Source organism: Patagioenas fasciata, chromosome 5, assembly GCF_037038585.1.
Source record: "Patagioenas fasciata isolate bPatFas1 chromosome 5, bPatFas1.hap1, whole genome shotgun sequence".
Taxonomy (NCBI): Eukaryota; Metazoa; Chordata; class Aves; order Columbiformes; family Columbidae; genus Patagioenas; species Patagioenas fasciata.
In genome coordinates this window covers 58196872-58473335 of record NC_092524.1, presented here as the reverse complement: position 1 = coordinate 58473335, position 276464 = coordinate 58196872, and the positions used below count along the sequence as shown (strand labels likewise).

Here is a 276464-nt window from a genome sequence, read left to right as displayed (position 1 = left end):
AGAAGGCACTTGAATGAGGTATGAAAGATTTAAACTTTAACAGATTCTGTACTGTGGGGCCTTGTGGGCATGTATCAACTGTAGCATTGTTTAAAAAATAATAATTTTTAATTTGACTGTAAACTTTTGAAAGCAGCTGGTTACACTTGGGTTGAGGGAGACATTTCAAGGGTGAGACTCCTCATGGACTTGGGTCGCCCTCGGACCATCGCGTTGGTACGTGAGACTTTGTGGGGCTGTTTGTGCTGCCCGGAGCTGGTGCCGCTGCCTCCCCAGCCGCAGCGGGTCCGTGACGCAGCGTGTGTGTCCCGGCCGTGACCTTGTGCTGCCGGGGTGGAAATCCGTGTCATTTGAAGTGCCAAGGAAAGACTGAAATGTGAGACAAGTTGAGTCCTATTGCAGGTGTTTCAAACTTGTGCTGGAAATAGCAACGCTTAACTTTTTCCTTTTTCTTTATGGTTTACGTGAGTTGGCATCACTAATCTAACGCCAATGATTTAAGTGTGTTAAAGTAAATGGTTACCAGTGGCTGTGTCTATATCTCTATAACCCGCAGATGTAGTATCTCAGTGCCAACAAGCCTTTAACAATCAGTAGAAAGCTTTTTTTTTTTTAAGTGGTGGAGCGATTCTTAGAAAAATTACTTCTTAAATCCAGTAGTAAATAAACTAATTCTTGCTTATTGTAGACTTTAATGATGACCTTGCTGTTCTTGCAGTTCACTCTTTGTCATCTTTAAGCTATACATAAAATACAAGACTTAAATTGACTTTTAAAGGGCTTTTGCAAACTCGTAATGCAGATTTCTTCTTTAAAATATTAAATGCAGATCTGTCCTGCAGGACTTACTTGATTTATTCAGGAAAGGGGAAACATGCTATAGGAGAAGCAGTGATACATTCTATTCTAACTAAGCATCATATGGAATAATTTTATAAGACAGTAATGAAAATCTGTTTTGAAAGTTTAGAAAGGAGAGTGATAGCAAAATTATTCAGTATTTGTTTACTGAGCAAGCACCTTACTCAAGTACTCTCTTGGTTTCTTACAAATGTGCTCTGAAATGATACAGTTTCTCAGAGTCTTGGCAAATTCCTAAATCTGTTGTAATTACAATTCATGTCCCAGAGGTATTTAAAAGTTCAGACAAGGCACTCTTCAAAAGCATATGTGAAATGTGTAAGGATGTTATTAGGCAATGTTCATTACATTTTCCTCAATTTGTTCGTGTTTTGTTCATCTTGCTGTAATAAAAATGTAGATAAAACTCTGTATCAAACTAATTTGATTTTACTCTTATTTTTAGGAGGCTTAATTTACACATACTCTGTTTTGACCTCTCTTTTTAGCCTTTTACATGTTGATTTAGTCATCTGATGGAGCTGGTCCTTGTTCTGATGTCCAGTGCCTTTCAGGCGTGATACAAGGTGCCCTCTAATCCACTGTACCCAGTCCTGCCAGGTAGACTTTGGATTGCTCCCAAAGCAAGCTAATAAGGGTCAGTTTTCCAAAGATTAACTGGTCTCAGGCGAGACTGGATGTTCAATTTCCCAGTATCCAGCAGCCAGCTCAGAAATAGGGAAAGGTCGATGTGACCCATTTACAATGATGTTTCAGTAGGTTTGGCGTGAAGACCGGTACTGAGGTGGAAACATGATACTCCACAATTGCTGCTATCTGAAGAGCACAGGTTCTGATCAGCTTTATATGGCTCTTCCACAGTCACCAAGAGGGAAGCTGAAGCCTACTAGGATATTCATAAACGTTGTCAGAGGAAGCAGGAATTATCAGCAACATGGAAACATGCACCAGAACATGCCTTCTAAAGAAAACTTTCTTTTTTTCCAAGGCCAACAACTTTGTTACTGAAAGGAATAATCTATACAACAAGCTGCAGGCCCTACAGCAACATAAATCCAATATCAGCACAGCAAATGTGGTGTCTTATTCTGTTAGCTGGCCTTCAGCGAGCTAATTTATCAGAATAAATAGTTCTGTAATTACCAGAGTAGCTGAAAGTCAAGGTAATACAAAGAAACCAGAAAATAGTCAGGTTCTAAAATCCAGAAGCCAAACACCCAGACTGGTATATATGTAGTAAAGTACTTAATATGTACAATGTGTCATGTCATTAAACAAAAATTTGTTCATATTTATGTACCTATGGTTACAGTACTTACCCAGTCAATTCCTGTACCTCTTGGTAGTTTGTATCAGTTGGAACTCCCTGTGGGTTCTGGCTCTAGGGCAGGTTGTCACCCACATACTGTGTACATGTTATTTCCAGTAAAGGCTTGTGAGCAGGATGGGTTGCAAAGCAGTTACCTTCCTGCAATAAGCTTCCTGAAGATACAGCTTGCCTCTCGTGTAGCATTTGTTCAGGCCACATGAGAACCTACTTTTACATGGTGCTGAATACCCTGAAGGCTTACAGTTCTCAGCCTCTCCACTGGCTTCACAGTTGTTCCCACTCATTTTTACAATTCATCTGTAATTCTGTTTCTTCAAACCAGTTGTATTTCAGTTACACCCACAGGAGGGGACATTTTTAGTCATCTGAATATGTGTGGGCCTATTAGGACAGCTGAGCTACTTCATTTTCAAATGTTGGGCTGACCATGGATGGTATCGATGCTGCCTAACGATAAATGGTTGTTTAGTCTGATTTGCAGGCATTTTTTACTGCCTCTGTTCAGAGGATGTAAAGCCTGAGAACAGGGTTGGCTGAGAACAATACAGCATGAAGGAGTTTGATTCCAGAGAACACCCAGGCAGAGCCAGGATAAATCACTACCCAGCTGGGACAGCACTTGATCAAATGTGTCCCTTGCAGAAAGAGGTAAGGGTAGTAGACTCTCAATAACCATATTAAGAGGAATTCCAGATCACGAGGACTTAATTAAATCTTCTGTTATAAGGACTTTCTGACTAAAAGGAGTTTAATGCTTTGATGCTCATACCCCAAGATGTAACCGTGGGTGGTAGGTTGCTGAGGCCATAAGCACTTTGGGAGAGAATCCAGTTCAGCGTTGGGTCTTTCATTTCACTCCCCTTTAAGGTGACATACTCCGCACCTGCCTGGTCTTTTAACCTTGCTTGTGATTCAACTGCAAGAGTTGGATAAACTCCTGAGAGAAAAATTATGATGATGGTTTGATAGCATGGCTGTGAACATGTTTTAAAAGCCAATTGAAGGCTTAGATTTCAGGAGGACAGTTCTGGAGCTTTTTACCAATATTTCTCTGGAGGGGAAGAGGTCTCCTTTATTCTTTTCTAGTAGCACCTGTCGTTTAAACACAAGAACCTTTTTTATATGTCCAGCATAGCTGAGAAGTCCTGTCTGCTGCAAAATTATTATCAGTGTAGTCAAGGCCTTGCTATCAACTGGTAAAAGTGGCTGTGGACCAGATGGGCATCAACCCTGAAGAACTCCTTTAAAAATATAGTCTTCCTCTTTACCTCCAGAAAATGTTCTTGCAACAAAATCTGACAGGGGCTGGACCTAGTCTGCTCCAGATGTCATCATCTGGGGATTAAAAATGGAGACAGAAAACATTTATGCTGCTCTTGAGGCAGGATGAGCAAATTAAAGTATTTCTGGCTTTAGGGACTTTCCTTCTGAAGCAATAGTGTGAGCGTGGGTTTTTTTAACTGACATGTTGATGAAATTTTGTACCTCTATGAAAAATAAATAGTTATTAGGAGCATCAGAAGTTATATCAAAATGCACCTTTAAAACAAACAAGCAACTTTTGGCTGCTTCGAACACTGAAGTGACAAGAGGATATGCATTTTAAAAGTAGTAAATCTTAGTTAAACTTGACACCTTTGCAATTCTCATCTAACTTGCCTAACCCCGCAGTGCATGGATTTTATGGCAGCCCTTCCTTTGAGAAACAAAGAGGCTTTGCATCTATTCCTCCCCTCCCTCCGGGGTGAGAAAAGACTGCGTCCCAAGCTGTGCCCAGCTCCGGAGAGCCGTGATCCCTCAGCCTCCCGGAGGGGAGGATGATGGGGGGAGCTCAGGGCTGCACAGCGAGAAAAATCACTCGGTTTATGGGAACCCCTGCCTGGTTTCGCTTTCCATGAGGTTGTTAGAGTGATTATGTAAACAGACTACGTCTGCCAGTCATTAAATAATGACACGAAAAAGTAAGGAGGTTCATATTTCAGCTGCTACCAAAGGGATATAATTATAGAGTACTTTGGGAAAATTACAGCTGGGAAGGAAAAGTTGCAGCCTGAAGCACAAATATGTTCAGTTATTCACGGAATGCAATACAGGCATTATGTGTAAATAGCACTGGGTAGTGTTAAATCTTACACAAGCTGCCCCCAGCTCTTTCCTTGGTTGTGAAGATCATTTCCTGTGCCAGTAAAAAACAAAATGAATCCTCTACCAAAAATTCTGATGAGACTATCAGCTTTTTAGAACATAAATATTTCCCAATGTTTCAAGGGCCTGAGCAGTGGCTACAGTCTAAATATATCAATGAGATAAAAGGGAGGTTGTATCTAAGTCTGAGACTCCCTGGTGAGTTTGTAATCCTATAAGAATAAAACAAAGCCGTCAGCCATCCAGTTTTGTGCTGAAATGTCCATGCTTCTTACACCGCCCATCAAAGGAGATCAGCAATTGTGGATACTGTGTTACAACAGAACAAACCAAACAAAATACACCCTTGAACAGAGTGGCACAAATTATTTTTTGTTTGTATAATGATCTGTAACTCTCAGTACAGCTTCATACGTTACAAACACCACCATGTTCACAGGAAAGGCACGAATGCAGTTCAACCCCAGTCCTTTGAAAAGCACTTTTGCACCCTCCTTTCTCACGCTTTCTCTAGCACAGTGGATGAGACCTTTGTACTTGCGCTGGTCTAATTCATCTGTTTGCATCCTTGATTTAATGACATCCATGGGAGTAGCTAATCCCCAGGCCAGGACTCCAGCAAAGCCACCAGAAAGTAGGACAACAAGGAAACCTGCAGGAGTGAAGGGAGGCGCAGTTAACTCGAGCCTTGCACTGATATGACTGCAGGTGTCTCAGATTTGTTAACTAACTTGGTTAACTTCCATGTCTTTCAGCAGCTATTTTGTCCAGCTCTTGCAGTTGTGAGGTTTTCAGTGAGCTCACACAAACTGCGTGCTCTCTCAGTTTCACAGCATACTCATTTTTGCACATACCATACTGGTTCGTGCAGAGGCAGCATCTAATTTGACACCACACGAACTAGATGTGATGCAGCCTGAGAGCACCCACACCTTCTCCAGCTGGGTTTACTTATTTTTATAATTCTCAGGAATTATAAAAATGTTCTTGCTGAATGTCACCTATTTGGTCTTTTCTCAAAGTGGATAATCGTTTTTTGGAGCCAAATCACAACCAGGAAACTTAAGTGTCGTTACATTCTGCACTTGGGATTTATTCTCAAGCTCTGGACTGACCCTGATCCATGCTCCATGATGGCCCATGTTTCATTTCTAGTTACATATCCTTTTTCTGCATGAAGAGGATTTCATCTCCACACACCAGGCACCAGAGTGTGCCATGAACAGCCCTCCCACGGGAAGAGAAGCAGCTGCTGAGGGACCAGGTGGTGCTGGCACAGCCCACACTCCCAGGCTGCTGGCATCCACACCAGGAGGGCACAAACAGCCCCGTGACACCAGGAAGCAAACACACAGCACCCCACATGAGAAGCAGATCTGGGTGAGGTTTCACAGGTGCTGGGTGATGTTTGCTAAGAGCCTGGTTTCCCTCAGTGTGGTACTAAATAAGCCATTTTTGCAGATAAGGCCAGATGCTTTCCAATACCTACCTGGTTTATCTTTCCCCGCTGGTTTGAGCCAGTCGCACAGAGCAGAATAGGTGAGGAAATATATTGCAGAAGAGGAGCAATCCCTGCAGAGTAATGCAGAGCAGCCCTTGTAGAGACCACCAAAACCTTCCTCCTTGGCAATCACCTTCAGGCAGTGCAAAGATCCTCGGTACTTGGGCTTGGAAACAGGCTGGGGTGATGCAGTGGAAGGATGTGGGTTCCTCTGAGTCTGCATTCGAACTTTAGCCACTTCACTGGGAGTCATCAACAAAACCTGTAACATCAGAGGATGGTATTTTAACCTTTCACGTTTAAACGGTGTTTTGATCCTTCTCCTGCAAATTCCTTGTCTCCCACACTTTCAGGCAATAATATTACCTGAAGACAGCAAGTTCCAGCCTCGTCCCCTCTGTCTGTGCTAAATCCCACCCAGCAGCCACAGAACACCTGTGTGAGATGCACTGTGAGGAGTGGAAGGCAAGGCAGAAATCACCAGGGTATATTAAACACATGTAACAACTTTTTAAACCAGGTGGGCATGGATAGGGGATGTTCTCAGCTACAGGGTAGCATACCTCAAGGCTCTTATATTTATCTGTATTTGGAACCAAGACCGTAAACACTTTAAAAACATTAACCTATGTTAAATGGAGTCGTTGCCTGCTAGGAAACAGCTAGAAACCTGACCATCTGGACTGCTCTGTAAGAGGATTGTCTGTGACTGGGTGCAGGTTTCTGCCCAGCATGCCATCGGAGTGCTGGGGTGAACTCCTGCAGATGCTGACACAAATCCATCTGCTGATTGGAAAGTGCTCCTGGATTCAGCCTCACTTCCCTGTCCTGGGATCATGCACATTTGCCATGCAGCATCACTTCTCAGCGATGCCCTGCCGAGTTACGAGTCCTGGTGAGGCAACGCTGTGTGCTGCCCACTGCTACAGCAACACCGTGCCGGGCTTGTGCAGCCGCTGTCAGAGCACCAGCCTGAGCTCTGACACACTGAGTTACGTCTTTCTTATATAAATATACCGTCAGAGCCACTTGGAAAGTTTGCTGCTCAGGTTGTTTTTCTTCCTTTTTCTGTGTTTGCTGCCAAGCTCTATGTCATTCTTAATAATGAGTTCTTAAGTGTTTTGGAACTCTAAACCGAAGTCGGCATGAGCTGCCTGGCAGAGCTTGGCCACGCTGCAGAGCTGACAAGGGAGGGGGCAGCATGGGCAGAGTGTGAAGCCCCTGAAAACAAACCCACCAGGTTTGTGCAGGCTCCCCTGTGGCCTCCCAGACAGAAAACATTCAGTGCTTTCCCAGGCTCCTAGGTCTGTGAACAAGATCTCTTGTTGTGCTTTCCCTTTTGGCTGTTGACCTACCCGGGCAGCACCGGCAGCACCTCCAGCAAGAGAAACATCCAGCTTGGATGGTTTTGCATCCGCAGCTCCGTATCGCAGCTTGCAGATGGTACAAAGGAAGTTTTTGTACGTGCCAAATGAAACAGAAGAAATCACCGATACTGCAAGGACTGATGCAGACACGCCTTTGTAAAATCCCCAAATCTAGTTGAAAACAGAGATAAAATAACTTTTTGTAAAGCAAATGGCATGCAAAGCATCTACCCAAAAACACTGTCCCTACATTGTTGAGCCAAAACTTATTCCCATCTTACAGTTCATTGGCAAAGCTCAATTTCATCCTGACCTTTCTCCCAACAAACGGTTGTATGTAAGTGCTGCTCATCCTCCCCTGCCAACAGCTCTGCTTCTCTGCAGCAAGTCATCCATAACTGATGTCAGCAACTCTGATGCGAGGCACTTACTTTTTCTGTCTTGTATGTTTCCTGAATGCAGTGCCAAATCCCATTGTAATGCCTCTCAGTCTGAATTCTCACCTATGAATATAGGGACAACTTTAAAAGGTAGATATTAGATTCAAACAAAACAAAACAAACAAACAAATAAAAAGCCATAGGAGCAAAACAGATAATTAGCCATAAAATAGCATGACGAAATTACTTACTTTTTTTTTTATGAGAAACAACATAACCAAATAGAGTGAAATATGTTGATTTTAACAAAGATGAAAGAATTGCTATGGGACTAGTTTTCTAGAAAGGGGGAGGGGAAAGCAAAAGAGCCTGTTCATTTTCAGTCCGTAGTCAAGAAATAAAGCTCCATCCCGTACCTTCACTGTGTCCAGCGGATAACCCACTGCTGTGCTCAGACCACCTGAAACAGAGAGTGTGTTGGAGATGGTTAACAGGGCACATTGCAACAGAGCATTCTGCCCCACTGTGGGAAGTCATTGGGGGAACAGCAGAAAAATGCAGCTTCAGAGCCCTGCCATGCTTGGCATCAGACCTTTTTCAAGCTCCAGTGATGAAGTTTGAGCCAAGAATGACAAAGCAGAATGCTGTGATTTCTCTCTGTGACCAAGACACTCTCAGAGAGGAACCCAAGTGTCACAGAAAACTAATCAGGAGGAATAACACCCCAGTACAAGCCAGGACTGGGGAAACATTGAGAGCACCACTGCAGGAAGGCTGAAAAGATGACTTGTATGATATCAGACTGTTCTCTCTCTCAGCTGAAGCAGTAAAATACCTTTGGACTATGATCAAGCACCCTCACATGAGGTGCAGAGCATCCTCATTCACACAAGAGGGCCTCTGGAGCAATTTTGGGTCTCCATGTTTGTCTTGGAAATATTAAGGAATAAAAGCAGCAGTCACAAGGACATCTGTAAAAGAGAGGTGGTCCTCAGGCATTACAGGCTCTCCGCAATCTTGAATCTTGTAGTCTTGAGGACTAGAGAGGTACTTCTGCTGTATCCTCCATGCCAGGACACATGCTGGCTGCACTTTACAAAGCACATCTAGAGCTTTGGGTGAGGAATTCATTGGGTGTTAGGGCCCACAGCACTATGCTGGACTAAGCCTCTAAGGTGCATCTCTTTCGTGCACCAGACTGCTGCAAGAGCAGAGCAAGGAGCAAAACTGAAGGTTGCTTTGAGCTCTGGCAGGCTGGTGTGACACTGGGGTGCAGCACTCACACTCTGCTGCTCAGGGCTCAGCAGGATTACGGGGCAGCAAGGGATTAGCGATGGCCACGCACAAAGCCAGCGTGCTCAGCAGCACGGCCCGCACGCCAGCTGACCGCGACTCCCTGCCTGCGGCAGTGACAGCATGTCCAGCCTGATGGAGGGGGCTGTCAATCCTCTGTCGACACCCAAGCTCACTTTGAAACCTTAAAATAGGTGATGGAGTTGGAAATGCAATCAAAGTTAATGTCTTAATGGCAGATATGGAGAATGAGAGTTCAGACATGGGCTTCTCTTGGCCAAGTAACGGATAGATCACCCACTGTCCCTGCCTGTCCGCTGCATTCTGAGCTCTAATCTAAATGCACCTGATGGCAGATACAACAGATGATAAGAGCTGACTAGCTCACTTCCTCCCAGTACATCAGCTGATTAAGACATCTGAGAGGAAATCAGGCTGGAGGATGATGGAGCTGTATCCATGTGAGTTATTTAGATGGAGACAAAGTTCATAAAAGTGATTGATGAGCCCTTCAGGGAGCCAGGCAAAAGATACTTAAAAATGTATTAGTCACTGTGAGCATTTCACTAGGCATGTTCACGTGTGATTACACGGCTGCTTGGGAGCTCTGGAAAGCTCTACTGCCTTCGGAAAAAAGCAGCAGCTGCTGGTGTGAGTCACCAGGAGACAATCTCAAGGTGCTTTACTCAGAAGAAAAAAAACAGAAGCCTCTTGCTTGAAGAAAAATTAGGTTTCTGCTGTAAAAACCTCTATCAAATCTGTCACCAGATAAATAGCAATGAAGATTAAAAAGGGGCCAAGAATTCCAAAACCAAAATGAGATCAGGTTGGAAGAGAGACAGCTAGAGTGATCACACCGGGTAATACAACTCAAAGGAGCAATGCTTCTGGTCCAAACAGAGAGCAACAACGGACAAGGTCACCCGGGGCCACCTGCACTGTCCCAGATTCCCGGCCATCAGCCAGAGGCAGACAGCAGACACGGGCCCCGCCAGCCAGCAAAGAGCAGCACATAAGTCAATGTCAGTGTGACTGTGCTGACCGCGGAGGTCAGGTCCCCTGGCCCAAGAACCTGTCCCAGCCAAGAGGATTTGGCATCACATGGGTTTCAGACTTCTGAACCTTAGAGGCAGCAAATGCAAGCTGAGCAGGCAGTGGTGACTCAGGGGCACCATGTGCCTTGCACAGCTAAGTCCTGGCTTGTTCCACCAGCTCAGGAAGGTAGAAGTCGTGTTTTGTGCACATCAGGTACCAAGGCTGATCTGGGTCAATGTTTGACAGGAAGTGTCCTCCCTTCCAAAGTGCCCTGTTCACACATTAAGGTGCAGAAACAGCAGCAACGTAGACAAAATAACGCAGTTTTGCCTCCCATTGCTTCTCGGTCCTAAAGTCTCTTGCTCACCTTAGGTCCTCTAAGAAACAAACATTTCCACTTTATTCCCACTCCAAACCTCTGAACAACCACAGCCTGCCATGCAATGTACTCCTTAAGAGTCAAAACACTCCAAGCAGTTAAGTTGTCAGAGCTGAGGAGCTCAGCCAAGTCCATCAAAGGCTGACGAAGAAGGGCTCTGCACAATGTCACACAGTATAAATAGCCTGGGACAAAGACAGCATGACCCACACATGCCCTGTTTGCACAGCAGAATTGAACAAGGCCAGCAATGTATAGCATAGCATAACATATGGGAGAAGGATCTTGTGGGGCTCCTGCTGAGTAACAGCACACCCCCTGAGACAGAAGTAAATGGCAAAACCAGGTGAATGACGTTCGTTGGGTTGTAGCAAGCCATTTTTCATGCCTACTTTATCGGAGACATTCTCAGGTATTGTGCGTGGGTTGCCGCATCCTCTACACACATACAGAGTACAAGGACAAAACTGGAATACTCAGTCTCTTCACTCAGTCTCTTCAAACAGGTAATTCAAAAAAGGAGAGATCCTGGCAATGTGGCCACTGCAATGTTCACAGCAGAGAGCAGGCAACAGCCATATGGAGCCCACGAGGCTGCAACAGCTCTGAGCTGTTGGTAAACACCTGGCTGAGAGACCCAGGGAGAAGCAGGAATCATGGCCTGTGCACTGGATGGGGAGACAACAACTTCCAAAGACCTTTGCTTTGTGAAGAGCTGGGAACATAAGAAGTGCCCCATACCCTAAACAATCTGAACTCCATCCAGTAACGCAGCCCTGGCAGTGGCCAGCAGAAGTTGCTTTAGCTGTAAGGACAAGCAGACAGCATGTTCTCTCCATCGAAAGACTATTTTATCTGTCCTTGGATGGCATGTGTCTGGTGTGTAACCTTGCAGTAAGATGAGGAGAAGCCCATGCAGGCCCTGCTGTTCTGTCACTGCTGGGTGAACCTCAGCTTCCCATTCCCCAATCTCCACACCTGGCACAAGAGTCAAATCATCGCCTGCCATGGCCTGGGCTGCTGTAGTAGCAGGGCTAGAAAATATACATGGGGTCACAGAAAAATTCAAGTTGGAAGAGACCTCGGAAGGTGTCTAGTCCAATCTCCTGCTCAGCTTTATTGATCAAGGACATCCTTATAGAAGAGCTGCTTTCCACAATATTCAGCGCCATTTAGTGGTTACTGAAAGTCTCCACAGTCACTGAGCAAGTTTCTGTCAAGTTGTTTCCATCTGGGGTCACAGCAAATCACTGTTTCCCTGCCTGAAGATGCTAAGTTTGTCCCATGGCCACAGAAGCAATAGCTCAGTGGAGATGGACAATATTTGTGCAGGTGCCTTGAGCCAGGCTGGATCATTCCATGGCATCCAAAAGGGGTAGCAACTCCTCTGGTTTTCTGTGGTGCTTAAGCCATGTTTTGTGCAAAACACTCTGAAAACAGATCAAGGTCACAAGAACATAAATGATTAAACAGAAACTCTGTTATTATTTATGCTGCCTCTTGAGTTGTCTGATGCACTTCAACTGAGTTTGCAGCCTCCTTGGGAAAGCAAGAACTGCTTCAGCTCTAACAAACACAAGCCGTGAAATAAGCTCAGGACCAAAACTACCCCAGTTGTCACAGGTAATTGTAAGGGTCCCACCCTTGGAATCCACTCCATGTTGGGGTGAGGACCCTGGCCCTGAAGCCCTGCCCAAGTACCTTGCACATGCCTATGTGCAAGCTCCCAGCAGGGAACAGCATGCCAGAAAACACCCCTGTTTGCCAGTGAAAAGATTCATTATCCCTCTTATGAAAGCTCCAAGCTGGACACAGATGATGGGATGGAAAATCTTGCTCTCTGACCCCCTGGGGCAAGTGAAGTCCAATAAAACAAGCAAAGACATTTTTGGTCCCAGCTGGAGCTCCCCAGCCTGTTTCCAGGGCACCCATGGGAGATGCTCGTTGCATGGCAGGGTGGTGCATGATGCTGACACCCAGACAGCAAGACACCACACAAATCATGACTTTGTATGGGAGCAGGAGCTGAAGGCTGAGGTGAACAACCACTTTGAAACTGTGTTTTCAGCTCTCCACATTCCCTTGCAAAAGAAGTTTATCCTTAACTGGCTCAACCACAACTGTGCCAGCAAAAGCAAAGAAGTTCAAGGAGCAAACACAACTGTTGCTGCCCTGGTGAGATGAGGTCAGTCATTAACAGGAGGTCTCAGAGGAGGTTTGGTGAATCCTTCTCAGATGGATGTCCTGTTGCCAGCCTCAGCACAAAACTACCATCTCCACTGGGTACTTTAAAGTCAGAAAGGAAAGCGGAGAAGGGAAAGCTGCCATGGAGTAGGTGGTTATATTCCCCTCTCCCATGAAGGATCCTTCCCAAATAGGATCCCCCAGCACCCTGGGAAGTCCAACACCTTGAGCAACTGGTACCTCCAGGGCTGCAGGCTGCTGAGATGCCAGAACCTCACCCCACTTGCACATTTTGCATGATGAGCAATGAGGGTGCAAAACTCATCATGGTTCTTCCCAGGGAATTCACATTTGTACCAGGACCACAGGCTGCTCCTGGTGAGGGAAACTGCCAAATGTCAGAAGATCTCAAAGTGAGATCTGACATGCAGGCTTGGGCTGGGCTTCTCAACCTTCTGGCAGGTTTACCTGTCCTTTCTGGCAGTGGCAACTCCAAGGCTTTTGTCTTGGTATTCGATACTCTGTTAAATCTGGGAAGATTTCAGAAAAAAATGAGACCAGTGACTAAATTTTGTTGTTTAAAACAAAGCTGTGTTTGAGCGGTAAATGCCCTAAAAATGTCTAGAAATAAATCACACTTTTCTCATTTTACTTTTTTTATATATAACTAACCTACTTTCTCCCAGATCAAAGCCTGCTATGCAGCTCGCCTGCACTGAAATTACCATCACAGCTGCAGCTTAAACTAAGCCAAAGGTCATTCATTCAGACTGTCCTCACTACAAAAAGCCATGCCTCTACCCCTCCCGTCTCACAAATCACATTCTCAGCCCCCCAGAGTCGTGACCTCGATACCCTGCCAGGACCCTCTGGCATCAGACACACAAAGTTTTGCTGTCTGGGCATTACTCGCCGGTTTGTATCTGCAGCAACGCGTTCCACTTAGTGTCTTCCCATTAGAGTTTGTCCTGTCCCGCGGCAATTAGGCTGGAGAAGATCGCGCAGCAATGACCTCAGCCAACAAAATTGCAGCTCTGCGTCTCCAGTAGCTCTGTGAACCTGCTCTGATGACATTTTCCACTTCATAAGGAAGAATCCACTTTTAACAAGCAGTCCCCGTTGAAAAACTCCCAGCTCTGCCATTGAGACCTGCCCATTAGCTGAACCAGAAAGAAACACAGCAACCTGTATCAACAAGCACTCCTTCATGTATTTACCTCCAATGGCCCCGGCAATGAAATCCATCCAGATTGATTCTGCTGCCTTAATTACCCTGATTAAGCGTTAGGGAGGTAGAAGAAAAGAGGATATCGGTTCGGTCCTTCCAGAGCACTGCAGGTCCTTTGGAGACAGTGTGATCTGGAATATGAAGCACCTTCGTACTGTCTTCTCTTGCCTCTGGGGACTGTGAGCCTTGTGAATACTGGATGAATTTGTACACTCGAGGCAGAGACAGGAAGCCTGGAGCTGTTCCAGGAACACAGTGAATAAGTAATCCTGCGAAGCCCAGCAACGCTGTGCCAGAGCTGCTGTCCTCAATGCCTTTCTGCTTGGAAAATCACGAGGGGTGGTGCCCTGCAGGGTAATGCCAGCAGTGATGGGGCCATTTCCCGCTGCACTTACTAACCCCAGAAGACAGCCTTACACCCTTGTTTGCCAGAGGACACCTTTGCCCTGCACCACGGAGACGTGGTGCAGGTGTCTGTGTATGAGATCACAGAATCACGGAATCACAGAATATTAGGGATTGGAAGGGACCTCAAAAGATCATCTAGTCCCATCGCTCTGCCAGAGCAGGAACACCTAGATGAGGTTACACAGGAAGGTGTCCAGGCAGGTCTTGAATGTCTCCAGAGTAGGAGACTCCACAAGCCCCCTGAGCAGCCTGTTCCAGTGCTCTGTTACCCTCACTGAGAAGAAGTTTCTTCTCAAATTTAAGTGGAACCTCTTGTGTTCCAGTTTGAACCCATTATCCATTAGGGAAGTTTGTAGTCTACCTGGAGCCCGGATCAAGGATATCGCTAGAGAGCTCCCCAAACTGGTACACCTGACAGACTACTACCTGCTGCTGGTCTTCCAGACAGATGGGAAGAAGCTGCTTCCCGTAGTCTGAGGAGAATGAAGAATGATTTCAAGGTCTTGGGAAGGATGGTGAAAGACTCAGGGGCTCAAGTGATCTTCTCTTCACTCCTTCCATCTTCAAGTGACGATGTGGGGTGGAATGGGAAAATTCAATCTCTAAATGGTTGGCTCCAAGACTGGTGCTACAGGCAGGGCTTTGGATTTTTTGATAATGGCTGGTTTTATAAGACTTCAGTCCGGACGGTGTTACGTGGGAAAGGTTTATCTCGCAGGGGCAAAAGGATGCTGGGGCAGGAATTAGCTGGGCTCATTTGGAGAGCTTTAAACTAGGCTCGAAGGGGGATGGCGTTGTAGCTGGGCTTGTCCCAGTGGGGCAGCATTCTAAAACTGATGAGGACCCGGTGGCCTCCTATGCCCCTAGGGAGAAATTGGTGTGCTCTGCTCGCTCCCTGAAATGCCTGTACACCAATGCGCGCAGCATGGGGAATAAGCAGGAGGAGTTAGAATCCTATGTTAAGTCGGGAGATTATGATCTGGTGGCAATTACAGAAACGTGGTGGGACAGTTCACATGACTGGAATGTGGTCATGGATGGCTATGCCCTTTTCAGGAAAGACAGGCCAGCCAGGCGTGGTGGTGGAGTTGCTCTCTATGTGAGAGAGCAACTGCAATGTACTAAATTCTGCCCAGGAGCGGATGAGGAGCGAGTTGAGAGTGTATGGGTCAGGATCAAGGGACAGGCTGGCAGGGGTGATACTGTTGTAGGTGTCTATTACAGGCCACCAGATCAGGCTGAGGAAGTTGATGAGGCCTTCTATGCGCAGCTGAGAGTGGCCTCACAGTCACAGGCCCTGGTTGTTGTGGGTGATTTTAACTTCCCTGATGTTTGCTGCCTGGGTTGCAGTGACCACGAGATGGTGGAGTTCAGCATCTTGTGTGGCAGGAACAGAATAGCAAGTAGAATTGCAACCCTGGACTTTAGCAGGGCTAACTTTGGCCTTTTCAAACAATGCTAGGGGAAATCTCATGGGCAAGACTGCTTGAAGGAAAAGGGGCCCAAGATAGCTGGATTGCATTCAGAGGTTGCTTCTTCCATGCTCAGGATCAGAGCATCCCCACACGTAGGAAGTCAAGGAAGGGAGCCAGGAGGCCTGTGTGGCTGAATAGGGATCTGTTGGGTATGCTCAAGCAGAAGAGGAGAGTTTACAGGTCATGGAAGCAGGGACTGGCCACTTGGGAGGGATATAAGGCTGCTGTTAGAGGATGTAGGAAGGCAGATAGGATAGCAAAGGTCTCCTTAGAATTACAGCTGGCGAGAGGGGTCAAGGACAGCGAAAAGAACTTTTTCAAATACATAGCAGATAAAACTAATACCAGAGGCAATGTAGGCCCACTGATGAATGGGGTGGGTGCCCTGGTGGCAGAAGATACAGAGAAGGCAGAATTACTGAATGCCGCCTTTGTCTCTGTCTACTCTGCTGGAGGCTGTCCTGGGGAGCCCTGTACCCCTGAGACCCCGGATGAAGCCAGGTCCATGGAGGAGTTTGCTTTAGTTGATGAGGACGGGGTTAGGGAGCAATTAAATAGTCTGGATATCCATAAATCTATGGGTCCAGATGGGATGCACCCGCAGGTGCTGAGGGAGCTGGCTGAAGTCATTGCTAGACTGCTCTCCATCGTCTTTGTCAAGTCTTGGGAAACAGGAGAGGTGCCCGAGGATTGGAGGAAAGCAAATGTCACTCCAGTCTTCAAAAAGGGCAAGAAGGAGGACCCGGGTAATTATAGACCGGTCAGCCTCACCTCTATCCCTGGGAAAGTAATGGAACAGCTTATCCTTGGTGCCATCTCAAGGCACATCAGGGATAAGAGGGTCATTAGGGGCAGTCAGCATGGCTTTACCAAGGGTAAGTCATGCTTGACCAACCTCATAGCCTTTTATGAGAACGTAACAAGGTGGATGGATGATGGCAGAGCAGTGGATGTGGTCTACCTTGACTTCAGTAAAGCCTTTGACGCAGTCTCCCACAGCACCCTCACAGCTAAATTGAGGAGGTGTGGTCTAGACAACAGAGTAGTGAGGTGGGTTGCAAACTGGCTTAAGGAGAGAAGCCAGAGAGTGGTGGTCAATGGTGCAGAGTCCAGTTGGAGGCCAGTATCTAGTGGAGTGCCTCAGGGGTCAGTACTGGGGCCAATATTATTCAATATATTCATTAACGATTTGGACGAGGGAATTGACTGTACTATCAGCAAGTTTGCTGATAACACTAAGCTGAGAGGAGTGGCTGACAGGCCAGAAGGCTGTGCTGCCATCCAGCGGGACCTGGACAGGCTGAAGAGTTGGGCGGGGAATAACCTGATGAAATTTAACAAGGGAAAGTGTAGAGTCCTGCATCTGGGCAGGAACAACCCCAGGTTCCAGTATAGGCTGGGAAATTACATATTAGAGAGCAGTGTAGGGGAAAGGGACCTGGGGGTCCTGGTGGACAACAGGATGACCATGAGCCAGCACTGTACCCTCCTGGCCAGGAAGGCCAATGGCATCCTGGGGTGTATTAGAAGCGGGGTGGTTAGTAGATCAAGAGAGGTCCTCCTTCCCCTCTACTCCGCCCTGGTGAGACCTCATCTGGAATATTGTGTCCAGTTCTGGGCCCCTCAGTTCAAGAAGGACAGGGAACTGTTGGAGAGGGTCCAGCGCAAGGCAACAAAGATGATTAAGGGAGTGGAGCATCTCCCTTATGAGGAAAGGCTGAGGGAGTTGGGGCTCTTTAGCTCGGAGGAGACTGAAGGGCAACCTCATTAATGTTTATAAATATATAAAGGGTAAGTGCCACAAGGATGGAGCCAGGCTCTTCTCGGTGACAACCGATGATAGGACAAGGCGTAATGGGATCAAACTGGAACACAAGAGGTTCCACTTAAAAACTTCTTCTCAGTGAGGGTGACAGACACTGGAACAGGCTGCCCAGAGGGGTTGTGGAGTCTCCTACTCTGGAGACATTCAAAACCTGGCTGGACACATTCCTGTGTAACCTCATCTAGGTGTCCCTACTCCAGCAGGGGGATTGGACTAGATGATCTTTTGAGGTCCCTTCCAATCCCAAACATACTGTGATACCCCTTGTCCTACCATTGGTTGTCACCGAGAAGAGCCTGGCTCCATCCTCGTGACACTCACCCTTTATATATTTATAAACGTTAATGAGGTCACCCTTCAGTCTCCTCCAAGCTAAAGATCCCCAGCTCCCTCAGCCTTTCCTCATAAGGGAGATGCTCCACTTCCTTCATCATCTTTGTTGCCCTGCACTGGACTCTCTCCAGCAGTTCCCTGTGCTTCTTGAACTGAGATGCCTCTTTCTCTCATCCCACTGCACACTTCCTGCTTCTAATGGAGCAGACCCCCTTCCCAGCAAGGAAAATTCTTTGTGCCCTTGCCAAGGAATTTTCCTTGGCTTTCCTAGTCCACTCAGTTGACCCTAAACCTTTGCCCAGACCTTCACAAATTATTACTTACTGTGTATACATGTGGTGAAGCCCAGAAATAAATTCAACCACGTACAAAGCATTTGCTTCTCTTTCAGGCTGCAGGGTAGTTTCCCCAGTACCCAGAGGAGCTCTGGCTCTCCACTTTTGACTCAGCCTCCCAACCCCCTTTCCAATGTCAGCTCTTTGCTGAGTTCATTGGCAGAGCAGGAATCACTATTGCTGCTGCCCATACTCCAGTGTTTCACCCTGCAGGGGAGATGGATTTTGCCAGGAGATTGGTCCAGCACTTAATTTTTTTCTTCCTAATCTACACCCAGCACAGGGTGGTGAGCTCAGCAGAGAAAAGAGAAAAGCACAGAGAGACACTTGCTGATGAAGGAGAATCAAGAGCGCTAGAAAATGCCATACTGCCTAGTTTTTCACAACAGACCCACACCAGAGGGCTGCCACGTCTACAGCGGAGAGGTTAAGTTTTGCCAGGAGTGAACCTGGAAACCAAAGTCCCAATGCAGTGAAGGGCTTGCCAAGTCGTGACCTGAACTGTACTCCTCTTGAAGAGGTTTCTTCAGGTCAGAGCCAAGGCACATCATCTGCAAAGTGAAAAGAAAATTTCACAGCTGCTGCCCCCATGGGTCAGCTTCACAGAAGAGGTGAGGACTTTAGTTCCCAGTACTAAGTCTCTCACATATTTCACAAGAACCTCTTTCTCACTGAAGCGCACAGTTTGAATGGGCTGATCTATCAGTGATGTATAGCACAGCTCACTGTCAGAGCTCAAAGTTTCTAGGAACTGAAAATTAAAGGATTTTTAGAAACTTGTTTCCCATAATTTCTTACATGTTCCTTCCTCCCTGAGCACTTTCTGCACCGGAAAGAACAGTTTATTGCAGTGTAGCATCATGCAAGGACAGCAAAAATTTAAAACCAGAAGTAAAATATTATCTAGAGAGATAGCAATGTAGCTTCTCAAACACACCGGGTTATTCAGTAGCTCTTCCTTGTCACACCTGGTGACTGTGCAGAAGTTATTAACAGTTCATCAACAGCTTGTATGTGCCAAGTGCAGGGAAAGGTGCTGTTTCCACTTCTCCCACCTGGCTGCTGTCCTTGCAGAACCTCTCCAGTAACAGGACCAGGTGTGGAACCTGCTGTGTCAGTGACATGGGGGACAAGGACACAGTCCCCTCCAGGAGGGCCAGCCCAGAAGCCTAAATCCTCCTGGTTCCTACAGGGACCGGGAACCTTCCAAGCCACCCCAGCCCGCCCTGCAGCAGTCACTGGTGCTTTCAGGACTGCTGCTTGGACACTGCTGTTTAATGTTGCTTTTCTGGGAGATGCTTCCAGGAAAAACGAAGAAATTCATTATACTCCCAACATGAAAGTGTCGCCATGCGTTCCTTTCCACCACATGGCCAGGGGTGTTGTGTGGGATTTTTCTATATATTGCAGCGGTTGGTGCAATATCAGCAAGAAAATAGATACTGGCTGGCATGTCACACTGGATGACTGATATGTCAGGGATAATCAATATTTCTCATGAAATTATGCAAGACCAAGCAAAATTTCTCTCCTCCCTCTGAGCTGGACACTTCAAAGGGAATCTTCCTCATGAAACCTTCTGAGATTGTAAAACAAACAAGCAAACAAAAAAAGCCACAAACAAAACAAATAAAAAACCAAAACTAACAAACAAAAAACTACACACACACACAAAAAAAAAACAAAACAACAACAAAAAACCCCCACAAACCCACACAACCCCCTTCCTTATGCAATCAAAGATTAACACTTTGAAACTTTTTAAAGCTTCATTCACACCAATGCTTTTATCAAAATATTAGTTTGCTTTATATAGCACAAAGCTGATTCTAAATTCAAACATTTTGATAACCTTCTGATCATGTTTTCAGTCCTTTTGATGGGGTATACTGGGAGAAGTCACATTTTCCATGTGTCTGGAATCTCTCTGCAAACAGAAGCCATTCAGAAGGCAGCCATCTGAAAGGAGAACCTTTTGGTGCTTGAGACATTTCACTTCGACCCATGAAGGTGTCATTAGGGCCAGCCAGCTCTGGAGAAATCCGTGCACACAGCTACTCTGGGGACATTTGCCTCAACAGGTGCTTAGCAAGGTAACATGAGACCCAAGCAAACACTGTCACCGCTACTGTTGTCCCCAGTCCTTCATTTCTGGTGTCTGGTCAGGACTCAGAGGCAAATGACATCCACTACCGTGCTCGTCAGCTGTGTGTGACCCGCTCAGCCTGGCCACCACACGATGGTGGCGAGGCCTGAGCTTCTGGAAGAGGAGCGATCCCCAAGGCAGCGATTCAGCCTCCCTTGCCAGGAGTCCTCCTGGAGATGTAGGGCCCTTAAGGTCTCACTGTCCTTCACGCCTTGCTGAAGGAGCTTCCTCCTTCATCTCCTCTTCCCCAGGTTTCAGAGATACGCCAGCTCTCAGATACCAGCCTCATTAGAAACACCAGAACCTAGCCCCCTGATGACACAGGTGAAGAGAAACAGTCCAAAAAAATCCAGCCCCAAAAAATCTTGAATTATCAGGAAGATCTTCAAGGTCTGCTTTCAGCAGATCAAAGTCAACCCTCTCACCCTTTGACACAATGTCCAAGGACTGATGGAGATTGTGACTAGTCCAGCTTGTAAAGAATCGCCATGGTCCATGTCTATGAAGGCATGAGTGGAAATGCCTTGTCTCCACCTAGATGGTCTTCTCAAAGCATGTTCTAGGAAGTCTGATACACAAATCGCATGCTCTGAGCCTCCACAAGGGATAGCAATCCCCTATGAATAATGTACAAGTCCTTTTCTCCAGTAGTGAACTGTTTAAGAAGAATTTGTTCAAAATCGTTGGATTTCACAGGGGATTTTGAGAAAGCAGAGCATGGAAGGTGCTGTCAGATGAAAAGACAGACTGATGATATTAAGCAATCTGGAAATTATGAAATTAATTATATTAAGCAATCTGGAAATTATGAAATAAAGTGATAGAAAAGTGAGGGATGTCTTAATTTTGCACAGTGCATGATGCATGAGACATTGCATTTGCTTCATGGAAGAAGGTAACTGTTTGCCCACCCAGGCAGAGAGAACTGCTCCATGGCTACAGTGGCAGAGGGGTCAGAGGACTGGCACAAGTGTATGGAGTAAAGGCAAAGGTGGAGAGAGAGACTTTAGGTAGGTGATGAATTTTAAATAACATCTTTTAGGTGAGACAAAAATCAGGGACATCCCTTTACCCCTCTCCTTCCACAGATCACTCCCAGGATGTTACCAATTCCACCCACCCTGCAAAGTGAAAGAGAAGCTTGTCCTCTTTCACCTCTGCCACCACCTGCTAGCTCATCAAGCCAGATTTGCTGAGAAAATCATAGAATCATAGAATGTCCCGAGCTGGAAGGGACCCAAAAGGATCATCAAGTCCAACTCCTGTCCCACATAGGACAACCCCAAAATTCGCACCATGTGTCTGAGGGTGTTGTTCAGTCTCTCCTTGAACACTGTCAGGCTTGGGGCTGTGACACCTCCCTGTTCCAGTGCTCCAACACCCTCTGGGTGAAGAACCTTTTCCTAATGTCCAACCTAAACTTCTCCTGACATGTCTTCATGCCTACCCCTTTTCTCCCCTTGTGAGGAAGCTGTAACCGCAATGAAGTCTCCCCTCAGTCTCCTCTTCTCCAGCCTGAACAAACCAAGTGACTTTAGCCACTCCTCATATGTTCCAAATATTCCTGCCATAACAGACTGCATTTTCTATTCACCTCACGCTACGTGATATCATACTCACATGCATATCTACTAATTCCCATCCAACTTATTTGAGAAAAATCCTTGACTGAAGAGACTGTTCAAACAGCACTGCCCTGCTACGTCACCTGGGTGTTTGCACATTGCAGAACTGGAAAGAGTGACACCAGCAACACTGAGCTGGCAGAGTTGGGTGCTTGGCTTGTGTGGTGGTGGGTGGAAAGGGGGGTGGAACCTCCTGGCTCCAGCTGTGTTATGGATTTTCAAATCAAAGTGTCTCATTGTCCTTCATCTCAGGTACTAAATAAAAAAAATCCAAGGACTCAAATATTCACAGTAGGAATTTCACAACAAACAAAACAGGTAAGGAAACCACTCTGAGCATCCGCAATTGTATCGCTTTTAGGCAGGCATAAGTAATCAGTGATTTCACCTCTGGAAAGCTGATAAAACATTGTAATGTCTCTACATGCATTTCCAAGGGAAGGGAAAGTAATACATTTCCAAGAGGACTGAAGGTGATTGCAGCAATTCAAGAAGTAAGAGATTTTCTGGCTTTGGGCAAGTCATTCAATCTCCCTATACCTAATCGTCTCATCAGCACAAACAGTGTGCTCTGTGTCCACTGCCATGAAGTGCACTTCTCAGAGAGCCATAAGTCTCTGTTCAGGAGTAAATCCTGGGAAAAGGTGGAAGCAACAACATCAGCACCTACCCAATATAAACACCCACATGGAAAAAAAAACAAAACAAACCACAAATATATGTGTATATATATATATACAAAATGGCAATACTCTCATGGTTCTTTTAAAATGTTGTAACATTTTTCCCCCCAAACCTTGGTCTTTACAATAAGAGGAATATGGCTGTGCACCACCTCAGTCAGCTCCTGTACAGAATTTCATGCCAGCTGATGTTGCTGGCACTTTAGGAGAACTCCTGGCTGTGATGGGGGAAGGGGATAACAGAATTATTATTAACATTCTGGTTGCACTTTGAGCCTCTTTCCAACCTCTTGCACATTTTCTGCACTTTAATGGACAGCAGCCATAGTCAGTGACCTGGCAGCACGCTTGGAGAACCAGGGGCAGAAGGAGGCATTCACCTTCCCCACCTCCTCTTCCCCACCGAGCAATAATGTGCTCTTTATTTGTCATGATGATATTAATGTACAACCCTCAACCTTTTCAGCAGGAGTAGTTCAAGCATTAAGCAACGAAACAGCTGTTGCGGTAGGAACAGTGACAAGCCCCAAATCTTTGACGATGCTGTTGCACTATCAGTGCTTTTTCTCCAATATTCTCAAATGGTGTCATCCTCAGATCTCTGCTGAACACCAGTAAAAAATATGTAAGACGCTACATCATTTTGATTAGCTGACAGTCTTTCTTCCCTTTGATGTGATTTAACAACCTCAGAGCTACATGGCAATTTAGAAGAAAACTCAGGTCTAGAACTATAAAGCATTATTATTTAGGACTTTGATATCAGCTGCTAAGATCACGTGGGAAAGATTGTTATAAAGATACTTAACTGACAATCCTGGCACAAATGAGTTCAGAACTTTTTCAAAATACCAGCATAATTATGAGCTTATGTTAAAAGGGGATTTACACAAAAGAATTTAAGATTTTTTTTATCTTGCAGGAGTGGAAAACAAGTGAAATTACACTGAATTAATAAATGCATTCAAGCAAAAACAAAGCATCTCCCTTAAAAATTCTGCTACAATGCAAGTTTCATTCCAGTGAGGATCCTCATATTATTGGGGTCAAAGAGCTACTGATACCCATTCTAACTTGGTCAATACTAATTCAGGGATCTCTGCCATAAATCCTTGTAAGCAGTGTACACAGTTCTAGTAGAAATATAGACCTGTTTCATCAGCAAATATTCAACTCTGTGCCTCCAATATTAATCTGACCTTTTCCATGGCCTTGAGCTGGAGAAAAAAATTGGCGTTTAAGCCAGAAGTTTCCACAGCTTTTTCACTAGCACCCCCAGCATTACCAAAGAATACCCAGACACCAGTACTGACAGCAGAGACCATCTCTCAATATTGTATGAAGTTCACAGCCCAGCTTATCACTCTCTGCTTTCCCTAGCCTTAGTTCAGGAGCCATATGAGCACTTGTCTTGCAGAGTACTTGGGAAGTTTCTGCAAAGGCACATTAGTCATACTGTCAAGCCCGTTCTTCAGTTTCTAACAAATGGGTGCCTTTTCTATATGACTAATGCAATGACAAACATATTTCACCTGACTGCTGGAAGCCCACATATGACCCAGCATGAAGCTGCCTTGAAGACAGGCCAAGATATTAAAAATATCTCTGTACATAAACCTAAGCGGCATTGCCTCACAACATAGTCCCGCTTTTTTTTGGCTCTCTCTTCTCATTCATTACTGACTGGTGCATTATACTGTGTGTCTACACTGTTGAATAACTTAGCATTCAGATTCAGCTGGAGACCTAGTCGCCCAATCCCTGAATTTGCATAGAGATACAAACTTTGCCAGAGGATTTCAAATGAATGGTGTTGAAAGTATATTTGTATAGCTGTTGGCAGTGAAAAATCCTTTGCCTCACAGAAATGTTCCTGTAAGAACAGGGTAGCTTAAAAATGAAGAGAGGAAGCAGGCAGAGGAGGTTCTCCTCCTAGCTCTTCCTCCTGTTCTCTGAAAAATCAGTTTTACCATCAACTTATCTATGAAAGAGGCATAACTGCATATTTTTACTTCACACAAACAGCCTGAGGTCTAGGTTGTATGGTCTGCAAATCCAGACTGGGAAAATGCTATAAAGATGCCAGATACTGAGTTTTTATCTTCCTTTCCTGAATGATTTCCCAACAGTTTTTTGCTCACTGTCACCAGTCACAAGTAAATTTGTTGAGTGACTGAGTAATGTGCAGAGGGAGATGGGTGAAGCTGCCGGGCTGGCAGACAGTTACTAATTCAGGTCACTGGACTCAGTGCCCACCCACCTCCCTCAGTGTGCTCTTCATGGTCTCTGGTATCTTAAAACTGTGTTGCAGAACAGCTCAGCATTTGGATTCTGCTGGAGACCTGCTCTTCATATGGCCGACTGCATGCACATGCAAAGTCTTCTGGTGTTCTCCAAGGGGGGGGAATCAACAAAGAAACTCCCTCCACCTGCAGCAAACATAAAAAGACATAGTAATATTTCAGGTATTTTGGACTCAGCTCCATCCCCAAATATACATTAAAAAGTAATTATTATGTCTTAGCCATCATAGTACTAGCACAGGTCAGAGAATAAAGATGGAACCTATGACAGGAGAAGTCCCAGTACGGGAGTGTGTTTGTGTAGGTCTGCCCTCTCCAGTCTACTTGCTGACGGCTTAAAAGTATGACACAAGAGGAAAAGACTCAGTAGGTTAGTTACCAGAACTTTGCAATTAAAGGTAATGCCAAGGAAAAGACCATGGAGTAATGCCTGTAAGCAGCTTTATCCAATTTTTCAGTCTGTTTATTTCTTATCTGCTTCCAGGGAAGACTGCAGCCTCTGGAAAATGCAAGGTTTTCCTTGCAAGCAGTTTGCTAGTGTAGATGCAACATTCACGTAGCTGCACACACATGTTGTAAACGCCATCTGGGTTCAAATCACGAACAGGGCACAGAGAACTGCTGTCCTAGAGAGTCTTTGGAGAGTGATTCAGGGAGCCCAAGTAGATGCTAGGAAGGAAAAGCTCAAAATCCAATCCCAATTCAAAATAAAAAGAGAAGCTCATGCATTTTTCTGGCTGATGTGATGAGTACTGAAGTTGTGATGATGCAACAGTGCATTGCCTTAGAAGGTAAGGAAAGGACTGAGGGCAGAAGGCTATATTCTCCTATCAGGTAGTCCCAGATCTGGCCAAGCCCCAGTGAAGCTCTGAGGAGCAAAGGGGAGATCACCCATCCACCACTTTCCACCTTTGAGTGGAACATATCCAGTGGGACATGGTCAATTATTGATGCCAAATTAATAAGCAAGCAGGAAGATTTTGAAACAATAATGTGCATCTTATTGCATGCCATTGCCACCAGAATTTCACTCTGCTTTTGCCATATCTCTTCATGCTTCATTTACCAGCAGTGTTAATTCTGACCTGCTCCTTCTTTACTCTCCTTCTTATTCTGATCCCTTTCCCACTCTCCCAGATCCCTTTCCTGGGTTTCCATCCAGGCTCACCTTCTCCCAGATCTTCCCTGGGTGCCACCAAGGACACTAGGCAACCAACACAGTCTCTCCTTGCCACAAAAATGAAGGGGAACCTTCTCTCATATCTTAACCCTCCAGCATCACCTGCAAAGCCTCTTCCATCTGAACTGCCACCATTCAGACATAAAAGAAAATGGGACAAAGGGAAGAGGGTCTCTGAGGGATGACATTAAATCACAGCCTTTACTTTTTCTCTCAGTCATGTGCCAGTGCTGCCGTTGTATGTGCTGGTAGGTCCTATGTTTCCTAAGCCATTGTCAACTCTTTCTTTTCTGCTTTCTCTGTTTGATGAGCCCACATTCCACCATCCAGCATGGAAGCTAAATGCTCCCAAAGAAGAAGAAACCAGGGAAAGCACAGGCCCTCATTCCAGCTCTCTCGGGGATGCATCCTGGTGGGTTGTAAATTATGTTGGGATACGCCTCAGCAGAATAAAAGGAAAGAAGGCCACAGCTGAGCCAAATCTATGGAGCCTGAAGGGTTCAAGAACTTCCAACTGACACCTGAGTCACGCCCTGAGCCGGAGGCACCACACATCGGCAAAGCGGATGCAAGATCAGACATAGCTTGCAAACTATCTGGAAAAACAGCCTGAGTGCAGAGGAGAACCATTAAATCTGAGTTTCCTTGGGTGTCAGATTAGCTCTCCTCTCCAAGACTGTATCTGTACTGCACACATAAGGCCCTGGATTAATAGGTAAAATGTCTGGTCTAAGTAATACTACCCAATTGTAAGAGCTCTGCAACTTCCTTCCCTTTATCACAAAGCCCCTACGGAAGACACGCACAAATATAAGCACCTCTATTGACTCACGGTCCCCCCCTCATCAAGCTTAATAAACTCCTCTACATTCATACAACATTGCCCCACAAGTGTAACTTGGACAGAAAACAAAACCCCAGTCAAGAAAAGATGAATGAAAGGGAAACTCCCCTATGCTCATTCCTTAGTGAACCAACCCTTGACATCTCAAACATTACACCAACGAGCCCTTGATGTTCCCTGTGCTAAATCATAAAGTACCCTGCTGCCCCCCTTGAAGTGCATGCCTGCTGCAATAGGGTTCAGTAATGGCAAATAAAACCTTCAGCAGAATTAAATAAAGCTTGGTGGGAAGAGCTCAAGCACACAGGAACAAGGCAGGCCTTTGCAGGTTGCAGCAACCTGGGAGGGGCTGCAAAACATCGACAGCAAGATCAGAATTCAAGTGATCTAGACAAACTGGAAAAACAACCCGGAATGAGCAATTTAGCATGGACAGCTAGGAATGACTATGTAGAAACTGCACAAGTACGAGACAGGGAACACTGTGGCATGCAGCTGTCTGCTGAAAAGGGTCTGGGGCACATCATGTGTCACAGGCCACCCATAAGTCAACAATGCTGTGTTATATCATCTGATTGTTATATGTTGCATGTTATATGTTATATGTTGCATGTTATATGTTGCATGTTACGTTACAAAAGGACTCTTGCCTATATCTGATTGCATATTCAGAAATACAAACAGGTGTTGTCTACGAATACCCAAGGTAATCTCCCACTACTCACTTAGCTAAGCTTTAGGGGCCAGTTCAAGGAACTCCAGATCAGCTGAAAAAACAGGGGTAAGAAGAATCAGAGATCAAAAGATAATAATAAAATTCAGAGGTGAAAAGATCAAGATTTGAAGCTGTCTTCCGATAACTTGAAAGGTGCCTGCAAAGAGCAGGGCAAACATTAAAATTACAGGACACTTCTGGTAGAGAATTTCTCTGAGACAGATTGTGTGGGAGATGAGAGGATTTGAATAACAGATTAAAAACACTTTGGCCAGGAATATTTTAGGCCAAGCCAATCGTTCCAAGGCTTGTGCAGAAGGTCAAAGTCGGTTTTTAATATACTATTTCACTGCAAGACTTCATTGACTTTGTATTAAGCTGCTATACTTGGAAAAGCACTGCCATGCCATGGAAAACAATGCAGGGGGAAAAAAAAATTTTAAAAAAGATAAAAATCCAGCTGCTTTTCCATTCTGCTTCTGGAACTTACTCTCTAAAAGATTACTTTGCAGGCCTTGAAGAGATCATGTTACTGTAAACAAAGCTACTTATTGTTCTAGGCCTCCCGGTAGTCCTTTTTCTCAGACATTGCCTTCAGAAATAGCAAGCAGCTTAAAACATCTCGAAACTCTCAACAGCTTGAGTTTCCCATTTAAAGGCTCTGGCACCAGGGCACCTTGATGCAAGGTAATGTTAGTAGGAAAGTAGAGTTAATATAAAATGAGAAAAGCCTGTGGGGAGGGAAGAAGTCTCTTCTGCAGGGTCCAGTGCAGCAGCAATGTATAAGACTGAGATCCAGGGCTCTGCCAAGCCCCATGGGCAGCAGGCTAATGATTTGTGGCCTTGACTATCAGAGGCAGGGTCTCATCCCTGCACTTGCAGCTGAGCCACGGGATGGCAATCAGCACAGAGCCCGCATCTGTTGGCGCAGCCCTTTCTTGTCCGGAACAAGACTGCTGGGGGAATCTGGTTATAGAATCAAAGAATGGTTTGGGTTGGAAAGGACTTTTAAAGATCAGCTAGTCCAACCCCCCTGCCCATGAGCAGGGGTATATTTCATTAGACCAGGTTGCTCAAAGCCCTGTCCAACCTGACCTTGCACACTTCCAGAGATGGGGCATCCACAGCCACTCTGGGACGCCTGTTCCAGCATCTCACCACCCTCATTGTAAATAACTTCTTCCTTATATAGAATGTAAATCTATCCTCTTCTAGTTTAAATGGTTACCCCTTGTTCTGTCACTACAGGCCCTGGTAAAAGGTTTCTCTCAGTCTTCATAAACCCTCTTTATACATTCAAAGGCCACAACAAGGCCTTCCCAGAGCTTTCCCTTCTCCAGGCTGAGCAACCCCAAGTCAGCCTCTCTTCATAGGAGAGGTGTTACAGGCCCTGCACCCCTATTAAAAGCGGGCACCCAGAAATCAAGATACCCCTCCACAGCCTCCCTGAACCACCTGAAACCACGCTTGGGCAATCGATGCTCTGGAGAGGAGGGATGCTCGGCGCCACGTAATCACCAAGTGCCGGGTCCTGCACTTTGGCCACAACAACCCCCTGCAGCGCTACAGGCTGGGCACAGAGTGGCTGGAGAGCAGCCAGGCAGAAAGGGACCTGGGGGTACTGATTGACAGCAAGCTCAACATGAGCCAACAGTGTGCCCAGGTAGCCAAGAAGGCCAATGGTACCCTGGCCTGTATCAAAAATAGTGTGGTCAGCAGGACAAGGGAAGTGATCCTTCCCCTGTACTCTGCATTGGTGAGGCCACACCTGGAGTATTGTGTTCAGTTCTGGGCCCCTCAGTCCAGGAAAGATATTGAGGTGCTGGAGCGGGTCCAGGGAAGAGCAACAAGACTGGTGAAGGGACTTGAGCACATGACCTATGGGGAGAGGCTGAGGGAGCTGGGGTTGTTCAGTCTGGAGAAGAGGAGGCTTAGAGGTGACCTCATCGCTCTCTATATCTACCTGAAGGGAAGTTATAGCCAGGTGGGAACTGGTCTCTTCTCCCAGGCAGTTAGCAATAGGACAAGGGGACATGGGCTTAAACTCTGCCGGGGGAAGTTTAGGCTGGATATTAGGAAGAAGTTCTTTATGGAGAGAGTGATCAGGCATTGGAATGGCCTGCCCAGGGAGGTGGTGGACTCACAGTCCCTGGAGGTTTTTAAACTGAGATTGGACATGGCTCTTAGTGCCATGATCTAGTAAATGGGCTGAAGTTGGATCAAGGGTCGGACTTGATGATCTCTGAGGTCTTTTCCAACCTAGCTAATTCTGTGATTCTGTGATCTCCGCAGACTCCAAATTTTCTTTCTCTCATTACTTAGGGTATTGCAATGGTTAAATTTTTCAGATGCAGCTGGGAAGGGAACGGTTGGAGAGGGGGAGGGAGAGGGGACTCCGCCCCCCCATCCCCTGTAGTTCCATCCTCGTCCCGCCCTTTGCTCAGAGCCGCCCCGGCGAGGCCGCCAGTGGCTGCGGGTGCCCGGGGGGAGTTGTCCCGCAGCCCGCCCCTTCGGAGGCGCGGTCCGGCCCCAGTCCGGCAGAAAGGGCGGCCGGCGAGGCGGGCGCGGCAGTGCGCGGAGCGGCATCGCGCAAGGGCTGGGCCCGCCGGGAGCGGAGGGTGCCAGCATGGCTCTGGATTTCCTCGCGGGATGCGTCGGCGGTGAGGAGAAGGGGAGCTGCGGAAAAAAAAAATAAAATAAAAAGGGGGGTGGTGAGGAAAAATAGAGGGAAAAGGGGGGATAAAAGGGTGGGAAGTGGGGTAAAATGAAAACGCAAAAGGGGAGGAAATGAGAAAAAGAAAAGGGGGAAGAAAAAAAGAAAAGGGAGGGGAAAAGTGAGGAGGAAATAGAAAAAAAAAGCGAAAAAAAAAAGGGGAGGGGAAAAGGGGAGGAAAAAACGGGGTGGAAGGGAAAGCTGGGCGCGGCGCTTTTATTTTGGGAGAAAAGAACTGCTCTGGGCTTGGGGGGCGATGGGAAGGACCGCGGGGCCAAGCCCGGAGCGGGTGACGGGAGGACTCGGGGATTTCCCGGGGGTGCGGGTTGGCCCTGCCCGTGGCGGTGCCGCAGCGGCGGGTTTGCCCGAAAGGGCTGGAAACAGCGGCCGGTGGGAAGGCGGCTCTCCCGGAATCAGCAAGCGGGCGGCAGCAGGCTCAGGAACCCCTCTGACCTGAATATATGAGTAGTGCAGATATTTAACGTGAAGAGGAGGAGAGAATACGTATGCTTGCCTTGCTCTTCCCTCTGTATCTGCTTACAGCCTTCCTTCTTCTATTTTTAGCGGTTGTTAATTGGGTTCAGGAGATTTATTCTCAGGCCTTTTCAGTTGTTTGTGTTTGCTGTTTTCCTTGCCAAGCTGGCAGAGATAATTTTTCTTTTCAGCTTTTCTCTGACTTCATCCTAGTGATCCTTGCCTTTCCAGGGATCCTGCATGGTCAGTTGTGCCACTGGTCTTTCCATGCTGAACACAGTGCACAAGGCTATTTTTGGGACTTGGGCTATCTTGCTGCTGTGGTGACCTTGACCAACCTGGACTCCTTCATCCTAGAGTGGCCATCGTATTTCTGCCACATCTTCTTAGAGAGAGGGAGGGACATTATCTTTCTGCCAATGTGCGAAAATCATAAATGGATTGAACTTCCAGATTTGGTTCACACAAGTAGAGAGCTAAAGATCCCTTGCTTCAGCCAGTAGTTGTGTTTTTTCAGTGTAAAATGCATATAATTCAGATTAGGTGATATAACTAATAGGTCTAGCATGTAACTCCCAACAAGTCCTTCAATGCTAGAATAAAGCAAGAGTTGCATGGTCCTTCCACAGGTGCTACCATCACATCTGGAAAGGCTATGGGCAGAGTGTGGGGATTTTAGTTTGCTTTTAGAGAAGCTTCCAGGTTTTCTATGCCTCCTCAGTGGCATGTACATTAAATCTTTTTCTTCAGATGAAATCTGTGATTTCTGCTGGCTGGACTTGCCTCAGGGTGGGGCCAGGAATCACTGCTGAACTTCCCTTATGATGTGGCATGCTCTGTAGTTGACCCCTGCCTGGGGCTCACAAGCTTGAGGAGCATAAAGGCAGCTAGTACTGGCCTGAAGGACTGAACTGTAGATCTCTTATCTTCTGGCTTGGTAGGAATGCTCTGTCCCTGGCCTGCCAGTGATGTTGTACACTTACACCTCAGGCTGGTGGTCCTGTTGGAGCTACAATAACACCAGACCCTGGAAGAAAAACTGAGTCATAACCATGGCATTTGTTTGGTTTCAGGCGCAGCTGGAGTGCTGGTAGGACACCCCTTTGACACTGTTAAGGTGGGTCGATTATGAAATAACTTTGTCTCTAAACCTCAAAGCTTTACCAAGGAGTAGGGGAGGAAAAAAAATCCCCAAATGCTTTAGGAGCATAAATCTGTGCTGGAAAGTTTGGAGCAAGCCTCCTCAAGCATGGTTTATAGATTTACAGTCTCCAGCTCTTCGGAAGTGAAAAATTATTTGTATGTATGATTCAACCCAGTAACATGACAAATGTTGGCGTAAACCGCAAGTTCTTCAGTGCAGTAACAATGTTGTATTTGAAAATACGATCTTCCATTTAATTAGTTTTGGCCGTAGCTTGCTTCTCTGTAGTGTTCATCGCTAACTGCTAAAACTGCCTCTCCCTGCATTTGGAACTCAAAACTACTTTGCTACTGGGTTGAAAATTTGCTTTTTGTTTCTCCCTCGAGCTCTGCTACTTACTCCTCAAGCATTAATTTGTCACAGTAGCCAAAGAGTGTAAGTGGATAAAAATCCACAGCACAAAGCCTGTCTGGGGCCTTTTTCTTCCCTTTAAGTATTATTATATATTTCTATAACTTTTAGTTCAAATTGATTTTCTGATAGTAGCTTAGCTACATGTATTATGCATACTAAGGGTAGCTAAGACCTGTTCAAAGATGAAATTTGAAATCTCCTGGGGGGCACTTCAGCCAGGACTCCCACAGGTCCAAGCCCACTTTTCAGACTGGAGTAGCATCTTTAGTTGCTTTTTGACAGCCTTATCCAAAGTTTTGCACAGGAAGAAGGAGGGATGAGGGATGCCAACATATTCCCTGCTAAACTGATACACCAGATCACTTGACTGCAACAGACAGCATGCCATCCACTACAGCTATATTTGGAATACCTTTACCGAGTTTAAATATGCAAAGGCCTAATAGTGTTATGGAAATAATCACCATATCTTGTATTCTAGCACATGGTTAATTCAATACAGATTTTCCTAGCTACTAGATATTAGTCCTTGCCAGTCAAGTGCAAGCTGCTCAAATAGTAAAAACTATACGTATGTTTCTCAGAGTATGGTAAATTTGACTGTTAAAGTAATTGGGTTGAATTCTAGTATATATTTTCAGGAATGGTATTAATCAGGCTTGCACTTTTTTTTATGGTGATACAGGGCCAGCTGTCTTTTTCTCTCAACCCCATCCTGCCAAGTTTTACATGCTTAAATTAAGGTGATGGGTCATTTCACTGAAGCCAGCAAAATTGCTAAAATTCTATCCTCAGATTAAAGTTAAACACATGGGGTTTGGTTATTTTTCGTTTGTTTTAAAGTAAAACAGCTTCTATTGCATGAAACTAAACATTTAAGTGTCTGTAAAACTGGGGCTCCCAGGCTGGTTCTAGCAGATGTATTAATACAAAATAGATGTGTTTGCTTTAGAAAAAGCATCTTGCCTTAAAATGGAAGAAACTAGTTTCTTTGCAGATGACTTGAAGTGTTTGATGAAATCCATTGTGGCACACTATGATTTCATACTCATTAGAATGTATTATAAACATGTTTTGTTTTTTAGAGAAAATACCAATGCTTGTGTTACAGCTAGCATAGTCACCACCATATGTGGGAAAACTAACACTATAACCAGTCTTAAAAAAAAATGCATAACTTGTGTGTGTATATGTGTTAAGCATGAATCCTTTCTTACAGTTCTGCAGTGTTTAAAGGGCTATCTGGTAGTCACCTTAGACTGTACGTTTCTAACATAACTGAACAATGGGAAAGCTGCTTAGATAAGCCAGAATTTTACTTCTGTCTTGTCTTTTAAGCTCTTTTTTTTTCGGCCAGTGCCCATGTTTCACAAAGCGGGGAGGGGGATGGTGGGACACGCAGGGAGAGGTTGAGCCGGTGCAGTCACCCTGTGAAACCCACAACTGAGCTGACCTCAGAACTGGCGAACTCCTTATCCCTGGTTTGTTGATGTAATGTATAAAGTTGCTTTTTTGCTTTTAACTGCCTTTACTTTCTGAGCTAGGGGCTGTCTTCATTAACAGCAAAAGTGTTACTTTGTTGTAGATGACAGATAAGCCTCATCACGGGAGAGTTACCTAGTAAGTATAGCCCAGGTGAACACTTCTGTTTCTCTCAGTCTTAATTTATTCCCAAATGTATTAGTTCAAATAAAGATCTAAAAGACTTACGAAGCTTTTTCCCTTTTTAGTTTTTAAACTGATGTGTCCCCCTTCTACAGCTATGGCATGGAGGGAGTGGGGTTTAAATATCACTTTTGTTTTTTAATGTAGTCTTATTCTGAACCTTCTCTCTGGTACGTATTTCTGGCTGTATGCACTTCCACACACAGTGACTCTGAAACTCGATCTCAGGCACACTGTTGTTGAGATCTTATCCACTACATATACTTGGAGAGCATTTTCATTGCCCAAACACTTTCAAATCACTTATTTTGCACATTATTAAATGCTTGGACTGTTTTGGGGGTGTGGTGGTTTGTATTTTTTTTGCTTAGTCTTGAGTACCATTATACAAGTCCTTAGTGATATCAAATTACAGTGTGTTACTATTGGACTTAAAAACCTTAGTAACGGTGGTTTCAAGTAAGAAGGAAGCAAGAATTGGGCAATGAATAGAACAGAGGGTTAAACTTTGCGCATGATTCGTCCATCCTATAGTTATACACACTAAAGAGCTTGTTGAATATGGCATTAATACTCATGAAATAAGGTTTCATATGCATTTATTGCCTTACCTGGCAGTTTGCTAATATGGGTACCCCTATGCAGTCATCACTGTGCTTAAATGAAAGAGCTGGTTTTCATTCTTAGACCTGGAGCATCAGTACACTCTAAATATTTCATCTTACAACAAAGCATTATTGGTCAACATTTCATGAATTATTTCGACAAAAATAGTGGGAGCTGTATGCCACTAGGAAATTCAGCCTATATACAGAATGACTAATTCCAAACTACTAAAGACAAGCATATAGAAAAGTTAAAGAAGGTTCCTGAGCTGCAGTTCTCCTGAAGGCCAAACATGTGGAAGTCCCCTCACTTCACAGACAGGGTTTGAAACAATATCAGTAAGTTATAAATGGAGTTAAAGCTTCATTTTGTGCAATTCTGACAGCTTGTCAAGAGTTATGACTTTGCTTGTGGGTCTGCTGCTTGGGCACTTTTAACAATCTGCCTGACCCCCAAACAGCATTTTGAGTAACAGAGGATTTATTTTCTTTGAATCCTACTGTAAGCCTACTTTTAAGTCTAAGAAGTTTTAAAACCCTCTTCCATCTGGGAAAAACTGAGGTGGTCTCAGCTTCGCCTTCAGGCCAGCATACACTGATGTGTATACCAAAAAGACTGAACACTAAAGTTTTGCTTTACAAAACATAAAATTACATGTTGTAGAAATATAAAAACAATACTGAACATGTAAATAAATAATTTTTGCCTCAAAGAAAGCTAACCTGAATATAGAATTTTGACAAACCATGTCCCTAAATCTTTTTCTAGACCCACATCACCTTACAGGTCTTTCATTGTTGTGGTGGTGTTTATTATTACTTTAGGCAAACAGGGATAAAAAGATTTACAGTCAGGAATCTCTTGCACACACACCTGATAATCTTTTGTTCAGAATAAGAGTCTTGAAGTTTTTGCCCTGGAGTTGTAGCAGCAGCATTAAGTGCTTGATAAGCATCTTTTCTCAGGAACATTAGAGCCCTCCATGCTGGAGATCAGAGACAGATTTCTGACTTTTCCAATCCAGTGAAACCTATTTATCGAGTCCATTGCAGTGTGGGGTTTTGCACAAACTAGGTAGCTTCTGAGGCTTTTTTGTTTTGTTTGAAATATGTTGAGAACAAAGCAGCAGGAAAAAACGGATTGGACTTTCCCATTAAATGTTAAAAAACATCTGGGAAACTGGTCTGTCTCCTGATCTCACCAGTTACAACAGCTTCTATCTGTCCAGCAGAACATACTGTTTCAATTTTGGAAAAGTTAACTGATTACTAACATTAAAGTTTGAAACAGCCACACCCTCATAAATTGTTTGCATTTATCAAGTAAAAAAAAACCCAAACAGACTAAAATGTAAAAGGACAAGTAGCGTTTTATTCTGTCCTTATGCAAAGAAAGATGTCTTAGTCTCTTCCCAGCTACCCTCTGAAAAGAAATCAGATGTCAGTGAAGCAGCCCAAGTCTGGTAACCAGGAACACTATGGGTGGTGGTGTTGAACTTTTCCATCCTTTTACAATTATCCTTATTTCATGCTTGATTTGTAAATAATTTTTTTAAGAAATTCTATTTGGTTTGCATAGATATTCCTTAGTGTGAACAGAAATATTCCTGGCAGCTAAAGAAAGCACTTATTGTAGCCAGTACTGGAAAACTTCAATCTGAAATTCTAGATAATAGTGTACCCTGTTGTACTTCCACGTAACGTTTTTCTAATATTCACAAGTTGTCAATAATCCTCCTTCCTTAATGTTTTCACCCCAAAAGTTAATTTGAAACACTTAGAATGTTTTCAAGTAATTTTGCCACATATGGCATTGCAGCGTCCAGCCTGTGCTCTTGCATATATAATACATTACTATAGCAAATCTCTGTATATGCACAAGATAGAAGTTTAGAAATTAGGCTGCTCTTGACATACAAATCAGTATCTCATGCAACTTTTTATAGGTTCGTCTCCAAGTTCAAAATGTAGAGAAACCTCTCTACCGTGGGACCTTCCATTGCTTTCAGTCCATCATAAAGCAAGAATCTGTAAGTACAAAATTAATGCTCTGCATATTTTGTATCTTCATATATTTTGTATCAGAAGGGTGGGAGGTTGCTTTAAAAAAAAAAAAAAGTACAAATATTGAAGGTCAAGAGAGAAGCATATTCTGAACCTCACCTGACCACAGGGGCGATCTCGTAGTCAGAAGTTTGCCAGAAACTTTGTGAAGAAGATCATTAAATTGGAAGTTGATATTTTAAAGTTAACTTTTCAAATAAGATAATGAGTTATTTGAATAGCTAATTTTCTGATAATCTAAGCAATCTGAGCAATGAGTGAAGAAATTGGTGAAGCTTTTTTTCTGCTGAAGCTTTAAGACCATAACTAAAAGGTTTAGGCTTTTAGCTACTTAAAAAATAAAGTGTAAAATTTACCATGAAACTTCTCTCTGGATGGACTAAGATTATTTTCTGGATATGTTCAACTATATATTTATACTACTAGAAATGTTTTGATGTTTGTGTCCTAGGCAGCAATGAAATTATTATTACAAAGCAAAATGGTACTGATCCTCTGGCCACTGTTAGAAAGAGCCAGAAAGGCCACGTTCTGCAGAGTTTCAGGAAGTTATAAACACACATGTTAAAAAGAGTTTTTCCTTCTTCCATTAGGCTTTTGGACTCTATAAAGGTATTGGGTCACCAATGATGGGACTTACCTTCATTAATGCCCTTGTGTTTGGTGTACAAGGAAACACACTTCGTGCTCTCGGCAAAGACACTCCCCTGAACCAGTTCCTTGCAGGGTGCGCGGCTGGGGCCATCCAGTGCATCATCTGCTGTCCCATGGAGCTGGCAAAGACAAGAATGCAGCTTCAAGGAACAGGTGAATACAAACAAAAAATGAAGAACTACAAAAATTCCCTGGATTGTTTGATCAAAATCTATCAAAAGGAAGGGCTGAGGGGTATCAACCGGGGCATGGTCTCTACGTTCATAAGAGAGACTCCAAGCTTTGGCTTTTACTTCCTGACCTATGACTGCATGACCAGGTATTTAGGCTGTGAAGCTGAAGACAGTTACGTTATTCCCAAACTGCTGTTTTCTGGAGGGGTGTCGGGAATTGTGTCCTGGCTCTCAACCTATCCCATGGATGTGATCAAATCCCGGCTCCAGGCCGATGGAGTCGGAGGTGTTACACAATACAATGGCATTTTGGACTGTGTCCAGAAGAGTTACCATGAAGAAGGCTGGAGGGTGTTCACAAGAGGTCTTACTTCCACACTTCTCCGGGCTTTTCCTGTCAACGCAGCTACCTTTGCTACTGTCACCATCTTCCTAATGTATATGAGGCCAGATGACAACCTTCGTGGATGTGAACCGGGTCCAGTAATCCAGCAGCCTTCCAGTTTGTGAACCTTCGCTGTTTGTTCTCCTGATCCAAAGCCTGGCTGGCTGGGTTGTTTGTTTTTCTTTAAATGCAAACACTCGACCCACACAAGAGGTGTAAATATGTGTTATCTGTATAAAGAATTCCTAAATATGTCAAATTAGGATTTCATCTCATTACTTGTATAAACAACATATTGCCTTACTAAGGACTTCATACCTAGTAGTGTCCAAGTAAGATGGGGACCTGCCTTTAGCAAGTACTGTACAGCTACTGTTGCAGCTCCAGAAAAGGATCTGGAGAATGTCATAGTATCAGAAATCACATTTTCTTCCACTCGTGTTCTGAATGACTAAGTTGATGCAGAAATACTTTCAGAAAAGAAATTATCTTTTTGCATGTAACAGGAGTAAGTATAGTCCTTTAAGGTGAAGTAGGGGGAGGACATTAATTGTTGGAGGCATTTGCAGGTAACCCTGAACTGTTTAAGGCACAGACTAGCATTCAGCTAGTCATGTGTTTTACTTTTCCTCTGCTTTCATATGTCAGTGGTTTAAGTAGCAATTTTTTTATTTTTTTTTTAGCAGACCAGTATGAACAATGACTTGTTCCTAAGCTACCTCCCTTTCAGCTTGGAATAAATATCTTAAGCACAGACTTGTTCCTTTAGATCTCAATGTTTGTAAGTGAACAGCTGTTACTTGCCTTCTCCTCTGTTTCTTGTTTGGTGGGTACATGGGTTGTATTGACTGGATTCAGCCAAAATAGACTTTGTTCTCTGAAGTTAATGCAACTTTGACTTCTGTACATTACTGGCTTCTATGGGGCATACTGAGGGAAGTGGCACAAAGTCCTACCTGTGGTATTGCACAAAATGTTTGTGGGTGCAAAGTTAGCTTAGCAGCTTCAAGTATTATAGAAATATGTACATGTTTAGAACTGGAGGTTTCATTCCTTTCCAGACAGTAGAGGTGTAAGTGTCTGAAATAGTTGGTGTTCAATACACTTGCATTATGAATTTATACAAAACTGATCTTTTATGTATTTAGTTACAGTGCTACTGGACAGATGACTGAAAAGGGTTTTGGAGAATTTTCTTGTTACATTAGTCCGTTGTGATTTTTTTTTTTCAGCAGTCTGTTCAAGAGAGATTGCATTAGTCAAAGAGTTCTAAACAGTTATTGAAGATTTGGAACACGAGCTACACATATTTGGCACACATAGGCAGGAAGAAGGAGTGCATGTGTGTGAGGATGTTCTAAAACATATCAAACTAGTTAAGTACAAGTTGTTACACTTGGTTGGGACAAGTGCAATATGTGTTTAATTTATATGAATTTTCTAAAAACCCCCTTATTTCATAGCCTTTTGCACTGCAACAAAATATGCTGGAGAAACCTTTAAAACTGGTATGTCTTTTTATACCTTGGAGGTATGTTGGATGTTTTGCTGCCTACTTGCACTGAGATTCAAATTGAATGTTAAATCTGTCTACTAAGCTGCAAATGCACAACTCACAGCAAAGACCATTTACACCTTTGTACAGTAGTCTGTAATTATTGTATATAAAATTGAGGGAATAAATTTTTAAAAAATTTGTACTTTGGTTCTTTAAAGTTTCTTATATTTTACTTGGATGCTGTTAAATCAACTGCACAAGAGGGTGGGGTTTCTGGCTCTTGCCTGGAGAAACTTGTTCCCCACCTGCCTTTCACACACACCAGGAAGGACAGCGCCTTGCTCTGGCTCAGAGCGCATCAATTCGTTGAAGCAAAGAAGGGAAGTTGCCTGAGCTTGGTTCTTGAAACTGATCTTTTCACTAAGTGCCTCAGTTGGAGGTATTATAGCTACTAAGAGAACAATCCTGCTTTTAGAACCAAAGAGCTGACACAGTGTTTGGACCCTTCCTATTCTGCATGTTTGGTTTAAGCAGTGCTGAGCAGCACCAAAGCTGCAGAACTGCAGAAGACAAGTGCAGGGTCCCTGCAGAGTCACATCAGGATCAAGTACCAGGTCTGCCAACAGCACTGTTCATACCACGGTCAGAAGAATGCTTGACTCTAAGATGCAAGAGTTTAACAAAAAAGCTTTGTAGGTTGTAATTTTTTGGCTTTAGACAGCACAACTAACCCATAGACAGCATGCCATGCAGGAAATCCAGGATGACCAGAGCAAGAGAACTCCTCTCCTATGAGGACTGGCTGAGAGAGGTGGGGTTGTTGAGCCTGGAGAAGAGAAGGCTCTGGGGGAGACCTTGAGGCAGCCTAAAAGAAAGATGGGGACAGACTTTTTAGCAGGGCATGTTGTGAAAGGACAAGGGGTAATAATTTTAAACTAGAAGAGGAGAGATTCAGGCTGGACACGAGGAAGAAATTGAGGGTGGTAAAATACATGAACAAGTTGCCCAGAGAGGTGGCAGATGCCCCATGCCTGGAAACATTCAAGGCCAGGCTGGATGGGGCTCTGAGCAACCTGATCTGGTTGGAGATGTCCCTGCTCATTGCAGGGGGGTTGGACTAGAGGAGCTTTGAAGGTCCCTTCCATCCAAACTATTCTATGAGTGTTATAGCCTATGAAAAAGACCTCTCCTTCCTGTTGAGAGATTGGTTCAGATTCTGGCTCCACTAACTGATCCAAAAGAAAACCTGTCAAGCAAGAGTTTGCTAGATCAGAAAAGGGAAAAGCCACCACTTCAACTAACCGTGACCAGGGGCAGTTCCAGTGTTCTCTCAGCAGGAGCAACAACATTGAACTATGACACAGAAACAAATATTTGGAATAAACAAACAGTGTCTCCCTAAACAGCAGCTACATGATTAAAACAGAAAGGTCTACACAGTGTTTTACTTGCAGTATTTACTGAAACATTCTGTCCAGAAATTCATCCATCTGGAACTTAAATAATCAGTAGCAGACACTGGAGGTTACTCAACAAGCCCAAGAGGAGGGTCAAAGCCAGCTTTCAACTTCATCTGATACCAGTTGCTTGAAATCTGTGCAACTCCCAACTATTAAATCAAGCTAGACAACAGTCTCAGCCTTTTAAAACATGATTCAGTTCCTTCCTGCTAAATTGATTTAAATATAAAAAAATCTAACAAAGTCAACAGAACTGTATTCTGCCTCCCCGGGTCCTCCTTCCCACAAGCATCATGATCCCGAGTAGGAGATGCTCTATTAACACCTCAACAACTGAAGGGAGTAAGAAGGTAAAACTCACTATCCTGTCCTCTGTTCTTTCTTATGACCCACCTGCTGGTGGATGGGTCAAACCAGTGTTACAAGTTGCATCCCCAAATATGCTCAGTTAGGACAAGAGGGAAAAACTACCCAGGTGCAAACCTTCCAAGTTTGAAAGAAGTTACTATAGTAAAGCTACTGGGGTGAAATTCAGTTCATTTATTGCATCCACAACTGTAACATAACAGTATTTTTTTTTTTGGTCCTCTTTCTTGCTTTTCTCTGCATATGTTATAATGGCTGTTTTACAGTTCACATGCAAAGGTAGCAAGACATTCAAGGGGTGAAAACCTGTACATTGCAGGTGCGGGACACGCAACACACTGGGAAAGTTACTAAGATGCAAGTATAAAAAGCTGACCTTGCAGCGAAGAGATGTGTTTGTTTTTCAAAATTAAATATATTTACTATTATTATGCTGGAAAACAGGTGTTAACAGCTGCTGTTGGCCAGACTCTTGATCTGGGGATAGTTAAAGAACAACCTAAAGCCTAGAAGTGCGCCAAACACCATTAGAGTATCAGAAGGTGCAATTAAGCCCTTCTTCTGCCAGAAAAACCACCAGAGAAAATAGCATCTTACCTGAGGCAATGTGCCACATCAAACACCACAGCCATGGAGACAGATGAAGGATCTAAGGGATCACACAACTCTGGGAGGCACAGCAAGAGTGCAGGGAACCAAAGAACTCACTGGGCCAAAACTCATGGGGACAAGCTTTTTGAAATCATGTGGAAGCAAACTGCTCCTGTCGATGTTCAGGAATTTATGTATGTTCATGGGCAGTGGGGGAGGAAAGCAGAGGAAAACCAGCCATTTTCACCCGCCCAGTGTAAGTGTTTTGCAATTCTTGTACTAGCGTTGTCCTCGCTAATCACAAAAATGGTAATTGCTAACAGAAAAAAAATTAATGACATAATATGCACACAATACATATGATATACAGTAAAAGTTTGTCTACCTAGTTTATTATCAATTTTAACTGATTTGACCTAGAATGTGTTTTTAAACTGTTAGGGTTTCATCAGGAAACAAATTGAAACCAAGAAAAGCAAGGTCTGTAGTGAAAAATAATACCCTATACATTGATATAAATGAAAGAAAGGCAAGTTCTCATGTTCAGAAAACATTCTTCGGGTCTATAAAATTTTACATCTAACAGTTATATCACCTCTTGGTCTCATTCACTATTATTATACTTTATTATGACTGCTTTTACTTACTGAAGGGAACTATTTTTTTACTAACAGTAAAATAGAATTTTACCATTTTAACCATATCCATGTGTCAATCGATAAAATCCTAAAATCATAATGAAGCTTCACCTCACAGTCTGCACTGTTGGCTAAATATATAAAAATACGAAGAATTGTTGCTAGAGTAATTTGATTTGGCTAAAGCTGATATGAAAGAAAATCAGTGTTATTTTTCTAGGACCTGATTTAGTCATCTTACACAGAGATTCATCCTAGATCAGGTATACTCAAGTGCTGCAGTCAACCAGGCTACATATTGTCTTCTCTGTGCACCAATGTGTTTTCACTTAGGGAAGAATGTGCAGCAGGTGTTGTAATTTTCAAACAGGCTAGTAATAAAGTTCAAACTTTTTAATTGCAATTAAAGGAAGTAAAAATAATAATAAAGTCTCTTACCCTGAATTTTCTCCAGGCAGACACCTCCTTCCCTGCCAGCTCATAACAGAGACTGGACACTTTCATACCATTCTCTGGAAAAAAATGAGATTAAATCCCCTATCCCTGACCTATGCAGCAAAAGGAAAGAATAAAAACAAACAAACAAAACACACAAAAAGAAAACCTCAATGCCTGCCATAGTATTATTTCTCTCAATCCATCTCCAAACCATAAACATTTTTATACCCTTCCAGCCTATGGGAGTCATTGGATTCGTATAAATCCATTGGAGGCTCAGTCAAAGCACCAGTTAAGACAGAAGACTGAAGGATTCTGTTGTCCAAAGGGCAAATCTTCTGTTCTGCTGAGAGAAAAGTAAGCCAAAACACAAGCTGCATGATGCCCCACGAGGCAGTAAAAAATTTTGCAAACCAAAATTGCAATTGGCAACGTTAGTGAGGTCCTCAGCAAGCATCTTGCAGCTCTGAAGCACACCTGACTTTATGAGCCCCTAAATCCAAACACAGGGTTTTCTACAGATCTGTCTTGCAACTGATTGCTGAGATGAGCTTTAGCTGCAGTACATTAAGACATACCAGTCACCAAGCATTCTTGTGCATGGATTTTCCACTGTTTAACAAGGAGTCCATCTTATGACTCAGTCTTTATCTGCTCCTATGATTAATCTCAAAAATGTACCTGTTATTCACAAACAACATCCCTCTGAAATACACTTTTACTGCAGGCCTCCTCCAGAAACAGAACCATTTTACTTGACATCTTTGATTCCCTAAAGAGCAGCAATGCAGGACCCTGACACAATATCTGTCCTTGCAGCTTCTGCAATGGCCTTGCAAACATTATGAGCCGCAACACACTAAGTCAAGCAGCAAGGCCTGAAATGCCTTTGACTTCTGAGGAAGCCACAGCTCGATTTGAGCATTGGTGTTTTCACAGAATCACAGAGTGGTTGGGGTTGGAAGGAACCTCTGGAGATCATCTTGTCCAACCCACCTGCTAAAGCAGGTTCACCTAGAGCAGATCACACAGGAATGTGTCCAGGTGGGTTTTGAATGTCCCCAGAGGAGACTCCACAACCTCTCTGGGCAGCCTGGTCCAGTGCTCTGGCACCCTCAAAGTAAAGAAGTTTCTCCTCATATTCAGATGGAACCTCCTGTGCTTCAGTCTGTGCCCTTTGCCCCTCATCCTATCACGGGAGACCCCTGAAAAGAGTCTGGTCCCATTCTCTTGACATCCACCCTTCAGATATTTATAAACATTTACGCGATCACCTCTCAGCCTTCTCTTCTCCAGGCTGAACTGACCCAGCCTCTCTTCATAAAAAAGTTGTTCCAAGCCCCTAATCATCTTTGTAGCCCACCACTGGAATCCCTCCTGTAATTCCTTACCAATCAGCTAACCAAAATAGCCACTTACAGTTAAAAGCACATTCATTAACACTACATGTCATAGGATTTCTATATTTGTCTTCAAAGATATTGGATATATGGATCCCCTAAAAATATATGACCTGTGTCACACTGAACAGTTTTCATTACAGTCTTTATTTGCATTGCCTTGCTGGTGCTTTTTACGAATGCACAAGTACACTTGGGACTCTCAAAAATCAGCAGTTGTACATCTTATTCATCTGCACTGGTATGTGGGAAACTTGCTCCTTGACACTGGCAGGTTTCAAGTCTGTCAGGGTCTCCTGAACACCACAGGACACCCTACAGGGAGCTGACCTCACAGGGGCACCCTGACACTTTGCAATTTTGTCTGCTGGTCACGCTGCACAAACTGGTAATTCACTGCCACCTCCTGGCAAACTACTATTAAAGAGTATCTGCACAGACTGAAACAAGGCACTGACGTAGACACTACCTAATATCAGCTCAACTAGAAAGGAATCACACTTAACCCTACAAAAATACTTAATGCAAAAGTGGTGGCAAACAGAAGGATCCAAGAGTCATGCAAGGACCCCACAAGACACTCTGTCACTTTCCCTTCCTCCCAAAACTGACCAACATTTCTATAGAACTTCAGGCCTGCTCCTGAAGAGATAGAATCATTGAATCATTTCAGTTGGAAGAGACCATCAGGTTCATCGAGTACAACCACAACCTAAACCTAACTCTAGCACTAAACCATGTCCCTAAGAACTTTGTCTAAATGCCTTTTAAACACCTCCAGGGATCTTTCAATTTGCACAAGAACCTGGTGAGAACAGCAGCTCAAAAGAGGGATATTACATCCACACCTTAACATGCAAGAGAAGGACAACCTGCATCTGATCTTTGAGCTTTTATTTTAGAAAAAAAGAAAAAAACAAACCAGAAGGTTTAAGAAAACCCTGAAATTAGAGTTGTGTAAAACATTTCCTGTAAGAATTATAATACTCATTTGCCTACAGCAAAATAGGGATTTTCACCAGGACCTGTAAAATTCAGATGAACAATTATACTGAACCAGATGTGTTTCCTCTAGAAGGAAATTCAATATTCTCCAGACTATTTTCAGAGAAACAAAGGGACTGAAAAAGTTTCTAGGTAAAACTGCCTCAATAATATAGGATGAGTGTGAGGACTTATAAACTAACCTAAACTGGTTTGATTTAGGTAAAAAGAATGCAACTGAGTAAAGGACCACTGATTAAAATTACATTACAAAATGAAGCCGGTAGCCACCCAGGCGGCATTTAAGCATTGCTGTAAAGCCACCTTCACACTGTTAGCCTTCGGCAACTTGGTACTAAATCAAGCTATATGATTAAAATGAATACAAAGTCTCATGATAATACAAGCACACGCACTCCTCTAATTTATTTGCACCGTTATGTATTACTGTGTAGATGTTTCTGCGTGTTGTGTTCTACAGCAGGGTCTCACACCCCCCTCCCTCACATCTCTCTCCCATTCTTTTGCCCTGGGACAGTCAAATCACACTGATACAAGCAACCTTTTCACTCTTTCCAAGTAATGCGCTACTTTTTAATTATTTCATTTACACAGCTATGAATAAGTGTGCTGATCCCAAGTCCAACTTTTATTTTTATTCCTGCCTGCAGAATTTACACCCAACATCCAATCTAGAAATCCACAAGTTCTGAAGCTTCTGAAGTCAAAGCTCAGTGCAGACACAAACACTTTTTACTTCCCTCCTGAAGCCATTGTAACACAGACTTAAGAAAGGTGCCGTACAGATTAAAAACTTACTATTCCAAATTGATATCACTATAGAACAACTAGATCAACCAACAGCACTAGCAGCTACCACTCAGCTTCCTAAACTGATTTGTCTAGCAACCCTGACAAAAACACCAGTTTTTCTCCATTTATTTAAAGGCATTGAGGAGCCACATTTTGAAGACTGCTACTCAGCATATGCTGTCCTCAAGTTTGTCCGTCTTAGCCGAGTAGAAAGACGCATCGGTCCCAGTTTTTTCCAAGGTTTGCACTGACAAAGTATCATGTATGTACTTTAGAGCAGGGCATGACCAAGTGGAAACTGGCCACTGCCATTTCTCTTCATCTATCACTTTGAAGGGATTAGCTTTCTTCAGATATTTTAAAGCCTCAATAATTTTGCCATTTCTGTTAACTATTGCTTTTTACTTCCTGTGGAATTCACAGAGAGAAAGGATTTCCATCAGTCTATAAAACTACATTACTGCTGACAAGCTACATTGTTAGACTGTTTAGTATTTGACTTTGTTGAATGACAATTTGTAGCCACTAGGGGGGAAAAAAAAGTGCAAAATTCACTACCTCAATTCAACAGTGAACCTCTTTAAGACAAAAATAACTAAAATCAAGTACAAGTTCAGCCGAGGTCCTGGCAGAGAGGAAAAAAGGAATTCTCAGCTTTGTTTTGCTAATAATTTATTCACTTAGTTTAAAATCTGTACCTGGGCATCTCCTATACCCTCCCTCAAGAAAAACTATCTCCAGAAATAATAGGTATTTAAGTTCGGTTTGTCTTGTATTTAAACCAGGACATACTTCTACTTGAAGACCACAAACAGACACAACTGGAAAAGTCTGTAGTCAGTTCCACCTTTTAAAAAATGGTCTGAATCTGAAAGATAAGACAGCTACAGAATTCTCTCCTTCCGTTTCAACAGCAGGAGAACCAGATAAGGTAATATGAAATATTAGATCAAATGAGCAGTAGAAGAGGCATAAGTAAGCATTTACATCTTTTGCCAACTTTAGAACCACTGGCTAAATTTCCCCCACCCCTCAGACTCTCCTCCCCTTACCTGAATTTTCTCTCAAACTGGTTGTATGAGAAGTTGTCGATAGGAGGCTGGCAACAGTGGTTTCAAAGTCAACTCTGTTGTTGTTCTTGAAGTCTGCAATTTCTTCACTGAAAATCCGTAAGGAGAACTCTGAAATCAACTCAGCATGAAGTTTTAAGAACGAGATGTGCCAATTACACTTCAAAAGCTTAAATAACTTAGAGAAGCTGGTCAATGCAAGTATTTATTCATACCCAATGTGGAATTAACCAGCCACAAAGCAAGATCATTCATGCTATTAAGTATTGCTATTTACACTCAGGAGTGTATGGAGTGCTACTGATTTGAAGCCTAGGTGAAAATTTCTTAGCTTTCTGTAATTAGACGCAATATAATTAGGGGCAATACAAGTTTCAACTCCCAGTTAATCCTCAAATCAGTGTTTAACATAAATAATTTAGTCTCAAGTGTATGTTGAAAGATGAAGTAGTGACATCATCAACGAATATCTTTACCTTGCAATTCAATAAAAATGGGTACGACTTTACGATACAGGAAAGTAAACTTCTGCACAAGCCTAACACCACCTTATATACGTACCGTTTAAGAAAAAAATGTAAGGTCAATTAGAACTAGACTGATTTTATTTCCTTTCAAAAAGAATAGGCACTAACTTAACTGTATACAGGATTTAATTACAACTATACAAGTTTCAGTATATTGTCCTGTTCAAGAACTGTTTATATAAAAAAAAATACTGCCAAAATTCTAATGCATACTTTACAGTTAAATGTCCCATCTTTCTCTCTACCCCTAATAACCTCAGACTAGAGCTGTGGTGTTCAGATTAACTTATATATTGGTAAAAATTCTGTTGGTTTTAAGTGTAGTTTCGTTATTACCCATGGTTTTTTCCACTACCACCAAACCAGACTCAGAAGTAATTTTTACAGTATTAGTTATGAAAAGTGATGAACCTTAAGAGAACAGAATTCAGAAAAAAAGATTAACAACAGTTTTCACTGTAATAAAATGTCACATCCCTCTAAGAAATACTACTTATGCATTTCTGTGCATATTCTTATGTTTATTAGTCTGTCACATTTTACTAGAGTATCTGCCAATTCCTTACTTTGAACACTTGAACAAGTGAGTAGTAACCACTTTTAGTTAGACCATCAAAACTCCATCAAGTTCTCTGAGAACTCATTCCTGTTTTGAAGTAAAAGACGTCCAATGCGTTTCCAAGAATTGTCACCATTGTAACACAGTCAAACGAGTTAGCCAAAAGAAAAAGACAACTTTTTTTTTCTGGCATGACCACTCAAACCCTAACGTTCCCCCACTTTCTCTTGTTATTGCATTTAAATCTCCAAGATTCTTCACCTTGACTAAACAAAGGTGCCCACTGAGCTATTTACTGTGCTGTTTTACCCAGCTGCTGTCCAGGCACACTGAAAACTCCCCACTACTCTGTCAAGTCTCCAAATCCAGTCAATGGAAGTCTAGGTTGCTCAAAATCAGACTTACAGTCACCAATTCTGTTTAGGTATATACCACTGGATGTGGCATTATGTAATTTCATCGCAAATCACTGTAACTGAATGCAAAGTAAAGGAAACTTGAGTTTATTTAGCTTCCAATTTCTGGGAGGTCAAGAGGAACTAGGTTTGCTCTGGACAACAAAAGAAAATAGACTGTGCTTACAGATACTTTTCTGCCATATTCTTTCTTTAGGACCACTGTTTTATTGTTGCCCTTTCTATTACATGGGATGTACATATTACCAGGTGTCAATAAAAGGTCAGTGCCTGTACAATACATTCTACAACTGAGCACCACTTTCCATAACTGAATAGGCAAAGAAATTACACTGAACACCAGCATCTGGCAGTATTTCTCCAAAAAAAGTGACTAAAATGGGTTTAAATTGATTAACACTATTAAATCACATCTAATATTTGATACTACATGATTTCATTACAGCTATACGATACAATTATACAAAATGTGTTAACATCAAAGAATACAACCAAAATTAAGATAGCAAACAAAACCTATATAACTTTTTTCTTTACAGGAAAATACTTTTGAAGTATGCATGTAACTGCCCATTCTTTTAAAGAAAATCTACCGCAAGCAAAGTTGTCAACCTCCAGAATATCACACATAGCATTACTACGCATATCCCCAAAAAGTGTACAATATGCACACTTGGAAAATACAAAATTAAAAAAATTGTAAGCAACAGGTGAGCTTCATATTTATAAGAATGTGAAAAGAAGTCCAATTTTAGCACTGTTGTATAAAGAATTGTCTTTTTTGATGCAAGTTCATGAACTGACCCCTCCGATTAGGGTCACGCTTTACAAAACATTGTGTTCTTGAAAGGGGATAACAGAGCAAGGTTGAGCATCTTAGCAACGTCACCTTAAAGTTTTTTTTGCGGTATTTTTTTTGCTTTTTATTTACTACTTATCAAAACACGTCCTTTAGGTTTGTAGGGTTCTTTTTTTAAAATTCTTTCCTAGAAACAATATACAAAGGGGAGGCGTATTTATTTCCAATTCATTCTCCTGTAAGATGCTTTGAGTTCAAAAACTTTCTCCTCCAACTTTCACTGGTTGTTTTTGGCCTTAGCATGTGTTAAGATGTGAGATTTCAGGTTAGTTGATTGCGCAAACTTCTTATTGCAGCCATCAAATGGGCAAACATAGGGCCTGTCGCCAGTATGAATTCGCACATGTGTGCGTAAATTGAAGTCCAGTGAAAAACGCTTTCCACATCCTTCAAATGTACACTGTTGAAAGGAAAAGACAGACTACATTAGCTACCACAATAGTCCTCATCCCAATCACTGATTAGACAATACTATTCTTTAAATCATTAGATTATACAAACATGAAGATTATTACAGGTGAAGCAGTGGGCACCACTTCTAAATTGCATTAAAAATAAAATTAATACTCCAGGTTCTTTTACCACAGTATTGTGTCTGTTTTCAAGGAGGTAAGTAACTTTCAGCTTGCAAGCAAATGCTTTCACTAAAAACACCTTCTATGCATCTGAAACAGTAGTTTGCTATGCTGTACTAGAAAACAGAAACAATGTTTCATGTCAGAATTTCTCACTTTCAGTGACAATTTGCAAAGATTTGCTTATCTTACCAGCTTTCCTTTTAAAATGGGCTTGTAATACAATGGACAGCATATTTAACAGTAAATACTTATATCTACCACACAGCAGACCCAGCATACACGTCTAAGTGAATGCCTGAGGACTGCAAATCCAAGATTCTGAACTAATTTATTTAAAAAAGGAAAAAAAAAAAAAAAAATCAACACAAAATGCTTATCTTAAACATGTATTGGAGAAGACAGATACGCTCAAGACCATGAATACCTGTAAAAATTTATAAGCAGTATCATAGGAAGTAGGGAGGAGACTTCTGGTGGCAGCAGCTCACATGACTTGATATGAATGGAAACAGATTCAGTGACTACCATCATTTTGCTTAAAACTGATAAACACCCACTCCTGAAAATTAGTATCATGAGTCAAATGAACAAGCAGGTCTGAGCCTCAGTTGTCCACAATTCCTAAGTTGAAAAAATGAGGAGAAAGAAACATTCTCCTCATTCAGTAGTAACTGCAGACTTCATTTGTAAAGTGGGTAACTTTGTATTTTGGGAGGTATCTCCCATGTATATAAAATTTGCTAATTTCTGAAAAAAGGCCATGGAAATAGTTAAGCGATAGCCTAATTAGCTTAAGGCACTTCTAATTCTTAAGGTTATCATTCAGTGCCTCATCTGATTTTTAGAAAAAACATGGTATCCCTGAGGTCATATGTGAGCTAAGTTACATATACAGTATACACATTTATCAAATAAGTTGTGGTACTTATGTCTGGAGGTTAACAATACCTGAAAGGGTTTCTCTCCGGTATGAACTAGCTGATGTCGCTTTAGTTTTGAGCTCTCCACAAAGGCCTTGCCACATTCTGCACATACGTGTACTCGCGGGCCATGAGTGTGCAGGTGCTTCCTCATGGCAGAGTTGTCCCTGAACATCTTTGTGCAGCCCTTAAATAGAACAGTGAAACTCAATTAGTAGATAAGATAGTTCTGATAAAGAAGGTTTTATCTGCTACAGTACAAGCATTTAGAATGTTTTTATATCCCAAATACTTTCTTAAAAGTTGGCCCTGAAAAGTAGATCCCTTAAATCCATTTTTAAAAGAGCAGTACCAAGAAAACTAATCACTTGATAGGTGACCAAAAAAAACCACTAAAAATCCCAAAACCCTCTCCTCACTTAGTATCATGAACCATGTGCAGCCAAATAAATAATAGGACAGTTTCATGGAGAAGATGCAGCTCTGATAGAAGCAAATGAATAAACCAAACAAAAGCACTTACAGTCTTAGGGTAACAAACAAAGACAATTCATGGATATCTATGGTATATTCTTCTATGTGCTATAGTCTCAGTACTACAGTACTATGATATAGTCTCTAATATACCACAGATTAGTATGAATCTGTATGTGCACCATGCCATCTCCCAACATTCTGTCCACTTCCTTCTCATTCCTGAGAAGAAATGGAGCAAGAAGAGGGTTTCCAGCAGGTAACAGCTTACAGAAACTACCTTGTCCCAACTGGCAGCAGCAATTCATCGCTAACACCTGAGATACCAAGAGTTTGTCACTGCTTCTACAGTTTAAACCTACAAAGTGATACTGGGCAACTGAATAAGGTAGGAAAATATCTGGGTTAGTGCCAATTCAAGCTAAAAGCAAGAGTTACATAAACTCAGGTACAGCACCAGAAGTCTTAATCTGGGGTCCATGCTGCATCAACACAGGAATATTAATTTGATTCCAGAGTACATTTAAACCAGCAGTGAGCTGGGGCTCTCTTTACTTAATCTTTCTATATGCTTTTTTCACCTTTTAGTGACAATCAACAGACATCTATCCTGTTTTATTAATGTCTTCTTCAGAGTTAAAAATCCCTCATAAAAGCCTATTAACAACTGAAAATTCTATCCGTACTCCAAGTGATGCTGTTTAAACTTACACTAGTCTATCAAAATCACTGTGTTACGAAGCACAGAATTTGACAAGAGAACCTAAAGGAACATTCCACTTATAATCTTAAATTCCCTGGGCTTCCTCTTTGGAAATTACTTCTTTCAAAACCAACAAACACATTTAATCATGCCTTATTTCTTAAAAACAGGGGAAATGCCACTTTCGGGAAGAGTTGTCTCTCTTCAGACATTACAATTTCTTTGGCTAATTTAAGAAGTGTTGTGCCACCATTCACTGCACGTAACAGAACTGGGTGGGGCAAAGCAGCATCAAAATAAACATATAATCAACTCTGCATTCATTTCAAAGCCGTTATTTGGCTCCAAGAAGAGAATATTTTTATTTTTTAAACCAAGGTAATAAATGCACGAAGCCTAGAAACACTCGAAGCGAGAAAATGGAAGTACAGAATATTCTTTCCTTCCCCCCATTGAGATGAAGTTGAGGCTATGAAAAAGTAAAGCAAAGAAATGAAGATAGCATTCCTTGGTATTGTAAGGAGAAACTGTTCCAGGATCTCCACATACTAGGTTTACTACAATAAAAACATGACACTTGTAGAATATGAAGAATTGGAAATCAATATAAGCACAAAGAAGAATCCAGCAAACTCCTTAAACTATGGCTGTCACTGTGAAGCCTTCTAATTCATGGTCTCTCATGTGTGCTATTAGCTATCTGCTAATAGTATTTGCTTAGGCTCACACTTATCTAGACCAGAAGTCAGCAAGATTGTGTTTGTCTTTTTTCATGACAGACTCATCTCAGCTAACAGGAGCTCTACAAAAGCTGGATTATGCAGTAAAGCTAGATGCTGCCAATCTAGGTGACTGGCAATGTATTCAAGATAGAGGCTTCTCCACTACCAGTGGGTGAGAATTGTACCTCCAAGAAGCCTCTCTCTTTTCAAGGTGATGCACCTTCCAGCTCTGTGGAATGTAATTCGAAGTCTTCCAATAATGCCGACTTTGGCATCTGCACATAAATTGCTGATTCCTGATCTAGACCCCAAAAACTGTCAGTTTCCAAGCAGAGGATATATAGATCTTAGAAACGTACTTTGAACAGCTTTCAGAACATTCTTTCAAGTATGTATTCTTGGGTGGCAGGAAATCACAACAGTAATACCAGCATGTTAGGGACTGTGCATCATGGTTACCAGAAGATTAGGGATGCACTAACCTTAAGACAAGGAATGGGAATAATATATTATTCAGTGAAAAGTTTGAAAGGAAGCTTCTAAAGAATGATAACTAAAATACAGTTAACTGAGTGCAGCCCATTCACACTAAGATATTTTAGTTATTCATTCTCAAGAAAAAACATCAATACAAAATTCTGGTCTACAAATTACTATCTACTCAGAAGCTAACACTGCACTTACTTTGTGAGGACAAGCTATCGTTCGTGGAGCATCATCTTCTTTAATTTTTCTTGGTTTCATTCTTAAGGAAAAAAAATAGTAGAAAAATGTTAGTAGACGGCTCTTCTCCCATAACTACCTACTTAATGCGTACATTTATTTGATAGTATTACATGCATCAGTAGTATTCAGTTTAATATTTTCAAAACATTCATAATAATATTAAAAGTGTAATTTGTCGTTTGGGAAGTTTAGCTTTTCCAGAAGGACCTCTAAAATACAAAATAACACATTTAATACTACCTTCTTATTCCTTTGAATACATGGAAATAGAGGGTTTTTTCCTGACTTATACTAATCATGATTAGGAGGTTTTATTTGAAAACTCAATTTTTGCTGTGCCAGTACCCATGTGGCCTATTTATCTTCACTTCCTCCATCCCTGCACCAAGACATGAAGGACAGAGTAGCCTCAATCATTCTTCAGTACTTTTACCACAGAAGACTTCAGAAGAAAACTCTACAGAAACAAGGAAGGCAGGCAAGTTGTGGAATCTACACAGACAATGCAGACATCCATTTTAACCACAGAAACTGCAATTATTCTTACTGTACACATGGAATCCACTCTTGGCAACTGACACGCAATCATCTCTTTAGTCTAGGTTGCTGATATGGATCTTCACCACTACTTTATGGGCATCATTAGTCCTCATTGACTATGTAAGGTGGTAAGCAAACTATTGCTTGCATGTGTTATGTGTTTCAAACATAGTAAGACTTCCTGTAGAAAATTATGTTAGAGCAGTCCTGCCATAACCCTCCAATTTGACCACATAAGCATTTGCTTCTTTGCAGGCAGGGTCCAGTCATCTTTGGTACAGCCACACTCCTATGCATATGTCTGAAATCTGCTGCTTCACCTGCCTCCTTCACACAGCCAGAGGAGAGAGGACAGCAACAGAAGGCCTTGAATGAGGCTGAATTAAGGCAAGAGCAGCAAAAAACCTCCCTGAGAAGGTCTGGAGACTGGATCCAGGGAAATCTTCCTTACAGCTGCCAGTGGAGTCATATGTGATAGAGAAATCTCCTGCGGCTCTGTGCGGTATCATTTGTCCCTCAAATAATCTGACTCCTCTCAGTATTGCAGATGCAGCACAGTTCAAGTGATCACGTAGCGACTAAAGCACTTGACAGCCACTTCACCGACACAACATTAAACCCCAAGGATTTAGAGGCTGTATTTGTTCTTTTCTCTAAGTGGAAGCTTGGTCAACTCCTGCTGGCTCAGCATCTCCAGACTACACTGAATATGAACAGTGCTAAGTGAAGAACACTACAGTCTCCTGCAGGGTTAAAAATACAGATGTGACAAAAATACAGAATCTGGAGAGTATCATATCCAACAATCCTCTCACTCCTAGAAGACAGGTGTGAGGCATTGGTGTTGACCTAAACATTTCCTAAACGTAAGGGTAGAAACATCCTGAACACAGCAACCTATATCTGTTTCTGTAAACCAGCCTCTTCATCTTCCTGATAACTTTTGCCAAGATTACACATCGATTTAGATGACCTTATTGATTAATTTAATTTATGTAATCCAGTTGGAATACAGAATGATTGTGCTTTGTTTAGTTTACACAGCCTCTTTGAGTAAAGTTCTCAAATCCAAACAAGTGACTGGGACTGACTGTCTGACTGAACTCTTCCAGTAAGGTTCTAAATTGATAGTACTACAGGTACTAAGGCTGTAGGAAAACACCAAAGCTTTCTTACAGTACCCCTGCAAAAAGTTTTCAACTGCCTTTTGCATGGGATTCTCCTTATCATGTCTCTACAATTTTTACAAAAGGAAAAGGCACAGAAATGAGCGTCAGTTAAGGTGAATGGACCCACAGAAAAATCCTTTGACAAGACAGGACATGAACGAACACGGTGTCATGGTTTAATACCATTAGAGAACAAACACCCTTAAGGGACAAAGTTGGTGCCAAAAACACCTCCTTTACTTGTAACTCTGTCAGCTTGTTAAATGGCAGCTGAGTCATTTCCCCCAGTCCCAAAAAAAATTCCTAGGCCCAAGATCTCTGTCCGTGACATCATCAGAATGAGCAAAATCACTGTTGTTCTGAAGTCTTAACTGACCACATATAAAGGGAGAGACTAGACAGAAAACGAATCACTAACAAGAGAAGTAGTAAATAGCTTTAGCAGGCAGTGCCTGCATTTTTTACACTTGGTATAAGATCCCGCTGATCATCATGTTAAATCCTATTAATAACTGTTGTGTCTTGCCTCTGGTATTAAGACTATCTTTAGGAAAGAAATGTTGCAACAGCATCATACTCTAACAGGTTGTTGGAGTAGAATAAGACAGAAAATACAGTGGTTGGGAAGCTTTTAGACCAGTGCAGTCAGGAAGCTTGAGGAACCAATGCAGCTGAACCAGATGGTCAGACACTGGACAGATTGGAACTTCAACATACACCTTACATCCTTCAGTTCAGTTCAGTGTCTGAACAGGCATGTAACATAAGTGTCCATTCTGGAATAAACTGTAATTTTCAAACTTTGTTTCTAAAGTGATGAGTATCAGCTCAGCAGTATAGTTGAAAGTAAAAACAGTCACTCCCTACTGACCACAAAATGACAACATAGTTAACAAGGGGCAGATTTTAAATCTATTCATTCCTCCTGGAAGAATGGGAAGTCAGTAACTTAAGCTTAAAGTGTAGAACAAGACTGTGTATGAGCACAGGGTTCCACAGACTATTCCACAAAACAGAAGCAGATCCTTCAACAGGAAGAGGCAGCAAACAGTGTCCAGGTTATATCTCAGAGCCACAGGCAGCAAGAAGCTGTTGGCCCCACCATATACTTGGATTAAAGGCACAAGGGCACATACACCATGGGCAGAGCTACAACAGATCATTTTGCCACAAATATCATCTTGCTCACAAGGCTATGGAATCCATATGGACAATCACTCAAAAAAAGAATTTGTAGTCTTAAATATTCAAATGTATTAGAAAAAAAAAAAAAAAAAATTTGGTCTTACTCAAAAATTAAATTTCTGCAAAGGAGACCAGACTAGAACCTGGGCTGTTGACCTTAATTAACTACACTGTTGCAGGTCACTCTTGCTGGTGGTTAGACTTTTGGCTCCCACCCAGTACAGCATCTCTACCAGCTCCATCCAACTTTTCTTAGCCTGAAACATTAATCAAAAACAGAATTCTAACACATACCACTATTTAAAACAATTACAGACACACACATCAATGCCTGGGTAGAACTTTTGACATAGCTGCCTTTGTAGAAAGTCAACTGACATTGCAAGACAAGAATTTCCATTTTTGCAGTGAGTTTATATAGGCCATGCCTAGTAGTAGCAACAGCCTCTGGATCAAGACACTGGGACACTGTGATTAAAAGCCAAGCCTGTTAACTTGTATTGGGGAGGCGGGGGGGAGTGAATGGGGGACAGCAGAAGGAGCAGGAAGGTATGCAACCCAATAGCTTCACAGAATTAGCTTCATAAAAGCACATTTCTCTTAACCATGCATGAAGAAGACTGAGCGAAATCAGAGGTATTAAAAAACTCGGTTGTTCAAAATACAGCAAGCAACTCTGTCACCATGCAATATCAGAAAGTAACAGTTAACTCCCTCCTTTCATCTACCCAGCTGAACAGAAAGAAATGTACTTGACAGGACAAATTCCCACCCCAAACCCCTGTCAATCTCCACAACCTATTATCTTGGATATAGATCAAATTTTAGAAGTTAGCCACAGAAGTAGTGTTAAGGCTAGGAATAAAGGAAATCTGCAAGTAAAAAAAAAAAAAAAAAAAATTAACAATATAGAACTTCCCCCTTGTTTCATCATCTCCCTTTATTGCATCTGTTAAACTTCTGTGTTCTCAAATTCTTCATTCTCCCTCTATACATAAATCTAACCTAAACAGCATTACTCTCTGTCTCAAACAACTCTACTGACACATCCTAGAAGTCCCTGATGATCAGCAGTGACATCCACCTGTAATGATGACCACATCCCTAAGAATAGTTAGGAGAGAAGGAAATTGTTCTCTGTCAGTAATGTCACTGCCACTTCTGATCTGTTCCCTCTGCCATTCCCCTTGTACTGCCCTGCTGAAACACAAATAACATGAATGTCATGGCCCTACTGCAAGAATCATTTGTGCTGAAGACTCCTGAAACTGGCTAGACTGGCTTCTGGATAAATAGACAAAAGGGGAGTGGCACAAAGTGCCCTAGGAATCTATCTACAACCAAAGACAGATTACCATACTTTGGTCACGGTTAGGTAGGAAAATGTCATTAAAAGTTCTCTTTCACTCCAACATTCTGGCAAAATAATTACCAGTTCTGTTCCAGTTATGAAGAATATCATGTGTAAACAGAGAGTGACCTTTGCAGTGTGGTACAGAGTAAGAGATTTCCCCTTCCCCTGCACACCACTCTGGGTAAAGCAACTGTCAGTTCGTCACCCTTTAAGCTTCTCTGTAACAAGAACAAAAGCAGTATGAAAGTGTATACCTTATAAAGAGGCCCAAGTCATAAATGTAGGTGACCAGAATGCTTTGTCACTTTTAAGAAGGGTGTTTTGATTTCAAACTCAAATGCAGTACCCCCTCCTTTGTTTTGGAAAGTTGGTAGAAAGGAAGGGCAGTCCTCACAATGGCTCTCCTTCAGAAGAGGTACTACGAAAAGCAGAACGTAAAGCCATGGAGAATAAAGTCTGTACCACTAGGACCCATTACTGTGCCAATTTCCCAGCTATAGTGTATTCCCTTCTGATTTCTTAGTTCTGCTGATGTCTATATTCTGCTGTCTTTAGCCAGATCAGTCATGGATCTGTCTGGAAGGTAAGAGGGAGGGAGGGGAGGTAGCAGGAATATCCTTTTTAGTGGCTTTGTTTGAGGGAATTCACCATGAACACCAACTAGAAATATGGCTGCCACTTTCCCAGGTTTTTATAGTCAAGCAGTTATGATTTCTTTACAGCTAGCTACAGAATTACTTGCAATCAACTTAGACTTGGATGAAACATCTTATTTCACTTGAAGGAATTTCCAGTATCCCAGTCAAAGGTATCAAACTAGAACATGTTAATTTATTAGGTTTTATTTCTTTCTTAGCAGGTCATTTACAACTAATGTTTCACATTCTGGTATGACTGTGTAAGAGAAATTCAAAATGTTTGTAATTACATTTTTAAAGCATGCTAGAGAAAATGCACAAGTCCTACAATAGAACCAAATCATTTGTAAAAGGTAATAAATTACCCAACCAGGTATACAGTAATTTGTCTATGCAATACTGAACATGTCTTCATGTTCTGACACACCTTGTTTATTCAGTGTTTTCAATACTTTCAAAATGTACAAAAGCCTTTCCAGGAACAACTATAGCAGTTCCAGTTAAAGGTTCCAGATTCCCACTACATGACTCAACGACAAATGCACTAAAAAAACGTGGTACAAGACAATCGTATCTCAACGGACAGTACAACTGCCTGCTCTGCTAGTGCCACCTAGCTGCTGAGCAGCATTGGTCTCCACTGCAGATGCTGAACTACTGCTATCTTATACTTTATTTTTTTTTAAAGGCTGCAAGAGCTCCAGGACTTCAAGCATCAAGTCCACCCCTGCCTTACCTCTCACTAAACAGACCACGATCAGAACTCCAGAACCCTGTCTGAAATCTGTTACCATTGGAATTCTAACTTTGCCCATTTAAACTTCACCTCAGAACTTAGTTCCTAAGAATTGTTGCAAACGCCTCAGCCAATTTATCCTTAATCAAAATAAGCTGCATGGTTATAAACAATGAATTTAGCCTGGTTTTGAGCAGCTGAAGTCTACAAACGTACAAAATGTTTCAAAAAGATGGAAGCAATTTCAAACCAGTGTGATTTCACATTGGGTCCATCTTTTTAAACACCCTGTATAGTGAGATTCTTCCAGCTACCTTAACTCAAACAGGAAAGCAACCCAAAATAACTTGCTCTCAACTGCACAACATACTTAGTATATAATTTTACTAGCAAGTGTATACTTCTTTGTATGTGGACTGCACACAATTCTTATTTTTAAGACATCAAAATAAAAATGTGTTATTCAAAACCTTACTCTGAGCATGTGAAGCTACCTACTAAGTTTAAAAGTAATGGTTTCAACTTCACATGTTGCTGTAAGTTTTCAGAATACAGCTACTGAGAATTTCAAAATTATGACCAGTAACGCTTGAAACTTTTGGAGAACTTAACACTAAATAAACACATTATTTTAGAATGAATGGTAATCTTAGGACCCCCAAACCCAATTCCAGCACATGCGTATTTTCCTTTTAGTTTGACATGCAAGGTTTCTAATGATACCGCACACAGCCACCTCCATCAAGAATATCAGAAAATCAATATAAAAATAGGTTTGTAGATATCAACGCCTGAATTCTTGTTGTTATAGCTAAAAGGAGTCGCTTTAACATACTTCACTGCAAGAGCACCAAGACCTTAACAAGCAATATGCAAATTCTAATACATTCATATTCTTCAGCCTCAGCTATACACAATCATTTCAGATTTAACATAAAACTAACAGTTTTTTTAAGGCAAGATTAGAAGTTTGACAGTCATCAATTCGGACCAAGAAATCCAAAAACCTTTCTTAAAACAGAAGATGCTTGACATTTTTATGTATCTGCAACTAAATTATCAGAACAATTCTTCATAGGTTTGGGGCAACTTGAATGTATTGCCAAAGGTGATGTCCCCATGCTGCTTACTCTACCACCATGTATTTGTCTTATGACTGAAGTGGTTTACATCTCATCTGCTGTACAGAAATATATTAACAGAAAAGAGACTGCACATATAGAACTAAATCTTTCAATCATCTACATATTCTAGCTCTAGAACTTCTTAGAACATTCTACCATGAATTTTAAAAAGTGGCAAATCTAAATTATTGCCAGCTGCCACTATTTTCTCAACAGAAAACTAACTAAAACCCAAAGATGCAGTACATCTTACAAGAAATGTGCAGGTAGATCTCATAGAAGCAATCTGGTCATTTCAAGAAGCCCAAATTCTGGCAAACATTGAGTATTGAAACCAATCTTAAGAAAAATATTCAGTATTTGCATGGTGAATATCCTATGAGAAACTATTTAAACTTCCTAATTACTGAACATCTGTCTTTTGTTAAGTGTTTAATAGAACCAAAGGTTTCAGCAAGTTTTAAAATAACTGAGAATACCATTCTAAGTACATAATGAGCAGAAACGTGCAACATCTTCCAATCAGAATATTATGTACACTCATAGTATCACTGAAATATTTGCTTTCACAAAAAAAATTGTATTAACCTTCCAGGAGATCTCAGAGGAAAACAAGCATTTCGATCACCAATAGTTAAACAAGTAACAACAGCATCAGTAGCTAGAACCACCCACTACTTCATCTAAAATCCTGTTTTCAGTTGTTCGTGACAGGTTTTTATACATTTCCAGATCAGATATCCTGAAGCAAGGAGAAAGCCCTGCAAAACTATCTTACTAAGAACCATCAAAATCCATAGTTCAATGACTTTGCTGAAATAATTATGGAACAAGGCTGTGCTGGCAGTCCACTGACAAAAACACACTGAAGAACAGAAGAATAAGCTTGTAACAAGCAGCAAGATCCAAGAGATGAAACAAGGAGATGCACACACTGGACACCAAGACCCACCTAACCAAGAAGCCAGACCAGAACTTGTCTCAACAGCCCCTGCCATCTAGCAACTAGCTGAAAAACTCGTTGTTTCAAAAAAAGAAAAAAAGGCCTACTTAGCCTCCTAATGGCTAACCCAGGAACTAAGAGTAACAACTTCTTAACATCCACGTACTCTTAAGTGTCAGAACTGTGCACCAGAGCTCTGAAGAACAGCTAGCTGGTAAGAAAATTAGAGTATAGCTTCATACGTACATTTTGCTTTCAACATGGGAAAAACTGATTCCAGCAGCTGCAGGAAGCTAACAGTTGTGCTCAAATATTTGGAGACACCAGTATTAATTCTGCCCATACACTGCACAGGAGTATGCCTTTGGTAACTACACGCACATGCACACAAAGAAGGGGACCAAGGAAATGCTGTGAAGGTGACCTTGATGTCACAGCTTCCAGGTCCCCAAGCAGAGGTCTCTGGTGGCCACTGACTGCCCCAAGCACTTGGTACCAGAGTCAGAGGCTCTGTGGAGGGACGGGGGAAGAGACATACGACACCCGGCACTCCCCTGCAGAGGCCCTCTATGTGAAAGGAAAAGTCACCTTGCAACTCAGCTCAATGTATTGACACGTAAATGAGTTACAATTCTGATTCACTAGAAGAAAATCCAAGCAGTATCAGTTACCGATTGTGAAACTGAAATTATCAGTGGCACCTGAAAGTGCAAGACACGTGACTACACTGAAAAGAAGTTGAAGACCTTGAGCTTAAGCAGAAAGAAGCAGGTGGAACAGTAAGCAGCTTTACAAACTAAATACCGTGCCTAGCTTTCTTGTACTAAACAACCTGAATGCGGCATTTCACTTGACACAGCCTTTGGTGCTGAAAAAATTAAGACTACTCACATGAAAGATACATTCTGTCATGTTAAACATGCAGCCTATCAATGTGTTTTGGTCCTGCCCTACCCAACAAGTAAAGACCAGAAGACACTGAAGAAGTCACTGTTGAATATAAAATCCAGTTATTTTAACACAGTACTCTTCTGAATTACGTCTCTTGTTTCAAGTGTTTAAATGGAACAATAAGCCATACTAAATCTACTGTTTATTTTGCCTAACAGTTTCATAATGAAACCAGTGAAAAGACAAACATTTCAGTTTAAAGATCCTTTCTTCCTACTTACCTAGCAAATTCAGCCAGTTGTTTGGGGTCTGAGAGGTCAATGCCAGGTATTCCACCAGGAGGAAGTTTCTTCCCCGTCATGTACTCTGAGTAATCTGGAGGAGAATTCTCTCCGATGATCTGTTCTTCCACCACTGTTTCATGGTCAATATCTTTTTTATCATCTGAAATACACAAAATACTGAATTCAATACATACTAAAGATCAAAACAGCATATAAGTTATTACATTGCATCGCAATACAAATTCACTGTTGCTGCACGCTTAAAAGAATAAGCTGCACTTCCAAATTTCCACACTAATTGTGAAGAGCATCCATACAGTTACAGCATGAGGAACACAGAAAGAACACAGTGAGTGAGGAAAAAAGAAGTCACATTTATTTAAACACAAACAAATAAGGAAATAAGTAGAACAATCCCATGAATGCTGGCTGCACCTGAAAGACAGTGCACTTTTCCTGAAATGATGCCTAAAGATTTGATTCCCTTAACTTGTCTGACACTACGCTCCACCGTACCCACTTTGGATCGCAACAGCAGTCAGTAATCAAGTAAGCCTATCAGAGCAGTGACAGATATCCTAAGAGATTAGGACTACTGATCTTAACTTCAGAGTCTTCAAACTTCCTTCATCTCCAAAAGAAGTGTCATGGAGAGACAAGAAATTTAAAAATAATTGCTAATAGGCTTCAGCAACTGCCCATAAATATAAAGTTTTTAAATACTTGCAGACAGGTCTAATGAAAGCAAAAAAAACCAAACAGTGTCTCCCTCCTGAGGGGGGGTTCTTCCTTCCTCTGCAGAGACCAGCCTAAGGTCCTCCCCACTCTATTATGTAAACAGCAGACAGGGATCATTCAGAGCTTTGATCTGCAACTCAGTTAAGATACTGCTGCTTTATCTGCTCTAGAGCTCCTCCTATGGATTTGTCCTCAAGGACTACAGGTGAAAGACCGGTGGTTGTTGTCTACTCACATTCGGACCTTAGAATAGGCTAAGACACAATGTTTTCTCTCTCCTCTTGCTATTTTATAACAGAAGCCAGAGAGGCACAAAGAAGACAAAGAATGGAAACATCCACCTATGTTCCTCACTGCAGTGCTCACAGCAAAAGAAAGAAAGACTCAGCAACCAATCCTGTTTTCCACCCTCAAATAATCCTAGGACAACAGATGTCTATATACAGTTGTAACTACTCAGCTAAATGTTAACAAACTTGCCACTACATTACTTCTCTTACTCTATGCATGGGGAGCACATTCTGCAAATCACTTTATACACAAGAGGCTCTACAAAAATAACAGGAAGTTTTATTTTACATGTAGTGTTTAAGGAGTGGAAATACAAGGTGGTAGGACAGAAATAGTTTGGGGTTTTTTCGTTGTTTTTGTTTTTTAATTGAGAGAAAGGCAGTAGGTGAGGTTTTTTTCTCCTAAACAGAAATACAGGAAATAGCATTATTCATTACTCAGTAACTTAGGTTAGAAAAGAGAGGACAAGATACAGGCAAATAAAAGAAATATACTAAGGACAAATTTCTATCCAATTTGTAATGCCTGCTTTAGTGTTTGCCACTGAGCTATTTCTAGAAATGTTACTGCTAGTTTGGTGTTTAATCTGATCTACCAGATCAAATAGCAGTTCATGTATATGTTCCATGGTGAAAGAGGAAAATAGCCTCCAACACTGCAAAGACAGGAGTGGTAATAAGAAAATACTATCTGCAGCATCAGACTGGAAATAAACTACAAAACTGACTACTTGCACAATTTTTTTTATTCTAATCTAGTTTTCCACTCACCACCCTGGTTTTCAGTATTTGCCAGTGCTTTAAAGAAAGCACATGAATTTACCTAAAGCAAGGATTATATGCCAAGTTTTACAGCATCTGCAGGAGTTACAAATTCAAGTCAATAAACCTCCAATTTGTCAATGATTTGTTCTTTCAAATAAAAGCTTGAGAACAGGTACTTATGATTGCCTACACAGGCAGAAAAGACATTCTGAAGCTCAGAAGAACAAAGAACTTCTGGAAAGCTAAAAGCAATACCTTGTCCATGCTGCAAACTAGAGTGACTTCAGCTGCCTTCAATTTAGCCATTTCAACAGTCATTCAGAACTTCCAGTTTGACTGTTTGAGGACATTCATAAAAGAAACAAGTTTCATTTCCTGCCTCGGATCAGATGCATGAGTCAGCAGGGAAATTTTGTATACATTCCGTAAGATCTTTCCTTCCCTAGTGTAAATGCTGGCTACTCCACCATATTTCTTGCTGTTTGAGGGCCAAACTGAAAGCCTTCAGTGCCTTTACTTCCCAAAAGCCTGCCAACAGAAATCAATTCCATGGCTATTCAAGTAAAACATGAAAAACCATGAACATATTGCTTTTATATAGCAGAAAAATAAGAAACGGTATCCCTCAAAATATTGACAGTTATGTGAAAATAAAAAACAATCAAATTTTCCTATACCAAAACACCTGTATCTCTACAGCAGCATTTACCTGCAGTTTTAAAAACTCTTTCAAACCAAAACAGACTATAACAACAACATGCAAAACATTTACCTTAAAGTGTTATGTCAGGCTAACATCCCTCAAAACAGAAGAGTTGGTTCACACCAGAAGTCAAACATTTTTTCAAAAGTAGCAGCAGACTTGCTCTTTAGTACCCAGACCATCTTACGACATTATCAACTCATCGAAAAAAAAACAAGCAAACAATAATGAAAAAATTAAAAAAGAAAAAAACCACCACACACACTTTACCACTGTCCTCTATGCACAAACTCATCACAAGTTTGTGACCCTCAATAAACCTGGACTAGGCAGCTCGAAGTATGGAGGCTGAAGTCCAAGTGAACTTTCACTCAGGCTGCCAAGGTTAACTGATATCCTCATCGCAAACAGGACAAGTTGACTGCTTGTTGTTTTCTGCCTTCAAGCAAGTCCTGGTGCAACTACTGCCAATTTATTTCCCCCTTTTCCTCTCATAAGGCATTAGAAAAATCAAACACACTGCATCCAAAGCAAAGCAGGACAGAGACACGATCCTGAAATTCTGGTGACACCTCTGGAGAAGCATAGTACAAATAAGGCACGATAACTCTGTGCAGTTTATGCCCACACCAAATTAATCTGGATGCCACCCATGCAAGCTAAATACAGATGGAGCCATGGAACCAGCCAGGAAAATGAAATTAACTGCTGTATACTATCTGATATACCTTAGTTTGACCCTTAAAGGCTCTTGAGAATACAGCAGACTCAAAGCATTTTGTTTAAGTGTGTATTTAGCATTATTGTTACAGATCTAATGCAGCTTTTTGTAAGAAACTTCCAATATTAGTCCTGTCTTCTTAAAGATATTGAAGATCTGAACACATGTCAACTAGTAAATAATTTTCTCTTCACAAAAGCATGCACTGCCAGTCACTGCAACAATTATCTTATAAAGCTGTAAAATACAGATTTGTTAGACACACCAGATATATCTATATATATAGATGTATCTCCCCTTCCCCCCCATCCTTCTATGCCAAATTACATGAAGATAGATACTTAGACTAAATTGGGTTGTTCTATGTATCTGTTTAGGACATACCCAAACAAATCATGTTCAGTGCCCTTCCATTTGCACTTCTCTCATGCCCTATATAAAGGCAATACACATCTTGAAGTGGGTTAACTTGTGTACTTCAAAGTAAGTCAGTCAAACTTTTTTTTTTTTTAAACTAAGAACAGTGAAAGTTCAACATTTTGACCAGTCATATCTTTTGACTGCCACTTAAAACATACTTCTACTGGTGAAATGAACAAAAGTTTTAAGAGTTTCAAGGCCAAGTAACAACTGAACTAGAAGGAAGACATTACTGGGATAAAACTAGTAACTGCAGATTCCATGTAACAGATCAACAACAAAACATGGTAGAATCTGTTTTCCAAGACTTTATTATCTTTTGCTCTTATTACTACAGTTTCTCCACCTCTTTCAGCCCTTTTGTTGCACAGAAAATCCATCCATCTCAGAACTCTATTATTTCACGCATTTCTAGAACAGTTGCTAGCTCCAGCTGACATCTCTTGAACTCCACAGCTTTATAAGATGACCCTTTAACTCCCAACCCAAGAAGATCTGTGAGTATTTCCACCCCAGTTATTCTTGATTTTAGCCACTTCTAGATCCCTAATTCTCTGAGCCATCCTCCTCCTCTATTACAGAGCAAGGAGAACACATTTTTATTAAATCAGTTGTACTCCTTATTTTCCACAGGGGAAAAAAGGGAACTCAGAAGGTACACTTGGTAGCAAAGCAATAAGACCTATAGCTTCCTCCACAAGGTACAAAGCTGAAAGACATTTTGCTTATCAACTAAAATGTTGAACAACATTTACCCTTAAATTTTCTTTTTTATGATCCCACGGTTAAAGACATTTGGTTTTAGGAACAGCTGAAATGCAATTACATCATGAAGTACATATTCAGCAACTGTGCAGCACCAAGGCACTGTGGTAACAGCTTGGTTATTGCTACTACATTGCAGTCTCCTCTCCTCAGACAAATTAGTGCATTGGTCATGTTTGGAAACAAAGAACCTTAATTAGTTTGTTAAATAACACAGTTATTTAGCAGCCACTTCTGAGTGTTAAATTCCATTTTGCACAGTATGTCATTTTTTAACCTAATTGGCTGCTGGGTTACTTTTCCACTGATGTGCCTTGCTCACACAGGTTCTTCTTTCCCCATGTCACCCATCTCTTATTTCACATCACTGAGACATGAACTGACAAAAACCACTGCATATATCAATAGTCACCATCTGACTTCAACATTTGTGAGACACTGTGCAGAAGCACTATGACCTTCTGAATCAGTGTACAAGTGATATGGACCTCTTAGGGAAGGCTCCAATAGTAAGTCAGAGGATTCTAGTTTGAAGTTGGGCTGAGAGGTCACTTAACTGAGATATTTTCAGTGATTCGCCACATTCCTGTATTTGACTTTCAAAACTACGAAGATATTTAAAACAGCTGCAAGAAAATATCTACCTTATCCCCTAAGGTTCGCTGGCAAAAATGTCAGTGCAGACTCGGTACTTAAGGACACCAAAAGCCTACACTGTTGTCTTAATCAGAGTCAGAAAAAGATTATCATCTTAATATTTTAAAGGAACCAGACAATAACTAACTTTCTGCCTCCATTATGTAAAACTTTGATGTAAGAAGCTGATTAACTGTAATTGCAAAGAATTTTGGCCATCTTTGATATAGGACTATAACCAGATTAAATGACTTGTCTATCAGTTACACTATGCAAGAATACTCGTCAGACAGCAGATGCTTAATTCCTCTCACCTCTGCAATCTGATAAACGAAAACACTTCCACTTTTAAGACATTGAAAGTTTTTTTAAGAGGTTTTAAAAAACCCTCTAGAGACCTAGCATGAATCTTGAGTTTCCAAACATGGATCCACATACAGGCTTCCTGGATTATCAAGAATCATTTCCAAATCATACATGCAATGTCTACAACTCTGTCTTTTCCATCTAGGAATAGGAGACTTGAGCAGTTTAACATGTGTGGGCAATGTTTAGTTTGGTTGTTCTATTTCAGCCCCACGCTTGCAGACTATCTACGCTATTTTAAACCAACACCTATTTCAGGTTTGAAAGCTTGACAGATTGAAGAATCATTACCTAGAAGCAGATGCAGTTACACTAATATATTTTTCCCTGTTGAAATTAAGCCCCAGCTACTTCAAATTCCAGCATTTGGCGGAGCCAGCATTTCAGCTCCACCTTCCCAAATGCTCCTGCATCTAAGAATCAGTTTCGCAAGCACAGTCTCACAAAGTAATTTCTAATGAACCTTTCCCCCCATCACCATTGTGTACCCAACCTGGAGACAGTCAATGAACAGGATGATTCAAATTGAATCTAGCAAAGTCTCAAATAAATTCCACTTAATTAAAAACAATTTTCCTAGTACTAATTGAGGTATCTCACAGAGTACTATTAACTATATATAATTTTCTAAACCCATTACAGGATACCCCAGATAAAATAATCAGGATAGATATTAGACAGTATAGAGAAAATACAATAAAGAAACATGACACACCATATATACCTCTTCAACCCTTTCAGAAAATAGAATGCCTTTCTTTGTTCAGTTCTTATTTTCACACATGAAAAAAGACAAATAATTCCATTCTGAAGATCTGGAAAAGTAATCTGAACTAGAACAAAGCATTCCTGGTTCAAACTAAACACTTTAATTAAAGTAATCATGGGTCACAAGTTTGATATCACCATAGATACCAAGGTGATAAGAGAAGTTATGGTAAGTCTAAACCGTTGCCAACAACAGTACTGCAAGTTCTAAGTAGCCACATAACAAGACAAGGATTGAGTAGTCCCTTTTAACCATATTGCTATATATTTCACGGATTATTTCTACATCTTTCAAGAGGTGCTACCAGACATGTTATGCTAATTTATGGACAGAGACTTATGATTGACTAAATTTGGTACCACCTGTGTACAAACTAATACAGCAGCACTAGAAAACAGTAACCAGTAATTAATTCACATTGCCTTCCCACACTGTGGTGAGCACAGTGCCCTTGTTCCCAGTTCAAATACCCATGAATAGCAATATAGGGCTCATTATTTTATCCTGATGCACGGCCTTATTTACTATTCATCTTTCAATAAACTTTTTGCTAAGCATTTAAACTAAAGAGTCAATTACATCATTGTGCAAGCAGTCCTTAATTATGTCAAGAAACAGAGGCAAAACTACTGTCTTTGTTCAAAATACAGTATGCCAAATTCTGTAGGGAAATTTTAGTACAACTACCCTTTTGCAAGCCTGTAGTTAGTTCTGTTGGTTGTTTCTTGTTTGTTTGTTGTTTGGTTTTTTTTTTCCCCCCATCAGTTTCGCTTCTTTGGGATTTTTTCTGGCAACTGTTACCGCTCTAAAATTTCAGAAAACAGACAATGAAGCCTCAGTGTTTAACAACTTCAGACCATAAAAACCTATCCAATAGGCTCAGTAAAACTTTACATTACTCTTAACTGAGCGGGTTTTCACCAAACGCTGTTTGAAGTGGGGAGGGTGGATGTATGCGCACAAGTACAGAGGGAGAGAAGGTAATATTTAATACTTCTATTTCACCTATATATTTTGTGATTTTGCTTTTGAGGGGCTTTTTTGGCATGAGAAGTCTAATTCTACATCATGGATATAATTGAGTTGAATGCAGCAATGCAATTCAATCTCCAGTAAATTACAAATGGATGTAACTCCCACTGAGCTTGCATGGTCATAAAGAACAAAACCACTGAAATCAATAGGGCTACCCTTATGTAAAAGTTGTGTATGTGGAGAGAGAATCAACTGAATTGATTATACACATGCTTCACTTCAGCCAAGCAATAATCAGCATGCAGAAACTCTAAGGAAGCATCCTATCAAGCACTCTCAATTTCAGAGTGCAAATGCATGCTGCAAATTGTCAATTGATCTCAGGAAGGTCCGGTATCCTGCGAGGTCATGAGTCATACATCTACTTGCACTCAGCTATCTTAGGTAGCTTCCACAAACCAGAAGACTATATTAGTTTCTATTATTTTTTATCTTTCTTAGATGGTCAATTCTAAGGGAAGGAAAAAAAAAAAGAGGATTTAATACGGGTTTCATACAACAATACACAGAAGCATACAGAACCCCATTTTCCTAAATAGTATTTGGGAAACTCCTGAATTAAAGTCCTTTGTTCATCAATAGGCAAGGAATTTCAATTAGACTCACTGGGCTGTCAACTGATTATACAGCAGCAGAAGCATCATAAACTCTACCAGACTTGACAAGTAATCACCTACACTTAAAAAGGGAGTAAAATCAGAATCACCATTCTTTCCATCTTTTCAGACAACAGAATTCAGCCATTCAATACATTTTCCCCTTCACAGAATCACAGAATGTTCGGGATTGGAAGGGACCTCAATAGATCATCTAGCCCAATCCCCCTGCTGGAGCAGGAACACCCAGATGAGGTTACACAGGAATGTGTCCAGGCGGGTTTTGAATGTCTCCAGAGTAGGAGACTCCACAACCCCCCTGGGCAGCCTGTTCCAGTGCTCTGTTACCCTCACTGAGAAGTTTCTTCTCAAACTTAAGTGGAACCTCTTGTGTTCCAGCTTGATCCCATTACCCCTTGTCCTATCATTGTTTGCCACCGAGAAGAGCCTGGCTCCATCCTCATGACACTCACCCTTTACATATTTGTGAACATTAATAAGGTCACTCCTCAGTCTCCTCTTCTCCAAGCTAGAGAGACCCAGCTCCCTCAGCCTTTCCTCACATGGGAGATGCTCCACTCCCTTCAGCATCTTCGTGGCTCTGTGCTGGACTCTCTCCAGCAGTTCCCTGTCCTCCTTGAACTGAGGGGCCCAGAACTGGACACAATATTCCAGATGTGGTCTCACCAGGGCAGAGTAGAGGGGAAGGAGAACCTCTGTCGACCTACTCTCCACCCCCCTTCTAATACACCCCAGGATGCCATTGGCCACAAGGGCACAGTGCTGGCTCATAGTCATCCTGCTGCCCACCAGGATCCCCAGGTCCCTTTCCCCTACGGTGTTCTCTAATACATCATTCCCCAACTTATACTTGAACCTGGGGTTGTTCCTATCCAGATGCAAGACTCTACACTTTCCCTTGTTGTATTTAATTAAATTTTTCCCCACCTAACTCTCCAGCCTGTCCAGGTCTCGCTGGATGGCAGCACAGCCTTTCTAACTCCCCTTTCTAACAACTACTTGTCATTCACAAACATCACAGAGATGAAACACTTTAGACTACATGAGAAGCCTAAAGAGTATGTTTATCCTACTGGACTCTTAAAAAATTCAAAAGAGCACAAAAACTATGACACGCAAGACAGATTACCAACTTATCAGTCAAAGACCACACACCAATTTAAATATTACACAAACTGATACTATTTGACTGGTGTTTTCACACTTTCATAACTTCAGCACAGAACTTTGACTACAGAGCCTACTTTCCAGAAATATACTTTTTGTAAAAATGAAAAAATAAACCAAAAAAGTGTGCCACAAGTAACACTTTTCTGCTGACCAAAAAGACTCTTCATCACGTATTTTAATGGAAAGGACCAGAAAATTGCGGCAGATAAATACAGTGGGAAGGGTAGGTGCACATCAGGTTTATTCCAAGCCCTACAGATACTAACCTTCACAGGATTTTATTCCCTTTAAGAGCCACTCCCAGAGAAAACCCCAACTCCTCAAAAAAAAAAAAAAAAAATTCACACAATACAGACTCTGCAGGCCTATTTAAAAAGCCTATTTAAAGCTTCAGACCTCTCCGAGGAAAAGCTGAACGGTCTCCGAGCTTCAACCCGAAATTGCTCCTTTCCTCCCCGCCGTTCCCCGGGACGCAACTCTGCCTCTGGACCGATAAGCCAGCTCTCCGGGCTGTCAGAGCCGGGCTCCTGACAAGGGGGCTTCTGAGGGGCCGGTTGTTTGTGGCCGCCCCGCTCCGAAGCCGGCGAGAGGTGCGGCCACAATCCGGCCCCCGCGGGGGCGAAGAGGCGCTTCCCCCCGACCGGCACCGCTGGCTTGGGGCAGGGAGGCCCCACCCACACCCCGCCTGGCTACCACAGCGGGTCGGTGCCGGGCGGCCCCCGGGCTCATACCCAGCGGGCGAGCAATAAAACGGTATTTCGGGGAGATGGCCGTCCCGGGGCCGGGGAGAGCCAGCGGGGCGGGCGGCGCTGGGGCGGGCGGTTCACCCCCCGCACATAACGGTCACGGCCCGGAGCACACGCCTCATCCGGGGACGCCGCCCGCGTTCAGCATTAAAATGCGGCCCAATGGGGCGGCGGGTGCGCGGCGGCGGCAGCGCGGGAGGGTGGGCAGCGGCAGACGGGGAGCCGGCAAGGCAGCGGCAGCCAAGCAGGGGAGGCGGGCCGGCCGGCCGGCCGGGAGCCGGGGGAGAAGGAGGACAGAGGGCGCCGGGAGGCGGTGGCCGGGGGAGGGAAGGACGAGGGGCAGGCAGGGAGCGAGAGAGCGACGGGGCGCCGCGGGGAGCGGCGGCGGCAGCGGCGGGGCGGGGACGGGGGGAGAAGCGAGGAGGCTGGGTTCGCCCCGCACCCTGTGCCCGCCCGCACACCCCGCCTCCCCCTGCTGCAGAAACTACGCCATTGCGGCCTAGTCCTGGAGCCAGCGGCGCGCTGCCTCCCTCTCACACTCCCCTCAGCCGCCGCCATCTTGGCGGCCGCCGCCATCTTTCCTTCCCCCCGCCGGAGCCGGGCAGGAGCAGCGGCGGCAGCAGCGCAGACCCCGCCATCTTTTCGGGGAGCCGCCATACTTGCCCTGGCGATGAACATGGCGGCGCCCATCACACACATCAAAACATGGCCTCCCTTCAAAACAAAACTGTCCGAGGCGAACCGGGCAGCCGCCGGCGTGGCCTGGGGCCCGGGGAGGGAGGGGTCCGGCGCGTACTTACCCGAGGCCCACATGGTGACCGAGAACTCCCCCTCCAGGGTCTTGATCTGCACCTGCTTCTGCTCCCATTTCCTGCCGCCGCCGCCCTCGGCCCCGCCGCCGCCTCCCCCGCTCAGGTAACTCTTCTTGCTGCTCTTCTTGCCGCTGCCGCCCTTCTTAACGCGGCCTCCTCCGCCGGCCGAGGAGGAGCCGCCACCTCCGCTCTTGCTACCGGCGGCGGCTACGGTGACCAGGGTCTGCTCGATGTACTCGTCCTCGCCGGCGGGGGCCGGCACCGGGATGAGGATCTGGTCCTCAAAGCCGTCGTCGGCCCGTAGTCCGTCCGAGTCGTCTCCCCCTACCACCTCCTCGCGGGTCTGCACCAGGATCACCTCCTGGTGGTGGTGGTGCAGATGGAGCTGTCCCCCGCCGCCGCCGGCCGCGCCGCCGCCCGCCCCGCTGGGGTCCCCGTCCGAGACCAGCGGCTGCAGCGCGATCATGGGCTGGTGGTGGTGGTAGTGATGGGGCGGGTGGTGCGGGCCGCACTCCTCGCAGCACTCGTCCTCTTCCTCCTCTTCCTCGTCCTCCTCGCCGCCTACCACGGTGGTCTCGATGGTCTCCACCGGGATGGTCTCCACCTCGATCTCGTGCAGCTCCACGATCTCGGCCGGCATCTCCGAGCCGTCCGTGGCGATGTACAGGGTGTCTCCCGAGGCCATGGCGGGGCGAGGGGGGAACAGAGCTCCACGGGAGGCGAGGGGGCTCCGGTCCGCTCCCCTCGGCGGATGGTAGGGCTCGGGCTCCTTTCGCTTCCCCTCCTTCTTCTCCTCCTCCTCCTCCCCCTTCCACACAAACACCAGCTCCTCGCAGCCAGCGAGAGGGAGGCAGCCAGCCGCCAAATCCCGGCTACGCTCCCTCGCGAGACTGCCGCTGCTACCGCCGAGACGGACCCCAGCCCCGGGAGGCCGCTGCCGCCGGGACCCGCCCCCCCGCCGCCAACCGGCCAATCGCACCGCCCGCCGCACCCAAGGCTCACCCAGGCGAGCGAAGTAGCCTACGGGGGCACGCCGTGCCGCAGCGGCCCGCCTCCATTTACGGCCGCCGGCCTATCGAAGAGCGCTGCGAATGCAGAGCGAGCCTCCCGGCGCCGAGCGGCCAATCGGCCGGCGGCCGTGTCACCCCTCTTCGGTCCAGCCCGCCTCTCCTTTCCTTTTCGCCCTGCCCCGCGCAGAAGCACCGCCCCGGCCTGGCGCTCCCTCCTGTGCTCCGCCGGGGTCAGGCGCTCTTCTCGCCGCACGCACTGCTGCCGGCGGGGTCGGGTGTGCTCCCCGAGGCACCGGCAGGGGGCGTGCCAGGAGCCCGCCCGTTAACGGCCGGAGCGCGCGGCCCTGTGGGCGACCGATGTGCGCGCGCGGCCCGGCTGCCAGCCCGAGCGGGGCGCGCGCCGCCTCCCGCTGTCCCCCGCGCGCCCCGGGTTCCCGCCCCGGGTTCCCGCTTAGCGCTCGGCCCGGGAGCTGCCGGGCCGGGGCCCGGCCCTGCCCGGCCCTGCCCTGCCCTGCCCTGCCCTGCCCGCGGGCTGTCGGCGCGGTCCCGCCGCGGGACCGGCGGGTGGCGTGCCCCAGCGGAGCGCCGGGCTCAGTCCGCGCAGTCACTGGAGACGTGTCCGAGAGGCGGGCGGCGGGATCGGCGTGTTTGAATTTGACAGCCGAGCTGCTATTGGCGCTTAGGAATTTTTATTTCCTCTCCCTTCTTTTTATTTTGTGGTCAACAGTGTGTATAGCCCAGCGGTTCCCTGCGGCCCGGGGCTCAGCCGAGCTGTTGGCTCCCGCTCCGCCCCGGTGACAGCGAGAACACGGATCTGAAGCCGCAGCCGGTAACGGGACTGGTAGCCAAGTTCATGAACTCAGTTACCCAGGCGCAGAGTTTAAAATAAACGACACATTGTAATTCAATCACGGCTCAAAATTCCAGTACGTGGAGTGATCCCCTGATTTGAAATATAATTATCGAGTGTAGATACTTGCCTTAATTATTAACACATCTCTCTATCTCTGAACTCCATTGCTCGCCAAAAACCCTCGAACAACAACGAAACATTCTATGCTTTGCAAATGGAGCAGCTTTCTGCTCCGGTCACACTGCACTGGCTTCCTCTTCTGCCAACCGCCACAGGACGTTCTCACCCCGCCAAGGAACTTCCCCGAGTGAAGGGGCTGCGGAGGGAAAAATACCGCTCCTCAATAGTGCCTTCAGTCCAAGGTGAATGTCCTGTTAACTCTGCAAGTGTTTAAGTTTGGGAAACAAAAAAAAAAAAAAGTTTGGTTTATATGAAATAAATCAGACACTACCGAATGCGAGGATTTTAAAACAGTTTAAAGCCTTGTAGGCCTTCTGTACTCATGACAAGATGATCTTTTCCTCATTCCTTCTTTTTTTTTCTCTTAACACCACCTTTCCTTCCCCTTATATGTTAAGCTACTATTAACTACCAGTGCAGATTTGTTTTAAGCATTTCTGAGGCTGTTGCAATTATACATTCCATTTTTATCTTCATTTCTCACGACACCACTGCTTTGCTTGCTCATATCCCAAATTGCCATGATATAAAAGCTGATAAAAGATTCCTGCTAGGAAATACTTTCTTCTTCTGCCTCAGCATCAAGTGTTCTCAAAGTTAGTCTAGTCCAAGTCTCAAGACAGCAATACTGAACTCTGGGCTAATGACGAGATTAAGAAATCATTTCCTATTAAGTATCAGAAATAGCAACAAATTTACCTAACTTGTAATCGGGGAATTCCTTCTCTCCAATCACACTCAGCACACCCATTTTAACAAATTACAAGATGTAGTTTATCATTGCAAAATTCTCATAAACAGAAAGGCTATATTTAGATCCTGTAGAGAGATTTCCAGGCTGTTACATGTAAATTCTGCCCCTCTGTCTATAGTTGGAAAGGTAAATGTAACAGTGTGGGAAAAATAATGCCTGTAATTTTTAAAAATATGAATATTTCAAAATTAGGATGAAGTCTCCCTTGTCCCATAATAAAAGTTAAATATTAAAAAAATGGTGAGCCATTATGGAGTTGAGGGGATGGGGTGGATGGTTTTTTTGTTGTTGTTTTGGTTTGGGGTTTTTTGTTTTGTTTTTGGTTGGTTGGATTTTTTTTTTTTTTAGAGAAAATCCACAATTCCATCATACTTTTTATTCTAAGCTTGCATTGACTAAGTGTTAATGTCACCTATATGTTAAACATGCACTTCATCCTGCTCCTGGATTCCTACCAGACCCGCCATTGACTTCAGAGCAAGTGGGACTGGGCACTGAGCTGGTTATTTTGGGTCAAGGTCTTCTCTGGTGTTATGTAAACAAGCTTTGTCAAACATAGGAATAAATACATGAGTCTCTCTTATTTATCAATATAAAATTTTTGGTCAAGGTCAATATACTAGTTTAACAATTTTGTATAACCCCATTTCATTTTTGTGTTCTTACTGTGAACAAGTATATAATTTTGGACAGAAGGGGCGCTTTTAAGTTTATAAGCATCAGAACCACTTTATTTTGAATATTGCAAGTGTTTTATCCATTTTACACTTCATCCTGAACAAGATTATTTGCTTAACTAGCATATGATTATTTTTCAGTAACTGTGAGGATTAGACATACATAATTTTTCCAGCTGCTTGATGAGAGAAAAATACAGCAACAAGCAAAACCAAAGATGTGAAAGCTGCCCAGTAAAATAAAGGTGTTTAAAAGAAAACATTGTCCTCTGTCCAAATAGCAGAAGTTACTCTTGTGATAATATCTTGCATTCCTGCCCTAGTTACCCCATTTTGCTCCCCATCCTCAGAACTCCAGCTTGTTTCCTACCCACCTTTAAAAAGTGAGGGGAAAACCAAACAATTTAATAAATGTAAAACCTTCCATTGGAAATAAAAGTTGTTCTTCAGCTTCCATGACAAAGTTTTTTTATATATACATAGCAAACACCAGTACTTCTATAGCTGCGGGCATCCTCTTTTATGTACAAAAAGCTAAAAATAAAGATGAACAGCAAAACATTTAGCATTCATTGTGATGAACAACTCTGGTTTGTAAAGTTAGGGGGTCTTCTACAGGGTAAACGAACTGTTCACCAGTATTATAGCTTCATGCAATATTTTCGCTATTTTTTAGATATCTGCAAATCAGCATCTTACGTGGCTCAGAACAATTAACTAAATTGAAAATTTATACTAAATCAATGCTCGACAGACCTGCAGCCTTATTTTTGAAAGCTAAACCACACCACAGAAAGATTTGTTAGAAAGCAAAGACAATGCTATTTTACAGCTAGAACGTGTGTGTGTATAAAGGCAAAACATTTTCACAGCTAAAGTTGCAGATGAAATACGAGATTACGAATACCGAAAATCTCATATAGTACTAGATGACAGCTGCAAAGCCAGGGCAAAACAGCGTGGGGATTTTTTTGTAGCTGTATTTTGCAATTCCCAGGATGCTCAGTGTCCTGATTAGACCTAAAGCAGTTGTTAAATGTGGGTGCTTGCAGTGGAATCAGCAGTGCTGCTCACAGTACAGGAAGATACAGGGTGCTTGAGGCATTGCTGCGCTCTGGCTTGGGAGAACTCTTACAATCCATCTCTCTGATATGCTCCGTAGAGCATCAGCAGATGATGGTCAGTACTCAACATCATTAGCCACTCAGTCAATATTATGCTTTTTCCTCTTGCATGTTTTTTGTTTTCTTGTGGTAAGCACAACACCCAGAAACCATAGTTGCCATTACTGAAGTAGTCCAACCTCTGTATAATATCCTGTTGCATTATTTTTATTAATATAAAGAGCTGTTTCTCATTTCATACTACAGAACTAATTGTCTGGCCCTTATCTCAGCTGCATCAAGCCAAAACTAGGTAAGTGTTATTTTAAACCATAATTACTTGGTAAATACATAGTCTGTTAAATTTTAAGAAAAGGAAGGTCGCACAGAATAAGTTACTCTTTCACAAAGTGAGAAAGAATGAAAAAAAAAGACCAATGCTTGTTTTCTAAATCTTGGATTGGTTGGTTGGTTGGTTGGTTCGGTTTTTTTAGTCCTATTCCTGGCCCTTTCCGCTTACATTAAAGTGGGAAAGAGGAAGAAATTTGAAGTGCAAAACTTGAGAAAGAAGTGAGCTTTTCACAGCCATAATCTACAACCACCTCTCTTGCCTCTAGTGGGGTCAACACACCCTTTTCCCAATTTGTTTCACCCAGCCTTTCAAACTTACTGATTTGAAAACTTGTCTTATCCTATTTTTTTATTATTCTCATTCTCACACAAAGTATTTGTTTGATGTTTGAGAAGAAAGATTAGCCCTCCCATTGTAAATCAACACCGATTGCTAAACTGATAATACTTACCTATCTAGTTAAATATGTGACATGAATAGCTTTCAAGCTGTTTCAAGCTGATATTTTTGCTCTTGTGTAAAGAAGACCAGATATAGAGTTGCTTACTGGAGGAAAAGAAAATCAGTAGTTGATAATACAGGGATTTGTTGTTAACACCTATTAAAGACTTATCTCAGACGTATTAATAAGTTCTGCCAATTCAAGATATCAAGTTTTTCTTGTTATCTTAATCAAGAATGGCTTATTAGTCAATTAAAACAGAAGAGGTCTTTAAAAAAAAGTGCACACACACACACAAAACCCCTCAGGAAGAAATCTAAACCAGAATTTACAATGCCATTAAAGTAATTGACCAAGAAAAATGTTAATTAGCTGTGCCATCCTTTTCCCAGAGTCCTTGTCCCAGCTTTTTACAGCTCTGCAGGAAATGCGGTTTTAACTTTACCTTCATAGTGCTTCATAATTTAGTCTCATCATCTCCAGCTGATCTAATATAGCTACTGCCATGCCTGGCCTTTATGGCCCACTAGCTTCTGCTACAAATATCGTCGTCTTCTCTCCTCAGATTGCTGAATAAACATGAGGGGAATCCCTGATCCCAATTTGTGTATGAACTCCTACAAAACATGTTTAAAAGTTCATTCTGAGCATAAGGTTCTGCTTGCTGACCCTGACTAGGAACAAGCGATGAACTCTGTGTGCACCTCTTTTCTCTGTTTCTTTTTTCTGCTACTTTTAATAATTATTGTTTACTTTGCTGTACTGCTCCTACTTCAGATTCCCCTCTTAAAAACAAACCAAGCAGCTAACAAAGCTACACCAATTAAGTTGCTTAGATTTATAGTGCTCTCCTCCATTTGTCACCCTCTTGTGTCTTTGAGACCAAGCACAGTGAGGAAGGATTTTTCCCTCATCTGTTATCATGCAGAGAGAGCGGGACAGGATTTGCACTGGCACCATTCCAAACTAATTTTTAAGTTATGGTCACTAATCAACCTAGTCCCATTTAACAGGTTTTGTTTTAAGGACAAGGTTTGTTTTTCTTGCTGTATGAAAGGATGTATGAATCAGTGGGGCTAATCCTTGCTCCAGAAATGTTTAACCCTTTAATTGTGGATAGAAAATACAAATAATTATTACTGACTTGTAAAGCTGACTATCAAAAATGAAGGTTTTCTCCTGCATTCTGAGAGTATGAAACTACCCTTCCAGAAATCATCAGGCACTACAAAGCAGTCATATTAAACCTATCAACACAGGACATGTGCAGACATTTGAATAGGCCATACCTTGCAAATTGCAGACAACAGAAGTAGCAAAAACTTCTGGGAAATAATACACATTTGTTGAGCCAGCATGATATGATTTCACACCAGCCAGCACAGGCAATCTATGTGAAGGTGTATCCTAACTGCTCATCCTGCACCCTGGGACCGGGAAACAAATCTGCAACTCCTGTTCTTGCCTATTGTCTTACAAATTGCAGGACTCCTTAGCCCTCCTTCTGCATATGCGTCTGCTTGAGTTACAGACGCCAGACCTCATGCTGCAAAGTGCTGAGCTCTCAGCTTCCATTAAAGTCACCAGGTACTGATAGCTCCCAGTAGCACTAAGAAAGAAGTGCCTCTAGAGTTAATATTACATTTTAAAAGAAAAATAAACCCAGATTGAAATTAATAATGGTAATTAGTTAAAAATAAATAAGATACACAAATTACTGCAGTCTCAGTGAAAGCCCAAGGGCAGCTATTTTTTTTCTTAAATCAACCTAGCTGGGTTTCTACAAGTCAATAGATACCGTGACTCAATTTTCTCTGACAGTTTGCTAAAATACAAGTATAAATACTCATCTCCTTAGGCATAAGCAAAGTTGATCAATACGTTTTCTAGTGTGCTTATATTGGAATGATTCACAACTCAAACTCGTCGGAGGAAAGATTGTAGTTTTACTTTGTATTTTATAGTCAAATCCTAGTTAATTATGGAGGGACTGTATATGTTGCTACGATATAAATAAGTAGTAAAAATATTTCTTTAAATCAAAACCAGAAACTGCATGACATAATATTTGGAATTTAACACAGTCAGTTATCAGTTGTTCTCCAGCTGTTCTCTGTGGAGGGAATTCTTCCTATACACAGGCATATCCACACATACACACAGCTATCCATTTTCAAGTGGCACTTTTTTTTTTCCCTTCTACTCAAAGCCTAGTCTCTGACTTCAAGGAGCTGAACAAAGCAGCCCTCTTAACCCCATGTCACTCCTATTGTCAGAATTGAGCACTGAAATAAATCAGGTTTTAAGTGTATCACGTTGAAACCTGAGTATTGGGAAATACGTTTGAAAGAGCAGATCTGCTGGGGTCATCTGTGGTCTAGAAGGCACAGCCATAGCAGTGGTGCACAGTAGTGTGCAGGGTTTTAGAGAAGAGATCTATCAGCACCTAGAGGGGGAGGAGAGAAATCTCAGTTTAATCTGATGCCTTTCATCACAGGACACATATTCTCTCATAATTGCAATACAATGTCAACAGGGAACACCTTAAGTTCTCATATTTGGGTAAGCAATTACAAATGTTGCTACTTTTTGTAAATAACATTTTTGCTGTGGAAGAGAAGTCTAGTTAATACACTCCATTCAGTTTCTTGAACTGGAATGCTAGTAAAACTGTTCCTGAAATGCCAAGATTGCAGAGAGGGAGTGAGTTCAGAGAAGGGCAAGGAAACCAGTGAAGGGTCTGGAGCACAAGTCTGATGAGGAGTGATTGAGGGCACTGGGGCTGTTCAGCCTGGAGAAAAGGAGGCTGAGGGGAGACCTTATTGCTGTCTACAACTACCTGAAAGGAGATTGTAGCATGCAGGGTGTTGGTCTCTTCTCCCAAGTAGCAAGTGATAGGACAAGGGGAAATGGCCTCAAGTTGCACCAGGGGAGGTTCAGATTGGATATTAGGAAAATATTCTTCATGGAAGGGGTCATCAGGCATTGGAACCGACTGCCCAGGGAAGTGGTGGAGTCACCATCCCTGGAGGTGTTTAAAAGACATGTAGATGAAGGGCATGGGTTAGAGGTGGACTGTGTACTGTTAGGTTAACAGTTGGACTTGATTCTATGAGCTGTCAATGGAATAAGTGCTTACAGTGTGTAACAGTAAATATGTCCATGATAGACAGCAATTGAAAATCCTCTGAACAATATAAAACACTGTGTGGAATAAATTACTTTCCAGAAGTATTGTGATTATTTGAAAAAGCTAAGAAGCAGCAGAAAGAAAACGTAACATGAGAAAAAATATTTATGTAGAAGAGGATATTATTTTCATTTGAATTCTCCAGAAGCAGTCTTTCTAAATACATTCTGTACTTCATCATAGCACTGTCATTAATTACAGCAGGCATGCATTTGTTAAGCTTCTAGCTAATGATCAGATCAAAACATTTTAAAATTCCTTAAGCACATATTTCTAGATGAGGCAAGAATATCTGAGTGCTACCAAATCAAGTCTCTCTCTCTTCCGTGACGTTAGCCCTCCTTAAGTTGTAGTCTTCCTGTTGATTTCCATTACATTCGTAGGATAATTGGATATGCTGGAATAAAAGAAATACGTCGCTATGTGAGGCAAGAGAGGTGCGGAGTGACCCTAAAGCCGCTGGCAGGGCAGACCCGGGGAGCGGGTGTTCCCAGTCTGCCTCAGGGTTTTGCTCCAAGCTCTCCGCCCGTGCAGCACCTAAAGCCGGTCCCGGAGCGCCGTCACGGTCAGGGTCAGCGCGAAAGCTGCTCCTCGGCGACCTGCGCGGGGCGGAGCGGGGACTGCGTATCCGCGGCAGCGGGGGCGCTGCGGTGGCTGCGCGGCGCCGGCAGGGGGCGGCCTGCGCTCGGCGGGGCCGGGCAGTGGCTGCTTCCCCCGCTGCCCGTGTGCTGCCGCTCGCCGCGGGCCCGTGGAAGGCGGGCACTCCATTATCCTGGCTGCGTTTGGCCGTGGCGCCTTTCGGCCACGCAGCCGCCTCCCCAGCGTCCGCGCAGGGGAGGAGCGCGGGTGCCGTGGGTCCCCAAACCCCGTAGGTTGCCGGTCCCGGCTTGCGCTGGTTCTTCCCTTGGGCTTCCCGGTGCTGTCGGCCCAAGAGGGGGTTGTTCGCCCTCCTGTGAGCTGCACCACAACCGGCGCACGCCGGCAGGGCTGGCTGTGGAAGGCGAGGGCTGATGTGCATCTTAGCACAGAGCTGGGACACTGGGAAAGCTGACAGCAACTGAGGAGTGATAAACTTGGGCAGAAGTGAGCTGATCTCACAGGGACCTATTTATTTCTTTCAACCTCGCTTTTCGCTTTGGGAGCTCCCAAGCAAAGGCACCATGAACCTGCCGAGATGCAGCAAGGTTTGCTGAGTGCAGAGAAAAGACAGCCGTGGTGTGGGCTGACATGAAAACACCATGATGTGTAAAAGGTGGGTTACATGTAATACGACCACATGTATCTAACAACTTAATCCCGGCAAAAGTAAAATGTCTTTCTCCCTCTAAGATTCTGTTGCACCAGCTCCTCAGCACCTTTGCTTGGTCAATTCAACTCACAGCTCTGGTATAGGGTTAATCCAGGGGAAAGAGAAAGCCGTAAGAAACTGGGGGAGGGTCAACACAGAGAAGAGGGGGAAACAGAAAGTAGGGCTTATGGGGGAATAATTTCCCCAGAGCTAACTCCATTGGGGGGTGTGTTGATGACATGGCTCATCTACAAACTATGTTTCCTATGAAAATTCGGCTTTGTTCAATAAAGTGCACCACATTATGAACCTTGTCACTAGTTACATAAAGTCAGAGCATGACATCCATTTCAAAATGACTGCAAATGTTTTCAAAACAAGCAAATCTGCAGCTATGTTTTCTTCAGGTAATCAAAATAACTATGAAGGAAGGTCCAGTTTATACAGGCAGAGAAGAAACTAGGTAACTCGGGAACTGAAAATACAAGTCTGTCACAGGACATGGAGCTCTTTAAGGAAAAAACACCTCATTTAGAGATAAAATTCCAAACAACTTTATTTTACTTCCAGAATAGAAACTTTAGCACAGATTGGTCTCTGGGAACCAGAATAAGAGTTCAAGTCTGTACAACAAGGCAGAATTAAAATACCTCAAACACCAAGCCTGCTCTTCAGGCTGGCAATAGCCACTGGGAAATGTGTACAGGTGTTCCAGCTGCACTTATTGTGTCAGCTGTTCTTTTAATAAGTGGAGGAAGTAGCTGGGTTGTGTAGCAGAAACACTTTCATGCTGGGAAGACAGCTGGTAGAAAGGCACCTTTGGGTGGGGAAGTGTGAGTCTGCCTGGCTGTGTGGAAGAGAGGACCAGTACGTCTTGTTTCAAAGCTGCACATCGCAGGTCACATCCTGAATGGAGCAAAGGATTTTTGTCTTTCTCACCCTAAATATTGCCAACTGGGATGCTGGGCATGAGTGTGATGTGTACTTAAAACTATGTAAATAAGATATTTGATGGCACCCTCTATGAAGTCAGTAATTGTGCTCCTCTCCTTGGGTATGTTAGGAATTTCTCTCAGCTACCCTTCTCGATAGTTAGACATCCCAAACAAATATAGGAAATTGCTGAAGAAAGGAAGGCTACAGCTGGGAGAACATGACCATATGAAGCATGTTTGAATTTCCATAAACCGTAGTGAGTATGTGGTCATTATGAAATTCATTAAAAGGGCTGTCATTGCCGAGTAACATTAAAATCCTCTCTTCTTTTCCTTTGTGAATGATTGGAAGCCTGTTTGCACTTTACTAGGGTGCTATAAAACTAGGGGTGCCAAATGGCCAGAGCTGGATTATACTTCTGCCAATTCTAGAAGACAGTCTAAAGCTGGCATTTCTTGTTTGTCTGGCATCCACAATTACCCTTGAATTAGTATAATTTGTTTGGTTTATTATAGAAATATAGAGTGTGAAATTCTATCCTCAAAGAGAGATGCCAGCTCACTGGAGACACAAAAGCTTTTTGTTTTTCTCATGTGGTAGGGTTGAGTCTACAGTAATAAGCTACATGAAGACAATGCCATTGCCCACAAAGGAGATACTTAATTTTCCACGCATAACTTCTCATATGCAATAGCACTAGCCTATTGGATGAACTTCTGGGGATGAAGTAATATCTATTTTATTTGCAACTGCATGTACTATCCCACTGATTTGCTTTCTTAGTCACCTTGCTCACTTCTGAGCAAGATGCTGTCATCACATTCAGGTTGTCTTTGGCCTCTCTGCCGACGCTGCCAACAAGCCAAAACGTTAGAGCCAGTTGAAGGTTTAGGCTGAGATACTGATGCATCTGGTCTCTGAACAATTCATTCCTTATAGAAACATGTAATAACCTTAACTTGGATTAATAATTCATGGGTCCAGATGGGATGCACTCGCGGGTGCTGAGGGAGCTGGCTGAGGTCATTGCTAGACCACTCTCCATCATCTTTGCCAAGTCTTGGGAAATGGGAGAGGTGCCTGAGGACTGGAGGAAGGCAAACGTCACTCCAGTCTTCAAAAAGGGCAAGAAGGAGGACCCAGGTAACTATAGACCAGTCAGCCTCACCTCCATCACTGGAAAGGTGATGGAACAACATATTCTTGGTGCCATCTCAAGGTATATCAAAGATAAGAGGGTCATTAGGGGCAGTCAACATGAGTTCACCAAAGGGAAGTCATGCTTGACCAACCTCATTGCCTTTTATGAGGATATAAGGAGGTGGATAGATGATGGCAGAGCGCTGGATGTGGTCTACCTTGACTTCAGTAAAGCATTTGACACAGTGTCCCAGAGCATCCTCGCTGCTGAACTGAAGAAGTGCGGTCTGGATGACTGGGTAGTGAGGTGGACTGCAAACTGGCTGAAGGAAAGAAGCCAGAGAGTCGTGGTCAATGGGATGGAGTCTAGTTGGAGGCCTGTGTCTAGTGGAGTGCTTCAGGGATCAGTACTGGGGCCAGTATTATTCAATATATTCATAAATGACTTGGATGAGGGAATAGAGGGTACCATCAGCAAGTTTGCTGATGACACCAAGCTGACACACCAGAAGGCTGTGCTGCCATCCAGTGAGACCTGAACAGGCTGGAGAGTTGGGCAGAGAAAAATTTAATGAAATATAACAAGGAAAAGTGTAGAGTCTTACATCTGGGTAGGAACAACCCCAGCTACCAGTATAAATTGGGGAATGACTTATTAGAGAGCAGTGTAGGAGAAAGGGACCTGGGGGTCCTGGTGGACAGCAGGATGAGCATGAGCCAGCACTGTGCCCTTGTGGCCAGGAAGGCCAATGGCATCCTGGGGTGTATTAGAAGCGGGGTGGTTAGTAGGTCAAGAGAGGTTCTCCTGCCCCTCTACTCTGCCCTGGTGAGACCCCATCTGGAATATTGTGTCCAGTTCTGGGCCCCTCAGTTCAAGAAGGACAGGGAACTGCTGGAGAGAGTCCAGTGCAGGGCAACAAAGATGATTAAGGAAGTGGAGCATCTCCCTTATGAGAAAAGGCTGAGGGAGCTGGGGCTCTTTAGCTTGGAGAAGAGGAGACTGAGGGGTGACCTTATTAATATCTACAAATATGTAAAGGGTGAGTGTCACGAGGATGGAGCCAGGTTCTTCTCTGTGACAGGCAACGGTAGGACAAGGGGTAATGGGTTCGAAGTGGAATACAAAAGGTTCCACTTAAATTTGAGAAGAAACTTCTTCTCAGTGAGGGTGACAGAACACTGGAACAGGGTGCCCAGCAGGGTTGTGGAGTCTCCTACTCTGGAGACATTCAAAACCAGCCTGGACACATTCCTGTGTAACACCATCTAGGTGTTCCTGCTCCAGCAGGGGGATTGGATCTATTGAGGTCCCTTCCAATCCCTAACATTCTGTGATTCTGTAATAGTCCAGTAACTGGGTTGGGCTCTGTAACTTTGTGGGAGAACACCAACCTTGTGTAGGAGCAATGGTGAAGAAACCATTGTACTTACAGATAGCTGACCTGGAAAAGCAAAGTGGTTAACTCTTGCTCTGAGCAAAGCTGCACCATACATGCAAAGGCTACACCATGTTCCTTCCTTCAACTTGCTTCGGTCCTTTAAGCATTCAAAGGTTTAAAATTTGACCACATTGGGGGAAAAAAATAAAAATCAAAATGCCTCCTAAAACATTCTATCAGTCAGGTGGTAGAATTTTGGGTTTGTGGGTTGTTATGTTTTGTTTGTTTGTTTGTTTGGGGGGGATTGTTTGTTTTTAATTTTTTTTAAACCTGTATTGTTTCATGCCATTGTGCTACTGAGTAGTTTGAAACAGTCAAACAAGACTAAAGTAAGAGGCAATAGTGTTATCAATGTTAGCAGGCAAAAATTATTGCTGAAAAATATTTACATTTCACAATTGCAAGGATGCTTTTTTGTCCCATTTAACTTCCAACTCTGATAGCCATTTTTAAGGATAAGAGAGTATGCAAGAGGCTAGAGAAATTCATATTGAAACAGGATGAAACAAAATTGTCTTCTGACTATGGAGCTGATCCAAATGGGGTGTTGTCAGTGGAAAGAGAAATGACAGGGATAGTCAGCCCTGAAGATGGGCAGCAGGTCAGGTATGGGCTTGCAAAAGAGCATAGTGGGAATAAGAGCAGCACTTTAATTTTGGGTTGTGTGTGTGGAGAAACATCACCGTGTAACACATATAACCCTTCTCCCTGTGAATCAGAGCGGCTAGAGAGGTTAGCAAGGTTACCTTAGTTTTAAGGTTAGCAGGTCCTCTGCCTGGCTTCATTAACAAGGGAGCAGTGTGAATTCCTATTACTTCAGTGTAGGTGGTACTGGACCTAGGAACTGGGCCGCAGAGTCTCGGGAGTGAAGCGTGAGCCAGCCAAAGGCTGGATGCTACTGGGACACACAGGATTTGTCAGAGTGCCAAGGAAATATGTGTCAGGTGTTTGTCTTCTTTGCACCATCCCAGGTCTCCTACCCCTGGGAGGAGCTCACATGACTGGGCTTTGCCCTGAGTCACATTCTGCTTAGGGCTGTGGCACTGATTTTTGCCGTTTGGACTACCATTGCTTTACAAAATCCTTGCCTGAGGACCCGCTAGCAAGTGGTGGTGATCCCCCTGCGCTCTGAGGCCGTCCCAGGAGGGTATGGCTGTGGTGGCTGTGCTTAGCCCCGGTCGTGTCAGCACGATGCTGCCCCGCAAACCCCCGCCCACTCCGCACACCTTCGAGGCTCCTACAGCAATGTGAATCCTGGTCGCCCATCTCCTGCTCCCAGAGCCAGCCCTCAGGCATCCTCCCTTCCCCGGCCGCTCCTTGCACGCCCGCTGTGCAGCTCCCCCAGGCCCCGCACACTCGAGCGCAGCGGCGCAACTTCTCCCGGGGGCCGCCACCGTCGGGGAGCAGCGCCGGTGCCCGCCGGTGGCGAGGCGGGAGGCGGACGGAGGCAGGAGGCGGGCGGAGCCGCCCCTCCGCCGGGCGCGGAGCTATAAGGGCAGCGCGAAGCGACGCGGATCGCGGTTGAAGCCATGGGTAACCGTGTCACCCGTGAGGACTTCGAGTGGGTCTACACGGAGCAGCCCCACACGCAGCGCAGGAAGGAGATCCTGGGTAGGCGGCGGGGCTCGGCAGCCGTCGGGGCCGGCAGCTGGGCTGCGTTGCACGCCTGAACGGGGAGGGGGCGGGTGGAGCGGCGGTTCCGTGCCGGGTCCGCCGCTGCCCGGGCTGGGAACCGCTCGGGACACTGGCCGGGCTGCGGGCAGCGGGGGCTGCAGCCCGGCGGGCTTAGAAGGATGTTTTCCCCCGGGGTTGTTGCTCTTCCAAACTCTCCCGGCGCCGTCTCGCCTTGTGGGGACGGCGGAGAGGGACGGCGGGGGTGAGCGGCGACCTACCCCACCGAGCTGGGTTCCCGGGCGGCAGAGCTGGCGGTGCGGGGTGACACGGCCGGGCGATCAGCCGCACCTGCGGCGGGTCCGCGTCCAATGTCCGCACGTCCCGCACCTCGCGACGGGCCGGCGGCGGCTGGCGGGGTGGCCACGGTGGGCGGCAGCGCTGGCGGGTCTGAGCGGGGGTGTGGCTGGGACCCCTCCTGCAGGCCAGTTTTCCCAGTGTCTTGGTAGTGCAATAAAATCAATGAGGATGTATGTGGGTGAGTGTTTGCTAGAGAAAGACAGAAAGTCGCTGCTGCTTGTCAGGGCCAAGGTATAGTCTGGTGCTTTCATGATATACAGGCAGCATTTAACTGTGTATATGAGTGTGTTGGGTTGGGAGGTTTTTGCTTTTGGTTTGAGGGTTTGAGCTTTTCTGAAGATAGTTGCTAATAAGAACTAATAAGTTAGAATTGTTGCAGAATATTGTTGTATATCTCCTGAAAAATCTTTTCATCCTCTTATTAACAAAGAAGATTTTGATTTGTTCGTGTTTCGTGTTTTCATTGTTTATTTATTTATTCACTTCTATATTTATTTTTCTAATGAGTATAATGAGTAGGATAAAGTTTTTAAAGAACTTTCATAAAGGAAGGCACTGGAGCTTGTGGCTGAGCTACTGCACAGGGTCTATGATAATTAAGTGTAGTTTCTTAACTCCTCCACAGTCTCATATATTAACCCAGGATTAATCTAAATTACAAAACCATTTCTGGTATAGTTGTGGTGGTGAAATATCCTGGTCCAGATTTGCATTATATCCAGGAAGGTAATAATTATTTTACTATGCCATCATGATAGAAAGTCAAATAATGTCATTATCTAAAATAATCTTTCTTGGTGTCATGCTACTCATCCTTTCAGTCAAAGGGACTGTGTTTTGGTGAGCTATGGGTAGAAGTGTGTATGGTTGGTCTCTCCTTTTGCTAATCTTTTGCTTTCCTGATGTTGCTATAGAGTGGGGACTGCAAACTGATGAAGTGGTATTGTAAAGAGGTACTGGAGTGGTTGAACTGCCTTACCCTTGCTACAGCGAACTCTCTTTGTAGGACCTTTTGACTACATACTTGCAGAGGTTTTGCTCCCACTTTCTTTGGGATCCAAATGAGAAACTGGAATCAAAATCCCTCTCCTTCCCTGCTGCTCCCCCTGTCTCAACTGTGAGAGCAGAAGGAAGGGGATGGAGAAATACGACATGGAAAGAGAGACATGGGAGACGTGGGCAGAGCAATCTGTGTCTGTGTGACAGGGCAGAATGGGTCATGCAACTGGTGTAATGAATATCAAAATGTAACCAAAAGTTATTGAAACTATCATGATATCCCATATGATACTGGTATAATGATTATCACTGTCTTATTCAAAGACTGAGGGACAACAAAACCTTGTTATCTAGAGTATGTACTTATAAAAGTGTCTAGTGTCTATTGAGCTGGAGTGCGCTAAAGTAATTTTGTATACATATGAAAAAATCTATAGATATCCACATATTTTTACATTTTTGTATATAGCAATGCCTTGGGGACAGAAGCATTCTATGCTGGTAATAGAAGTATTTTCCTCCCAATAGGTTAATGATTTAGTTGCTAAGCACTGAAACTGGATTGTTTTCTGTTTAGGGTGCAGCTTTTTGAAATGTTGGTCTCTCTCAGGCATGGCTACTTGGCTTTTAATGCCAACTGAAATTATCCATTAGGAAAATAATATGATCGAAGTGACAAGCATATAAGGCCATTTCTTTCTATGTAAGTGGTGTTTCCTTGAGCTGTTGTCCCAGTATGTTTCTATAGAGCAACTGAGAGATAATAATGATCTGCCACGAAGTTGTATGTCCTGGCTTGAGAGTTAGTAGCCCAGGTATCTGTAGGACTTTCGTAGTCAGTGACAATATATCTGAATGAGAGCTCTGTGAGTCCAATTTCCCTACTGTGGGCAGGGACATCTTTCAGTAGCTCAGGTTGCTCAAAGCCTCATCCAGCCTGACCTTGAACACTTCCAGGGCTGGGACATCCACAGTTTCTCTGAGCAGCCTCTTCCAGTTGAGCAGCAGAGCTGTGAGCTGTGTATATCAGCTGGGCTGCCTGAAAGCTACCTTATGGCAAGACACTATTGCACTAGATGGAACTACTAAGGATGTGATTCCTAACAGATATAATTATACCAGCAAATAGAACAACATTTTGCTCAAGGGAGAGGTGATACTTTTTCTGTTATCTCTTTGTGGTATCTTCCTCTTAGGCTCTATGCATTCAAATGTAGCTTGTGCTTGGGACTGTGTAGGTGCCAACTGCATCTAAGTTACAGTGGAGATCCCTCGCCAGGCTGGGACTTCGACCCCAATCACGTTATTCGTGTTCCTGAACACGTCATTCATGCTTTTCAGTTTATGAAATTAAATTGTTTCGTTGCTGTTCTCTCACCGTCTGGTTTATGAAAAGCCTGTTACTGTCTTGTCTCAGGAATGAGATTTGTGTAATGCTACAGGGAGCTGTGTTAGGAAAAGATGTGGCTAAAAACTAACCTGATAAAAGAAAGGTGGGGTTTTTTTGTTTGGTTGGTTTTGTGTTTGTTTTTGTTTGTGGTTAGTGTTTTTGTTTGATTGTTTTTTTTTTTTTTTTTTTTTTTTTGTCTAGATCTTCTTAGCCTTGATGTATAGTTACATGAATGCTATTAGACGGAGAACAAGCAACTAGGAGAGGAGATATCTACTTCTAGTAGAACTAGAATTTCTATAATACTTCTTTTTAGTGGCAATAGGGGTCTCTTGTATTAAAAACCCTTGTAGAATTATGGTCTTGCACAGTGGGAAGTGTTGGTGTTCTTTTTGATCTTGAGAGAAGATTAAAAAATCATTCAGATGCTGGTAACACCATAAGCGCACAATGAATGGTCATTTCACCTACAGTTTTCCAAATGCAAGTAATGAGTAATATGTTGTGGCATGGAAGGAATGAAATCTTATTTGTGCTGTGGGTTGGATCTAACTTTATAAAATTACTGTAGCTTGGTCAGAAAATGTCTTGCCTCACAGGATCCTTAGGGAAGCCCTTATCTGCTGCTGAGGATGAAGGCTGAATCAGTGTTTCTCAGGGTAGGTTAGGAGCATCTGAACATGATCTAACATCCAAGAATAATTAGTAAGTACATAATTGGTTCTTTAGCAAGTTATTTTTGAGTAAAGATGGTGTAAGTGTTTTACATGTGATTTATCCTGTAGAAAGGCTCAGATGTTAGCTTATGGGGGGTAGTAAAACAAACAAACAAAAAAGTCAAAATCTATTTTATTTTAGCATTTAGTCAATTTGAGCATAATAGCTTTCAGCTCTGCTCACTTATTTAGAGACTAGTCTGCTAGGAATACAGCTGACTCTTCTGTTGCCTATTTAAACCTCATATTTATGAAAATTCTCGAACTGTGCCTACTGAAATGTGCAAGATGCATATCTCCTTAGCTTAAATCAAAACCCTGAATTACATATCCTTCTGGCAAAGAAACTATGAGTCTGTTTCCCCTTTATGCTGCAGTACGTGGGCACAGGTCTGCCACTGATGTACATGTTCTCTGATGAGTGCATTCAGAATAGCTCCTATCTCAGTGCTCATGCCAGTTCCCTATGAGAACCACCTATAAATTAAATCACATGAGCAGAAAGTCACTATTCTAGGTACTTCTTGTCTTCTGCTGAAAATTTACTTATTTTATTAAATTTATTATCAAGGCTTCAGCTTACTCCATGTTGCGGGTTTTCACTTCCAAGAGGGTTGGAAGCCCTTTTCCTAGCATTCCGACATCACTTTACTCCCAACCAGCTAATATATAAGCATAAATCGTGGTCGTGGCTGCTGTCATAGTGATGTGCTGACACCATCCATCTCCGTCAACGCCAGCAACCTGGCACCACTGCGGTGCTTTGCCTCTGGTGAGCACTCTGGGTGGCCCAACTCTTTTGGTCTGGCCAGCACAAGGTAGTTTAGGAGCTTGTGAGTGGCAAATACAAGATTAAGACCCTTGTCCTTGCACAGTGGATATATAAACTTCAGTGTCATTAGTTGGGCCAGAAAGGCTTTTTATTACTTTGTGTACTAGAGGGGGTGGGAGACTCTGCAAAACCAGAAGCTTTGCCATGTGTGCTTTCCTTTCTGTGTGTCCCACCTGTGTCCTGGTTTGCATACACTTTGAATTGAATACAACTCAAATGTGCCGTGCTGTTCATGGGCACATTCATGAGCTGAGCTGCTAAAAAGCAAAACACTATCCTGTCAGCAAACTGACTTTTTTGTGTGTGTGTGTGTATTTTATTGGTACAAATACCAGCCCTGGCATAGGGCATGGGTTAGTAAAGCTAACATCCCGTGCCTGGTGTCTCTTATTTGTTCTGGCAGGGACTCATAGTTGATAGAACATAGTCCAGGACAGCAGCATTGCAGAGATCTTTTTTTTCTTCCTCTTCTCTTTAACAGGTCTTCTAAAAGTCTCATACTGAATAGTATGGCTATACCTGTATGCTGCACTTGTAGTCAAAGTAAAGGAAGATTAAATTAAATTTCTTCTCTTGTTACTACTAGCTTCTCACGGATGTGGGTAGGGCTGCTGCTCCTTTAAACCTCCACCACCTCTGTGTTTGTGGACAGCTCCCACAAAGCTCACTGTAGATTACATTTTACGGCCATTCTCCTGTATTAGACCTGACCCAGTGCATGTTGGGAAGTGATGGATGCTGTCTGTACAGAAACTGATCGTTTTTATAATGGAAAAGTGCTCAGGAAGACCAGGGAGGTGTCACAGCCCCAAGCCTGACAGTGCTCAAGAAGAGACTGGACAATGTCCTCAGACGCATGGTGTGAACTGTGGGGTTGTCACATCCAGGGACAGGAGTTGGACTCAATGATCCTTGTGGGTCCCTACTCATTCTATTGGACATTCTATGATTCTATGAAAATGGAAGTGCTTCAGGAAAGAGCAGCATGGTGACGATCTCTGCTCAGATGCCTTGATGTGTGTAACTCTAGCAGCCTCAAGAGTGGAGCAGGTGTCTGCTTACTTCTTAAAGTGCAATGTGTAGGAAATGAAGGTGGTCTTTATTGCGTAGCTGCCTCAAGTCTCACAGTCCTTTATGCCTCCTGGTTCAGCACTGCACAGTAGCCCTGTCTCTGATTCTCTGTTGCCTTTGGGACGTGCAGATAGCTGACAGGTGGTTTGCACACCCCTGGTTTGCACAACACAGCTGATCACCCACAGACACTTGTCACAGTAGCTTTACAGAGTTGTCCAGGTTTTCCAAGTCTAAGTGCTTTTTCTTGCCTTACTTGGACTCCTTCAGCTAAATACAAGGTATGAACATGAGGGAAAAACGAGACACAACATTGTGTCAGCACGTTACATACAAACTGCAGTCATCAAGATCACTTAATCTGAGATTTAATGCGTCTCACTGAAGAGTGCTTGGCCTCAAGTTTTAAAAGAGTCAGCTTTCAACATTTTGACCATGGAGTGCTCCTGAACCAAAACTGCTCTGGCAAGCAGTGAACCCACTTGTCAGCCTGGGGTTTCTCTACGCCATGGAAATGGGAAAGGCTTATCAGTATTAATGATAAACAGACACAGTATTGTGTTTTAACTAGTATGCAAAAATTTACTGTTGGAGAGGAGTTAATCATGTGTTGAATTTAATATTAAACCCTAGTGAGTTACTTAATAGCTGTCACCTGCAATAAACGCACCCTACCTGCATTGCCACTTGCAGATACTGTTGCTGCCAGTTGATAGTGACTACTCTAGATCTCTTAAAGATAATCTGCAATCCTCTGCTGCAACAATAAGAAATAGGTCCAAAGTGACAACATAAATAGGTTCTCCAACTACAATGTAAAGCATTGCTTAGTCACTTTCCCTTTCCATTAAAACTTTTTCTGGTCAAAGTGTCCTGAATTTGACCAGGCTGATGAACAGATTTGATTGTTTTACATCTCTTCATCTCTTCTGCTGACCGCTGTAATTTATCCCTACCAACTGCATGACTGAAAATTTGAGGTTAGCTTGATTTATTAAAGGGTTTTCTGGGTTTTGGACAAATGCTCCTAATCAGGACATTAAGCTATGTAAAATCGTATGCCTGTAACAGATATTCTGACCAAGTTATCCTTTAGAGTGGATATCCCAGCACTTTGTGTAGAATTTTCATACCTACTTAGGTACCAGAGAACTATTTCTAGCATGTTTCCATTTCTAACATGAAAACTAATTTAAAAAACCTGCAAAAACAAGGACAAAAAAGCAAAATCAAAACTGCTGGGCTTTCAAGAGATTTTTATTAAAAAAGTCTGACTGACTTTAGAAAGATCTGAACTTTTACTAGAGCTTTCCCACTGCTTAGAAAATCTCTCCCTTGCCTGAATACTCCAAATTGTGATTTTTGCCTACTTGTCCTCATAAGGAGAAGAATTGAGAATATATCTTTTCTCACTGTCTTCCATGACATTTGTCTAATCTTTACTGTCTCTAACCTATGCCAAGATGGACTGGAATTGGTCAACAGGTCAAAAGTTTGAATGGTTGCATAGCACGACCAAATCAATCTGCTCCCTTTAGTACTTCATCTCTCTGAACTGCTGCAAACTTCTCAGGGTTCACTATAAAACAAACTTCTCAGGGTTCACTATAAAAAAACCTTCTCCGTGTCCTGCACTCAGTATCTGCCACTGCTTGCAAGGTCGTATGAAGTTATGTGTATTGTTTTCAGCATTTGTTTGTAGCATATACAGCTGCACAGATGCAAACCATTGTAATCTGATTCCATTGCACTGGTGTCATACAGTGACAGTCAGATTATATTTACTTTTCAGTTCATAAAATGAGCCTATCAATGGGCCTATCAAAGTTACAGGGACACACTGTGTAACCTCAGGATTCAAAATGAGTGACTTGTCCTCCAGTCTTATCTGAGTAAGCTGTAATTATTGAGAAATGCAGAGTATGAGTTGAAGGAGGCAGGCCAGTGGGAGGGTAAAAACCATAAAATAGTGGAAAAATTAATGTGCAAGTTAATTCTGGAAGTCAAGTGTGGGTTGGTAAAGAAGAGACCTGATGCAGTGAACAGTGCCTGGAAGATTAGCTGTATTTCTGTGTATTTTCTTTTTCTTAAAAGGACAAATGAATGGCCAGTAGAACCAAAGATCAGTAAGCTGGTACTATCCTGACACAAGTCAGAGCTGGCAAGTCTGGCCCATGTCTCTCTGATGCTGTATTGCAGTATTTGTGAGGCTGCATGAGGCTGTTGCGTGATTATTTATGTGACTTACGTGCCTGTTCCTATTACATGACTTGGGAACAGGCTAGTGAATGGGAATAAGGAAAAAATTTCTGTGTCTTACAAATTCCTCGTAGTATTATTGACTTTCTTGTTCTGTTACCATGTGCAAAGAGTTGTACGTGTTGTAACTATTGGTGAACACTCAAATACTTAGGATTTTATTATTATTATTATTATATATTTCTTTTTAGTGCTACATTTGTCATCCAACCACAGAGCAAAACCTGGTGAGCCTGTCACTCAGCTCTCTTCTCCTGCTAGCACGCCCTGAAACAACAGTAAAACAGTATGAAAAGAGCTACAAAGAAGGCAGCTGTGTCCCTTTTGTGGAAAGTAGCATCTGCATTGGGCAAAATAGAAAAGGAAATTGAAAAATTGACAGGAAGTCCTTCAGAGTTTTAATCTGATAGGTTTTGGCGTACTAATACTTATTGCTGTGAAGGAATACTGCGAGGGGGGAAGGCACACGATGTCACATATTGGTCATCAGGGTAATTTATTTTTTACTATGTTTATATATCTATATATATCAAAATCAATTACAATTAGACGTGATGTTGGAAGTGGGAATGGAGCCCATACATTAATAAAACCTTCACTGTAGTGGCAGCCCTACTTTGGAACTGCCATTTTATAAAAGTAGGGCCTCAATCAGAGTGTGGTAAGAATAGAGAGTCCCAGTGGTGCTTATGTTTACCTAACTGTGACCTAATGAGATTTTTCCTCTGCATTTTTCCCTTTAGCAAAGTATCCAGAGATCAAGACCCTGATGGGACCAGATCCACATTTAAAGTGGATTGTATCTGGAATGGTTTTAATACAGTTTCTAGCATGCTACCTGGTGAAAGACTTGTCTTGGAAATGGATTTTCTTCTGGGCTTATGCTTTTGGGGGTTGCGTCAACCATTCCCTGACCCTGGCCATCCATGATATTTCACACAACGTCGCCTTTGGGAACAAGCAGGCCAAGTGGAATCGATGGTTTGCAGTCTTTGCCAACTTGCCCATTGGCATCCCTTATTCTGCCTCCTTCAAGAAATACCACATTGACCATCATCGGTACCTTGGTGGGGACGGCCTGGATGTGGACATTCCCACAACCTTTGAAGGCTGGTTCTTCAGTACGCCGCTTCGGAAACTGCTTTGGCTTTTCCTCCAGCCTCTGTTCTACAGCCTGAGACCACTGTATGTGAACCCCAAAGTAATTACACAGATGGAAATTTTTAATGCTCTTGTCCAGTTTTCTATAGACATTACAATTTACTACCTTTGGGGGCTCAAACCTATTATTTACTTAATAGCAGGTACACTTCTTTGCATGGGTTTACATCCCATTTCTGGGCATTTCATAGCAGAACACTACATGTTCTTAAAAGGGTACGAGACATACTCATATTACGGACCTCTGAACTGGCTCACCTTTAATGTAGGCTACCACATGGAACACCATGACTTCCCCAGCATCCCTGGATGCAGATTGCCAATGGTAAGTATGGCATGAGCATGACTGAATTGGATTTTTATACAAGCTACTAAACTATCTCAAAGAAATCACTCAAAATCACAGCAATGGAATATTTCTTAAAAGAAAAAAAAAAAAAAAGCTTTTTGGATTGGTTTTTAATTCTTTCATTTTAAGCAGGAGATTGTGAGAATTGGCTGCCAAACTGCTGTAATATTTAGTTTATTTGATGGAAACAAGAATATCTGAGCTTCAGAGAGCTTTAAGGAATACTTTTTGCATGACAAAAACCTCCAAAACTACTCCATTTCCTTCCCTCAGCCACCATGTTTCATCTCTCTGAAATTTTAATGGCCCATCTAAAGTGAGGCGGGTGGCAATTACTACTTGAAATTTGTCTAATGATCAATCTGCTACCTATAGTGCTTGATTAACATCAAACAAAAGTCTTTTTGGTTTTGAGATGACATAAGTATGGGGCATGTTCCAGCTTGACACAAATAGCACTAGAAATAAAGCCCTGTTCTGCAGGGCTTGTTTTAGTTCTGGTACCCCACCCACAGAAACTGAGGATGCCTGATCTGTCACTGGGAAAGTGCTGTGGCTTTCCTCTTTTGAAAGTCAAGTCCCTTTTTATTTATGTTTTATCAGTTGTGGGAATCAAATTTTCAAAGCCCAGGTGTCTAGGAATGGTTTTCAGTCTCCTTCTAGGTATGTTTTAATACAAGGGTTCCTCAGCAGGTGCCCACAGCAGCAGTGGTACGTGACTTCAAAGTGTTACTCCTACATACAAATCCTCTGGCACAGTAGGAAGGAAACACCTTCTGTCTCTGGTTGGATGCAAAGCTGGGGGTTACTGTTGCAACATCCTCATGAGATGGAGGAGTCTGAGGTGCAGGAGCTGTGACCTCCCTCCCCACTACTGCATAACACATACCACTTTAATGACAGTATATCCAGGCAAATCTAGCTTTATGGGTTAATGTTCTTCATCGCAGAAACACTGTCTGAGAGGAGATTCAAAACAAGAAGAGATTTTCTTGTGGCGTAGAAGAAGTGTAGGGAGCCTCTATATAGCCTGCAGTTCTGTTTTAACACACCTCCTTTACTGCTGGAGGTCTGTCCTGAAGAAGCTGTCAGTACCTGGTAGAGCTCAGAGCAGTTGGTAAAGCAGCCCATGCTCACGTGAAGATCTCCTGTCAGACAATGCATTGCTGATGCTCCTGATAGCTCAGCTGGAAAGAGCATGAGCTTAGTTTTAGTTTCAAATGTTAAAATTTGTTAGATACTTGGGTTACTGGAAATGTTAATAGAAGAAAAGGTTAGGTCTGTGTCTTACACAAGGCAGGTGAGTGACAAATTGAATTTGCTGGGATTGTTGCTCTGGACCTGATGGAGACCTGAAAAGCTCTTCTCCACCCACACCACAGATAATTCAGCCTGATTCCTTGAGGCAGTGCAGCAGCTGGAATTGTCTGCCCTTCTGCGTAAAGAGTTTAGAGGTATTAGTTGAATTTCAGGGGCTCGTGTTCATGTGTTCCTAGCGCTAGGGTAACTGAGACTTGCACTGCTGGTAGAGGAGATATCAGACTTGTCAATCATCATTGCTGGACAGAACTATATGGAAAACCTGGAGTCTTTGATGAGCGATCAATCACAAATGAAAGTCTATTAGGGAGTGAAAATCTTTTGGTAAACCAGTTATTATAGAAAATTGTTTGTCCATTAAAGCAAATTGGTTATTCTTTTCTGTAAATTGAGAAGAAAAATTCTCTGCCTCTTTGGTGGAAGGAAGTAAGGGGACAGATCCTCTCTGGACCCCAGAGCAAATTCTTCACTCAGCAAAGGTCTAGGTTTTTCACATCTAGTCTCTTAGGAAGTTGAACTTCTAATAGTTGAACTGTGTAATGTGGATGAGTTCTCAGTATAGGTACTTTCAATTATTGGCAAGTAGAAAGTGGAATAAAGATTTTTATTTTGTTCCTGCATGACTGAAAACAGGGGAGAAACAGAATCAGAGAATAACTGGATTTTCATCTTGGAAAGTAACTGACTCTTCCACTTGCTTATGGGAAAAGTACATTCAGCTTTCTCCTTTGTTACAGGTTTCTCATTCAGAATGTTCTGAGTAATATGTTTGCCACTTGAAAGACCTTTACCCTATGAGTGTGACAGAGTTGAAAGAGGAGAAGTTAGGCTGTGCTGTAAGCTTATAGATATTAAAGATGAGTGACAAAAGTGTGCAGTAAGAACTTGTCCCACTAGTATAATGTGAGATTACACAAGAAACCACAAAATTTAACATTATAATGAAGAACCTGCTCTAAGAAAAACCCTATAGACTTAGGACTAGATGTCTTTGCATGAAGCCTTATAACTGTAAAATATTGCATTGTTTACTGAATGAGTCAAAAGACCCATTCTTCGTTGTCTGAAGGACTGAATATTCTTGTGGACAGAAGGAACAGGAGAAGGAGGAACTCAGTACTCGTCCTACAAACTGTAATAAAAACTGCAGTGTTACCAGAGGCCAACTAGTTATTCATTAAGCTTGTGGGAAAAGGAAAAGACATGGTATGAAACCAGATTTATTAGATAGACAAGACTGGGAAACATGGTAGATGTACTGGGATTTCATTAACCCTCTGATGGCCGGGAAGGCTAGCTTGAGTGCTGCCCCCCGTCAAGGACTATGGAGGGAACTTCTCTGATATGCCTTCTAGGATTCTAAACAGCTTTTGTCAGCTTCTTGTCATAAGGACCTCTAGCTTCTGTATAGCCCCAGGATAAAGGGTCTGTAACAACCATGGTGAAAAATTAGGCTGCATTTCACTTTTGCAGCTATCAAATATGATGGGGGTCTTGTTGCTGTGCTCTGCAAGCACAAAACCAGAAGCAAAGTTTCAGTCTATGGGATGTGATTTCTTTCTTACCACCATGATCTACATGGAGAAAAGCCTCAATATACCAGCTGCCAAGTGCCTGATAAGCTTTTTGCAGACTTTGTGATCTCCACTTTGTGATAACTTCCATTCACAAACTAGCAATGAGTTAAAACTTACAGTTGAGATCTGTAACAAGGAAGGGAGGGAGGAACTGAAGCAAATGGACCATCTCCAATGCAATATGGAGAACTCAATGGGGGAGGTCAGGAGCAGGATTTAGGAATAATTTGTCACAGTGCCATCTTCGAGATGATCTGTGATCTGGCTGCAAAACTTGCTACCTGGAGATTGCCACTCCCAGATTTTGTACTGCACCCAAAAATCAATGTGGAGGATGATTCCTACAGCCTGAAACATACTTAATAGATGTAATTTAATATTGTATTTAAAAGGGAATCTGCATTAAAAAGCATTTAGTTTCTGCCATCCCACCCACAGATTTTCTGGTAGGTAAGAAGAAGATAATTTTATTTTACAAATGGAGATGCTGAAAGAAATTACACTAGATGAGCTGTTTTTGTTGGTAAACTTGTGTGTAGATCCATTGTAAAAGAGAAACCACTTTTAAAATTCTTTCCTGCCATGTGATAGCAAAATCGGAACATGCACCTAACAAACTTCATTGTCTTTTCCGTAAGAAAAGCCTTCAGAAGTCCTCCCTCTAGCTGCATTCATTAAATTTTCCCTTTTCCCCATTGCTTTGACACAAATATTTTATTGCAGCTTACCTTCTCCTCTCCATTGTTTCTGTACATCTCATACAGTTGTCCTGTCCAGAGCACAGGAACCTTGCCAGTGGGGCAAGTGCTGCCTGCCTTGCTGTACAAGGTGCAAAGCCAAGCAGAGCAAAGAACAACATTGTGTAGATGTGGGTCACTGTCCAGCAGCTAATCTAGGTTAACACACTCCAGTGCAAGTCCCTGGTCATCTCTGATGGTTTCCATACTGACCTTCTCATTCAGAATGAGTTGCCACCATACTCTGCAGGAAAGTGCTAAATGGATATGCTTGGTGAACAAGCAACTACTCGACCGCTTGATGCTGGCAAGCAGCTTGCCAGCCCTGACTGGGCTGCCTGCTTCCAGAGTATGGGTATTTTGATTAATCATCTTAATCATCAAATAATACTTGTATTCTAGGTGCCCATTTAAAATCTGTAACATAATGGCAGAATATCTTATGGCTTATATTTAAGTAAGCTTCTAGACTTGCATACTGTGTCCACCTAAACTCTTAATCACTATGCCCAAACTATACTGCTGCTCATGTTTGCTCAAAGTGCGGAAACTATTGGGTTGAACATAGACTGTTTATTGGCCTTTTCTCTCACCCATTTTTTCCTACTCTGTCACTAGGGTCATTTTCAGTCAGCCTTTGGTGCCAGAAGGCACAGCTACTACCTGAGGCATTGCTCCTAGGAGCTGAATTTGTCACTGCGAATCTCCATTCCTCCACTTCCATGTGCAAGGGGCAATACAGAGACTTTCTGAAGCCCTTATAGCAGTCAGAGTCCAACATGATCAAGAGCTCTGCAGAAGAATGTACATAGCTGAGAAAAACCTATCTGGTTCAGACCATCGTTTCTATGGGCAAGAAAAATATATGGAGGTTCTCGAGAAGAGTATAGATGGCTAGGATAGATGATGGCTGAATTACTGTTGCAAGTCAAAATTCAGGCAGAAATTCTAAAATGGAGGTAGGAGGGAAGGTCTGTAAGGAGCAGTGTGCTAGGGAATGACCATGTTGGAGCTGGAGTGAAGCTTTTGGGGCTGGGAATGAAAGACCCCCTTTGTGTTTGCCTAAGGCCTCATTAGTGGCTTTCATTTGAGGGCACCAAGGGAGCTTACTGTCTAGTCCTCCCTCTCATTCTTTGACTATTTTGATTACCCAGCTGGGAAAAGAGAGGATACAGAACCCAGATTAAATTATTTCTGGCTGTGGTTACAGAAGGAGCACAGGGAACTAAATCTGCTATCTCCAGAGATCTTAATGGGTACCTGGAAATCACCCTTCTTCCAGTCACTAGCAAATACCTCTAAGGGGAAATGCTGATATTGTCTGAATTCCATTGAAAATGAACCACTCTTGAAGTACAGACCAACACTTTAAAGCAGGATAGAGGTATATTAGGAAGTCAGAAGTATTCAGTGAAAGGCAGAATACAATCAGACCTGAACTGAATGTTCCACCTCCAATGCAGTGCTACCATGCCACAAGCACAAAGAGTGAAGAGGGGCTAAGGTACAGAGGTAAAAGGTCTTAACTTGTATGTTACCCAAGCTGCCTCACAGGGAAGTGTCTGCCTGGAAGCTGAATTAATAAAGTAACTAGCAGTGAGTGGTACTGCCTTATAATCTAACTTTTGCTGGGATTCTTACCTTTTCACAAACAGTCAAAATGCTGTGTTAAGATTACACCATTACACCTTGGGTGCTGATGAGACCCTCCTCCTGCATGACAATTCTGTGTAATCCTTTTGCGCTTCTCTGGAAGTCCTTACTGTGCTCAGCATAGCTGGCTTTAAAATTCTGCAGGGCTTTCAAAGGGAGAAGTCATCCTGTCCTGTAAGACATGCTACTCTAGAATAGAGCTTTGTTTGCCTAGGAGGTGGAGCTGTAATAAAACTGTGCCCAAGCAGTTTATGTGCAAGTGTATAATAGTTAACAGACTCTGCTGTTTCTTGGGTGTGTTCAAAAAGCAGAGCACCTAGGTGGAGCAGGGACTGCTGATAATGTGGTATTCCTCATAGTCCTCTGAACCTGCCAGGCATGAAACCTCTGTCCTCTGGTTCTGGCCTTGGTCCTGCTACAAGCACCACCCCCAGTGATGCATAACACTTCCCTGATGGCAAGTCTTAAGACTTGGGCATTTGTAACAGGGATGAAATTTTATTAGATGCATGATCTAATAAGGAATCTTACAGCATTTTTGACACCAGACTGAGGAGAACAGCCTGCCCCTGCCATGTCCTCTGGTTGATGGAGGAACACCTCTCTCAGATTTGTATCATGGTAGAAGAATGGAGGAAAGAAAACTAAGTGTAGCCAAGGTTGTGTCTGGCTTTTTCTCAGCTGATATTCCTCTCCTACCTGGAACCCTCGGCAGACAAGTATTACAAGTGGTGAACAGGGATTTAAATACAGTGTGTTGAATCTTGGTAATTTATAAACTGGATTAGTCATCTGGTTGTGGAGATCCCACTACCTCACAAATGAGAGAAAATAGTTCTAGCTGAAGGCAGCGATCCATCATCTTTCAAATTCTGACACTGTGAGGCAAAACTTACATCAGAAATCTGCTAAGAAGTATCTAAAATGTATTTAAGTATGTCTCGTTTGGCTGAACTTCAGAAGCTCACAAGCAACAACAAGTAACTTCAGGTTATGGCTGTGCTATCAGATCTCAACAGGAAGGCTGAAGCACACCTGACACCGTGCAGCTCATTCTCTCTCTTCTTCTTCCAGGTGAAGAAGATTGCAGCAGAATATTATGATAACCTCCCACATCACCGGTCCTGGATTCGAGTTTTGTGGGACTTTGTTTTTGATGACGCTATTGGTCCTTTTTCGAGGGTTAAGAGACTATGCAAGCTGGCAGAAAAAAAGCTAACGGACTAGCTGTGGCTGCTGCTTTGGTATTTTGTTTGTTCATCTGAATGAATTGAGTTTTCTGCCAAAGTAGAAGGATGTTTGTATGTGCTGAAGTAGCACTGGTGTGTGCTCTTTTGAGCGAGAGCATCAGTGTGAAAATGAAGCAATTGCATGCACTATTTTAGAATATTGGTACTTTTTAATAAAGGATATTTGTGTATGTAGCCCTGAGAAACTAGATTAGAGTGAGTTATGATTATGTGAACTTTTAGTCTAGGCCTAGAATTAACTTCCTGGGCCATGTGTGCCTAAGTCTGAATTTTGGCCTACTCTGCAATGGAGAATGCTTGGTGCATGTATGTGTGATCATGTGTATGTGTAATTTAGGTCTGGTTTCTGTTCATGCCAGATTTAGATGTGGATTCTCTGCATGTCCAGGACTGTGGAAGCAGGAAGGACTGGCGTGCAGTAGTAAATGATACTTTCTGGTGAACAGAATAGTGCCTTTAGCTTAATGTCTTGTCTAATCTAATATCTTCTGATAATTGCTGGTAGCAGAGATTTTGTATATGAAATGGAATATGTGTATATTTTTGTACATTTGTGTCATTATTTTAGTAGCTGCTGTTTGACTTTTATCCCAGGGCTTTGTTTAAACCTTTTCTGAATGCATTTCTATTCTTGGGATCTAATACTTGGTGTAGCTTACTGGCAGAGCTGAACTGTGGTGTGGAGAAACCTTTCCTTTAGTCTTTTGCTCACTGCCTGATCAGCAGCGTGGATGTGTCCCTGGAGGGGCTGGGTGGTCCCTTCTCACTCACCTTATCAGCAGTATTCATAACTTCATGTTTTTTATCCTTTTCCCCACTGCTAGTCCTTCTGGGAATGAAAAGATGCTAATTTTAATAATTTTTTTGCCAAGGTTGTTAATGTTCCTGATGACCTTTCTTGGCCTTTTCTATATTATACCCCTTTCCGTACATAGGTGTTATGAGTATGTGTCAGTGAAGATGTAGCATTAGGGTGATAGTTGTTCCTAAGCACTTTCAGAATAATTGTAACTTTTTTCCTCTATCATTCAAGGGGTACCAACTTGGCAGTTGAGAAGCGGGTGATATTCCAGTTATATGGAAGTTGCCACTGGTGATGTTAAGTGGATCTACCTGGAACATGAAACTGGGTTTGTTTCTCCCACTACGTGTCTTACTCTGTACTATTGACATTAACTTTCATCTGTCTTTCTGCCTACTGGGATAGTTAAATCTTCTTGCCTGTCCTCTCCAACTATCAACTTCTGGCTAGTCTCAATAATTCCGTATCATCAAAAACCTTAATCACCATACCTTTCTCCAAGCAGACCACTATCTTGGGAATCAGGAGTTCAGATACCATCCACCCTGGAAAGCTGACGAGTTCTTACTAAGTGGTTAGAAGAGAGAAAGAGAGCAGATTTGTAAAGGTTCTCTTGTACCTTAACCCTCTGACAGTTGGGCGTTGGGCTTTTTTTTTCTTTCCCCTGGGAATTCATGCCTGTAACAAAGAAAAGGATTATTCTGCATTCTTGTTCATCCCTCAAAGTATGCTATTAGATCTGGAAAGCCTTATTTCCTCAATAAACAGTTTCATTCTTTCCTCCTACAGGAGTTTATCCAGTGAGTCATTCTGTCTGTTTGTCAGCCTGGCACACCAAGGCAGCTGAGCTAGCCTGAAGCAGTTTGGGTTCCTCCTCCTCCATTTCCCTTTCCTTATTTTCCTCATCTGTCTGATTCTGACAGTTGGGTAAATACCCAGGTTTGCTCAGCAGTGCAAGATCATTTGTGATCCAGGGGATAAATACCAGTTCATTCACAGATATTGTTTTGGTCTTGTTCTTTTTCTGAAAAAGAAGAGGAAGAACGGAACTTCTTCTGACGCTTCAGACTTCACTGGTTCTTCAGGTGTCTTTTCTCCCACTGGAAGTAGCTTTGGCATGGGAACCTCCACTGACTTCTTTGTGTTGGTCCTCATGTCAGAAGCTTCACTCTTTCATTAATTTACTTCAATGTTGCTGGCACTCCATGATCACGTATTCAGCTATTCTGTGTCCTTAGTGAACTTTGCAAGTTAATATAAAAACCATAATAAAGATTATGCTATCTTCCTCAATCTGAGTATTGTCCTTCTGCTTTATGGAGAACGACCTTTCTGTAGTTCCCTTAGTGAGCTGTTCCCTGATGCAGTCACCTATATGGTCTATAGATTACTAGCCTAGCCTCACACAGAGACTATGGTGCAAACTGGGGGTGTCAAACAGCCTGTTGTGGCCCCCGGTGAAAATAAGTTTGACACCCCTGGTGTAAACGGAGGGTAACCAAAATTGGCAACTGCTTCTCCTCCTGCCTCCCATTAGCATTTCTGTCACAATCCCACCTTGCTTTTCCTGGGCAGCCCCACAGAACTCCTGCTCTGCACTCTCAGATTCTCAGTGAGAATCTGAAGCACCTGGCAGCCTGGTGCCCGCAGGTGTGCAGTGGCAGCTGAGTTTCAATGTGTGTGGGTGCTGCTGGAGAAGTCTGTAGTCCTGCCCTCCCCATGGGCACTTGTCCTTGCCACCACCAGTAATGCTGGCAGGAGTATTTTTTTTTGTAACCACAGGGCAAATGGGTCTGGGTTAAAAATACATTAGGGCTTTTATTCTATTTACTTAAAAATTAATCCAGATCTCCTTTATTGTGTGGCCACACTAATGCTCTGGCAAGAGGTGACAGGAGGGACAAATAGCTGTTATGACTGGCCAGAGTGCATGTGTCCTGGTTTTGTTAAAAACAAGTTTCTCTTTTAGTGAATTTGCCTGTCAGCTAAAGCCTTCATATTAGCTGCATTTTCCTGGAAAACCAGATATATGTTTTGGCAAAAATAGCAATGGAATGCAAAGTTATTGATAAGGATGGATGCACCTCTCACGAGAGGGGCAACGAGAAACAGGTGACCAAGAAACTGACCAACGGAGTATAACATCCCATTCACGTGAATACTTCATATAAAAGTGGGAGATCAGGAGGATCTTGTCCCTTTTTCCTTATGGCCGACATTAGGAGAGGACCTTGCTAGTCGTCTGTGAACTGAGGCCTAGAGACAGGCTGAATCCAGCTCTGGTTGGCTGCAGAATCCAATCCAGGACTTCGGATGCCAGCTCTGCAGTTGCTGGGACTTTCAAGATGGGTTTTGTATATTTTGTATTATTTTCTCTATTCTTATTAGTAGCATTAGTAAAACATATTTAATTTTTCCAACTCTCTTCTCTCTGTCCTTCTTTCCCTTCCGATCGCCTGTCCTTAGTGGGAAGGGGGGAGAGGGAGGGACTGAAGGGGGAAAGGGGGTTAACAATACATCTGCCACAGTTTTATTGTCACCCTGCAATCAAAACCTCGACAGGATGTTAATGCTGCTTTTGATTTTTGCTATGTAAAATGTGGCCTATGCTGTTGCAGCAGCTCAACAGGCCCAGCATGGACACCCTTCTCTACAGCGGCAACAGGCAAACTGAATTAGTGTCTGGGAGTGAGAAATCCCCCAGCAGTCCCACTACTAAATAAGCCGTCCCATGCATCCCTGTCGCTGGAGCCATAAGCTGGGAACCAGCAAAGTGCCCGTGATGCCCGCACTTTTCCCTGCCCCTGTCAGCCAAGCTTCCCCTTCCACCCCGTGCACCTTGCTCCCACTGTTGCTATGTGGCCCTGTGCAAACTTCAGCTTGTTACGTCTTAATTATATGGGTCCTGCAAAGGTAGAAGAAGAAAGAAAAACTCATTTACAGCAGGTGTTTGATGTTAACAGAGGGGCACGCTGTATCCAGGCTGTACACTCGGCCCAAGTAACAACGCGGTTATTACTGACCTTAGGCATAATGCCACATTCCAAGGGAAAATGTGAACCATGCCAGGCTCCAGCTTCCTGAAGGTTAATTAAAATTATGGGAGAGGTTCACAGAACAGTTGTGATCATCTGATAGGCAGCAGTTTTGAAAAGTACCTGCCATTGTCAGGTATGCCATTAAATGAGTTTATAATTAAGAAACACGTGAACTACTCTATGAGACTTATGCAACAGAGCATTATAATCTTTGCTGTTACTGATGCTTGTCTGTGTTCTTCATACTGGAAAGACTCCTTCTCATGGTCCTGAGGCTGTCGTATTGTGGTGCACATCAATGCCTGCTTTAGTTCCCATGTGGAAATCTTACCCCTCTGTTTAACCTGTGTCTCACCTTCTGCTGGCATTAAACAGCTAACAGACATCAGGTTCAGGCTGAAGCTCACTGTTGCATTAAACTCAAATTTCTCCTGTTTATGCCATATTTAATCTACAGTATAAAAGACTCTTTTCTAAAAGGCAGACTGGGTTGCTTTGAAGAGTGTTGAAGGACAAGCCCAATGCTCTTCAAGCCAGAGCAGATAATGTCTTACAACGAACTGCAAAGTCCACCCCACCTCCTCTCCTGGCTCTCCTGTTCCTGGCAGTCTCTGCTGCCCACAGACTCCTCTGGGCTGTTGCACCAGGCTCTGCTCCCAAAACCATTGCCGGCACCTGGCTTTTACAACAAAAACTTCAGGAAGGCTTGAAGCACAGCAAGGGGCTTGGAAAACGTGACAGATTTCTATAGCTGAACTCTAATCTCTTGCCTTTTTCACAAAGTTTTTGTAAGATAATATCAGAAATACTGCCATGTAAAGCTTGCGCTAAACTAAGTCAAGCAGAAATTCCCAAGATTGCATTGGTGGAAAGCATGGCTCTGAAGAAATAAAAAGTATATGACCTGAAAGATATGACTGAGTGTGCACTATTAATTGTTCAGTGTCCTGTACTCTTATCTTTGACTTCACTTTCCGTCAAATAAAGCTCAAGACCCGCACAACATTAACAAATTAAACACGAGATATTAACAAATGACTCCCCTTAAGCTTCTAGTTCGGCTGTGCTGTGCCACTGATTTCAGCTTGCATTCTCCTAATGCCTTTGGTAGCCTTGTTCTGCCTCAGTATCTCCCTTTATTTAGTGGAAACCCTAATGAGTACAGGTGATGGGACCTGGGGTTTTTCCAGTGATGACAGGAGACACAGTGGGACAGTGAGTGGTGGTGTGAGAAGAGCTGTAAGCCACCATCCTTCACTGATTCTGGCAAAAAGTTGCTGAGGCTGCCCAGCATGATTGCAGGAGGAGGTGCTGAGCTGCGACACGGAGGGCCTGGCAGGTGTGAGCCATGGCTGCGTGTAAGAGGAGGCACTGCTGTTGCACCAGCTGTAACCTTCCCTCCTCGTGCTCTGCGGCGCTGGCCCGGCAGAGCTGCCACCCCACGGTGAGTCTCAGTCACCTTCCTCTCATCATCAGCCCAAGTGACGTACAAGTGCAGAAGCTCAAGGGACAAATGAAACAAAGAAAGGCAGGGCCATGTGGACAATAAACAGTTTATTACCAATATGAACACAGATACTGTGATGCACTGACGTACCATTTTTTTTTTTTTTATATTGTGATAACTCTGAGACAAAGAACTTGTTGGCTGACACAACTAACATGTCTCTGTTTCTTCTGGTGATGCCACAATACATTTCTGTTGGCAAAGGATCTTCATTTACATTGCAGACTACTAGTAAAATTACTTTGAAGTCATCTATCAAAAGCAAATGGTTCACGTGTGTTCTTATCTACTACTAAAAAGAAAGGTAATACATTTAAATAAGCAAATACAAAATACAAAAAAGGCTGACATATCCAATGTGCAGTGTCAGATGAAATCTAAAAAATCCAGAAATTTAAAATTTAATATTCTTTAGATTAAGACTTTTAAAATGAAGCGAATCCAAGGCAGCAGCAAGCTTCAAAGTGTGCTGAGTCTGCTAATAAAAAGGGTATAAGAACAAAGACAGTGCCGGTGTCCTCTCTCACCATCTTGCATGACCTTGGTACACTTAGAAATGATCCGATCTTCCTAGCATTCTTAGTACCGTCCAAATGCTTTGCAATCATTATGTTGTACTGATTCTACTCAACTCCTGCCGTATGGCTAGAAAACCAAACCAAAAAGTTAATGCATAATGTTATACCCAGTGTGATGGAAAATGCTAAGTATAGAGGTTGCAGAAAGTACACGCTGGTAAAAGGATGAGTGGAGGGTAAAAGGACGAGTAAGGGTAAGCAGTCAGCTGTTTGCTTGTAAACTGCAGTACTGGTTTAAGAAGTTGCATCTGTGTTTTATGCGAATGTCTTATTTTGCACTGGAACAAGCTAGGGAGGCTCTGAGGGCCAAGCTGCTGGGACAGTAGCGTATGGACGAGGGTCTTCTCAACTGCAAACTGCCCCGAGGTTTTATGAGCACATGTGTGTAGGGCGAGGGGACTGGGAATGGATTTTAGCTGTTTTACAGTCTCCTTTTTTTCCCCTGCTGTGAGAATGTAAGATGGGGAGTACAGGGTGTGGACATGCATCTTCATATGCCCTAATGTGGGTCTCAAATAGACATTTTGCTGTGTATTTCAATAATGGCCCTGAAAAATATATTGCAGAGGAATTTATAAAAAAGTACTCATACATTTGGTACAGGTGTTGCACTTTTCAATGAATTATACATGGCTATTTGGAAAGCTGTAATTGAGTGAAGGTTTGAAATAGTTCTTCAAGCATAGGAAGCCTACAGAAGATGCTAGGGAAGAATTTTCAGTTTGGTACCTTTGTCCACTTCTCATCCCGGACCTGAGTGGCCGGATAGTTACAAGTGATTTCACACTCCCTGATTGTGATAAATTGACATGCCATGGGCTACCAACAGGCCTGTTCTCACCCTCCCACCTGTGAGAAACACCGGCCAGTGAATTTCTCACTGATTGGGGGTGAAAATGCTCATCAACAGCATAAAAATAAAGGATGTAAGCACAATGTCGATCAGAGCTCAGATAAGGTAGATGCTTGTTCTTCAAATGTGTATGTAAACCAGAGCTGCTCAGAGAAGTCTGAAAACACCAGGGAACTCTCTGCAGTTCCTGCCATCTTATCTATGGGAAATTAGTCATAAAGATGAGAAAAATAATAATTTTTCTCTTTCTTACCATCAATTATCTCCTCTTTCACTTTGTGTAACTCTCTTACAACTTCCTCCAATATTTCCTGATGAGACAAAACACAAGTCAGCTGCTCAGAATTTCCTTCTAACTGGTGGAAGAAAATGCAAGTTTATCACGGTTGTGCTCGTCCCCCGCCTCCGCTGCTGATCAGAGCCTAGCGCTACTAACAGCTACGTCTGCGCTCCCAGGCCAAGGACACAGAAGATGCTGGAATATTTATCTGCACGTTTCTGTACAGACATCTTGATCAAATAGCAGTGAGATTGTGCTCTCTTGCTGCTCACCAGCTAGCCCTTCTCTAAGCGCCTAGTTATAGAGGAAATCAGAAGACTGAACAGCTGTTTTGCTTGTACAGCGCATGCATGGGGGAAAATGGGTAGCTTGTCAAATAACTTAAGTGCAAAAGACCTTTTCACTCACCTGTTTCATTCGATCAAAATCTAAGGCATCCATAGCCACATCATTGCTGCTGCTCACTGGCTTCATCCTTGAGAAATGGAAGAAGAGGACAAAAAAGCCAGTCAGTTCCTTGCAATGCACGCTAAACTACACCCACCTGATGGCGTGGATGAAATCCACCCCAGCGCAGGAGCACCCCTGTTTGAGCACTGGGCTGCAGAACCCTCTTGGGCTGCTCAGGAGCATTTGGCAGCTGGAGAGCAGCACTGCTCCTGTTTGCACAGCCTGACCCTCGAAGATGCTGCTTTCTCCTACTGCAGACATATTGGAGGGAGCGCAACGACTGCACTGAAACTTAATTAACTCTTTTTTTTTGGCGTTGGGAATTTCAATGATTACACACTAGAAAATAAAGCCTGTTTAATGACATATTTTGTTACAGCATTTTCAATTTGCAAGTTGGATGTCTGGTTTTATTTCACAGTGTGTTTTCTGTACAGCAACCCTCTATTGACCACCCAGACTTTAATCGGGTGCTAAAGTATTAGTAGAATACAGGTTAAAAAATATTATGAGCAAAATAATAACCCAGTAATTATTTCTTTGAAAGGCCTGACTGAGTCAAGTGGAGCTTGTTGACAGCACTGTCTAGCACAGGCAACTTTTGTTGACCCAGAAATAAAACCAATCTGCCCTTAATGGCTGGTACACCCAAGTGTTACTGGTCTTCCAGGATGGTCTTAGTGGGCTAAACTCTGATGATGGCTGGTAAAATAAATTAAGGAAGCAGAAGGTGCTTGACTTTCTCTTTAATAAGTAACTTAAAAACATTTCAAAAACTAATGATGCTATATAATTCATAGAAAAGGTTTCAAATAACTTTGCCGTCATCTTTGGATCCAAGCTGGGGGCTGGTAGGGATTCTGCCACCCTGAGGGTAAGCTTGGTCTTGTGATCCTTTCTCAGGAAAATCTTAACCTATCTCCTACTATCTTACAGCTAGGCTGGGAGTTAAGACAAATACAAATTTAATCTAACTGAACAGGAACAGAAACAGGTCACTGCTGAGAGCTTTTGAAACCTGTCCTGCTTCCCCCACAGAAGTCATTTGAGCAAGCAAACACTACTCCAGGTGTTCAACTAGGAAAGGATCTTTTCCCACTCAGCTCCTCCTCCTCCCAGACAGAATGGCACTATAGAAGATAGCTGGTGAAATCTTGATGGCTGCTTTAAGTAGCCCATGTGTCACTCCCTTTTGCAAAGAGAAGGAATGGTCTTTCTGTATCTACTGGAAACTCTCACATATTTCTTAGAACCAATGTGTCCCATCAGTTTTAGGAGAGCCGGAGAGACTATATTTTGTGCTGGTAACACTGGTGCATCCCTCTTAATGTTTTGACAGGGCAAGTTCCAGCATCTTTAACACAGCAGCAAGTATGTGCAGATAGTTGCCATTGGCAGCTTTCTCTCTGCAGACTCAGCACTGTCATATACATAATCATGTAAAATAAGGGACATATCTTTGCAGTAAATCCTAAACGTATGTAAGCCTGTGTTCTACCTCCTTATTCAGCTTATCCATCCATCTCAGTGTCCAGTACTGCAGTAACACGGGGTGGTCCTGGACCAGCACTGGAAGAAAGTCTCTCTTTAGCTGTGCAACATCAAACTTAGTCTCTGTGGGTAAGAACATGGGTGGTGATATTGTAGCTTGGCAGGACTGACAGGACTTCTGGAGTCCTGCTTGAGGCTTTGTGGTTTTTTGACACCTGCCAGCTTTTTTAACCCCATATTTCTGAATGCCCTGTCTGTGGCTGGGCCTTTTCACAGCTTGATGTTATAAACTTATTGCACCAAGCTTTGCTCTCCTTTCTCATGCACACACTGCAAGTTGCATGGGTGGAAGAATAACTTCCCTTCTCCCAGTTGCAGGCTCTTCAGGGAATTTCTGCCTTTGCTTTTGAATTTCTGCAGAGGTTGGACAATGAAAGCTTCTCCTGTTGGCAGGTTCACCCTGAACCTCCTCTAAAAAGATGCTCCAAAACCTGCCCTCCACGTGGCACAGTGTGCTGCCAAGCCCGTGCATCTGATTCACGAGCACAGATGCTTTAAGTGCTTGCTTAAGCACGATTAGTGTCTGCGATGCCTGTGCCCACCTGAGCAGGAGGCTGTTTCCACAGAATAAGCCTTTGACAGGACACACTCTACCTTCAGACTTCATGCAGAGACAGACAAAGCAGATTGTGAGAGAATAAGACGTGACAAAAGACAAACATCAGTGCTGAATGATGGGATCAGCCAAAGGACAAGCCAAGACAGTTAAGAAGCCGGGCTGTTAGCCAGTACCTAGAAGACACGTGGGATTGTGTGGGGCTCTTAGCTTCACAGCTCTTCACCACTGATGGGTTTCTACAGCAATGGAATGAAACAAGACATGAGTTGTGCACATGCCATGGGGACAGCATGACCACCCCAACTGCTAGCCAGCCACAGGGACACCCCATGCAGCTCACCTAGAAAGTAATGAAGATACAGGCTTTTCAACAGAATTGCTCCTTTCCCATGGCTTCTTCCCAGAGTCTGGAAAACAAAAAGGAAAAGTTACTATTATTTTTTCTCTAATGATTAAAAAATCCTGAAGTTGATTGTCTTATACAGCTGCTTTCATTCACTAAGGATGAGTGACTTAGAAAGATCCAGGAAAGCAGGATTGCTGCATTAGTGCAGTTGCTTACATTATAGAGAAAGCATTAGCAAAAATCTGTTCAGTGATCCTTTTAATTAGTTAATACTAAAAAGACAAGGAACTGGAACAGTAGGAGGAAAAGCATAAATCACTTCTGTTAAGAAATACAAGCTAACTGCTGCAATGCTTATTTTATTCAGTACAATACTTATTTATATTTAAAGTTAAAAAGTCTTAGTTTTTTTGCCTACATAGTTGGCAGAAAATGTGGGTGGATCTAAAAATAAAGGTGGTGAGACCCCCACTATACAAATCTCCACAGAGAATTTATTTAATGTTGTCTATATTTCTAACTCACAGAACATTCCTAATAGCTGTACTGTATAACCCATGTCACTGAAAATGTTTACCATTGTCTGAATCTCCTCCTGTGCAAATGGTCTAAAATAAAGTGAACTGTTTCAGAGACTTGAACAACACACAACCTTATACACAAGGTTTTGCTCCTCTGTGAGGTCCTAAAAAGCTCTTTAAAAGAATTACGGGCAATCCCAGGAAATCTCTAGATCTCGTTCCTCATTTATGTGCACCTTTCTCCTGGTTTCTTCCCCTTCCCTTGCAAAGCACGCAAATCATGGCTTTGTTCCAAAAGGAAGCTGGAATGATTAAATACTCATTGACTTGGGAGAGATTTCTTTCAGCATGCATGAAAGCCAAGGCTGATGCAAGGATGAATCTGACTGTCTTGCAGTTTATCTACTCAGATACAGTTATTTCAGCTCATCATAGGAAAAAACATATTTTGGGGGCTAGTAACTCTCAGGATCAGGCTTACTGCAACAAGCTACTAAGTTAAAGAAGGGTAACAGTTTGAGACCCAAACCCCAACTGTAAAAACCATGACAACTGCAGTACTAAAAGTGAAATAATTTAGGTGTTGGTTTTTTTTAGAAGATTTGGGTGCACAACATTGAAGACACAAATCCTCAGCTACATGATTGGTCCTGCTGGCTGTATGGTCATTTTCTTGGCTGTGAAGTATATAAAACATTTTCTTGTCGAATGCAGTTTTTAAAGCAATAAGTATTTGGGAATTTTTCTGTTAGTTACTGCTGCTGCACTTAGAAGTAGGACAATGAATCCAGAGTCTGGAGATAGCAGAGAAAACTAGATTAAGAAGACAACTACAACACTAGTAGTTCGATTAAATACCTGACGAATTTTGCTGCTGCTGGGTGGGACCTCGTGTACTGGGTGAAGGAGAGGTACTAGCATCATCCTACAAAGAGAAAAACAGGACATTACGAAATTCTGGAGATGATGTGCAGAGTCCTCTTCTACTCTAGAGACCGACTGCAGCATAGATGGTACAAAAGCAAGTTTCCTCCAAGCATGTCCAACAGGCATTGCTGCCAGGTATGGCCTCAAGTAAATTTAAAAATTAACCTTTCTCTCCCTTTAGCATGGGAAAATACATCCTTTTTAATTTATTTATTTATTTGTTTGTTTGTTTGCTAATATGAACACCTTATCATGATTCCACTGAATCACTCTCATCCCTGTATAACAAACCAGGCTGAATTAGCACTCTACAGTGCTGGCTGCTGTTGTCTAAATACAAACCATGCATTTCTCAAATTTAGAAACTCTCTGTGATATGGAAACTGACCCATCTGAAGAAACAGTAGGTCGGATCCCAGCCTGTTAGCCCAGGACAGCTGCTGGTATCAGTGAGAGCAGTCCAGGTACTAACAGATGTAACTGAATCAACCAGTAGTCCTCCTAAGTAGAAGATTAAACACTACATTAAAGGTTAGGACTCTTTTTTTCTGGGATTTATGTCTGACAGATCATAAAACATTTGCCCATATATATCTGACATGTCAGTATTATTTAGCAGCCCTCAAAACACATTCAGACAAAGCATTAACAGTGCATTGGAGAATGGAATTGCACCCAGTTTGACAGAAGATACCTCCACCACAAAGTGTACTCAAGATACACATTAAATAGATGTTCTTTAAAACACCTTTCTGAACAGTTTGGTGCTATCAAAAATTTTGATTTGGGAAACAAAATAATGCAGAGCTTCAAGGAGAGAAAAGAAAGGGCAGAAAGACAGCAGAGGCTGAACAGTCAGAAGCTAAATTGCGCCTTTCACCTCTGAGTATATGGTTCAAAGACAGCTTTGGGGCAAGATTAAGAGTGATGGTTGCACAGGGGGTTCAATAGGCAAACTCCACGCTTGAAGCATTCCTTGAGGCAAAAAATAGCTACTTTTCTCCTTAAACAATGCAAAGCGTTTATTGCTACTCTTGTTACAGACCTTTCAGACTGGGGCGAGACCTACATTTTCTGAATGGATTTCCCAATGAGCAGCTGTTACTTTGTCTTTGGAGGAAATATCTTTGTACAGGTGACATGAAGCACACATGATGCTTTATGAACTTGCAGCCATGGCAGAGAGACTTCATGAGGGCACAAGCCAGCAACAGGAATGCTGCATGAGCAGCAGCCCAGAAAAGCACCACAGGGGAAGGGACACAGCAAAAATCCTGGCCTCTCTTGAAAGCAGAAAGATCCCCCATGCCTCATCAGTTCAGTAGGTTAAAAAGTATTTTGATCTACATGTTGAACTCAAAATTGCTGCATCCAATTCAGTAAAAAGGCTGAGTCAAATCTTAAACTCTTGTTTAATTGCTTTTGTGGACAACATACAGACAGAGCAGTTAAAACTGAAATTAATCAAAGTTCCCCGAAGTTGCCCAAATTCTATCTCATTTTAGTGTAAGCATTATGAACACATATTTTAACTTTTGAATGGTCTAATGTTTAATATGCTGCATCCCCTTCAGCCCCCAGAAATACATTTTATGTGCACTCTGGGGTCCAAAGTGGGCCGATTCTTGCTCTGGATGGAGGATGGCAATGCAAAGTCACACCACATGGTTGATGATTCAGTTCAGCTTAGCTGAAGCCACAAATTTAAAATGGAAAACATGAACTTGATCTCAAGTTGACTTGCCAGAAGGTTCAATGCATCTTCTTAAGGGACAAGAATCTACTGTACCCTACAACACTCGGATCAGACCATGAGAAAGCACCTATTAACCTGGTTTGTACAATACCTCACCAATGAATAAGGCAGCAATTACTTTTTATAGCGTGCTGTTCCCAGGAAAGGTGGAAGCGTTAACATTTAGCTTTTGACTGCGCAAATCCATTCCTGGATCAGCAATGCTTGTCATTGCCTGCCACACTTAGTGAATGGGCACAGGACTTTGGCTTACGAGGCAGCACATCAACATATTTGCAAAAGCACAACAGTGAGGAGTCTTTCACTTACATTTTGGCTTTCCTCTTCCTTTTTGTCAGCTGGCTTGTCTGATTGCGATGCTGCTTTCCTCCTTTGCAAAGGAACATGAGACAGGACACACAGTCAGCCCTCTAGAAACACATCCTCCATGTGGGAAGGCTGATTCAGGCTCCAGTGGGAGTTATTATTTACTGAGTTCATCCCAGGGAATGTGACAAAGGCTGAATGTGTTCAATTGCGTTGGACTGGGGTAGAGGTGAGGAATCCAGACTTCTGTGATATGACTCAGGGAGAAGGGCAGTATGATGAGGCGGTTTTTAACTGAGGAACGCAGAGTGCAGAGCATAAAAAAATGTACTGAAGTAGAGGAAGGATGCTGGGTATGAAACTGGGTGAGAAAGGGATGGCTTCTCTCTAGGGCTCAGGAAGTGGTGGTTCCTGTGTCCTACACAGGAGGAACAACCCAAACCCCTGTGGGAGTTTCTGAGGACCAACCTGCCCCCCAAGGTGGCTCAGGTGGGTATTGCAGTGGTGACACTTCTCAGCCAGCTCCAATAGCTTTTTGCCACCTGTCCTAGATGCCCCAACCATTTTCCCACCCAGAGAAAAGGCTATGTCAGCGCTCTCCTGTGATGGAAAGACAGTCAGAAAGGCCCTTCAACCCAGGTCCATCCTCACCAGGAAAGATCGGGCACCATTTCTGCTCAGCCAAGACCCCTGCTGCCTCCAGGGTAGGAAAGGTCTGGCTGGAGCCCTGTACTCCCAGGACTGGCAGTGTTGGTGGTGCCTACAGAAGTTGAGTGAGGACCTGAGACCCTCACTCTGTCCTGCTGCCCAAGGAGAGGCAAAACTCTGTGAGAAACAAGTGGAAAAGAACTGCAGTCCATCCACTGGAGGAATTGGACATGACAGTAAACAAAGATGTTGGTTGTTTATCTTTGAAGAACACATGGTAAAACTTCTCGGGTGTTAGACACACTGCCTGAAGAAAAGAAAACCAAATTCTTGATTTTCAACCCCTATTTAGTGTCTAAACAGTACTCAAGTGTGCCAGGTACTGATTGTCTAGACATTCAATTTCCTATTTTAGACAATTAGGGGAAGTGCAGGTCTAGTCTCCACATGGATTTTGGTTGTGATGATCCTTATCCTTATACTCCTGTGAATGCTACCTTTAGCAGTTGTTTTTTAAAACACCAATATGGCAGTTTTTTCATTTAGTCTTGTTTCTGAAGTGGACAAAAGTCATCTCACAGAAAAAAAAAAAATCTCAAGTGGCACTTAGAAAGGCTTCTGAGTCTCCAAAACACTGTCACATATCACTGGAAAAAGAAAAGACTCACTGGATTCACAAATTGGAGGATTTGATGTAAAATTAACAAAAAAACAGAGTAGTGAAACACATGTATGTGTTTGTAGGACACAGTGCTCTGAGGGACTTATTTGCAGCTATTCATCTGCATTAATAATTTTATTAGGGCAATAATAATTTTTATAGTGTTTCTCTAATATATATTTGATCCTTCTGAAGAAAAAAAGTTATAATGATTACAAACCTGAATGAGGGGAACATTTGCTAGGATGAGAGACTGGTGTTAGATTTACATCCTGCAACAAACTTAACTGGGCTAGAAATGATAGTGGTTTCTGAGGCAGTTCATTATTCTGAAGCAAAGGGTTGCTCTCACGGGGGTCACTAAGTCTAGAGAGCTGTATTTTAGATCACCTGAGCTCTCAGAAACATTTTCCTCCATTACTTACCCAGCATTATATGCATTCCCGGTTTCTGAGCATGTGGTTTTCTGTTCAGAAAAGGGCCCGTGAGGTTCCCGGCTCACCACTCAGCGATTTCTTTATTGAATACGCTCCATTTTAAAAAAAATCTTTTTTTTTTTTTTCCTCCTGACTGCCAGTTTCATAAGAGCAACCTGAAACACAGTGCCAGGTTCTTCCTTTCCCTATGTCATCACACATAAATAGGGGTGTTCAGTCAAAATAAGTCCTCTCACTATCAGTTTCACAGCATGCGCCAATCGCACCCTTGACTGACAATTGTGTATTTCCAATGAATTCCATGGCTTTGTGAAGTAAAATTTCGGAGACAATTCTGTTGCTGTCAAGTCCCTGGGAAAGAATTTGCAGCTCAGTTATTTTCAGAGCAGAGGCAGCGCGGTGCTCCCAGCAGCGTAAATGCTTTTGTTAAGGTGGCAAAGGGATTTGACCCTGAATACCTGAAGACACCAAATCCCGCCACCAAAAGCCATACTGGAGGACATTTTAGACTAGAACCACAGAAATTTGTAGGATTTCTATATCCAAGCATATGAGATGTTCATTTAGCTTACTTGCTTGAACAGAGCTAGTTACACCAGCATCTAGTCACTGAACCTTACTTTGCTTACAGACATCTTCTAGTTCACCAAGGTCAGTCTTGAACCAGCTAATAACTATTTTAAACTATTTTAATTCTGAAAAGAGAGAAAATTTTCTATTTGGTATTTTATACTGCTGGTAACTTTTTATAGTGTTGTGTATTTATTGCATGCTATCCAAAGGACTGCATCCACAGTCCCTGTTCAGAATTCCTTCTGAAATCACCAGGATGTGCAGAAAAGTTGGAATCAGACTGTCTGAACTGGGAACTGCTTTTATCCTAGACAACATTACTTAAAAACTCCATCTCTGCACACTATACCTTTGTACTTACTATTCGTTATTTTACTCATCCTTTTCTTTCACTATTCATAAGTTAAAAAAATCTTTAGAGCTAAAACCAAAACATTTAACACTAGGAACTTGGGAGTTACATTGTGACAGAACATTACTGATGGAATGAAGGGGAAAAGAGAAAGAAAAAATCATTGGAATAATTGAGTGCCTTTTAACAGGTGGTAGCTTGATACATCACAAATTGCTTTAGTGGAGAATAAGTTGGCTAGACTGTCTGAAACTCACTGAGATATTATAATCATTTACCTGCCAAGATGTTGTCCTTTGACTGCACTTTTGTTTCTATTTTTGGGCCCAACATCCTGAACGTGCTGCATAAAGAATGATTTGTCTAAGTTCCTTTCATAGTTTACACTTTTTGAAAACAGTAACTTTGAAACAGATCTGGTAAAATGGGAAAACCCCTGAGGATTTATTTATCACCACCTTTGAAGGTTACCACACTGCAGGATCTGCTACAGCAGTTAAACTTTGCCAGATATCATTGCTTCAACACCTACACTTTCATATCAAAGGCAACTCACACCTATGCAGGACCCGTCAAATTGCAAAGCAGCACCAAAGTGACCCATTGCTAACTGAAAATGACAGCACCTTGTTCCATAATTTGCTGCAGAACTCAGGCTAGTGCTTACTTGAAGTCCAAGTACACACCTTTTAGCCAGTAATTTATTCATTTCTTCCATTAGTCCTCCTCCGCCTCCTCCGCTACTTGTTCGATTGGCATCGCTCTTAGAGACTCCACTGGGGCTGGACCCTCCTGAACCATCTTCTGGCTTAAAACAGAAATCAACATTGGAATTAATGAAAACTTTCATTTACAACCACATCCTTAATTATTAGCTTTCCTAATTACTAGGAACAGAGATCACAATCACAGCCAGAAAACAGAGATAGGATGTGTTCTGCCTGGGGAAGAAGACCCATGTGGACCTTACTAAACCTGGGAGCAGTGTGGGCAAGGCAAACATATGGGGGAATGACGAAAAAACCCACAGTGCTGTTTGTTCGTGATTATGCTTATGCATGGTTACGCAATCCTTACTGAAGTGGACACCTATTGATGTGAGGCCTCAGCAGTGTACGCTGTTTTTTGTAAACATAGTGTAGTTTTAACCACTTACAATGACTGAAAACACTAACAGATGGTACAATGGGAGACTCTGCAGAAGTAATGAATCCTGGCAACATGAGAACCTGCAGCCATTTGCCAATTAATATTTTCTGAAGAGCAGAAATTCTATTAAATATTTCCCGCTCAGCTTGCTTTGCACTACGAACTCGCATTTAAAAGTTCACCTAATGGTCAGCTGAAGCATGTTTCACCGTGCTTCACGCTGGCTTTGCAGACCATTACACCAAGCTGCACCAGGCTTTCCTGCAGTGGAAAACAGCCCATGGAGGAGTCCCAGCACCACCTCCTTACCCGTTGAACTCTCCTTAGTTTGGCACCAGCCAGAGCCGCCGCGAGCCCTGACACTGACCCATCTTCAGAGACAGCCCCTTGGCCAGCACTGGCCGGCAGCGGGGGTGGCGGGGGGGGTGCAGCTCCCATGGGTGGCGGAGGGACCGGGGGGGGTGGCGGAGGTGGGGGCCCCCCGGACGAAGCAGGGATCACGGCAGCGCCACTGGGATGACCAGGTGGAAGTGCTGGGCCTGAAATGCAGAGAATATGAATTAGACGTGAAGCACAATCTCCAGCCCACACGAGGTCACGTTCCTGCTCCCAAGGCCATGAACTGAATGCGTGATGAGTGAGCAATGCAAGGAAGCACCAAGCAGAAGAATGGGAAATGGTGGTTGCATCAATGGTCAATCAGCTACAGTTGTGTCCTCCTGTGAGACCCTATCACTGATAAACTATCCTTCTCCTTCCTCTTCTCCCTGGCTGGGCTAGTGTTTTGTTCTGTGGCAAAATCGTAACACAGACAACACTATGCACTTCATAAGTGGCACCTTTTTCTGCTCCTCTCATCACTTTCTACATGGAGATAATACACTATGTCAACCAACTCCATGGGCTTCAGTTAACATCAGCTTTTCATCAGAACTGTGGGCTACAGTGATGCGTCCTCCCTTCTATTGAACATGATGTATGTGGCCTCAGCTGGTCTTGCAAAATAATGGGGGGGGAGAGTCCAACTCCAAGCAAGGTTCAGCAAAGCTGCTCAGTGCAGCAGGCTGCTGGAGGGACTGATGGTGGGTAACTCATTTGCAGCGTTCTGCCCATCTATAACAGGTCAGTTGAACAAATTCATCTCCCTGAGGGTATTTCCCCACATTATGCTCTCTCAGAACAAGCTGCTCTTGATATATAATCACAGGTTCAGTTGTTCAGTAAGTGTTATTTTGAAAGACAGGCAGGTTTTGACTGAGGAACATTTGGAAACTGTATTTAACATTAGCAGCCTGGGTTTCTTCTTATCTAGGTTTTCTTACAATACTGGCTTATTTCTGTCGTTACTTCTGCCATTATTTCACACTCCCGATGCCACTCTTGAAATGAACCATAGCTACTATTAGAAACGCTTTAAATGTTTCAAGCCCTCTTTGGTTCATGAACATAATAGCTAGTAATTCATTGTGGGTACGGTTAATTGTAATTGCAAAACTACACCCACCTAATTAGAGGCCAGCCTGAGGCAAAAATTGAACCCAGACAAAATAATGGATCGATGTGAGTTTAAAATAACTTTATTGAACTAAGTGGATTTCAAGGACTTCTATCAGGTGAAGGACTGAGCCTCCAGTGGTTGCAGAAATATTTTTAGCAGAAAGGAAACATCTCAGTTTTTTTCCTTTTCTAGGCACATCATTTAAACATTATATATGGTTATAAACAGGAATGGATCCAAGTCACAAAACGTATCATCTGAATTGCAAATAGGCATTACTCATAACTGTTTTAACTCTGCAGGTTTTAGACAAGCTCTAGAAATCAAGACCATATGCAAAGTGGCAGACTCAAGCTCTTGATCTGCCTGTGATGAAAAAGGTTTGCTGGAATAGTTATAGTGACAAGCCCTCAACTATAAATGCATTTTATACCAGGAAGAGAGTTTCTAGAATGAAATAAATTACAGAAGCACAGGGGATTCTGGGTAGCTCTAACAAAATCAATGTTATAGCTTTTGCTGGTAACAGAAATGCCACTTAAAACAAACGATAACAATCACAACCTCTTCAATATTGCTACATAGACAACAAGTCTACAGCAGACCTGGCTTCTAGCTTCAGAAGACCCCAGCCCCTATGTTTGGGTCAGCTGAGTATAGATTTTGTATGAAGCTCACTGCCAAACGCAATTTGACTCTGCTGAATGATAAAAAAACTCCGGGCTAATATAGTAAGAATATGAAATGCAACAACCCAGCTACCTGGCCCTGGTCCTACAATTCTTACTTTTTGCCTTGCTTTTAACTCAGAAGGTCCCTGGGCCAGTCCTGAGTGAATTCAACACTTTTCCACCTTGGTTTCAGAAACCTCATACAGCAGGAGTAGCCTTGGGTCTTTCAGCCCTTTTTCTAGCAGTCACAGGCAGTGCCAACGGGGTTTTTTAAAGCACTGAAAGCTAAGGCTTTATACAGGTTGTAACTCATTCAAAATCGGTACTTACTCAAGTGGGCAAAGGCTGATGGAGTCATGTAAGGAGGGGTCCTCCTGGGCATAGTCACCTCAGACACAGCAGCGTAAGGGGGAGGCAATGGAAGACAGTGTGACATGGGCTGATACCACTGCTGTGGAGGATCAGATGACGGATGGGAGGATGGGGAGGGAGCCTGGCCAAAGGAGCTGGGGGAGCTGGCGATGGTGGGCAGCAAGGAGGAGGGTGCAACTCCTAGGTGTGGAAAGAACGACCCATCCATGCTTTTCACCTGAGTGCCAGAGGGGCCTAAAGCAATTTGTTCTTCAGAATGGCCATTCAGAGGCATGTTTGCCAACTGGCCTGCTTTATCTGTGGGTCCCCTGACCCTGTCAGGTGGGACAGGAATCACAGGCAGGGTGGTGGGACCACGCAGCTGCGGGACATCACCCCTCTGCAGAGGTGGCGCATTTGTGGTGGGGGAAACAGAAGACCGAGGGGAGCAGGCAAGAGAAGAGCGCCTGAGAGGCTGGTGAGGGGTGAAGGGCAAGTGGGAAGGATGGAGCGGTGGTGGGGACAGCGAGGTTCGCCTGATGCCTGGTGTTATGGTCCTGCGGTTTGGGCAGGCTGGAGGGGAGGAACCTGGGGCTGTCAGCAGCTCAGAGGCTGAGTGCCTGTGCAGGAGCTGCGGGGGGTCTCTGGCTCTCTGCGGGGATCTGAAAGAGGATTGACTGGTGGGCTCGGGGACAGTAGGTGCTGAAGAGACAGCGCTGGCATGGGGTGGTGGTGGGGGCACAGCACCAGAAGCAGGAGCACCGCAGCTACTGCAGGTGTGAGTAGGAGATGGGGGCTGACAGGGGAGAGAGCACACGCTTATCTGAAGGGTGGAAACTAAAAGAACAGAAAAGAGAAATGACAAGAATAAGATGGGTACACAGCAAGGAACAAAACTAAGGTGAAGCGGAACAGAGATAAAGTAAATGCAAACAGAAACTCAAATCAAAGAGGAGATGGTGTAGGCACCTGCTCAGGGGTTTCCAACCCTTGACAGAACCAGAGGGCTGTGAGGAGCAGGAGCCTGGTAGTCCGGGACAGGCTGTGTGCTCTGATGACAGGGAGGCTCCTCCAAGCCCTGTGTGAATCTGAGTCAGGATCACGAGCATCACCCTGACACTTGGGGCAGCTGCAAGGGATGTGCTGAACACAGCAGTGGCCACCTCGTACCCAGTCAGGAGACAGCCAGAACCCCCTGGGAGCCAGGTCCCACTCCTTGCAAATGTCTAGGCAGGATTTTGGGTATGTTCCCTATGCAAAATAGCACACAGTGACCTCTGCCGAAACAGAGTCCAACAACTGCTGCTGCTGACTCAGGTATGTGTGTATGTCTGAGCTGGTTTCAAGTCAAAAACTAAAAAGTTTTAACAGCTGAGGAAAAACATTTCACTTCTGTGGCCAAATTAACTGGAAAAACTTCCCCAAAACAGAAGCCCAAGCACAAGACGGACATCTTGGCTTGCTTGCTCTGCCTCCTTTCAGAGAAGCAAACCCATACTTTGTAGTTATAAGCTACTCCTGTCATCTCTCAGCTTAGTGCAACTTAAAATGCTATAGAAGATTTTTGTAAGCTCATTAAATATATATATTTTTTCCATTAAGCTCACAAAAGACTCCTCACTTCATGACCACAAAATCCCCACTGATGAGCATTTAGAGCTATATTTTCCTCTACGCTGTCATTTGCCTTGTACTGCAGAGCAATGGGGAGCGCCTGACCTGGCACATCCAGCCCATCCACCCCTTCGTGATGACATCCCCGGGAAACATGGAATCATCCTTGCAGTGGCTGTGCTACGTGCTCTCCTTGTGGGTGTGGAAGAAGCATGGCCAGGCCTCCTTGGTCTACCAAAAGCTCCTCTCAGCTGTACAAGTTTTGCCAAGCACAAAACCTGCCTAGCTCCACCTGCACGCCCTGGAGCTGAGCATCTGCGAAGCAACACAACCATGCCCAAATGCACGTAAGTCCCTAGCTGAAAATGCCTTACAATCTAATCATAATTACAACCACTTTTAGCAGTCTAGCTCTTGTACAGCACCACGCAAAACCCAGCGACAGCTAGAGGAGACAAGCAGGGAGAGACTCTATGTACTTGGTTTGATACGTGCCTGTGGTAGAGGTTCTTCTTTCCAGAGATTCCTGGCGCTGTTGCTGTTGCTCCATCACTTGTCTAAAACAGCAATAAAAAACCCTTTGGTTATTATGTATTCTTTATAATTTTGAGTAAAAGCTTTATACAGTGAGAAGCACACAAGCTGTATGTGTCAGGTGGTGTGAGCCGGTCCCTCACAGAACTGCTGTTCCCATGAGCTGGGTGGGTTTGATTGCACTTGCTCTGGCCATGATGGTGCCATTGCAGGCATTGGGGAAGCGTAATCAGGACGTTACTCAGTGGCTGCTGGACACTGCAGGGTTGGTCAATGCATTTAGGGTGATAACTCCTGACCGGGCTCTGCAGGAGCAATAGTCAGAGGTCCAGGAGAGCACAGCAACCATGCATGTTGTTAAGCTGAAGTGGATGAGCATCACCAGGGAAGAGTAAGGGGCATCTCCCATAAAATAACACAGTCCTGAGTCTTTTACACATCAGAAGCCCAAAGAACCTGTACTTTAAAATAAAATACTAGGAAGCTTGATCTGCATTTACGTGCTGACTGTACAAAATCTGTTTTGTCCAGCTCTCTGCTGGCACTGGACAGTCTGGCTGACAGCCTGTCACCTCATGTCCAAGCACGGCCACCTCTGTGCCAACAGTAGGGCCACAGGGACCACAACTACTGCGTTTGCTCCACAAATGCCCATCACAACATTGCACCACTGCTTTTTTGGCACCTTTCCCCACAGGAGCTGCCACCTCCCGGTCTACCCAGGCCTGGTGTCCCATAGCGAAATGCCTTTTGCCAGGCTCTGTTTCCCAGAGATGTGCAGTTCCCGAGGTCCATCAGCAGAGGTCTTCTCTTGCACGTCTTAGCACTTATGCAGAAAGAGCTGTCACCCTGACCCCTGCCACCAACTCTCCCTGGCCTTTCCCTTGGTAAAAAGATTGATAGCTAAAATCTAGAATATCTGCCAGGCTTTTTACCATATGCATAGATATGGACTAAAGATTTCAACAATACTGAAATGACCTTATTGGAGCACTTAGTAATAAGGTTAACTACAATTTTCTTCCATGATTTCTAAGCCAGGTTTGCCTTGAATTTGTTTCATATGTGTTTGGGCCAGTTTTAACTGCATAGAGATTTCTTTTTCCTGCAACAGCTTTACTTCATGATCTACACTGTAAGGCAAACTTAACTCTAAGCAACACTTTTTTGACTTCTTACGTAATATTTTAGAGACATCTCTGTTAACTTTTTTGTTTACTCGTACTTTCACATGACTTCACAATCTTATTTACACACAATTAAAAGCTTCTTTTTTAGGAAAAAAAAATAAAAAAACCCAGGAAAATAAAGTTATATTATGCAAGAAAAATAGAATGTCTCAATTTGCAAACCAAATTTCCTGTATTTCCATTCTAATTCAATAGATGTGACAGGAAAATCCACAATTACAATTATTTGCTGTGGAAGTATCAGTCTTAAACTGGGTTTATGTTCAGGCCATGCAATCCACTGATCATCGGCAGCTTCTGGAAAACCATTATAGGCACCTGAGAAAATTATTGTATGTGCAAAAGGGAAAGAGTTTTGAGGAACAGCCTTAGCTGGCTGATTCAACTGGTTCCGTTTAAGCTAAGACATGTTAAAAGAAATAAATAGAAATCTTTTCTTCGATACATAACCTGGCTATTATTTGAGAGTTCTGGGCAGAACACCTATGTGACAGCATCAATTGCACTGCTAAAACTTCAATTATGAACACATATACTAAGAATTGCCTAAGCATACCATCACCTACCTTATCTTGGCATTTGTTAGCAAAATTTGATGATGAAGAACAACTTGACACATATCTTTTCCTCGTTAAACATGAGGGAAATTCTAGTTTATCTGGAGGACAGACTTGGAAAACTCCAGCCTGACAGACCAGGAAAGAAATACGGGTAAGACATCTCCAAGTCATTAGAGCTGCTGAGAAGCTGATACAGGTGTGGGGTGCTCTCCAAAACAATGGTGAGCCACTGCCATGTGAAGTCTTTGGTGTTCACACGAGCCCTGTCTGCCCTTGGGCAGAAGCAGTTTGCTTGTGCCAAGTACACCCTCCCACACGTGCTAAAAGGAGAAGTTCTTACATGCTCAGGAAGTCAAACTTACGCCAGTGGAACTAAATAAAGCCTGAGACTGGCACGAGGCTGCTTAAGGAGTCTGCAAAGAGTGAAGTACAAGTGGGGAAAAATTACACTCTGGCTTAAAAATATACTCTTTTAACATTTATGTAAAGCTCTCTAGAAAACCTTTTTAACAGAAGAATTTGCAGGGTAGTAGCCATAACTTTATTTTCTGTCTGTTTATAAGATGTTCAAAAAAAGCTAGGCCTAAAATTAGGTCTGCTCTATGCTTAAAGAATGCATCAGCATAATGAAAGCTGAAAAGCTTCTAGTGCAGATGCAGTAATATCTAACTGCATCTACTTGCATAGCTGATTCCAGCCCAGTAGAGCAAAAAGCATCTTTCCCAGAACCATGTGCCCTGTAGCAGTCAAATAATACCTACTCAAAAAGCTTTTACTGTCTTTAAACAAAAAGCAATAAATAATGAAAAAAAAATATATTTTTTCTAATGTAGTTAAGCTGCTCACTCTTTAAATGTACAGACTAGACACCTAAATTTGAGGTCTGAATTACATATGGTCTGAATAATCAGTGATTTCCACGGGTTAAGTGGATCAGGTCTTTCAGCCAGGTGTCAGGGACAGGCAGCATCCGCCCACCTCTGGGTGAGCAGGAGCTCTCCTCTGACCTTTGGGATAGCTCCGCTATCCCAAGCAAATTTTACAAATCTTGGGTGAAATATTACATGCTGACACATTTAATGGTCATATGTAAATTTCTACTAAATCTTAGGCAGGTCAGATTGTTTATAAAGGTGCGGTGAACTTGTTTCCCTACACTTGCCTTACAGTTTTTGGAGAAGAGAGAATCCTAAGTACCTACCACAGCATGTGTGAGGGCCTTGTCTTAAATGACCTACACACAGTTTTATATAGGGACCAGTCAGAACAGTAGTCCTAGAGCATCAGCGCAAATTTTACATTGCAATACTTCATCCCTGCTGCTCCAGGAGCGTGTGACATGAAGCTACACAACCCACAGGGCCAGGGCATTCCCTGGACCCCGCAAGGGGGGACCTTGCCTGCTTACAAGTTGCACCTGCAAACAAAGGCAGAGCCCACTGAGCCTCGTCATGTCAGACCAACGCCTGACATCTCTGGTGCTGAACTGTCCCTGTAGGTCTGGTTCCACTACAATCCCTACAAAGCTGTTTATTAGCTCCACCAAACATTGGGCCAGGTCTTCTGGAGGGTTAACTGTGCTCTTGCTGGTCCTTCCCTCATTACAGAAGCAAATACAGACAGCTTATTTAAGCAATGCCAGCACCAAACTTGGAGCAGCGACAGGTCCTGCCGATTTCTGCACTCCAGTGCACTCCTGATAAAGTGAGACTCATGAGCTTTTAGCTCATGTGGTAGTGGCAGAATATTCTCCAGTGTTTCCCATACAGTAGGAGGAACACACTTGCAGTGAGCAGGAATATGGGGAACCAAGGTGCTTTTTTGTGTGCACAAGCCTATACTTGAACAGCCTAAGCAGTGCTGCTGGTGTGGATACCACTGATGCTGGTCAGAGAGATCACAGCTCTGACAGCATGGACTACTGGTCAGACTAGAAGACTTTGCCCAGAATAGGATAGGCATATCTTATTCTTAATGATGGAAGCTGAAGATACTGCTGCTACAGGGATTTCTACGGCTGCTAGAGGGATCTCAGTTGAAACAGCAAAGCTGAAATGAGATAGGCCTCATAATTTGATTATGGAGATAGGCATGTAAGGATGGACACTCCTGCCTACCTTCCCTTTGATGTCAAGAAGACCACTCCTGGTGGCTAGAGAAAAGGACATGTGTAATAATGGCACTAAGTCTAGACATAAGCATCTTCCTTATTTTGGTGGCTTAGAGCAAAGCACTCATAAAAGGAACGGCATATGGTACAGAAAGTAGCCATAAGCAAAATGAGAATGTATATGGTACATCAGGTGCTCCCTGGGCAATATGACTGTCTACTGACAGCAGGTGATCCAGAACAGGATAATGTTAGGCTTTCTCAATGTGCTTGAGAAACACATGCTCAACAAATTATTTTTAAACAAGTTTTGTCTTTAACTCTGAACACTGGCATGCCTCACACTTGCCTTTGAGCAAAAAGTTTGCCTTGGGCTTCAGTTCACCCTTAAAAAGTCATTACAGAAACATTAGCAATAATTACAGAAAACTCACAATCAGCTTAAAAGAGGTATGAGTAAAAAGAACAGTGCTTATTGGGGAGCAAGGACTGCACACTGATCCGTTACAAACTAGAACTCTACCATAACTGATGAACTCCACTCACCTTCTCTGTGCTTCCATCTCATCTGGAGATGGCCCATTCTGGACCTGGCGCTGGGCAGCTGGACCTACAAACAAACACAAGAATGCTACTAGGAAAGCAAATGTGGCCAACTTTTTCAAAAAACAGTGCTACTCAGGTTAATTGCTTCTCCATCTTACTATGAGACAAAAACCTCAAGCATTATTGTCCTCTCTTTATTTAATTCATTATTTTTCCTATTAGAGAAATCATTGCCTCCTGCACATTTTCAGTCCCACTGGGAGAATCCAGTGGCTAAATGATTGAGCAGATTTGTTCAGAAACTTGGCACCATGGTAGCTGTAGACTATGTACTCATCGCTTGGTGAGGACCTAGAGTGTTGCAAAAGATGTCCTGTGGAAGGACAGTCCATCGCACTGTGACGCATTTCCAGCTTCTACAGGGTTCAGATATAACCTCCCTGGGTTGGTCATTCAGCCGCAGTGCTGAGTTTGTGAGTGTACATGCTAACTAGTGATGTTCTGATGCTGAGTTGGCATCAAGAAGCTTCTTGATGGAAGGTGCAAAGAGATGCAAGATTAAACAAGCCATTTACAAAGGTGGCTTTTCTTTTTAGAACACTATTGGTCTTCTGTTCCTGCAGGATCCAGGCCAAGCTGAGCTTCCACTGGAATTCACCAAGGAAAACCAACTATACATGTCACTATTTAATTCACATCTCCTCTCTTGACTATGATCATTTAATCTCTGTTCTTGGATATTTAATCAAGCACACTGATACTTACACGACATTTTCAGAAAGAAATAATTATTCTGAAAATATAAAGAAATGTTGGTAACATAAGTTACAGTGGCCTTGCATTCAATGGAAGGAGGATCATTCCTTTAATTTGGGTTTCAACTGGGACTAAACACATAAGAGTTCTATTAAAAGCAACAGCATTTTTCCTGATAAACGGCATGGAGAAATAGATCATTATGTGTAGGAAATTTTAGTCTGCTTTATTTTTTTCATTTTAAAATGTAAAATTTCATCCTTTTAAAAGTTATCAAACAACAGCAACTCAGAATTAAACACTCACAAACCCAAATATGTCACTCCCAAATCATTAAAGGTATTTCTCTCAATTTTCTTTATATGTTTCTGCCAGGCATAAAATCATCTGAAAATGAATTTAGAAAGTATGACTGCATGAAAACAGGAAAGATGGCAGAAATGCCTCACAGTCTGAAATTCCAAGGTGTTGACTGACTCTGATGAAATTGTGCATAGTTTTGAAATGTGTTTAAGGACTAACATTTGCAGAAAGGGAACACAGCACTTTCTGAAAATCAGGGCCGTGTATTCCAGTTCTGAGTATCCCAAAATTGGAGCCCATGACAACCACTGAGTCGAAAACTCTGAGATTTAGAAGTACCTTAGGATTGGGTATGAAGTGAGGACAGTTCACTTCTTTAATGCCTCATGACTGACAACTTAATATTATTTGTCAGAGGCCTTTGGCAAACTGTTTAGACAGAAATGCCACATTTTGTAAAGATGACACAAAACAAAAAATGGGGAGGCGGAAAAAGGTGGTTTTTTGGAAGTAAACAGACAAAACGTAGCAGATATTTGGGAAGCACAGAGCAGTAGGCTCACATGTGAAGAGTTTAAGGTGCAATGAGGATGCCATATTACTGCGTCAATGCTTATACTGTGCATCTTCACCACTGAAGTGAAAGAAAGTCAGGGCTACCCCCGAGCTGCAGTTACAGTGAAGTTAAACAACTTCTGAACAGGTGAGGTCTCATCCCCAGCCCATGGAAATGGACCAGACTCCCCACGGTCTGCAGTGTCACCGGTTTGGACCCTGGCTCTGGTGTGTGCAGGTAACATCCATGTTCTCCTGTGCACATACGTGTACCTGTGAGATAGTTCAATAAGCAGACTTCTTGGTGAAAGACTTTCAAGGTTTAAGTCAGTTACACCTCTCTCACCAGGTAACATTCCACTGTGACCAACCTTAGCCATGCTCATCCCTGCATATGATTTCGTTGCACGAAAACTTCCCTTGTATATCAGAGCATCACGCAGAAGCTTGTGCTCTGCTTGGAAAGAGTCTAAAAGCAGGTGTCAGTGTAAACAAGAAAAGCCAGAGGATGAGGCAGCAGAAACAATTCTTCCCTGGCAATAATCATGTCAAAGTATATAGGAGGCTCTAATGATGCCATCTTAATCTGGTACTTTGGCATGAATCTTCTCTTGGGGCCAAATGCTCACATAAATGAGTGTGGCCAGTTTGACTGACACTAGACATGCAGAAGGAATCAAAGACCAGACTATTAACACCACACACAAAAAAACCCCCTCCTTTTTTTCCTGTGGGCACTATTATAAACTGGCTATGTAGCTTTAGAACCAAACAAATACAACCAAATCAATTTGGAAAGCGGCTTAAAGAAAACCTTTTAAAGCAATGTTACAAAACACATCTGAAAAGTTGGGGTTGTTGCCTCTTATCACCTGGAGCTTTCTCAAGCTGATTTTGCATCACAGGCAGGTAAATGAGCAGGCATATGAATCTGCAAACAAGTCCATCTCAAATTTCAGCATGAAGAAGTCCTAGTAAATTCAATGAGTTTACTTATATTTTCTGTATGTATGTGCATACTTGCAGGATTAAAAACACACTTGAAACTAATTACACATCTTTTGGTTGCAATACATGGTTGCAAAAAGAACACTGGCTTTGAGAATTTGTCAGTGGTACAGCAAATACCTGATATCTTCCCAGGGCAGCCCCTAAGTCAATTCAGACAATACTACTGGAAAATTTTTCCCTCACTTCACTGGAATAACTTAATTCCACTCCCTTATTCAGAGATGAGTTCCACGCATTAATAGTGCCTTTTTAAAAAAAAACCCTAGCTGATTGTTTCGGTGGAATTTTGTTCTTCTTATTATTTGGTCATAGTGTGAAATGTCCTTAAAGTGAGAACATAAAGCTCCTAATTATATCTTGAAATTACCAATTTCTTCCTTGTTTCTGTAGAAATGCCCTCCTCTTTAGAAAGACAAAAACAAGAGAAAAAAGATCAGGAGTAAAGAAGCTACTTCAGACCTGACTCAGTAAATAATCGATATTCATAAACTCTTTGTGTAAGTGGTAACAAATTTGCAGATATTTTTATTTGCACATTAATCTAAAAAGCAGACAATTTTTCAGTTGCAGAGGGTGCACGACAGCACAGTCCTCAAAATGCCCTAATTGTCTCTTGGACATCTCGAGACATGTAACAATTAGTGTTTTCTGAGCAATGACTAATTCTTCTCTTTTACATTTAGATCTTTTACTTAAAATCAACACACAGCAGCAAAACATCATTTGTTCCTTTAAATCTTTTCCAAACTATTTTTTTTTCTATTTTACTGGTGACCAGTAGTGAAACATTGAAGAAGTGAAGTGTCTTCACTCCATTCCCAATGGTAAGACACTTTTAATGTCCTCTTCTGCACATTAGCTTTTGTTTAGCACAAGTTTCTTCTCAAAGTGCTTTAGAAGTGAAGTACCCTAACAAAACTGGGAGACAAAAAAAGGCAAGGACAACAGGAGAGGAGGATGAAGCTGTAATAGGTAGCTTGCCCTCTCTAAAACGAGGAGTGGAGTAAAAGTTAGTAAGATAATGCTACCTGAGGAAAAGCCTAGGCCAGCTGCAGAGGTCAACGGCAACCCCTGGAAACAGGGATACCTGCCTCATGTTTCTGCAGAGGCTTGTACTGATTGGAAGTGGCTGGAAAAGAGTTTGAGGAAAGTTGTACGTGGAGTTGTCCTGGGATAAGAGGATGTTCAGGGTAGTTACACCTTTTGCTGCCAGTGGGGTTACAGCTCTTCTTGTCACCAGCGGGGAAACACATCTGTTCTGTTTGCCACCAGTTGTTGTTTTGCTTCAGTTACCCATGACCATAAGAAAGAATTCCTTCTGGCATGCTGCTTGTGATCTTATTCAAACCAATCATCTTTCTACAGTAATATGAAACCTGAATTTGCAAACTCGAAAGAAAGAGCCTAGAGGCACCCTGTTTTGGCAAGTAAGATTTTGCCTGAGAGTGGCCAATGCACTTGAAAGTCCAACACGAAGTTTTGGGTCTGTTCATTGCCAAAAACATAAATGCTGTCAGATCCCTCACCTCTCCACCCCAACCTCCAAACCTGCCTTCTTGGCAGACCCAGGCATGGCACCATCTGATGTGAAGTCTACGAATAACTTCAGTCTCCATAATGGTGGAGATGCATGTTTCTCTCATCCCTAAGCTTGTTTTTAGCATGTTTGGCCAAAGCTCATACAGATACTGAAGGCAGAGATTGTTTCTATGCCTGGTTCCATATGTGTATGCTCTCCATATACATATACAACTGGTTGAGGCTTTTTCAAATCCAACTGGACCTTTCTAGGTTTAACTTCTCTCCATATTTTTAGATATTTCTCAGACATGAGCAGTTAAGCACTCCCGCATCCTCATCTAAACACGTTTCTCAGAGCTGCTTCTGGCCCAGACAGCCTCTGGGAGGAGCCTCACAAAGAAGAATGATTCTCAGAACATTAACCAGGAGAGATGGTTTTGCTACTGACCCATTTGCAGCTTCAGAGATGTGATCTGCATTTTTAGCAACTAATTAATGCAGGAGATACGTTGTGCATGTCTGTATTTCCTCGCTTAATTGCTTTGTAATAATTAACTGCATTTTTATATAAGCATCTTGTGATTCAGCTCAAGGCAGACTTTGGGAGCACATGGATGTTTTAGGTGTTTGCTTTTCCTCCTCCTTCTCAGCCACCCCAGCACCTGCCCTGTCCTTCCCCCTAAAGATGGCGATGGGGAACTCCTGGCAGCGTGGCACCGCTTTGCTGTGAGTGTGATGGTTTCCATATGCTGGTGGCTACTCCTGTACCACTGCACCCTGCTACTGCCTGGAGATGTCTATGTCTGGACACACCACCAGCCATGAAACAGGACCAAAGCTGTTGCCGAGGGAAAACCTGTGCTCCTGCTTCCACTCTGGTTTGACTGTGACGGGAAGGCAAGAGCAAGAAGGAGCAGTGTCATCATTTCTCTCCTGCTAGGGCAGCGCCCAATAGCATTTCTTTTTCCTCTTTTACTTATGCAGCAACTGCAAGCGCCACTGACTCAAAAAAATCGCAAGACTAGGCTAATTTCCCCAAGCAACCCGGATTTTGTGTGTCTTCAATACAAAAGGTCCAATCTAACTTACACATCATATATTCATTTTACACAGTGGAAACACCATTGCAGCCACCAAGGAGGGTTTCTGCAAACCCTATAAACTCTGTGGCGCTTGTGCACCAGTGTGATGGGATTTAAATTTATGAGACTGAAAATTTTTGTTCTGCACATGAACAGAACATGATGATTTCGTATGAAAAAAACCCCACAGCAGACTATGGGAGGAAAAGAGGTGCGAGACAGACAGACAGCTCTCATTGCTTGATTGTTTCAGCACTTATTTGGATTTCGGGAGACCCATGTTCAAGCACTAGGTCTGACCCATCATCATTTATATCTTCGGAATGTGACATTGCTTATCCTGACCAGAAGGGAAGAATTCATTCCAGATTACAAGTTCCTGCAAAGGTTTTGCTTCCCACAGAAATATCTTTGAAATAAATGGGCATTTTCTAACAGAAAAAAAAAAAAAAACAACCAAAAAAAAACCAGTTGTCAAAAGCACTTCTGACCAGTGCTAATACCAGTGTCCCCACTTGGGTACAGCTCGGGCCATTGCTCCCTGCACCAGGGCCCTGGGGACTCCTAGCTGGGATCCCACCAGCACCTGGGGCCAACCTGCAAACCCACGCAGGGGCTCACCTGGAAGGTGCCTTTTGCTGTCTCCACCGTAACCTCTCTTCCTCACCCCCACACACTTGCGGGGCGGTTCCTTGCTCCTGGCTGCACTGCTGCTCAGTCTCCCTGAGATCTCCACAGGCAGGGCAGTCTTGTGATGTGGATGTGAAATCCAGTGGGCTCTGGCTGGCAGGAGGAAGTTCTCTGTGTCTCCTCACACCACTATGTCCCCACATTCACAGCCTGGCTGTGGTTTTGGCTCTCTTGCCACTGTTGGGCAATGACGCTGTTGCTGCCAAGACTCTGTGAACACTTTAAATATCTGCTTCTGCCCTGAGACCTTGACCTGCTTTGGGCCCTTTTGGTCTGTCCTGGTGTGGACCAAAAGTGCTGGAGACCTTCTGCCATGGCCACATGTGAACAAGCGAAGGAGCTGGCACTGGAATCAGGAGCAATGTGGCTGTGCCAGTGACACTATGTTCAGACTCATTAGTAGAGACAATTATCCTGGACAAAGCACTGACCTAATTAGCCTAGATAAAACACATAGATAAAGCAGGGTGCTTACACATCTTCTGGGGCCTGAGCTACAACAACCTGAGTTGGATGACACAGCAGGTCAATGTAGACATAGATTTCCATGATGAGTTAAAGGACTGGGAAGGGGGATCACCCCTCTTGCTGCTCCCCATCGCTACAGCTGGGCAGAGCCATGGGCCCCTCACATGTGCTGCCACGGCGTTGCCATGCTGACAATTTGGGACTCCACGTGTCCTGCCTTGTCTGACCCGCAACAGCTCATGTGTTAGGTGTGTTGCAGGGAGCCTCTGTCTGACTGGGATGCAGGCGCTGAGACAAAGCATGGACAGACAGACAGATGGGGCAGTTTTGTCTGTGGGTCACTAGTGTCTCAGTTTTCAAAATTTTAATGCCATTTGGGCTTTGTCATGCTGTTACCTATGTGACAGAGCACCTTCAGCTCCGTGAAGGATCCTGTTGGATCATTTGAATCACAGTAAGCAAAATCATCCTGGCAGAGAGAGCAGGAGCACACCCACCCAAGGCAGGGCTTGGCTATGGTGCCACAAAGACGCCTTTCAGGCAGTGTTTGCCTCATTCCTGTTAAACTTTAACTTCAAATAGAAAGAGTTTCAGAGAGTGTTATTCATAGGCTGGGTGCCTCGGCTGCATTTATAACAGAGCACATTAAATACCTTCTATAACAGGGGTGTCAAACTCATTTTCACCGAGGGCCACATCAGCCTTGCAGTTGACTTCAAAGGGACAAATGTGATTTCAGGACTGTATAAATGTAGGAGTCCTATGCAGTCCTAAAATCACATTCAGCCCTTTGAAAGCAACCACGAGGCTGACGTGGCCCCCAGTGAAAATGAGTTTGACACCGCTGCTCTATAACATCATTTACACTTGGCCCAAACTTTTCCTCTGAGAACTGCAAAGAACTTTACCAGCCTTAACTGAGCTTTACCAGTGCTATTAGGCAGAAATTAAATAACTCAATTACACCGACACCGTGTCTGTACAAGTAAAAGTTGTTTGCATCAATTTACCTACAGGTGAGATTTGCTACCAACATAGTTAAACCTATGCAAAAGGTCACCTGAGGCACTCTTATTTCGATGCAGACCAAATTAGTTTTGGTTTGACCCAAGGCAAGAAGAGTGCAGTGAAACGAGCATTTCCAGCTCCGTGCCAGAAAACTTTTCTATCTCCCTCCCTTGTCCCCTGGTGTCCAACAGTGCTCCAAGTCTGTGGCAGTGCAAAGTAAAACACTTCCTCTTAAAACCAACCCCAGCAACATTTCACACAACCTCATTTTACCTTATACTACACTGGACAAGGAGCAGTGTGTATCCAGGTACCAACTTTCAGATAAATTGTAGAAACTCCCAGCTTAGAAACTCTTAAAAGTGCCATTCCAAAGATTGCAGTTGTTTTATCTTTTACCTTTTACTTGTAAGATTACTTTAATCTAATGTGAAACAGGCCCTCCTTAAACTGAAATTAGGGTGTGAGCACAGGGGGTCCATATGAAGTCTGTTCATTTAAACTAAAAACCGATTTAACATTCACTGCTGAAACTTTCTGATGTAGATAAGGTCTAAGGACAGTGACAGAGCTGGAAAAACAAGCCTGGTATTTAACATGGGAGTGCCCTACACTATCACTGGTACACACCTCCTGCAAGTACATATGTACAGGTGTGTGCATTGTGCACAGCCCTTTTCTTTTTTCAGGAAAATCAACAAATGGAATTGCAGCGTTTTCTACATGCACAACCGCACACGTGCACTGAGCAGGATGGAAGACATGAGATCCAAAGAGAGGTTACCAAATAGAAAGGCCATGCAAAGATCTAGTGCTGCAAGATGATTAGAAATAAACCATCTTCAATACACCAGAATTGTCACTGAAAACTTCAGCATGAAACCAGTGTGCCTTTGATTCAACTGCTAAGGCTTTTAATTCAGCTATTTTGGATAAAATATGGTGGCAATTGTTTAATCCTGCTGTTTATCTGTCATGGCACTGGAACAGCATTTGATAATTTTTCATTCTGGTGTCTTTTTTGAGTTGGAGAAGAAAACTTCTTTTTTTCATTCTGAATGCAATAAAGATGAGTCGGTGCTAGAGCAGCTCCTGCAGAAATTGACTGCACTCTGACAGCAGGGATCATATTGAATATGTAAAGGACATGGCTCCGGTGCATTTATCTCAACATCAGTGCCTCAGCTCAGGAGCACAGATTGGGTTATCTTTCACATAAAAGATAGCTCAACCGGCTTCAAAAGAAATTTAAAAACATACATAGGTGACAGTGTGAAAAGGAAGCCTTCCACAATGAGGTTTCTCTTGGGCTGCCAGGGTCAGCATCTCCTGCAGAATGCAGCCTGGGGTAGTGGGACTGCATCCCCACGGGTAGGGCATGCAACAAAGGTGGGACATCCACGGGTCTGGTGTGGGATTCTCTGTGTTTTATCCAGTGATGGATTAATGTATAATATAAGAATTGCAAGAGAGTTGGGAATGATTTTGCTCTCAGCAGCTCAGCTTAAAAGAATGAAAAACACCCGTACATTGATCTAGAACAGTGTGAGTCCATCAGGGTGGGAGGAGGTGGGAAACAAAAGCTGCAGCTCCCTTGGGCAGGAGAGGTGGCTGACCCTTGGTCCTCGACTTCCCAGGGAAGTGCTTCAAGCACCCGACCTGCAGGATGGCAGTAAAGGGGGAGGTGATGCCTACACAGCTAACTGGATCAGGCTCCAGTGTTGCAGAGCCCAGTGAATGTATTAGGACAAGACCAGACCCTGTGTAGCACTGGCTTTCCAGGAAACAGTCCAGATGGCAAGATGAGCACAGGAAACCCCCTCACAGGGCAGAGAAAGGTGAACTGGAGCATCCTAGAGGGATTCTGTTTGCTGCGCTGAGCTCTGAGCAAGAAATAACTAATTCAGCAACCACTCAATTATGCACTAATGAAACAGAGGCAGATAAGGCAGCACCTGCCAGGCAGCAACGAGCAGCAACCAGCAGCATCTCCTCCCTTTGCGGGTGCCAATGTGGGGGCTCTGCTGTGTTTAGAGAAACAGCCTTGTTTCCGCAGGCAGTTCCATGATAAGTAAGCATCCTACTTAGTCGATGACTGACTGCTTTTGCTGTGGGAACTGCCTCTGGCTCTTAGAAAAATGGTGAGTGCATGGAAAGCCATTGGAATAGTTTTTGTGGTTTTTTGTTCTGTTTGCTTGTTTGTTTTGTGGTTTTTTTAGGGAAAAAAGGTGTTGTTGAATTTCTAAGGGTGTGAGTCCAGTGTTGCTGGGTTTATGAACACATATGGAGAAGACAGTGGGACGAGGCATCAGTCAGTGCTGTAAGTGAAAAAGTAATCCATAAAATTCAGGACCATGAGACAAGCTTAGAAAAGCATTAAACACCCCCCCCTCCAATTATTGGTATTAAATAAACAAGCCCCAAAGCACTTCAGTTCTTTTTTTTCCCCTCATTTTTAATTTTTTTTTTTTTTTTAGAATGTGCACCTACTTCCCTGCACATCCAGGTTTGAAACTTTTCTGTAAAGGTTAAGATTAGCTCATAATCTCATGCCTCTAAGCAGTAATGAAGCTTTAAGAAAAACACCAACTATAATCAGACTCTTGTTAAAATTGAGAGCATTAGCAATACAGAGAAGCGGTCACTGCCCTGCCACCACATGGGGGTCTGGTTAATGCCAGAATCCAGGCAGTAGATGTTCCAAAGAAGCTGAGGGTGTAAATCAATACCCACCATCTAAACATATGGTTTATAGTACAAAGATATTTTCCTGAATTTGGTTTCAATGAGGACATGGATTGTTTCACTCTGATGAGTTTGCCAGGCGCTGTCCCAACAGGAAAGGGAGCACCAGCAACGCTGGCCTTGTGCTCCGCAGTAAGAGCATCGCTGAGCTCAGAACGCACCTTCCCACTGATGTCTTAGCCTCATGCATCTGTTCCATGAAATATAAACTGAGTATCTTCCTTTGGCTAAGTGTGACCATGTGTGTATTTGTACATTAGTAATGCATATACCTGTTTATACACACTTCATACTTAAAATCCCTTGCAACAAACAAAAAGCAGGAATTCAAACCTTTTTTTGGGACAAACTGAATCTCTGAAAATCTCTGAAGATACTGGGAAAATGAACCCAGACTCTAGCATGTACAGGAGTTCAGTCAGCTAATATTTACACATTTGGCTTGCCAAACATCATCTTTAGTTTTGTTTAACACTAAGACTTACGACACATTAAATCACAAAAATATATATGCTTAGTGTAGCCTGGTGCAACACCCAAGGCACCTAGAGCACCAGTGTCTGCTCTTGGCCCAATTCCACATATAACCTTGCAAGGCAAGTCTCTCAGTTTTTAACGGTCTCCCTCCTTTTTCACTCTTTGGTGAAACAGTAAACCCCTCAGGGCAGTTTTTCAGTCTGTACTTCCACAACATGGAAAACAGCAGGGTCCCATATGTGCATCAAAGCAACAGGCATACACAGAAAACAACACATTGTAAATACACAGTTTACATCCTGTTAAGATCCAGACAAGATCCATTTTACCACTATTTAAACCACAATGCTGCTGTAAGACAACTAGGATGGGCACCTGTATCTAGACAGAGTGCTGGAAGGTGGAGGACTTTTCAACAAAACATAACTAAATGGAGCGATTTATGAAAAAGCATAAACTCCCCAACATTAGTAATGGGTAGTCCTCCTTGACAATAGACACACAAGCCTAATACATTCAACAGATAAACAAAAAAATTCAAATACAGCACCTGATCCCATTCATACACCATAATCCAAGCTCTCTGCTTAAGGCAAGTGAAAGTCCTAGTAATTTAGAAGGTCCATAGTAAATCCACCCATCCTCCTCAGCCTAATGGCCCAACCCTATACAACCCTGCAAATCCTCATTTCCAGAAAAGCTGAGAGGAATTGACAGTCACAGGCAGGTCATTATGGAGACAAAAAACAGGTAAATATCCAGGTGACAACAGCAGGTATAAAATGCTGCCCTTGTTGCTATCTATTTTTTTAAATCAATATCTATTCCGTGATGCTATTCATTAGCAAGTAAAGACAGAAGCAATCCAACACGTGGATTCAGAAGTCATCGTCCTATATTCTCGCTGTAATGAGTTCTCCTGATTTAACAGCCCTGACAAATACCGGCGTCATCTAAACCTAATGGGTAATTTCTTTCAAATATTATCTCAGCATCCTATTGCCTGCCTGTTGAAATTAAAAGCAAGTAAAAGACAAACAATGCATTGATGAGCTACAACTGGAAGCAATTCCCCAGCACAACTGGATGGTGGCACAGAACATTTCCATGCAAAAAAAAAGCCCTGGTGCGAGCACTCCTTCCCCCTTCCTGGGACAGAGAATGGCATGCAAGGGACGGGGCACGCAAGGCAGCGGGGAGGTTTCCATCACCTACAAGACATTCGGCACAGGATGATGCAGTCACAGTGGCAGAGGCAGAAGCAGTGCCAAATCCATTCCCTCCTGACCATAGTATGGCAGCAGCCTTCTCAGCGCACTCCTCTCCGCGCCCTCCTCATGCCCAGTGCTTACCCACCGCCCGGCCACAGACCAGGTTTCACCAGGTGTCATCTATCCGCTGCCGCAGCAGCGAAGTGGGCCCGGCCGCTTAAATATTTAATCAGACCCTCTTCCTTGCCTATCACAACGCTTCGGGTTGTCTGAATGCCAGACTTAATTGTCTGGACTTTCACATAATACTGTGGAAGTCAGAAAGAAATTGCATTCTCTGTCCCAATCGGACCACCATATGTTCACCTACATGCAAGTAATTACAATAAATCCAAAATGTGAATAAGCAGAAAGTTTGTTTTTACTGGAGAAAACATGGCTGCAAATGAACAGGATCAAATTCACTGGTGGTGTAGCTGCTGAAGTTGAAGAGGCTACACCAGTGATGAATGTCGAACATGAGTTTTAAAATATAAGTGCGAACATGCTGGATTAAGAAATTGATATGTATGGCTTAAAATCCCCATCCACTGCCTTTTGGTTCTTTTCATCACCCCTGATCTCCTCTGATCCCCACACTTTTCTCTCTTTCTACTTTTTCTGCTATTCACTTTCCTTTTCTATATTTAAGTACAGCAGGTCTCGCAGAAGCAATGCAGTTGAAGTCAATGGACAGTTTGTGTAAGGAGGCTACGCAGAGCATTCATCCTCTGTTGTTTTTTGCCTTGCCACCATCCCTTTGATCCGTTTCTTTCCCTTCTCCTTGCCTCTGCACTATTTGGTCTATGGGGACTTCACACAGCCCAAGCCTGTACTCCTCAAGCAAACTCAGAGCTGGTTTAGGGGATGTATTTCCACAGCTTCAGTGACACTACTCTGATTTATACCAATTAATATTTTGACCCACTGAACACAGCAGGTCATCTTTTATCTGACTTTTAGAATAGGCTGAATAAAAACTATAAGGCTCTTTGATTACAGCAGGTGAAACCCCAGGTGGAGGCCGGTTCATAACTACCTTGCAATGTATCAGAGCCACTCCTATCCTTCTTACATAGTACATTATCAGCATAACTGAGTAGTTGCTCTTTCTCTGTACCTGCCTCCTACAAAGTTAAAACACACTCAGAGCATTTGAGTGATATGTAGATATTCTAATAGCAAAGCTGCTTACAATATATTTTCTAATGCTTGTTGCTATGAATTATTTATGTCCCATTTTAAGTTTCAGGTATGTTCCATTATCAGATGCAGCAAAACAAGTATCAACTAATTAATATTTGAGACAGCAATAATTCTGTTAATAGCAAACTATCTTTTTCACTATGGTGCACAGATGGTCTATATTCTACTTGCATATGCTCATTCTTTTCTGCTTGCTGGCTTATAAAGTCATTAGAGGCACATCAGCAAACAGAAATACTACACTCAAACCTGAGTGTAAATTCAGGTTCCCACATCCATAAATGCCAAGGGTCTTATGCAATTACTTTCAGAGAGTTTAAGAAAATCCAGAAATAAATTTAAATTAAGAAAATTGGCATTAAACCGATAAAATTTTACACTACATTTTATCATCAAGACTCCGTTTTTTCTAGAGAAAGAGCTACATTCAAACCATTGTGTTCTCAGTTTTGAGGACACTCCAAATGCTTTTTGTTCTCCTTTGCTTTCCTCCTATAGCTCACGACAAATGGAAGCATCTGGCTGGCACAAAACATCAGCTCTGATCTCTGAAGCACTGACTTATCCTGCACCAGCACTGGAACCACCTGCTCTTTCAAAAGAAAAAAGTACTACACAAGTGTCAGCAACTAAAAACAATATACTGAACTAATGAGGAAATGTGTAAACTCAGAGATGTACAACTTCATTCTGTCATAAGATTGCATCAAACTCTTTCAATTACTTATTTGGCCAAGACTATCGTTACTCTGTATTTTCTTTACTATTGTCTTACACACTTACCTCTTACACACTAAGATTTTGGTTGCTAAGGGGTTAAATTTGCTCATGACTAATAAAAAGCTGAAAAATATCCTTCCAGGCCAAACAGCATCTCAGTGAATCTCAGAGTGATCTAAGAGAGATTAAGAGATTCCTGCAGATCCTTCTGCAGACCTACCACCTGCACAGAGAACGCTCTGCCAACACTCTGCTGTGCAACCAGGAAAACAGCTGAGTGGATATGCCTGCTTCTCCCTCCACTTTACCTTAAAAATAATTTAGTTGTTTTAAATAGCTCATTCAAACAGAAATTGGGACAGCACAGACAGTGCCACCATGTGAGTGGCACAGCGTGGCTTTAGGTGATCTGCAAGGAGAGCACATGCAGACTGAGAACAGGTTTCCTCAGGGGCTCCACTGTCACTCCTAACTGATCATGATCCACAGTCACATCAGCAAGAAAGCGACCTCTCAGGAGTGGGAAACAGCAGCACAGCCCACAGGAAATTTAAAGAACCTGAGAAAGCAGCTGCCCCAGGGAGGATGACATGAGCCACCACCTCTGCTTCCTACCTTGGGCAAAGTTACAACTTGCTGGATGCTACCAGGGCTGGTCCAAGTGTGGAAAAATAAAATATTGAGGTGTGACCAAAAACATTGTGACCAGATATTTTTATAACACCTGTATCAGGATTTGAAGCTGCAGTATATGTGCCACCAGCTATATGCAAGTCACCTACAGTGATATTCTGATGTGCAGCAAGTGGGTGTAAAAGCCCCCAGAAGCTTTGTAATTTCTTACTGTCATTATTTGATGCCTGCCTTCACAAAGACTACAGGCCAGGTTGCCTGTGGCAGGACAGATGACTTCTGAATGACCAGTGCTCGCACATGTTGTGTACCCAGAGGGATTTTAAGTTACAATTCAACTAACAATGGACTGTCTCTTACTCCTATATAGAAAACAATCTTGACCCCATTTTGAGCATGAACCAATACCCTCTGGCTAGAAAGCAAACACTCCCTCAACTAACTGCTCTTGTAATCCTTGCAACAGGAAATCTATTGTGCAAATTGCATTTTGACAAATATAATTCACTCCTGAGTCTACAGCAAAGGCTGACAAATCACTCCTGCTGCCCAGCGCTTACCTGGTGCAGCAGTCATCTGAAACGAGAGCTGCCAGAAAAAATGCTTCTTTTGTTAAACAGAAGTTGGAAAGCTGTAATTCCACAATCCACAACAGTAAAACAGCTCTGATCCTGCAAGTGGTAGGAGGCAGGCAGGTGGCTCTCCTACATGAAGCTTTTTGCAGGAAGACTGTAATTATCTGTCTGAGCACCTACTGATTATATCTGGAGACTGTGCGCATAGGACCCAATATACAGCTGATACAACTTGTGTCATTCTAATTTCTGTATATTTGGCCCTTAATTGTAAAGGTTGCTTTCCTTTTTTATTCCTAATATCTATTATCCATGCTTGGGGAGGCACTTCCCAGCACATTAGATAGCTAAGAATCCAGAGGCCATGCCAAAACTTAAATGACACCATGAAGTGACCTAGGTGCTTGGTTTCTTGATTTTACTAGTGTCTATCCACCGGCACTCTGAGCATGTCTGTACTCTAAAGAGCTCTGGAAATCACTCAAGAAAGAGATCAATGAACTTTTAAGTTCCTCAGCTGGGCAAAATATACTAAAAAAGCCATTGTCGTGCCATTGCCCAAATCACTGTAGTCCTGGAGACGGAAACCGGTTTCTTTCGTTGAGGATCAGCGTCAGATGTTTTGTCCTACCTTTAGAAGTGTTCATACCAAACCACGTTTAACTTGTGATATTGCCTTCCTCCGCTCTCAGATTCCACTTCCACCATCTCTTCCAAGGGACTCTTGGGTACCATGCTGAGGAGAGCTGAAGTGTTTATCATCAGTGTACAACAACTGCAGGATGGTTGTTACTCCACAGACACTGCACTCACGTACCCTAGCAACTCGGTTGGAGTAAGATTGTACAGAGCTGATTTAAGACATGTAAGAAAGCACCCCACTCATCTCCTCTCTCAAATTTCAGTGTCTGCAATACTGGCACAAAGGACTGAGAACAACATAAGAATACAGCACGTAACCTTCATTTCTTACATGGACAGCCATGGTTCAGGTGCCTGCACTCACCCACACAAGCAAAAATACCCACCTGGCACAGCATCTGTTTCAGAATTAGACCCTAATATATATTTCCAGTTACAAACCTTTTCAAATAGGATGCCCAACTGATAATTTCTGCCAAGAAATGGAGACCAAGAAGCATTCCAGGCAGATGCAAGTCTCACAGACAGAAACCCCCTGTCAACTCAAGTAAACACTACAGCTACCTGAAGTTTCTGTGCACTGGAGCATCTTGTACTGATGCCATTCTCTAATAACATGCTATGATTAAATCATGTCAGTGCTGTAGTACTGAATTAAACTATTTTTAAAAGATGTACTTGCACTTTACATGTCTTTTCTTTGCAAGGTAGTGCTAGGGGCGAAATAGCTGTACAGGAAAGATGAAGGCTGGTAAGTCATTTCTGATGACAGTTGTCCCATTTGCAACTTATTTAAGCTGCTGCCTGTCAGTAGTCCATAGTATGGTAACAATTAAATAGTCACTAGTAACATACCTGTATTACAATATGCTGCTTTCAAAATTGTCTTCTACAAAAAAATTCAATTAATGTAACTGATGGGGAATTTTGAAGTCTATGCTACACTGCTATTACGATCTTTCGGTATAAAGGAAGTGCTGGCATGGATTCAATACTTCTCAGAGGGTTCAACTTCAATTAGTTTAAACTTGCAAAGTCATTATGATTCACTTGAAAATCATCAGAAAGTGCATTCTGTTCCCTGAGAGTAAGAACAGGCATTTCGGGGGAGACTGTGATGTATGTTCCATACGATGCAGAAAGCCTGAGACCCAAGAAAAAGCCCCAAACTCCTTTAAAGAGGTTAGCAGGCACAATTCAAAAATACTCCATCTTTGTAAACTCCTGGTTGCATCACCAATCTCCTAAAACTTCCTCAGCTATCAGTGCCAATCTGGAAGAGGGATGAATCCTCCCTGGAAGCCTTTCTCCGCTGACTGCAGGAGGACTCTGGGTGAGACTCCACGCTAGACTTTTGGTGCTGTAAATATAGTTGGGATGAGTCTAATCCTAAGAGACTAAGCCACAAGCTCTACCAAAATACCCATAGATTCAGGGAGGGTTTAGAAAATCCTGTATCACCCTGCATCTTGGCTCACATTCTGCTCGCTGCTGGTGACTCACGGCAGGGTGTGCCAGAGAGGGAAGCACAATGTGCAAGCTCTCCTAGTGAGTAATAAATACCTGTTTGGCTCTGCCTTAACATCCAATATGGAACCTCTCCTGCTGAATGAAATGGGCTTCCCCCTGTTTTCAACCCCTGGATTGAGAAGAGGAGGTTTATGAATCACTGAGCTTGTGTGACCAACTTTCTGTCCTATTATCTGGCTTTTCCTAATGAAAGGAGGCTGGCGAGGTAAGTGGTTGTGAGACAACTGTGACACACTGCACGTATCTTCCTTCCCAGCACAGGGGAAAAGGACTTCCCAGAATGAGAGCTAAAAATAGCTGGTTTGCCTTAAAGGGCATATTCACTTGGAAACACAGAAAACAAGTCTTAGCTGCCACCTCTAATATGACAGGGATCTTCATCAGTCTGCTCCCTGTCAAAATACCTATTGCCCTGCTCATTCTTCTTCTCCTTAAATTTTTACCATTTGAAATTGCAGATGCTTTTCACCACATTGCAAGAAGCATGGAAAGAGAAAAGGCAGATACAGCCTTCTAAATTACATTTAAACCAGCCTTACTCATTTCACAAAGGCTATTCAACGTTATTTCTTGGTATCTATTGCAGCCCTGCCTCTATGCCCACATTGCTTACCCCAGCATTGTTTCAGCTGCCCAGCACCCTCTGCCAGCCCCGCTCCGTGTGCACCCCCTGGGCAGGGGGTTGGTCGGCCACGTCATACTGGTGCTGAGGTGACCAGACCATCTGGTTTGGAAAACACATATCAATATCAGCAAGGCAGGTGCCCCAGCTCGGTGCTCTCAGAGGCAAGGTGTATCCCTTCAGACATGGTACTTTATCAGTGATGGCAATGAGACAGCTGGGACAACTTAACTAGGGAAGCGGTAGATTCTGTGTTGCACACAGTTATTAAATCAAGACCATGGCTTTCTACAGTACGTCTTTCTAGCAAAAACAGGCCATCACGTACTTGCTAAAGAATTTGCAGGTGGAACACCATAGGGCTGTGTTACGCAAGGAGTTTAGAGTAGATGGCTTTAATGATCTCTTCTGGCTCTAAAAATCTAAGAATCTAGCATCATCGGTTATCACTTACTTTACACCAAAGATCCGCTTGACTCTTCTGGGAATTCATCAAAGCTTAAAAACCTGCCAAGCTGAGAAAATTACCGCGATATTTCCAGCTGCTTTCCCCAGATTTTATATTAATCCTTCCCCTCAGCCCTGAGCAAGTTTTGCCATTTTTCTTGTGAGCAGCCTGAGCAAGGAGCATGGTTGGGCTGCTCCTCTCTGTGGCTCCTTATGGGCTCCCCGCTCCAGGTATTGCCAAGCCGTTGAAGAAATTAGGAAGCTTTCCTTGCCATTCCCTGACATGACCATAAGTATTTCTTTGAAAGTCTGGAAGCTGGCACCACAATTCACATTGAGGAAGCAGCTGACATGACCAAGCCTGCAAACAGCTTGCAGATTTAAGTGATAGCCTAAATAAGAACTGCTCTGAATGTCACTCATAATAAAGTCAAAAAACTAGCAAGGTCCCGCACTTTTCTCACATGCAGAAGTGCCAAGCAAGAGACAGCAATTGCTACCTGGCTGCAAGAGCAGGACCTGGCCGAACCCCCCCTCTTCACCCCCAGCACAAACCCACCCGGGCATCCAAGAAATGTGAGCGACTCTGCATCGTGCTGATGAAGTTCTTAATCTACATGTCACCCAAGCTGAACTGCAAAACACGGCTGCCTGCCCTAGTTATCAAATGACCTGAAATTCAGCACGATCATCTGCCGTAACAGCTGGTTCATTGATGAAGAGACAAACTCCTGCCTGGCTGCTGAACTGGAGCCAGCGCCGCGAGCCCGGGGACCCGGGACGCACCCCCGCCAGCACGGAGATGCTGCTCCCATCCCCCCGGATGGCACGGCCTCAAAATGTCTTGTGTTCTTCAAATTCTGCAGGCTGACTCCCTCCTCTACACATTTATCTTTCATCTGTATCATTAAAAAGAGATTTCAGAGACTTGGCACTTCAAAGGAGGGGGGAAATAATGAAACACCCTTCCCTGCAAATTAAAGTGAAGGTGAGGTTGCATCTTGTCAGTTTTTTCTTTCCACCTAGGGCGCTGCATAAATAATAAACAGCACTAACAAATTTACTTCTTTTTGCAGAAGCAACCTATATATGATCATAGCACAAAACATTAAAATGATTGTACGATTAAGAGTTCTACCAACACAGCCAAAGTTAGGGAGCTCAATAACTTTGACAGATGTTACAAATTCTTTTTTAAGGAGTGACTCATGTTCAAACAGGGTGATACATTTTGAGGTTGCTTTGATGTACACTGAATAATATTTTTCTGTTCCACTGACAAAAAATCTAAACACATCTTGGTAAACTTTTACAATACTATTACTGCAAAAGCTAATATTAGTGATCTTTATTACTCCTTAATAATGAAATAAGCAAAATTAAATGTTTGGACTGTATCTTAAGATAGTTGTTTTTGTGCTTCTTCCCCAAATCGGAATGAAGAGTGGAAGCTGAACACAATATTTTATTAAAGACCAGCTCCTCAGCTGGAACTCAGCACTACTCCTTTGAACCCAATGGGCATCATTTCCTGCTAAACTGGAGCTAGACTAAATGTTTTCTGTGATGATCTGTCCCCTTGGGTAAATAGCATTTTCCCATTCCTTAGCTGAAACGAGAAATGAGGACTGCACATGCTTTTAATGGGATGTGTCTTAGTCCTGGAATGTCCAATAGCAATTCCCTTTGCTAATGTTGTGCCTCAGCAGCATCGGTCCTTTGACTGTCACATGTATAGCTGGTTGTAGCTGCTGCATAGGCAAGACCAAAGTTTGGGCTGAACATATGCCTTATTCTCTGTGTTTATGTCAAGGTAGGCCTCAGAATTGTTTCTCTAGCAGAGAGAACATACTGTAAGTGAGAACATAAGCATGAATATTTGATTAGGGACACATGAAAAAAATCTGAAATCATATGGCACCAAGACTTTAGCTAAAGTATGCATGAACAAGCAATGTAACTAATATTAAATGCATGCTTGTATTTTTCTTGTTCTGCAGTCTTGCCTACACATCAACATGAATTAACCAAATTGAAAGAACACATTGAGCAGCATCAGATCTAATTGTAATGGGAAACGTTTCCCTAATAATTTTTGGTTTTCATATTTTCTCTTACAAATAGTGTTATTATGCTACTGAATAAAAGCATATTATTAATATATATGAGTAATTTATATTAACCAGTTATTTTGGCTAATTGATGAGAAAAGGCTATTAAAATAAACATTTTAATCCACATTAATAAATCTTTTCCTTGTGGGCTACTATGCCTTGGTTTTATTTTTCAGATGCTGTTTGCCAGGTGCTGACAAACACATGCACGGGGTTACTCCCTGTCCTGGAGAGATCCTAATCTAGGCCAGTTAGTCTCGATCTTCTAATAATGGGATTCCCATTTGCAAGGCAGGAACACCCTCCAGCCGTGCTCCCATCAGTCGAGATGTCCCATCGGCCAGATGAGGAGGCTGCCAAGCCCTGAACCTTGTGTTGTCCTGAGACTTGACCTGTGAGACAGACATGTATACAAAATACACTGAGGATGGCTCGGTGGTACCCAAAGAATGGGAGTCTTCCCACTGGAGGCTGTGCTTTTGCAACTGTTGCAAAATTCCCATCTCTACCAATATCCTTCTTTTCATCTCCTGCAAAGAACGCGATGGCGAAGACATCTTATTTTACACTCACGTGCTTGCCTGATTTGGGACGATATGCTTGAAGCGGTAGGTGAAAACCCAATTCTGCAAACTGCTGAGGTCCACATAAGAGAAGCCAGCATTCTCTCTCTGCTGGCATTACGAGGAGCCAAGAGCACGTTCCTGAGACATGCTGAAGTCAGCACTTTACTGTATCAATCCCTCCACAAGTCTTCTTTGTCATTCATCTTAATCCTAGCCTGAATTGTTCTAATATCTGGAGGATGTGGCATAAAAACCTTCTCTTAAGCCTCTCTTTCATTCACTAGCTGTGCTGAAGCAGAAGCAGGAGCACTGGTATTGATACAAGGAAAACTGTCCTGAAGGTTTATATTACTTTTGCACCTTCCTAGGGCATTTGTCACACGCTTCTTTCCATGACTGAAGTCCAATCGGTTTAATTTTGTCGTAGGATCTTTTTTTTAAAAGTGCCTTTTTTTTTTTTTTCTGATAATAATAATACAACTACATTTATCAAAAAACTTTCTTCAAGAAAATCCTTTTCAATCTCTATGTGACACACAATCTTAAAGTGTTGCTCTGTGAACCACAGACAGACTACTTAGGAAATGCCAGACAAGGTATTTGGCTTTCAGCTCTATCACAATGGACAGCTACTGAAATACTTTGCTAATAATAGTATCCTATGTTTGAGGAGATAAGCTTAATCACTTGTTGAATTTCAGTGGAGTTCTGCAGGCATGTCTGCATATTCCTGATAGCTAACCCAAATTTTGTTTAACAACACAATTTGCTCTCATTTCTAATTCTGTAGTTGTAGTTGTCTGTACATGTATCATGAACACAAAACGTCACTGATGGAAAGAAATAAAGGAAACTCGCATTTCTTAGCTAAAACTCCATTACTACATAAAAAAACCCATCAAGTCAATACAGTAACAGCACTCATCACACAAAACCCTCAAGGAAGTAGATATAAATCCTTCTGCTGACTTAAGGAAAAACTACACAACACCTAGGATTGTTGTCGTTGAAATATTACGTTTGCAATTTGCATGTAACCTGTGGTCCCCACAATACTGTGAAGTCCATTACTTTCAACACATTATTGTCAACATTTCGACAGTGACCAGGGAAACTAAAAGTCTCTTTGCTTCCCAGCTTCTTTCAGAAATATACAGAGTTTTCCCAGTGTCGCAGTTGTCTTAGATCAAGATACCAGAGTTTTCACCCTTCACACTCCATACTCTCTGAATGCACAGCTGTGATTCGGATCTATAGCACACAGCCTAAATTAAAAGAAATATTTCTTGTTCGTGGAGCAATAATGCCATTTGTTTAATCTCCTTAGTGCTTGCCTATCCATGAGGCAGGGCCATGCTGAGGCAGCACGGCAGCCCAGGCTAGCTGGTGAGGTTCAGGATGAGGACATCACCGCACTGGTCCTGCTTCGATTCCCATGCTGACTTCTGCAATGAGCCAGGGAGATGTTGAATCCCCCTGTGCTTTAAAAGATGGAACACGATATAGAAACATTAATGTTTTGCTATTCTCACCCTGGCCTAGAAGGAGGACAGCTGAGGTAAAAGGCAATATCACTCTTCTGTATCTAACTGGCCTTGAGTGAATGCTGCACTTGTAACACTGAGTCCATCTCCAGACCCTAACACAAGAGAACCACTGACATGGTGCTGTGATCCAGTGGAGGGTGAAGAAGATGGCTGGGGACTGCAAATGGCACAGGAGGAGGGGTTGGGGGAGTTGTGTTGTTCGGTTCAGAGAAGGGAAGGCTGAGGAGCAATCTCACTGCTGGTGCCAATGTCCAGCTGTTTCATGATGGGAAAGGTACAGCCCTGGAACAAGGGCCTGGCCATGTGGAGAAGTGCCCGTCCTTGGTGATGCTCAGAACTCACTGAGACAAAGACCTGAACAACCTGATCAGATTTTGGATTTAGCCTTACTTTAAGCAGACATCTGGGCTAAATGATCTCCAGAGGTCCCTTAATAACTCTGTCTGAAGACACTGGGGAAATTAAGGAAGGAAATATCACCAGTCTCCACAGCGTATGGAGAACATAAAGGAACTTCATCTGGCCATGTTTTTTTATTGTAAAATTAGTTATCATCTGCTCATGCCCTGGAGTCCACTAAGCAGCTTCTAGATCTTAATTAAGGTAGTTACTTCAAAGATAATTCAGCATTTAATACCTAAGTATACTTAATTTTCTCCTAAATACTTTCCTGAATTTGAGCTGTGCTGTTACAGATGAACTCATATAAAACAAGGGACAAAAAAGTAGAAGGATGCTGATTTAGTATTAAAATTCTTAGCAGCACCAAACCCCTAAAAGACACAATACTAGTATATATGCTACAGCAAAACAGTCCAAGTCAAAAGACTTATTTTCATTTAATAATAAATAATTTCATGAGACTTTGAGAACTCAGGATCTTTCACCTGGAACACTGTTTGCAGACTTCAGAATTCCCAAACAAGGTGAGGTGAGCTAAATGATGACAGGTCCTCCAGTTCTACTCTGCTCTTTCTCTGACAAGGAAGCGTTGTTCTAGGTTATGGTTGGTCTTGTAATTAAAAGGGGGTCTGATAAAGATAAGGGCCTATGCTGTAACACTACACTCACATTCGGAAAGCAAAAGAAAAATGCAGAGCTAAAAGAGATGGTGGTGAGAAAAGAAAAAGAGACACTGGAAAACCAAAACAGCTAGTGGCTTAATGAAACTTGACTTTGAGCTGCATAAATAAAGCATGGCTTCTTGCAGAATTTGGGAAAACGCCCTGAGCACATGAAATGCAGTGGTTACCATGGCAATCTACATACAGTCAGAAATCAAACAAATCCTGCACCTCTTTTCCAGTTTAAACTCTCCATAAAATAGGATCAGGTATAAATGAGCAAATCTCTTGTCTGCGCTGGTAAGAGATTATTCACATGAGTACTTCCACAGGGGCCAGTGAGTGACCACCTCTTGCATACACAGAGGTTTACAGTCTGGGAGTAGCTGGTTGCTCTATACATCCAGTCTGCCTATTAGAAAAAAAAGTGTGTGTTGGGGGAGTATTGCACAGCAAACCTGCTTCCTATAAGGGATGTGACCAAGCACAACACAGGGCTGTTCTTCTGCCCCTGCCACCTTTCTGCATGGCATCCTGTTCCATGGCAATGCACAGCAGCTCCTGCAAAGCCCCGCACTGCACTGCTGTGTCCAGGCCCCAGCGCTGCTTTCTGCACTTGGGACCTCATTTTGGAACGTTGAGTCAGCTGACAGGGCTTTGTGCCTGCCTGGCCGCCTGTTGAGCACAGCCCTGCCCAAGCACTGCCCTGTCTGGGGCCCAGATGTGACCAGCTGCCAGTATCCCTGAACAAACACTTGTGTACCAGCTCTGGCTGGGATGGAGTCAATGTTCTTCATAGCAGCCTGTAGGGTGCTGTGTTTTGGATCTGTGTCTAAAACAGCAATGGTAACACACCACTGTGTGTTATGCCTCTGTCCTGGTTTTGGCTGGGATAGCCTTAATGTTCTTCCTAGTAGTTGGTATGGTGCTGTGGTTTGGATTTAGAATAATGTTAATAATACACTGAAGTTTTAGTTGTTGCTCAGCAGTCAGGGACTTTTCAGCCTCTCATACTGGCCTGCTAATGAGAAGGTGGGGAATGTACAAGAAGCTGGGAGGCGACACAGCCAGGACAGCTGACCCCAACTGACGAAAGGGATATTCCATACCATATGACACCATGCTCATTACATAAGCTTGAGGAAAGCTGGCTGGAGGTGATCACTGGTAAGGGACAGGCTGAGCACCAGTCAGTGGGTGGTGAGCAATTGCGCATCACTTTCTTTGTATATTCTATTACTAATACTATTCTTACTCTTCCTTCCTTTGCCATCCTATTAAACTCTCTTTATCTCAACCCACAAGTTTTTTTCAATTGTCTCGCCCCTCCCAATGAGAGTGGTGGGTGAGAGGCTGTGTGGTGCTTGGTTGTCATCTGGGGTTAAACCATGACAATTTATTTCTGATTTCCAAAATTAGGGAAAGTGGGGACAGGGTAAAGGAAGCTGGGGAGCCACTGCAAGGTTGAAATGGCAGAGAGATCTTCCTGTCCTTCACTTCTCCATCTGCATGTCCTTGCCAGCTGACTACAGGCAGCACTGCTGACTGTCTGAAGATGCTCCAGGAAAGCCCGTGCCGGCTCACGGAGGGAACACAGGCTCTGAGGCCAAGAATGGTGCCAGCCAAGGGAGCAGACAACCACCACTGTGACTGGCAGGTGATGCTCTGCTGATTTGGGTTGCCTGGGAGCCTGCCTGGATGTGCAGCTGGCAGTGCCAGAGTCCAGGCATCTCAGCCGTGAAGACCCTGAGCAGCCCTGCAATAGCTTCAGAGAGCGTGTGTGCAAGACTCTGACCCAGGGACAGCGTAAGAAGAGTCAATACACCTGGACATGCTCTGAAAGGACGAAGAGGCAAAATAACAAGATCTTATCTCTCAGGTCTGTGCCCAGAGGGAAACTAAGGGACAAAACAGTGCATGGGTCGGGGCTCTCAGCTGCCAGGGCTGTTACCAGAGACAACAGGATGGGTGAGGGATGGCACCAGACAGACTGCCCAGGCACTGCGGATGGGAACCATGGGTGCCCTCAGGGACAGGGACATCAAAATGGCTCTCTCAACATCATCACCCTTCCTGGCGGTCTGCCTTCCTGATGGAAAAACACACCGTGCACAGCTGTCATGCCAGTGTGTGTGGTCTTGGAGAATAAACCAAGATACATTCAACTGAAGATGGGAACGACAAGGAATAACAACTGACAAGGAAACACAGGATCAAACGTTCCCTTGATGACAAAGGTCTCTCTCCCACAGATGGCGCTCTCCTCAGTAATGCCACGCAACTGCTGAGGCTACAATTTTGCTCTCAATGAAACACTTTTATAAAGGTCTTCTTACCTGTGATAACGCAACTGTGCCCTGAACGGCACAGCTTGCGGCAAGAGTGTGCTGGATGGACTTGCTGGAGATGAGGTCTCCTGGCCCATCTCCTTCCCGCCCCAGGGGTTTAGGAAACATGGGAAAGAAGTTGGCAGCACAGCAAGTCCTCTCAGACCTCCTGATGTCAACACTTTGGTCTTTCGCACTACAATACCACACCACCACTTGGGATCCTACCACACCATTAAGCAACACTTCTAATGTCCTCCACTGCCCATGCAGCCATACTTTCTCCTGGCAGCAGCAGCTCATGGTTCTCTAGCAGAGCAAGGTGGAGGTTTGAATAGCTTTAGCTTCCTATAGTCCTGGCTTGCACTGTCTAATATTGTATTAAAAGACCCTATCATCATAAATATACGTGTGTTAAATACATATTTACATTCTTATTTCTGCAAGAAGTGAGCATGGCTACAGTCCTTTCTTAGAGTGAGTATGTTGTTTTGTTTTCTTTTAAAGGATGCATTGTTAGGGTTGATTTATGAACAACGCCTGCTTGACAAAAATGAAGCACTGGAGTTCAAATTGTGCTAGAATCCTCCAGCCTGTTCCCCCAGGAGAATTAAAATGTGTATTTTGAATTCCAATTTTAACTCCAAAATTAATTCCTAATGCATTATTCTTTCTGCTTCTTGCAAAGAATTATATGAAATAGCCAGACTGAATAAGACAGGCCTCTGTGCCTGTAAGTGCCTTTGATGAAATGCTTAGAGCTAGATATTTTCTTTCAGGTTTTGTAAATCGACAGTAATATGTGCAATCATTTCAATCATTTTATCTATCCACAAGGAAATCACTCTATCTAGTTGTACACTGGAAAAGCAGGAATTGATCTGGAAGTGTCAGCTGTGTTATTTTAAGTAATGTACAGATGTCAAGAGTACAAAATATTTATTTTACATTCTTAAGATGTATTTTTAATAATAATTTAAATTGGTAAGTACAAAGGATCATTTGAACTTCTAGAAATAATTCTAGAATATAACAGTGGTTGAAAAAAAAGCACCTTAAAAACAATACTTTATAACAATATTCTTGTCCATGTACAAAAAATTGTGTCACTTCTAGCATCATCACATAGGTTTATAATTACTTACAGACGCCCTAATAAGTATATGTTTTAAATAGAATTAAATTGTCTATTTTTGGAAGTGCTGCATATCATATAAAGAAATCACTAAGAAAAAATAAATATCTGAGAGTTTTTGAGTCCCTCTTGAAATTTATTTTTTCAATTTTTTTATTTTATAACATTTCTATTTATGATGTATTAATTAACTCTTTCAGTTTGCCTCCTATCTCTATTGTATGGATATTAACCACACCAAGTAGATGAGCATATGCTTAAGCATAAATCTCTGAGCTGTCACATTTGATGGCTTAAAGTGGTTACTGGTAAGCACACGCTCAGCTGCAGCCCCAAACCTGGGCTGGAGTGAATAAATAGAAGTGATGCATTTTAACAACAGACCTGGAAGCATTGTCGTATTCTTTTTTCCACTTTAACAGTTGAAAAAAATTAGTTTTCAGAATATGGATGTCTGAAAGACTTTATTATGCTTCCGTGCCAATACACAAGGTGTTTTATCTGGTGTCCTCTACCTGCCATCTCTTACTGTCCTAAAAAAGGAGCAAATGAAAGACAGGAAAATATTTTTCATTTTTTCTTTTATTTTCCTCGGTCTCTTTTCAGTTTCAAGGGATCTTTCAATATCGTTTAGAAAATGAAATTATATGCTTTCCCCCCTCAAATTGGAAATTTTAATTCAAGTAAACTATGTAAATATTTTTTTTCCAAAACATCTAGTGCTTTTAGGTTGAATAAACTGAAAGCCTGGAAACCAAAGCCCAAAGGCCAAAATATTTTTATTTGGAGGGGCTGCATACATTTCTGCTTCCTGACCAGCTGATGTGCTTCAGTCATGCTTTCCGTAAAGACTGAAAAAAAAAAAATCATTTAGAACAATGAGAAACCAGGATGATCCACAAGACAGACAGATTTTGGCTTCTCTTCTGAGACGATCAGAGACAGCTTTTTGGAACCAGATGGACAGCCAGCCCTTGCAGGCCCTCAGGAAGGCAGCCAGGGTTTGCTTTTGAAGGACACCAAGCATTTTTAACTCCCAGAGACAGCACAGAGCGTTGAGCTGCTCAGGACTTCTCAATAGCTGTACAGCAGTCACCTTCTCACTCCTGGACTGGACTTCTGACTTGACTGAAATTTTAACAAGGAAACAGAGGGAAAAAAAATACAAGACAAGTGCTTTATCCTCCCACTAATCCCCCAAGCAGCTAGTCACTCCATCCCGTAAGACATTACACACATGTAACCAATACACTACACATACATGACCAAGCTTACTTTAAATGGTATAATAGAGCAAAGACATCTTTCCTCAGTTCTCAAGAAAGCATGAGCAGAGAAAATGCTGCAGGAGCCCATAGCAGGCTGCTGCCTGTTTGCTACAAAAATATCAGAATATTCTAATAAACCAATTATTTAATACTCAACTTGCCCCATTAAACTTGTAGTACGTACTTGTCCTAAGACTGCACAACAAACCGTCATGCAGTTCTCACTGCTGAGATATGTTGTCCCCTGTATTTGGATCTTCTCAGAAAAAAAAGAGATAAGCAAAAATACCACACATCACATTTGGAAAATTTAAAAAAAAAAAAGGCATAATTACATATCTGCCTTCTGTTACACTCAAATACATTTTATAATGGATCTGCGAATCTCTTCACAAAGCTCAACTACAAGAGAAAGGTGGAGGTGACCAGAGAGTTCAGCTGAGCTAGCAAGCAGAATAAAGCTTCTCATGTGAGGAGCATTAAAACAGGCCATTCAGAAAAAAAAACATGCATGTTATGATCATTTAATGCATTACTCACTCTTCAACAGGGATAGATAGCACTTTACAAATATTGGTCTCAACAGATTTGGCTTCCACCAAACATTTAAATCAGAAGTGACTGTACAAAGGCAGCGTGTTGCACAAATGTCACGTTAGAGAATCAGACTTGTAGGATTCACAATATACAGCAACTGAGGCTGACACATGAGAAAAATTACAACTTTATTTCTGGTTATAGTGTAACAACTCAGAATTAATATTGGTTAATTTCCTCTGAATGTACAAATATTTTACCCCCCCTTGCCATCTTCCCAGGGGAAGTACTGACACCTGCTTTAGCAACCGTGTAGCTGCCTAATTGACAGTAAACATTACTGTATTTTAAATAACAATAGTTTAAAGATATAAACAGTGGATGGCTACAGCCAGCTATTTTTTATTTTGAAGACGTGATACTGAAAAACCTAGACCAGCCTTGCAGGGCAAGACAAGGGTAGTGCTGAGTGCCTTGTGAGAAACATTATGCACAGGTGGTTTTACTTCCAGTGAGTACTTGGATTGATGACAGCCCAACTTACCCCTTCCAGATGACCCTGCTGAGCCTGTCAGGCTGGTATTTAAGAAAAAAACTTCCCAAGTGGCAACATGAATGGAGACGTCGATCCACCCCGTGGATTGACATATGCGATCAGACACAGTGTCCAACTGAGATGCTGGGAAAAGCTGGCACCTAAACACTGGTGTGTGAATGTCACTGTGACCAGGGACACCCGGTGGGATGAGGAGCTCCCTGGGGAAGGAGGGGGACATCATCTCAAATCCATCACAAAAGTGCAGGACTCCTGAGGATGGTTTGCATCTCTGCTCACAGAAGCAGTAACAGGGAAAACAAACACGAATTCTCCCAGACCACAGGATAAGGCAGATGGAGCAGAGCCTGCAGCAGGAGATGGCTGTTCCCTTCACCCACTGCCCACCTCACCCACTCGCCTGGCACAGCAGCACAAATTGTGCCTGTCTGCAATCAAAGATTTGCTAAGCAAAATTTGAAATACCAATGTGATGGATTATGCTTCTCAGTTTCAATGTTAAACAGTACTTTGCAAGGGGTAGGACCTCTTGAAATTTAAGGAAAGTGCCCATCACAGGCGGTGAGTGAGCATATGGGTATGACACAGGAGTGGGGGGCACCACTGCAGCACCACAACAAAAACAGAAAATAAAAGCTTGTTTGAACCTCTAACTTGGGTCAGACGCTCTCTGCAGCAATATTCCCTTAGCTGCTGAGATGCAAACGGTTTATTCAGAATCACTGAATCACCAAATGTAAGGGATTAGAAGGGACCTCGAAAGATCATCCAGTCCAATCCCCCTGCCGGAGCAGAAACACCTAGATGAGATTACATAGGAAGGCATCCAGGCAGGTCTTGAATGTCTCCAGAGTAGGAGACTCCACAACCCTGCTGGGCACCCTGTTCCAGTGTTTTGTCACCCTCACTGAGAAGAAGTTTCTTCTCACATTTAAGTGGAACCTTTTGTGTTCCAATTTGAACCCATTACCCCTTGTCCTATCATTGGTTGTCACCAAGAAGAGCCTGGCTCCATTCTTGTGACCCTCACCCTTTATATATTTGTGAACATTAATAAGGTCACCCCTCAGTCTCCTCTTCTCCAAGCTCCAGAGCCCCAGCTCCCTCAGCCTTTCCTCATAAGGGAGATGCTCTACTCCCTTAATCATCTTTGTTGCCCTGTGCTGGACTCTTTCCAGCAGTTCCCTGTCCTTCTTGAACTGAGGGGCCCAGAACTGGACACAATAATGTATTTTAGTAAAGCAGTTCTGAGGTCCAAGCATGAAGCCTTTTCTGAATGGCAGGCTGTTTTTCATTCCCTAGCAACCAACACCAGCTGGGGATGTGTTTACTTTTTATCCTTTAGGCCAAAGTAATAAAACTTTCACATCACAAATAGAGAGGAAATTGTAACATGGAGTATTAAACAATTGCAATAAATTCCTTTTAAACCCAGGACCATAAGGGGTACCAAATATTAATGTCTTCTGTAATAAGATGATCGATTTTTAAAACATGACTACTTTGTATCTAAAATTTAGCTTCCAATTTCCACCATATTCCAACACAGTATATAAAGATCCTGCTGAACATTTTTGTCAAAACTTGTTTGCTCTTGAAGGTTGTCACTCAAAAGAAATTTTAAAAATAAATCACCTTTTGCAGTCTTAGCATGAACATTTCTGTGAACTCTTTTAAAAAGCTAATTCCAGATACATGCTGTGCTACATTGGAAGAGAATAATTATGATGAGGTTTCTGCTCTGTATGTTTGGGCTCACCAGCTCACATTAATTTTCCTTAATATTTGGTGAAAGCTCCTTTGCTACGGTCCTTTTGCAAGCACTCGTGGTAGCCGCACAGCTCCTGCCAGGGTAATACATGTAGCAGAGAGAGGAGACCAGGCAAGGCCAATTCAGTAAAGGAATTGAGCCATGGAATAGCTTTAAGACAGCCACTCTATTTTTAATCAATCATCTTAGCTGAGATGAAAAATTGCCAAAGGAGCCATGAATAACACCTTGAGGAATTCTGAGGGAACAGACTCTCAATATTATGAAAAAGTGATACACTGACACTTTAAATCTGGATTTTGTGAAGCAACAGGGTCAAAACAAACCCTTACTATCATCAGTCAGAACCAAAGAAGCTCTTACCATGTTTATAAACCCTACAGTCACTCACATTTGGAAAAGACAGTGCATTTTATTCCCATTTCTAACTATCATGCTTTACTGGTGAGAGCTAACCTCTCACTGAAATACCATGAGGCCTATCTCATACCATGAACACACCCCATTACCCTCTGACTGAACATTATCTTCACATTTTAATCATTCTCAATGAGAAGTCCAATGGCCAAAAATCCAGTTCCTTCACAGAAATTTTCTTTCCTTACCAAAAATATTGCACAAGACCAGTTTCCTCACTCAAAACACTCCCTCAGGAAACCCTTCCGTGCGAGATGGGGCTGAATTGGGGTGGCGGGGCACAAAACAGGAGAGGGACCAGCATGGGCAGGTGTGGAAGAGCAGTGGGGCTCCTCTGATCCCTGTTGTAGGGCATGGGATGGGGATGGAGGGTGGCTGGGAGCAAGAACTGGGCCCTGTGACTGAGGAAATGAGACCATGGGCTCTGACTGATGAAATGGGATGGGGGGGATGGCTCTATCCTGTGCATGGAGGAGAGGTCTGATGCCTACAAAGCAGCACTTGCCTCATCCCTGGAAGTGTCTGAGGTCAGGCTGGATGAAGCTTTGAATAACCTGAGCTAGTGAAATATCGTAGAATCATATAATTATGTAAATTGGAAAAGACCCTTAAGATCATTGAGCCCAACCATAAACCTAGTGCTGCCAAGTCCACCACTAAATCACGTCCCTAAACGCCACGTCTACATGTCTTTTAAATACCTTCAGGGATGGTCACTCAACCACTTCCCTGGGCAGCCTGTTCCAGTGCTTGGTGTTCCTGTCCAGGGCTGATGAGGGGTTGGACTAGATGATCTTCAAAAGTCCCTTCCCACCCAAGCCATTCTGTGATCAAAAATCAGGTATGTTGGTATATTGGGTTGGTGTACCACATATTTTCAGGAACAAATTCACCAATGTTTTGCACACTCCTGGCACAGGTGTTCACCTTGCAGAGGGCTGGGTGTGCTGCTTTTGGCTAGGGTAGCGTTAATTTTCTTCATAGCAGCTAATATGGGGCTATGTTTTGGATTTGTGCTGAAAACAGTGTTGATAATACAGAGATGTTTTCATTACTGCTGAGCAGTCATTACACACAGTCAAGGCCTTTTCTGCTCCTCATACTACCCTGCCGATGGTCAGGTTGGGGGTGCACAAGAAGCTGGGAGGGGACACAGCTGGGACACCTGACCCCCACTGACCAAAGGGATATTCTACACCATATGATGTCATGCTCAGCATGCTCTTTGTTATCTTCCCTTTCATGACAATATTTTATTTTATTTTATTTTATTTTATTTCATTTCATTTTATTTTATTTTAATTATTAAATTGTTCTTATCTCAATACACTAATTTTCTCACTTTCATCCTTCCAATTCTGCCTAGGGGGTGAGTGAGTGGTTGTGTGGTGCTTAGTTGCTGGCTGGTGTTAAGCCATGACAGCTGGGCTGTCTCTCTGTGGCAAGAATTTGCTCTGATTGCCCATGTCCACTGTGCCGCTGCAGACCTGCGAGGCACCAGGGGACAGCCCCTCTGGCTCACACCACCCCAGACCTGCTCAGCCAGAGTTGGGGTGACTGCTCTGGTGGTTCCCCATCCCTCATCAGGTCTCATAAGCTGCCACTGCAAGAGAGATGGCTCTGCCAAGGCACTCGCACACAGTTACACACCATAACTGGGGTGGTGTGATGCAGCACAGGAATCTGGATCTGCACCAACTGCTGTCTAATTCACAGGAGATGAAGCACCATTCCCTGGGGGGACCAGTAACATTAATGATGTGCATCCCTGCTATGTCTTACCAATTGTAAACTTTATTTCCTGTTCAGTTCAAATGACCTTTGATTTCTTTGAAATAAAAATCCGTGTGAATATGGTGCATTATTCACATATACAATGTGATACCTATTTTTAAATCCATTCCAAATACAAAAGGATATTAATGTGTCAGAATGGGCACTTTTATCTGATACTATAAATTTCACTGCAATTCAACAAAAATCTATCAGAAAAGCCTGTAATTCTCTTAACTGTTATCCGTGTTTAATTTACACAGGGAATGGCATAGGACCCTAATCTGACATTAAATGACTATAAATCCTTAAATACTACTCTCTATACACAGACATCATTGTAAACGTGCCCTCATCTTTACTTCTGCAAAATAAAGATCTATCCTGACAAGACAAAGCCCTGCCAATAACTTCTGGAAGTCAGTTAATGAAAGGCTTTCATGAAAGACAGTCTCATGACACCAGGCTCCTTTCCTTATTCTCTGCAAGGCACCTCCAGCCCACAAGGTGCAGCTGTTACGCCTCTTTTAGAGACAGTTTCACGCCTGGCTATTACATTGTTTGTCCATGTGACTATGATTTTGGGGATTTAATTCTTTCCCCAGGTACTATGAGCCATGTAGGCTGAGCCCTATAAAAATGCACCACTTGATTCCTAGTGGTTCCTGAAGCATCTCCTTTTAGGGGAACTGTATATGCTGTGAAAAGAAAAGATACTACCCCAAAACACCAAAGTTTCATTTTTTTTTTTTTATGTCATGCGCAAAGAAGCCAGCTCAGAAACTATACTTCCCTTATCAACAGGTCAAATTTTGGGTTTGCTCTTTTTTTAAAAAATGAAGTCATTGCTAACATGACCAGAACACATAAGTAAAAGGACTGGAAGACCACTCTACCACTGACAAGGAGAAAATAAGTTTGATTTAAATGTACTTGGGCTGAGCAGCTCTGTTGACAAACCCATCACAGAGGACAAACTTGGGTCATGATCACAGAAGCCTCAGGGACAACAGTTCATTCCTAAGTGCCCTCATATTAATAGGAATTTGCATGAGGGGAAAAACACACTCCAGCTGAGAAAACTAAAGAAACTAAGGTTTACCTGTAACTTCTGTATGTACTGAGCTCAGTGAGAAGACTGAAAAGTGATGAGGAAAGCCCAGGAAAAAATATTTCAAAATCTCTAAGGTTAAACTGGAAAAAAAAACACCCAAAAAACAAGCCTACCTAATTTTAAAGCACGTTATCGATAGAAAACAGAGGCATCGTCATCTCTTTCACAGTGTTGCGGAACAAGGAACATGAAACGCATAAATTAACTGATTAGCACAATCGCTTATAAGGAACACAGGGGAAAACAGTGCAAGCAGCCCCAGGAATAATACCTGAAAGTGATGTGTTTGCCTCCACGCTGCACCCAGGAACAGGGAGGCCAGAAGCAGGGACAGCACCAGGCAGTCACATCTGGGCATGGCTGGGAGGCAGGGGCTGGGCTGGGCTGCTGCCTTACACAGCTTCACATCCACATTCCTCCTGGCTTTACAGATACATTTTCTTAATTCTATGTTAGTCAGCATGACAAGTTTCTCCTCAAAGCCACCAAAGAATAAAAAAAATAGATACTTTCAGAATCATTTTATATCCTAAAAAACCAAAACACCCTACTGTATCTGTTTCTCACGTAATATGAGAAAATATTGGTTTAACTGATGCAGTGTGAAAGCTGACAATATGTTTTGTAGTTTTGTTTAAATAGCTACTGTTCTCACATTAGCCACAAACAAATCTTCATGCTAAACATAACCCATAATAAAAATAATGTGAAATCCAGTAATTCAAGATACTGCTGACCAGGAATCATTTCTTCACGTTAAATGACTTAATTAAAAAATGTAATTTAAAAATAATTTGTGAATTTGCATAGAAGTTTACAGGAGTTTTTATTCAGGACACAAGATACTCTTTTTTAAAAATCACAATGTTTCACTTCAGCTTTTCAAAGAAAACAATTATTTTTAGGTTTTTTTTTTAAATTTAACTGGAATTTGAGCTTTAAACTGGAAACACAAAAGAATGTGGATTTCCAATTTTTCTTTATTTTTGAATCAGAAAACTAGGATTTTGTTATTGCCTTCAAGATAACCAAATATATTGTTTTTCATTACGTGCATTTGAAAAGAAAAGCAAGATTAAAGGTAATTTCAGAATGAAAAATATATGTTTTATCTTCTCAGGAAGGTCAAAAGTTCCATTTTGAGCTTAGTAAAATAAAAAGCACAATCAGATGTAAGGCATTTCTTGAAAACCTTCTCCTAGCCTTCACAAAATGATGACTTCAGCACGCACCTCATGCCTGGTGTAGACCTCTCCATGAGCTCCCCAGGCTTGATGTGCCTCAAAAATACTCCAGAAGAAACGCACAGTTTGTTTGTTGCCATATCTGTAATTTAACTTCAGAAGCTGAAGAGAAACTAGAACAAATATGAGCCGTGGCACTGAAATGAGTGAGAAAACCCGCCTATGAAACAGACCTTGGAGCAGCACTTGCAGACTCAGCCCCACTGATAGGCCCAACACTCTGACACTGACCTTTACAGCATGACCAAGGACACATCTCTGCACTGTTGAGGTTTTTGCAATGGTTTCTCAATGTATCACTGTAAAAATAGGCTCCTTGCGTATTGAGGCTTGCTGACCAAAGCCCCTGCCCCCAACTCTAACAGCTCAACTCAGTATCCGTCTGCCCACAACTTTCTGCACCATTTGCAGCGTCAGGGAAAACATCATTTAAAAATATGGTGGTGTTGAAAGATCTAACTGCAAAATAATGTGATCTAAGATAAGAAATACAGGAGCATGACCTTAGTTGGGCAATTTCTGGGCATGCCAGTAAACTCTGACAAGCACAAAGGCAGCAGTTGGGGGGGTGCACTCTCAGCCTGATGAGATAATGAAAAGCCACCCAGGGGCAATCTTAACTGTAAGAATATCATTGCAATAACAGTAAAAAAAAAAAAAAAATGCAGTTACTTTGGGCTTACAGGAATGTTACAGCAGATAGCAAAAAAGGAATCAAATGTCAGCTTGCCTAAAGAGCAGTATATCTACGTTTATTGTTCAAGCGTTACCCCTGAAGTCTAAATATTAAATTCAGAGTGATCAGAAAGGTCAGAGAGATGAGGAATGAAACAATCAACAGAAAGCATGAGGCATGCTTCCCTCTGGATCCTCACCTTTGTTACACTTTTCAAACCCTTCCTCCTTTTACAAACTAGGGATACATTCTTCATTTATCTCAAAGAGCCAAGAGTTTTGCTGCTGACTCTATGGGGACCAAGCGTTCTGCTGGTGCCTCCTGCCTCCACTGCAGATCCAGAAACCTGTCCCCACACTTTGGCCACACGTCCCCAGAGCACTGCAGGGAGCAGCTGGCGTGCTGCCGCTGCCCTTTGGCTCCCTGCATCCCTCCATCCTCGCTCAAGGGTGCCCCCCCTGCGGCACTGCGCATGCTAACTCTTGCCAGCCTTACCATTAGATGCGCCACCCTTGTTGGTCAGCAGCAGCACTTAGTGATCTTGGCAGGGTCCAGAGGACACTGAAAATCTTGTCTCTTACTGTCCGAGTTCAGTTAGCCTTGCTGTTTTGCTGATTCAAAGGGATTTCTTTTGCATTTAGCAAAGGTCCTGTGAGATTTGCTGGCAAAGCATCTTGAGAAGTGAAACAGAAATGTGTGTATTTGCAAATGATGCAGGGGAACCTGAGCAGCCAGATCCAAAAGTGCAGAGTAATTTTTGTTGTAGATGCCAATACCAGCTGCCTATGGTATGCCAAAAAAACAAAAGACAAATATCCTGTAAACTAAAATGCCTTAGAAACGAACAAACATTGCATTTCAGGACAATCCGCATTCAAATGCATTTCTGACTATTATCCAATCCTCTGAACATCCTCCCCTTCGTGTCCACAAAGCACCAGACTGGCACACGGGCACCTGCAGTCCTGCTCCTCATTCTGCCACGCTGCAGGAATTGCACCATTTTTTCACACGAATGAGCTATTCACATTTAGTGAGTTCAAGCAGGCGAAAAAGGTGATAATCTCTATGATTTGTGACAACATGTTTATTTTTAAAGGTGTGAAAAAAGCCAAGATACTCCTCAGTCGATGCTGAATACTGTTCTTCCTCTTAGTGAGCTGCCAAGTAGCATCATTAGAAGCAGGTACCAACACCACCAATTTACACGTATCACCTGCTGAAAAGACACAGTCACACCATACACTGAGTTTTGTGATGTAATGCCTACACCGACAGCACCTAGAGAAGCCACACAACTACATGTGTGTTTAAGCCTGCTCCTTCCCAGACTGATAGCTCTAGGCATTGTACCCTGGGAAGTTTACTACCAGGTTCTTGTAAGCTTTAGCTCAGTACTGAGAGTCTGAACTTAGCATCTGAAGTCTATGACCACAGAGGACAACAGCTTCAGCAAACCTGGAGCAAGATCTTTGCCTGCATTGGCCAGGAACAAGGGATTTGGAAACATTTGCTTGCCATAGCTAGCTGTGAGGATCCAGAAATACCCTCTAATGTCTATATGGCTGGCTCCTTCCCACCCGACCCACTCCTGTCCTTCGTACGATTGAAAGAGAAACAAGACTTAAAAGTCACATCAAGAGGTCCCACTCTTCTGCCAGTTCTCCCAGTATATGTCTCCAGCTGTCAAACCTTTAGACAATAAATTTCTCAGCATGATCAATGAACATATTGTCAGTTCAATAACTAATACAACAGATTTATCCCTGACAACATTTTTATTCACAATATACTGCATTCCTTAAAGAAAGCCATTTACAATATTTACACTAATTTGCTTAGACAACATTATGCAAGAGAAGACTTGCAGATAACAAATCATAGTTCATTGTCACCTGCTACAAACAGCTGATTCTCAAATTTCTGCTTTACAAAACACATGGGAATCATCTCCCTTGCACTGTCTCCTGGGAAGCACTTTAGAAGCCCACAGCCTCCATGTGCGACACATTTTTATAGCTGCATCTCTTGCGTAACTCTTGCAGTTGATAGTGAGGACATGGTTTTGGAAAGCACCTCCAAGCCAGCAGCCTTTCAGCTTCCCCACAGCAGCATTCTGCCAATTTGCAGAACACCACTAGAAGCTGAGAAGAATGAAATTTGTAATTCCCTTGTCTCCTTCTCATGTCCTCTGAGTCTTGCGTAAAAAGGACTTCCATACATTGAATGGTCTTAGAGTAAAATAAAGTCATGTCCCCATTGCAAAAGAGTGGTAGCTCCAGCGATTATGTATTAAAATACAATCATCTGTGTGTTTGTTGCCTGGATGGTTGTGGTACAAAAATAGGCTTACATTTCTCCTCTACATTGCTGTGCCCACAGGATCTACCTCTCGTACTATGCTGTATTGCACAGCTGATGATGCACACACAGTTTTTCAGGCACTGCAATAACCGCCAGAGGGAGTGCATGGAAATCAGCAGTGGGGAAAGAGGATTAAAATTGATGTTTTCTATGGAGCACTCCGGAATACTAATCAAGACCAACAGATAAAGCAATCCATGCAAATCAGATCGGCGGTGATCACTTTGCAAGGTTTGTCTTTTTTGTCAGTAGAACTGGAGCAGATTTTTAAATGCACCTTCAAGACCCAAATCACGCTGCCTTCTCCTCAGCTGTGCAGCTGAGCACATACAAGTGCAAAGGCTAGGTGCTTCCTGAACTAAAATCACCAATTAGCAGATTATTTCCTTCCTGAACTGCAGGATGACAAGAGATTGTTCCATTTTATCACAGTTGTGGTTTTCTCCCTGGTGTGTTGTAGGGACGGTGCAGCTTGTCGACCCACCAGCCAGCAGCAGGGGAATGCATCCAACCTGATCACTTCTGGGTGAGCCATCCTCTATGGAGTGGAAAGGAAACTGAACAATTATTGTAAACTAGATGCCTAGCAGTTACATGGCTGAAGTTCAGTTAAATGAATCCCATTTTCAGCTGTATTGCTTTGTCAGGATTAAATGGAGAAATTACAACGGTCTGATATTCTGCTTCCAGAATGCCACACAACCTAGAGCTTTCAGGTCCCTGAGTCGGTGAAAAATAAGATGCTGGATGACCACACGGAGTCATCTAAGAAGGCAATTAATAGACTTTGCGTGAGCTCCCTGGGGATTACCAGCCAGCAGCAGAAGCTGCTCTACATGCTTTGCTGGCAGCAGCATATGGCGATTCACTCGGTGGCTGGAATTAAGCAGACGACTTTCCCCTCAGCTGAGCCTGTTCCAGAGATGGCTGCAGAGCTGCATCCACCTCCTCCGCTGCACCACTGACTGTCCCCACTCAGTTCCATTGTCCTAAACACTGTGTGTTTTGACCAGGAACATGCTTTTATGGAATGTGAACTATGGCACATAAAGAAAGTAGAGTTTAAAAAAAGTTAAAAACACTCTGAATTTTATTTTGATTACATGTGAAAAATCCTCTCAGCCCAGCAACTTATTCCTGACCTTTATCAATATACTTGTGAATTTCTTCCCAAGTTCACTTCTGGTATAAAATCCAAAAATTTACATGTACAAAGACCATCTGTTTGCAGAGCTCAGGCAGTCAGAGAAGTGATAATCTGATGTGCATTACTCATGTGAACACACACATACAGACTCACACAACACACATATTCTTCTGAGTTCTCACTAATTGTCCCAGGGAAAACCATGGAGCATCACTAAAAATATGGCTTATGTGAATTAGTTTCCAGTTCCCTGATTTACTATCATTAAACCAGACGTTTAATTATTATTGTAGTTACTAACCAATTATAGCGTAATTAGAAATAATTAATCTATTCATTAGAAAGTTTAGGAGAGGATCAAAACAAAAATTTGATGAACTAGAGAAGGGTTCTTAGCAGCAATCCTTTACCGTCAGCGAGGATAAGGAGAGAGAAATGGGCTGAATTTTGCCCAGAGGTGCCTGGCAGAGAAACCTAAAATACATAACTGAATGTCCCACGAGCCGCTGTTTCTCTTCGTTGACCACACAGCCCAGCTCAGAGACAATACCCTGTACTACTGATGCCTGCATTTCTGCTCCTGGTAACAGGAGGATCATGGTCACACAATTATTGCTTGTTTGGAGTGGAATTACTGCTAGGGGAGTGTTATGAATTTTTGTGTAGAGACAAACTGTGGTAAGGTCTGGCTCTTAGCTGGGAATCCAGAAAGTCTACTAAATAAAATAAGGACGAGTTCCTTGCCAGTTCAGCAACTAATAAACCAAAGCCTAAGTTAATCCCTATACATTTGTGTATCTCAAGTTAATCATTGATATAAATCAGCTAGTATCCAACAATTAGCATAGGATACCCATGAGTAGTATAAAATAAGTAATTTGGGGAGGGGAATAACACCAGAATTAGACATCTTCATCATAATTATCAGAATGCACCATTTCTGCAAAATAATTCAAAATTAATAAAATACATATTCCTCTGAGGTCTATTCCAATACTCATTAATAGTGTAGAAAGCTGGAGAAGTCACTTTCTATACAATCTCTTAGACGTTTCTATAGTTTACTTTTCCAAAAATAGAGAGCATTTGAAGGAGCACAGCACCATCCTATCTGGTTTGGTGGTTCGGGTTAGGAGTGCCTATCGGTAGTTATCACAGCCTGGTCATCTTTTTTTTCTTTTAAGAATGTGTGCATCCCTTACAGTATTTTGAATAATTTATTTATTTTCAGTATTGTTTCTCCTGTGCTAGTGAGAAAAAGTTCAGAGAATGTTCTCTTTGATATTTGGCTTTAAAAATAGTATGAAGAGTGGGGTGGAATGTCAGTTTATCTGCAGAGGTAATAAGAGCATCATTCTGTGTGGAGTTACAGCACCTCTAACTCATGTGGGGTCTGAAAAGGAAAACAAACTGCCATAAAAAAGCAATTCTTGTTCTGACACAAATTATGTCATGTTGTTTTAGAGACTACCCCAGGACACCAAATATTGAAGCACTTTAGGAATGACAGAAAATGAACACAAAACTGGAAACAGTTTTCTAAAAAAATCAAATCTGTTCCAAGGAGCAATTTCTTTTTCACGGAAAGAAATCAGACGCCCAATCAATAAGTAAATGTCCCATATTCTATTACTGTTGAGCAAAGCAAAATGCATGGAGACCTGACATGGCAAAGTATGCCACTGGAAAAGGTAAAGAGAACAGCCTGTTCTCACCACAAAAAGCCGTTTGCTCCTCAGATTTTCAAAGAGCCACGGACTCCAAGCACAGACTACGGGCTTACGCAGGAGGTAAGCTGACAGACTGGGGTGTAAACCCAGCCCTTTGCTCACCGTCTGCACAGAGCTGAGGGGCAGAGCTGGGGCAGAGCCACCACCACTCATCCCAGGAGCTGTGTCCCGAGGGTGCTGGTGTGGGCTGGTGGCAGGTACTCCTTGTCCTGACATGTCCCCAGGGAGAGGAGAGGCAGCAGAGTGACACGGAGCTGCTTCTGAGTCATGGCATCTCCTGGGGCAAGGCAGCTTTCTCATTTCTGTGGCTCCAGGCTGAGCTGCACTCACAGCCGTGGCTTGACACAGGACATGGTGTATAAACAGTCCAGACTAGACTTCTCAGAAGGGAGCCCTTGCCAGATGAAGATGTGTATTGAGCAAGGAAACATCCTACAAATGGTCTCCAAATGAATAATGGCCTAAATCTGGCCTCCACTTCTTGCACATAAATTACTGGACTTCTTAAGTTCTGATAACTACTTTTTTTCCTAAGCTAATATATTCTTCTGCCACTTACTGTAGCCTACTGAAAAAGCCACACTGCACCTCCTGCCACTGAGCTCCAGGAACTTTGCCAGTTTGCAGCAGTTTCAGAAAAACAAGGGTTTGAGGGCAATGGTGCAAGGGAATCTCACTAGCAGAAGTCTTTGCTCTCAATGTGCACAAGTCCCTCTTAAATCTCTCAACAATTTTCTCCCCAGACAGTTTCCTTCCTGAAGTGGTTTTCATTTAGCGCAGAAGAATTCAGTGCGGCAAAAAACATCGGCAAGAGACTCAAGAGCCGTTAGATTTGTTATGCTCTTCAAAGAACAGAGGCACCTTTTGTTGTTCTAGACGCGCGACAGCAGCTCTGGCGTTGCCGCTGCTCTGAGCAGGGATATAATAGAGTCCTGCAGAAAAGTGGCTAAGACGCATACAAGCAACATGCCATGGGGTTTTATTAGCATAACACTGGGAAAGCACTTCACTGCCCTGGAAAACTTTCTGCCATGGATTCCTACCATCTGGGGGATTGAAAAAGTGAATGAAAAAAACCCAATGCCTACTTCTATAGAGCAGAATAATTAAATAATGGTTTGATACTTCCTGACATATGAATAATAGCAATGATATTTACAGTTCTAACACTGAAAGTTGTCTGTAATCCCAGTTTATCCATTCATGAGTGAAGCAGTTCACCTCCTGTGCTCCACACTCAGCTAGAGCCAAGCTAATACAGAAGATTAACCAGTTTTACTCTTGGCTTCTCCTGGCTGGGCCAACTTCCTCCAGTTCTGGTTTTAAACATGTTTTTCTTTACGTGAACTCAACTTATGAAGTGTACCCAGGGTCTTAGAAATGTCATATATCTACCTCAGGAAACCCAGGTTAACCTGAGAAGAGAGTACTTGAGCAGTTTTGCAGGCAGGGGAAGTTGCAAGGCAAGTGGCCATAATTCCAGGAGAAGAAGTGTTGGTGGTTTTGGAAACATGGGCAGTGGGCTTGTGTAAGGACTGTTATCCCCATTAGTACAGTAAGGAGGAGCCTTGGAAGCAAGACACAACAAGTGCTAATATGGCCCAAACTGATGTTTATCAGCTGTGGTCACAAGAGACTCCTGCCCTCAAGCATGTGGCAGAGATGGGAACCACTGACCACACGGTGGGACACTGGCTGGGGAGTGCTCTTCACTGGTTGCTCAAGAAAATAAATTCACACCTTGTTTGCTGAGTAACAGCTCATCTCTGTCCAGTTCCCAAAGGAAGGAATGTATTACTGTAGTAAGCAACATACTAAAAGGTTATTTGTAAGCCAGGTGGATTTTTCTGAAACACTCCAAGTGATAACGCAACACAACAGATGAAAGGAAAAAGTTCATCATCTTATTTGAATTTTCTCTTCCTCTTCATTGACTTACAAAGCACAGCAAGTTAGATCAGAAACTGCCCTATCTGCAGCGCATTTTTGAGTGGCTAAAGTTTATATCGAAACTGGAGCAGGCATGAGGCTGAAAAACCTGTGAAATTTATTTCTCTAAACCTTTCATTGGTGCTTTCGGAAGATGTCACTTGGGAAAGACTTATTCCCCTGGGAAAGCTTTTTTAGAGGATAAAAAGCTTTTTGTATTTTTAACATGCACCACATTAACTGTTGCCTGTGGCTTGCTATTTTGGCTAGCACTAGGTGTCTGAACACATGGATCATATTTACACTAGTAAGTTTAAAAGTTTGCTACTTACAATTTCTCCATGCCCACATTATAAATAGGAAAAACTTCTGGGTTGATTTGGCTAAAAGACCTGCAGCATAATGGCACGCTCAGTGTCCTGCAGTGTCTATACCATAAGAGGTTACAGGGTTACGAGTCTTCAGATGTTATTATCACACTTAAAGTACAATGCACACAGAATATAACATTTTAGTGGTTTATAATCTGCACTGACACATCTGATAGTGTGGGAAACCAGTCTGCTGTGCAGTGCACGAAGTGCCTTGCATGGGGTACAGATCTCTTTACACCAGCATGGTTTTGGAACCAGCTGTCTGCAAGTGGGCATTGTGTTCTGTTGTGGGTCCTCTCCATTATTGATGTGTTATTTTATGTATTATGCAGCACTGTAATGAAGATGCAGTCTTTTGTCTTCCCACACTATGTCCTCTCTGGTGCTGGGAACTCTTGGGGCAATATTATCAAATAAAACAGTCACTGCATTGTAGAAGATGAATGCAGCTGACTAACTTTCCCAGCAGCTACACTTTAGTGCCACTGAAATATCAACAGAGATGCAAGACTAGTTGGAGAAATTCCAATGAAAAACTGAACTGAATATATAGTTACAAAATTCTAATAAAAAATAATTAGTGTGGACTTGCATCTGAAATCCAGTGCACAATAATCTTCACACACATCCTGCATTGATGGAAACCTTACAAATACGTTAGGCATTTAACTAGGAGAGAAAATGTATGCTATATACAGTCAGTTTATTTGCTGTTAGATGAATTAATGTTTTATTCTTCTATTTCTTCCCTTATTTTGGAAGGCTTAAAGTACTTTTCAAGGAACTTCCTCCCAGCAACACAGAAATGCAGTTGCTTCTGGATGGGGGTAAGAGCAGAATGACTGAAAAATGGGAAAAAAATCTCAAACTCCAAAGAACTTCACCAAATACAACTTGCAGGAAAGAGGGCTGGAGAGATACATGCCAAATAATCGACCATGGTGAAAAAGTAAAGCCAGTAGATCTGCTAATCAGAAGAGGAGTGAGGAGTAATCCTTCTGATTGGCAAAACATCCTCCCTGCAGAGTTAAAGCTGGGTCTGTGAAGTTCCATGTCAGAAGGCACGGGGCTGAACTCTGCACCCTCTGTGACCCGCACATCTGTATCATGTGGTCTGTAAGCCACTTATACTCCGAACAAGAAAATGGCTTTCTTACAAGCAAAAAGAAAAAAAAAAAAAAAGATCAGTATTCATTGTCTTCAAACCTCTCCCCTACAATTGCATGCTTTCTTCCAACTTCTCCCTTCTTAGCCAGATGAGGCAGCTGACCTCTTTACCTGTGACTAACTCTTCAACATAGCCCTCTGCATAAGGTTTTCCAGCACGTGGTGTTTTCTTGCATTTTAAGTCAACAATAACTATCCAAGTCCCCAGGGCAAAGACATCAAAAGAAAAGCAAAAGTCCACAATATGTTATATTAACTATGTCATATGCAGCATTTACCAGCACACTGCACGCATCAGATTCTCAGCTCTTCTCCAAGATGTAACAAGTCTAAACCATGGAAGCCACAAAGCAAAGCCACTGCCTCCTTCTGCAAAATGTTCTGACGGAAACATGCAGGAGCTGTCAGGGATGAGCAGGGAAGAAAGGACAGTGTCTGAAGTGAGTAAATAAGGAAGGAAAGAAATGAAGCCGTTTCTTTGCCTGTCCCTAGCGATCTGGGGAGCAAGAAGGGAGAGAAAATAGTCTCATTCCCTCTCTCAGGGCAGTGTAACCACTCTGTGGGAGAAGCACTGAGTGTACAGGCTCCATTAAGCCCTACAGAAGGAGTCACTTTCGGCACAGGCAACATCAGCTTTCCTACAAAATTACATCACGGAAAAACTTCCACATTTTAGCTTGCTGATAACCTCACCTTATGTCCTGCTCCAATAACTGTTGATGCTGCCACCAGTCAGTGCATTTGTTAAATCTAAGAGGATGTAAGCCCTGAAGAGCATGAAGCTTGTCTGCTACCAGACATCAAACAGCCTGCAGGCAGATTCCATGCAAAATGCTTCTGCAGTATCCCTTGGCAAGAAGGGGTGATGCTCTGTCCCCAGTGAAACCAAGGCTGCAGGTGACAAGCTGGTGACACTCCTTGCATCAGGTAACTCATTCCAGAAAAAGGCCTGGATTCACAAAGTGAACACCCATGGAAAAAAAAACAATTGAATGGCAAGTCATTTGTCATACTAGTGGTCTTACTAAATGACACCATTAAAGAACTGTAAGCAAGAGAGTGATGATGAGTAAGTAAATGTTATCATTTGCTCTCATTTTGCAGGCTGGATAAGGACCAACTCCTCTTTTTTTATTGTAGAGAACAGATTAAAGAGAAATATAAAGAAATCAAAGTTATTAGGCATAAACACAAGCTGGCAGGTAAACAATTGTGATTCAATAAGGCAACTGTCAACCTCTAAAAGAAGGATGGTACAAATCTGTGTTATTATTTTCTTTTTAGTCTTATCTCATTTCAGACTACTCTCAACATGATCATTAGCACCCTCACAAAGCAGGAGTTTGAGTTGGGCACATGTTCGACTCCAGCACCGCAAGGCTGGCGTTATCCCCCTGGGGACCGGCACTGGAAGAGGCTCCTGTGGATGCTGCACACACCTCCCATCGCAGCACTGAGGATTTGCCCACACCGGTGGTGGCCAGCTCTCTCCATGGGCATGGGCACGAGTTCATCCGCTGCAGAAATAAAGACTAGACGGCAAACTGAGACTATGGTTTTTCTCCCTACTTTACCAAGTTTTGGGGCATCAGCCTCCTGGAAGGATTCCCTCCCCAGGGATGATCTGGACAGGCTCATGAGTCAGCAGCTGGATTTAGGATCCATTTGACCCATTTAACCTCAGGCATTTAATGAAGCACTCGTTTTGGTTTTCACTAGTGCCCCATGTAATCACATGGAGAGATCAGTGCCCATGGTGAATTGTCTCAGGTCTCGCAGTCTCCCTTGTGAAGAACTGGGACAGCACAGTAATGCTCAACGCTAGTTCTTAACTGTATATTCATTTGAAGTGACTCACCCATTCGAAAAGCAGCACTGCCTAAAAACTATTTCCAACTCCCCAAAACACAGACTGCTATCAATTTTTAAACTAATTCAGCTTAATGCACCATTCAAAAACCCACACCATTGCTTTGTGAACAAGACTAGTTATTTTCTCAAATGTTACAGTACCCTGACTCCATGTCTGCTGAAGAGATGATGCAGTCTCAGGTTTTCTGCTGTAGTCTACCATGATTAATTTTAATCTATGCAAGTGGGTGGTGGAATGAAGGGAGGAGCAGCCATGGAAGTCAGAATCTGTATCAAATTATGGGAAAATTAGCAGTACCTAAACATAATGATGCCTCAACAAGGAATATACGAAGCAAGTAAACATTAGAAATAGCACATCCCAAGTAGTGCACGTAGCATATCCCAGAATGGAGCTAGCAGTCAGATAGGGTACTCTGTACTAAGGATGAATGTGCCAGAGGGAACCTCTGTTTAACTCTCTGGTTTTGGCTGAGGATTTTATTAGTGTGTGAGCAGTTCTGTGCTAACAAATGTACTCCTTAAAGCTGTCATCCATCTGCATAAGCACATGAGCAACTTTAATACATGGATGCGCAGATATAATAAATACATTTTTTTCCTAATGATTCTTCCATATGAAAAAACTAACTCTAATGTAGCACCCAGGCATCAGAATGGATGGAGTACGCCGGCAGTGGCTATGCCTGAAAAGATATATGGATGTGTGTATTTGTGTGAATTCCTATTCGCATTAATTCATGCGCTATATGAGCCTAGAGGAGCATATCTGAAAAAAACATTTTATGCCTTATATCCATTATGTACTTTTGCTGTCAGCTCACATGCTGAGATCATTGCAATAACTGGGAAACTTATGATGATATACAAGTCCTCAATATAACCTATTATATTACCAATTTGTAGCTAATATAATTTTAAAGAAAAATTTTTATAGAAATAAATTTTGTATTTAAAAATTAACTTTGATAAGAATCAATATTTCGGGAATTTGTTTCACAGAATTAGAGATTTTTTTAAAAAACCACAAGTGCTGAAATTCCCTTTAAATCAAATTTCAGTTTTTGACAAGCTCAGTTGTAAAGAATGGGACAACTAGAAATGAAACTTTTAACACTTTATGTATGAGAGAAAAAGGGCTGTTGAAGACCAAATGTTTACCAGACCATAATTTTTTTCTAGAAAAGAAAGTAGGTCATCTGTGACTCAGTTTACGTCTATGTGAAAATTACAAACTTTAAATGCAAGCTCTTCAGCATGGGCTGGATCTAATGTCTGTAAAGCTTCCAGAACACTTTGGTGTGCTATGTAAATGAATAAAAGAGTACTACCCAAAATGCAAATGATTGTTTGCTGTATATTGATAAACTTCTCAGAAATCTAATCGGCTTTTCAAGTACTCAAAAATACTTTCTTAAAAATACCTTTTGTTCTTTGCTAGGAATAGCTAACATAACTAAAGTATCCACTTCAAAACAGTTTCTTTCATTTTAGCCTAAGAGCAATAAATTCTCATCTTGAGACTCGTGTTTCCACAAGGCACCTCCCTGGAATGACCTCAAAATCCTGCAAAAACTCCACTCCCTTTGACAGGAAGAGATGGATGGAAAAAACCCCTAAAACAAAAACAAACTTAAGATCTTTCAGAAGAAAGGCAGACTCATCTTAGACATTAAACCAATCACTACACCAAGACCATTGCTAAAGTATCCAAATTTTGTAGTCTCATGTGGTGGTCCAAAGGGCTTGACGGCACATGAGCAGCCAGAAATCTGTACTCTTCAAAGTTACATGAATTTAGGACTGGTGAGTGTTGGCCAGATTTCCTCCTGAAGGCTCCTGCTATGGCACAACTAGAGATGAAAAAGTTCAAGCTGAAGAAGGCAGAATTCAGTCCTCAGCACTTCTAAATATAGTTCAGAATATAAGACGTCTCGATTTTTTATGACTTTCGCATTAGTTAGCTTAATAGGATTAATGGAAATAGTAACAGAACAAACATGAAGTTTTATGCTACAAAAACTTCTTTCAGTAAGACATATTTGTGTATTGAAGGTTGTCAGGAAACAACGTCTCTCAAGAGCTGCTGTCCGTTCACGGCGAACACTGCAGTGACACCTGGACAGCTGCAAGTGATGTAAACCTTGACTCACTGTGTTTTCAAAAGGAAAATAGGGCTGCAGTGTGTATTTTGCAGGAAAAAAGACATCACACAAGGATTGCTTTCTGTTCTGAGTTCAGGAGCTGCAGAGACCATAGGCGTGTAACTGAGGGCAGCACTTCATCTAGATACCTCAGACCAGAAACCAGTTTCCATTGAGAAACCAGGACTTTATTTTAGGCCCTCGTCAAGCTAGTGCAATGACAATTTCACAAAACAGTAAACCTCACCACAGTCCTCAACTGCACTCTATATAGTACCTAGGAACAACATCAGTCAACATTCAGTGTACAAGCCTTTGCATTTTACCTTACGAAATAACTGAGATGCCAAACACTCCTCTTTTTAAAGTCAGCCCAAAAGAACCAAAAGCTGTAGTTGATAGTCAACACAATGGAAATACCATCTCCAAGTTCTACCTTATAAAATGTAGCTTCTGTTCATTTAAGTTACATTCTGCCAACTTAGATGTAATACAACACATACACAGATCTACATAAATTAGTAGGCCTACCTGCCTGCTGAGGGCATTCTCAAATAACCATTAATTTCCTATCGTGAGTTAAGGCACCATGAAAAATTAGAAGGAAAGGGAATAAAACCTGAAAACGTGCAACTAATACCACTGCAAATGCTGATGGCTGTCTACCAGAGACTAACTTTTTTTCCTTATAACAGATTTTATAAGTGCAAACTATCCAACACCACTGCACTGGGTGATTGATAACAAGCACTGTAAAATGTCACAGATTAATAAAGAGCATAGTGGCTGCTAATTTACCTCCATCTTGTGAGTTCATGATATTCAGAGCAAACAGCATTGCATTGGAGAATGTGGTAGCCTCTTCTTTGCTTGCAAAATTCAAGCCATAGACCTGCCGTGCATCCCGCCATTGATGAAAGGTAGGTGTTGCTTGATTGTACTTCAGTCCTTTCACAATTGAGTAATTAATCACTACCTGTGATTTGAAAGAAAGGGGTGAAGATTAAAAACAGTTTTATTTACACTGGGAAAAAAGTCAACCCTTTGGTAAAGGTTAATTAAATTGGTAGAGGCAATTCCTAAGGCAGCTCCTACATGGCTGTACAGCAAGGGACTGTGTGTTCCAATGACAGAAGACACACATCTGGGGATGAGATTTACAACAGTTCAATTCAGCCTCGGGGACGTGCAAGCTAGTTTTGCAAAATCTATTACCTGCTTGTGTTTTCTACAGCACCTCTGCAGGATACAGCTGTGCAATGCAGCAGACAGATGCCAGGAGCCAGGGCCAGCAGCTGTTGCCATCTTTGGGGGGATGATCATGCAGAATTGACAGAAAAAGAGCCAGACAGAGCTCTTGGCACTAACCCTGCCCTACAGCAGATAAACGCTTGACTCGCTGCACCAGCTCTGCTTTTGTCCTCCTGTAAGCCTCCTCACCACCAGCTTCTTATGTTGAAAGAGCTTTTTCTCTAGAATCAGATAGGCAGTGATAAAACCAGACAACTAAGTATTTCCTCCTCCACCTCTTCCCTTGCTGTACGTGCTGCGGTTTCCAGGTAAGGAGCGACTGCAGCCAAAGAGTGTTTCTGATTTAGTCTGCTAAATACAATGCCCTCTTTGTCCTTGGGCAGGGCACACAGGACACCCAGCTACACAGTACTCCTGGGATCCAGCCAGAAACCTCCAATGCTAAAAGCATAAACTCCAAGTGGAGAGGTATCACTAATAATCCAGACCCAGAGCAGACACAGCACTTCAAGATATCCATCTGCGTGGTGACAATGGCACTCTGTTGCGACGCAAATTTAAGAAACAGAATGCCTACAGAAAGGATTATAATTATTCTCATGAAGAGGGGCAGTGGAACAAAGAGGAGTGGGAAAAGGAGGCTCACTCTTCATCAGCCCACAGAGACTGGGGCAGTAGGGAACCAGGGACAGTGAAACTTAAAATTATGAGCAGGGAAAGTCTGAATTTCATTATTCAAATACAGCAAATCTGGTTTTGAATATTCATGATTGTCTCTAGAAATTGAGCAATTTGCACTGAAGTTTTATCAAGAGCCAGAAGAAGCCCACAATTCCTGGTCTTCATTGAAAGCCTATCAATGGAAATCCTCCATCAAACCAGTTTGCATGGCTCATCTGTAAATTAGGCAGACTGGACACTGGTATACAGCAGTAGGAAGAGAGACCTTGGTGCATGCTGTCCAGGAGTTCACACTTAGCATGAGTCTCACCCTCCTGGACTTGGTAAGATGGGAGCAACAACTGAAGACAATGAAACAGAGCCAATAACAAATAAATGCTGTACACAGCATTTGTTGTTACAGGTGGATCCCACACACCAGAAAACCTACCAATACATCTTTTTTGCAGACTGATTCACCAGTACTTTGGAAAGTTTTCTGCTAGCACTATTATTGCATCTAAAAACCTCCAACATATTTAATGAGATTAACAATATTTTTGTGACATGACTGACAATTCTTCTCAATTATAAAAGCAGAGTTTTAAAACTCATTTCAAAGATGAATGACTCCTAGCTCTGAGTTTTGACTCCTCAGAGGACTGCCAGTTTAAATTGGCAGAAAAACATCAGAGAAGCACCTAATAGATTAGGAGCAAATTGTTTTTCACACATTCCTATTTTTGACAGATGACATTGTCTCACTGATATAGACAGTTAACAGATGTCTTATAACTATACTATATTTATACTAAAAAATTATGGAAACCAGCAAAGAAGCCACTACACCAGTAGATACTTACCAATATACTTTATTAAACAGTGACATACCAGATAGTCATTGAATACTTGGTCTAGCTTCAGGCATAAATTATCCTAGTGGTTATTAAACATCAGGTGTCTGGTCAAAGTGTTACCCTCAAACCAATATCATTATTAAGTTTCCATGTAAATGCACTGGACAGCAATCAGACCTACATTGCTTTTTTTGCCACATTTCACAGAGAAACTCCTGACCCGTGATCCAAAGGGAGATGCAAGGCAACCTACATTTGGTACACAGGCTCTCAAGAGTTGGTCCCCTGAAAATGGGAACTGCATCAACAGCATGTTTAAGGGAAGCCACCCACACCAACCAGAATGACATGGAAACCATGTCACTCCAGTCACAGCAAAGCCATGAACTCACTCGTGTATCTGACAACTTAGATGGCCCTTTTCTCTTGAAAAACAGTGACACCACCCCCATCCTGCCACTGGGAAAGCCTGTACCAATGTTGCTCAAACTCAAGGGGTGTCTGAACCATCAAGTGGACTCATGCCTGGATTACTAACCCAAGAGTTTTAACATGTACCAATTTTTAACATGTACCAACTTGTAACATGTACTTTAACAAAGTTTTAACATGTACCAACCACTTCTGAGTAGCTTAACCAAGGGAGGGCACAGCCAGTATCTTCAATTAAATGTTCAGAAGATTGTGAGTTTCTACCAGACTTTGCAAAGTGAGTATTTATCAACCACAAAAAGAATATCCCATTTCAAAGAACAAGCACTATTAAAGACCAAGGAGTACCAGAAGGTGTAGTGCAGTTGGACAGTGAAAGACAGAAATTGTAAAAACCTATGCCAAAAATCATTTAATAGAAGTCAAGTAAACTGTTCAAAATTTGCTTTCTCAGAACATCAACTCAACAAACTCAGAGCATCTACTTTGTTCTGAGAGCTTGATTCCTGCAGTCAAATAAAAACAGAATTTGAATGTTGTCCTTCATTAATTATCAGGATGCCTGCACATGTAATGCCTTGTCTTCAAACTCGAAACAGAGAATTTAAAATTGGGAACTGAAATGTAAAATAGCCAGAGTTTCATTTTATCTCCTTTGGCTAAAGTTTCTAGAAAACAGAAAAAAAAGATGATGGGTTCTCCTGCTGTTGTTAATAATGAGTGCACACAGATACCTGATACAGATGGTGTCGAGACTCTGCAAGGCACACAATCATAACTAAGTGCTTCAGAGCAGTAATTAAAGAAGGTCTCCCTGTTTGGAGAATAAGGGTTGTTTTACAGGTGCTTCTAAGGGATCTTTACTCTAAAGCTTCATATGCCAGTAAGATACTGTCTGCCGTGTTGAGCAGACCAACAGTTCATCTTTAAGCTGCAGACGTAGTCTATAATAGGTGAATTGGACTTGCTGGAAAGCTTGCAGAAGGAAGTAATGGATTTGTCCATAACAACTCTTCTTCTAACTATTCCTATAATTCTTCACTGACAGTTTCATATTCCAGAATATGAAATGGCTTAGAAGTTTGTTATCAGCTTGGGGTCTGCTGCAATGCCATGGGAACAGTCATGATTGCTCAACCAGGGTGGGTATGGTATAGCAGCTAAAAACTGCTATAGTTGAGGCCAGATTCTTTACTTCTGTAAGCAGGCCCAAACCTGACCAACTTTTAATAAGCTACAGTGCTGATTAATTAGCTCTTTATTTTTCAAAAAAATGTGGTTTAGTTTATATCCCAAGAATGCTGTCCCCATTTCAGTTTTGGCTTAGGCTCAAATGTCAAACGTCCCACCTTCCCCAAGGCCCTGTTTTTACATTCATTTCTTAGCCACATCAATACACTAAACCCTCAGGAGATACAATGCACTTTTGACTTGCACCCTCCTCCCTGCCTATTTGTTCAGCACATGCCTTTTGGTGATTAGATCATCCTGAGCTGAAATCACTCCATGCAAAACCATGATCTTAAGCCCTCAGTTTATCAGGACTCTGAGCTGGGGAGCTAGTGCTTGTCAGCTAAGCCATAAAGGTGGACCATTTGTATGTTTTTAGCTTTGCGAACTTCTTGCATGGTGACTGAAGCTAACACACCTCACCTCTACAACAGGCTGGGTTACAACGACCGCCAGCAAGTCGCAACACGGGTAAACTGCTTGCTTGCAACTGTTGAGCTACGAGAAAATGGAAGGCTGCAAGGAAACCTCAAAGCTCATGACATCAAGCGGTTGTAACACTGATCTGCCCCTGGCTTCAAACCAGTTCTGGCCTCTGTGGCTACTTCAAAAGCTTCAAAAGTGTACTGCTGGTTTTCTGAAGATTAATGCTCACACCAGCATGAGTCTATGCAAATGTGCACATGTGGGCAGAGGAGAAAGGGGAATTCACGGGCTGCTGGTCCGTCATCTCACACTGCTGCTGCACGCAAGCAGGTGATGAGCACGTCACCTGCAGACAAAAGGAGAACAAGAGGCTGGTGACCACTTCCTGGTGGTGAGAATGATGCTGGAGCTCCGCCACTCTAAAAACCATATTTCTTTGCGGTGAACTTTTTAGACACCGTCAGCTAGAGAAGAAGACAAACACAGATAAGGTGAGCAGAATGTGAGGACAGTATCACAAACACAGGCACCAAAACAGGGCTAGAGAACAGAAAGGCAGCTAGAAAAAGACAATAAAAGGAGCTTACACAAGAAGACATGTTAAAAAACAAAAGGTGATGCAAATTAAAATGAGAGATTATTAGAGGTGTAATATAAAACAACAAAAATGAAAAGAGAAACATTCAAAACAGGCAAGGGTGAAATCATGAAGATTACTCTAGTCTGTGCCTTGCCAAACAGTATGTAATCAAACTTAAAATTGTTCCTCTGTGGTATTGTTGTGTTACGTATCTTAAACTAGCTTCTCAACTCTTGGAAATCTGTGCAGCTTCATTAGCTTCATTATATGCCAAATCACACATTAGGTGAAGATTGGTCCTTTCCAAAAAATATGGCTTTCCTGGCAAAGCAGTAGCTTTTACTGAAACCTTGTCTTCAGTGTGATTTAGCACAACCTGGGAGCAAGAATGAAATGGCTTGCACAGAGAATTATTTTAACTGAAATTGATCTTTGTTCTTGTTAAATGCAAATACTTAGCAAGCCTAGCAAGCTTATGCCTCCATGTGAGACTCATATAAAATATACTAAATTCTGAATCTTGATACTTTCAGAATGTTCCTTTTAATACTACTATGCTACACTGTCTTGACTTTCCTTTATTCATAATACCAAATTTTTGTAATAATATTTAAGGCAAATATTTTAGACAGTTTTAAGTGACTAAGGTAACTCGTATTTTTTGTTTGTTTGAGGGAGGATTTTTAGTCTTTACGCTCTAGAAGAATATATTCTTCTGTTTCCTTCTGAATTGAGATGATTTTTAGATGACATGCAGCTTCTTCACAAGTAGCAACATTTGCAAACAAATAAAATTTTACAGTTGATGCAAAACATGTTTAAAGTACAGATCAATATTTGACTTTTTAACTTGTTCTACTCTTTGAATTGTATTCTCTGATTAAGACAGACCTCTGGTACGTAGTTTTCCTTACATGTACATGTAGAGTTCATGACTTTTGCTTGTTTTACACCAGCTACTCAGATGCATCTTTGATCGTAGTCAGATGAAAATCATTTATGTTCACCTGGCTGTGTAAAATAAACAGCTAGCATGGTTGGACTCAATGATCCTGAGGGTCTCCGACAACTGAAATGATTCTGAGATTCCATGATTCTATAAAGCAACACTGGCTTTCACAATTGACTAACAAACCACTATATTTCATTCATTTACAATTTTTTTTTCTATTTTTGAAATGGAACTATATTACTATCTTGCCTTTCCTCTACTAAGAAGGATAAAAACAGTGGCAAAAGATATGGCAAGTGTTTCAAAAGTGCACTACAAGGAGCTGAAAACCAATGTGCTAAACCCCCCACCCACTTCTATTCTGCGTCTTCTTTTCTTTTCATTTCTATTCTGCTGCTTCTTTAACACTTCAGTAAGCAACCTGCCTAGATTCTCCAGTTGCCCCGAGCATCATTACAGCTGACAGCTGAGGGACATCATGTGCATTTCCATGAGCAGATTGGTCAATTTAACACTGGTGGCAGCTGAGAGGTGCTGGTGCCCCAGCTCCCGCCTGGCTGGTCCTGCCCCTGCTCATCTCACACTGGCTGTATTGCTCATCACACCTTCCCAGGAGGCAACGCCAGTCTCTGAACCAACAGAAAGTCACTCGCTTTTTTCTGTGGGCACAGGGTGAGGTGGGAGGTGGGCAACTGGGCAGGCTGGGCTGCCACCGCCGAACCTGCCCCACATCAACACACGGAGTGAGTCCCCAACTCCAAAGTCTCTGCTCTAAAATGCAAAGGGCACTATGGTATAACACCGCTACTCCACCCAAGTATGTTTTTGTTATTTAGGGTCTAAACAGGACATGTAGTTATGGATGGCATGCACCCCCCCTGGCACACCCACCAGCTAGGCTGCTGGACCAGTGCCCAAGGAGGGTCTGATCCCCGTTCTGATCATCTAAATTCCATATAACTCCTTTAATACCCAAGGAGGTCCTGTGGCCTTAGGCTGCTATAAATCAGATCACAGTGTGCACCTAGGATATTAAAACGCATTACAAGGAACTAATTACCTATCACAGCAATGTCACAATCATGCTGTATGAGATGGCAGTGCAGAACAATTTATTTATTTCTCTTTTTTATAAGTAGTGCTAAAAATGAGGAAAAAGTAAGTTAGGTGGAGCTGAAAGCAAAATCTGCAGAATGAAATAAGACTCATTTCACAAGGAAAAATGGAGGGGGGGACAAGTAACATTAAAATACCTCAGAAATTTACCAAAAGTTCTGTTTGCACATAAGCAGTAATGAATTATGATACATTCTGTGCACAAAAATTTATACAAAATCTGAATGACTGGAGTAAGCAAATTCGTAGGCACCTTGCAGGGAGCAGGAAATGTTGCTAGACTGCATTAAGTATAGAACTGATGGTATCAAAAGAGATCAAAGGTTAATTTACAGGAAACTTGATACAGTTACTCACTTGTTGATCTTGCAGTTTAACTCCAACTACCCTGAAGGTGTTTGTGGCTGTGTTGTGGTAGATATTGATTCTGCTGAATCCCTGCTGTCCAGGTTTGATTGGCACCCATTTCTTACTGGTATCGTCATAGACCATAACTGAAGCCCGGGCTTGGCAAATACTCTGTTCGCTGGAGAAAAAAAACAAAACAACAAAATTAGGAATTAAGAAAACAGGGAATTTGCTGCATAACACTTAAAATATTTCAAGGAAAATAAACCAACAGAAATTATCAGAACTACTTACAACATATGTTTTATAAGAGATCTGCTAATCCTTTGAATGCAATCTGCCTGTTAAATTAAAGCTGGCATGTATGTTTTCATAGATTTAAAAAACCCTTCCGTATGCTGCTGTTTGGAACTGATAATCTGTTTTCTATAAAAATATTAGGCCCCAAGGAATAGTCAGTATCACACAAATGTTACGAAAACTGTCCAACAGTATGAATGCTCCACTTATTTTATGTACCTATTGGCAAGTGAAGCCTTTCACATTTGCATGAAAACTTACCAATATTTTACAGCTTACTGACAAAATAAACGTGATATCCATAGCTGAGTTACACATTTAAAACTGGAAGCAAGCAGACCTTGAACCAAAAGCCACGTTAGGTAAACTGAAAAAATCAATTACATTAATCCAGCTGACGCCTAATACTCAGCCCCACTGACGCACTTAGAAGTCCTAGAATACACGGTGCAAAACACAGATGAACTCTTTTTTCCTTCATACTGGTAGTAAACAAAGTGGGAAAAGGGAACCCATGAATGTCTCCATTTCAGTGTTAAAGTACATAGCCATTGTTTTGTACAGCATTAATAACTATTTTTCTTCTGTAGATTCATAGAAATGCATCAGTTCTTTACTTCTTGCTTGCATATTTGTGACTAATATACATTTACTTGATTCATGCTAAAACACACCTTTCATGTGCAAGAAATGCCACTGACAAATACTGTTGAGGTGACATGTCAATACAGATCAGGATTTCACTTCCCGCCCTCCTTGACTTTCCAGCCACTTTTCTTATATCAAAAGAAATAAGATTTCCTCATACAAAGAAGAAAACGAATCCTCCAAAGTTCAGAGTTTTGAGAGCTTCAAATGTAACAGGGATTTTCAACAAGCAAATAGTGGACATTAGGCCTACATAAAATGGTTTGTATTTATTTACTGTAAAGATCTGACGTTCATGCTCATCCTATTAACTTCAGATATATATATTGATATATACCTCCCTTCCTTGGCCCAAGTCATATTAAATAATTTTCTGCAATGCAATATCAAGTGATAATCCACTTTGCACACAAATCCCTTTTTTCCCTCTCTTGCATGTACTTCTCGGTTTTGGTTTTGCCTCAGTAATACATCACTAGTAAACCAACAAGTGAAGGAGAAGCTCCTGGGTGGTGCTAAACCATAGTCCTGCACTGCCACCAGCCCAAATTACACCACTTGTAAATTATACCACCTGCTGCCAACCCAAACCCACCTGGACCCATCACTGTCATAATTTTAACAAAAGGGAGCACATTACTGTAAATATTAAGAGGAACTGGACAGATTACAGCAGCAGTTTTCTATCTTTTCTGATTTGTGGGTCTCAAAAAGATTTCAAAGGCAGGTGCATTCCCACTGTAGACTAAATCCTAGTGACGCTGGCTTGTTTCCCCAGTCACTTTACACAGCCTCCAGGTAGCCCACAAACCTTGTCAAGGCTGTGGGGTGAGCCAGAAAACTCTTCACAGCATTTACAGAGGAAGCAATGATGGAAACAGCTAGATTCTGTTACTGGAGCAATATATTCAGATCAGAAAGACTACACAATATTTTATTTGCATTCTTCAGAATTTATAAAACCAAGCTCATCCACTAGTTGCCGTTGCTTTGTTATGCGAGATACCTGGAGAACAGCTGCGGCTTTGCTGATGTACTTACCCAGCAAACACCTCTCCATCCCTTTTTCAAGGTAAGCTGATGTCTCGTGGCAGCTTCTCCATATCTGACACGAGCAGCTGAGGGATTTGAGCTCACTCCAGCCTGCCTAATCCTCCAACTGGTGCGAGAGCCACAGACTGGCAGCAGCGGCGGCATTGCCTGCATCCTCCTGACCTGCCTGGGGACACTCGCTCTGCCTCAGATTCACAGATGGGGAGGATGGGACAGAAATGCACCAGCGAAAAGGCAAGTACACTGCATTGGCTTTTTGATGTGGAAGCAGAATGGCTAAAAATAACCTCTGGTGTGGTCCTGTTGGCTGGATCGTGCCCACCTGCCTGTGCTACCAGGTGTCTTGTGCCACCTCCAGCTCCAGAGGTGGGGGAGGATCAGCTGCCTGGGGTCACAGCAACCCCTGCCCAGGCAGCCTGCGGTCACCAGAAAAGTCACACTCAGCCAACGTGACACCAGGTCCCTCTCCCCAGGCCTTGCTGGTCACTGCAAGCCTTGTTGTACTAAACTACGCAAGAGCATGTCACTGGTTTCATCAGAGTAAGTCTGAACCTCAATGTTGTCTCCATTTCAGGTGAATTTTGGAGCCCACAACTGTCATGGGCTCCTTAATTATTAAAAAATAATTCATTATCCTTACTTACAAGCTAACCATATAGACATGAGAGCCTTACCGTGGTGTTATTCCTAATGCCATAGCCAGGTTCCAGTGGACACAGCAACTTTGCCTTCAGACCTTGCTGCCACTGAAAACTGTAGCAAAGAACCCCTCTGCAACCTCCTGATTGAAATACAGATATAGACCCCAGGAGCAATATTTAATGCATGACAACAAATTGTTACTGTAACATAAGGCAACACATCAAGCTCAATCCCTGCTCTGCCTGCAGTCAATGGAAGTTTTTCATCATTCATTTAAATGGAAACAGGATTAAGCCTGTTATGTGGCCTCCAGTGAAATAACAGAAAGGAACATAAAGCAAGTGCAGCACGAGGGGAATCCTTTCCTGCAAAGCACTTCATCAATCTTTCAAAATGTAAAATGCCCCCAGGGACCGATTGCAAGCTTGCTGTCTCACCCTAAATGGAGGTGTAACTCTTTATGCCTGAAGTCTCTTTACTCGTCCTGCCCACAAAAAGCACAACTCTCCCACTACCGCTTTAAGGGGCTTCCCTAAAAACACTCAATAAAATGTTCCTGTTATAAAGGTCAGTGAGAACATCTCTATTACCCTCTGTGGAGTCCATCACTTTAAAAGTCAATCAAGCAACATTAGTTCCACAAAGCTCCCACAAAATTTTCTGTTATTTTTGAGACAATTCACCATTAATACTTCTGTCAACTACACATAACAGCGGGTTAATAATAACAATAAAAAATATGGGGTTTAGTCACACTATTGTGTAGTCATATTCCTCCTCCACGAGAGAAGTCTGGCAGATATCAGTATTTATCCAGAAACTCATGACTGTAGCTTCTAGAACTTGCCCTTTTTTCCTAAGAATACATGACAGTCACTGAAAAACGGATATGTGTAAGAGAAGATTCATCAAGTTTCACATACCCTTCCAAGTATTACTAGTTCCCTTACTGATTTTTTATGTTACATTAACATGCAAGTCGTCAGGCTTATCGACCTGGGTTTCCATCATAGGCAATTACTAGCAAAAAAGAAAACAATTGCATTATGGAGGGGTCTTGATTATAGCATTATTCACATTTTTGCATAACATCTACTCCAATGTGCTGCTGTGTGCTCTGTGGCAGATTTGCGACACCTTATTTATATGTGGAGGGGAAGGGGTTCTTCCCGGGGACCCCTTTACATCCAAATCCTAATATCCACCCCTCTCTATTCTGCGAACATTTTCTCCTCAGTGCTTTGCATTTGTGGGATGGCAAAACTCTGCACCAGGACAACTTGTTTGCCTAATCTGCTTAACTTAGTATCTGATGGAAGCAGAGTGCACTGATAAGTCCCTCATTCACAGCTGGTATCTAAAGTCCAGCAGTCACCATTGAGATTTATAGAATATTATTTCAATATTACAAAACTATAAATTAAAAAAATAAAAGTATGTTTGCAGGAGAGACTGCTTCATTTTGTGTAACTCACTTTGACCCACTATCTGCCATCTCTCTTTTTCTATCATTCATCTTCACAGATCAGTAGATTAGCTAATTTGGAGTCAACCCTTCCCAAAAGAGTCAACTTTGACACTTCTTGCCCAGCCCCAGTAAGGGTGGGCAGCCAAGCACAGTGCCTGAGCTCCGTGGTGTGCTTGGGCCAGCCCCACAGATTTGCTGTACCCTCCTTGGTTTGCTAGCAACGGTGTCAGAAGCTCTTCCAGCCCCAAATGAGCTTATAAGTACCAGTTAAGGTACAGAGACTACTGCATTGGGGGAAGTAATTGAGGGTAGCAATGCAGCTGCACTTCGAGACAGTGCTGCAATAAAGGTGGCTTCATCCATAAATGTCTCTCCTCTTCCATCTGTGCAGAACTTGAAAAATGCAGTCCCTTCTTCCTGGCTTTTAGCAAATTTATGATTATCAAGGTCTCATAGCCAAAAAAAAAAAAAAAATAGAGCCACAAAGAGTATTGGAAAGATAACCCTGGGAGTCTTGGGGCAAATACCTGCATTTTTTGTGAATTATAACATTAGGCTTAATGGGGCTGCTTGACATTACCTGGCTGCTTGCAAGTAATTAAATAGGAGGAGGAAACATACAGGGAAATGAAATGACAGAAATTACTGTGGCGGTTGGGAGTGGGGGAGCCACAGATTGGAGAAAAGTCCTCCTGCTTCACCTTGCCTAGCCCAGTGGGTTATCCAAATATATAAGAAAAAAGCTCAGGATGGAACCGCAAAAGACCTGGCATAGAGACTAAACAGAGAAAAGGGAGCAAATTGTAATGTTTGGAGGCAAGTCTTTGTTAGAGACGCTCTGAAGGGTCTCCAAGGCTTTTCTCTCCTGTCCCAGACTTGAAAAAGCCAAGATGCCAAGCTGCACTGCTCCTTCATTGACCTATTTTCTCTACTTAGGAATAAAACTTTTGCAGAGCACGGTACAGAGTTGCTGGGCCCACCTGTGAGCAGTGACCCGAAGCAGATCCTGCCATGGCTCAGGGTTATCCCAGCCCTACCCCAGATCCCCTTCCAGCACCAGCGGGGGAGGTTTAAAAGACTTCTTGAAAGACTCTTCTCCTAGAGCCATGGCAATTTTGTACTGCTTTTGGAGGGTCACCAAATCATGCTCACAAAAGGTGTAACAAATGAGGGCAACTAACCGACTTAGGGTTGAACCATCTAATTCTGTGGGCTCTACTCCAGCATGCCAGCTGGACCAGGAGACTTTCACTGTCCTTTATATTTACAGACACAACTGTTTCCTTGAGGCAGAAATTCACTTAGCGTGAACTGTGAAAGCTTCCCTGATAGAAATCATGGTTTGAATCTATTACAGATCTACCTTCTTTCAAGCTGCTCATGATTCTCTCACCCCATGAGCTGTCTTCTGGTACTCTTAGGAAATGCAAACAGCTACTTTTACCTACATTTACCTTATTTTTTTATTGCCATTCCCATCCATTTCCTCAACTTTAAATGAATAATAATTAAAAATAATTTCTGACTGATCTAACCACTCTTATTGGTGTCAATAAGTGCTAATATTACTTTGCCTAAGGCTTGTTCTGCGTGCGAACAAAACCCCAACACACAGAATGTGCGAGATAACTCACAAGCCATTTAACACGTGTTGCTCTACTTGTCCACTGAGTCTGCCTACCAAAAGTCACAGTTGTGCGGTTAAACCTGACACGCAAGAAATTGATGCTGATGCTGATTTAAGAAGCTGACAGAATTCTCTCAATGTCAGCTTAAACAACAAACAAATACAAAATCCTGCATAGAGAGATGTGTGGTCCGTGTCGTAAGTGTCTGTGTTAACCTCAAAATTAGCAAGCTTCAAGTCATGTTCCTGCAGCATTTTAAGTGTACTGCAAATTCTAATGGACTAATTTACTAAACATTTTAATTGTTTTCACTACAAAAAAAATAATAATGACGGGTTGCAGGGAAAGTGCTCCAGTAGTAAACTTTACAGAAAGACATGGACATTTCTCTTTGACAAAAGGATTTACAGAACAAAAAAACCTGAGAGACACTCTGAACATAAGTCAGTCAGGTCATCTGGGCTCATATAGATCATATCTGGGATATGAGCTCATTACAAATAAAACTTGCCAAAACTAGTACAGCAGCTCTCCAGCCTTCCCACCCGAGATTCACCACCAGCTTTGCTCATGACCCCATGTCCCTTTTGGAGCCTCACTTTTCCAACACAATGTCAGTCAGGCTTGTGACTCCTTTTGGGACCTCCTTTCTCAAATTCCACTTCCCTTTGCAACCCAACTTGCAGGACAGTCGGTGTCACCATCGTTCACCCTTTATCTGTCCCAGAGCACTGAAGAACTTATTTCCTCAGCAATGTAGCAAAACCTCATAGTGAAACGAGCATTTTGCTGCTGATCACACTAAAGGACAGAGGAAATCCATAGAGACTTTACATCCAGATAGGAGCTTTCAATCCTCAGGGACACACAGACATCCAAATATTTTCCAGCAGACATTTAGAAAAACAGCAGTCACAGTTTCACATATAATACAGAAGCGCCACACACACTGTCTCCATTTGCTTTTCTCAGTCCAATTTTGTGGGACCCCTTGAAACACCAACCCATGGACCAAGTGCCCAGAAGTCCTCAATTTGCTCTCCTCATTGCCTGCCTATGCAGAGAGACCCCTCTGACAGTACAACCCTTGCCTCAGGCAGCCTGAAGTGAAGCCCAGTTCCCAGAGGAGCTGCTGTTTTTTGGCCTCTGGCTCAGCTTGCATGTACACATGGAAGACCTGCTTTTGGTGCTGGGCTGTGGCTGCATCGCCAGCAGGAGATGAGCCTTTTGCACCGAGCATCTGCCGCAGGTGCCTGACCATCACCTTTCTCCACTGTTAAACTCCAGCATCTAAACAGTTTAATATTAAATAATCATAATAAAATCGTGCATATACAAAGCCTCCTACATAAACAGTTCTCAAAAAGACTGATGCTGTTAAATAAAGTCATGACACACCTGCAAGATAAATACATATTTTACACAGCAGGAAATGGAAATACTGGTACACAGAACATGAGTAAGAATAAGATGAACGTAGGTCCACCTCCAGAAGGAAGATTATTTAAGAGTTACTCTTCTTTCTGCTAGCAATGAGACATTCATTTTGAAATCTCCCTGATTACATTGGCATCCCCAGTGGTAACTGCCATGTCCAGTACCAGTGGGAGACATCCATTGCAGACACTTCAGCTGGAAACCAAAAAAGAGACAGCTTATGAGGCATCCAGGTCTCACACTAAGCCAGGACTTTGGGAGATGAGTTGCTAAATTTGTGAACATGCATGCAATCCCAGCATGAGCAGAGAAACTTCCATAACTTTCTGTCACCCCTCAGTGCTCTTGAGCATGGGAGAAGTGAGTAGAAATACAAAAACCAAATAATGTATGCAAAATGATAATGCAGCAGAAGAGGCATTCCACCTGGGCCTGACTGTCAGTCCAGAGCACCTCAGTCCTCAGCGGCACCAGAGAAAGTCTGTAAGAACCCTGACCTCTTGGTTTCCACCACAGCACTTAAATAACACATCTGTCCATCAGCAGAAACATAGGGCCAGTGGAGTGGTTGCAGGTTGATGCCCTTGTGAGCCAGCACATCTGCTTAGCTTATGTTGCTGAGATTTTGAAATTACTCTGTGCAGTTAATTTCAACCCATCACTTTCCTGGTAGGTTTTGCAAGCTGAAGCGTAATTGATTCTACAGGGAACTCTAGTCATTGGTATCTCAACATCTCAAAAGAGAATATTTTAAGATAGCTGCTTTGCAAAAGGCACTTCAGAGAGGAAGTGCAGTGATTCAGAAAAGTGCTGCTGCCAGGCAGCCAGACTCCCAGCACCATGCCGTGCTCCATGAAACTTTCCCTTCAGCTTCCACCTGCTCCAACAAGGATGGGTCACTGGTGTCTCCTAATGGAGAAACTCCACTGATTTAATTCAGGCCACATTTCTTTCTGCAGTGAAGTGTGGTTCACTTTGAGATTTTGTATACCACCATGAGGATATACTTTAGAAGTTCCTAAAAATAAGTATCAAGTAAATATTTAGAAGTTCCTAAAAATAAATCAAGTAAATGGCCCGGGGAAACAGTATGAACCCAATTAGTCAAAAACAGTAAAAAAGCAACTTGACTAGATGAGCTTGCTATTAATATAAACTATTTCCCTTCACCCTTAAATTACAGAAATAAAAACAAGAAGTAAGTAATCTTGTAAAATACACATTGTGCAATACCCCGAACTGAACTGTCAAGCGAAAAAACCTGACTGAGGGCTCTCGCTCATGGGCCAGCCATGTCCGTATTTCAGCAGAACAATACCTTAAACAAAGGCTTTGAAAGATCATAATCATAACTAATAATCAGGAGTGGCAGGCTCTTAAGTGAACACAGGAAATCAACATGAAGGTCTTTCATGAAAGCTGGCATTACTTTGCCTTGGTTTCCCTTCAGTCCCAGAAGAAATGCAAATAAACCTGTGACAATTCCCCTGGCACAGACGGAGGCAGACCAGGAATAAAGGAGGCTCGCTCCGTCAAGACAGCCTCTCCCTAACTGCCAGGGGATGCATATTAATGCCACATTGCCATAAAAGCTTAATTCCCATTTTATACAATTATAAATTATCTTTCGAGGCTATAACAAAAGTGCAGACCTCCTGCGTTTATGACAACATACGCTGTCCTTCCCACCCAGTCACATTACCCCCAGTCAACAAATTTCCTGCCATACTGCACGGTCCCCAGGTACTTACGTGCCTGCCATGGAGGATGACCTGGTCAGGCAACCCCACAGGATTATACACTCAAATCCAGCACCTGTGCTTAAACCCAAATAGGCTCCTGCACCTGACTGCAGAGGAGAAGATAACTTTGGCAGGGAGACAAGCCAGGAGTCCCTATGAAGACTTATAACCAAAACAGGAAAGGGAAGCGCTACCAAGAGAGCAGAAGGGCAGGAAGTAACACTTGTACGGCAGGGGCGGGGAAGGGACTTTAAAGAAGAAATGTATTATTTCTTTTAGCTGATTTACTGAACGAAAGTCCAAACAATATAGATTAAGATTAGATGCACTACCTTTGCCTCATTGGTGGCGTGGATATTAAAGACATTTTGCTCATTTTCTCAAGGCACAGGTTCACTGTCCAAGAAAAAGTAAAAAGCAAACAAACCTCAGATGCAGAAAAAATTGCTATTATTCATTTACGGCATGGGCATTTGCATGATGCTGAATCAAACCCAGGGGCCCCGTTGATACCAGGGGTGCCCATCCTGCCTTGCCACCAACCTGGCATTGCCCACGGCTGCCGAGGGCCAGCTCCTGCCCAAAGCTTGCACTGGCACACCTCCCTGCCCAGGCTCCTACACAGTCTCTCATTTACCATGGCAATCCAGCCTTTGGATGGGAGCTGCCTTGCACTTTGCTAACTCAGGGTCCAGCCAGAGCAAAAGGGCTTTTTGTTGCTCTCCAACCCTGCCATCCTACTTGGGGCATCACCATAAATGCATGAACTAAGAAATGCATCTTCACGGAAAGTAACTAATCGATTAAGTAGCTTATAGAAGGACATGGGAGAAATCTCTAACATTTAAAAAACAAGACAAAATTTGCTCCATGGGGTATGTAAGCAATGCCTGCCCTACCTCCATCACCAGTAGCTTGGGGAAGCCCTGTTTGGCTCAGCAGCCGGCAGGTCCTCAGCCAGCTGGTATCTGGGGACGGCAAAGATGAGACTTCGTAACCTCTCCCCTGCCCTCCTGCCCGCCCCATGCTAAGCCTCTCACAGATCACATATAGGATTTGTCTTGGAGTAACCACTGCGGAGATCACAGCCATAAGGACAAGGATACCTCATCTCACGGCTTTTCCTGTAGAAAAAGTGCCATCCACTACTGCCTTTCAGACAGTTTGTTCTGTGTACCATCTATTTTTCAATTAGTGTGCAAAACTAAGCCTCCTTGACCACGCTGTGCCTGCAGGAGACTCCTGAAAGATTAAAGCCTTTATTTCCACCTGCCATGAGCTGCCAACATACCTGTTTGCATGCATCCATGTTCCCATTAACAGGGAGCCTGTTTTTTCTCTGCAGTAATGCTTCTCCCTCCTTTGCTATCTCTGCAGGCTCTTGTTTGCCTGCTTTGCCCCTCCATTAATTGAGCACTGCCATTTGGCTATAGCAGCAAGATGGCCTATTGACACAAATCGAAACTTTGCAAATTTAGGAATAATAATTGAAAATATTGGAGCAAAAGGAGTGGAGGTCCTGGAGAGCAGGACAGCAAATTAATACTTAAGTGCTACCTCACCTGGGGTAAAATTGCAGTGGTTTGGAAAGGCTGCCTTCCAGAGGTGGCAGGCCCTTGAGACAGATCATCCTTCTTTTCTCCCCATTCCTTGGTTTGGCAAAGTTGTACACATGGATGTAAACACTGCAAAAGATGTCTAATCTTCAGAGGTTTGCCTCAAGGCATGGGTGCATTATGGCATGAGAAGATTAACAACAGAGGAAGAACTAATGGCAGGAGAACAGAACAGGGGGAACTGGACGCACCCTGGTATGTTCTGGTTGCAAGTAGAGAAAGCTGGGGGTTTCTTCCCATTTTCACATGAAATTATCTTTGGAGTTTTTTTGTCAGTGGGCTCACAAGTTCTCCTAATGTGTCTAAAAACATTATCTGTGATTACACAAACCTGGACTGTGCAAATACAAAATGCAAACTGCAGAAGAAACCCACTGCACAGTCAGAGCCCTAGCTACCCCGCCCTGGCTCATCATGAGCACTCTCTGCCTGATGACCTTACCTCCTGTGCCTTAAGAGCATTTTTTAACATGTTGCTTCAGAAAATACTTCTCTCATGACATTAACTGAGCCACCCCACAATGTGATGCCAGGAAGGCAGTGCAGGATCAGCATGTGGAAGGGGGAAGGAGGGTTTGCACCCACTTATGTGTCACTGCAGCATTTTGCTGAGCTATTTTGTGCCCACCTGGGTATTACACAAACCAGGAAACCAGGAACGGATGTGTTACCAAATCTGATTCCTGTTCCCTAAAGTGCAATGCAAATGAAGAACCTCCTTCCCCTAAATTCTTGCACAAAACCTCATCTTTCTCACCTACTTTGATCCCTTTTGCCTATCTGCCCAAACTCAACCTGGAGCAGCCATGGCACCCAGGTAACCTCCCAAAGCACTCCACAAATGGCAGAGCCACTCAGCTCTTGAAGACCTGCTGGAAATAAAGCAAGGACCCACGATTTCACCACGGAGGCAGTGTGTAGCCGCACACGGGCTTTCTCTGGGAGTCAGCACTGGGGGCTCTGAGGTCTCCACTAATGAGAGCAAAACCTGCAGAGCCCTGAGGAGACCAGTCTTCAGGAGGTCACACCATCTCTCATGTCCTCGCAGTGGTTTCAGAGTGCAACATACCTGTGAATAACCTTAGATTCCTGTTTCATATAGCAATAAGAGAGAAGTGTAAGAAATAGGCTGGATTTGGCAAGCACACCAGCTACATAAACACTTCAGTGTAGTTTCTGTTGGGGACCATGGGTGGCAAACACCACTCAACCCAAGCAGAGGAGCAGAGTGCTTTTCGCGTTCAGCGGTTTTCCTGTTACAAAAGATCACTTTCATGGTGCAACTGAAAGACCTGCAGAAACTAGCGGTGAAATAGCACCTAGCAAAAAAATGGATGTCAAAATCTAGTTGATCTGATGGCTGCTAGAGCATTGCTTGTTCAGCTGCAGTTTCTGATTCCTCTGCAGTAAATCTCTGTATGACTGAAGGGTTTTGGTTTTCAACTGATGGGGGAAGTTTAAAACCAAAAAGAAATACAGTAAGTTCTCACTGACATTTAAGCAAACCTTTTTCTGTTGGGTTTCTTTTAATGTCATATTTTTTTCCTGTTTAATGAAACATTTTATTATCGCTTTTCTGGGATTTCAGTTCGGCTGCATTTTCCTGATATTACATATGTCTGCTTTGAGTTCTGACTGGATTTTGGGCACTGCCTTGTTTCATTCAAAAACTGCTGCTTTTCATTAATTTAAAACTTGACTTCATTTGGAGTCAAGTGGCAGTTCCTCTGTCTAGCTCATACACTGCTTAGAATATTATTGTAGAGCTTGTCCTTGTAAATAGTACTTTACTGCATGTATTAGAAAAGAATTATATAACCTGAAAAATGCATCTCCAAATAATCAGAGACTCCAATCACCAGCTGCTCAGATGAACCACTCTGGTTCCACTGTTCTAGGCAGAAGGATGCAAGGTGATGGTCTAAGGAAAGCTCTGAGCAGCCTTTTTATTTCTCTGATAGAATGTGTTTGGGACAGATGCAGTCACTGATTTAGGGGGAAGGAGACAGAACTTAGTTGTCAGAATAGTTTTCCTGCTAAACCAACCAGATATGATTCTCCTTACACACAAATTCCAGCTACAATAATATCAGCTAGCTCCTCAGCTAGAATAATCTGGTTTTAAAGATCTGGTTCTCCTGGACACAAATGCCTTTAAGCACATCTGAAACTCCCAGCCTCCCCTCAACTCCTGCGAGCACCAAGCAAGCCCACAGCACAGCAGAGAGCAGGTCACTACTGACACATCCAATGTCATGCCAGGAAACAGTGACAGTGAGTGGGACAAAGGCCAGCACTGCCCCTCAGTGCCCTCGTCATAAGCCAAATTAATTTAATTAAGCACTACAGCATACATTCCAGCAGAAGTGCCTCTGATCACCCCTTTGCATTGCTAAAATGCCTCTGCTGCCCCAGACTAGAAAGGGAGCACTTAGAAGGAAACAGCACTCTGGGACAAATGACAACTAAGACTCAGTAGCTGATTTCTATCCAGTCCTCACAAAGGACCATATGCTGGATAAAGAGATTATTTCAGTCATGTGTTGAGATCTGTGTGAGAAGATCAGGATTCCTGAGCACAGAAGAGAGGCTTTAGTTCCAGTTATGTGAATATTCCCATTATTCCCATAGGTTTCCAAGCAGCATGTCTGCTAGCCATGTACTAGCCTTCCATGTTCCAAAAATGTCCAAGTACTGTATTCACTTTCTTTTGGAGAGTTTCATTACCAGATGAAAGATGATTTCTGTAAGACAATAACATTACATACTTTCAAACCTTAGAGCTACAGACTGAATGCAAAAGGGTGTCTCAGCCTCAAAATGACTCATCTCCAAATACAAAACCCAGTTAATTTCTAAGAATGAAATTATGCACTGTAAAATGCATTGTGCATACTCTAAGAAGACTATTACAATCATAATGCAAAAATAAAACTGTAACCATCTAAGAGCTATTTGGAGGCAGACATGATTAAAACTTTTTTTTTCTTAATAAGCACATATTTTACAGCTTCCAAATAACTTTTTAGATATATATATCTGTTGGTTTAGATTCAGTGTTACTCCCAAAAGGCATCTTGTTATATTGCATAAAATTCAAAATTCGCATATGGTAATGTATTTCATTTAATGACCTCATGATTAAGAAATCTGAAAGTTCACAATGAAACTGTACACTCAATGAAACTGTACATTCAAATTTCATAAACTACAAGACAATTATATGAATATATGCACAAACGCTACATGACAGCATATAAAATATGCAACTATATATTCAGATTCGCGAAACTAATTTCACAGCTGTTAATAGTCTTTGAATGTAAGACATTCCGCATACACTGAGATTTGCAACTGCTAAACATGCTGATGAGACAAAACTAATTCCTTGTCCTCAGAAAGTTTAACCCTGAATGTTAATGTATGCTATTGCTCTCTCAAATCTCTTTTTTTTTCATGCTTTTCACTCATTTTAAAGGAGCAAGAAAGACACTGGAGAGTAGAATATACCTATTTAGTATCACAAAAGTTATAAATGTGCAATGAGCTAAGGTGCTAAACTGCCACTTTACAGCAAAACAATTGTTCCTGCACTGAGCATATTTTATAAATGAGAGTCTTCTTGAGATTATTAATTTAGGATGCAATCCTAGGATGCATTGCTGATGTTCGAGGACGTTTTGCCATGGACTTAAAAGAGACAAGACTTAACCCTTGGTACAGGTCCATTCAAGTAGTGATAAATAAATATATGGCAGAAAAAAAAAATATTCCAAAACTATTAAAGGACCTGAGATACACAAGATTTTGGTAGCTCTATTTTTTCCTACCGGGAAGCCCCTACTCTCAATTCCTGCAGTGTTCTTTCCTAAGATGATTTCATCTCCACCTCCTCACTCCACAGAGGGAACAGTCAGGACTCACCTGCTTTCAAGGAGACTGTCTAGTGTGGCTGATGCAAACAGCTTAGGTATTGCATTGAGGAAATAACTGTATTGCAAAGAATTAACTCTGTGGTTGCCTTCAATTTTCCCCTCTATAAATTGTGATGAGCAATGGGCAGTAAGCCCAGACCCCACGTTAAGGAGCATGGAACAAGTTAAAGACCATATGGAGAGAAATAAACTGCCACTTCATACACAGGATATCTATAATGCTTTTTTGCTTGCATCAGCTAATTGCACATCCGCAAATCAGCACATTTATAACAAATGGAGCGTTATGATATAATGGTAAATGTATTCAATATGATCAAAGTTTGCCAGAAAAAGTTGCCCTGAAAGTATGAAAGTACTTAAGACTCCCAAGTGCCTGGGACATTTTACAGTCCTTATGAAACAAACACTTCCATGTTGTTTCATGGCAGCCACTGGTACAAAAGACCATATCTTCACATCAGCAGTCTCACTGCAGCCACCAGCACAGGCACCCCCCTGCTGCAGGCAGAAGGCACCTCCATGCTTATGGAACCCCAGCACCCACACCTGCTCCAGCAGCAGAGAGGTTACTGCTCCCATCAGTAGCCTCAGACAAGCTTTATCACTGCCTGTCTTTTCCAGAGGCTGAGAACTGGAAAGTATAGACTTTCAAACCTTCTTCTATCCTGCAGATTTTAAGAGGTGTATTTAGCTTTCCCACATAACTTTTCAATGTTAAAGCAAATTAATGACCCTGATCTAAAGAGCCATTAGCAATGGTCTAAGTGTCAATATAAACTCACTTGGGATATCAGATGAAAACCAATTTCATATTTATGTCACCAAGCATATGCTATCGCCCAACACTGCTCCACAGAAGATGTGTTTTCTCCTTCAGCTCGCATTTTTCCTTAGACTTCAGTAAACATTATCACAAGTGGTTCCAGCAGCTGTAGGCAGTGGGCATTTGAATGCATACATTACTTTTCATAGCTTCTAATTTATGGGGTGGTCACATAAATTTTTGAGTTTTCATTTTGAAACAAGAAACATCAACTTTTACATAGTCTCACAGAGAGATTAGGAGCTTCCTGCTCAAAACTAACACTTGCTCATTTCTAGTACAAACCTTTGTTATTTAATGCTACTCACCACTAAGTAACATAATTCAAACCCCATGTTTTACGGAGCAGATGAGATACCTGCATCATGAGACACCTCTACAGCATGTTGTGGGCACCATAGCCCATTGGAAGTGTTTTTATAAGAAGCTTTTTAGAGGCACATGGATGGGTGAAGTACAGCCTAGCAGGTGTTAAGATAAGGAAAGGTTTTCTGAGGTAAGGGATGCTAGATTGAAGAGAAAGCTTGTAAAACCACCTTAACAGATTGGCAGGGAAGAAGCTGACCAAAAAAAAAAAAATCAGAAATTACATTTAACTGTATTTTTATTACTTGCAGCTCTCTAAAGGCATGTGTCTGCCTGATGTTCAGGTTGCCAAACTGAAAACACTTGATATTCACTGGGAAGCACTTTTCAAAACAGCAACACCATCCCTTGAAAGTCAGAGCCCACAGCACAATAGCAAACTGAAGGCTGTGTTGAGCAGGATGGTTTTAAAAGCTGGTGAGCAATACTGCTTGGGGAAGAGAGATGTGCTAGTATGGCATTTGTTGAGGTTATAAGTGGACTAGACTCCAGGTAAACACCAATATGAAGAATGCCTGGCCTTGTTTTTACATTTGTTTATGATATTTGTGCTTCTCAGAACAGGACAGGTTGGAAATAATAGTTGGTATGTGGACACATGGAAACTTCAACTTGCAGAAGGATCCCTGGAGGTAGAACGGGTATGGTCAGCAGTTCTTCTTGTCAGCTCACCAAATCTTTCATTACCATATAACACAGTGTGGAGCAGACACACAGGGAAGCTCTTTCCTGTAAAAATGGCAGTGTCCGTATTCCTGCCCGTTTTTTCATGTCTTACAGCAAGTAAGTAGCAGCTTTTACAACAATCCCTTACAACACTTAACAAGATGCTCACCTAGTTTTGCATGACTCAAAACCTGGTCCATCCTTGCTGAAACTGGTGGAAAAACTCCCATGAGCATTTTCAGCTGCAGCAGAAACTTGGTCAGGCAGTAAAACAAGGTAAATAATACTGGGCTATTAGAGCCTCATTTTAAATCCAATGTCTGCACTGATGATGGTGGACAATGAATATGGCCTCAATACTTGCAGATAGGCTTTAGCTAGGAAGAATAACAAATTACACCTGGGCACAAACAACAGTCTATACAACTGAGTCACAGTCTGTATTAGATTAAGTATCATCTTCATTCTGATAAAAAGTGAACATTGCAGGTCTGATCATTTGTATTTTCCCACCATGGAAAACATACAGCCCTCTTCAAGATGGGCATAAACCAGCACCAAATGTAAATGATTTGTACTCAAAAATCTGTATACTAACATGCTGTAATCAGTGTGGGGGGAGGGGGTGTCCCTAAAAATAATAATTTTCAGATTATTTTAGTAAAAATAAACACAAGGAGAGCTAGCGAACAGAGATATGCAGTAACCAAATCCTTTGTCCAAAACTACTTACAGTACTTAACAAAACAAAAATTATCCTGGCAGCCCCTTGCTTTACTCCTCCCTCCCTCCTTTCATTATTTCTTGGCAAAGATTTGTCCCATTGCCTGGCAGATAAAAATATTTGATAAGTGCCAAAACTGAAACAGGATCCCTGAGCACATTTGTGCACCAGACTTGTTTGAGTGCGATGTTTGGGATTTTGCAGGATTACTATGTGTTTTTCTAAATCAAAGCTGCACATTGTCTGCAATGCACAGGACACTGAAGAGGAAAGATATTTAGAATACTGGCAGAAGTATTCTTGCTTTCCTGAGATTTGTACCATTTTTCCTCTAGCAACCTTCCTTACCTCTTCTAAACTGATGTTCTTGACTTTGCTATGTCCCCTGTGATGTTCCCATAATGCAGAGACACCATATAGCACCACTTCCCAGGAGTTACTTGTCTGACTAGAAGTCACCTACACAACATGTGCATGTTGGCAGTGAGCGGCGGGTCAACCAGACCATGTGCTGCCTTTGTCTCAGGAAGGGCTCCGGTCTGAATCACCCTCCTCTCCATCCACTTCGTGAGTCTCACAAACCAGTGACTTCTATTCCTCTGTCAAACTAGGTTGAAACTTCTGAGTCTGCTGGTCAAATACTGGGAAGGTGGTAGAAAGATGGAAAAGATGGGATAGATAGAAAAGTGAAGAAACCTATTTCCTTAGGAAGCCTTATTTCCTTAGGAACGCAAACTAAAGAGAGTATGGTAGTGAGGGCATCCCAAAGAATCACTGCTCACCTTCACCAGTGCCCTCACCAACTCTTCCATCTCCAGCCAACAACAGCCAAAGCCTCTGCAATGGCATGCACTGTCCCTTTTACAGTTAGCTTCAGGCTCTTGTCAAATACAGTATCATTTCACCACTGATCACAGAGTCACAGAATCACAGAGTGGCTGGGGTTGGAAGGGACCTCTGGAAATCATCTTGTCCAACCCACTTGCTAAAGCAGGTTCACCAGAGCAGATCACACAGGAATGTGACCCGGTGGGTTTTGAATGTCTCCAGAGAAGGAGATTCCACAACCTCTCTGGGCAGCCTGTTCCAGTGCTCTGATGTTTATATGCAATAGTATCCAGGACTAAACTTACTATTAAAAGCACTTCCAGTGGAATATTTAGGCATTTTGGCTACACATGGCCTGTCGCTAATTTCATTAAATCTTACGAACAACAAAACCTGAAGGCAGAAAAAGGCTGGAAACCGATCAGAAAGGATGTATTTGGACCAGAATGTAGAATTATCATAATCAGTCTCACAGGCCATGTCACAGGTTTTGGAGTTGCCATGAAATTATATTGTGTCCACAATATGGAGAACATGTTCCTACAGTTTGTGGCAATTTTCACAACTCAGAGATAACAAAGATTCTTCCACGTTTCTAGCAGATGAGCCAAAAAGTCACTAAAACAATGGTCTCCAAACTTTTTGACTGTGCACCCCCATCTACATTTATTTATAAATTGTATACATGTACTACTGAAGTTCTACAATCATCTTTCCATACCCCAGTGGTTTGTCTCATGCATACCTCACTTTGGAAACCATTGCACAAGGAGATGACAAAACAATACAGACTCTTGTCTGAGTCTCAAAAAGAAGCAGGTCCAGTAAAATGTCAAGATTTTGTGAAGCCAAATCCTATATTTCTACTGAGTCGCAGTGTCCAGCAGACTGAAATGTATCATCACTGGAAAACTGCTGTGGTGGGGAAAAAAGAAAATAAAAAAAAAATAAGGCAAAGCAATTTTCAGTAAAATTTCCAAAACTGTATACTAGGAACTTAAAGTCCTTCTGCTGATCTGGCAACTATAATGACTTAAAAGAGGGGGGACAGAATGGGTTTTCTTCAAATTAATGCTGATTAAGAAGAATCAAGAACTAAATCACCTTTGAATAACCATGATAAATGGAAGACTCAGTTATTCTTTGATGCTGACCTGTAGAAAAAGACCATATAAATTCCTTTGACTTCAAATCTACACTTGGTAAGTAGTAGCAAACACAGTTAAACTTCATAAGGGTGAAAGTTCTTTATAGTTCCTATATTCCCCATTTTGTCCCCTCCTTCTTATTGGGAATTACAGACTTTTTCTAAAAGTATAACTTTCTAGTGCTCTGGCATTTTTTTACTGCCTAAAACATGTAGGGTTTTAGTCAACACTTCAGACTGACTTGTCAAGAGATAACCCACTCGTCAAGAGATAACCCACCTGAAGTTTAACACGGAAGTTTAGCCCTTCAGCCATTATATAGACTGGGAGCGTTCAACATCTTAAGATGTCAAGACATGCTTTTCATAATAGCACCCTGGTCTTATTACAACAGCACTGACATATTTAGAACTGTTCTTCTACATAACTGATAGAATGTTTTGAAAAAAAATAAAAAGTGAACCAAAAAATCACTCACAAATCAACAAATTATGGTAAGGACAGCCGGATACAGAGAATGGAGAAGGTTTCCAAAGTACCTCATAATTCCTTTCCTACTAATGCCTTTCTAAGCCTGATTGCTTTCTAAAGCTCCACCAGCTCCCAAGATAACAAATTGAGGAGGCTGAGATGAGGTGGTGGAAGGTCTCTATAAAGGAGTGACAAACCACCCACAGTGCATCTTCCACTTGGCCGGTGTGAAGGCAGCCCAGCCTCTCCAGTAATGCTGACAGCCACAACCAGGTGGGATCAAAAGGCAAATTTCTCTTTCAGGTGCAGCAACCAGTATTTCTCAACACCAATGACAATATGGGAATCAGCATCCAGAGCTGTTTTATGATTAAATTGATAATTTAAAACAAACAAACAAACAAACCAACAAAAAACCAAAACAACAAGTCTTTTGAAATATTTAATAAACTGCCATAACCTTCAACCTCATCCCCTACATCTGTGCTGGCTTCCCTCTACACCCTGGAGAGCTGATCAAAATCAAAACGTATGCAGAAACTTGCAATCAGTTCATCATAGGATCTCTCATGGTGAACTTTATAATTGGTGTGTTATCAGCTGAGCAACGTTACAGCGTTATTTGGTTTGCTGACACCAACTCCCCAGAGTGCAAACAGAATACAAATCAGATAAAGCTCTGAATTGTCTCTTGGGCTGCACACTCAGTTTAGGCAGTTACAGCTTAATGGATAAACCACTGACCTCCGAGACCCCTATTCAAGCCCTGCTTGTGTTCCTGTGACAGGCTGCAGAACTGGGTTAGGGAGCATTAGTTTCAAAGAACCATTTTCCTAAGTACTGTCTGCATTTTTTGCCATGAGCCTTTTCTCTTCAATATTTCTGCATTCCTTGCCTGTCTCATCTCTTTCTGCTTAGGCTGACTGGCTTCTAACACCTAGACAATGGTCCTTATTTACTCAATAATACAACCACAGCTGGAAATCAGACTACGGATTTGGGGAACACTCATCTGAAATATGTGATGTGTGAGAACAAAACTTCCATGCCTCACTCTTTAGGTTATGGTAGCCTGCGCAGGGGATGGTTTCCAGCTTGGTGTTACATAGCTGGTGGACTCCTCATCATTTATCTGGTTTTCCATCCCTCCCCCATATATTTTCTGGATAGAGGTGTTTTACCCTTCAGGACTCATCCTGCCTACCCCAGAACAAGAGAAAAGGGCAAACAGAATAAAACAACAGCTATTAATTGGCATGCTGTATGCCTCATTGCTCTCAGCCTCTCACTTCCACTGCCGCTTAGAGTTAGGTAGACGCCACTTTGAAAATGGGAGTAAAACTTGCTGATGCACATGGTTTTCTATGTTTTGGTTTCTATACAGGCTCTCTTGGTCTGTGACAGGCCTGAGGTGGGTACCACTGGGCCTTGCCATGCACCTGCTATTTTTAAGGATGAAAAGTGGTTGTGACCTCCTGTCTTCTGCTGGCACTCTCCTGCCAGAGAAACAATGACCAGGATTAAAGTGTATACAGCAGCTCATGCCTGTGTTAACTCATTTGACTACTACTCTGCAGTTCCAAAATCTGAGAATTTCCACTAGAGACTCACCAACTATTTAGTCATCAAAAAACAAGATCACACAAATAAATATGTTATTTAAAAAACTATTTTTAAAAGGATCTATTTTAAAATATTTTTAAATTATTTAAAAATAAAAATTGCTGAACCCCATGTCTAATTTAAAACAATATTCAATCTCTGTCCATAATGCTACAGGTAATTTCAGTTAGCAAGATGTGTAGTGCATTGAAAGAGAAGCAATCAAAGATGGTCAGAAAAACAAATGGGATAAACTGTAAATATATTTCAGATATTCAAGATGGGCACCACGGATTTCTTGGTCTTAAATGGAAGATTTATCATTATGGAAATGATGCTAAATTCTACTTGCTAAAAATCAGAAAAGGCAAAACCAAACTGGTGCCTCCAGTAATTACCCAAACAAGGATGATCACGGCAATTTTGCTTTGCATCAGTTAACAGGAAAAAGTTTTAAGGAATAGCGCTATATTTCTCAACCTTCATAAGTTTATTTTCTAGACTACTGTTATCATGTAAACTGTCTCTAGGAACACACATTTCTTGTGTTTGAACAAACCCAAATCAATTCACCCCTCTGATGCAGGTCACACCTGCAGGGAGATGGGGGTGCTGGGGAAGGTTTGCTTGGCAGCTCAGGGCTGAGCGGGCTGAGGGCAAATCTCTTCTATGTATTTCCCTTTCTGCAGTAAGCAAAAACACCCCACCTTGAAAAACAGCACTTGTAGGTTGTCACAGGATAAAACAAACCTTAAAAAAATACAACAAGCTTAACAAAGGGGCTTCTTCTTAACATGGCTAATGGCTCAGGTTCCTGTACAGACAAAGACGCTGTTTGACCTACTGCTCTAATTAGAGCAGTAGTGATGTTTGACATTTGTGTTGTATAAAGCAGACATGTTAATAGCCAGAGGGAAAGCTGTCAGTGCCTCTAAAGATCACAGCATTCATGGCAATGCACGATGCAGCCTTTAAATATTAAAATAATCAATTCAGTGCTTAAATTCTTTTACTGATAACAAGAAACAATCCCCAAATCAGAAAAAAATAAATCAAAAAACAACCCCAACTTCAGTCAGTGTTAATGCTGAAAGATCAACAGTTAATACATGAATCAGTTTTATTCTGCTGAGTATAGTATTTCCGTCCAGATTGTATGTAATCCAGTTTTGCCGGAAGAAACACAAGCAATTCATACTCTCTGTTTTTTTCAGTTACTATTAAAATAATAACAACCACCAGAGACTGAGGTTCATACATTCGCATGTGTCAAGTTCACTTAAGCATGAAAACAGACACCTTTTCCCATTTATAAATACATGAAGTGAGTTTTAATTTAACTCTGATCTATTGCATCATATTCCCTTGACATGAGCCGCACCATTGCTACTGACAGGCACTTCACGTTTTACAGATCAAAATCCCTGCAGTAAATCCTCTCTGTGCAGTGCCCAAGTACCCTAGAATGACAGGGAGCCTTTAATGCTGCAGCTCAATTAGCTCCAACCCCCCTCAGATTTTTTTCCCCAGCATGTGATGTTCTCAAGCCCACATTTACCCAAGGCAAAGCTGAATACTAAGCACGACAGACTGACAGCAGGCTTCATACTGCAGTCCAAGACTAAAGCTCTCCATCCCCACCCCCTGTATCCTGAGGAAAGGTCTTCTACGGGCGCGGAGGTGAAGAGAGGCTCGGCATCACTCATCACAGTCCACAACATGCTGCTGGCTTGAGACAACCCATCCTGGGCACTTCTAGAGCCTGTTTTGTAATTAAGTTCTCTAAGTGGATAATTGAATCATTAAGCTGAATCAGAGCAGTACGATAATGCACAAACCAAAAATGTGACTCTTATTTATGTCAGTGTTCAGAGTCCAGCCTTCAAAACCACTGCAATGTGATCACTACTGTCAGTGACTTCTGAAGAAAACAATTTAGCCTGGTAGGCACCATGCTGTCCAAGCTTAAAAATATAAGAAAAAAGACCTTTAAAATGGTATCTGTTTTGTTTATATGTGGATTGTACCAATTGCCTCTCATTCTTTTACTAATGCTTTACATTTTTTTCCTAGCTTTTTAAGACTGTTCCACTTTCCTCTGCATGCATCCCATGTGACCAGCATTGCTCTGAGACTGCACATGAAGCTCATCTGTTTCCATATACAGCTCCAAACACAGCACACAGACATATATATGAAAGGTAAATAAGACAGTCTTAAAACATGTTATGGCAAAGGGATCTATGACCCTGCAAACATGCTTGAAGGGTAGATTACAAGGAGACACCCCTTTTGAAGGGGGGCAAAGTTTTGGGTTGCTTCAGTACAGCAAAATCTGTACCTCATTTGTTGATAATCAAGAAAAATCAAGCCTGAAATGACAGTCATGTATAAAGAATACAAGGAACCAGGGCCACAGTACACTACACATCACAGCGGGGGAGGAGAAAAGTTAAGTTCCTGTCATTCTCTCTTCACTGCACAAGTGCTGCTATTCCCTATTGATCTCCACCGTAATTGTAAGTAGCTGCAGAAAACCATTTCCACCTCCAGACGGTGCTTTCCAGAAGCAGTTTTGCTGTTTACAATACCTTTGGGAAAAAAAGGAATGCAGAGGAAGGAAGGAAATTCTGTTCCCTCAGATTCATTTTATACTGATAGAAACCCATTGATCTTGGGAGGATTTTTTTCTTATTCAGAAGAATATGCCCTTCCATTCCCTGAAATTTCCTGCTCCAAAAATTAGACCATTTAAGCATAAACTGGGGCACAACAGGCAGATGCAGCAAACGGCGGAAAAAATGGTAGACAGACATACAGCAGCAACAAGACACGAGGCCACAGCAGATGGTTTGCAGTCAGTCCTGACTGGGCAAGAGAAGGGAGCGGAGGTGAATGACGTGACAGGTACATCAGCATCAAAGGGGAGATGAGGATGAGTTCAGAAATGTGAAGCTCATGCTGTTGTCCATGCAGTCACTTATCTGCTCACACAGAAAGGTCTCCTGAAGAACAGAGCTGAGACCATGTCTTTGGAGGAAGGCTCAAAAGCAACAATTGATTTGGTGCCAACAGAGACAAGATTTGTGTGGAAGATTGTAGATGAACATCGCAACAGAGAAACTAAGGATGGCGTAAACACCTTCACTGGGCATTTCCGGAGAGTAACCTGTGAGAGGACAGAATTGGCCCATGTAATGCCATCATTCATGGTTCTGTTAGGACATTTAAACAGCATTATGGTAGCATTCAAAGTCCTACCACATCTCCCACAGGTCACCAGTCAGATTTGTCACAGTATAGGAGATGTCTCTTCCTTTCCACCACATCCTCCTTTTTTTTTAGGAGGAAAGTGGCTTTGCCACAGCAGGCTCAGAGCAAGCAAAGGAACAAGCTATATTTATCCTAGAACATTTGCAACTCCTGATGGATCTAGAACATACCAGGGTAAAAAGAAATAAATGCTGTTTTCCAACATTGCCATTAGGCAATGGCACAAGCCAAGTATTATAAAACAGCAGCTGAGATGATAGTGCTTTACATAGTCCCTGCAGTGACAAACCACCACCTGGAAGAACACAGGGAGGAATCTATTAATCTATTAATAGGAGGCCCAAAAGCCTGATATACCAGTGAAAAAGTTCTGCAAATTCATTGTACAAATTTGTACTTTCTTTCCTCTTCATTTGTTTAGCATGTGCCTGGCAGATGATTTCTAGGTATTACTATAAAGCAATTTGTTTCTCCAGACAATAGGAGGGAGCAGCAGGTGCCTCCGGAGTCAGTACTGCTCCTAGTTTTAAGCTCGGCTAAATGCAACCACTGCAGACTACAGCAGCTGGCAGCTCAGCCACAGAGCCTGCTGTGAATTACTGTTAACACACACATTTGGTTTTATTACGCCTTTCTTATTCCTCCAAGTGTTGTGGTTTCTGGAGTAATCACAGGCACTGTTTAGAAACATGCTAAGAATGAGTGCTTGAAAAGCACTTGCAAGGTTCACCTGGAAGCTCCTGAGCATCGGGGTTTGCTGGCTGCACCAGAGATGCACCTGCAGCCTATGGGGTCTGATGCTTCATGGAGGGACCAGCCTCAACTCCAGAGTTCCCAGCTGCTTCATCCAGGGTGTTCCCTTCCCTGCCAGGTTCCACAGCTTCCTCTTTAACCTGGTAATAGGTCTTCCCTGATAAATATCCATATTAAAATTCAGATTAGTGTCTCAAGACAACAACTCTACTGTGTATGCTTTCAGACCAGATCAGTGATGAATTAGGGACCACATATAAAAGGAGACACTGCATCTGCAGCTGAGTAGGAAGAAGGTGGGGGGAATTCAGAGGAAGAAACAATTGTTAAGGTTCTTAGATTCAATTTTTTGTCCAGAGCAGCTGGTCCAGACCACAGCTTCCCCCTAACACCAGCGCAGGTTTTAGGATTTCCACTGGGAAATCTGTGAGCTCTCTCAACTTCCAGTGTTAGTGGGGGACTGTGCCCCTGGTGATGGAGAGGGCTGTGTAAAGGATGCTACCGGAAGCCAGTGTTTCAGCAGAATTAGACACTCACAACCTGCTGCTGCAGTTTGGTGTCTGCCTGAGCAGAGCCACCAGCAAACGGGGTTGAGGAAAAGGGACCAGGGCTGCCAGATGGGATGCAGGGTGACAGCAACATGCAGATGAAGTTTTCAAGAGGTCTCCAAAGCTGGACAATGAATTTGGCATGTGCTGAGCCTGTCATGCTAAGAAGGGCTGTTGCTTCACAGCTGCTGAGGCTAAGAGCCTACTGATCTGCAAATTGATCTGCTTCTCCCACTGTCCTCCTGAAATTCTAGGTTTGGCCCACACCATGTTTAATTAAGGTTGGAAGCTTTCATTTTTTTTCTGAAAACCCAATACTGAATAATAAAACTTCCAATCAGCCAGCAAAGGAGGTGACTGTACTATTGGACTGAAAGTTATAAGGCATCCATAAAGCCTCAAAATGTACCAGCTTGGGTACCAATCTAATGCAGTAGAGGAACATAAGTAACTACAGGCTCATATATTATTGGGCCAAAGCAAATTACCTGCTGATGATATCTTTATAGCATGGATGCTGGGGGTGGAGGGATGGTTGCCAAATGGAAACCCGCTCAGCCTTGGGAACCAACTGACATTCCTATACCCAAGAATCACGTAGATGCTCACAGCAGATGGAAATTGATGGCTGTAATCTCCACGAGGAGGATGCTGGCTGCACTAAGCCACCCCTGCTACCCACCCTATGTGGCACGACCATCAATCTGATCTGTGTTATTAGCACAATTCAAGGTTACAGACCATTGCTGGAGAAAGAAATAAAAAAATCCACACTGAGCAATTGCTGAGGGAAGCAGAGAAACAAGCTGGCAATTTTTGTTCATTCACTGGATGAAGATATGGCACGCAAGCAGCTCTGAAGTTAACACCTCAGCACTAGAGGCGCACATATACGTTTCTGTCCCTATAACTGCATCGTGTGGTTCTCTGCATGCCTGGCCGCAGCATCGGTGCAGTTGTTTTTCACAATGCTGGGCCACAGAAAGGGTGAAGAGCGATAGCGGAGATGACCTTTAACGTAGCATCAAAGGTCTCTTGTGAAGAGTTGCGTTTCCACTGAAATACTGTTCATCTCAGTGCAAAATCGGTTCTGTGAGATGCTGGCGTTACAAAGAGGGCTGGCTGGTGCTCTGCGGGGAGCGCCGCGTGCTGCATCCAGCGTCATGAGCGAGCGGCGCGCACCCACGTGCCTCCCGGTCGGCACTGCCCGCTCAGGGGATTCGGGGCTGCCTTCATCTCTGACTTTCTGGAAAAGACAGAATCAGGGCAACTAACTTTTCGCCACGTGCCGCATTTGCTGCCAGCAGATTTTCTAGCATGCACACAGCCACAGCAGCAGGCAGAGTTTGCTCCCCTCCCCTGTATTTCCATGGATTAATAACACAGCATACATCAAGATAAATTTATCTCGGGTGTAACCTCAGGAATGTCATTGTAGTTAAGATCAGAAATTATGTGGGCCATAGTACAGATGAAACCGTGTCACTGGGGAAAAAAAACACAAATGCATTTCTCTCACAATTAATAGCCATTAACTTTTTAGAGGAAAGAAATGTTGAGAATATTCTACTAAATGCATGTTTAAGAGAAAACAGAATATTAATTTTAAATAATAATTTTCAAATGCTTGTAATGATAAAATGTTCTTCTGATACATAGTTCACAAAGATAACCCCAGGCTAGAGTAGGTGGAGACTAACATATTGATTTCATTGAAGCAGACAGACTATGCATCAGTTTGAAAGCTGGCCTTATCATTTTCTTCTTTAAGTCACTAGCAGAATGGCATAATAGGAAAGCATTTTTTAAAATATTCACTGTGGCTGATAGAGCTGAAAATATGTTCTGAAACAGCTCTGCTGACATACAGAGAGACAGAAAGTGGCACTTATGATACAGCATGATTTACGTAGACATCCCTATTATAACGAGTTACTTTTTAAGATCCATTCACCCTATAATGATTTACTGCAATTTTTAAATTAGAAAAAATTGGGGGAAAAAAAAAAGGTAATCAGAAGCCCATAATAAGACACACTGTTATGTTTCTGTTCTTTCATCTTGGTGCTGGTAGATAACTGCTGCAGTGCACTTCCCATCATAAGAGGATATTTTGTCTTTTCCACCAAGGCTAGCAGTAGTGGTACATTCTCCTTTCAACAAATAGTCCTGAAAGTCTGCTTTGCTTTTAAAAAAGAATATGAAGGGACTAGAGAGAAGGCCAAATTGGCTTGTTATGAGCACTGCTTTGTAGCGGAAATCTGCCCTCCAATTTCACTGAGATGCTGTGGTTGAATCCACTCCAGTGTCACCCTCTACAGAGCTGCCTTCCATGTCCAGTGTCAGGTGTAGTGCCAAAACCAATACATTGTTCATCTACCAGATTTCACTGCAGATTTGGCAATTTGCTAAGGTACAGAGGCTATTCAGCACACACTACTGTTTAGGAACCATTTGCCTATTCACAGTACATGATTTATATTTTCTGGCGTTTTTTCGCAAGTTGTTCTAGGCAGATATTATATTATAGTAAAACATTCAATACATATTGAAAAGTCATCAGTTCTTGTTTTATTTTTGCAAATTGAAGGGCGAGTTTCAGGACAGGATGAAGCAGATGTGTAATTTTTTACTTCTTTGTAGTGGTCTCCAAGAAAGAGTGAATAAACAGTCTTTAAATTGGATGGCAAACTCCTTCCAGCAACAGAGATTTCCTGTCTGCATTGGAGACATTTCTGAGGATTTTGCAAGATATTCCCATCTATGCCTTTACTATACCCACCTCTTCTTCTCACAGATCCTTTTGCCCATTTCAAACATTCATTTTGCAGCCACATCACACTTCCACACCAAATCCAGTGTCTGAACCTGCACCCATTCACCTTACTGTCAACAGAAAGGCCTTCCCTCTCCTCCAAACCCAGGGGCATTGACCATTTCCATCAACTTATGTTTGTTTAAGAAGAAATTCTATATATGAAAGCAAGAAATAAAAAACCCAGAAAGAAAACCAAATCATCGTGAGGTGTGCCCTAAACAGATAAAAGTTGCGGCTGTAGAGATTATGACTAATTTTTACAAAGGAAAGAGTAAAACTTTACACAACCCTACAAAAAAATCCAGTTCCTCCTGTGAAATCTTAGTATTTTCATGTATTTTGTCCTCTGTGTATGGACTCTGCTGCTTTGGGTATGGGTTTACTGTTGCCTCAGATACTGTCAGAATGCCCCATGTTCCCAATGGAGCAGGGACTCTACTGCCACCAAGCTCTTTCTAGATATGAAGCCTCTTCAAGTGCCCAATGACTTTCTGGAGCTTTTCCTTTGGAGCTGCGTTGACTGGGAACAAACTACTTCTGCCACACACACCCTCAAGTTTTCAATTTTGTTTAAATAAAATTGGGACCATCACTATGACACTCCCATAGCATGTTCCAGAAACAGGGAAGGGAACAGAGAAGGGAATCCTTTCACCTCTCTCATATGCACCACCATCCATCAAACAGGACTCCTCTCTGTTGACATCTCTCAGGCTCTCAGGATGGGAATGCTTTTAATTATTTGCCTCTTGGCTCATGTACTACAGTCTTTGCTTGGAAAGAGCAGGTAAAGAAGTATGGGAGGAAACTTATGTGGCTTGTGGTAGTTCTTAGAATGTTTTTTTTACTGAGGACTTTTTTTGTTTTAATGAGTCTCTTCAGTTTCGCTGTCAGCTCCGAAGCACATCTTCCTGCACAGAAAGCCCAAATTTCCATTACACAGAGACATCAGGCTATACCACCCACGACCAAATCCTACACACAGTTATTTCCAGTTGGTGACACCAGAAGACTCACCCAAAGTCACCATGCGGGTGAGTTGCGAAGCCAGAATCAGACCCAGGAGCTCCAGACCACCAGGCCAAAGCTCAGATGCAGATTACAGTGTTGTTCCTCCTCCACTCAACCTTTTCAAACAAACCACTATGCTTATAGGAAACCTCACCCCTAGCCTGAGACAACTATATGTGGCAGAAGGAGAAAGGAAGATAAGTAACAGTACAAACAGGAGACAACTATAACCTCTAAATTTTCACCGTCTGCACACTGTAGTTCCTAACAAGGCACCTCCATAAAAAGAAAAGCCTTTTTAGCAATGCTAAGGATTAAACTCTAGTCAAATCTGACAAATGAAAGCTTATTCAGCAACTCTGATGTATTTCTTGGGGATTAATGGCACTTGATAGCAGAACAAACCCCCCCCACTACAATAAACAACCATAAGGAGGAATCAGCACATAATGGTGTTTTAGTTCCACTACAGAAAAGAGGAAAATTGAACTATTTTGGATGAAGCAAATCAAACCCACCATTTTTGGCTGTAACAAAACTTTTATTTCAAATTAAACTAAAAACTAAGTATTGCTTTCCAAATTGGGATACTTCAAGACCTTGCTAATAAAAGCAAAGGCTGGCTCCATAAGGGGACTTAAGAGCATGATTTCACAACCCCTGCAGAAGCTGCCTTGGGTTTGTGCGACAGATCTTTGTCCTGGCCATCTCTCTGACCTGGAAGTGAGAAATTCCCGCAGAGGTGCAGTGATGGGGGTGCTGCAGCCTCAGCACCACCTGCCTCCCCCTGCCTGGCTCCTCCCAAGCAAACCTTCATCTCCATGAGCACCCGGTGGGTTGTTCTCCCCAAAGCAATGAGTGCACGGGTTGAATTGTAACACCGACATTAATTATCCTTTAAATCAGCAAGATTAATTAAAACAGAGTTTCCTGTGCTATCTCCATTTTGGTTTGCATTTGAGCTTTTTAGAGTTGTTTTCCCAAAGGAAATTCTTACTGGTTAGAAGAAACTTGGTGCTTTCTTAGGTGATTAGGAAAATACATTATTCAGTATCTAAATGATGAAGCAATGACACAGATTAAATATACCTCTATTAAGAATTTTAATTTTTACATTAACTTAGGCAAAAGTGAATGATCTACATTTTGCATTTCATAAGGGTTTTTTTTGGTTTTGATTTGCCATGCTGTGTAGTGATGGAAATCTGAATTTTAATTCACAGCATACAAAAATAAGTTTATGTAACTCCCTCAGTACTATCTAAAAATTAACTTCAAAAATATTACAAAATAGAGATTAAGTATCATCTGCTGTCACACTGAACTGACAGACTCTAAGTTTGGTCTCCTCCACAGTTTTAGAGCTAGCAGATCTCCTTGATTATTTTTTATCCATAATTAGAACACCAGGAAAAAAAAACAAAACAAAACCAAACCTTTATGCTTATTCTATTCGGTTTCCAAATTTTGAATTCACATTATTGAACTGATACAAGTGAACTAACAGGAACGAATGGTCCGTACTTCTGCAGGAAGAGGCAACCATGGTTTAACACACAAACATGAATTACTTTCAGACTTCCTTCTTTTCTGTGAGTAGACATTTTTTTGTCACTTCAATACCCAGCATGTAGCAGTGACTAAAGTATTCTTAAGTGAAGGTACATTTTAACCATTATCTTTTAAAGATATAAAACAAGCAAACAAAAACCTTTACCCAGCCAAGCAATGAGCTGTGACACATACTGACAAAGGATCTCAAGCTAAAGAACATCAAATATAGTTTCTATATTACCTTTTCTATATTTGTGGCTTATCAAAGGCAAAACCCACCCCCTAAATCTTTCTCCTAGTCTTAATTCTTGTATTGGTTTTCCACCCCAGGTGAATTTCCATATTACTTACTTTTAATAATAGCACATGTTCGATAAAAGCTTTCTCTCTCATTTCAGAATGAGACCTATATATATATGTATATATATATTTTTTTTTTTCCCCACAATTTACATTTAAAAAGGTACAGATTTCTGATTTCATTAATGATTTGCCACCTGATGCTGCTTCTAAGTAAGTACCAAGTGAAGAACCTTCTCCCAACTTCTGAAACTACTCAGCCAAGAACTGACATGTAGCTATGGAAATATTTCAACATCTGTACCAAGACTTCAAGGACAAACTGCATCTCTCATATCTCCCACCTCTTTCAAACACTGTTCAGAATAATGGCCAGGTAATCAGATCCACTGGAGGCAGAAAATAACCTAATAATGGCTTTCTCAGCTTACATTTATTTTAAAGCCTGTTTTTCCAGCTGTGTTTCACATTTCAAAGTTCTTTTCAAATAAAAGATAGTGCTATTTGCTCGAAGTCTTCATTTTAAACAAGCCTGTGGAGTATGCCATTAATGAAGTCCCATTAACAGAACTACCAGGATAAATACAAATAATTACAAATGCACTATTCAAGATCAATTTTAATACCCAGTTAATTCCATTACCTTCTCTATTTGTTTCACATTTAACTGTCTTCTTTAACTGTCTGCTCATTTTTTTAATCCAATTTAAAAAATCCTGAGAATAAAGCATTTTGCTTTTCATTTCTTAATGCAGCTGACACCAGAGTGGTGATACCCTCCCATCTAAGCCTTCTCTGCTGGCTCACAAGACGGTTGAGCAGCAACTAGTGCCTGGATGAGCTCTAACAGGCCCTTCATTAGGACCTGTAGATGGAGATTCACTCTTGCCACCAGAAAGCAAATGCCCAGCCAGTGCATGCAGTCCAGGAACTAGACCTGCCAAATATCTGCTCCAGGGTCTCATGATGCTCAAGCTCTTCATAGTGTCACGTGCAGTCCAGCTTCCCAGGATGAGTCCTGCAGTGCCATCCCAACACTTCTGCTGTGCAAAGTTCTGGCGCCAGCACTGAGCTGCTGTACACGTGTGTCACAGAAGCCCCCCCATCTCTTGCAAGTTTTCCACCAGCCTTTTGCAAAAACAAAGGCAGCATTTGCTTCCTGGGATTATCTTATGGCAAGAAAGCAAAATTGTTCTTGAGTTACTCCAGCCAAGCAACTGGCATGCTGTCGGTTTGCTCCCCGCAGTGTGGAGGGAAGAGAGAAAAAATCAGGGGAAGGGAGAGAGGGAAAGATGCAGCAAGAGGGTGCAGGACATTACTGAGAGACAGAAAGAAGGGGACACACGGCTTGTCAAAAATAAAACAAGTGGGTTTTTTTCCTTTTGTGTTAATGTAATTGTCCTGGGTCAAATCCAGGGGAGGCTGGCCAACTTCCATTAGCTAAGCAGCCAGCCCATGACATATTCCACTTGGGGACTGCTGTTTCTAGAGGCCTTTAAGACACCTGCTAGAGCTCTGCTACCATGGCCAAACATTGCATACAACTAAAAATATGCCTTGTTTATCTAAATGAAAATTCTAACAGAGTGTAGGGCTTCTGGATCTATGTCAACAGCAGTGAATCTGTTTACCCAGACAACAGGTGCAATGAAAGCAAGGGCACTGCCCTCCTGCAGCACATCACAGGGCACTGGCAGCAGAAGGAAAGGGAAAAACCCACAGGATAAGAGAGCACAGGTCTGAAGGATCAAAAAGGCCAAGAGTGAGAGATTTCACCATCCCTTCCCAGCTCCTTGCTTATCCCAGAGGATGAGATCCCACATTGACCCCTGACCATGAGATAAGATGATGCTCTTTGGCATTTTTGGAAGATTTTCCAGTGCAGGAGTCTCCTTCTAGATCACACCCCAGCATTTCTCCTGCTCCATGACCACACACTCCAGCCATGCGCATGGCTGGTCACACACCAGCTGCAACTGTGGGATCCCAAGGTGCAAGGAGCCCTGCAACACAGCTCTGTAGGCACGTGAGATGCGGCACAGCTGCAGGGAAGTGTGAAATGGGTGTCCAAAGCATGAGTCACACATTCCTGTGCAGGCTGCACACCAGGGAGACAGGCCAGTCTTGTTTCTTCTCTTTAACCACTGCACTCACTCACTGCTGTTGGGAGCTTCCACACCTTGCTCTGAGATAACCCCTGCTGGTGGGCAGATGATGTGTTTGGGAGGAAAGGGAAGGAGCAAGAAGTCTCATCTTGCAAAGGCTTTGTGAGTTTAGTTCATCCATCCAACATGACAATTTGGAGGGAAACATGAGTCCAGAGACTCCAAGTCTGTTCCTTTTTAGACAAATTGCCAAAGAGATCCTGTGAGCACAGTGCCATGGCAAATCAGGATGAGTTCCAAGAAGAAAGAACAGAGGCTGTATGAGTCTGTTCTCACAACACCAAATATAATCCACATAGGACTCTGAAAGAAGTTAGAGCAAGAATATGAATAGATGTTTAAATAGACTGTGGTCATCTACTACACCTCACAAATCTAATCAGAAGTAACTAATACTGCAAAAACCCTCTTGCAGTGGCATCAGATGTAGCATTTAACAGTCAATTTGCAAGGGCTATCGGTTTCTTTCTCCCTTTTTGGATGTGTTTTGTTCATGTTTCACACCAGGTCGTGCTCCTGTTCCAGTCCATATTCACTTCAGTTTGTGACCCTACAGACACCTATGTCTGTCTCCCATTTGCTCTTTTATTTCACCTACTACAGCAACAAAATCTCCAGGGTGTTTCTTTAGTCACAGTGTTGGACTGTGGCAGATACACATCTCTGAAAGTAAATACAAAATATCACCACGGATCTGGATAGGGAAGTGTGCTTAGCCAACCTTTACCACCTAACCTCATCACAGTGAGCTTCACCAACCAGTCCTCGGGGCTGCATAATCTTCAGATCGGGTTCATGAGCAGGACTCCGAGTTAGCAAAACTGTCCAACAGAAGAGTAACTTTGTACATTAGCTAAATTCGGTTTTACAAAGCACTTCCGTAAGCTATCGCAAAACTTCCAAGCACTTGCTTGGAAATGTGACATCAAGTTCTCTGTTTAACTGGGATCCATGACCTGATATGAATCCAACTCTTCTCACCCAGCACTGCGTTCATGAAAGCCAACTGATCAGCTGGAGAGCAAGACTTGCAGGATTTAAAAAATGAGGACTTCCCAAGGACTAAGGGGTTAAATGAATTAGTGTAAGAGGCACTAAATACAAATATAATGGAGGCAGTGTGAAATCTCAAAAATTAACAGTGAACATGACAATTTGTTGGCAAGTCAAGAAATCTCTATCTAAACTGCTACTGTGCCTTATGAGGACATTTGCAGACAGAACACCATGGTATAATAGTAGTAACAATTACGTTCAAGCAGGAAGACAGACAGGAAATGTTAGACACACATTTAGATGTGTACAGTTAAGGGCTTGCTACAAAATCTGCTAAAGTCAAAGGTTCTGAGAATAGTCCTAGAAACCGAAATTTAGGTACCTTTAAAAAAAAAAAAAAAAAAGATGGATGTATTTGTAATTCATGACTGAATACACCTAAAGGAAACTGGTTTTCCCAATTATATTTATCTGGAGAATCTTTTTGATTTAAACACTCGCATAGCTGTAACAATGTTATCTAATTTTGGCAGAGCAGCATAAGGTAGACTGACTAAAATTAGGTTTGCAAACATGCACCAAGAGACACAAGGCTTCACATGACTCATCTACTTCTCTAACAGCCTCCCTGATAGACTAATGGAGGAATCCTCAATAACGATAATAATTTTCTCAATAAAGGCAGAAGATTTAAAGTAACCGTGTTATGAGCAATGAGAATATACTGCATTTGCCCTGAGGTAGCACATTCATTTTCAAGACATCTGGCAATAGAAAACCTCTTATCTAGAGAAAGTACTTTCAAATATTTTCCTGGAAAGGTAGCTAAATCTGAATGAATGTGTTAAAGCTTATATATCCTCACCTCCTTCCACAGGCAGGCTTTGCTGGGAACTCACATTATAAAGCAATTGGACATGTAAATATACAAGCTAGTTTGTCCAGGAGGGGCAATTCAAAAGACAAACACCTAAGTAGAAGCTGTTTGCTAAAGAAGAGTCTCAAGCTAAGCAGGTAGACATCCCAGGAGTCTTACTATGCCCATTTTGCAGACAGGGAATCTGTTTTGCCCTAAGTCATCATACCGCTAGCACAAACCTAGGAAGCAAACCCAGGTCTCCCCAGGCCCTGCTCCCAATTCTCTCACCGCATCTCACCATCTCCTTTCTGAAACTGATCCTGACTCTAGGTCTCTGTAACAGCAATGGGAATCAGAATAAATCCAACAATATGCTTTGCACTAAAATGCCGAAGTTGCAGAGATCAGTACTTTCTACCTTAGTTGTTCAAACTCAGAGAAGCGTTCCTATGTGCTATACATGCCTCCATATTCTCCAAAGGCTGGGTCAAGACACAACACTGCGAGAACAAGGCTCTTCTTATCAGCACCTCCAAACCCATGCAAGCAGGCTGTAAGATTACAATAATCTGAGATGCAGGGGTGTTCTCTGTGATGATACATTCAACAAAGTTTGACCAGTTAATCAAAACAACACTGGGTGACGCACATCAGTGTAGGAAAGACAAATTGTTTCACAGACAAGGATGGCAGAAGGCCAAATAGTCCTTAGTTGACTGCTATCTGTCCAGATGAGTTTCATAGCCTCCCCACAACCCCACACTGCCAGGGAGCATGAGACAGCAGTCTACTCATACACAGGCAACCACATCCCCACTGACAGCTACAGAAGGTCTTACTAGCACTTTTGAAGTGAATAATAGATTGCTGACGGGCAGGGAAGGTAGGCAGAAATGACAGACCTGGGGCTAAAAGCGATGAACTGACAGCTGGCAGGGCTCCGGGAGAGGTAAGAAATGATCCACACCAAGGGAGGAAGCCTTGGAGGCTGAGACAGAGGAGGCCATGGAAGAAGACGGAGTGCTTTCCTACTTTTAAAAGGATTTAGAAGTCCTAGACTAAACTTTTCATGCCCCTTACCTACCTACCTTCTATTTCTGGCTAAACTCCTTGGTCTTTATGGCTTCTTTATGGCTGCCCAGTAATGGCTTCAAACTGGGCAGCCAGAAGAGGGAATGGGAAAATACCCACAATTGCTCTTTGTACTCTACTCCCAAATGTTCGACTACCCTGGTGCCCCTAATCTTCCCTTTTCCCACAGGCTCTTGGGTGTGTTCTGTGAGGAGCCCTCATGCTGGGAACAAGGCAATGCAAAACTGCCCCAGTCTTTGAACTGTCGGGCTGTGAAGAGCTCCTGATGCTGGAGAGAGAACAGGCCTGTGCAAAGCAGGTGTATTGTGATGAGAAGAAGGAAAGTTACTGTTTAACTGGTTCAACTGGACATCATGCCTCTTTTTATTTTTATAGGAATATGAAATAGTTACATCTCATTCCCTCTCCCACCTTCTGCCCAGAAACATAACAGCACAAACATTTCACTTACGGGGAATAACTCAATTTTCTCTGCAAGCAGAAAGTCAAGGAGCTTTGTATTTTTAAAAATGAGAACTGAGATTAAACTTGACATTTAGAAGCTTCCAAAACTGGCAGGCCCTAGGGCTGGGGACTTCACAGACCCGAGAGGGCAGATGTGCAAGTTCAAAGAAATGAAGTGCAAGGAAATTGCATAAGTTGACCTACTCTTGCACAGCGAGGAGAGAAAGCCCAACGCTTCCATGCTTCACTGGGCAGGAATTCATGAAGATGAGTAAAATATCATCATCAAAAGCCCAGTCTTCACAAAAAGTCTCACTGAGGCAGCTGGTCTCCATCCCACCTTAAGAATTCAGCTCTGCTGGTCCCTTTAGAGGAGCAGGACTTTAACAGAAGCATGTTACCTTTGGCTTTCTTACATGACTTCACAACCCTTCTTATGTCTGTAGATGAATAAAACCTCTTTGCATAGCCACTGTCATTTCACTTGAAGACTCAGGCAGCAATCTCGCAGTGAGGAATTGAGTCCAGCAAGCCAGCGAATGCATCTTCTCCTTCTTAAGTTCATTTTCTGCTGGAAAGAAGGCTTCGTTGTTCAGCACCTTTCGAACACATGCTTCTAAAAGAAAAATATCTGCCGCTATAATTAAGGGTATGGTGCTTAACTAAATATTTCTTTTGTCAGCTTTCAAAATGAGAGTTAGTTGCCACATTATGCCATTTTACTATTGGATTGCCCTCAACTGGAACATCTGTGTACTTAACCAGCTGCTTTAAAAAAATGCCTTCTTTAAAACTAAATCAAACAGATTATGTGTTTTATTATAGCTGAATTTCACAGTGAAGTTCATTCTCTGTCATGCCTTAGTTGGCAAGAACTATCAATTAATTTCCAAATTAAGCAAAAAGAACAACCACCACCACTCTTACTAAAGGGACAGCAACTAGTGTCTTATAGCGGTGATGAAGACATTAGCACAGTAACATTAAAATTATTTACATATTCATCTGCTTAATATTTGATAAGACAGCTGGGAGAATGCCCCAGCAAACAGCCATGTTCATTCACTCCGCAACCAGCAAGAACATGGGAGAAGAGATCAGCTCCTGGGACACAAAGGGAATTGTAGCCTCCAGTTCAACAAAGGCTCAGCTGTTGTTACTACTGGCTTAGGATATTCATGTGGACTTTTGAAAGCTCAGCAGCCTCTCTCAGAGCAATGAGATGCAGAAGTTTCATCAGGAGTAAGAAGGGATATAGTATTTCTTCTCCCAGAGCTCAATTTTAAAACAAAATTAACAGTTATCCTTGTGAGAAAGGATTTAAAATGTAAACTGGATGTCATGTGCCCATCTGCCCAGTTTTTGAGAAAACATGAACCACGCTCAAGCTCCATACTTAAGCTGTTTGCTTTCATTATTCCTTGTTATTTCACTGGTTACTTAACTAAATGCCAGACCCAGGACAGGAATAAAGTAGTGCCACATGGACAAGATCCCCAGTTACTCTACAGAAAGAAACAACAATGTGAGACTTTGATGAGATGAATGTCAACAGGAGAAAAGGGATTATTTTTTTTAAGGGAATTTCCTTCTCAGTGTTTGGGAACTACTGTATCAGTGAAACTAGGCTGGTCTAGGATGACATTTTAAACAAAACACTTAGGAAAAACAAGTGGTTTCAGGTAAATGCCAGCTATCCAAGCTTCATTAGTTAATTGATTAAAAGAATAGATACCGTTACAGATTTTCAGTGTAAGTCACAGACCAGGAGAAGTTCAGCAAACACTTTGACATATCCACTTTTAAGTTTCAGCTGTTTATGATATCAAGAACCTTCTTAAATCCCCTGCAATCCTCTCCACAACTCTTGCAGCATCGCAATGGACAGGCAGGTATCATTTGGATACTTTTTCCTAGCCAGGCACAGGTAGCTCTTCGGACTTTTAAATAAATCTTTCCCTTGGAAAGCTTCCTGACACCACAGCACAGACATTTTTGTGGGTTTAGGTGCTATTAAACGTTCAAAAAAGAGCCAAAGCACAAAAACGCTGGCAAACTACAAGGCACGCCATATGACTTAGCATACAGGGAGGGCTTTTATAAATAGTCTGCATGAATACATAGGGGCATACAATACCAGTTAGGATAAATTAACTCGAGAATATTGATGTGGTAGTGCCTAGAGTACCCCCCGTAAAGGTGGTCTTCAGATGGCTGTGCAAGTGTCACAGGCACTGCATTAGAAATATATTTCAAGGAGAATTCAAAGTAAACTTAAAGAAGAAGAACACCTCGAGGGATGTGGTAAGCATCAGAGGAACAAAGAACAGAACTGCTAAATGCTCACTACGAGAGAGAAGTAGGTGATATTGTTTGAAGAGGTGCAAACCAGAGCTGCATGAGACATCCCAAGTAACACTGAAGCCGTGCTGTAGTTTTCTGCTTGTGCCCCAGGCAGAAGCCAGGTTCTGTCTTGACTAACAACACATTTTACAAGGGTACTTATTTACTCCATTTCCTGAGATAAAAAGATGCATCCAAGCAATAAACCGAATTCATAGCCATGATCTCACCCAAATCCATGAGACAGTGCCTGGCTTCCCTAAAACTGCAGTTAAATGTATTGGATGTCAAAACACAGGGACCAGAATCTGGAATAAAGACGATGAGAAAAGTGCCACATGCAAAAACCCACTATAAAAAAGGCAAACTGCTATAAGCCAAAAGTTGGGTCAGATGACATACTAGAGACAGTTACACTGTCCTGAGTTCTGCTTCACTTCACCCAGTCCAGACAACCTCTAAGCGTCAGTTCCTCATTTGTACTCCATTAAAATCAAGAGCAACAATACTCCTTCTAGAGCATGCTTCATCTACTCCTGAAGTAGGCGGCTAAAGCAGGTCAGATGAATCACGTTAGCAGCAGCTTTTTCTCTCCATTGATTACACAGGGAGCCTACAGGGACCAGGTCGGATGTAGGCTTTTAGAGTGAGAGGAAATGAAGCCCATCTCAGACATCTGCACAACTGCATCCGCAGCACTGCGTATCCTCTCATGACTGAAAGTGGGACTAATTTCCACTGCAGAAAAAAGTCAAAAATAGAAGGCAACCAGCCTCCTGAAGACTGATCTGGAATCCGAATTCCCAACAAGGCAAGGTATTTCTTTCCATTTCAAACATTTGAATTAAGGCTATGGGTTGTAAGAGTTTGAGTCATGATCCCTATTCCTCACTCTACACCTAATCTGGAATCTGACATTAGTGATGTCATTTAACTTCATTTTTCCTACTATTTGCAAGTAGGGATAATTATAACAATTCTGCATGAATGCTGAGTCTTAAATGATGAACATCTTTAAAGTGTTCTGGGATCTCAGTGCCTCTCGTCAAAACAAAGATACTATTAACTGTCATATGAACAGTATCCCAATTACCATTACAAAGACAACATTTATCCCATATTTACCTTTAAAACAGCTGAAATTAATTTGCATGTGCTTTTTTTTTTTGGATAGTCCTTCTCAGTGGTGTTCACATGTCTGTTTCTCCCGGATTTGTATCTTCTGATCTGACGGTTTGCAAGTTTACTGCCATGTTCTTTTTTTTTTTTATTGCCTGTTGAAATCGTGTTCTACTGCAAAAAAAATTCTTTCTTTCTGCATGAATACAGCCAAATATCTATCTATCTATAAATATATATAAAAGCCCACGCATTCTGCCTTTAAGTGTAGCAGACAAATAGATTTGAATTTTGGTTACGTAAACAAATCTGCTGCCTTTTGCCAAGTCTAATGGACAAACATGAATAATTCCTGTCTAGAAACCACACTTTGAATCCCTGTACACAGTAACTTGGACTAGAAATCAAAACAAAGTGTAATTGTCTCCATCCTCTATTCTCACAACTCCAGCAAGGAAAACTCAAGGAAAGTGCTCACATAATACAAACACTTCAATCTGAAAACAGCTTCCATTTGCAGCACAATGTGGAAATACACACACAAAAATACATAGACAGGTACGTGTGGATATAGATGTATATATACGCATACAGTCATGCTTCACAGGGAAGGCATCCTTGGACCAGAGAGAGCCAGGACAGCAGGGCCCCAGGAGCCAGGATCTTGCTCATCAGTGCCACTCTTGGGATTTAAGACACTCTTTACCTCCACTTCTCAAAACACGTGTAAGAAACCTCCTTTTTCTTTGACATTTATGGATGAAAACATCTCTGCTCATTTTAGTTATTGTCACATAGCACCTCTCACTGGGAAAAGGCATGGGACTGATCCTGCACATGCCCCAGCACCTGGCACAGAGCAAAAAGAGGGAATTCCTGCAGCTTGTAGAAACCCTGGGGCACCATGTTGAGGCAGGCTGCTGGTTATACATTGCCACATCGAGGCGAAGGAGACAATGGGAAAAACTTTGGGAGGAGCATGAGTGCTGAGGCAGACTGCTGCAGCCGCGCTCGTGGCATGAAGGACACACACCACAGCAAAAGCAACCTGCTGACAGCACTGGAGACCAGCTTCAGCCCAGTCACCCAGCAGCCATGAGACATTAATTTCCCCCTGTCCCCACAAAGCTTCATTCACATCCCTGCCCTTCTGCTGCTTGATGTTGAAATGGGGACCCCCCTGCACCTTGACCACTTCCATTGCTGGCACAGGGCTGTCCTCAGCGAGGAGCGGGCAGAGCTCCTGGCAGGTACCGCACTACGGTCTGGAGCCCAGCGCCCCGTGTCCACAAGCGCACATGTACCATTTCTGGTAGCATCTGCACTAAATCTCAGCATTAGAGGCAAATCCTCAGTTCTCTGGCACAACCACCACTGTCAGATTAGATCCCCTCTCGCGGGCACAGAGATTTTGGATTGAAGACTAGAGCCTGCACGCTAAACACTGACAAAAAAACCCAGATGACTCCTCTGGACCATGTTCCTGGATGAACAGCTTCCAGTGACACACATTTCTGGGGGCTGCAGCAAACACCGGTGTGAGAGGCTGTGATTCCAGCAAAGCCGGTGCACCTGCACATCCTCACTTGTCCACCAGCTCTCTCCCTGCTTGCCTCAGCTTGCTTGAACACTGAAATAAAACTCAAAGTGACATGCAACACCTGTTTCCACAGCTATTTTCCACACCCAGCTACATCTAATCTTTGCTTCATTGCATCCTTTAAAGTTTAGTAATGATTTCAGTGAGCAGTCTTAGTCAAGTTTCTGACTTTTCTACTTAATGCTTCCATGACTGAGCTCAGACATCTGAAGGAATCTGGGTTTAAGTAATCTGTTCAACACAGAAAGCCCTGGAAACACGCTTTCTCCTCATCATCATCTTAAACCACGACTGCAAAGCCGCAGTATAATGTGTATTTTTCCACTGTAGCAACACAACAGCAGGGCTTTTCTTGCATTGCATTGGACTTTCTCAACAGCTCCTCCACCAGATGGACTCAGTAAAGTATAAAACAGGATGTATGTCTCAAAATGCACTCTTAAAATTCAAGAAAAAAAGTCTCTGTATCATCCTTCTAAAGAACTGAGAAACAACTAAAAGACCTGTGTTCGTTAAATAGCTGTTTTAATTTACATATGAGTAATTTACATGCAATTTGCTGATAAGGATTTTAAAACCTCAGAGGTCCCAAGAACGCACGAGAAAATTGAATTTGGCCAAGTGTGACCAGCTGAGTGCTGTACATGGATCACAACATACGCTGGGGAAACTGAGCGGGGGGGAAACCCCAAGAAGTAAAAATGTAGCGGGCTCTCTGACCTTGCTGGTACCCTGAACGTGGCAGCCACTGTGCGTGGCAGCTCCTGCCTGTGCCCTCGAGCTGGGGCTGCCATCCTCAGCATCGCCTGCCCAGCGAGACCCACCTCAGAGACTTCAGATGGAACAAACCAAAAAAGCAAAGCAAAACACATTCCAGACCTCAGAAGCCAAATCAGGCATCTACGGGGAAAACCAGTCCTTATCTGACCCCTTGCTCTCCCCTCGCCTACGCACGCAAGGACAGCCAGCTGAAATCCCCAGTATTTGGCAATCGAGGTTACGCTGACGTAGACCCAGAGACACAAAAGCATGGTCAGGGCTCAAAAGGGACGTGGGAAGCAGCAGGGACTGAGCTCATACCCACACCCAGGCATTGCTGTGATCTTCCTGGGGGGAAAAATGGCTCCTGAAAGGCACACAACTGCAGTGGGGGCTGGACAATGACAAGCGCACAGCATTCCCCTCAGAACAGCCCCTCCGTTTCCTAAGTCCCAGTGCTAGGAAATCACATTGCATTTCAGGATTGATTTTCTCTTACTTCAACCTTCAGAACTTGGATATTGTTACATCCTTGTCAGCAATGTCAGGATTTTCCACAACAAATCAGACATCTTTTTCATGTAAAATTATCTAGCTACCTTACATGTGCTGTATTCTGCGGGTACTTAACTTTCACCACTTTCTGTAAAAGGACATTTTGTTTCTCCTCCTTTTCACATTGCACTTTATAAATAGTTTAAATAAATGTCTACCTATGTTTAATAAGCCTGTGTTGCCTGAGTGAGTTTGGGAAATACCATTAGTTATATGGAGTATCTAAAAATGACTATAGGGGATTTATTGACATGAACGTGTTACCTATTATTAGCACAAATAATCTTGTCTAACAAGCCAGCACAGAAGTGTCATCCTCAAACTTTAAGGGTGATCCTTTTCCAAATACGGTGGTGGGTTTTTCCCCACCCTTTGTATTACTAAGTACTCAGGATTCCTAAATCATTTGCTGTTTCTCTTTCAACAGAAATCAATAGAAACGTTCCAATACCATAATGGGATGAGTCCAGTTGTACCATATAGCATGCCTACATCCTGCTCAATGGACTGCCTTACTCGCTTTAAAGTGTGGTGAAGCTTGGACTGAGTTCTCTATTTTCAAAGGACATACAGTGATTGTGCAATTATCTGGTTTAACTGGGACGTGCATTTATTTATGTTCAAGCAGTAGTATAACTGCGTGTGACCTAAGGCACAGGCTCTAGGCAAGAACCCCTTTTTCCGGTGACAAGGTCTGAAGTAAAATGCATTTCATTTGCTCTAACAGCCCTTCTGGGTTACAAGTTACTTTGTTCTTGACTTTGTCCCTCTTGTACGTGCTTCTGAAAAGGCTTGGACCACTGTTGCCTACTTATACTGCTCCCTCAAATGCAAACATGTATGGATACATCTTACAGATGATGTAAAAATCACACAGATGATGTTGTAGCTTGCCAGTTTAGTGTCTTCTATGGCAGAAGTTTTCATCTCTCAGTCTTTATTTTCCTGCATCATGATGCACTGGCAAATCACACATTTAAGAAAACAGCAGGTTCTACAATGTTAGGATCATTATGCCTGCTCCCTCCATTCTGCAATACAAACACAGAGGCAAGCTTAGAATCACGTTTTCCACACTGTTTAGCACTGGAAAACAAACATACATTTTCAAATAATTCAAATATTCCACATCTATGTTAGCCTTTAAAGACAAAAGCCAATTTTCTATGTAAATAGCATCCAGCTGGTCCTCCTCCCTGGAATAATCAGAGCGGATACATGCTCTTGTGAAAATCTGATCCACGTAAAATGCATTTTTCTTGATTTTTGAAATATAGTTCTTAGATTTCCATTCTCTAATTAAAAGAAGAATGTGACTTTGATCTCAAATAATTTGTCATGGATGTCAAAAAGAGTCTTATCTGTTATTTCCATTTTAACCCAACATTATAAGAAGCAGCCCCTTGCCAAACAGCAGCAAAGCTATGCTAGCTGGGAAGAACAGTGTTAACTACATGAAATGGCATCAAAAAGTGCTGTCTCATCAAGCAAAGACGATGTGTGGAGGCAAGGTTTGCAGGAATAGTTGTTCTACTAGACCAATTCTTCCATTCAGAAGAAAGGACAAGCTTTTTGATACAACACCCCCCTTCAGTTTCAAACAAAAGTCTCAATAACCCTTCCCCAAATTTTTATCAGTCTTTTTCTCATTCTATTTCCTTCAAGCTTGTTTGTTTTCCGCTCTTTCCTTCTCTCCCACAGATAAATTTAATGGGAAATTAGTCTGAGGTTTTACAACATTGCTAACAATTGATACTTCAATGAAAAGAAAAACAGAAGTTTTACTTCTGAGAATTATCCTTCTTCTGGGTGGCTTTGATATTTTCTTAATTTCTTTGATTGAAACTTCTTTATTTGAAACTTCTGGTTCAGATCTGTAAAGGGCTTGCATAATGATAAGCTTGCCTGTTTTTGACAATTATAGAAGTTAAATAAAAGATATTCCCTCTCCCTTCGAACACTCCCTCACCTACATCCCTAGACTGTGACCAGTATAACAGCACTATGATAGCATGTTTTATGGAAATATATTGGTTTCCATCAAAACAGAACAACCTGTCATGCTCTGTAGCTAAACGGCTAAAATGCTTGATTAGGATGTGGACAACCGAAAAATAAAACCATTTCCATGGGATTTTAAGAACAGTTTTTCACCCCATAACATCCAGCATCAGGCAAAGTAGGATTTTAATTTAAGTCTTCATATTCTGAACCAACATGAGGACATCACACTGCCTGATCAATACATACCAAACCAATGGAAAATATCAAAGTGTGTATTTTCACCAAAGAAGAGCTCAACTCAATGTCTGTGAAACAAAGCCATCGTCCTTGAGCCCAGCCCAGAGATCATCTTTGCTGGACCATTATCCCGCAAGTTTCACAGCACTTTGCAATATCAATGCCAGCTGGTACATGCATCTTTTGCCTGGGAAAGTTTTCCTCTACATTTCCCTCAACCAGGCCACTTCCTTTCTTCTTCAGAGCTCAGCTTCATTTTCATGGCATCCAGATGGAAAAATATAGGCTATTTCATAAACTTTTCACTCTCCTCACCTTCCCCTGCTCTACAGCAGCTACAATGACCAAGTGTCAGCTTTCCCCAACTGTTTTTGAAAGGTAATACTGCAAACACTCAATGGACAAATTTGTCTTCTCATAACCTTACTTGAGCCACTTAGTCTCTAGCAGGAAGCAGCAATGGTTTCCAAAGGAGATAGACCCAGCAGGCCAAAGCATGAAACTAAACCCATGTTCCGCCCCGTGTGGCATGAAGAAGCTCCCCCGATGCTGGTCAGCTAGTAATCTGCAACTACAGGTATCGCCTTAAAGGGAAGAAACTCTAAACATTTTCTTTAATTCTGTGTAATCTCATGAGCCAATACAGCAGCACAGAAACTTCAACATTTGTTTTGAACCTTGATTTTTTCAGTTGTCCTGTCAGATTTTTTTTTTACCTAACAAACCTTCACAAAGCTTTGTATCAGCCACTTATTTAAATCATGGGCTTTTCAATCTCATTTTACAGGCAGCTGATCTAAAACCACAAGGCTGTATGATCTCAAGCTGAGATAAGTGAATGGACACACCTTACTCAGAAAGTCCCAGAGGATGCTATGCACCACGCTTGCGAAATTCTTACGGCTAAAGGAGGGTTTGAGATACTGCTCTGGGCACAGGCTCTTCTGTAGGAATGGCAGGGGAAACTCTTTCCATAGTTTCTGCCTGTTCTCACATGAAAACTCAATATGAGAGTGAAATGCTCATTGCTTAAAAGCACACTGAGGTCCTTGGATAAAGTGTTTCTAACAATGGAGCATCACCTTTCTTGACAGTGTTTTTTTCCCCATAAGTACCATACCTTTTCTACTTCTAGTTGTTGAACACAAAGCTTATCAGGATGGGGTCAGAGCTGATGCTATGTGCAGCCAGCCTCTCCTAGCAGATGATGCTGTGAGGCCCTACCCTTCCTCCTGTGCAAAAACAGAGAGGCACGAGTCACCCCATTCAGTGCTGTGTTCCTGCTTCCTGCAGGAATCAAACCAGTTCCCAGCAGAACAATGTCAGGAGTTCCGCCTAACTCATGCTAGAATAAGCAGAAAAAAAGCTTTTTCCCTCCAAAAGCAATGATGACCTTTAATAACTAAAACATACCATAGGAAGAAGCCCCCCTATCCTGTATCTAACATTATGAACAGCAGAAGTAGCAAGACCACCAATTTTATCTGTTTGGCTTTGCTGCATCAGAAAAGTCAAGAGGGAAGTCAGACATCCACACCATCATATGGCTGAAGTTAAGGGCAGGGACCAGGATAATCAGCATCTCTGGAAGTTTCCAGGAGAGCAAAATCAAGCATCCACCCCTAAGAATCTGGCACTACAGGTAAGAAGCAGTGGGCAGCTGTTGTTTTCCATGGAAATTGAACTAAAGTGCTTCAAATCTTTAAAGAATTTACACTAAAGCTTAAATGAGGCAGGCAAGACTAAGAATGACTTGCTCTAATGGGCACCCATAGGTGGATTTTAAAATTATCATAAATTCTGTTCTTTAAAGAAGCCATCTGTACTCGTGTTTGTTTTCATTTTAAAGATTGACATCAGTTTCCATGTGTCTTGATAACTAGCTTCAGTTCTGAAAAGTGTGTCTGGATCCTCATTAAACAACAGCAGCCACTTCTTGTTTGTGACTATTACTACAAGGATGCTAAAAAAGGGCAGTGAGGGAATAAACATGTATAGGAGATGAGAAAGACAACAGAAGAATGCAAAAGCAGACTACCACGCCTAGAAGGCAAAGGGAATAGAGGGGAAATTTCTTGGTTTTGTGATTTAATTACAGCACAGTAGATGCCAGGTACCCTTCCCAAGTCTTGGGCGCCAGTGAGGTGGTTGCTCTGTAGGGTGTACAACTGGACCAGGAAAAAGATGGGATCACTGCACACTTCCACAGACAGCCCCACATTTCAGGCACTAAATACACACCCACACACACTTTACATTGATTTTAATGTGACTGGAATTTACCACCTCACACACACACTGGAGCTCCTCTAGTTCAATAAATATCCTGGGATAAATCTCTTTTCATATTTTTATTTGGGATAAGATTATACTCTCAGGCACTAGAATATTTGCTTCTAAAATCTGGCCAAACCTAAGCCCACTATCTCTAACAAGGAGTCTCTAGCTATTTCCCTCTTCAGCAGAAATATTACAACATAGCCACTACGAGAATAGTATGTGCTTATCTTCATTCCCAGCAATGGTATTCTCATATTACTGCCTTAGAAGTATTCCTCTCCTTCTCTTCACATGTGTCTGTGCTAAACCACTGAAATATGTGGCAACTGCAGTGTCAGTTGTCACAGGGAAAAAAAATATGTCAGCAAAAACATTTGATCCAATCTGCTGTTTAAGGAAACAACATTTCCTCAGGGTGTATGCATTGTGTGGATAAATACCAACTGTCCAAAAATCAAGTCTCTAAAATCAATTTCAAATATCAAAGGGCACATTTCAGGCAACTACCTTCAGCAAAAGAAAAGAACCCCAAACTAGTTCCCTTTCCTCCTTTTTTAATTTTGTGCAAGTTTGTTTCAGACCAAACCCATAAAATTTAACCTGTCACAAACTGAAGGGTGAACTCTTAAGTGAAGAACAACACAAAAGGTATTATGGACTTTATAGGAACCCTAACTTGCCCACCCCGGGCACATGTGTTTTATCTAATGAGATGTATCAAATATTCACATTTGCAATGTGAATGGCTAGACTTGCTGATTGCCATGTGTAATCAACAATGTATGTTTGTCAGGTTTTGCACTCAATTTCCCCATGTCCGCTTAAGGACAAAAGAGAGGAACATATCAAGCTGGTTTGCTGGTGGACATACTCCAAGGAAGAGCAAGCGTTGAGCAAGCAGAGCCTCTACAGGCCTGTAGCATCCCTTGTCTGCTGAAGCTGAGCTGGCTTCTCAGTTCACACATTTATGGTTATTTATTAAGCACCTACAGGCTATTTTGAACACGACAACGCAACTGGTGTGTAATGCAGGTTAGAAGGGGCTGAGTTACTGCAACCCATTATGGTCTGCCAGAATACAATCCTTGTGCTTTCTTCATTCTGTACTTGTTTCCTCACTTTAGTTTTAACACCTTCTGACTTCGGCAACACTTACTCCCTGATTCGTTTTCCCCTCTTGTCAGAAAAGACTAACTGCACTATTTGGTGTGTTTTTTCACTAGCTGCTCCATCTAACCTGGGAGGTCAGAGTCACCAACATGGAATAACAATTTGTTCCATGTATCCATAGTGTTGTAGCCCCATTACCCCTTTCCACAAAAGCTACACTCTTGAAGCAACTGAAATAGTCTTTTGCAACTCTCCTGATGCTTCTAGCTCATCAAAATGATCATATTTCTTGTAGAAAATAACAGCAGATATTTTTATGTTGTTTTTAAAGAGCAATTTCTGACACAAGTAAATCCCTTCAATTGCCTCACCTTCAGCTCCCCGAAGCTGCTTGACTATTCAGAACTGCAGCCACACTTCTGAAAACTGGGGTTATTTAAAAGGCCTCCTTCAAAGGACTTTTCAGCAGCAAAAGCCAGAAAAGACAGACCTGCATCCCTTCGAACAACCAGCCTGTTGTCACTTCCATAAATCATCTTGCTATTTCTTTGAGGGAGAGGGATGGAAAAGACACCTGTCTTCAAGTTTTAATATCATGTCCACCTTTACAAAATGATTGTGTTCACCCTGTATACTGTTCTTTAATAAATGTGCCGCCTACCCTGGAGGTATTTGAACTGTTGGCTGTAATACAGTGAATGCTGCAGACAAAGTCAGAGCGGGCATTTGATGGGCACCTGCCGCCACAATTCATTTTTGCACAATCATATTAAAACTGGAATTCTTCACTGATCTGGAGTATTCAGTTTTTTGTTTGGCATTAGTAAAAGGAGAGGGTTGGGCAGCAAAATTCCTGGTTGTAGTTCCAGTTCTGCAGCTAAACAAAATCACTAAATGCTTACATGGAAGATAAACTCCATGCCTGCATTTGCGCAAAGACATGGGGATCACCTGCTGCTGGGAGGCAGCGCCTGGCTGCTGCTGGTGGGAGCTTCCACATGCACCACGGTACCCAAATGCTTTACGTTCATTTTGAACTTTGCTTTCCATTCACCAGTGAGTTTTCTTTCCTCTGTTCCTAGCCAGCTCTTTGAGAGACTCATCTTCCCCTTTGTAGCATTCTCAGTTTTGCTCAGTGGATGGGGGAATAGAAGATGCAGTTAAAAATACTGCGATGCTGTGGTGGGCGGCGTATCAGAAATAGACAGACACCAGCTCACTGTGAAGAATACCAAGTAATATCCCGGAAAGATAAAGGCATGGCAACAAAAGGAAAAAAAAAAGCATTTGTGATCTGCTGCTAGAGAGCTAAATCTGGGCTGAAAACACCACATAAGGAGTACTGCTTGTGGCCAAGTGTAACATCCTCCTGTGGGCTTCATGTGCAGTCACCTTACAACAGTGCGGTCAGCAGGAGATCATAAAAACATTGCTGATGAACAATCCTACCTCCAATTATAAACAAAATATATGTGAGCTTTGGATTTGTATGGAGATGATGCAGAAAATCACTAAGAAAATGGACCCAACAGTTACCTCATAGAAACCAGTAGCCTATATAATAGGAAGATAAACCCACCTTGGCCGATATGGAACTATGAGATTATTCAATGGATTTACCCCCTATTTTTTCTGAGGCTTAAGTCTCTGTTCATCTAGCAAGTAACTACAGGGATAATGTTTCATCCCAATGAGCTTCCTAAATGAGTGTTTCACAAACAGCACACCAGGGTTACTCATGGCCCGTAAGTGAGACACTCCTGCAGAGAGGTCCAGTGGCTGCTTAACACTTCACAAAAAATACTCTGGCATCGTTTCACCAGGGAAGCGAAGAAGCTGCATCAAACTGAAACCACTGAGGGGAACTTGGGCAGCCAGACCACAGGGACTCTTCTTGGCATCACGTCAAGGTGCACAGCCCCTATCACCCATCCAGGAAGACCTGCGGGTCCTTAAGGTCCACTGTGGAGGCAGAAATAAAAATGTAGAACAGCACACACAGCAATGACATGCAGAAGTTCACACAAGCAGGCACCAATGGGGTCACCACTTCTCTACATACTTGAGCACTCAAGCCCTGTAGTTGCACTGAAAGATGGAAACAGTTGTGCTTCTGCAACATGCACACGAGCATCTGCCTCAGGTCAAAGCCAAGACGAGAGATAATCATAGAATCACAGAATGTCCTGAGTTGGAAGGGACCCACAAGGATCATCAAGTCCAACTCAAATGCAAGCTTATGTTTTATGCACATGGAAATTGGCACCTGTAAAGAGTGTGGGGCTGGCAAGGACCAGGGGCCATCAGTCCAGAGAAGAATGCCATCTACTGCTTCATCAACATTGCTTCCAGGAGCCCATGGGAGTGAAACTTCCACCTCACTGCTCAACTAGACCCATTTTCCTTTAACTTACAAGATATGTTTTGATCCCATCAAAATGTAATATAACCAAAGGCATGAGAATAATCATACTATTAAAAAAAAAAAAAACAAACCATCAACAAGCAGATACAACCTTAACAAAACACCATGGAAATGCCTAATAAAATAAATGCCATTTAAACGCTGTTATACAGAAACCACAGCCCTACCAGTGCAGAAGATTTAAAAGAAAATGTCTAGCAGTCTGCACATGAAATGTTAATACTATTTTCAAATCAAGTCTAAGAGAGGACGACAAGTAATTTAATAAGCCTAATGGGTGTGTAATCAGTATTTGACCATATTTGCCATAAAAGCAGGTGTCTTCCTGGCCCATGATGTCTAGGAAAGCCACTGAAAGACACCTAAGGCTTTTAAAACAGAATTTTTAAAATATCTTTTTTCTTCTCATGTAGATTTATTAAGAGTTTCACTCTGTTAAGAATAGGACCAAACCAACCGGGTGAAATATTTTAATATAAATAACTCTGTGGGCATTGTAAGTGGCACAGTAAGTTTGGGGCCCATTTGCAGCTTAATTTACTGCCAACAATCAGCGATGTCAAGATTTCCAGCATCTCCTGACAGCCCTATGACAACTGCAGTTACACAGCATTATCTGGTCTTCCAGTAAAATCTTTTCCCTCAGACAGCATCATACTGCATTTCACAACAGGAGAAGTATACACAGTCAGCCTGTATCTCCTCAGCCCTTATGTTGGAAATCAGGATATTTGGGGGGGGATGTCAGGGTGTCTTGTAGCTGCTTTTACTGCTTTTGACACCCCTCACTTCTACATAGAACTGATCACCAAATCACAAAATAAGGGAAACTACCAATATATTAAATGCTTCAACAAAGAGCGGAAATTATGTTAGTAATATTTCATCTGAGGTTAGAAAGTGTAATTTGAAAATATTTGGTAGAGAATGCTCATTGTGTATACAAAGAGAATCCATCCTCTCCTCTAGTTACATACTTGGTCAAACATTCTCTTTCTTTGAATAAAAAAGGAAAGGGTATTTTTAAGACACATTATAATAATAATATACAGACAAACATATCATGAGGTGATCCCTAATGCTCTTACAACATTGCCACCATTTTATCTGGACAATTTTATAACATGAGTTATAAGAACCGAACACACGAAGCAATATAAATTTTTTAAAAAGTGAGATACCCCCCCACCCCACAACTACTGAACAGAATTTTTTCAAGTCCAATACTGTTTTATTGCAGAAAAAATAATCACCTCTTTTACTGAGGATAGAAATTCTATTCTGTATCTTCAAAAATCTGCTACGGTTTTAAGAGACCTCAATACTTGCAGAAGGAAGGAGTTATATTGGGGGTGGGGATGGAGGAGGAGAGGGGGCAGAGGCGATACTGAGCAGAACCGATATCAAATAAAAAGTGCTAATTTTATACTCTAACAATCACAGTTGCTCAAACGTTTGCAAACAACAAGCCAACCCCAGCAACTTAACCATATTGTTATTGTAAATGTAATTCATGCAGAATTCTGCAGCTACAAGATTATGAAAAAGACACGTATACTCTGCAGCAGCATAAAATATAATCCTAAACACAATCCAAGCATCAATTTTCCCCTCTCTATCACAATCAGTATTCTATCTTGAAGGAGCATCTGTCAGATTCTCCAGAACCAAAAATAGCAAAGACCCTTTTACACAGAACAGTTTCTGGTTTATATTTATAACTGCACTGTACTCGCTGCTTCTGGCTGCATGGCAATGAAATCTGTGCAAGATATAATCAATTACCCAGCTTTGCACCTCATCATGCGGTCAGCTACTGTTACCTGCATCTTACCCTTCAAGCACTGTTCCCCATGCATAGGGTAGAGATTTTAAAACACAATAAATATTTGCACATTGAATAACTAACTGTAGAGCTGACTGACATTACACAGCAAAAACCTTGTGAGAACAAAAACCAAGCACACTGATGTATAAAACAGAGATCCTACCTGAATTCTTCAAATGCATACATGGCCTAGTAACTACACCAAGGCTCTGAAATTTAAAATTATCTTCTTAACGTGCAGGAGGAACATTTAGTTTGTCAAACTGCAGCAAAATGCATAATGACGAGACAGTATATTTGAAATATTCTGAAGAGAAAGGGTATGCAGATACTGGCCTGCAGCCTACAGCTCAGCCAGCTGCTGACAAGCAGCAGCTAACAGGGAAAGGCGATAGAGTACCATGTGATCATTCCTGCAAGTCTGATTAATGCAGTATACTCCAAGAATACAGGCTGATATCCTTATTATTCAAGCCAAATAAGTCAAATACTGTACACGACAGGCTCCACACCTAAACTATCATTCACGTGCTACATCAAAATCAGTAAACGTAAGCAGAGGATATTAAAACAGTAAGTATATATCACAACCGAAGAGATTAGTTAGGCCCATTCAAGCTGATTTTCTTACCTTGTAGAGATATTTTAGTCTGTGCTTTTGTTCATATAAACCATCAATGATGGAACAAAAGACTGCAGCCACAAACCTCCCCTTCCATGAATGCCAGAACATTTTAAGTAGTTTATCTGCTAGAAATCATTTCCTCTGTAGTCTATCCCCAACTGCTTTAACTCCTTCAGCCCCAAATTCATTGCTATAAATCCTATTTGCAGTGCCATGCGGGCTTTTAGGGTTTATAGGGTTAACACCAAGAAATCGCAGCAGTGCAACTGAATGAAGCAGGATAAGAGCCAAAGGAGTCATATCTGCGAAATCAAAGGCAGGAGATAGGAATGAGGAAAGTTGAGAATTTCGTGCATTGCAGTGTGCAAACGAAGATGCTTCAGCTGCCTAGCAACAGCGCACGCAATCTCCATGGCAACAGCTCGGCGGGGTCAGAGCATCACCACTTGCACGCACACCCCGGGGTGATAAACCGGAGCCAACCTCCCCCGGCCCAGCCGCAGACCCCTGTGCCGGCCACCCCGCACTGGCAGGACCTGACCCAGTGCCAGCAGGGAGAACTGGAACAACAAGGCACCTTGGGAGCAGGGGTGAAGTTTGCACCTACTCTATGTAGCTCAGTCCTAGCAAAGCAGAGCATGGAAGCACATGGGCATGCTCTTGGAATAGCTCAACCATGGACAATGCATCTGCTATTCCGAAATAACACAGTTTAGTGGTGTTGCCCATCCTGGTTGACAAAACGCAGCTCACAGTGCTGGGTAACAGACCCCAAATCAAAAGGAGACAGAGCTCATCGTCCCCATAGCAAACCCCTTGGAAATTTTGGATGTGTAAGAAACACAGGCTGGATGACAGCCATTATCCCTTCACCTAGGGACTGCATGGGTCTGATTCACAGGGAGACTTTGCTGAGGCTGCCAGCAGCCCCAGCTGAACTCAGCAATGTGTTCAGGGGGGATGAGAGGAGGTTTTACCATGAGGTTGTGCACACTCTAGGTCAGCCTCAGCACAACAGCGTGCAGCCCCCTCAGGATGCCAGCACAGAGCCGAACAGGCTCTGCCACATGGCTGCTGGCTAGAGAGCAGATTAAGGGAGAGGATTGCTGGAAATGACAGAGATTCAAATCCTGGGAAATCAACCCTTCACCTGGGAGGGACAGATTATGGGGCTATGGAAGAACATGCTGCCTGGTAAAGTCAGGAGGAGGCAGCAAATTCAAAGTCACCTCTGGAACTGCTCTACACCTTGGCTTGTCCCTTACTTTTACTGCTGGGGCTGGTTTCCACAAGGAAACAGTTTCTCACATGGAGGATTTTGGCTGGAGTCTGAAACATCCAGACCCAGCTATAGCTTCTGAAGAGCCTGAGGTTCACCCCACTGTAGGGCAGTGGCCACACCCTGAGCTATGGGATTCAGAGGCTAGACAAGCATCCAAAGTACAGCCAGCCACTTCTCCTGGACACAGAGACCTGTGACAGTCCACAGTAACTGCAGCATTTGATCCCATGGCTCTGAAAAATGTAGGCAGAAAGGGCTGGAGTGAAAGGAAAAGGCACTCATGGCAAAAACAAACACAAACAAACAGCACTAGAAACAAAACCCACATTTATTTGGGGCACAGTGTTTTTAATGCAGTTGTGACCTTGGATTTCATTTTATTTCCTTTTAAACAAATGTGATAGTGTTAAGTGACAATAAAGGCACGCTGTAGGAACACTAAAACACATGCAGTCACACCATCTGACAGAAATTAATTGCTCTATAAGCATCCAGAAAGAGAGGGACTACAAGGTAGGTACTTCTGGCTAGAGCCTAACATGAGATTAAAACTAGCAGAGTAGACAACAATACAACCCTCAAGAAAAGTCACCTTCTATATTTAGGCCGAACTTCACTGGAAGTGTGCTTACTATATACATAGCCAAGCAGGCGGGCACAGGGAGGTAGCCCCTCACAGGCACATGTTCTGCTATTGACTTGATAGGAAACAAGTTTTTACCTTCCAAGTCAGAGCTAGCCAAGATCTCTCATTGATGAATGAGGAAAGTCTAAATTTCTGTATTCTTATTCATTCCAGTCTTCCTCCAAGTTGAGTTCAAGTGGAAGAGGGCTGTTTTTCACTTGAAATGTGTTTATTTTTCAAGCTAGCTAAAGCAAAAACACTTCTAAGGCACTAACAGCAAATGTAGTGTGCTGTGTCCCCCAAGTATTCATTCTCCTTGAAACAGAGTTGACAAAATCACTGTCTGGTCTTCCAATTCCCGCAATTTCTTAAGAGTCACTATGCAAATAAATAGCCAACTGTTCAAGTCAAGGCTTCCCTTATCAATGAGTTCACTGTGAAGGACTCGGAAGGCAAACACCCTCCAGAAAGCTTTCATATTCAGTAGAGGTCAGCTGCTGAAAGGCTTCAGTAGGATAACATTTTTTAACTTATCCTACTTTTTTTTTAGCTAGCAGTTTCACAACAGCTCATAGCATTACAGACAGCAAGAGCAGGGCTCCCATCCTGTGAGAAAGCGGATAGTGTCACTTCTGGTTAATTAATTACTAGGATTCCCACATTAGACAGTAAGATCTGAGACCATCATGTCATATTGTTGACATGAATGAGGCTCAGTATGCAATTACCTAACAGAACTCGCAGGGGCTTCAAAAAGCCACGTGAACTCATGCAATAGCCAAATACATAAATAAATGCAGGATTATAATACTTCCTTATGACTTTCTTGCAAAGACTGTAACTTCTCATGCCCTGAGCCAGACTGAGGGTCTCTTGAAGCAGACAGAAGGTACATCAGAAACCACAACCAGCAAGGAAGTTTTCTACAAGGAGTTGTTTATTCCGTGCCTGGCTGTATACTCAGTCCAGACCTTTGATGAAAAATGTCCCACACTTTACCACAAAATGAAATTATGTTGCGGAAAAAAAAAAATGACACTAAACATAGTTAGGGTGGGTTGATTAATGTAGTGGGAACCTAGAGACCCATATCCCGCCTTCTGAGCCAAGGCCAGATAGCTGTGGCAATGGGGGATCCTTCCCACTGCAGATCAGCAGCTTTTGGAAAACAATTTCCAGCTTTAAGTCCAGGCTCTAACAGACAAGTGAGACTGTGACAGAAATGGTTATCCTTGATGAAGGCTTGACAAAGAAGCAAAGGATGCAAAAAAAAGTCTGGAAATAAAACAGACCAGAATGAGGTAGAGGATAATAGTGACATTTCTGGCTTTAGCTAGTATTTAAGCGGTGTACAAGGGCCTTGTGTTGATACTCTGCATAAGCACTTCACTTCCCCAAGAATAACAGCTTGCATTTTTGGTATTCAGTAGATCAGTCTATCAGTATTGGACCTCTTGACCCAAGATTCCACCAAATCCGTGGCCAGATGCTAGATGACATTATCCGATCACAAGCAGACTGAGGTATTTTAATGAGGTAACTATTTATTCCCTTGCTGAAGCAAGGAAAAAGCCACTAACACAGCAGACTTCTGTCATTAAGCCTGTATTATCATATGCTGAAAAGATATTCAGACCATGCTAAAAAAACACAACTGCACTGAAAAATCCAGCATTCACTTCAATTCATGAGGAAGAAAACATCAAGAAGGGAAATGAGCCAACAAGTGCATACATAATCAGTATACGTCCACTGCAGCTCTAACATTTCTGCACAGTGGAAGACGTGGCCATCACAGACAGCATCCCAGAATATCCTGAAAAATCTCCCTTCAATAGGATTTTCTCTGAGTTCAAAAGTCTTTCTTGGTCTTAGGAAAATAAGATTTTAAAGGATTATTGAAATAGAAGGAGGAATGGCTACTTCAGTTTGTTCAGGTATTGGGAAAATTGTGGAAATAATTACAGTGGGCTAAAGCTTACTCAACAACAGAATATTCAATACTGCAGTATCAACTCAAACCTTCACCTGTTAAAGGAAATGAGGGTGGGGTGGAAACGAACTTTTTTTTTTCCTCTTTTCATCAGTGGGATTTCTATTGTATGCTGCTTTTAAACAGTACATTAATTTGGATGCACAAGAATAGTGTCTTCACTCTCTGGTCTTCACTTGGACCACTACAATTTGATTTTGTGAAGTTAACCTTCACCAAAATAAAAAAAATCCAACCTACATTCCCTCCTAATTGATATATCTTGAAATTATCATAGCACACAAACATTTGCATAGCAAAAATCACTCTTCTCCCTCCCAGGTTTGGCCTGGTTACAAATCATGATTTGCAATTCTCAAGGCTTGGTCTGGCCACAGGACAGCTGATGTGAGGTCTTCTCTGTGATTTTCTGCCACAGCTTTACTCTTACCATAGTCAGAGTAGCACATACCATTTTCATTAACAGATACTCTGTACCAGGTGCAGGTGAGCATACAGCATCTCACAGGGCTGAAACTGGATGTTTTTCCAAATACAGCCCCATCTGCCTTATTCTAGTGCTTAGGGGAAGGTACACTGGAGTCAACCACAGAGAATGAGATTCTTACTGATTTTCTAATCTGCCATCGGGGACAGCACCAACTCACAACTTGCAGTCCAACAGAACTGAGCCAGTTGGGATGAAAACTAAAAGCTCCATATGGATTAAGTTATCAATCACATCAATAGTGCCTGAAATACCCAGTCAAGTTTAGGACTGTATAGGGCTGATTGCCATATAAAGCTAAAAATGGAGAGGGTCCCCAGCAGTTCTCACAGACAAGATGTAACAATCTGCATCAGACACAGGTATTTGAGATATATGCCACATTAGTAAAAGAAGGAACATGGTCATGTCACCATACATCCAAAAAACCCAAGATTCAGTCTGTATAGGTTTCAAATGTTAGTCGATATGACCAAGACCTGGGCACTCCTGCCTGAGTTTCTGCCTGTATGACAAATTATTTAAAAACATACAAATCCCTTCCAAGGAAAGGTACAGGGCTGCATGAATCTGAAGTGCAAGGCACTAATTATTATTTATTATTACACAAACAATTATCAACCATAGCTTTTTCAAGACAGCACAGATTAATTTGAAACACACCACATACAAAAATCACCTTAGCAATTATGAGTTATGCTGCCTCAATATTCACCTGACAGCCACAGCATCTTATACCTGCTACATCTTTGCTGATTAGTATCTTTATCTGTTCAAGGAAAGAGCAGAAGACATAAAGAGCTCTTTCAGAGGCAATAAAAAGAACTATAGGCTTCCACTGAAACTTCCTTCAAGTGAGCCACAATTAGTCAATCTGACATTTTCCAAGTTGCAAGTGAGAAAAAAGAGAAATGGGAGGCTAAATCTAGACTTGCATTATGACCATTACCAAATGAAATGTCAATGGATATGAAAACAGTACCTGGAAAAACCACAATCATCCACCAAAGCACACACTGAAAATAAAATATTTGGACATTTGTGTGAGGTGGACACATCATGTATCAACAAACACAAACCTGTGTACTTTACACATGAATACAAAAAAGGGCATTCACATACCACTATAAACACCCTGACTTCTTGCCATTTTGAAGGAAGCCAGTGGTCTAAGTCTTACAAGCATTTAAATCATACAGCGGCACGTTAAAAGCAGCAGCCAACAAAAACCAAGCAACCTCCCACACACAGATGAGCACGTTAATACTTACTGAACTGGGAACTCATTATCAAGTATATTGGCAGGTCAGAAGTTATTTTGTGGGGAAAATATCAGCATCTACTTGGCATCTTCTCCAATAACCGTTAGAAGAGTACTCCTAATAACAACTGAGTCTTCTTATATCTCTGCACTCTCTAGCTAAATGGCAGGACATAGAAAGAGAAAAATCAAGGCTAAGTTTTATATTTCTGCTTCTATCTACCAAAAGTAACCTCACTGCATTTGATAAACTCTATGAGTACCACGTATCCCTTGAGTAAACTCTGCAGCACAAGATCACAGCACCAAGGTCTTGGGAGCTATTCGCTTGTGAGGAGTTCACACAGACATAATGTCAAAGCTCTGATCAGATTGTGGCCCAGAATTTCACCCAGGATATGTATGTAAGGATTATCCGGTGTAAGGCACTGATGGCAGAGAATTTGCCAAAACTTGGCTGTGTTACTATGACATTAAGATGTATACTGCCCCTGCTTCCAACAACAACAACAACGAATTTGCTTTCCCTTGCAGCTGATGCAAAAGATGTTAGAAAAAATGTGTGAAAGAATTATTCATTATATACTGTGGAATTATTTGTTCAGAAACAGCTTCTGACAGCAGTACCAAACATAAGCCATGGCAATTTCAGAGCATCATTTGCCCACTCCCATGAGAACATACAAAAGTTTTGATTCCTCCAAGGCTTCAGGACAGCCTAACACCCATCAGCAGTTTTACTCACTAACCCATATGCTCTCGCAGGCAGGAGGGAGATGCTAGTGGAGTGATGCCACTGGAGCTACGCTTCTACCCAGGGAAAGGTGACACCATAGCCACATGGCCAGATTTTGGCCCACTTCGTATTGACAAGTCTTGACTCCAGTAAGGGTTCTGATAGTGTCTCACATCACATCCTTACAGACAAACTGATCACTGTGTAAAAATACATGATGGGGAAGTAAAGAAAACAGACTCAGAGGTTACAGGTGAGAGAACCTGTAAATTTTGACTTTGAAATACAGGAAATCCAGTTCAAACATAGGAAGAAACTTCTACCATGAGGGTGGTCAAACACTGGCACAGGTTGCCCAAAGAGGTTGTGGCATCACCATGTTGGAAGATATTCAAAACTCAACTGGATGAGGCCCTGAGCAAGGGTTGGACTAGATGATCTCCAGATGTCCCTGCCAACCTCTGTGACTGTGTGATTCTGTGAGCAGGACCTTCCCATCCCTTGGGCATAGCTCAGCTTACTCCCAAAGTGTGCCTGGCTGCTACAGCAGCTGCTGCACATGAAACATCAGGTCATTCCCACAACCTCTTCCCTGCATGATGACTCATTTCACATGGTATTTACTTATCAACAACGCATGTTCTCTAAGCAAAGTACACAGAGTGGAGGAAGATTACACATAATCTTTAACAAGAACCAACCATGCATTTAGACTACAACTTTGAAAATTCATGCTGCCTTCTTCCTATAAGGCTGGAGGAAAGTTATGAGTGGCCATGAGTATATTCTACAACACGGGAGACAACTTGGGGATACCTTTCTCTGAAATGCATGTGGCTTGGCCATGCTGCACTCTGCAAAGGGTCAGTACAGCGAAGACATGGGTTTCTGCCCGCTTTAGCAATTTATTCACAAAGCATCAGCAAGATGCAATGTTTTTGAGTCAGATATAGCAAGATCTGTTTGATGACATTCCATGGCAAATCAAAACTACGGCAAGCAGTTTAAGTTGCAAAATATTATTTTGAGTATCATGTTTATATCCCTTCTTTGTTTTTCACATAAAGACTGAAGATTGAAAAACTGATTTATTTTTTTTTAAGAACCTAAGAAATACTAATATTGTAACTCTTGCTCTTTGCTGTTCCTGTAGGACTCCTTGGAGAGGGTCGACTGGTTTCTTCAGTGAAACATTATTAGGTTTGACACTTTAATTAAAGGGGGTGTGAAAATGAACGCAAAAATCTCTTTTTTACATAAGCTGCATGTTATACTTTAGAGTCAAATGCAAGGAAATTACAAAAACAGCATGACAGCAAAAGTTTTTACACAATCCATGAAACTGGGCAGCTTTCAGGATCCCACATCATCAGTTATCCAGTTTCCAATGGTAGTGGGGATGAGATTCAGTTTCCTAACAAAAGGACAAGCGCTAACGTTCATAAAGAAGCAAAACAGTAACACCGACCCCATGTTTGTGGCACCTTGCTTTGCTTTCTACATCCAGAATTTTCCACACCTCTCCTAATTTTCCTGTGACCTATCTAATAAAATCTGGATTTCTGAGGTGAGGAATGAAGAGTGAGGGAAGCCATGCTGCTTGCTTCGGGACGGAGCAGCAAAGTTACTGATGAAGTCTGAATTCTCATTTTGGCTCTGCCAGCTCCCAGACTTCTGCACAATGCACAGTCCAAACTAGGGAGGTCTTCAACACATCAACCCATTACTGCAACCCACCCCAGAAACCCCGAGCCCTCGCCATCTGCTGTTCAGGAAAGCTCGGGAGGGAGAGCAGAGTAGGAGGTCAGGCATACGCGCTACTTGCCCAGCTATAATTGCGTGGCTTATCATTTCTCAACTGAATGATCCCATTTTCTCACTCTCACTTTAAAAAACCACCTACTTAGGCTATGCAGCTATGATTAACTACCTATGGTGGAGCTAGTACCATTTTTACAGCCAAGTAAAGAGCAGTAGTACAAACTGCCCTACACTACCATGAATCAAGTTTAGTACAACACCTATTGCCTCCCTACCTGTGCTGAGCTCGTCCTTTTCATCACTCAGGCTGGACTAGCAGGCAAGCCACACAGAGCCACCCAGTCTGTCTCACAACTGGGTCACAATCTTGGGAAAAGCAATGGGATACACTTCTGTCCACCCTAAAACTGCACAAAAGAGGGTGTACAGCACGAGGAAAGGACAGAAAAGGAAATCAGGAGTGGGGTTTGCAATCACAGCAGTCTTGGATCCAGATCTGTTGACTGCTATTTGTACACCAAATCCCAGAGCACACTGCAGCAAATGAAAGCTTTTTCCTCCCAACGATGTTCACTGCTGAAACATTGCATAGTCTCACTGCTGTCCTGCCTGACATTGCTTGGGGTTCAAACCAGTTGCCTAAACCTGGGTGTCCAAGCAGGTGTATGGTGTCTGGCATGCAGGTGGGCTCTGATCTCCCATCAGCCACACATCCATCACATGGGCACTTCAGATCATTTGAAACGGAACTGGGCACCAATTCAGTTTAGACAACTGAGTTGCATCTTCAAGTATCAGATATTTATTCACGAGCCAAATCCTACTTCCCTTATCTGTGGGGGAAAAGAGAGGTGAGCATGACCTGTTCTCTAGCATGAGATAAATTTGTCTTTCCGTGCATGAATGACTTCCTGAAGGAAATGGTCAGGTCAACATAGATAAACACGCCAGCCAAATCCTGGCTTAGCTAATTTCTAACAAATGAAGCTGCAGAGCAGTCCATGTGTCCCAATGACCTTGAAAAGGAAGTCAGAAGCAGCAAGGCTCTGCAAATGAATTCCCAAGACTCATAAAATGACAGATCATCACAAAACCTCAAATACTGTCCGAAACTTATTCCCCTTGCTTACAAAATTCCTACTAAGCTTCCAGGCATCACTATTCTTCCACATTTTGAACCCACACTTCCATCTCAGAGCCCTGCAGATCCACCTAACCAGATGCCTGCTTTTTCCAGTCTCACTTCCTAGTTGCATTCCCCGTATCAGCTGCAAGTGGCTCAGGCTCTCTTAAGTTGCAAGTATCTCACCTTCCCATCCACTACCACTCTTTTCTCTGCTACCTCAGGCTGCTATCAGATGAGTACAACATTAAGAGACATTAGCATTATCAGGCAGTGTTGGTGCCTGGGAATACAAGCAATGCCAGATCCATGGGCTGTCTCTGCTCCATGCACACCAGACCCTCCACCTGCCCCTTCTCTGAAGACACACTAGCATCAGCCAAACATTACCCATGGCACTGCAGTGGTGCAGGGCTGAGGACAAAGAACAGTTTTTACAGCTGTATCCCCACCTTCTCAGAAACAGAAGGGCACTGGGCAGAACAGAAAAGAGCTGGAACGTATGTTAGGATGGTATGAGCATAGGAATTGCAAGAACAGGTCAAAGGAAACCCAGTAAGGACAAGGGTAGGAGAGGATCCCACACCCTGGGGAGAAGGATATTTTGTACCCTTCATGGGATGTAAAATCTGAAGTATAGGTACTAGTCCCACAAACAGACTGTGTTGACCACATCCTCTGTCCCTTGACTTCTCAGTCTCTCCAAAAACTACTATTATTTAACAGTATTGTTGATGCTGAAGGGTGTCCTTTCTGGTACCAGTGTCATGACAGATCCATATGGCAATACTCATCCTTGTGTCCCAGGTCTCCAACATCAGTGTGGCCTGGAGGTCCTCTTCCCTCTGCACTTCACTAAAATGTGCAGCTTAAGTCTCTGCAATATTTTTATATCCCACTGGTTTATCATGTGGGATTCAACAACAGCCACAGTGATTTTTAGCCTATAATCAAAACTTCCTTCTCTAATCCCTCTTCCTCTTTCAGCTACCTCTTCTGAAACCATTTCAATATGCTGCTGTAATAATCCTCCCTCTCTTCTCTCGCTCACCCCATACAACTCCAAGTCTAAAATGTTTCTGTCTCTGACACCTTTCCTTCAGTTTATTATTTATCTTTATCATGCAGGCTCTTTTATCCCACCACAGTTCCCAAGGCATTAGGAACATAAAAGAAACATTCCCAAGGAGTGTAAGGAAAAAAGGGGTGATGGCGGACTAGGTTATTCCTAAATAAACCTGCACTTTTGTAAAGAAAAGGTAGCACTCAACAAATGAGTAGTGAAAAAAATGGGTATAGAGAAGTAATTATAATAAAAATATATGTGAATCTGCTCAGGAATATTGAAATATCAGGGGGTTTTCAGTTTACCTTTGAAAACATGCTTTTTTTTTACATACTTGGGACCAGAGAGAGGTCCAAAAGGCTGTCTAGTCTCTTTTGACCAACATACTGGCTTCTCCTTCAGCAAATATTCCTGGGGAGAAAAGAAAAGGACATGCAATACTTGCAAGTTATCACTCGCACAAACACAGGAGATTCCTTGCTGAAGAACCATATAAAGGAAACTGTCACGGAGCCAAAATATTCTCTTGTGACAGCCAAGCTTCTTACAACTTCCCAAATAAGGCCATGACTTTAAAGAGCGTGTCTTTTCAAAGCCTCATTGATTTTCATCGCCTCATGAAGAAGCACATTGTTTATACGTCTGGGTGTGCTGATATTAAAACACGATGAGATGGGCACAGCTCGGTGGTTTCAAAACCTGGTTTCCAGACTGAATGAACCAAATAATCAGAGGAAACTGCTAGAGGCTGATAGCACTCTTTTAGCCCCTATTTTGAACAATTCCCTTTGCAAGCTGACTAGAAGGTGTGAAGATGCTACCAGGGACAGCGAGCATTTCCTGGTACTCTGGGGATAGATTTCAAGTGAATTTTGAAGCACAGTATTATATTCCCTCTCAAAGTCCAGACACTTTTGTGTCAAAGGTAGGGTTCATGTTATACTTCAGGCCAGGCTTCAGGTCATTGCTCTATTTTTCAAATACTGGTTTACTCATCTTCAGAGAAATAAACTAAAAAAAAAAAAAAAAGCTATGGAATTACATCAACTTTGCTATATCTACCTCATACTTATTATAAGTTCTCGTCCTGAAGTCACTCCAATAGCTTCAGTTTGGCAAATTGTTGAAAATCATCAGGTGCTCCAGTTCTGCCTCTTGTTTTACACTTGAAACACAGCACTATGAAATAAGATTTTTTTTTTTTGCACAATCCTTTGAAAACAAAGCAAGTCCATAAAAAACACCCTACAGAAAAACTTGCAGGTCTCTGCAATTGCAGTTATAATATCTTTGCCATTTTATCGTGTCCATTCCCATAATAATCACACAGCAAAAAAGCATACTCTCATAACTTCAAAGCCAAGGACAGAAGAGGAAGAAAAGCAGTAAGTGGGTCAGTAGAGCTTGTGTATATTGAAAGCACAAGCTACTTAGGTGATGGCTATTCAGAAGGTATGAGCTGTAGTACTACATGGGCACAAAGGAGAGAAAACATGAAAGGAAAACAGTACAAGCCAGAGCCAAGTGATACATGACAGTTGTACCTAAACGTCGAGCAAATCAAACTTGGTGGCATTTGATTTTAAGCAACTCCAGCAAGACTCATTACTTCTTCCTAGTCCATGTGCTACGTAACCCAACTGAGCTTGAACTTCCAGCGTATGAGTAGTGCATGAAGCCAGGTGTCTCCTGCAGAAAGGGTTGACCTGAGGCAGCAGGTGAAACAAGGCCCCACCGTCTCCACCTTGATCACACATTCACACTTCTGCCTTTATCCTGTGGAGCACCATGCAGCCACAAACCAGGCCAAAAACTGGCTAATCCAGCAGAAAACTGATGAATTTTCTTTGACTGGATTAACAAATTAACAAGACATCTCACAACAAAATTATCATGAAGTCCCACACAAGGAGACTGATGGGAAGGTCCTTCTAGAGTCAGAGGGAATAAACACAAATTGCACCAGTTTAGGCATAAATAATAAACTGTCCTGTAGAGTTATCTACATGAGAAAACTCCAGAAAGGTAATCTGAATTAACATTTCTGTAATGAATCAAACCACATTAGATCCCTGCTGACACACTCATTATTAATTAAATCAACCCTATTTCATATTTAGTATAATTTACTTTGATGTGATTTAAGCTTAATCAAATTAAGGTCACTTGAACACTGAATCAGAGAATATATACAATGGTTTAATTTAGTTTACCTAATTTACTTTACATTCACATTGGAGGTGATTTGGATTAATTTTCCTTCACAGCCTTGTGCAGACAGCTTTAGAATAGAGACAGCAGAGAACAGAACAAATACTGAAGAACTCCCCCCAGAATGAACAGTTTTGAGCTGCCAATGAATTTGTTCCCCAGGAAAGAGGTACTGGAAGCTATGTATCCTGCTGAGGACAGGCTGGCAGGGCTGCTCCATGCTCACTCTCCATGAAAGCTCTTCTCCCTCTCTCTATCTTTGCTAAAGTTCCTCTGGAGTCCAGAAACTGGAGAGTGAGAACCAAACCCTGCAAGTCTTCGCCTCTCCATCCCCCTGCGTTTGCAATACCTGAACAGCTGTTGATGGGCCATGAGAAGTGCATGTCCTGAAGGAAACTGAGACAATCCTCAAGGAAGCTGTGGAGTTTCACACTATCACAGTATGTTTGGGATTGGAAGGGACCTCAAAAGATCATCTAGTCCAATCCCCCTGCTGGAGCAGGAACGCCTAGGTGAGGTCGCACAGGAACATGTCCAGGCAGGTTTTGAATGTCTCCAGAGTAGGAGACTCCACAACCTCCCTGGGCAGCCTGTTCCAGTGCTCTGTCACCCTCACTGACAAGAAGTTTTTTCTCAAATTTAAGTGGAACCTCTTGTGTTCCAGCTTGATCCCACTGCCCCTTGTCCTATCATTGTTTGCCACCGAGAAGAGCCTGGCTCCATCCTCGTGGCACTCACCCTTTATATATTTATAAACATTAATAAGGTCACCCCTCAGTCTCCTCTTCTCCAAAGAGACCCAGCTCCCTCAGCCTTTCCTCATAAGGGAGGTGCTCCACTCCCTTCATCATCTTTGTTGCCCTACGCTGGACCCTCTCCAGCAGTTCCTTGTCCTTGAACTGAGGGACCCAGAACTGGACACAATATTCTAGATGGGGTCTCACCAGGGCGGAGTAGAGGGGAAGGAGGACCTCTCTCTATCTACTAACCACCCCCCTTCTAATACACCCGAGGATGCCATTGGCCTTCCTGGCCACAAGGGCACAGTGCTGGCTCATGGTCATCCTGTTGTCCACCACAACCCCCAGGTCCCTTTCCCCTACACTGCTCTCTAATAGGTCATGCCCCAACCTATACTGGAACCTGGGGTTGTTCCTGCCCAGATGCAGGACTCTACACTTTTCCTTGTTAAATTCCATCAGGTTATTCCCCGCCCAACTCTCCAGCCTGTCCAGGTCCCGCTGGATGGCAGCACAGCCTTCTGGCGTGTCAGCCACTCCTCCCAGCTTAGTGTCATCAGCAAACTTGCTGATAGTACACTCAATTCCCTCGTCCAAATCGTTAATGAATATATTGAAGAATATTGGCCCCAGTACTGACCCCTGAGGCACTCCACTAGATACTGGCCTCCAACTAGACTCCGCACCATTGACTACCACTCTCTGGCTTCTCTCCTCAAGCCAGTTTGCAACCCACCTCACTACTCTATCGTCTAGACCACACGTCCTCAGCTTAGCTGTGAGGATGCTGTGGGAGACTGCGTCAAAGGCTTTACTGAAGTCAAGGTAGACCACATCCACCGCTCTGCCATCATCCATCCACCTTGTTACATTCTCATAAAAGGCTATGAGGTTGGTCAAGCATGACTTACCCTTGGTAAAGCCATGCTGACTGCCCCTAATGACCCTCTTATCCCTGATGTGCCTTGAGATGACACCAAGGATAAGCTGTTCCATTACTTTCCCAGGGACAGAGGTGAGGCTGACTGGTCTATAATTACCCGGGTCCTCCTTCTTGCCCTTTTTGAAGACTGGAGTGACATTTGCTTTCCTCCAGTCCTCGGGCACCTCTCCCGTTTCCCAAGACTTGGCAAAGATGATGGAGAGCGGTCTAGCAATGACTTCAGTCAGTTCCCTCAGCACCCGCGGATGCATCCCATCTGGACCCATGGATTTATGGATGTCCAGACTATCTAATTGCTCCCTAACCCAGTCCTCATCGACTAAAGCAAACTCCTCCACTGACCTGGAGTTTGATGAGATTATTTTTCAAACAGTGACATGTTTTGTACTATTAGGAATACACAGCAGTTATCAAAGTTGTTGTTTTTAATAATAACAAAAAATCATAAAAGCGCACCTCTGTAAGCAGCTGTGTTAAAGTCACTTGTCATGCTTATTCACAGTTTTATGGTCTTATTCTAATTTTGCTTACCCTGCTCCAACACTTAAAAAGTCACTGAGTCTGCCAGCAAACCCCCTTCACGTTCCTCTTACATGACTATGCTTTTTACCACTAAAGAGAATGTCCTGTATACGCAGATGTGTGGACAAATCCACTCTGTCATATTTAGAGCACTAGTCATCTAATATTTTCTGCGATGCAGGTACCATCTGTGAAGCTGAACTGCGGTTCAGGCCTATCATACTGACATGGGTGTTGCGGAATCGGAGATGGAAATTGGTATTAGATTATAATCCCACTACAGTCAAAAAGAAGACAAGGACTCTAGCAAGGTCAGGCTTACTTGTTGCCTCTAAAACCCAAGCATACCTCTATAATGTTTGTTCAGGAAACCTTTCTCTGTGTTGTTTTGTAGTGTTCACTCAGGATTATCATCTTTAAGGGGTCACAATAGGTGTCCAAATCTCCAAAGCAAAGGGATGATGAACAGACCCTGATGGCAATAACAGATGACAGCTGGCATGAGGGTGCAGCTAAGTCTGCAGTGACAGACTTTGACCAAAGTGACAAAGAGATCAAAGACCAGAGACCAGTGTCAAGAATAAAAGGCTATAGAAAGCATTCCTGAGTATGGATGAACGACTATTGTTTTAGCAATTTAGCATGGAAATACTCAGCAAACTAGTGGGCTAATCAGACCATGCAGTGATTTATTTAAATGTGAGGTCCTTGAAGCATGAAGTCACCATGAAGAGAAAGGTCAGACACAGAGCATCATTTCTGCCTGGGCTGCCCCAACACGCCTTGGCCCCACCACAGCCTTCCCTCCCACTCCCCGCAGCACCGCTGGTGTGATGCTGATAGACGTTTACACAGCTCCACAGTGAACCAGTTCAGGGGAAGGAGTCAGCTGAATACAACACTGCTTTGCTATCAGACTGGGAGGACTGACTAAACCAGACCCATGCCAGTACTGACGCCAGAGCCCCCGTCATGCTCAGGACAGTGGTGATGGCTAAATGCACAATGTGAGGCATTCACTCTGCACACCTTTGAACAAGCTTTGCAGCTTGAGACATCTTGTGTGCATTTATTGCTCTTACAAACTCATCTCCATCTCCCCTAGTTTGCTTCCTGGCCCAGTCTCCCCTCTGCTATTTCTGTAACACTCTCATATTTAATACCATGAAATTTTAAAATAGTATGCTGGCTCAGGTTGTTTGAGATCCTCCAAAGGGTTGCAGTCACACAGTTCCGGCACTATTTTTGTTTAGCAAGACAGAACAGAAGAGACAAGCAGGCCCTCGCAGCTAACCCCTGGGCAACACCTTGAGGACCACAAACTGAGGGAGCATTCCTAGGGGTCCACATGACAGGCCCACGGGGACCCCCCACTACACACACACATTGTCCTCAGCTATGCTAAATGCTCTGCCCAGCTTTCCATTTGCTCCTCATTTACATTTTTGCTTGTGAGCCCCCAAAAGGGAAGGACCATCCTCTCCAGCCTCCCCGGGGTGGCTCTGCAACTCCAGCCCTCCCCACTGCTTTTCACAAACCCACTCTTTGTACCAGCCGCCCGCCCCTCTGCTCCCCAAGGGCAGGGGTTGTTTCTGACTGACTGCCAGGTTTTCAGTTAATAATTGTTGATTTGGGGAGGGGATAGTTTAAACAAGAGATGCATATGTTCCTATTTGTATATGTTAGAAGTGAGGACTTCCATATACAGGACAGGAATAGGGCAAATTTTGGCTCCCTTCCTAAAAGCTACCGTATTTCCCCCACTGAGCTTTGTCCTCAAATGAAGAAGTGAGTCTTCACTGCTCTGTTAGATCCCAATCCTGTCAATACTTGAAAATGTACTTAGATTTATTACGGTCAGTGGTCTTATCACAACGGTCATTAGGTTCATAAACATCAAGGATGCTGTTCTCAGTAATAAGGTCAAGAATGTGTACAAGTCTTTTCAAGATTAGGACCTTAATGCCGTAGCATCAGCCAGCTTTCCTCCTGCCTCCAGCGTTAGATGTGGGCAGCTGAAATCCCCGAGGATGGAGGCGGATGGCCATCTCCAAGCTGACTGGCAGCTGGAACAAGGCACCGCTCTGGGCTGCTCCTGGGTGTGCCATGAGCCCCGGAGATCATCACTCGCCATGGCAATCTTGGTGGCAGCTGTATGTGATTCATATGCTGGCAGCTCAACACCAATTGAAACTAATAAATACAAGGCCAAGAGTCACCAGGTCAGGCTCAGGGAGGATCCATCACAACTCCGGGCTACGGGTGGAAGTATAAGATGGTGGTGTGAGTTATGGATCACTTTGGTAACAGCTGACAAACCAGCACTTCACTGGACTCCTCTAATGGAAAACACTGCATGTGCTGAAGCAAAATGAAGGGATGGAACTCCTTGTTCCACCTACTCACAGATGGTTCTTACTACCAGACAAGTGAAACAACAAATGGGGACAGACACAGGATATTTTATTAAGCATACAGGTAAAATTAATATATAAGACCATGTGCTCTCTGACTAGTCAAAGAAATGAATTGCCTGAGAATAGCAAAACTGCTTTATGTCGATGATTCAAACCCTTACTTCTCAATGCAACAACTGTGGGATCAAAAATTGACTTAGATTCACCTAGATGATGTATTTAGTTACTTAATAGAAAGATTAGCATGAAAATGTACTGCAGCACTCAACACTAATTCATAACAAAGTCAGAATATTAAAGTTACCTCATTCTGTCAAAATATGGTAGTCCAGTATTTCTCTCATTTTAATCACAATTTGTTTTCAAAAATGAAATCACATATTATCTCAAATCCCAGTATTGTTTGGCAGGTGGGAATGAGAGTGACAGACAAAACAGAGTCATTTAATAAAACGATGATTTTAGTACAAAAAACATCTTAACTGGGTAATAAGAACAATAAGGAGCTAGCGGGCATCAGTACATACATACGAACTGCATAAAAATATGTGCATATGCGGATGACATTAACTTCTCTGTTTCTGATTTTTGAAGTTTTTTGTTGGCATTTCTGAACTCTCTTGATGCTCACTGGATCACAAAACACAAATTGAGTAGTGCTGATCTATTCAGTGCTGAAGACACACTCCTACTCATCCAGCCAACATATAACAGACTTGTTTCCAACTATGGCCTTTTCACTTGAATTTCCTTATTTAAGCTAACCTTTTATCATGAGCATTCAACAGTCCTGGCTGGTTTTAGCTGTTCCTGCTGCATGCAAACATCCACCCATGGAATGTCACTGCAGCCAACCTCCTGATCTGAATACAGCTATGGAAAAAAAAAAGGATACAGCATGCAATTAAAGAGATTACAGTGACCACAGCCCTACTTCTTGCTAATACCATTTCAGTGTATTTTCTAGATCCCTTCGTTACTGAGGGAGCAGTTTACTAAGCACAGGAATGAAGCAACACACATGCTGACTAAGAAGCAGCAGCAAATGGTGGGAAAGGGAAAAGAAGAAAAAGGAGGAAGGAATGAACAGCAATACACAAGGAACATTACTGTAATGCTTAGCACTTAGTATAAATACGCTCTTCATCCTCAGAAATGTTTTTTGAACAGGAGGCTCCATTCTAGCAAAGCGAGGACTTCAACAGGACCAAACTTAAACATAACCTTAAATCCTGTGCTAGAGTGAGACTTAATTCGCCCTCATGTAAATATTGTCATCCTCCAGCAGATAAAGAAATGAAGCCAGAAAGGTTAAAAGATTTAGCAGCTGCAGACCAGCCAAGGAAGCATAGAACATCTGCACCATGGAGCTCACCGCAACAACAAGAACCAGGCCTGAACAGCCTTGCTGCAAAGCCAGACCCAAAGTGCTATATCCGCCTTGCTGGAGCATCTACCCATGCTTGAACCCATGGCATGCTACAATTCATGGTACTATATTAAGATGGGTTGCTCTACACAGCTTTCTTTTTTTGCAGTAAATCACAGAAAAAGATGTCTATTCATCCTGGCACCTATGTGAAGCTGAAGAAAGAGAGAAGAAAACTATGAGATCTCAAGTTGCAGGAATGACACCTACTGCCTAAGAAATGAATTGCTCACCTAAATGAGATCTGCGGTCAACAGAGAGGGGCTTCTAGAGAATAAACCAGCACGTGGACAGGAGCCAGCAATGTGTACTTGCAGCCCAGAAATCCAACTGTATCCTACACTGCCACGAGAAGCAGCATGGCCAGCAGGTCGAGGGAGGTGATTCTGCCCCTCTGCTCCGCTCTGGTGAGACCCCCATCTGCAGTGCCGTGTTCAGCTATGGGGACCCCAGTGCAAGAAATAGATGGACCTGTTAGAGAGGGTCTAGAGGACAGCCATGAAGATGGTCAGACGGATGGAACACCTCTCCTGTGAAAAAATGCTGAAGGAGTTGCCTGGAGAATAAAAGCCTTCAGGGAGACCTTAATGCAGCCTTCCAGTACTTAAAGGGGGTTATACCAAAGACAGGAGCTCACAGCAAAGACAGAGGCTTTTTCACTAGGGCCTGCAGTGATAGGATAAGGGCCAATGGTTTTAAACTGAAAGAGAGTAGGCTTATATTAGACATAATGAAGACATTTTTTACAATGAGGGTGGTGAGACACTGGAACAGGTTGGCCAGAGAAGTTGGGGATGCCCTATCCCTGGATGGGGTTTTGAGCAAGTAGATCTAGCGAAAGATGTCCCTGCCCATGGCAACAGCTTGGACTAGTTGATCTTTAAAGGTCTCTTCTGACCCAAACCATTCCATGATTCTGTGAAATAGGCCTCACCTTGCTGCTGACTATCAAGGTGATTACATGAAAACCTGCAGGAAATTGGGGCAGGGAGGGAGGTTCAGTGATGTGAAGAAAAGTTGAATTCCTGGTCAACAGCATGTATAACTCCGGGGAAAAAAAACCTCTTCATCATGAACCCAGGTGGAAAATACCTTGTTTCGACTGGAATCATGGTTAGTAAGTAGAAAATGCTCACCCATGCTACACAGTTTGTAATGCAAGCACTGGGGAGCCTGGGTAGGAGGGTATGTGATGGATAAGAAGAGCAAGAATAGCATCTCAGTGAAAGCCAAATCTTAGTTTGTAGTAATATTGTTCCCAGGAGAAACTGTTTCATGAGCATTTCTGGTGGCGCCAGGGAGCACTGCCTAAACCTTTCAGCCTTCTGCTTGCTCCTACCCTGTACATACACCCTTTGTGTATGGAAAGTGTGAATTTTCTTTTCTTCTGCCTTTGTATGTAAAGAATTCATGATCTGGTTCACCCTACCAAACCACAAATTGCTAACTTGGCACAGCTGAGGGGAACAGGAAGGAGAACTTAGAAGAAATGTATAAACTAACACTGAACTTGAAACAAGTATAAGCCTTGAATATCTTCACCAAGAGGGAAAATCAAAAGTTTCTGGCCCCCACATGTCTCTTCCACTCCAGGACTGTGAAATATTCAGGGAAACGTAATGCTTCACTAGTTGTTGTGATGTTACAGAATGGCGCTTTGGATAGTCAGAAATGTGAAGGACGTTTCCAGGCTCAAATTTTTGGTATGGACTTGCCCAGTCTGTCTCCTCTGATTAATAAAAATAGATATGCCTAATACTTTTATAACTCTCAAGTGAAGAATAGTCTTGGAAAGACTGTCAATACCACTCTAAGTGTTTGCTCAAAGCAAAAATTCCAAGTCTCACAGGAAGAAACGTTCTGCAGTGCTAAATACCCCAGAAATAAAAAAGGAAAAAAAAAAAAAAAAGGACAAATTTGGACTGTTCTCAGTTTCACAGACTGAGACACTCTCTGAGTGTTACTGGGTGACGTGCGCACACACCCATGAACATGGGGTCATCCCAAGGAGACCATGCTGGATGAACCATCAGGTTTCTCCCCTTCTACAGTGCAGGACAGAAACGTCTCTGCTAGGCCAGACACTGGGAAACAGCCAACACATGCACTGCAGAGCTCCCTGTGGGCTCATCAGCTGGGAACAAGGCAGATTAGCCCCAGCAAGGCTGTGTGCTGCCATGACTTGTGCCCTAGGGGCCTCACAGCCCCCTGTCTGGATGTCTGGTGTCTTCTCCCTGGGCTGCATTATGGCCACACTCCAGCAAGGATGGCGACTTTACTGGTGCACAACTCAAATGCATCTTGGTGGGAGATCTGATGGCGGCTTTTGGTCACTTCCCCTCATCACGGCACATTAGATCAAGAAGCACATGAAATGGAAGTCTTGAGTAGGTGACTGAAATCTGCCTGAGGGAGAACAACAGGGTGAGATAAAGAAATGGTGGCACAGCTACTCCACCTCGGCTCCATGCTCCTGAGAAACTAAACCTAGACACATAGCTGAGAAAAAGAAATGGGGGAAAGCACTGTGGATCCCTAGTGTTCTGCAACGGCTGTAAAGAAAACAGAAAATACATCCCAAAACTACCCCATCCTCCTGTAGGAGCAATACCAGTGTAGACTGGAGCAGTTTTTACTGCCTATCTACTGTAAAGAAGGACAATATCGAAACATCGGCTAATTTTTTAATATAAACAGAAACTGAATGAGATAATACTAAGATTCAGATTCAGCAAAGGAGCCCGAAATATCTGTAGTGACCTTCTCAGACTCAGAAAATCTATAGCTCACCCAATTTATTTTAATTCTGTAATTATTAGGATTGAACATGAGTCAGGATTAATTTTATTTTGGCAGCAGCTTTTGAAATCTTTTCTAAAGAGGTTCAACACTGCTCATTTTACACAGTGCCCAGAACTGAAACTGTGACAGACAGCTAGAAAAAAAGGAAAGAAATCACAAAAGTGCTGAGCTGCAAGATATGGGAAATTAGTTAGGCCTGAACTGTGTTTGCACTTTTGGGAAGATTTTGATGATTTCTTACAAGAAATACTTACAAATACTTAAATACTTACAAAGTGAGAAGTGCAGTAGTGCCCAAAGGAAGCACCTAGTCAAGTACAAAGAAAGACTATGCAGACACCTTTAATGATGACACACTTCTAATGAAGCTGTTCTGCATTAGGACATCTGTTATTTAACACAGTCTGAGTGATCCAGGAAAGGACAGAAGTGAAACATCACACAAAACCACAATATTGAGTTAAACAGACCTGCACACTCTCATTTGAAAGATGGCTTTCAGCCTCCATTATACCATTACAAAGAATATAAAACATTTCAAAAAAGGGGGAATGCAAAAAAAATGTCCAGAGTTTGTACTTTATTTTAGAGAGGGGAAAATAAGCGTATTTTTAAGTGTACAGAATAACAATTAGTATAAAATTGGTACAACTGGCCTGCCTGCTCACACATCCCAGCTGTGAGGGTACATTGATGGAAATGCAGCATCGCTCAGTTCCTGATGAGCCACAGCCCAGCCTTCAGCAGAGGTCCAAAATTTGCTGACTAAGGAGTTTGTCTGCAGCTAGAGCTAAACTGCCCCTCTACAGATCTTAGGGGAGCAAACAAAAGCCATTTTCTGTGAGCAGCATAGTAGCCACACTTGGGATTTTGCTGACGAAACCGTGACAGCCAGAGTGCTGGGTGTTTTCTCATTGAGTGATGCTGGCAGAACTGTGCAGCACAGATTCAGCTCAAAAGGCTGCAAACCTAAACACACCAAAAGGTGTGATTGTAGGTGGTGGTGTGACAGCTCACAGTCATCCCCAGGAGCCCACAACCACACACATCGCAATGCCAAGGCACATACATAGCAGGAGTCAGAACATGGCAGGACAGAGGTTTCAATTTAAACAAAAACTAACCCAAGTTACAAGCATATTGTTCCAACTCACAAATAAATTACTAAGTGACAAGGTTAAAAGACACTTTATAGACAACTTGATTTGATTATCCATCTCAGGGGATGCTACTGCTTTCCTAGAGGAAACAGTACACTGGGCCACGAGGCCAGTGAGGTCAGTAACCCCAATTCTGACAACATTATAAACACAAACACCACATTCTCTCTAATTCGTTACAGATGGAATCAGAAAGAAACAGTAAAGAAAAAGAAAACATAGAAAATAATACCGTATACATACAGCTCCAGTTACTTCAAGCAAATTAAAAGCATTGGCAAAACTCTTGAGTTATCCCATTAATTACTTAATGAATAGAAAATGTGGAAGACAATTAAATGCTCAATACATCGTGTTTATTGGAAGAAATGTAAAGACTTCACTTGTTTATGTCTGAAAACAAAAGGCTTAAGATGAATGATGTATATACACTTTGTGTTACTAAAACAAGCTTATTCTATGAATATTCAGTTCTCTTTTTCTCATGGTCTTGCTCCATCCCTTTAAATCAGGCCTAAATACAACAGCTTTTTAGGATTTTCAGTTGGCAGCTATACAGGAATGTCAGAACAAAAAGGCTGACTTTAGCCAGAGAACACTACAAATGTTAAGGTGCTAAGGGAAACCATTTTCCCTGGCAACTTCTGTATTGAACTCATTACCTCACGTTTGATAAAAGCATATATTCCTACAAAAGACTACTTTTAATGTCAATAATCTCATTTAGAGGTTGTTTCCTTCTCTGGATATTCTGTATGTTCTGTTTAGAAATAACAAAGTGGTGGAAGTGGGAGGCTTTCCCCACCCACATCGTTGCCTCAGGACCGCAGCACAGAGCCAGCCCGCACTCACCACAGTCATGGCAAAGAGAGCGACAGTGAAGACTTTCCGGGATGCACTCAAAATGCTATAGGTGGTTTTTATTTTTAATAACAGGGACCACTGAAATACACGTGTTTATAAACTACAACTATGACTAAGAAATGTGAGGTTACACCTCTGTTGAAATAATGTAAACATCTTATTTTCATCTACAGTGCTATTCATAGACATTTTCCCAAACATGAGCTAATTCTGTTACTTCCAAGAATAAATTAATATCTGCTGGACAATAACCTCAATATTTATTATACTAAAGGAATATTTTTATATTCTAAGCAGTAATAACACCTCTGCACTTTAGCATTTTCCACCCAGGAATCCTAATCCACTTCTGAGACAGAACATCTATTATAATCTGTTTTATTACTAAAACCTGTGGTACACCCACTATACACACTACACCTTTGAAGTGAAGACATAAATTATCAAAAAATTGAAACCATCACATAAATGCAACTGTGCAAACAATAGCATTGTAACCTATTCACCACAAAAAGCAATATAAATAAAACACACATAGCTAAGTAAATGTTTTAAGAAGGTTTTTATTAAATGATTGTATAGCCTGCCAGGGTATTTTGGAATTATATAGCCTATATTTATTAAACAAGGATTGTTACTGAAAGAGGCTTTAAGTGATTTGCAGACATATATTTACTGACAAGTACAAGCTATTCAGTAATAACTGTATAAGCAAGCAAAAAAATCAGTTATGGAAACCTTTAAAAACAAGAAAGCATTAAAACCAACCAACCAAACAAAACCAAAACACCACCAAACACAAATAACACCAACCGAGCATATACGTTAAACTACAACAGTGGTAACTGTAAGCAAAGACTGTTTTAAGCATTATATGAGGAAACCAGGGTAGCTGTACTAAGTCACACACAGCCCACCTCTGGGGGTCGGCTCCATTACCTAGATGTGACACAGCCTGGCACGAGGTGTCCAACCTAGAGAAGCACCCTGTCCATCATCATCGAAAGTGAGGACATGGAGAAGTCCTGAGCCCCTCCTGGAGTGAAGCTGGTTTTTCTTTCCAAAATGCCCTGTACCTCGCGCCTCCTCAGAGAGTGCCCCATCTGTCATGGTGGGGATCTCTTTGGGTGCATTATGGTACTCTAATTCACAGGCTGTCTTTGTGGGTCTCTCTCTTTCCTGCTGCCTCTTCCAACGGAAAACACAACCACCAACTGCAGAAGTTCATATGGAGCAGAGTACCTTCAGTGGGAGAAAGTTAAAATTCTTCCAGCCTTCCAACTAGCCCGTGGTGCCTCCTCAGGGGTGAAAGATGTGCTTGAGTGAGAAAGTCAGCTTTTCTTCATGGGGGAAGAGCTCTACCAACTGAGCTACTAACTGAATGGGAGGGAACAAGCGAAAAATCCCCTGCCCTCTCTTGTGTTTGATCCCTGGAGCTCTCTGAGCAGCATCACAATCAGACCAGGGGAGACTGATGGAGATAGATACACATTTTGTATGGAGACCAGAGGGGTCTAGACTACCAGTCACATTACACTGCAGGCTCGTGTGCTTTCAGCCCACCCCGAGAATGTAATTTTAAGGAAGTGAAGAAAACTACTGGTAAGATAAATGATTAAATAAATCTATGCAGCTCCAACCCTTCAGCACACATGATAGCATCAGGAATAAATGTAACTGTAAATGCAGACAAAGGTTTTTAGACTTCCACTGCACTTCCAAGGAGCAATGCCAAACTTGGAATTCAGGCACGAGGCACTACAGAAAGGTATCTGGCTTCAAACTGTTATTTCCATTTTTAAGGTTTCCCAAAGTGGTTTTACCTTGCTGAAGACAGTAATTAAGTGGAAAGAATCACTAGTATTAGAAGATGAATCAGAGGCTGGGTTGCTCCAAGATACTGACAGCTCAAGTGAACTCTTGAATAAATGAGGAAAGAGATAGATTTGGAAGAGCATGAACCAAAACAAATAACGTCTTCCTTCCACCAGGCACTTATCTGGCTGCAGGAAATCTGTGTGTTGTTTGTGGGTTTTTTGCTTTTCATATTCAAAACAGAGAAACTGACCTCGGGAAAACTACGAGTTAGAGCACTCACTGCCTGATGAGACTCCGGGGGATCAGGCACGACCTGTGCTGGATGCTCGGGAGAAATCTCATCTCCTCTCTCCGGATCTCCTCTCTCACAACCCCGCACGTTGTCCCTACCGCCCGGAGGGTACTTTGTCCGAGACTCATCTCGCCGAACCCTCTGGCTGCGAGGCACAGCAGCATTAAGCAGGATCCCTGGCTGTACATCGCAGCACTATTTTCAAAGCACTTTACAGCCTTTTGTAACCGCCGAGATAATCTGTCATATGGATTTAGACACTGACAGTCAAACATGCCAAAAATGTCACCACCCACTCGTATTATCCATCCGGCGAAAGACTAGGAAGCGCCGCATTGCTTAACCTCTCCTCCGCCTTCCATTCGCACAGGAAATCCCCACCCCCCACGGCGTGACACCATCGCGGGGGGACCGCGGACACCCCCAACCCCCGCAGGCCGGCTCGAGGGGCGCCCTGCCCGCGGCGCTCGGCGCTGCGCATCCCGGGCCGCCCGCACTCACCTCATCTTCCCGGCGGGGTGCGGCGGCGGCCGGGGCCGGGGGCGGGCGGCGGCCGGGGGGGCTCCGGCGGCGGCGCCGCCCCACTCGCAGCGCCGGGCCCCGCGGCGCTATCCGGGCAGCGCGGCGGCGGGCAGCCCCTCCGCCGGCCCGGCCATGTTGCCGGCTCCCGCCCGGCTGCGCTGAGTGTGTCTGTGTGTGTGGGCAGGACAAAGCGCCGCTGCCGCCGCCCGCCCCACTCCGCTCCCACGCGCGGCGGGGCCTCACCGCCCCCCCCCGCTCCGCTCCGCTCCGCCCCGCCCCGCGCAGCCTCCGCGGCTCCACCCGCGGGGGGATGGGGAGCCGTGCCCGGCCTCTCCCTCGGTACCCCCGTGGGGGTTGCGCAGGTGAGGCAGGGCGTGGGCGTGGGGAGCGGCCGCGCACCGTGCGCGGCACCGACCGGCGGCTCCGGGCTCCTCGGCCGGTGCCGGTGCCGGTGTCGAGCCGAGGGCTCGGGGAAGCAGACGCGCCGCGTTCCCGAACCGTTCCCGGCTGGAGCAGGGGCAGTGCCGTGGTTGCAGACCGGTCCTCTGCAAAGTGCTGTAGGGGTTTTGTGTACCAGCGTCAAAAATGGGTGCTTTTGTGGTTGAAAGCAAGGGCAAAAATTCTGTTTTCAGTTAATATTACAGGGAAGTTCTGTTTTCCGTGCCTTCACCCTTTCCACCTGCCCCAGATGAGTTTCCCTGGGAGCTCTCTCATCCTGCTGTCACCTGTGTCCATCCTCTGCACCCACCTTCCTGCCCACCCCAGGGTGACCTGGACTTCTTCCCAGCTGTGCTGCTCCTTCCCATCCAACTTTCCTCCCTGTTCCACAAGCCAGCCTCACCTCTGGCCCTCTGCTCTTCTCCTTCCAGTCACCTCCTGCCAGGTCTCCTGTACGGGGTGAACCACATGATGATGATCTCCGCCAGCGGGAACAGCTGCTTTGCACGACCAGAGCCTGGAGCTTCCACTTTCCCTCTCTTTGACTCTTCCCATGCATCACCCACTAGAAAAAGGTGATATTGAAAGTTGTGTCACTTGTATATCTGGCACCACAAAGGACCAAATACTGCAATTGTTTCTCACCATAAATTCATTGGCAGTTCTCAAGAACAGTTCTCTAAAGGCTCTTCAAACTCAAAATTTGTGAGTTCATCTCCCACAGATCTCCCCCAGTTGTGCATTATCTAATTTGGACACAAAAAAAAAACCCTGGCAACCATGTAATCCCAGGTAATCCCACAGCAATGAGTGGGCTTTCAGGCAGGTAGCATGTGTGTGCACATTGTGTCTGAAATGGTTGCTTGGCATGTCCCTATGTCAATTGCCACTGCTCCAGTCACTGAGACCCTGAGACCCACCTCTGTCCACATGTGCCCTGAGGGGCAAGGGAGCTGTAGCCCCTCTCCATGTGTGCAGAGGCAGTTTTGGGAAGGTGCAGGGGGTGCCGTGGGGGAAAGTGGGCTGTGGGGCAGCACAGGTGGCTGGAAAGGATTGTGAGATCTCAGGGAACCTGCCTGTAGTGCAGCACAAACTGCAGGACCGCACTAGAGGCAATTGGGCATGGCACAGCCTGTGCAGGGGGTAGGGAGAGGAAGCAGTGGGGCATGTGTTTAATATAAATACTCTACATTTGCATTTCTGTTTCTCTGAAAAGTTAAGGTTTTCCATAAGGTTTCCATATAGCGCTTATTTTTACTGTAATAGTAGCCTATGCCACTAGAATGGATGCTGCAAAAATCAAGCCATAGATCTGATGCCCCAGGGACCTATTTCCCCATTTGCTTGTCAAGCCTTGCTGCTGCCTGCTGCAGCCCCATACCAAACAAAAATATACTACAACAATAAGAACAACAACAATATGACAGCCACAAAACTCCTGGTAGTAATAATGTCTATGCCTTTCATTCAAGGCCATGTTTGTTTCTTGGTAGCTAATGCATGTCTGATAATTGCTGTTTTCAATGATCATTAAGATGTTAAAAAAATAATTAGGGACAGAATTACTGGGAGGCCGGGGAGATGGAACTGCCACCCCTTCTGTGCCTCGTTAGCACAGAGCCCAGCTCGTGCCTTCCCTGTTCCTTAGCAGGTCTGTGCCACCCTCTTCCCACATCACCCTGCCAATTAATCTAAGCTCACTTCACACAGATAAGGTCTCTCCTAAAGAGGAAGATTCCCCTGTCACTAAGGGGCTTCCCCGTTTGTTTTAAACCCAAGCTTATAGTCCTTTCTTATGAGCAATTAATTATCCTAAATTTCCTAGAAGGCACGATAAATGTTTGTATAAAGGAAAAACTGTGTCAGACCATAGATTTGATACACCGTCTCCATCGACTGACAGTGGCTTGGAGAAGCTCTTCCCCATAGTTCGTGATGGGGTTGCTGAAGGCAGCAAGCTTATGAACAAATAATGAGCAAAAATAAAACCTATTTTCTTGTTACAATCATCTGACTAATCCTTTAGAGTGTGGGTCACTGACCAGCGTATGCAATATATGGGAGACAGCATAAGGGAAGGAGGATGCTTATTAAACTAGAAAGTTTCATGGAAATTGTACTAGAACTTAAAACATGATTAAAAGAGCAAATCCATATGTGAGTTCACTGATAATCTGGGATTTTTTTTTATGTAATTTCCTTAAGCTAGGTTTATAACAGACACAAATCAAACAGGCAAAGAAATGTATGTAAATCACGCCATGGTTAAGATATAAAACTAGACTAAGCAAAACCAGCAAAGACTTTTATCTGGGTAGGTATGCTGCACAGCGTAAAGTGGCACCTGATGTTGCAGAGAGACTCCTGAGTCTTTACAGAGATGAAACTATAACCACCACATGCCCCAACACTGATACATCCGGCAGCTGCCCAGAAGGGGCTGCAACCCAGCAGGTTCGGTATGGGGTGGTTCCCACCACCTGCAGCTCTGTACTTGCACGGTCCCTGAGAAGAGGTGCCGTCCTTCAGCAAGTTGCAACACCTCACTGGCTATAAACTTGTGCAATGTGTGCCCTTGCAAAGGGTTGGGAGGCTTAATTGCCCGGGAAATGTTTTGAGAACTGATGCAGAAATGCAGAGTATGTGAGGTTACTTGTCAGTTTTACTGGCCATTTTGTTTATTCTTATACTAAGAAACAAGAGAGAGGAGGAGAAATTTTATGTACTGTTACATATGCCAATCTTGCTGGCCTCTAACGGCACAGAAACAGGAGAGCAGTGTTAGAAATCTTTGTTATATCAGAATCCATGAGGGTTCTTCATCAATGTTGATGTCTTCAAGTGTCCACAAGATCACTGTGTTGATTGAAAGACAAGATTGAACCATGTAATAATTGTTTTGCTGGGACAAATCTTACACCATACTGCTGTCAGGACTAAACGTCTTCTAAGAGACTTAAAGCTGTTCATTTGTATGAACATATATATCATTTCAGACTGTGGTCTTGTGGGTTCACCTACCCTTGCCCCAGGGTGACATCCTGACCCACCATCTCCATCTTTCTGGCCTCGCCAGCCTGTCCACTCCCCCTCGCAATTCCCCCTAATCGCAAATCCTCCTGCATGGCCCAACAAAGAGCTGCACCAGAGAACCCCTGGCCCCAGGGTCACGTCTTTCCTGCATGGCAAACTGTGATGGACCTGCCCCGTCCTGATCCTGCTGGAACGACTGCCTAGAGGCTTGCCCTCTTTGTCACTTCAGGGATTTCATGTTAGGAAGAGGAGGAGCATGCCCACCTTAAATAGTCTCACAGCCTGGGGCAACATTCTCTGTAAATATCCTCGTATCAGGAGCTCAAGGTCATCCAGTTGTATTTCACAGTGAGTCAATGCCACATCCAGAGCTACACAGCGGTGCAGGAATAGTCTTGTGATTTTCTTCCCACTAAATCTGTCCAGCTCGGAGCTTTTGCTTGAAACTCTCAGGCTTTCCTGTAGGCTTGACCAAAAAAATACCTGGTTCTTTTCAAAGAGAACAAATGTCCACAATAGTTTGCTTTGCACACTATTTTTGGAAGGCTTTTCCTAAGCATGGAGGATGTAGCCTCATGAAAGTCACCCTTGAGAGCAACTCATTATACTGGTTTATTATATGGTGCCCAGTAATACACATATGCATTTATTTCTAAAAAAATATATATATTCTTTAGACAGCAACATGACTCATAACTTCGCCAAAGCTGAAGCTGGTTTCAGTTGCACAATTTCATGGACACCTTCTTGGGGCAGAGAACATGATTACTCAATTCAGGCGCAAAGTGAGAGCAAATGATTCCCAGAACTCAGAGGGGTTCAGTCCTGGATGTTTGGTTTTCACCCATCACCATGCCCGTGTGCTTGGCCACTTAAAACATTCCCTGTGATCTTTGGCACCATTTGGCAAAGTTCTAGGTCCTGTCTCGGGTTTGTTATGGCAGCCCAAAAGACATCCCTGGGGAGGCACTGGCACAGAAGGAACACACATCACCATGGTCCACACTGTGGGGAGATGGTGAGAATGAAGCTGGAGCAGGGCTGCAACTGGGGACTCCCAAAACCCTGAATTTCTTTAGCACTGCTTCATCCAGTCATGGGGTAAGAAGAAAAGAATGAGAAGAGGCTAGAACAAAGGATCAAGTGGCAGAAGAGTTGTCAGGAGCTAAAGGGAGTAAGAGAATGGAGACTAGAGAAAAATGAGGGAAATACAGAGGTGTTTTTCTTTTTTTTTTTAACAAGGAGAGAAAAGGAAATTAGATGAAAAGGGCAAAAATGAGGAAAGAATGAAGAAGGAAGACAGGAAGGGCGACTTGTATAGGAAAAGACAGAATAAGTAGGAAAAATTACACTGCTATACACTTTAATTCTATGTTTTATTATACTTCCTCATGTGAAGATGGCAGCCAAGGAAAGAGTCCAATTGCACCCGCAGGATGGTGGTGCTGGATAGTCAGTACTTTCTCTCAGAAAGGGAGGAGCCCCTGGCACTTCTGTGTTTCCGTGACGCGCCAGGAGAGCAGGGTTTGCGGTCGCTGGAGGGCTGGAGCAGGCAGCCGCAGCCCTGCAGGCAGCCGGGAGCTCTGCTGTGCAGGCAGCCCCTGCTATGGCCTTGTCTGTTCAAGGCCATCCCTGATTTTTCCTTGACAACTTCTATATGCAACTTAAGGAAAAGACATGACTAAACAGCAAGTGTGTAGGTGCCCAGTGGGCAAAAGCCAAACCAGTAAGGATGTTTCCAAAGGCCACACACCCTTCTGCGGTACTCAGAGGTAACAGTGGCCCAGTTTCCCCAGTAGCATCCCCAGAGATGCCTTTTCATGCTAGGATGAGGGCAGGAGGGCAGGAATGGGAAATATAAAGACATCTGACAATTCCAGTTTTCCCTGTAACAAATGGTGTATCTGCATCTGAGCATTGCCAAAGCCTGTATTTTGATATGGTGTATTCCACATCAGGGCATAATGTAGTGCCCTTGGAGGACAGTCTGTCTCTTTGCTGTCTCTTGCAAGAAGGCTTTACCGAGCCAGGCAAGGAGACGCTTCTTTTTGTTTGTTTGATTTATTGTTTTTAAATGGCCTTGGTCCCACTTTTGCGAGGTCAAGATTGTTTGGGCTTGAGCTTTTTAGAAAGAGAGAACAAAAGCAGTGGTGTTGTCACCCAAAACTAGTCTGAAAGATCCCAGCACAGAGGTGACGCTGTGCTTCTGAGGTCAGAGATGGTTGGGACTCTCCAGCCTGTTAAACTGTTTGTGGCCACATTTTGTGCTGAATGGGAGCTGAGCACACGGGAAATGCCAGAGGGCTTTGCACTTAAACTGAGCCACCTGTCAGCTTGCTCTCCAACTGTTTAAGCCCTGGACAGACACTCTCAGAGCTCAGCTCCTGCTCTTCTTAGGTGCTGTAAGGAGGCCAAAACACTTGAACCTCTGGCATAATAACCTCCCCTGTGGTTACACACTGATGTCATAAATTAGGAATTATGATGTCAATGAAAGCTGCTGAAAAGGAGAAGCTGGGCAGGAAGGAAGGAGCCCTAGAAGGCTGACATTTATCTTCATGAGAAACTGAATTCAGGATGAACAGCCAAGGCAACTGATTTTGTAGAGGCGAGTTCTCTTCAGGCTGCCTCAAGCAGACAGTTCCCTCTTCAGCACGTCTCTGTGGTGCAAGGCAATGATAAATTACAATAATCCACCATGGCTATAGAAATCATCCAGCCTTTTTAATTTTTGCTTTCTAACCATAATGACTGAACAGCCTGAAAGAGATTTCTTTAGTCTGCAACCTGGAATCTGGAGCAAACGTAGCCAGAATCCACAGAGCAGCTGAATTTGCTTCCCTCTGGCTACGTATTTATTGTAGGTAATTCCATGGGTCAGATTTTTAAAATGTTCATCTCTTAGAAGCTCCTGCTAAAACACATTCACTTGCATGGAGACCCAGAAAACCGGCCATTTTTCTCATGGTTGTAACCTCAGCACCTCAGACTAGACCCAAAAAGGCAGCCTTTAAGGTGCAGATATGTCCACTACAAATGAATGGAAATGTTTGTAGACAGACAAAAGATGGTAAATGCAAACCTGTGCTAAGTTGGAAATGGAGGTGGTGAGGAAGAACCACTTTTTGTGGGGTACAAAACCTCAAGCTTTCATACAAACACAGACAAAATGCAAGGTCCCAAGGAAGCGCCCACAGACTCTGGTGGCACCAACAGTGTAGCACCTTCTTACACCTCCACGTTTGGCAGGAGACCAAGAGGAACTCACAACACTGTGAAACATCCCAATGGACACAGGTCCCCTGAGTGGCTTTCACGGATGAGCCTGTCGTTATCACCAGGGACACAAATAAGGTCTGCCCAACTTTGGGCTAGATGGCAGCTTTTGCTGAACTATTATCAATACTTCCATGTAAATTACCATTTAGCCTTCTATAACTGTTTAACGAATTCAGGACCAACGTTGTTGCATCAAGAAAACTGAAATCGCTACAGAACTGTATGACTAAGGAGAAAGATAAATGTCTCCCAGCAGGAGCATGAGCTGCTAACGTACTCACTCATCCAACAGCCTCCATCCAGGAGCAGAGAGGCCTGGGTGAGATCCCATCCTTCCCCTCAGGAGTCAGGTCCTTATCTCCTACCTTTTGGGCCAGGAGATGCTCTGCCTCGGGGCATCTCTGCTGGAGGGCAGCGATGGGACCGCTCCAGTGCAGCTGGGAACCTCGGCCAGTGATGGAAGAAATCAGAGATTTCTGTTTAGGCTTCTTGTAAATCTGTTCTTTTCACTAGAAATTGCAGTGACATTTTCCCTGCCATCTGTAGGATTTTAGAGGATGTAGTTGAGTGATCTGTCAACAGCCCTCGTTCCAGGGATGGAGGAGAAAACACCACAAAGAAGCCCACTTGCTTCTCTGAGCAGAACCTGAAGAAATGAAAAAAGCCAACCCTTGCAAAAAGAAAAAAGGGTCTGTTTGCCCCTGCAAGCTCTTGTCACATGCATCATTTTGAAGGGAAGTACTATCTTCTAACACTACTTTGTTTGAAGAATAAGTTTCATCCAAACATTTCACATAGGAAATATGTCCTTGTCTTAATTGGAATAGCAAAAAAATCGATTTTACAAAAATTATTTGCTTTGTGAGAGGATTTTCTTATTCATTTGAAATGGTGAGGTGTTTTCAGTTCACTAACATTGAAGTTTTTTTACTTTCCCTTACACTTATCCCCTTTCTTCACTTTTTTTTTTTAATTTTAAAAATACTGATTTTTGTAGAGCTCATCTGTTGGGAATTATTAATACCTCTCAGGTTTCAACAGCCTGTCAAAACTGAGCACTAGCAAAATATCTATGTAATAATAATCTTTCAGGTAGTAATTCAAATTGTATACATTGTATACAAGTTGAAAAAGGCTATAGTTTTGATATATTGCAAATATCTGTCCTTTAAGAGTAAAATAAATCTATGAAAACAGGCAGATGGAAATAAAATTATTAAAAGCCTCTACTCAAAATGGGTGATGATCCTAAAAAACAGAGTGAGGCTATGTTTGGTCTATAAGCATATAAAAGAGGGAGGAAGAAGTCTTTTGGAAGCATATGTATTATTTTTGGAATAATTTAAGTCTTAGAGAATAGATATGCTCAACTTCAGGAGCTATTAACTTTGAATATCCTGACATAGAAGTGTTACCTGATTACACATGCTCATCATTTTGGACAAATATGACAGTTGTACTGTTGTAGTGAGTGCAGGAGCACAATATCCCACTGCAAATTTTCATACAAGAGAGAAAAAAAATCCCTACCCTAAATATATTTAAAAATCAAAATATGTGATATACATTAAAAGGCTGCTCACAGACAAACAGCAGATGGCTGAGAAATGAGACACTGTTGATCACCTCAGTGCACCATACCAGTAGGGCAGGGAGGAAGGGGCTAAAAGCAGATGCAGTCACTCATATATGTAAGTGCAAATCAAAGGAGCAGGATAGATACAGATACAACAAGAAACCAGGAACTCAGCCCCAAAACAATGAGGCAGGCAGCCAAGGCCACTGGTTTCACAAGCAGTGAAAGGCAGCAAAATGTGCAGGTGAGGGCTAAGGTGGATGTGGTCCTGGAAGCTGAAGTCACAGATGAGCAGTGCTAGAAATGAAAAAAAAAATAAGAAACAAGAATCAAAACTGAAGTTGAAAGGGAGGAGATGAATGCTTGGTGGACAACAGCAACACACCAGAGACATGGAGAGTGAGTCTCTTTGAGCAAGGCTGTAGCTGCTGCAGGCAAGGCTGGGGAGGGAAGGCGCAGGAGCAGAAGCCCAGCCAGGTCTCCAGCCATGGACTGCAGAGCCAGCCCTGCGCTCCGGGAAAGGGCAGGAAGAGACACCTGCTGTAGGTGAATCAGTGTCAGCGTCCCAGCTGCTGCTGAGGGAATGAAATACACGATGTTTGCGAATAACTATTTCATTTTTTTCCTTTTCTAAAAAAAAATGTTATTTTAAAGCAAAAAGAGGATGCTTCTGGAAAAAAAAAATAAATGCAAGAACCAAGGAACAACGGTGGAAGTGGGAGGAACTGAAGATTATATACAACAATGGCAATATTGTGTAGGCTTTCCTGGATAAAGAAAGAAGAATCACTTTAACAGTCATCAAATGAATATTTGGCTCAAGACGTTACCCACCATTTGCCAATTCAGCTAATACGTTTATCAGGTTTTCACAGAGGAACAAAGACACATTAACAGCAAAAGTTAGAGAAGCAAAAGAGGCACAGATGGGCTGGGATTGTTGAAAATCCCCTTTGATCAGTAACCCTAGGGATGGACTTGCAGGATTCCTCATCTATTTCTTGTAAGGGATAACAGTTTAAAATGAAGAAGGGGATCACAACTACATTATTATAGCCCGGGAGAAGGATGAAAAGGAAATGAGCCAACCTAATTTGCAGCTCCGTTTGCCTGTTGCAAGTAATGACAAATCACCTGCAATTCTGAAAACAGAAAACCTGAAAGCACCCATCTGCAAAAGTACAACAAATTAGTAAACAGAAGGTATCGTGGCATAATCAACCAAGTATCCAGACAAGATGAAAACCCGTCACTTGGGTTATTACAACCTCTTAGGATTGGATTAACCCCAGAAAGGGTGGGGATATTCTGCCTT

General features: G+C 42.8%; 5 protein-coding genes and 1 long non-coding RNA gene across 13 annotated transcripts; 3 read left to right on the top strand and 3 right to left on the bottom strand.

Moving 5' to 3' along the window:
- Positions 1–4682: 4682 nt before the first annotated feature.
- Positions 4683–13836, bottom strand: SLC25A47 (solute carrier family 25 member 47). Of its 2 annotated transcripts, XM_065839763.2 has the most exons (6): positions 13693–13836; positions 8001–8044; positions 7636–7707; positions 7193–7375; positions 5826–6099; positions 4683–4988 (listed from the first exon to the last, which is right to left on the bottom strand). In XM_065839763.2, the coding sequence occupies exons 1-6, from the start codon at positions 13718–13720 to the stop codon at positions 4702–4704; spliced, it is 888 nt and encodes a 295-aa protein (XP_065695835.1). In that variant the 5' UTR covers positions 13721–13836; the 3' UTR covers positions 4683–4701. The 2 variants fall into 2 exon arrangements, with proteins under 2 accessions (XP_065695835.1, XP_071665750.1); XM_071809649.1 differs by lacking the exons at positions 7636–7707; positions 8001–8044; positions 13693–13836 and adding an exon at positions 7518–7615.
- A 16200-nt stretch (positions 13837–30036) lies between these two features.
- SLC25A29 (solute carrier family 25 member 29) lies at positions 30037–39566 on the top strand. Of its 3 annotated transcripts, XM_065838730.2 has the most exons (5): positions 30041–30235; positions 31836–31879; positions 33906–33940; positions 36537–36620; positions 37248–39566. In XM_065838730.2, exon 5 carries the CDS (start codon positions 37281–37283, stop codon positions 37989–37991), a length of 711 nt encoding a protein of 236 aa, XP_065694802.1. In that variant the 5' UTR covers positions 30041–30235; positions 31836–31879; positions 33906–33940; positions 36537–36620; positions 37248–37280; the 3' UTR covers positions 37992–39566. The 3 variants fall into 3 exon arrangements, with proteins under 3 accessions (XP_065694801.1, XP_065694802.1, XP_071665747.1); XM_065838729.2 differs by lacking the exon at positions 33906–33940 and having other exon boundaries at positions 30037–30235; XM_071809646.1 differs by lacking the exon at positions 30041–30235 and having other exon boundaries at positions 31846–31879; positions 33865–33940.
- Positions 39567–47711: 8145 nt separating this feature from the next.
- YY1 (YY1 transcription factor) lies at positions 47712–73977 on the bottom strand. Its single transcript, XM_065838739.2, has 5 exons — positions 73014–73977; positions 62470–62632; positions 53567–53627; positions 51012–51170; positions 47712–49885 (listed from the first exon to the last, which is right to left on the bottom strand). The coding sequence occupies exons 1-5, from the start codon at positions 73708–73710 to the stop codon at positions 49703–49705; spliced, it is 1263 nt and encodes a 420-aa protein (XP_065694811.1). The 5' UTR covers positions 73711–73977; the 3' UTR covers positions 47712–49702.
- Positions 71834–76759, top strand: LOC139828135 (uncharacterized). The gene is made up of 2 exons (XR_011739437.1): positions 71834–72220; positions 74763–76759. It is a non-coding gene; the product is annotated as an uncharacterized lncRNA (long non-coding RNA).
- An 11124-nt stretch (positions 76760–87883) lies between these two features.
- Positions 87884–105272, top strand: DEGS2 (delta 4-desaturase, sphingolipid 2). The gene is made up of 3 exons (XM_065839791.2): positions 87884–88000; positions 96371–97113; positions 103499–105272. The coding sequence occupies exons 1-3, from the start codon at positions 87919–87921 to the stop codon at positions 103649–103651; spliced, it is 978 nt and encodes a 325-aa protein (XP_065695863.1). The 5' UTR covers positions 87884–87918; the 3' UTR covers positions 103652–105272.
- A 3777-nt stretch (positions 105273–109049) lies between these two features.
- On the bottom strand, positions 109050–267049 carry EVL (Enah/Vasp-like). Of its 5 annotated transcripts, none has more exons than XM_065839478.2 (14): positions 266803–267049; positions 186981–187149; positions 179918–180095; positions 130043–130106; positions 125598–125659; positions 121278–121507; positions 120506–120627; positions 117152–117212; positions 115018–115084; positions 113633–113699; positions 113466–113528; positions 111141–111207; positions 110706–110763; positions 109050–109666 (listed from the first exon to the last, which is right to left on the bottom strand). In XM_065839478.2, the coding sequence occupies exons 1-14, from the start codon at positions 266805–266807 to the stop codon at positions 109629–109631; spliced, it is 1251 nt and encodes a 416-aa protein (XP_065695550.1). In that variant the 5' UTR covers positions 266808–267049; the 3' UTR covers positions 109050–109628. The 5 variants fall into 5 exon arrangements, with proteins under 5 accessions (XP_065695550.1, XP_065695551.1, XP_065695548.1 ...); XM_065839479.2 differs by lacking the exon at positions 266803–267049 and adding an exon at positions 240776–240796; XM_065839476.2 differs by lacking the exon at positions 266803–267049 and adding an exon at positions 240308–240473.
- Positions 267050–276464: the final 9415 nt, after the last annotated feature.

Coding starts and splice junctions, on each gene's coding strand:
- SLC25A47 (XM_065839763.2), bottom strand. CDS start 13,720: ATGGATTTCATTGCCGGGGCCATTGGAG. Junction 7,708..8,000: donor ATCCGCTGGACACAGTGAAG/GTACGGGATGGA, acceptor CTATATTCATAG/GTGAGAATTCAGACTGAGAG. Junction 7,376..7,635: donor AAACATACAAGACAGAAAAA/GTAAGTGCCTCG, acceptor GTTTTCAACTAG/ATTTGGGGATTTTACAAAGG.
- SLC25A29 (XM_065838729.2), top strand. CDS start 30,202: ATGGCTCTGGATTTCCTCGCGGGATGCGTCGGCG. Junction 31,880..36,536: donor ACCCCTTTGACACTGTTAAG/GTGGGTCGATTA, acceptor AACTTTTTATAG/GTTCGTCTCCAAGTTCAAAA. Junction 36,621..37,247: donor CCATCATAAAGCAAGAATCT/GTAAGTACAAAA, acceptor TTCTTCCATTAG/GCTTTTGGACTCTATAAAGG.
- YY1 (XM_065838739.2), bottom strand. CDS start 73,710: ATGGCCTCGGGAGACACCCTGTACATCGCCACGGACGGCTCGGAGATG. Junction 53,628..62,469: donor CAACTGGCTGAATTTGCTAG/GTAAGTAGGAAG, acceptor TTTTTCCTTAAG/AATGAAACCAAGAAAAATTA. Junction 51,171..53,566: donor CGATAGCTTGTCCTCACAAA/GTAAGTGCAGTG, acceptor GTTCTATTTAAG/GGCTGCACAAAGATGTTCAG.
- DEGS2 (XM_065839791.2), top strand. CDS start 87,919: ATGGGTAACCGTGTCACCCGTGAGGACTTCGAGTGGGTCTACACGGAG. Junction 88,001..96,370: donor GCGCAGGAAGGAGATCCTGG/GTAGGCGGCGGG, acceptor TTTTCCCTTTAG/CAAAGTATCCAGAGATCAAG. Junction 97,114..103,498: donor CTGGATGCAGATTGCCAATG/GTAAGTATGGCA, acceptor TTCTTCTTCCAG/GTGAAGAAGATTGCAGCAGA.
- EVL (XM_065839476.2), bottom strand. CDS start 240,330: ATGTATGCATTTGAAGAATTCAG. Junction 113,700..115,017: donor GCAGCAGCAAAATTCGTCAG/GTATTTAATCGA, acceptor TTTGTTTTCCAG/ACTCTGGGAAGAAGCCATGG. Junction 111,208..113,465: donor CAATCCCACGTGTCTTCTAG/GTACTGGCTAAC, acceptor CCATTTCTCAAG/GATGAAGCCAGTGAGCAGCA.